A 255,318-nucleotide genomic window follows, 5' to 3' on the forward strand; every position below is an offset into this window, starting at 1 on the left:
GAATAGTGAACATAAATTGCAGTCATATAGCACAAGACATGGAGCGTCGTGCAATCACAACAACCAAGTCTGCATATGCCTCGTTTAGAGCAGTTATCGGTGGAAGAGGAGAAAATTAACATCTACTTTCACCGATGGACCAGAGACATCATGCTGCAAGTGTGCTTGACGTTCCACACGTCTGCTGCAAGATAAATTTGGAAGTATACAAGAAACTGTGGCATCCTCTTACAAAAATGGGATGAGGTTTGAGGTTAGGTGTTGGGGTTGAGCATGAGGATTGGGGTGTGAGGGTCGGCGTGTCCAGCTCCGGGGTTTGAGGGCCACTTTCCTGCCAGTTTTCCGGCTCAGACGGGAGCAACACGCCGGATTCAAATGATCAGCTCATCAGCCAGCATTATAACGATCCCGATTATATGAATCAGGTGTGTTGCTCCTGGGAGATGAAAAACAGGCAGGACAGTGGTCCTTGATGCTAGAGTTTGGACACCCCTGGTTTTAGGAGTGAGGGGGTTGGAGTTCGGTGGTTTGGGTTTCTTGTTTGAATCAGGTTTGGGATCGGATATTAGAGTAAGGCTAACGGTTCAAATTGGGATTAGGCAGTAAGCGTAAGGCAGGTTTGACAACAGAGATGTTTGGCGTTATGGGTAAGGGTCCGCGGCTGGCCCGCGATCCGGACCTGGTCAGCGCAGCGGAACCCCTCGAGCCGCGACGCAGGCCGAGCAGGGCCTGCAAGCCCGTGCGAGAGGAGCGCAGGCTGGACCAGGCTTGAGCCCACGCTGCGGGAGGCCTGCGAACCAACGGCCCAGCCGTGAATGACCGCGCGCCAAACTTGACCCACCCACGAGCCCGTCAGCGCTACGTCAGCGCAACCCCGGGCCTGATCCCAGCATGTTATGGTCCACCCTTACATGTACGGCAGGCCTTACCTGAATGGCGCCCCGGCGGAGGACAACGGTACAGGTATCACAGAGACCCTCTTCTGGATGAGCTCTCGTGAAGGAAGTGCATCGCCAAAAAAAGCCCCCCTCCCCTTCAGGAATAAACCTCGCAGGGCCGCTGTGATGTCCGAGAAGAATCCCCGCACAGGCATGATGGTCTTCTTCTGCAGGACGTGCGGTCTTCAACAAGGGGGTTTAAAACCGCCTTCAAAAAGGCGCTTCTTAAGGATTGTGCCTCCAAGAGGAAGGCGGTGAAGAATGCATTGGAATTTGTTTAATCACGCCACCCTTTACAGTCAAGGTGTCACATCAAATTCGAAATTATCACATTCGGTCATCACAAACTGAAGAAAATATGAGTGAAAATGACACAATAAAGTCAATGACTAAAAAATGACACAATAAAATGAATAACTAAAGAAATAACGTACCTAAAACATACATTTAAACAAAATTGACATACTTCCCGAGTGCCGCAATGAATGCTGGGAAGGTATAGTTTCCAGCCCAGCATTCCGCGACCTATGTTGTAAATCCACGCAGACCATTCAAATATAGAAATGCATACAACTCAAAAACTTCTTAAAACACATCGTGAATATTGGAAAAAGTGTCAGAATGTCATTTAATTTTTTTTCCAGAATATCATTAAATCAGGAAAAGGAGCAAGAGCGGAAGCCATGTTATACTTAATGTAATGGCGACGGAATAGCTCCCAGCATGCTTTGCGTCACCAAGAATCGAGTTTAAATGCATGTTTTGTGACAATTATTTTCTTATTTGTTTTGGATACATCATTTATTCGGTCGTTTTTTCTCTCTTTTCATCATCAGCTCAGATTGATTTCAGTTTGCTTTCATAAATGTGTTTAAAAGTGGTACCGTGAGTGTACTGGAAGGTCGGATTGGAGGGTATCATAAAGTGGCGTGTCCAACAGAGGGCGACACTTTCATGCCTTCGAGATTGTGGCCTCTTTTTTCGGAAATGCTCCCACAATGCTTTGCGGCACTAGAAATCGCGTTTAAATGCATGTTTTGTGACACTTATTTTCTTATTTGTTTTGGATACATAATTTATTCAGTCGTTTTTCTCTCTTTTCATAATCAGATAAGATTGATTTCAATTTGCTTTCATCAATTGTTTTTTTAATGTGGTACCGTGATTGAACTGGAAGTTCAGACAGGGTGGGTGCGATGTCGTGGCGTGTCCACCGGAGGGAGACACATACAGGCCTTCGGAGAGTGTGGCTTTGAGGTAGATGATTCAACACGAGTTGATACGTGGACGAATTTGGAATGAAAACCTAAATCATCCAACAGCTAGTCGTATGACGGCAAAGAATCCCATGCGAATGCCATTGTTGTTTTTGCTGCTGCGAAAAGGCTCCCAAGGGGATGTCAACGAGCAGAGGGGAAGTCCTATCCAAAACGGAGGGGTGCAGTGGGGCAAGGTCTCCACCGGAGGGAGCCATATTGAGGGCTCGGAGATGCTGGCTTTTCTTGTATTTAAAACGATCATTTAGTCGATGAGTTGATAAACGGAAGATTGAAGAGAAACAAGCACCCGACTCATTCAACAGCTCGTGATATGACAGGACATTAAAGGAGTTAATGAGGTCCGGTCGCAAAATTGCTACTTCTCTTCAGCCTTTGGATTACAGGCAAGGATTGGGGCAGTTTTAATAGAAAATACATATTGACCATTGATCTTGTTTTTTAACTGGCGAATGTATAATACAAGCATGCCTTTCGCAGTCAACACTGACGTGTTTATCATCAATTCAAGCTGAGCTGTATTTTGTTCAACTCTAGTCCAATTAATTTCATTCACGTCCCTTCTTATATTGATCATCGGCAATGCCTTCATTGTAATCACTATTTTTGGATCAATTCGCCCACTATCAAGCATTGATGGTGTTTGTGTTGGTTTGGTTCAACTTACCGAAGAGCTCAAAGTTGAAAGCTGCTCGAGACGCCGAAATGCAGCGAAATCCGCAGCGTGAGCAAGTTTCCACGCGAAAGCATTCTCACTCCTCAAGTGTCAGAATCGAACACAGTAATAGTGACACGAAAGCGCCTAAGAGCAACCCCAATATGAGTCACTCCAACTTGAAAGAAAACACGTCATAAAGGTCACCTATTTGCTGGTCATAAAGAAGTCTTAAGATTCAAGGAATGAGCATGACCCAAATCAATCCGTATTAAAAATATAAATATAAAAACAAGCAAATCCTGTCCAATCTAGTCACAATGTTTTCGTACATTAGCCACAGCACTTCTGCACAAACAGCTCGCCACGCCCTGCCGTTCTCTTGGTTACAAAACAGTGACATTGGCACAATTCTTGTTCTTCCGTACACAGGCCTGGCGTATGATGTGTGCGGACGTCCTCTGTCGCCGACATCTCAACTATATTTAATCGTCATACCCTTTACAGTCATGGTGTCACATCTAATTCGTAGCAAACTGAATAAAGTACGAATAAAAAAATGACACAATAAAAGCAATGACAAAAGAAAATATGTCCCTAAAACAGACATTTAAACACGATTTACATTCTTCGTGGGTGCCGCAATGGATGCTGGGAAGGTATACTTTTCCGCCCAGCATTCCGCGACCGTATGTTGTGATACACGCACACAATTCAAATTTAGAAATGCGTACAACTTCAAAAACTTGTTAAAACACATCGCGAAGATTGGAAAAATTGTAGAATGTCATTTAATTTTTTTCCAGAATATCATTAAATCAGTAAAAAGGAGCAAGAGCGGAAGCCATTTTATATTGAATGTAATGTCGACGGAATAGCTCCCAGCATGCTTTGCGGAACTAAGAATCGAGTTTAAATGGATATTTTGTGACACTTGTTTTCTTCTTTGTTTTGGATACATCATTTATTCGGTCGTTTTATCTCTCTTTTCATCATCAGCTCAGATTGATTTCAGTTTGCTTTCATAAATGTGTTTAAAAGTGGTACCGTGAGTACTGGAGGTCGGGTTTCGCAAAAGATCTGCGATCCCTAGGCTCAAAGGTGCGGATCAAACCGTCGCCAATTCCTAGTGGATCGCAGTGAAGTCCGTAAGGGAGCCTCCACGCCGAATTGACGGGACTTTCCATCACTGGAGAGTTGGTGCGAAGTGGTAATGACCTTCGGGTCAGCAAAATCCCGCGGGACCGCGTCCGGCGGTATACAAATCCACCACAGTCCTGGCGTTAAGCGCCTAGCAAGGTGTCGGACCGGATCCCCAAGCCGACCATCCCCATGGGTTATGAAGGAATGCCCACCCTTCAAAATAAAACACCGGGCCCGGCGCATCCACGGTCCAACCTCGGGTGCTGCAGACCCCCTGGACCACCACCGTCGGCCACCGCGCTGCCGTGGACCCTGGCCACGGGGTCGAAGTGCGGGGGCGGGGTTGCGACCCGTCCCCCTCCCTCACGCTACATAGCCCCCAGGATGGCGATTCTCCCCCCCCCTCTTCCCCTCCCCTCTGCCCCATCAACCCGTTTCCCCCCTCTCCCGATCCCCCAACCTCAAGAAGTCCGGCGGCGATGGCGCGGGGTGTCGGGGACAGGCTCAGATGAGGGCCCACGTCCCTAGCTCCACAACCACACGTCGGCGGCCGTGGCACGATGGTCGCTCCCCTTGCGAACTGGTGATGGTGCAGGGGAGAGGCAGCGACCACGGTGGCGGAGCAGGACTCTCTAGTCGCAGCGCTGCTCCCCTCAATCCGAGGAAGGGCCAATAAAAGGCGGCCTAAACACGCCCATCACCGCCATCGATCGGCTGGAGACCCGCCTCCGGCAGATTCATCCTTTATGCGGGCGAAACAAATACAAATATAAAAACCGGACTGCTCTCCTGGAAATCGGCGCTTGGAATGTACGAACCCTGATGGACAATGCAAGAGCAAAGAGACCGGAGCGCAGGACTGCCCTCATCGCCCTTGAGATTCAGAAGCTCGGCCTGGACATTGTGGCCCTCTCCGAGACCCGTCTTCCTGGTGCCGGGCAGCTCGAGGAGCCTCGGCACGGGTACACCTTCTTCTGGAGCGGACGAGCTGTGGAGGAGAGAAGAATTCACGGTGTAGGGTTCTGCGTTAAGTCACGTCTGGTTAGGGATCACAACATCATCCCCGTAAGAACTTCTGAGAGACTCATGTCCATCACCCTACCTCTGTGTCAATCCCAATCCCTTGTCATCATCAGCGCCTACGCACCTACCCTGGACGCCTCGGAGGAGGCGAAGGAGTCCTTCTATGCCGCGCTGCGTGGCCTGATCCTCCGCGTCAACCCCCGGGATAAGCTCTTGGTTCTGGGGGATTTCAATGCGCGGGTGGGCCGGGACCATCAGCTTTGGGGAGGGACTCTGGGGAAGGAAGGCGTTGGCAACTGCAACGAAAATGGAGAACTACTCCTTGGTCTCTGCGCAGAGACGGAGATGGTAATAACCAACACACTGTTTCGGATGGCCAACAAGCACAAGACCACCTGGCAACATCCAAGATCCGGCCACTGGCACCTGATCGATTACGTCCTTACCCGAATCTGCGACCGATCCGACGTCATGGTCACGAGGGCCATCCGCTCCATGGATGACGGATGGTCCGATCACAGGCTGGTAGCCTCAAGACTTAGGCTGAAGATCGCGCCTGCGAAAAGAAGGAAGAAGATCCCCAAGAGGATACGTTTCAATGTTGGGCTGCTGAGGAATCCCCAAGTCCTCGAACAGTACCAGACGTCCCTCGCGGACAAATTGGACACTCAACCTCGGACCCTTCCTGCCACTGTCCACTCAGACTGGGAGCACTTGAAAACTGCGCTCACCAAATCCGCGGAAGAGGTCCTCGGTGTCCAGAAGAGGAGAAATCCCGACTGGTTTGCCGAAAACCTGGAAGAAATTGAGCCACTGATTTCAAGAAAGAGAGAGGCTCGCATTGCATGGCAGAACTGCGTTTCCTCCAAGAGACTTGAAGAAGCCTACCGGACAGCCAAGAGTGAAGCACAGAGAGAGATCCGGAGGATCCAAAATCAATGGTGGGTCAACTTTGCCCACCAAATGCAGAGTTCCGCTGACCGTCACGATACCAGATCCTTCTTCGAAGCAACGAGGAAGATCATCGGTCCGGCTCACAGTCCTCCAATGGCTGTGAAGGCAAAGGACGGCACCATCCTGCAGGAAAAGGAGGATACTCACCAGCGATGGAAGGAGCATTTCATGGAGCTCCTGAACCGTCCGACATGCGCAATAGACGGCTTCCTCGATCCTGTCCCCCAGCTCCCCGTGCAACACTGGATGACGGAGCTGCCGACTCTCCGGGAGATCTCCGGAGCCCTGAGGAGGATGAAGAAGAACAAAGCTGCTGGAGTCGACGACATCCCCGTAGAACTTTTACAAGCTGGGGGTGCACATCTCCTCACCCGCCTCCACACCTTCATCCTTCAATGCTGGATCGAGGAGACGGTGCCTGGGGAACTGAAGGACTCCGTCATCGTCACGATATTCAAGAAGGGCGACAAACTCGACTGTGGAAACTATCGTGGAATTTCGCTGCTGTCAACTGCTGGAAAACTCATCTGTCGTATACTGGCCGACCGACTCACCTGTCTCGCTGAGCGGGTTCTTCCGGAGTCCCAGGCGGGCTTCCGTCCAGGAAGGGGAACCGCGGACATGGTGTTCTGCGCCAGACAGCTCCTGGAGAAGTGCCGGGAGCAGCGGAGGGAGTTCCACGCCATCTTTTATGATCTGGCCAAAGCGTTTGATTCTGTGCCCCGAGCAGCACTCTGGAAAGTGCTGGAACGTCAAGGCTGCCCCCCCAAATTCATATCCCTCATCCGGATGTTTCACGACGGCATGAAGGGTTGCGTCCTGACTCAGGGCGAAATGACTCCCCCATTCCCGGTTCGGACCGGAGTCAAACAGGGCTGCACGGTGGCACCGACGTTGTTCTGCCTCTACATCGCCGCGCTCATCCACCACGTCACCCCTGTCCAGGAGCACGGAATCACTCTACGCTACCAAACTGAAGGGTCGCTCTTCAACCTCAGCCGTTTGAGGAGCAGGCGGGGGACCATGGTCACGACCGTCAGCGAACTCCAGTACGCTGATGACAATGCTGCGGTCTCCAACTCCTCCGGGGGCCTCCAGCTCATCGCGGACGGCTTCGCCGCGGCGTACAGGGCCTTTGGCCTCTCCGTCAACACCAAAAAGACAAAGACCCTCCACCTGATCCATCGTCCACCCCAAATCTCCATAGACGACGAACCCATCGAGCAGGTCTCGGCGTTCCCTTACCTGGGCAGCATTATCCAGGAGGACGCCGGCCTCACGGAGGACCTCACTTACCGTATCCAGGCAGCCCACACAGCCTTTGGACGCCTCGGTCGTCGGGTCTTCAGGAATCACGCCATTTCCACCAACACGAAGATCATGGTGTATAAGTCTGTCGTCCTCCCGACCCTTCTCTATGGCGCCGAATGTTGGACCCTCTATCGGAGCAGCATCAAGAGGCTCGAGAGGTTCCACCAAGGACGACTCCGATCTCTCCTCAACGTTTCCTGGGAGGAGAGAGTGACTAATAATGAGATCCTCACCCGGGCTGGCCTCACGAGTATCGAGGCCATGATCACCCTGGCCCAACTGCGGTGGGCCGGCCACGTGCAGCGGATGAGCGACGACCGTCTCCCGAAGCAGCTCCTCTACGCGGAGTTGCTGGAGGGCACCCGTCCCCGCGGTGGCCCGAAAAGACGATTCAAAGACCAGCTAAAGGGTCATCTTCAGCGGTGCCGGATTCCCCCGGCACAGTGGGCTGACCTGGCCGCGGATCGGGCGGCCTGGCGTGGGGCTGTGCGGGGCGGGGTCCAGGTCCTCGAGACTCGACGCGTCGCTGCGGAGGAGGACCGGCGAGCGCGGAGGAAGGAGAGGGCCCGGCAACCGCCCGGCCCCCCAACCCACTTCTGTCAATCCTGCGGGCGGGGCTTTCGGGGAAGACTGGGCCTCTACAGTCATCGGAGACACAAGCACCAGGAGCCGTCGCCTTGTCCTGGGGGCCGCATTCCTCGATAACGAGGGCCTTCACCGACCGGAGGTCGGGTGGAGGGGTGCGATGGCGTGGCGTGTCCACCGGAGGGAGACACATTCAGAGATTGTGGCTTTTTTTTTTTTTTGCTGAATATTTCCCACCATGCTTTGCGGCACTAAGAATCGCGTTTAAATACGTTTTGTGACAACTATTTTCTTCTTTGTTTTGGATACATCAGTTATTCAGTCGATTTTTCCTTTTCATAATCAGCGAAGATAGATTTCAGTTGGTTTTTATTTTTTTTTAGTAATAGCTCCCACCATGCTTTGTGGCACTAAAATGCTTAAATGCATGTTTTGTGACAATTATTTTCTTCTTTGTTTTGGATACATCATTTATTCAGTCATTATTTCCCTCTTTTCATAATCAGCTCAGATTGATTTCAGTTTGCTTTCATAAGTTTGGTTTTTAATGTGGGACCAACAACTCCACGGGGGACCACAACGATCGACGCTAAATGGGCTGTCACTTGTCTGGCACTTTTCTGCCTCGGGAACTCAAACGGGGGTTCAGTATCCGGGGATCGTAGCACCAACCTCGGGGTGGCCATAGCACGCCGCCCTAAGCCGAGAGACGGCGGGAGCAAAACGGGACTCGCGGGGCATCGTGTTCTCTTTCCATTGACGTTAAACACAACGCGGCAACGTCATCCCAATCGGCTATGTGGATCGGAGGCGGGCCGGGGTACGGCCCCGGGGCCGGCCGCGGCCCACCCGCGGTCTCCGAGCGGCCCTCGCGCCGACCACGAAGTCCGAGTCGAACGTAACGCGTGCGCCGCTTTCATTTTGGGGAGAAGTGAAGTAGCGGAGAAGAGCTACGCCGTGCGACCCCTCGGCAAAAAGAACCGCGCCGGTCCCGATGCGAGCGACGCTGGCGGTCGCGGCAGGCCAAAGCGATGGGGCGGCCCCCCGTGACGCCGCGCGCGCGCACACGCGTCACGCTCTCGGATGAGACGCTACGTCGGAGGGAACCGACCCCGCGACGGAACACTCGTCCCGTCGCCTCCAAAATGTGTCCTCGGCGCCGGGCGCGCGCTCGCGCAGCGGAGGCGAAGGCGCGATTGACAGATGGGCGGCGGCGGGGGGGGGGCGGGGCTTGTCCGTCTGGTCCAATCCACTTCTTTCCTTTGCTCCCCTTCCCCTTCCCGCTCGCTCGTCCCAGCGCGCGCCCGCCTCGTGCACTCTGCGCGCGCGCACGTGCGGCCGCTCCAACTTCGGAGGGAAAGAAGAAAGCGCGAATGAAGCGAGGCAAGAAGGTTGTGAATTTGCTCCGAGGAGCGCGGACGCCTTTGGGCGGGATGGGACGGGCGCGCGCCCGCTGACGGCTAGGCGCGCGCACCGCAGAGGCGCCGGGAAGAAAGCGGAGGTGATTATTTCCCCTTTTTTCGTCGAGCCGAGCCGTTGCGAAGCGGGACCGCGCCCGGATCGAAGCGCACGACCACCTTCCCCATCTGCAGCTTTTTCACCACCTGCTGTGGGATTGTCGCGTTTGGATGTTTGATTGACGGCCGGCGCGGCGCGGCCCCTCCTCTCCTCATACCCGCACCCCAGACTGAGCATCCACGAGCGACCGAACCCCCCCCCCCCCCCCCCCCCACCCCGCTGGATTCTTGGACGATGACGGTGAGATTGCTTGGCTTCCATTTCATTTCATTGATTGATTGAATGATTGGCGGTGACGCGCGCGCGTCCGAGGAGGCTGCCTTTGATCTGTTCCTCAGTCTGCGGCAAGTGAATCATGGTCGTAATCCGATTATCCTCTTCGCGTGCGTGCGCGTAGCGATACGTGCACCGATAGCATAGACCCCAACCCGCCTACCCCCTCCCGTCGTGCAGGAATGTTACTTGATCCCGTGCGCGCGTGCCCGCCTCATCTATTATAGATCAGGGCGTCTATGAGAAGCCCGAGGGGACAGGGAGGGAGGAGCGAGGGGTGCGGGAGCGCGCGTGCGCGTTGCGGTGCGGTGGGGAGGGGGGTCGGCGGCGGAATAGCGCGGAGAAGGTCACGTGTTCTCAACCGTGGCCACTTCCGATAAGTGTGCTTCCCCTCATTTTGCACTTGAGATGATGGTTGTGTCCGCGGGGCATCCGGAGTGAAGTGCGCCCAGATAAGGATCCGATGCCGGCCAAATCCGAAACGTGTCCGACGCTCGCCGGCCCAAATCTCGGCCGCCGCTGACGACGGGGCCCAAAATCGCCACTTTGTGAATCGTGCCGTGAAACAAATGGAGCCAATGGAGAACGGAGGGGGCGGGGGGCGAGGCGCTGCCCGCAAGGCGCCGGGTCGTCTGCGGGGCTGTTCTAGAAGGAGCTCAACAGTGACGGCGTTTTCCAGCAACGTTGGAGAAATGATTGCCTCAAAATGCAAAAACAGCGCCAGAGACGTGGAAAAAAAAAGCAAACAAGTCTTGCGTAGATCCGCTTCCTCGTGATTGGGAACGTGATCGGTGTTTTCAAATGGTTGATTCTTGTCCACGAAGCACATAGCGTCCTGTTCTTCAAGCAAATGTGTGATTTCGGACGTGTATGAACTCGGGAGCTGGAATCGGCGTCTCTCGTCTTCCCGAAGCTTAGTGAGACCCCCCCATGGACAAGATGGGTTAAAAATGGCTCCCTTGGGCAGCAAGAAGCACTTCCCCAAACGATTCTCCTTTGACCCGCGGACATCTTTCAAGGTGGCAGACCCGTGCGCCCTGTGGAAGCGCCGGCGCTGGAATTTGGGGGAGGCCCAAACGGCGCATCTATTTGGAGGTGGCTCAAAATGTCTGACTTGGACCACGCGCCACACCCCCCCCCCCCCAAAGAATATTTGGCTCCTGCTACTTGGCTGTCCGCAAGCGTGTGTTCATCTTCATTTTTGCCGCTTTGTCCACATTTGGTGGATTTCTCCCGAGCGAACGCTCGCGGTCAGTCCTCACGTCGCCGCTTCTTCTTCTTACAAACGAGGCGCCAAAAAGCGCCTTTCTCGCTTTGACGATGTCGTAATTGTCGACGGCCGGCGAAAGCGGATGGCGTTTTCGGTTTCCCGGAAAAGCGGAGGGAGGCGGGGGCGCTCTTCCGTCCCGCCGCCGGAAACCAAAGTGGCGACCGCGACTCGGCGACAAAACGATTTGAATCGGAAAACGGGTTCCGATCCGAAACATTTGAGTGCATCGAAGCGAATGGAATCGTTCCGTTTCAAGCCCCCAAATTCAAAGAGATAAAAACGCAGCCGAACATCCAAATATGCGTTTGTCACGAAAAACGCGCGTTGGCCTCCGAGACGAAAAACAAAGAATAAAAGAAAATATATCGCGAGCTATCGGCGAGGAGCGACTCTGGCGGCCTACTCCAAAGTCTCGGCGAGCCCAAGATGTGTTCGCGCCGGTGACTTTGACGGGCAGGCGCCGCGTTCGCCCACCCGCACGTCTTCGGCGAGGCGGGAAGTCCGCGCGCTAATTCCGCCTCTAATCCGTCAGCTGTCAACTTTTTGTTTGTCCGCTCGTCCGTCCGGACGTTCGCCGCCGCCGCGCTCTCATCGGCCGCCCGCCCGCGCCTCCTCCTGCTCCCCGGCACCGTCGCCGCGGCGCAGAGGAGGATGCGTTCGCGCATTCGGTCGACGATTGCTTCATCCTCGCTCAAACCCGTTCCGACCTTCATCCGCACGCTCGTTCGTATGCCGCTTTTGTCACTTCGTCGAGCGGGTCGTCGAACGGATCGCTCATTCGTCACTGAATCGCCTCGGCCCAAAGCCGGTCGCCAAGGGCCGCCGTCCCGCCCGTTTTCCGGCTCTCCCGGGAGCGGCGCGCCTGATTTTTGAAGAATCGGCATCGTGCCCGCGCCGCTTCAGAGCCGCTCGTCGCAATCGGGTGCGCGGCAGCCGGGAGAGATGGAAAAGAGGCGGGACGGCGGCCCCCCGGAGCCCGACGCGCCCGGTGCATCTGCGCTCGCTCGCTCATTCGGTCCTTCACCCGCTCGTTCGCGCGCGCGCATTTCTTGCCACATTTGCATCGTGGCCGTTTGGCAAACAATCGCAAGCGCAACATTCGCGCGGGTGCAATTTACAGATGCCGGCGGATTTCCGTTGGCAGCATTGCTTGCTAAGCTCCAGAAGTCATCGGAAATCTCCAAATCTCGACCGAAGCTCAACAACTTCTCCCAATGAGGCCGCGGGGTTGGGGGGGGGGGGGGAGGAAAATGTCGACAGTCGACGGCGCAAAGGCGGGAGAGCGGCATCCTCGGTCACGACGGCGCTTTCCTTTGCGCCCCCAACCGGCATCCGCGCCTTTCCGGGCGCATCCGCGTCAGGCGGCGATTTCCCCGTTGGGCCAAAGAAGGTCGTCCGGCGGCGGCTTCGATTCGCATCGACGGGGACTCCGAGCGAAAAGGGGGCCGCGCGCGTTTCCCCGGCGATAGCGACGACGGCATCAAAGTCCCGGAAGTGACTTCCCGCCGCGGTCGGCCGAGCGTCCGTAGCGGACTTAATGGGGCGCCGGCAGTCGCGGTAAGGAGGTCCCGCGCGTACGCCGACTCGTGCCGCGGTCCGTGGGGGGGGGGGGGGGGGCGTAGCAAAACGGAGGCGAGGACAACCCGAGTTGAATCGGGAGGGGCCGTCGCGTCGTCTCGGAAAAGTCGCGAGGCATCGGCGGCCCGAAGAGCCCCTCGCGGCCGTGCGGCGGCTCCGTCGCGGTCGACGAGTTCTCCGTCCCCCGCCCGGCCGGACCGCAGCCCCCGATGGCGTTTTGAAGGGCCGTTTCATTTTGGGGCGGCGCAGAGGCCGAGCGGAGCGCGACGACTCCGTTTGAGGGGAACGGCCCCGACGCGTCGCGCCGGGCGCGCCGGAAAGCAAAGGCGCGTAACGCCGCGCGTCCTTCGACGTCCGGGGGCGAGTCGACGCTCAAATAAAAGCCGAGGCATCCGAGGAAGCCCTTTCTTCGTTTTCTCCGTCAACATTGGGAATCGTCGCAATCTCGCCCTCGTCGGAAGAGATGAAGAGCGGAAAGCGATCGGCGGAGCGCCCGGGCGGCTTTGGCGTCGACGGCCGGGATCCGCGGCTCCTCGCCGTCCGGCTCTCGAGTGTCGCGTCTGCAACAAGGGCGACGCCGCCTTCTCCTTCTTGAATCGCGCTTCTTCCGCTTGGCCGTCTTGTGGTGATGAGCGTTGCTCATATTTTGGCCCTCTCGCGTCGCTCCCTCCTTAAAGGCCTCCCGGCACCGTCGCGCGCTCGAATTATTCAGGTCACTTTTCTATTAAGGGAGCGGATGACTAATCCACGCTTTAGTGGGGGGGGGGGAGAAAATAATCCTCCTCTTGTCTCTTTGTGTCCTTCTAATGCGCCGCGTGCGTCCCCAGGACACGAGGAGTCGCGCGGCGAGCAAAGATTGGAGAGGAGGAGTTGCCGCCGAACATTCGACAGACTCGATCGGCGTTCGGAGAAAGGACATTTGCGGGTGGGCCGGCCAAAGAGAGCAAACGGAGGAGCCGTTTGGCTCGGTGACGCCGGTCCTCTCTCGGGTCCTCCTTTGCGGGCCTTCTTCGCATCGGCCGCGCTCCGTTCCGTCGGCCGGCCGGCCGCGAGCGAGCGCGGCGCCCGCCTGCCGCTCAAGTGGAAGGAAGCCTTGCGGCGATGCCCGCGTCCTCGGCGGGGAATACGGCGGCCGTCGGGGAAACGGGTTGCCGTATTTTCCCCAAATGCCGGGCGGCCGCCCCGCCCCGCCCCGCCCCGCCCCCTGCGTGACATCCCATCAAGCCCCGATCACGTTTGGCCACTTTCACGTCGGCCTCACCGACAAAGTCCAAAGAGTTTTGGGGCCAAATCAAGGAGCAAATGCGGCGGAACGAGCCGCGTCTCGGGCTGGACCCCGTCCGCAACGGAGGGCGGCCTCCCCCAATTGGGGATTTCTGGTAGCCTTCTCCGGATAGGAGGGTCGGAGGGGGGGTGACGTGACACTAGCGCGGGCTGCACAAAAGCCGGAAAATAAGGCTGAAAAGTGCCGAGCGAGTCATGCGTGGGAAGGACCCCCCCACGACGATATTGTGACGCGAGAGAAGCAGGGGTGACGAAAGCGCCTCGTTTCACACCGACTGCCGCCGGTTCCCTCCCGTCCGCCTGCCGGGCACGCCGGCGCCAACGTCAAAGCCTGGACGTGCACGCCATCGCTGGCTGCCAATCGGGTTCCCGTGGCAACACAAATCAGCACCTTCGCCCGCTCTCGTGTGACTCGTCAGCTGGCACGCGACGGCGTGCGGTCAGATGACTTTGGCGGCGGCTTCTTTTTCAAACGGCGACTCGTGCGGCCGCTCTCACGGCCCGCGTATGCGGAGGAGCCCCCGGGCTGGAGTCGCGCGGACGTCGGAGATGTCGAGCCTGAATCCGATTGACGCGCACTTCACTCCGCTGACCGAGACGCACGCACGACAGCGCGGCGCAACCGCACTGCAGCCCGGTCGCGGACGGCGTCAATGGCGGTCCACGGGCACGAGCTTCCCGCGCATACACGCGAGCGCGCGGATGCACAAAGCCATTCGTGAAGAGCACGCACGCACCGCTACAAACTCTCGCGCACGCACTACGCCCACGCCAAGTCGTGCGATGTGAGCGGAGCATTCAAAGTTCTGTTTAAAAACAGCCGACTGAATCAAGGAGCATTTGCGCGAGCGAAGTAGCGCGGCGCTCGCTCGGCCTGACCCGCCGCACGCGCGATGACGTCGGCTGAAGCGCGGCGCGGCAGGAGCTCGTTAGCAAATGTCAGACGCTAACGACGGTAATCATTTAGCGCGCGCAGCGCTAACGGCAACTTAGCGTGCTAATTAACGGGACGAAGATGGCCGTTTAATGACGGACGCGAGGCGTCGTCCTCTCCATTAGCGCCGGCTCGTCAGCTCGCCGTCGGCTGCGCTCGGCCCGCTAATTGACAGCGAGCGCGGGTCACTTCCCGTTGGCCGCGCGCCACGTCCCGCTTGTCAAACGCTTGGAAAAAAAGCCAGGCGGGTCGCGTGGCGGGTCGCCGGGCGGCACGTGGGCGGCGGCGAGAATACTCCGTATCTGGCGGCGCAATATTTTGAAGATAGGGCGGCCCGGTGGTCTGGGATCTCCCCATTTCCCTCCTGTTTTTTTTTGGGGGGCGGGGGGGGGCGGGGAGGGATGCAGATTTTGGCTGGTCAGAAGGGTCCCCGTGGCCCACCCATGATGGAGGTCCGCCGTCCTCATGGCGGGGGTCCTCGTTGGTCTCAAACAGGAGGCCGCCCGGGCATCTTCGGAGCACGCCTGCAATGCATCCCGAATGGAACACGCGCGCACACGTGATTTGACACCGTTTGGAACACGCGTGCGTGGCATTTGAAAGCCGCGGCAGCTTTCATCTTGACTTTTGTGCACCCCAAAACTGCGCGGGTGCGCATGCGCGTCATCTAAAAATAAGCTTCGTCTCCAGGAAGACCTTCCTAATGGAACTTTGCCGTAGCCGCTCGCCCGTCGGCGCGCGTCCTATTTTCCACCCGGCAGGCGATGCGGTGGCCGTCTCGCAAAGGGACGAGGGCCGGTTTGACTCCCGGCGCGGTCCGGATGCTCCGCACGCAACGGGAAACGTGCGCGGCGATCTCGCTTCAAATAAGGAATCGTCAGATGCGGGCTCCTCCTTTGTAAAAATGGTGCCGGCGAAAGGTTGGCGGTGCGTTTGCGGAGGAGCCGGGCGGGCAAAGTGGGGCAAAACTAAGCAAAGGAATGTTGAAAAGCACGAACCGCTGAAGTTGTTCCAAAGCAGAAGAGCGTCCCGCCTCGTGCGGTGCCGACGCGTCGACGACGTGTCAAAGCGCACGCGTCGGAAGACGAAGAATCCGGTTGCGCACCGAGCGGTCCCAGGTCCCGGCGGACGGACGATCGCAGCAAATACGGCGCGGTCGGCTTTCGTCATCCGTCGGGATGAAACGGCGGCAAAGGTGGCGAGCGCTTTTGCCGACGGCTGCGCTAACGTGTGCGTCCGTCCCTCCCTCTCTCTCTCTCCCGCCCGCAGGCCGATGACCGGCGCCCGGGTGAACCGGTGACTGCTCGGGGTTGTCTTTAGCTCCGCCTCCACAGCCACACCCTACTCAAAGAGGACCCCCCTCCCCCCCACGCCTTGCCGCTCAGGTGCTGCCGTATGATGCTAAATAGCCGAGACTTGCGGTGATGATGACGATACAATCGGGAGAAACTCCGCATCTTTGTCGGCTAGTTTGAAACGTTGGCCGGCGCGCTCGGGCGTGCGGGCGCCCTTCTGTCCGGTCAAAACGCAACAAAGGCGTTAAGAAGGTCGCAAACCATTCATTGCGCGTCTGTCATAAATGATCAAGTCAAAGAAAGAAGTCTGCTCGGTGATGACGATAAAGACGGCGACGGGAAATGAGTCGCCGTCATTTGCGTTGCGACCTCGCGTGACCGCGTCGCGTCGCGTCGCGTTGACGCCCAAGCGGGCAAAGACGCGCATCGGAAGACGGCCGCGGCGATAGATGTGGCCGTCTTGAATCAGAGCAACGCCTGGAGCCTAAAAAGCTGAAGAGATACCCAGGACTGAATGCCCCCCCCCCCCCCGGAGCAGAGGGGGGGGGGGGGGGGTCCTCCGGGCTAGATCGGAGGCGATGTCGCTAGCTGGCCGAGAAAGCCATCGAGCGCGGCTGGCGCGTCTTGATTTTTGGGCTCTCTTCCGACGCGACGGCAACTCGGGTGGGCGAGCCTCCGACGTCGCCTCGCTTCTGTTTGCTTCCGGAACGATGTCGCGCCGGCCGGCCGGCCGGCCGCGGCGTTTCCCGGTCTCCTTGTTTGTTCCGTACGCTTAGACGGCGTGCGCGTGCCTCGGCAGGAGCGGAGGATGGGGGGCGCGTGGCCGCCGCCCCTGCCGGTCTTCCTGGCGGCGTGCTGGCTGGTCCCGCCGGGCGGCGCTTCGTCGTCCATGCTGTGTCCCAAGCGCTGCAGGTGCCAGAACCTGCTGCCGTCCTACACCGTTCTGTGCGCCAAGACGGGTCTGCTCTTCGTGCCGCCCAACATCGACAGGCAGACGGCCGAGCTGCGCCTCATGGACAACTTCATCACCACGCTCGGGCACCGAGACTTTGCCAACATGTCCAGCCTGGTATCTATCTCCGAGCGAGCGGCGCCGAGCTACCTTAGCGGCGAGCGGCGAGCTCCGTTCGCGCATTCCGACGGACGGGCCTTTCGAGCCGCGTCGGCGGTCACGCGGGCGCGGATCCCGCCCCCCGCTTCCGGGCAGCGGGCCGCCAAGTATTCCGTCGCCGTCCTTGCGACAACACAAGTTAGCCTCGTGGGCAAAAGAAGCGCGGAGCTGCCGTTCCTTTCTGAAGCTCCCCCAAAGGCTCAAAAGATGGACGATTTCCGGCAACGTCCGCGTGGCAAACTGCGCTGACGATTGCTGTTGGGCATTTCTCCCCCCCCCCCCCCCCCCAATAATTGCCCCGCCTGTTATCAGCCAACGAAGAAATAGTGGAAAAGAGACTCGGGCCTCAATCAATGACGGTGAATTCTGAACGACTAAACAAGGACGCGCGCGTCTCTGCGATTTGACCGAGAGACGCGCAGGTCACACCCCCGGCCCGCTGCGGCCGGCGCGGCGCCAGTATGTCCTCGACATCCGCAAACGGGGCGGCTGGCCCGATCCAAAGTTGAAATTGCGTCACGCGCCGTCGTCGCCGCCACCGAATTAAGAGCGCCGAACGAACGCGATTTCATCGCGCCGTGGTCATTCAGAACGATGTCACGCGGGCGCGGCCGGCGACGGCGAACGTCGCGTCGGCGTCCTAAGTGTCCTAAGCGTCCGTTTCCTTGTTGCCGTCGCGGCGGCGGCAGATCCACCTGACGCTGAGCCGCAACACCATCAGCCAGATCCGGCCGTTGGCCTTCGCCGACCTCCAGGACCTGCACGCCCTCCACTTGGACGCCAACCGCTTGACCGGCCTGGACGACGCCCACTTCCGGGGCCTGCTCAACCTGCGCCACCTCATCCTGGCCAACAACCAGCTGCACCGCATCACCCCGGGAGCCTTCCAGGTCACTCTTCCGCATCTTCCTTTGCATCTCCGCCAGGTCCGACGCGGCTCTCGATCGGAGCGGGGGCTTTTCGGGCTCTTCTCCGGGCCCGTATCGCGATCGGTTCCGGCCTTTTCCTAAACGGCGTGGAACCGCCCCCCCCCCCCCCCGCCCTCGCTCGGCACCGGTTTTGAATCCGGCCCCGTCCCCGCAGGACTTCCTGGAGACCCTGGAGGACTTGGACCTGAGCTACAACAACCTGGCGGACGTCCCGTGGGACACCATCTCCAAGCTGGTCAGCGTCAACACGCTGAGTCTGGACCACAACCTCATCGAGAGCGTTCCCGAGGGCATCTTCTCCAACCTGCACAAGCTGGCCAGGTACGCCGGGAAGCCCGCCGCCACCCGCCGCGCTACCGACGTTTCCGCCGGCGTTCCGTCTCGTCCAGGCTGGACATGACGTCCAACAAGCTGAAGAAGATCCCGCCCGACCCGCTGTTCCTGCGCATCCCGGTCTACGCCAAGATGAAGGGCTCGCCGCTGACGGCCTTGGTTCTGAGTTTCGGCGGCAATCCGCTGCACTGCAACTGCGAGCTGGTCTGGTTGCGGCGGCTGACCCGCGAGGACGACCTGGAGACCTGCGCCTCCCCGAGAGACCTCGCCGGGAAGTACTTCTGGACCATCCGAGAGGTCGGCGGCCGGCGCGCTACCGGTCGCGCGTCAACGTTTTCGCTCAGCTTTGTCCGTCCCGTCCGAGCGCGCGTTTCGATTGGCGTCGTTCCGCCCCGAGCGTTCAAATGTTCGCGGCGATTCGGTTGAACGTGGGACATCTTGAATCCTCCGGAATAGGGAACGGCGTAAACATCAACGTGCCAGCCGCGCTCTGACGTTTCCTTGCCGCCTTGGTCAAACAACTTCAATTGGGAAATCCGGCGCGGCTCCAAACGCCCGATCGGTTCGTGGCAAGCAATCGGCATTCCCGGCGGTACAATTCGCAGCGTTTCTTGGAGGACGTGAGCCAGCCACGGGTACCGTTGAGAATTGCTGGTCTGAAAATGACGGAAAAACCCCTTTCCCTGCTGGGACAGGCTAGCTAGCGCAGGAGTTGGGCCGCCTCTTGGCGCAATATCCAGCTTTTCGTGGAAGGCTCGTCTTGAAAATTGTGCGGAAAGGAGGTGTGCGACGTCTTCTCCTTCGGCCATCGCGGGTTCAAATGCAGCCATGGCTCTGGCGGGCGCTCGTCCAATCGCCGAACGCGCGCGCCCAGTCCCGACGTAAGCCCTTCTAGCCGGCCCCGGTACGCAGACTCCGTGATCTGATTGGCTATCGCAAGCCGACCGTGCCCGTTCACTTACGGCGCGCGGGGGCCTGCTCCGTTTCATCTGAAGGCCCCCGGCGAGTTTTATTTACCTGGCAACACAAGCTAGCTAAAATATGATTGGTTAAAAAAAAATTACCATCAGTTATTTAGCGAGTGGCTTTCAATGTTATTCATTGGCGACTAAGTGGAAATCATATGACGTAAAGAATACAAAGAATAATTTTGTTGACGTATTTTTGAAAATAAATTTATGTTATTCTCAGAAAAGTCCATTTATTAGATCGACTTTTCTGAAAACAAAATTTATGTTCCTCTCAGAAAAACTTTGATGAGAATGTTTAGGCCAGCAGAGAAGCGTTTGCGTTCTATGGTTTCTTAGGTTTAGAATCTAAAAGGTAAGAAACCGTAGAACGCAAACCGATCAAGTAGAATCGAGGAAAAGAACTACAAGTCCCAACGGTCCAACCCGGAAGTGGAGCGCCGGCAACGCAATCGACTTCGTTTCAACATCAAATTGCAGCCGGAAAAGATAACAACGACGCAAAAAACAACGAAATGGACACCACTGTTGCAGCAACACTTTGGCCCGCCCGCGCCGTTTGAACTGCCGATTGCGATCGGTAGTCACTGACCGGCAAACAGAAAGCACAACGGACGCAATGCAAAGCAGACAACGAACCAAGCGGGCGATCGCGAGCGAATCTAAAAGCTAACTTGACATATCTGGTCAAGAAAAGCGCACGCGTCGCTTACCATTGGGCCATGCCGCCGACGACGGCGGCGGCGGCGGCGGCGGCAGTGAGTGAGTGAGTGAATGTATTCACCGACGAAACAAAGTGAGATGGCGCTTTTTATAGGTCGCGCCAACGGTCAGCTGTCAGTGTGAGCCCCGCCCCTCTTAAAGCGGCAGGTGAAGACAACCGTGTCGGCTGCTCGCTCGTTTGCCGCCGTCAGCTTTGTTTCCGTTCTCGAGGGTTTTCCGCTTCTGCCGTGGTTTGTCTTTGTTACTTTGGATTCGTTTCGTTCCGAAGACTTTGTTTCGGATTGAGTTTTGTGTGTTTTATGAATCCGATGCGCCTGCTTTTTGGGGTCGGGCGACACCTTCGCGCGAACCTCTCCCGTCTTCCGACAGGAGGCGTTTGTGTGCGAAGCCCCGATGATCACGCGCCACACGTCCAAGATGTTTGTGATGGAGGGCCAGGAGGTGAGCCTCCGCTGCAAGTCGGTGGGCGACCCGGAGCCCTCCACCCACTGGGTGGCTCCCGACGGCAAGCTGATGGGCAACACGTCGCGCGCCGTCTGCTACGACAACGGCTCGCTGGACATCCTCAAGGCCTCCGTCACGGTGGGCCGGCGCGGCTCTCGGGGATCCGCCCCGCTCACACCCCCCCCCGCTGGCCTCTGATCTCTCGCCCCGCAGGATTCGGGAAAGTTCACGTGCATCGCGTCCAACGCGGCCGGCGAGGCCGCGGCGCCGGTGGAGCTGGTGGTCAACCCCTCGCCGCGCTCGGAGCCCGAGCCGGAGGGCGACCCCGGGCCCTCCGACGTGCCCACGTCCATCAAGTCCAACTCCAGCGGGGGTCAGGCGCGCGCGGCCCCGCAGCGCGTGGCCGTGTCCGAAGTGACGGCCGGCACCGCCCTGGTCACGTGGCCCTCGCCGAGCCACGTCGCCGGCGTGCGCACCTACCAGATCCAGTACAACAGCTCCGCCGACGACGTCCTCATCTACAGGTGAGGTTCCCCGCGCCGCCGCCGCTGCGGCAGATTGTCTCGGTCCTTGGTGCCGTTGGCTTCTCCGATGGATGGGTGGTCCGAAACGAGCCTTGTTGCCTGCAATGAGGAAGCCTGCTCGGCTGAGACGGCGTCGGTTGCTTCCCCCCCCCCCCCCCGCCTTGCGACCAAGACATCAAAACGCACCCGAGCTGTTGTGGCAATGCGTGAAAAAAAAGGCTTCGGCCAAAGCAGCCTCCTATGAGCTGACATTTGGCAATATGGAGTCTCTTCAAGTATTTGGCATTCACTTTGACTGATCCGCTCGCTTTCAGTCTTTTCCCCTTGGCGTGTGCGTCAAGCCCCGGGTGGGCGTTCAACCATACGTCGCGCGGCGTGCGGGCCACCCGCACGAGCGGAGTCGCGCCGTCCCGCGTGTCAAGTCAAGCGTCAGTCGCTCGCCGACTGACGCTTGGCGATTCCCCCCCCCCCCCCCCCCCCCGCAGGATGATCCCGGCCGACCGCAAGTACTTTGTGCTGAGCGACCTGGCGTCCGCCCGCGACTACGACTTGTGCGTCCTCGCCATCTACGACGACGGCGTCAGCGCCTTGACGAGAACCAAGATGGTGGGCTGCGCGGCCTTTGCCACCGAAAGCGAGTACGGACGATGCCACTCCATACGAGACCAGGCAGGGGGCGCTCTCCACCTCTCACGTGGACACGCGTGGTCTCGCGGCGCCCGTTGACACGTTGGCGTTTGTGTTCAGTTTTTGGGCGGCACCATGATCCTGATCCTGGGCGGCATCATCGCGGCGTCCGTTCTGGTCTTCATCTTCATCCTGCTGACCAAGTACAAGTCGCACGGCGGCCGCCGCCGCAAACGCGGCGCCCACGTTTGCTCGCAGACCAACGGGGGAGGAGGCGGAGGGGGCGGAGCCAACGGCGGCCCGTCGCCCACGGGGCAAGGTGATGACTCGGCGCCCGTCGCGCTCCGATCGGCACCCGCGTCGCCGCTTTCGACGTTTGAGCGGAAACTTGAGTGAAAAGCGGCGGAAATGCTCAGAGGCGGCCACGAGCGAGTCATCGTCGGCGCTCTTGTGATCCGCCAGGTGCTCGCAAAGGCCGCCGGCAGTCTGCGGACGGCCCGCCGGCCGGCGCTTGCGCCGCGGGCCTCCGAGCGACGACGGTTGCGGATTTAAGCGCCGACGGCTCGCAATAACCAACGGAGCCATCCAAGCCGGTTTGCCACGCCCCCCCCCCTCCCCCCTCCCCGGTTTCTTCTTTTGCTTTGCTGCCGGCGCTCGGAGCCGAGCCGGGCGAGGCGCTGACCGCCGCCGCCCTGCGCTGGTGAGCTTTGGATTTGACTCTTTTTTTTTCTTTTTTTTTTCAGTTGATTCGCTACTTTTCGTCGTTTCAAATGTATTATTCTTGGTCCTATTGTTGTAGGTTTTAACTCGTCGTGTTGAAACGTTTTCATTTTTCATGAAAAGTATTGTTTGTCGGGCTGTCGCCAAGGAATTTTCTTTGGATCCGACGATTCCGTCGATGACTCGAGTCAACTCGCCACACAGCCGCTGCCTGCGTTGCAGTGTCAAGTTTCCACCAAAGAGGGCGCTAAGACACCGAAACGGGGCCCGCTCGGTTTAGTCGCGCGGACGCTGGATCGACGTGCTCGTCCGTCACTTCATCGGGGGCGATTCGAGTGTCCAATTTTTACAAGTTAGAAAAACATTTGAAAAATCGTTTTTGAATCATAATTTGTATTTTTGAAAGTAATTGTCAAACAATCGATTTCATTTTTGAAATGGATGATTGTATTATTTCGTATTATTATTCTGATACGGCCGCTAAAAGGATCGGCGCACTTTTTAAAATCTGTTTTCATATCGATTCTTGAAACGAAAAGCATTATGTTCCGAGGGGATCGCCGAACATACGGTACGCATCGGAAGCGAACGATCCGGATCGAGCGCCGACGCGGCTCGGGCGTTTGTGACAATTCGGCAACGCCGCCCTCCGCGGCTCCGGCGGCTCAACCGCAAGCACGTCGTCGTAATAATCCGAACAATAATCGTAGGCGTAACGGTGACGATGTTGTTGACGAAGAAGTCTGCGCGCGCCGTTGGCTCGCGATCCTAAGGCGGGCGTGTCCTCTCCGCAGATGCCTTCCCGGTGGCGCGATCCGCACCGAGCTCACCCCAAGCGTACGCAAAGGGAATCCGCACCAGATGGTCCGGCGCCGAGGAAGTCTCCTTTGCACTTTTTGGACATCGACATCGCTCGGCTCCTTCGCCGGCATCCGCGAAGCCAAAGTATTCGCGCGGCGGATCGGAAACCACGTCCCGGACAGAACGTTCCACCGGGAACCTTCCGCCGGCCGCGTCGCGGCCAAGAAGGAATGCCGCGTGAAGAACACGTTGCTTTTCAAAAACACCGACCGAAGAACCTTGCGGAAGAAAAACATCCGCGCCGGAGGAGGGAGTCTCCCCGGTGTCACCTTCCGCCACTTTTTGTTGCGCGTAGCGCGAGGGCGCTCGAAGCGGTTTCGTAAGGTTCTGCGAGAAGACGAGTTTGGAGTCGCGAGCGCGGCTCGAGGAACGCTAACTCCAAACGACAACTTCTGCGTCAAGCGATCCCACGGAGCGCGCTTTTTGGTGGCTTTTATACTCGGCGCGACAAACGGGTGCATATTTTGCTCTCACTCAAAGGCAAATGTGGCATTTGTCAAGAAAGAAATAAATGTGTATTTTTATCGGAAAAGCGCACGTATGTTCCGTTGTTCAGCGGCGACGGCGGGGTCATTTTGGCGTCTTCGCGTCCGGACGGCGGCGCGGGCGGGCGTCCCCGAGGCCGAGCGGCCGGCGGTAGCCGTTCCTGATCTCCGCGGTGCGCACCCCGTAGATGACGGGGTTGGCGGCGGCCGGGGTCAGGATGTACAGGAGTCCCACGGCGCCGTTGGCGTCGGTGGGGACGGCCGGGCCGAGGGTGTGCGAGAGGAACGTGACGCTGCCGACCAGGTAGAACACCGTCATCACCGTCAGGTGGGTGCCGCACGCGCGGAAGGCCTTGCGACGCTCGTCCCCGGGGGCCGCCGTTCGCATCGCCGCGCCCAGAATCTGAGAGAGCGACCGAGAGTGAGCGGGCGGGCGGGCGAGCGAGCGAGCGCCTACCTCACTGGCGGGGACGTTGCCGTGACGACTCGGGAGACCGGAACATCCGGTGGCGGTTCTGGATCGATTTCACTGAGGGGGGCCGGGCTGGGGCCAGGGGTTTTGATGGGGGGGGGGGGGGCGCATTCAACCCAGGGCTAAAAAGACAGATTCGAAATCTTATTTGACTTTTTTTTTCTTCAGACTTTGAAATTGTAGTCATAACATTACAGTGATGAGAAAAAAACAGTATTAGGAGGGCTAAAATGTCTGCAAGCGTAACAATACGCCGTGTCCATCTGTTGAGAATATTCAAGCCAGGGGATGATATTATTTTATATTTTTGTCCCCAGCCTGCCGGGGGCAAAAATTGCAAATACACTCAAGCTAGATGTTTTACGTGCATATAATTATCCAAATTTGAACAGGCAATGTCTTATATATTGATCCTGTTAAATAAAAAGGGAGACTAAAAAAGTTACACACACACGCAAATAGCACTCGTGTGGTGGTCATTTCCTTCTCTGCGGACTGCTTCTCATTTTCCCGCTCATTTTTAAGTGGCGCGGCGCACTAAAGGGTCCGACGAGAATGTTAAATCACGCACTTTGGTTCCACCTTTCGCGTCGGCGACTCGGCGCGACTGCGTAATCTACCCTCGGAGGGGGGGGGGGCAGAATCGGTGCTTCAGGGGCACTGGCGCCCGTTGCCCCCCCCCCCCCCAGAACCGCCACTGAGAACATCGCTTGCACTTTCGCCGTCCAGATGAATTCTTTCCGCAAAGAATTCATCGGGAAGGTCCCGCCACATCTTGAGGATGCCGCCGACACGTCTCCGGGCCAGTGAGGTAGACCCTCCGAGTAGAAACATTGAAGCGTCATGCCGCGCGCACTTGCGGGTGGCAGAAGTCCAAGCCGTCGCCGATGACGCCGCGGGTTCAATGAAAACAAAAAAGAAACCGCGGGGAGGGTCGGGGGCAAAAGACGTTTCACGCCCTCACCCTCTGCCACCCGGAAGTACGAAGACGAGCGTCGCGAAAGCGCGGAAACCTTCAGGTAGGAGAAGAGGATGAGCGGGATGTCCACGCCCACAAAGCAGGCGATGACGGCCACGCCGGCGGCGGCGCTGCGCCCGGCGTCGCCGCAGGCCAGGCTGACCGGCGCCGTGCGATCGCAGTAGCAGTGGCGGATCACGTCGGAAGCGCAGCGAGCCCGCCAGGCCCACCAGGGCGACCGTGACGGCGCCGCTGCGGGCCGAGGTGAAGAGCGTCAGCGCCGCCGGCGCCCGTCGCCCCGCCAGCCGCCCGTAGCGCAGCGGGTGGCGCGCGGCCGCGTAGCGGTCCGGCGCCATGGCCAGGAGCAGGGTGGACTCCACCGACGACAGGAAGTGGGTGCTGAACATCTGCGCCAGGCAGCCGGCCAGGGACACGCGCCCGCCGTTGACCGGCAGACTCGCCAGCGCGCTGGGGGCCACGGCGAGCATGTCCACCAGGCACAGGGTGCAGATGAGCAGGTACCTGGGGGAGGAGTACGCGCTATGTGCCACGCGCTACATTTCAACATGCTGCCGTGGTACCTTGACTTACGAGCGTCCCCGTTTTGGGGTTTTTTTGGGGGGGGGGGGGGGGGGGGGTTCCAGCTACCGGCCGTCACTTACTCAATAGGGCGCCGCGTGAGCGAATGCTTAAAAAAAATGGCGCAAGTGGTACCCGGCGCGTGGGCACGGGCATGATATTGAACCAAAACGGCAACGCGTGGCGCCAGGGGACGTCAACGGCAGCGGAAAACGTCGAGGCGACGTTTCCGTAAATGATGCAAAGGTCTGATCGAGGCCAAAGCAGAAGCCGACACCGAGTGAGCGTTGCCTGTCGCGTACGCAGACGGGCAACATATGCAAAGTGCGTTCCCCCGACTCGGAGCGCGCAACCCGCCGATGATCCTCCCCGGGTGTTCACTGTGCGCCCGGAGGAAGAAAAAGGGTGTTTCGTCCGCCTCCTTTACTGCCTCGGCATTCCTCAACCGCGCGCCGTCGAGGGAAGCGCGACGGTCGCAATGGCGATTGTCCGCGATTGCCTGTCGTGAAGCGCGACGGCCTTTCGCCGGACCCAAGCGGCTCCCCGCGGGCGCGTTCACGTGCGCAGAGACAAGTCACCCGCTTCTACTCGGAAGGTTGAAAGGTTGTGGGGAATCTCGATACAACTGAAAAATAGAGAACATTCTGAAAAGTAGGGCTTCACATTGTGTTTTTACACCCCCCCCCCCGAAAAACAAAGAAATCAAAAACTTTGGTTCGGTGGTTTTAGCGAGGTTGGAAGGGGTCGATGTCACTTCGGTTCATGGGACAAATTGGACTGGCAAGTCAAGGTACAGCTGTGGCGTCTCGGCGTGCGTACAGTGAAGGCCCGTTCGTGCCCCCCCCAGACCGAAGAGAGGGAAAAAGACGGCCGAGCCGGTGAAAATAGGACGCTTTGATTACGAGCGCCGAGGGAAACGTTTTTGCCGCGGGCCGCCGGCCCCCCGTCTCGCAGCGACGCGGCCGGCCGGCGCCGCGTCGTCCGCCCGCCTGCCCCGGGAACGCCCAAAACGCGCCGTCTTGGCCTTCGAGCCCCGGCGAGCTGGCCGGAGACGACCCGGAGGCGCTCGTGGACCTCGGGGCCCGCAATGTGACCCCGGAACAAGGTCAACACCTCGCCCGCAACAGATCCGCATGGAGAGAGAGAGAGAGAGAGAGAGAGAGACCCGCTCGCAATGAAGTGCGAGAGGACGAAGGAAAAGAAAAAAGGATGGCAAACAACGGATCTTCGTAAAATCATCATCATCACCATCCGAATAATAAATACCTCTCATCGGTTTCAACTTGAAATATCTCGTCTCGGTCGCATACGCAATTGAATACGGGGTTGAAAAGAGAGTGCGAAAATCTTTCTTTCCCGTTTGACACGAGCTCCAAACTTGATTCGAATCGGGCGCGGGAGACATTCTGAAGCCGGAGAGAAAAAGAAAAATGTTGAAAGCGCGATGGAGCGGGGCTTCACTCTACGTCTTTTAAAAGGCGAGAGGCGGCGCGGCGGAAGGTACACGGGGCTGCGGAGATGCCGGACGGAGACGATGACGTAAAGCAGAGGCGCGTTGGCCAGCGGCGCCGGGACCCGACGCCGCCCGGCCAGCGCGGGGAACCCGCGCAACACGAAGCTGCCGTGCGAGCGGTTCCCGGCCGACATCCCGCCGCGGCGATTACTCGGCGACCCAAGGCGGCGGCGTCGCGCGACGAGGTCGGGCCTCGCCGTTAACCTCGACGCCGGCGTAGGAGCGCGTCGACCGGCCCGCTGTTAGAAAAGCATTCCGTCACTTTCTGGGAAGCGCGCGCGAATCCGTCCGTCGTGATTTGAATGATGAAGCTCACCAAGAGGAAGCGCCTTTTGGCGTCGCCACCCGCTCGCAAAAGCCGCGTCGTTGAAAGAAAGCGAGCGGCCGCCCGCGTCCCTCACCCGCCGCCGGTCCGCGCGATTCGTCGGCCACAGGAAGGAGTCCGGGCTGCGCGTTTGGCCTTATAGGCCAACGTCCCGCGGGGGCGAGCGGGCCGGGTCAACGACGAGGCGGCGCTCGGGCCGGCCCAAATTAAACTCCAGGGTCTCGTCACGGAAGGGCCGGAATGGAAAAGTTCCTCATGAGAAATTTGTTTGCGGCTGTCGGCGCAAGCTAATGAGCCTCCGAGAAGCTAATGAGCCCAAAGAGCGTCGTCCGGCGAAGACGCGTCCGCCGCCGCTAATGATCTGCTAACGAGCGTTTTCCGTCAGGCTGCGCTAATTGCCTTATGCCGAGCTAACGAGCGAGCGATGAAGACGTGAGCGACCAATCTAGGGGATGAGCTCCAGGTTAGCCAAAAGAAAAACATCAGGGAGCTCCCAAAGTGTCACGTCGGGAAAGAAGCCAGAGTTCAAAACTTTCATTTGAAATCCAAAGAGTCTTGAAGAAGCCAAACCGGACACGAATCCGCATCCTCTAATCCTCAGGCCGGTTTGCAACCTCAACGCCGCCTCGAAACTCGAAGCCCTACGACGACGACAAAAACACACAACAAACAACCGAACCGACCCTCATTTGAAAACCAACTTCATTTCAACCGCCCCCCCCCCTCACCTCCGTATTTGTCGCGGTCACGAATGGCGCAAAAGCGGCGCCGAGCGCGCCGGGCCAAAGGAAGACCAAGGAGACGAGGACGTGCGGGCGGCGCTTTTATTTGCTCTTCTTGTCGGCGGCCAGCGCGTCGTGAAGCGCCGACACGCACTTCTCAAAGCGGTCCATGGCCAGCGTTCCGTTGCGGTCGAAGAAAGCCGCCACGGACGAGGTCGCGTGGCTCTCCAGCCACGTCTTGCGCTTGCCGTCTCCGAAGGCCACCCGCAGCGTGTAGCGGTCGTCGAACCTGCCGGGGGCGAGAACCGGCCGGCGGGGCGTCAGCCGGCGAGGGGGGGGGGGGGGGGGGGGCCGGCGGGCGCTTACCGCTTGAGCGAGGACGAAAGCTGCCACACGTGGTCGGGATCCATCCCGGCCGGGTCCTTCTGGAGGGCCACCAGGAAGATGTTCTTCTCCTTGTACGAGGTGTACAGCGTCAGGACGCCCATCATGATGAAGTACGTGCGGGCCGCCGCCGTCAAGGAGCTCGACGTTTGCGCCGGGAATTGGCCGCCCCATAACTCGCCTTCCCCGACTGAGAAGAGGAGACGCCGCCCGCCCGCCCCCAATCGCGTTTGGGATCCTTCGGGCCGCTCGCTCCCGCGGGCTTCGGCTAGCTCTCCGCGCCGGTGACGGGCGCCGTCTTCGACCCGCTCCGAGACAACTCGCGTACCCCAAGAGGTTGTTTTTTTTGCGCCCGGCGGGATCAACAAATGCGCCGCGCCACACGTGAGGTTGCTCGTCGTCCGACCGAGCGGGTCTCGTTCGCTCGCCTCTCTTTTGATGCCACGTTACCGACTGGATATCGGGAAGCGCGTCTCGTTTTGGTCTTTTCGATACGGCCGGGAGAACTCGGACCGACCGCCGGCACGCGACGAGGCGAGGCGAGCGCCGGACTGCCAAAAGAAAGGGCGAGGACACGATCTGAAGGATATGAGACCACGCAGCAGGCCAGGACGGGTCTGGACTCGGGGAAAGGGCGCAAGTAGTCCCAGACCAGGGCGACCACGGCGAAGACGCACGACACCGTGCAGATGACCAGGCGGCCGTCCACCAGCCCGAAGTTCTCCTCGTAGCCGTACTTCTCCAGCAGCACCTGCGCAAATGCGCCGCGCGAGATGGGCGCGTTTCAAACTTTTGCCGAGCCGAAGCGGCGCCGGGGAAGGTCACGCGGCCGCCGCCTTCTCCAAACTTTGCGCGCCTACCTGCTTGGCCGCATCATCCAGAGAGTTCTTGACGGCGGCGCCGTCCCATTTGTCGATCTTCACCGGCTTCTCGTCGATTCGCCACTGAAACGCAGTGCCGAGACGTCATCGCAAAACCAAGCGTCGCGGCCGCATCACTTGGATGAGATCAAGCATTTTTCAGGAGGGCTTTGAAAACGTTACTGTACACGGGAACTATTTCCAGGACGCTCGATTTGAGTGTGTGTGGGGGGATCATATTGGAGCACGTCGGTATATCTTTTCCTGAAATCGTTCAACTAACCACTACTTTAACAACGGATTCATCTGTCGATTCCTGCTTTGTTGAATCGGAGTAGGGGGAAACAAATCTTCCAACCGACTGTGAAGAAAACGCAAATTGTGCTTTTATGGGGGACTCCGGAAAGCGGAGACGATTTACCGCCGGCTGACTGAAACGGACAATTTCTTCATGAGAACAGTCGTCGATTCATTTAGCACTCGTCTTTGGCCGTTAACGTTCGACCGCCGCCCCGATGAAACCCGATGTTTATTCTTTGCCTTTTGACACGTCATGACAGTCGGCGCCGTTTTAGCGTTTTGCTCTCTTCGCGCGTCTCCTTTCAGTCCACGCGTCGCATTCGGGACGCAGCGACGGTGAGCGCAAAGGGGTCGTTCGCCGTCGAAGCCGCGGCCGCTTTCCGCCCATTGGCGTCCCCGCGTGCGCGCCCTTCATCTTGAAGCGACGCGTTTCTCTTAACTCGTCGCTTTCATCCCAGCGCGGCGCGCGGTCCGCTTTCGGCTCGGCCGGGACGGCGTCGGGGGACTCGCTCGGGCTCCCGCCCTAAACGAGAACTCGTCCGAAGAGCCTTGGTCGAGCGTCGGCGTGTTGGCTCGGCTGCCGCTCGCACGCACTTCCTCGCCGCCTCTGAGCCAAATGCATTCAAGACGAAAGAGCAAAGGGAAAACAAAACCCGACGGCTTACTTTCTCTAGCAGGCCTCTCTTGCCGCCGCGCGTAGCCGCCATTTCGTCTTCGCCCCAAACACGGCAATGATGATCTGGCAGCTGCCGATTGGTGGGAAACATCGACGTCAATGACGACATCACGCCGCGACGCGTACCCCCCCGACCACAATCACGGTCTTCGTATCATACTTTTGCTTTTTCTGACGTGTGTGCATACCTGTCAACTCATATGGTTTAGCCATAGTTCATACGGATTTTGTGGTGAATCTTACGTATATGGCCGTATCGCACAAATCATACGGATTCTGAAAATATCCGGGGGGGGGGGGGGTTCTTCCCCTAACAGGTAGTTCCGTTTGCTTTTGCCCAGAATGGTGCTAGTCTACTCGAATGCTTTCATTTCCGGTAACTTTCCAAAAAGGTAACGAAGGAATACAACTCTGAACACGGTAATGCTACTAAGTAGAATGATCATCATTGAAAATTTCGTGGGTTTTTTTCTGCCGTTATTTTGACATATAAAATGCTTTGGTATGTTATAAGGATTTTTTTGGGTAGTCTATACAGGTTGGCGCTCCGAAAAGTTGACAGGTATATGCGTGTGTCATAGTGGAGTTTCGAGAAAGATTCGGAGATTGCAAACGTGTGTCACTTTTGTCCAAAATCCGGGTCAAATTGGGTTGGGTGAGACAGAACGGCACCACACGAGCGTTTTTGGAACTTGGACGACATCGACTCGCCTGTTGATGACGTCATACAGCCGGAAGCCCGGAGCGGACGGAGTGTCGGAGAGATAGCAAACGAGTACCGGGACATAATTTTTTCCGTGGGGGGGGAAGAACAGAGATCCGACCTGAGTGGATCTCGTTTTAAACGTCGGGAATGAGTTGTTGCCCGGCCCACGACGGCGAGGTGTCATCAACGTTGACCTCCTTTCGCTCGATGAACGCAAAAATAAAAGGCTGCCGCCGCCGTTTTCTTTTTTGTTTGTTTCACTTTTTTATAAAGTCGTCTTGCTCAGTCACGTGCGCGTTCATCCCAAATCTCACCTTTTTTTATTTGGCACTCCAAACTGCGCTACATCGGGCCAAACGCAACTCCTTTCGAAAATGTGCATCATCGTGACAATTCTGAACAGAATCATATTTGTGCTAGAAAATACATGAAAGCTGGCATGCGTCAAGACAAGAAGCCCTTCGGCGGGGGAGACGATCTCGTGGGAACAACCCCCCGCCCAACTCATTTACACTCCGCAGCGACTACGCCGGACAGTATTGACACCAATCGCCATGAAAGTGGATTAACGGGGAAGAAAAAAAGAAATGACGATTCACACCGTAATACTTTGGCTCGGACGAGAACCCCGAGCGCACCGTGCTATTTTGGCTTTGTGTCCTTTCTTCCAGGCGGTGACTCGTCAGCCGGCGCCCGGGCCTCACCGTTGCCCGCATTACAAAAATATGCGTGAGCTGATTTGAAGACTCGGGTGTCAAACTCGGGTCCCGGAGGGCCGCCCTCCGACGGTCGTCATGCCGGTCGTAGGGATGTCAAATACATCGGATGCTGGCGACTTGGATCCGAGACAACTTTGGAAATAGTTGGCTCCGACATTGTTTGCACACAACTTCAAGATTTCAATCGGGGGCGCTTGAAAGAATTGGTTGACTTCACCTTCAGAAATGAGGTGGCATGAAGTTGAAAACGTTGGGCTGCACTCAAGGTCTTGACACGAGTCCAAGCCAAAAGATTTGCTGTGACATTTTGACCTTCCTCCGGTATTTCGATGATTTTTCCCAGCATTTGGAAAACTCAGGCATGGTTGCGCCAGACTGAAATACCGCACGACTGTCGCGTCGTCGAATCATCGGTAGACCAGCGTCAGTGGACCCCCCCCCCCCCCCCCCCGGTCGCCACCCAGATTTGGTTTTATTCTTCAATGGCGAAAACCGTTTTTGTCCCTTTTGGCCCCCCCCCACCACGTCAGCTAGCGGCGCTGGCTGATACGGCAGGAGCGCCGCAGGCCGCGCCTCCTGCGGCCGCGATTGGCCATCCAGGAGCGCAGGAAATACTTGTCGGGGCCGGCGGGGCGGGAGGCGCTCTCGCGGTCAAAGCGTCTCTGCAGCTTGAGCGCCAGCGCCCGGTCTTTTCTCTCCTGGCGCGCGGCGTCGCAGACGCGGGGGTCGGCGGCGGCGTCCCGGCGTTTGGTCTTCCCGCCGCGCTCGGAGGCGGCCGTTTCCTCGCGGGGGCTCGACGAGTCCTTTGGCGCCAGCTTGCACGAGCGGAAGCCGGACCTGCGGGCGCAGGGGGAGAAGGAATGTCTGCGTCCGAACAAGGCCCCGACGCCGGGCCCGGGCCCGGGCCCCGGCTCCGACTGGCAATCGCCGCGGAAGGCCGGCTGGGCGCGGCGGCGCAGGGCGGGCACGCGGATCTTGAGGGCCGGGGCGTCGTCGAAGAGCAGCTTCCTCTTGTTGAAGGGCGGCGCGGCGCCGGCGGCCTCCCGCGTCTCGGCGACGGGGCTGGTCAGCGTGGCCTTGGAGTCCACCTTGAAGCTCTGCCGGTCCAGCTCGATCTGGCGCCAGCGCTGCAGCACGGCGGGGCCGGCCTCGTAGCTGGTGGGCTTGTGCAGGCGCCAGCTGAGGTTCCGGGGCGTGGCCTTGACCACGGCCGGCTCCAGCAGCCGGCCGTCCGCCAGGCGCTTGGGCGGCGTGCAGGGCGAGCACACGATGGGCTTGAAATGGTTGAGCTCCTCCGAGATGCTGTCGTTGCTCTCCGGGCTGACCGAGCGCTCGGGCGGCGCGGCCGAGGGCGCGGCCGAGGGCGCGGGAGGCGCGGCCGCCGAGGCCGGCCGACGCTCGCGGCCGCCGACGGGCGCCGAGGCCGAGCGGCTGTTCTCCGACGACAGGAGGATTCCGGCCGCGAAGCTGTGAGCCGCCCCCGCCTGCAACGACAGCCGGTCCGGTCACGCGGAAGGAACGGCGGGCGGGCGACGCCGAGGCGGGCGGGCCGTACCGTGCGGGCGGGCGCGGAGCCCCCCTTGCTTTTCCCCCGCGCGCCGTCGCCGGCCTCCGTGCAGCTGCGACTCCTCTGCGCGCCGCTGGGGAAGACGAGCACAGGTCAGAGGTCGGGCGGGGGCGGGCCGGGGCGGGCGCGAGAGCGAGCACCTGCCGACGCCCGACGAGGTGCGGCTCCTCCTCACGAACGCCGAGAACCTCCTGATGCGTCTCGACACGGGCTCCTCGTTCTCCGAGTCGGACAGGACGCCCTGCAAGGCAACGCCGCCGCTTCATCCGCGTCCGTCTCAAGGCGACGGTGGCGGCGTCGGATCCCGCCAAAGCCGCGCCCGCCAGCAAATTCCCCTCCGAGACACATTCCCAACTTGCTTCCTCGCGGCATAAATTCCGGTTCAGACGCCGTTCCTGTCCGGGCGGCGCACCGGCGCGACAACACCGAGGCGGAGGTCGCGTCTTCGTTGCCGTTTTGGCGACACTCCAAACCAAATTGTCGTCGGGGGGGGGGGGGGGCAGGCGGCACGCCCGTGCGGGAGCGGAGGGGGGCGCGCGCGCGTCATGTTGGGGGATGTCCCAATCGGGACTCACCTGAGTCTTTGCTTCGAAGTATCCGTCGACGCCGAGTCCCGATGGCATACTCGGGCCACGTAGAAAGAACTGGAGAGCGCGCATCCCATTTTTCTCGAATGAATAAAGAAACCCCCACGGACGGACATGCGCGTCCGACAATCTGCCCGACACCCGTGGTTATTTCTGCAAAAGTCGTTTTTGCACTCACCGACTGTTCCCCGCATTGGAGCGCGCCGCCGTCGTCTTTGGGGAGGCTCCTCCTCCTCGCGTCCTCTCGCCGGTCGCATGCCGACAGCTTGGGCAAAAGGGAAACGTTCACACGCGTGCGCCGGCGCCCGTTGGGAGAAAAGAAACCAGGCTTACTTGTCTCGCCGGACTTTGGATGCGGCTCGCCTTGCGCTTGGCGTTGGCCCCCGATGAGGAGCCTTCCGTCGACTTGTGGACCGTGCTTGGACACACAAACACGTCTGACCATGCAACACCGCACACACACACGCACACGGAGGTGTGTCAGGAACCGTTGTGTCGTTCGCTAATCCCCGACGAGGGACGTTTCGAGGATGGACTCGCTTGGCAAAACCTTGCCCCAAAAGGCCTTTTGGGAAACGGGCTCTCCAAAACAGCTCGGAATGAGAGTCCAAGAGGAGAATTTGATTGGCTCTCAACACATGGCCTCTCCGAGCCGTTTGTCCGGGTTTGGCCGCAACAACGGCCCCGATAAGCTCCTCCGGCCTGCGAATTTCAACCAATTGCAAACGCCCACGCTTGCCCCAAAGGTGGACTGAGCAGTCGGATCGCTCTCGTACGCCACGTGTCAATATTGTCCCCGCGTCGATTTGCAAGAAGGGCTTTGGCTGCTATTTGAAGTGCGCATCGCAGCTCTTTCCAAACGACTCCGAAAGAGGATCGCGGCAGCCCAAGCTGGGCAGCGCTCGTCCAATCTCCGGCACAACTTGCCCAGTTGAGAGTTGAAATACGCCCCTCAAACTTGTTTCCGATTCCGACGAGAGCTTTTTCCGCAGCGTCCGGATTCTCACGCCCATGTTTCGGCCACGCGGCTTGTGACGTTCCTACTCGGCGTCGCCGTCGCCGTCGCCGTCGCGGCTGATATTTTCGGTGGCGACTTCATCGACGACAAATGTCATGGATCGATTCCTTCGTGTGGATTCAAAAAGCATCCGCGGTGTTCTTCATTGGATTCTCGCCGAGTGCCAAATCTAACTTGAAATCACTCGACTGCCGTCTGCAAACGCTTGACTTATTAGATTTCTTTTTTTCAAGGTGGGACCCGGCTTTGCATTTACGTTCAGTTCATACTTACTTTCTGACATCTTTGTGTGTGTGTCGAGTGAGCTTTCTAACGAGAGCAACCTTTTGTTAAAAACAAAAGGACAGAGATGAACAGAGTCAGAACCATTAAGTCGGGCTCAAAAGAATAAAAATAAAAACCTGCCCACCGCCCCACCCTGCTTTTGCATGAAGACCTTGGTCAGAAATTCACATTGTCGCCTCTTCGCCGCTTGGATCATTTTCTTGATATTTGTCACAGATGGAATGTGTCCGATTTGTGCTGCTCTCACCTAAATCAACTCCTCTTTGCAATTTTCCTCCCCCATCTCGACCGTCGAGTGGCTCGGGAGAACTTGTCAGCAAGGCCGGAGTGAGTTTGAATCAAGAGTTAAGAACCGCTCCGACTGAGGAGGAGTTCGGGTCTCAACAAGTCCAAGCGAGTGTCAACATGGCGGACGAGCAAGCGAGCGAACCTGCCGACGAGTCAGGCGGAGTCAACCGGCGTCCGACGCTCACCTGAGCGACGAGTGCGGGGATCCGCCGCGTCCCCGACCACCGCCGTCCCGCCTCCGCCGCCGCCGCCGCCGCCGCCTCTTCGCTTGGCCTCCGCGCCGCGGCGCCCCCGGGCCGAGCGGGAGCGACCGCTCGCCGACGAGCGCGCGTGCTCGCGGCCGACGAACGCCGACGCGGGTCCGAGTCCCAGAGACGAGCGGGCAGCCGCCGCCGCCGCCGCCTTTCCGGAACGTCGGCCAGTCCCCGCGGCCGCCATCTTCCCGGTGACTGAGCGCTCCTGCCGAGCGTTCCCGTTCAAAACAAACCCCGCCCTTCCACTACCGCTTCCAACTCGCAACATTCATTTCAAAAACACTTCTGTTATGACCTTCATTCCACGATTTTATTTCGAATCACCCCGGCGTCTCTTTGTATCATCTTTAGGATGATTTAACGACTAGATCGTCTCTTTTGTTTTCTTGTCAAATGTGCTTTTTCAATAAAGATTGTTGTCCACGCAAAAGCCTCGACCTCAACATGGCGGCACCTTCACAATAAAAGTGAATCTTAGTACGGAACCCCTAAACCGGGCGTGACCAACTCCGGTCCTCGAGGGCCGGTATCCTGGATACGTTGATGTCTCCGTGCCGCAGCGCATCCGATTCTAACCATCAGATAACCAACAAGGTGTACAGGATAACGATGATGAACATCTGAATCAGGTGCGTTGCATCCGGGAGAGATGCTAAACGGGCAGGATACCGGCCCTCGGACCGGAATTTCCCATCTCCGCCCGAAATGAACATAGTCCTGAAAAAAAAAAACAAGATTAGGGTGGAAAAGAAATTCTTCATTTTTTTCCTTTTCGTCCCCTTCAGGCCTTCCGAGTTGCGTTCGTTTAAACGTTTTACTGATGCATGCACTTCAGCATGAAGGTTTGAACTTTATCTTGAAATTTTTTTAACCGGATGTGAAGGCACTCTTCGTCTGAAACGGAACATTTGTTCTTTTTAACGCTCAAAAATCGGTGTACATTTCTATAAATGCCGTATTTAATAAAACCTTTTAAGAGTTAAACGGAATCGAAACACATCTGCAAAATGTCACAAATGCACTGTTTGGGACGGGCGCGTTACACAGTCTCTGACCACTTGGTGTCGCGCGTGAACCGTTAAGCGTTTTTTAATACATGCCACCGGAGAATAAAAGGAAGAATAGTTCAAACGAGGAAGACGAAGAAGAAGAAGACGAAGAGGAAGAAGAAGAAGAAGAAGAAGAAGAAGAAGAAGAAGAAGAAGGCGAAGAAGAAGAAGATGAAGAAGAAGAAGAAGATAATGACGATGATGATGTTGACGAAGACGATGACGGCGGCGCCCTCTTCAAGTCGTCCGATGAATTTCATTTGACAAATTGGAGGTAGAAACACTCACTAAAACGCTTCCAACATAAACGTCACATTTATTATATGATATGGGGAAATGAATAAAGACGGAGATCAATTGTGTTTGGCCGCTTCGGTGGCCGGTTGCGTTTTGTTGGTCGGACGAGAGGTCGCGCTTGCTTTCCTGTCAACAGGAGGCAGTGTTGTCTCGCCTTGCCGACGACTTGATTTGCAGAATCAACGAGTCTCGTCCCAGCGGTCTTCGGGCAGCAGGCGGGGTCAACCCCGAACTGGTCGCCAGCCAATCGCGGGGCTCACACAGACGAACCGCAATTCGGGCTCCCCGTCGCACCTCGGGACAATTTCGAGCAGGGTCGAGTGTCGCGGTCCAGGTGTTTGGAGGTTGGATTTTGGCGGGTGTATTTGCACGGCTAGAATGAGGAACGAGGCTCTCCCGAAAATTCTCTCCTTTTCTTGGTCCTCCGGAATCCCAAATGAAACCATTTTCCCATTTGAAAATGAAGTCCTTTGAGTCGCCCGGGAACGTTCCTTTGAAACTTGGCCAAATGATGCCGCGCGGGACCACGTCGTTGCGCTTTCAGCGACGTGCGTTTCAAATTGTTGAAGAAACAAAAAAAAAACCAAACAAACAATGAATCGGTCGCGATTGGTCGTATTTCAAATGTACCCAGACGGTGACGTTGTGCGTCACTTTGCGCGGTTTCATCTGCCGTTGCGAGGCAAACGGCAGAACGGCGAATGGTCGAGACCGATCGGTCCAAGTTCAGCCCGCCCGTCGACACGAAACCTCCGATTCCTGCCGAGCGTTTTTCTTTGCGCTTCCTCAAAAGAAAGCCGGCTTTTATTTTGAAACTCACAGACATCTGCAGCCCTTTCTCACAGACGTGGCCCAAAGCGGGAACGAAGCGTTCCGCGCGTCCCGTTTTCCAGCCGAGCGACGGACACGGGCGGAGCATTCGGCGGTTAGTCGGGACAGAAGAGCGCGCCGGGCTTTGCGGTTTGGCGGCCATGCCGACGCAGGGGCCCCGCCCGCTGGTGGAGGTGGTGCGCCTGGGCCTGCTGCCCTACGGGGAAGCTCTGCGCGTGCAGGAGGCCTACGTCAGGCGGTGCCGGGCGGGCGCCGGCGCGTCCCACGCCCTGCTGCTGTGCCAGCACCCGCCCGTCTACACCACCGGCATCCGGCAGAAGGGGCGCCCCCCCGCCGAGCTGGAGCGCCTGCGCCTGCTGGGGGCGCAGGTCCACAACGCCGACCGAGGAGGGCTGATCACCTTCCACGGCCCCGGACAGCTGCTTTGCTACCCGGTCCTGCACCTGGCCGCTTTCAAGAAGGTCCGTCCGCTCGCCGCGTCGGCGTTTTTTTCCTTTGGGCTAAGAGCACAAACGCGCTCGGCCGTCATCATCTTCTTCTCGCGCAGAGCGTCCGCTGGTACGTGTCGCAGCTGGAGCGGACGGCCATTTCGGCGTGCGCCGGCTTGGGCGTGGAGGCGTCCGCGACCCCCCACACCGGCGTTTGGGTCGGAGACAACAAGATCTGCGCCATCGGTAACGTCGGCCCCGGCGAACTCGGACGGGGGGCGCCCCCGCCGTTGACTTGCCGCGTGCGCTTTTAGGCATCCGCTGCTCCCGCTACGTGACGTCGCACGGCCTGGCCCTGAACTGCGACACCGACTTGGCGTGGTTCCGCCACATCGTCCCGTGCGGCCTGGAGGGCAAAGGCGCGACCTCGCTGAGCGCCGAGCGGGGTCGCCGCGTGGCCGTGGACGAGGCCGTCCCGCACGTGCTGCGCGCCTTCGCCCGCCACTTCCGCTGCCGGCTGCTCGGCGACGGCCTCTCGGAGGCCCGCGCCTGAAGCCCGAGGCGGGGCCGGAGGGCGGCCGACGCCGTCAAATTGGGCGATTCCAACTTGGTCAAAGGCCCCTTTTCTCGGCCGCTCGTCCTCATCGGGGAGGCCGCCAAAGTCGCGGCGCGGCGCTAAACGGCGCACCGGTGGCCGCTCACTGTCGGGGCTGAGGGGAGACAAACGAGCGACCGGTCACGGGTCCACGCCAAAAAGGCCGCATGAGAAAGGAGGCCAAACCAAACCAAACCAACACGCTCACCTCAACTCGCTTTGCTGAAAGCAGATGGCCTTGATTTGCTCCGACTCTGTCCGCGCGTGTCGACAATAAAAGCGCACCTTTCAAAATAAAAGCCTTTCCTTCGACTCGACGGTGACTGTTGGGGCCGGTCAGGGACAAGAAAAAGGCAAAGGGGGTCGGGGGCCGGCCCGGCGCGGCGCGCGACTCCTTCTCGGCCGCCGGGGGGCGCACCCTCACTCTCCCGTTCCGGGTGGTCCGCAGCACGCAGGCCGGCAGGACCCTCCGGACGGGGGAGACGAGGGAGACGCGGAGGAAGGCTCGGGATGGCGGCGGAGGGAGCGGGGGACTTTTTCGGCGCTCGCTGCCCGGACGAGTCGTCGGACAGCGAACCGGAGCAGGAACCGGGCACCCCGCAAAAACTCATCCGGAAAGTGTCCACTTCCGGTCAGATCCGCAGCAAGGTGAGCGCCGCTCGAGACCAACGGAAACCCCGAACGTCAACATCTGCGACCACGTCGCCGAGCGTTTGCGGCAGCGGCAACAACAACGACGACGCGTCCGATTGTGCGCGAGCGCGACTCGACGTGGTTCTTGCCAACCGCGCACGCTTCCACTTCCCTTCCCGTCCCGTCACGTCGCACTTGTTGCAAAAAGAATTCAAGTGGTCTTTGAATCGCTCGCGCGAATGGGCAAGCGTTGCTTTTGTTGGAGCCGAATGCATTTCCACTTCCTTCGTTTGGGTTGCGACGCGTGCGCGCAAACTCGACCCGAGCGAGTTCGCAAATCCCGACGCCCATATTTGATCGAGCGCCTCGATTGGCGCCCACACCCCCCCCCCCACCCCCCATCGAGCTCTCGTGGCCGCGACGTCGTCCGCGCGACGCGAAAGCGTCGCCAAAGCCGCCGAGTTTGCCGGCCGGAGGCCCGAAGCGCGGCCTCGCCCTTTCCTGCTCCGCTCGGCCGGCGCTCGAAGGCGCCCGCCCGGGGGAGCGCCTCGCGGCCGGCCCCTTGAACCGTCCTCGCGCTCGGAGGAAAGAAAGCAAGCAAGCCGACTGAAGCGACCGCGACGAGGCCTTCGAAGACGTCCGCAAAGTGTGCGAGCTCCAAAGCGGCGTCGGCGCGGTCTGACGCCAAAAGAGAGCAAATTATCCGCTTCGGAACTGGGCCGTACATTGTCCGAGTGAAAAATGTCCCCGTCAACAATACTGAGGAGAAGCACCGAAGTGCACGCGAAGAAGCAACATTCAACTCGATGGGCCACCGTACGCTCGAGCTTCGGCACCTGTCGATTGCGCGCCCCCCCCCCCCCCCCCCCCCGCATATACACATAAATATAGATTCTCTCTCTTTTTGGGAGGGGGGCGTTTTTGGTGGAAAACATTTATTGGCGGTCTTGAGATTTTTGGGAGGTTTCTTTTTCTTTTTTTTTGTCTCCAATAGCCGTCCGTTTTCCACAGATTGTCGCTCTTCGCCCCTGCCGGTCAAGCACGACGCCTCGTACCGATGTCCAAAAACGTTTCATCGTGGAACAGCGTGAAAACTAAAACGCATCTCAAACAACAATCAACATTCCAATATCTTTTACAAAACGTGAAACAAATAAGCACAAAATGACATACAGTGTGCACCTTGGGAAATCCGAAGTAGATCCAATGACCTCACGCTATCGTTTCTCTCTCTCAAGTCGTCTTCTCGATCTTTGTAATTCCTCGCTAGCCGCGGCACGTGACCCGGAAGGGATTCTGAACAAACGTCCCAAAGAACATATTAGGAGGATTTCAAGAAAAAACAAATGTGAAAGTTCACATGGAAATATAAAGCACTTTTACAAAACAACAAGCCGACATAAATGAGATTTTTGTTGTCACGGCAACCAATTCACTCAATCCCGGCGCCAGCTACGCTATCTCCGTCACGTTGCGAGGTGGCGGCGGAGCCCAAAAAGCAGGCGGGAGGGAGGAGCGGGGTGGACTTGAAGAAGTGGATTGAGAAAACGCAGAAAACTCAATCCTAAACAAAGTCACCAAAATAAAAGGAATCCAAAGTAACAAAAACTCTCAATACCAAAAACAGGGCTGAAGCTGAAACATAACAATCAACTAAACATGACTGAAACAAACCTGACAGCAGCAAAAAGCAACGACGACCCGACACCGAGCGCTCGGGCCGGGAGTCCTTTTCAAGCCCTAATGACCTCACGACCAACAGGTGTGCGGCTGCCGGGGGAGCCCCACAGCGCCACCTGTTGGTCACAAACCCAATCGTGACGATCTCTGCCGAATAGTATCGCATTTATGTCACCGTTCACTGCCGCCCAGACGAAAAGTTAGCGCTTGATCGAGCGCACGTACAGAACGCACGTGCGCTCGCGGTCGGCTCTCGGGTCGGGCCCGTCCGACGAATCGGGCCGCCATCGAGCCCCTCTTAAGTCCCGACAACACTTCGGAATCAGAATCATCTTTATCATTTGTCTCCGGTATAACGCGCCGCATTCGTATCATCGTAAACGAGGACGTGGCAAATAAGTTAAGGAAGTCGAGTTGAGGGTTTTCCAACAACGCGTCCTTCCGGATGAGTTGAACCGAACAACCGAGAGGAATTTTCATGTGGCGGCGCTCGCCGATAGCGAGTCGCCATCGCACGAGTCGGAGCGATGCATCCAATTGCAACGAAGACCATGACGGCCCGTCGCCGACAAAGGCCTTTCTTTGCGATGCCGGTCGATGATTTGCGCGTCGCTCGCGCCAAGCACGACCGAGGACGTCGACCCGGCCGCCGGATTTTCCGCGGGTCGGTCCGTTTGTTTTGCCCGACGTACCGGCGGCCGGCGTCCGCCCGGCCGAGACCCGCTCCGTCAAAGGAAAGCAAAAGGCCGCCGCGGCGCCGACAAACCCGACCGCGGCGGCGTCTCGGGAGAGAACGGAGTCGTCCCCCCCCCCCCCCCCCCCGAGTGGGCAAACGGCACCGGGTCACGCAATCGCGCATCGGGGAAAACCTCGGGCCCGTCGGCGCCGTTTTGCAAAGGGCGAGCGCCGGCCGGCCGAGGAAGCGCTCGCGGGGAGCGCCGGCCGCTGACCCGCGCGGCGCCGTGCCGTCTCAGACCGTCTTGAAGGAAGGAGACTTGATGAAGCAGACCAGCTCGTTCCAGCGGTGGAGGAGACGATACTTCAAGCTGAGGGGAAGGACGCTTTACTACGCGCAGAACGCCAAGGTGAGCGCGCGCACGCTCGCCGCGGCCTTCCCGGCCCGCGCGGCCCTCCGTCACCGTGCGCCGGGCTTGTCGCCCCGCAGTCCATCATCTTCGACGAAGTGGACTTGACGGACGCCAGCGTGGCCGAGTCCAGCACCAAGAACGTCAACAACAGCTTCACGGTAAATGCCGGCCGCCCGACCGAATCCGAAGCCCCGACGAGAAGGGCGGGAGGAAAGTCCTGATCCGGGTGCGCGCGCAGGTGATCACGCCGTGCCGACGTCTGATCCTGTGCGCGGACAACCGCAAGGAAATGGAGGAATGGATCTCGGCCCTGCGCGGCGTCCGGAACCGCCAAAACTACGAGGTCAGCGCCCCGCCCGGGACGGACTCCGAAAGCGGCCCGACGGCTCTCTTTGCTCAAAGCCACGCGCTTCCTTCACGCCGCGCGGCGACTCCGACCGCGTTCGGGCTTTCTCTCGGCGATCGGCGTCGGCCTTTTTCCCGACCGCGTGTGCTTGTCGCAGTCGACGCAGTACAGCGCGGAGCACTTCAGCGGAATGCACAACTGGTACGCGTGCTCGCACGCCCGGCCCACCTACTGCAACGTGTGCCGAGAGGCTTTGTCGGGAGTCACCTCGCGCGGCCTCTCCTGCGAAGGTAGGTCGGCCGCCGCACCCGACGCCGCCCCCAACGCCCCCGCGCCAAACCGTCACGCGGCCTGGCAAAATCTTGGGAGGCGGACGCACTTTTTGTCCCCGAGGACCGCCGCGGCCCATTCGGAGCGGAGGCGAGCGCTTCGGGGCTCCGCCATGAGGGTCTTTCCGTCCGAGCGAGGTGAGCCCGGGCCGCCGCCCTCGAAGGGAAAAAGCCCCGAGCGGCGAGCGAAGGCGCCGGCGATCGTCGCCGCGTCCCGGCGCCTCAGGGTGGGACTCGCCGCCGTCTCCCGAGCCGACTCGGACGGAAACGCGCTCCAGCCGGAGCCCGACTCGCGCGCTTCAAGCCGGCGGTCGAGGAGGCCGGCGTCAGGCCGCTCGCTGGCCGGGGAGCGAATCGGGCGAGACGCTCGCCGGACGAGCGAGCGCGTCCGCGTCCCAAGATTTGGAGAGCGGCGACGCCGACGCCAGCGAACGCTGACGCGCCGACGCGCCGACGTGCGCGCAGTGTGTAAGTTCAAGGCTCACAAGCGCTGCGCCGTCCGAGCCACCGACAACTGCAAGTGGACCACGCTGGCGTCCGTCGGGAGGGACATCGCGGAGGACGAGGACGGGGTGAGCCCGCCGCGGCGCGCCCGCGACCCCCCCACCCGCGTGACCGAGCCCCCCGCCGTGCGCCCGGCAGGTGTGGATGCCCCACCAGTGGCTGGAGGGCAACCTGCCCGTGTCGGCCAAGTGCGGCGCCTGCGACAAGACCTGCGGCAGCGTCTTGCGGCTGCAAGACTGGCGATGTCTGTGGTGCAAGGCCGTGGTGAGGAGGCGGCGCCGAGGCCGGCCGGCCCGCCCTCGGCGCGCCTGACGCGCCGGCCCTCTCGTTCAGGTGCACTCGGGCTGCCGGGAGCATCTGTCCGTCAAGTGTCCGCTGGGCCAGTGCAAAGTGTCCGTCATCCCGCCCACGGCCCTCAACAGCATCGACTCGGACGGTGAGAGCCGTCGCGTGGCCTCGGGGGACGGGGCTCCTCGTCCGCCCCGTCGGCTTTCTCGAGTTGCGCAAATGTTGCCTTTTCGCTGGTTTTTTTTCCCCCCCGCAAACGTCCTCCTTCTCGCGGGCGCGCCGTCATCTCGGAGGACGAGTCGCGCTCGGCCGTTCGCGATTCGGACGCCGGCGCGGGATTCTTCTTTTTGACACGCAAACGAAGCCAAACGGGCTGCCGTCCGTTTTCTACCGCCCGCCCGGGGTCGGGTCGCGGGGGCTGCGGCCTTCGGGTTGCGGGCTGCCATTTTCTTTCTTTTTCTCTCCCGTTGCGCTCCCCTCCGAGAGGTTTTTAGATCCACTGCGATGAATCCATCCGCGGATGAATCAAACATTTTCATTTCCGGGCCAAACATTTGACCTTTTGACCAGGCGCGCCGTCGCGTCGGTTGAGGTTTACGTGACAAGTCCAAGAGACGCGAACGTTCCGTCTCACCCGAAACCTCGTCGCGCTTGCGATTTAAGAAGACGCGCCATCTTCCCTTGGGGGGTGAGAAGTCGGATATTTAGCCGTCGAAGCAAAACCGCGCACCCGCGACATCGCGGCGAGAAGCTCGGGAAAGACGCGCGCCGGACGGAACGGAGTCCGAGGACGTCCTTTCCTGCGGCGCGAGAGATGAAGACGGCGTCTGCGTTTCATCGGCGAGGGCCATCGGGGCTCATTTGAAAAACGGCTCGGGCCCGAAGCGCAACCGAAGGTTCGTCGCCGCATCCGACCGTGTCGTCCCCCCCCCCACCCCCCCCCCCTCAGGCTTCTGGAAAGCGTCGTGTCCTCCGTCCTGCACCAGTCCGCTCCTGGTCTTCGTCAACTCCAAGAGCGGAGACAACCAGGGCGTCAAGTTCCTGCGGCGCTTCAAGCAGCTGCTCAACCCGGCGCAGGTTTTCGACCTGATGAACGGCGGACCGCACTTGGGGTGAGGCGCCCGCCGGCCGGGCCTCGGCGAATGCGGCCGCCGGCTAAGCCCCCCCGCCGCTTCTCGCCAGGTTGCGTCTCTTCCAGAAGTTTGACACCTTCAGGATCCTGGTGTGCGGAGGCGACGGCAGCGTGGGCTGGGTTCTGTCCGAGATCGACGCGCTGACGCTGCACAAACAGGTGAGGACGGCCGCCGGTCGGGCGCGTCCTCGGCTCACGCCGCCGCCGTCTCCGTGGCGTCCCCGCAGTGCCAGCTGGGGGTCCTGCCTCTGGGAACCGGCAACGACCTGGCCCGGGTTTTGGGCTGGGGGTCCGCCTGCGACGACGACGCCCAGCTGCCTCAAATCCTGGAGAAACTGGAGCGGGCCGGCACCAAGATGCTGGACAGGTGACGGGCGGGGCGGGCCGCGGCCCTCCGGGAGCCGCTCCGGCGTCGCCGACGTCCTCGTGGTTGCCGTTGCAGGTGGAGCGTCATGGTGTACGAGAGCAAGTTCCCGCGGCGACACTCCGCCTCCGGCGCGGCCGAGGACTCGGAGGTGACGCCTTGCCGCCGTCTTTGCCGCACGTTTAGCCACCCGCCCCCATTTTTGCGAGCGACGAGACGAGAGGCGCTTCCGACGGCCCCGGGAGAAAAAAAACCCCAAATCCAAGCGGCGGCGGGGAAGCATCATCCCCTTTTCCAAGCGGCCGCCGAAGCGGACTCCCGCCGCGACGGGTCGGAAAGGCGCCCGAGCGAACGCCTCCCCTCTGCGGCGTGTGTCCAGGTGCAGCAGATTCTGACCTACGAGGACTCGGTCGCCGTTCACCTTTCCAAGATTCTGACGTCGGACCAGCACGCCGTGGTCATTTCCTCCGCCAGGTAGGCCGGCTCGCTCTTCCTTCCCTTTGTGCTGCCGGGTGGCCGGTTTTGACGCGTTGCGCCCGCGCGCCGCCCAGAGTTCTGTGCGAGACGGTGAAGGACTTTGTGGCGCGGGTGGGGAAGGCCTACGAGAAGAACGCGGAGCCATCGCGGGAGTCCGACGCCATGGCCAAGAAGGTAGGGGAGTCGGCCGCTTCCGGCGGGACGGCGCCGACGCGCCGTTGACGTTGCGACGCGCCGTTGACGTTGCGACGCGCCGTTGACGTTGCCCCCCCCCCCCCCAGTGCGGCCTGCTGAAGGAAAAGCTGGACCTGCTCCTGCGGACGCTGACGCAGGAGTCGGAGGCGTCCCGCCGGGCCGGCTCCCCCCCCCCGGCCTCGGCGCCGCCCCTCCTGCGCGGGCCCGAGGCCGCCCCCCGCTCGCCGGCGGCGGCCGTCTTCCGGCCCCGCGAGCAGCTCATGCTTCGAGCCAACAGTTTGAAGAAGGTCATCCGGCAGATCATCGAACACGCCGAGAAAGGTCAGCTCCTCGCCTGCGCTTTGCGTCCGAGCGACGGAATCCTCGAGCTTTTTCCGGTATTCCTTAGCGGCACCGGCCGGCCCGCCGTGCTTGCGGCGCTCGCGCTTGAAGTCGAGCGCAAGAGTCGGCCGTCCGACAAAAGAAAGCAGCAAAAACGCGCAGGCGGCCACGTGACGCCCGTCACCGCGTTCCGCGGTTAGCTAACGGGAGGCGAGCTAATGCATGCAAACTGCAGGAGTCGCGAGCGTCGCCACTGCAGCTGAGTAGGTGCAAAAAAGCCCTCCAAGATTCCAAAGCGGGCCCTAATTGTTCCCCCCCCCGTGGAACGTGCCATGGCCGCAGCTTCCCCTTCTTCCGGTCGGCCTCCTTTGAAAAGGAAACGCTCTTCTTTTGCAGCCGTGGACGAGCAGAACGCGCAGACGGCGTCCATGTTCTCCGCGGGGGGGGCCCAGGCGGACGACGAGGACGACGAGGAGACGGCGGCGGACGGCGCCGAACGGCGGCCGGCCGGCCGAGGTGCGTCTTTCGCCCCGTCCGAATTCCTTCGCCGCCGTTCGCATCCGTGAGATCTGCGTGCGCGCGCGCAGACGGCGAGACGCCTCGCGAGAGGCCGATGAGTAGAGGCGGCCTGTCGCCGGGCGGCTCCGTATCGCTTCCGGGCCACGCGGCGAGTCGGGACGGCGTGCCCGCGCACAACGCCAAGATCCTTTACCCTGGTAGGATGCTCTGCTCTGCTCTGCTCTACCCCCGCCCCCCCCCCCCCCCCCGCCCCCCTCCTTGATTTCTTGGCCGCGCTTGTGCAGGTCTGCGGGCGAGCGTGTCGTCGTCCCTGTCTCACGGTTGCATCATCGGTCGACTGCTGCTCAACGCCGAGTCGCTGACGTCGTGCGACCCCGACAGCATGTAAGACGCCTTTGCGTGCGCCGCGATCAAAACGGCTCCGGGTGTGAGCGGCCCCAATTTTGCCAGATACCTCGTGGCCTCTGTTGCTTTGCCACGGAAGGCTCCGGCGGCTTGGGGACGATCCCGGCCGAGGTCGATGCTAAAAGTCAACGGGCCGCCGCCGCCCGTCCGACTCCGGCGTTGAATACGGGAGCCCGGCAAAAGCGCGCAAAGGCTCGGCCGCTCGCGTCGACGCGCCGAGTCGCGATGCCAAAAGCGGCGCCGCGATCGTACGGCCATCCGGCCCAACGACCGTCGGGACGAAATCTCAGCAAGAGCCACCGCGCGAGGGAGCCCGCCGGTGACCGCGTAGCCGTTTTTGCGCCGCCCCCGGGTGGCCGGCCGCAACGCGACACCCGCCGTCTTTGATCGGGACGTCGTCCCGGCTGCGGGCCCGTGACAAATCCTGCGGCGGCCTACTTTTGGGGGCTTTGTTTGTTTTCGGAGGGGCCGCCGGAACAGACAAAAGGGCATCCCGCTCCGAGTTAGGAGCGAGGTCACGGAAGGGAACGGGGCTCTCTTTCTCTTTCTCTTTCTGCGTGGGCGCAGGGAGCGCTACACCGAGAAGTGCGTGATGAACAATTACTTCGGCATCGGTCTGGACGCCAAAATTTCTCTGGACTTCAACAACAAGCGAGACGAGCATCCCGAGAAGTGCAGGTGAGAACCGACGGCGGGCGGTCCGGCGACGGCGCGTGACGCGTGCCGCGCCCGTGCAGGAGTCGCACCAAGAACATGATGTGGTACGGCGTTCTGGGAACCAAAGAGCTGCTGCACAGAACCTACAAGAACCTGGAGCAGCGAGTTCTGCTGGAGGTGAGAGCCGACCGACGGGGCCGCCGGGTCCGGGCTTCCCGCGCCGCGCCGCGCCATCCTCGCTGTCCTCTCCGCGTGCGCGCAGTGCGACGGGCGCGCCATCCCCCTCCCCAGCCTGCAGGGCATCGCCGTCTTGAACATTCCCAGTTACGCCGGAGGGACCAACTTCTGGGGAGGAACCAAAGAAGACGACGTGAGGCGGCGGCGCCGAACCTGCCCGTCTCCCGCCCGTCGCTCGCTCGCTCACCTCCGCGCGCGCGTGTCCGCAGACCTTCGCCGCTCCGTCCTTCGATGACAAGATCCTGGAGGTGGTGGCCGTGTTCGGGAGCATGCAGATGGCCGTCTCCAGGGTCATCAACCTGCAGCACCACCGCATCGCCCAGGTAGGCGCCCGCGCCTCGGCGGGCTCTCGTCTCCCGTCGGACATCCGGGCGACCCGAGCCCCTCGTGCGGCGGCGCATGCGAATGACCGTTTCCTTTCCTTCGCGGCCGCTTTCTGGCACGACCTCGGCCGGAATCCCTCCGAGCTGCGGGCGTGAGCCGCGGCGCACTCGTCTCGGCGATTCCCTCTCGCTCCTCGGTTCGCGCCCCAGATGGATCGACACGGCATCGCCGCTTCGACAGACTCCTTCTCGCACTGGCGGCGAACGACACGCCGCGGGAAACGCGGGGCTCGCTCCGCCGCGCTCGGGAAGCGTCGCGTGGTGGCGGTGGAGCCCAAAAAGCAGGCGGGAGGGAGGAGCGGGGTGGACTTGAAGAAGTGGATTGAGAAAACAACATCCAAAAACAATCGTAGTCCAAAGTAGCAACTGAAGCTAAAACGGCGCCACCTGTCGGTCCCAAACCCAATCACGACAGGAAGTGGCCAGCCCCCGAAACCAGGCTCTTAAAGAAACGTCGGAGGCGAGCGTCTGACTTTTCGCAAGCGACGCGCTCTCCGCCGTCGACGGCGAGAGCGGACGAGGCGGGGCCGTCGTTATCCGAGCGACGTACCGTATGAGAAACGCCGACCGCGATTCATCCACGAATGCAAAGTCTCCGGCTCTCTCGTCACGTCAGTGTCGCACGGTGAAGATCGCCATCCTGGGGGACGAGGGCGTCCCGGTGCAGGTGGACGGCGAGGCCTGGATCCAGCCTCCGGGCTGCATCAAGATCCTGCACAAGAACCGCAGCCAGACGCTGACCAGGGACCGCGTGAGTGGCCGGTCGCGTTCCCGGCTCGCGGGCGAGCGCGTGGTGAGCCTTCTCCGTCGCAGGCCTTCGAGAGCGCGCTCAAGTCGTGGGAGGACAAACAAAAGGGCGGCGAATTTCCCCGGGACGCGGCCGGCCCCCCGGCCCTCCCCGCCCCCCTCGGCGGCCATCCCGACGTCCTCTCGGAGGAAGAGGCGGCGCTCGTGCGGGACTTGGCGCGGGCGGCCCGAGCGCTCATCGGCAGGCGAGCGGCCGCCCGCTTTCCTCCCTTTTGGCCGTTCGCTCGGCGCGCCGACTCACGTTTTTTTCCTTCGATTTTGTGCGTCAGCATCTGTCAGCTGGCGGAATGTCACCGCAGTCTGGAACAGGAACTGGCTCACGCCGTCAACGCCAGCTCCAAGTCCATGGAGCGCGTCTACGCGCAGTCCGGCGCCACGGGGGTACGAAAGAACGCGCGCCCGCGCGCTACGACAAACCGATGGCGCATCGGCGTTGTCGTCGTCGCGCTTCTTAACCGCGCCGAACGGCTGGATTTTTATCGCGCTGCTACGAATGGAAACGATTTTCAGTGCCGAATGCGACTGCATTTCGCCAACTAAACGTAGCTCCAACGGTGGCGCGGATTTTCATTGCCCGTCGATGATCTTCGATTCGTTCCAGAAATCAAATCAAATACGAATTATTTCTGTCCCTGCACCGAGTGCTTCAAAATGATGATTCCCTTCCCGGTTCGGCTGGAGACGTCCTTCCGCAAAAGGGGCAAAAACACGATCATTGTTTTGCAAAGTCAAAGCATGGAGCCGTGAGTTTTCTGCCAAGCGAAGGCCTCGGACACGATAGTTTCACGCGTGTTTCGAAATCAGCCTCGCTTTTCTTGGCCAAGAGCGTGTTCGCCGCGACGACAGCCCAAAAATTGAAAAAAAAAAAATGACCGTCGTCGTCTAATCGAGTGGGAACGTCGTTCTGAGCAAAGATGAGGTCCGCGCGGTCCGCTTCCTCTTTCAACTTCTTCATCGCTTTTTGGATTTATTTCAATCGGGAAAACGTCGTCTTTTGCCACGCCAAATTCGATGCGTCAACCGGAGGAAATCTGGCGGGCGAGGGCACAAAGGCACGCGCGGGCCCCGTCGAGCCCAGCCGCGGTGCCGTCCCTTCCGGGACCGGCAAACGCTTCCCAATTCTCGCGGCCCTCCGACTTCAATCGCCGGCCGGTCCGAACGGGCGTAAAAGCCCCACGCGGCGGTGTCCTTTGCGTTCAGGCGGCGAGCTGCGGCGCCGTGGTGGCCATGGTGAAGGACGTGAAAGCGTTGCTCAGCGAGACGGAGCTGCTCCTGGCGGGGAAGATGTCCATGGTAAGGCAAAGGCTCACCTTCACGCGGCCGCCGTCCCGCCGTTTTCCGGCTCTCCCGGCCGCGACGCGCCCGACGATTCGAATCGGGCGCGTTGCTCCCGGGAGAGCCGGAAAAGGGGCGGGACGGCGGCCCGCGGGGACCCACTTTGGACACCCCTGCGGCTTAACGCCAAGTCCGAGTCTCGGGCAGGTGTTGGACGTGGCCCAGCGGGAGCAGCTGAACGGCGCGCTCGACTGCGCGCGCCGGCGCCTGCGCGGCCTCCCGGACGTTCCCCGGCTCGCCCCCGAGCCGCCGGACCGACAGGTACCCGCCCCCCTCGAGTCCTCTCGCCGCCCGGCTCTCGTGACCGCCGGGCGGCGCCGCGCTTTTGTGTCCAGGATCCCCTGGCCCGCTCGGCCAAGCCCGGGCGCGGCGCCAAGTTCCGACTGGTGCCCAAGTTTAAGAAGGAGAGAAACAACAAAGCCGAAGAGACGCGCGGCTGCCTCGCCCTGCCAGGTAATTCCCCCCGAGCCCTCCTCGGGACGGCGGCGTCGCTGAGCGCCCGGCTCCCCGTTTGTCCCAGTTGAGCGGTGGGGCACGGAGGAGGTCGGGGCCTGGTTGGACTTCCTGTGCCTGCCCGAGTACAAGGACACCTTCGGCCGGCACGACGTGCGAGGCGGCGAACTGCTGCACCTGGAGAGGCGAGACCTCAAGGTAGCGCGCCCCCGCCGCCGCCGTCGTCGTCCCAAGACGCGAGGAGCCCGACGCGCGTGTGGGACTTGTGCGCAGGACCTGGGCGTCGGCAAGGTGGGCCACGTGAAGAGAATCCTTCGGGGCATCCGAGAGTTGAGCCGCAACAGCAGCGCCAGCGAGGCCTGAGCGGCCGAGGCCCCGCCCCCAGGTGACTCTTTGCCCTCCCGGAGCGTCCGGTCAACCGGCGTCCTCGCGAGCCGCGGCCCGGTGCGGCGCCGGGTCACCCCTGTGCCTTGTCGTGTGACCAGTGAGCATCCATTTCTATTTATTGACGTTCACGCGGTTCTTTCTTTGGATTTCGGCTTTCCTCTTTGATTTGGGGTGCCAACTTGGTGCCAAAATCAATCAAGCACCCCCCCCCCCTCCCCCAAGAAGAAATCTGTGTATTTTGATTGAGAAGCATTTTGCGCTCGTGTTATTAAAAGTCATTTCTCGCCTCCCAGCTTTGGTTATTTTTCACCCCCCCCCCCCATGGAACATTTCTCAAGGACGGCGCTTTTGAGTTTCGAGGTAGGGGCACCTTCGAAAACGGAGCAGCGTGATGAGCACCGCGGAACGAGAGCGGTCGGGCGCACGCTCGATGGTGTGCGCTTCCATAGCGCCGGAGCAAGCCCAAAAGGCACCCGAGGCGGCAAATGAGGCTCGGGATACCGGGGCGGGTTCATTCGCGAGAGGGGGCTGCGCTTTCCTTTGCTCCGGCTGCTCCTTGGACTCCCAAAGGGCGCTTCGCAATGTTTGTCGGCGGCGACGACGGGGAGAAAACCGAGAAAGGATGGGGCCCCCGTGGGAAACAGGTTTTTATTGGAAAGCTGTCCATTGGTCACAAAGGGGTCACTGCGCAGGCCGAGCCAGGTAGAAAAACAAACTTTGCCCCGGCGTCACACGCGAGGCGAAGACGGTGAAGACTTTGAGCGAGTGCCGCGACATTGTCCGGCATGCCGAGGCCGGGATGGGCGCGGCGGCGTTTTGCCGCAACCGGAGTGAGCCGCGCGACGCTTACCGCGAGGCCCCCCCCGCCCGGCAGTACGAGCGCAGGCGCGTGCGCGGTACCTGCGTCAGGATCTGAAGACGTGGACGGCTCGGATGACGAATTGGCGGCAGATGGGACACTCGCTCATCCGCTTGCCGCACTTGGTGCACGTGATCATGTGGCCGCACTCCAGCAGCACGCAGTCGATGGCGGCGTCCATGCAGATGCGACACACGTTGCCATCGGAGCCCGGCGCGGCGCCGTCCTCTTCTGGAGGGAGACGCGGCCCGACGTGACGGGGGGGTTCACCGGCCGCGACCCGGACGCGCCGAGGCCACGTGGGCCGATTTGTCCCCCCCGTAATATATGTGAAAGCGAGGCACGCTTTCACAGCGTTGACGCCATTTTTCCAAAAGGTCCGTCAACACTCCGAAAACAATGCAAACACACGTACGGGAGCGAGCGGGCGACGGATCGCAGAAAAGGGTTCAACAAACGCCATTAAAAATGAGCCAAGCGCCGTTTGGCCAAGATTGGGCAACACAGTCCACGGAATCGACTTCATCCAAGGACCCCCCCCGCCCTCATAGAAAAGGGCGGCGCGGCGGAGCTCACCGCGCTCGGCGTGGCGGTCCCGGTAGAGGCGAGCGACTCTCTCCATCAGCTCCCACTTCTCGCAGCAGCCTTTGAAGTTGACAAAGTTCCTGGCCAGAATTTCCTTCAGCTGCCGCACGCTCAGCGCCTCCACGTCGTCCTCGCCGGCCAAGTCCGCCAGCGACGCCCTGCGGCCCGCCGCTTCCCGGACGTCCTCCTCGGGGTCCCAACCCTGAAGGAGAGCGCATGCGCTTTGTTGGCGGCAAAGAAACTCCACGGGGCTCCCCCCGTCCGAGGGAGAACGGCGCCTTCGCCTTTCGCTTTGAAAGGGATGCAAATCCCTCTTTGGTTTGTTCGTCACCCGTCTTTTCAATTCATTGGCCAACGGATGGGTGAGGGCATTTTTTCCCCCCGCCCAATATGGCAAGCGGCATCTGCCCGAAAAGCGGTCGGGCCCGCTTGATCAAAGCGAAGGACTAATGAAGGCGGAATAGCAAGCGTTGCGTAATGCCCTACCGGGTCCCGGTCTTGGTCCCGGTGCCGGTCCGAGGCATCGTCATCCGGGGGGGCGCCCTCCGCAGTGCCGGCTGGCGGGATCCGCTCAGGGAGGTCGGCGGCGGGGGTCCGATCGGAGGCGTCGCCGTCGCCGTCGAAGGCCGGCAACGGGGCGTCGCCGTCGGGGGCTTCGGCCGGAGAGGGCTGCTGACTCAGGATCAGTTCCACCAGCTCCTCCTGCGCACGAGCGCCCCCCGTTGGCCAACGGTGGGACACAAGCAAGTACAAACGCCCCAAAAGGCCACTTTTTCTTCGGAGCGCTTTTGACTTTTTGACCGCTTTTTTGACGGAGCCGGCGGGCGCGCGACCCCGGTGGGCGTAACGCGCTTCGGATAACGGACGGACGGTATCGTTTCGAGTCGTCCTATCGCCACGACAATCCGAGCTGGCGGGCCAGGCTCGGGGGCCGTTAAGTCGGCCCCGGCGCATTTTTGGGAGGATTTGCGATGACGTGCGGGGCGGCGGCGGCGCCAAATGCCGCGAAGGTGCGAAACCCGCGGCCGCCTCCCGGTCTTTTGAGTCATTGGCGGCTCGCCGACCTTTGACCCGTGCGCCTTTGGGTGCGTGCGCATCCACGACGGGGATCCGAATCCCTTTGAGCTTCGTTGCGAGGGGTGGAAAGCGCGCGAGAAATTCCGTTTGACCGACTGCCGTCACATCGGGCGAGACCTGTTTTTCCAGCCACGGCCGTTTCCTCGTTCCTCGTTTTGGGACAAATCCGCCCGACTCTTTGTGAGCGGCCAAGGTAAGCCGGTCGCGGGTTGCGTCATTCAAGTCAAGCCTCTCCTTTGTCGAGAGCGCTTTGAAAGAGGAAGCCGCGCCTTCGTTACATCCCGGAACGCACTTGACTTTGGAGTCGATCGTCCATCGAGCGTCTCTCGTGGGTCCGGGATGCCGCCGCTCGCCTTTTGACCGCGAAGCGCGTCCAGTAACTCCTACTCTGGCATCCCTTGGCTGGCTCTCCCGAAGCTGCGACGCTTGGTTTTCCAATCTTGAAATGACCCGGCCCCCGCGCCAAACGCTACTCCGGGTAGCGACAACCTTTTCCGTTGCCGCTCCCTCTCTTTGGAGCCAACGTTGGTTCGGGAAGCCGCCTCGCTGCCCGTCTTTAAATCTCGTCATTTTTAGGCTTTGGCTTGTGACTCGGCACGAGACTTTTAGTTGGACGCTTTTGCTGCTTTCGTTGTTAAATCATTGTATGAGGTTTTTTTTTTGCTCCGTGTGCAGCACTTTGTACACAGCGGTGGTTGTTTTAAAATGCTCTACAAATACGCTCGAGTAGAGTCTGAACACAAGAAATGTCAATCAAGCAAAGGACTCTTCATTTTTACATTTCGGAGCGCGGGGGGAGCACAGAGACAAGATTGCTTGCGTGTTCCTTTTACCGCCAAAAAAAGAAATCTGCGCAAAGCTCCCATCTTACGCACAACCTCAACACGTACATCCCCCTTTGCAAATATGGTGGGCGTGGCTTATTTTCCAGGGCAGCGCCCAGTTTTTGAATAGGTTTTTTGAAGGCGAGCGCGTACCTTCTCTCGACAGAGGTGCGTGGCGACGTGGTGCAGGTGCAGGTAGTCTCGCAGCTCTTTGACTTTGAGTTTCATCAGCTCGGCGCGTTGCAACAGGTTGCCGTGGAAACGCCGGCAGGTGTGACACAGGCGGGGGCTGGGCTCCGTCTGAGCCGAGCAGCAGCCGCAGTAGTTCTCTTTGCAGTCGGCGCACACGTGCTGGGGGGGGGGGGGGGGAGTCCGCGCGTGGTTAGCATTCGCACGTACCTCGCAATGTCGCGCTCCTTCGCGACTCCTCATTTGCCGGCGCATTTTCGGTCGACGTTTTAGGAAGTCTCAAGGTGCGCAAATTGAAGCAGACTCGGCATCGTGTCATTTCTTGTCGCCGCGGTTACCTTGGTGGTGGGCGTGTCCAGGCGGCGCCCGCAAGCTTTACAGGCGTGTTGTCGGCGCTCGGGGGGCGGAGTCGGCCGGCCGCCGAAGGCCGAGTTGGCGTAGGACCGGGGGTGCGGCTCGGCCCCTTCCGCCTCATTATCCGTCGAGTCCGAGCACAGCCAATGACAACATGACGCCCACATTTCTGGCAACGCACGACGACGTCACGACACCCACATGTGTGGCCACAAACAAAAACAACAAGACGCCCAGATCCCTGGCAAACTTTGTCCACCCGGGGCCCCATCCAGAAACAAACGGGCGAGAAGGCCGCTCCGTCACGGCTTTCTGGCAAATAGCTGAGGCGCGTCATCAGTGGTGTAGTGGGGATTTTTTAAAGATTCTGGGACGTTCTATATATACATACAGAACATCAATCATAGGCTACAACACCAGTTGAACTCACGTTGAATTGAATGTTTTACTACTCCAAAATAATCACAGGCCGACGTTAATAAGCATAACTCGCATTAGAACAATGATCAAGAAACATTTCAATAACCCGCAGAGAGCGTGATTGAAATTGAATGTGGCGTCGGGAGAAGTGAGTGGACCGCGTACCACGCCCACTACGCCCCTGGACGTCATCAGTCAGTCACGAAGAGAAATTTCACCCTCTCGTTGGTCCTTCGATCAACTTTTGTTCTCGTTGTTGTTGTTTTCAAGCCACTTTCGGTACGGAGGGGCCAAGCAAAGTTGAGCAAGAGTCAGCTGGCCTTTCGGGAAGGTGGCAAATGTTGTGCATGGGAGGTGAAGTTCCTCCCAAACTTTGCTTGCGCCCCTCGTTTGCGTTCAGGTTAAGTTAAATGCAAACTTTGACGGCCGGACGTTTTTTTATGGGGGGGGGGGGGTGCACTTTCACTTCCGCCAGCATTACTTGACGTCAACAACACCCCACTTTCAAACTTTCAACTTGCGACGTCAAGGCCATTTGAAGAGGACAACTTTCCGTCTCACTTTCGACACTTTGCTCGCACTTTCGACGAGTTTGTCCATCGAGTGTGTGCTAAGCTAACCGAGCTAGCGGCGGGTTCGTCACAAGACGAGAGTCCGAAAAAAGTTTCCCAAGTTCAACGACAACACTCGCCGGCCAACCAAACCAACAAGAAGGAACAGAAAGAACCAAAGAAAGAAGCCAAACCGTTCTCACCTGTCGCCACTTTGATGGCGGCTAGCGTCGGCTAGCAGGTCGCGAGCCAAACAGGAACAAGGTGGCCGGCGACGTCATCAGGTGGCCGCCGTGCGTCATCGGGTCGCGTGCAGGTGATACGGCCGCGAAACACAGATCGCGCCCACGACGTCATATCAAAGCGCAACCCCTTTTCATACAAGCGCACTTGATTATCGCTCAAGAAATGGAGTTCTTTTCCAGATTCTTCAAAAACACACATTTAAATGAAAGAATATAGAATACGCGGATAGAGAGTTTATAGTTTGCTTTCGAGAGGTTTCAAGGAATTTTCTTGTAAACCGAGTAAGTCTCGAGAAAAATGAAAATGGAACACAACAAGATCAAACATATGAGCGAGCGCGATAAGGTTGATTTCTCGATGGAGACAAATGAAAATACGAGAGATTTTAAGAAGACATTTCAAAGGGTGTTTTGAACTCGATCGAGTGTTTAAGAGCAAATTGTTCCAACTTGCAGGGCTGAACGGAAATTGAATGGGAGGGGGGTTTGAGTTGACGGGTCGAAAAGGAGCCGCTCCCCGGGCCCGGTGGCCCTGCCGCGGACGCTGCGTGCTCGACGAAGCATCCGCAGGCAGGCCGCACCCCGCGACCGCCCGAGTAACCTTCGCCGTTCTTGGAGGAGCTTTCCCTTCTGCGGCCGCCGTGCCACACGGCGAGCTTCCTTCGGCGTGGAGAAAAGCTCGTCGACAAAGCGCACGGTCGGGGAGTCGCCTTCAGCCGGCATCGTGTCTTTCGCTTCCGGGCGACGTCCTCGAACGGAAAGCGGGAAGGGCCCGGGCTTCGCTCCCCACGCTCCTCTCCCGCAGCAATCGGGGGCTTAGCCGAGAACGTCGCTTCGAAATCCAGGCGAGAAGAGCCCAACACGTGCCGCGGGGGCCGATCGCAGAGTTCAGACGGGGCTATAGCGCCATCCCTGGCAAGATGTCAAAACGTGCGAAGAAACCGAATGGGCCAACATGTCAGGCAAGGAGAGCTCGAGCCGAGAAGAGCTTGCTTGGGGGGGGGGGGGCGGCTGATGTCCACATTGACAAGGCAGGCGACGCACATTGCCAACTGATTTCGAAAGCTTTACAACGAGCGGATTGATCACGTGCCCGGGCGACTCGTGGATGGCGTTCTCTCCTGGGGCTAAAGGGGGGGTTCGAGCAGCACGTGTCCGTGCGTGCGCGCGGGCCGAGAAAAATCACTTCTATCGAGATACTCGAGAAAGTCAAATAAAAGGCCGGAGGGGCTTCAGCGCGGCCGCACAGATTTCACGCCGAGCCCGAGAAGGCGCTTCCGACGGCAATCGCTTTGGAGACATTTCATTTGCAACCCAATCACGTCAACATCGTCCGAGCGTACTCGTAAGCGTTTGGAATTTGGAGACGGCCCGCGAAAGGATCCATCGGTCCGGCTTGAAACTCGCCGGGAGAAACGCGACCGTCCGCACAAGTCCAAAGCCCTCGGCGCGCGCCTTCGCTCCCGGCCCGCGGCGGGAAGAAATGACATGACGCCGAAGCCCGGCCGCACGGTTCGAGGATTCCGTTTATTGCCGTCATTGTCACCGAGAAAAAGAAAAGAAAGAAAGAAAACATTTAAAACGGCCGTTTTATTCCTTTTGTACAATAAGAAAGTGTCCGCGACATCCGGAACACGCGAGACGAGAACCGGAACGATGACACGCCCCGACCCGGTCCACAAGAGCGCAGAGATACGGGCACCGGTCCGGAGCCGAGTCGGGACCGGGCCGAGAGGCCGGACCGAACCGGGGGGAGCGGGTGTGGACCAGGAGCAGAAAGCGACAACTTGCGGGAGGAGGGGAGGGAGTAAAACCAGATGGTGGAACGTGCGGCTCGCTTGCCTGCTCGGGCGGCAATTTGGACTTTGCTCTTTCTTCTGGTGGTCCACACCGACACAACGAAACCTTTTTTCCGCTTTTCTTTTCTGCCCTTTCGCCGTCCGCTCACTCGGCTGCCGCAAACGAGTCACTGCTGCAATGGAAGACACGAGCAGATCAACAACCGCGACAGGCGCAGCGACACGCAGAGCAAACATCCGGCGGCCGCGCCGTTCCGCGGGCCCGTCTCTCCCTCTCGCAAGGGGCCAAATCGGCTCGTGGCGAGCGACTCTCGCCGGGGCCGGCGCTTCGCTTCCGGGGGGGGGGGGAAGAGATTCCGGGCTTAGGAAAGGAAAAATGGGCGTGGCCGGCGGTGACATCACTGTAAAATGGAACGGAGGGGGCGGAGGGAGAAAGCCAAACGTGCATCTCCAAATGTGCGTGAATGCTGAAAACCTTTCTTCCAAAAAGTTGACCGAGGCTGAAGCCTAAAAGAGCCTTTTCCACCTTTGGAGGTCAACTCGTCTCCAAAAATCGCTCCAAGCGGCGACACCGAGCCAAAATGGCCGTCACAGAAAACGGGACGTGGCGGCGAGTCGCGTCTCAGCGCGCGCGCGTTGCGTTTGACCACGACACTCAACCGCGGCGATGGAATTTCTCCCGCGGCCGAGGATGGAAAGTCTGCGAACGCACAAGGCAACGCGGCGCGTGACCGTCGCCCACGTCCTCGCCCCGCCTCCTTCAAGGTCATCGCGTGCAATATTGCGTCCGAATGGTGCCCCCATTCGGCACATCTTCACGACTCTTTTGACGAAGCGAAGCTTCGCCAAAGTACAGATTGACATCTTCCCGCCACATTTGTCCAAAAAAAAAAAAAAAAGCATTGTCATGTCAACCACTGCAACGATTTGGGCTTCAGCATTCACACGCAATTTGGAGAGCGACCGCTTCGTGGGGTCATTGCGATTCACACCGTGGCTAAAAACCAAAATCTGCGCCCATCGAAAAGACAAAGACGAGGAAGAGGAGGACGAAGAGGGCGGCGTCCGCTTGCCGTCTGTCGGTACGTAAAAGCTAACGGCGCCGTTAGCGTCTCGGAGCTGGAGTTGGCCGCCGGTCAAGCCCGCCCCGCCCCCTCCCGCCCCCCTTCAGTCCTGAGCTTTTTCCCGGGAAATCACCTCCTCTCGCGGCTTGGCGCCCCCAAAGATGGCGGAGTTGGGGTTGGCCACCTGGTTGAGAGGCTCCGACACCGTCCGAGGCTTCAACTGGAGACGCGGCCTCTGGGCTCGCTCCTCTGAGATGGGGCGGACACACACACACACACACACACACACACCATCTCAGTCGACCAATAAATCAGCAAAGCGAACAAATCAAGTGAACCGAGCGGTGTCATTGATGACATCAACAAGCCTCCGCACCGTAAACATTCGCTGCTATCTTCCAGTAAGCCAATAGCGGGACGACAAGTTCTTCAATCAATCAATAAAGGGACCGTGATTTCAGACGCGCAGCGGAGAAAATGCACAAGGAGAAACGGACGACAAGGCCCCGGTCTGGTCGGCAAACGTGCGAAACTTGCTTTTGTCCCATCATTCAATCGAGGGGCGATCAAGCTTCGGGCAAAGAACGGATGGCTTGCAAGTTCCGCCAGGCAGCCGCGGATCCCGACGTACCGTCAGATGGTTCCCTGAAGTCCGCCGTGCCTCCGCGAGGCGGCCCGTCTCTGTAGCGACCCATCCCGCCGCCGCCTCGCCTGTCGCCTCCGTGGCCGCCTCCCCGACTGCGCCCTCCCGAGAAGTCGTCGTCTCTGAAACCTGAAGAGCAGAAGCCGAGGACGCCACTCAGCACGGCGGCCAGGCCGCAGCGGGGGGGGGGGGGTCGGCGACTCCTTCCCTTGCCCCGAATCGCCCGGTCGGGATTTTCGGACGGCGGGTCCGGCAAATCGGCCAAATTGAGCCCCCGGCCAAAGAACCCCAACCGACGCCAACATCGCCTTATTGTCCGGTCAAACGCGAAACGCCGAGGTCCTTGAGCCGACCCGACTCGCGTGCGCATCCCCCCCCCCCCCGATCCAATGACGGCGGCGGTCTGTCGTTACGGGGGCATTAGTTCCGACAGATCCTGCGACGCAAGCGGGCGGACAAGATGTTCCTCGATGGGCCGCGGAGAAGCTTTGGTTGGCCCAAGTTTCAGTCTTTGTCCGGCTGCAGAAAGGCATCCGTCTCCCCCCCGCATGGCGAGTGCCTGGACTTTTTTTTCAAAGATGAAGAGAAAAAGTTGAACTCTCAATGTTCAACTCGACTCGTGCGGTTGCTGGTACGCCGCTCGACATTTATGGTCCAAACGAGTCCAGAGATGGATTCGTTTCAGTTCACGCTTTTTGTGCACGTTTCTCCGACTAGAAAAGTCCTCTCGGTTGTCTGTCAACTTTGACAAACAGGACGGGACGTCGTCTTGTCACACGATGCAATTCGGGGCTTTTTGTTGAGTGCGTTCGGGGGCAACAAAAAACCTCAACGCTTTCACTTCACCCGCGCTGCCATTTTTGTTCAATTCCTCGGCCGAGTTTTTCATCCGCCGGATCTCGGCGGCACCGCGCCCTGCCGGGTGGCTGCTACGACGCCCGCGCAAAATCCCTCGCTCACGAGCGCACGATTCCTCCCCCTCCTCATCATCGCCACCGGCACGACACCAATACGCGGACGGGCGAATGTGCGGCCGCGAGCGGGAGTCGCCAGTCACGTGACTTTGACCTGCCATCTGATTGGTCGCACCTCCACCGGGCTGATCCGCAAAGTCATCGCGTCCTCCTCGGGGGCCGCCTCCTCGATGTCCTCCTTGGCCTGCAGACGACACGCCCGTTAACGCCGTCGAGGACCGGTCCGCCGATCGGACGCGAGGACGCGCCATCGGCATTCCCGTGACCAACGAACGCGAGAGAGCGCGGGATGAACACGAGGAACGCGAGCGCGCGCGCGCCCGGGCCTACCTCGAGCGTCGTCTTTGGGAAAGCCAAAGCCGCTCCCCCCTCGCGCTTGTCTCCGCCCCTCCGCGATGTCCACCCGAAGTGACCTGGAGCAATAATCCTGCGGGGGCGGAAGGTCACAAAGACGGTGAGCGCGCGGCAAGAGCCCCCAAAGACGGCGGGCGGCGGACTCACGGCGCCGTCGTACGCCAAGGCCTCCTTCAGAGAGTCCAGATCGTCAAACTCCACGTAACAGAAACCTGACGGAGGAACAGCGCACAAACACAAAAGGTCAACGGGCTTCGGCGCGACGTCGTCTTCTTCCGCGCGGTCATCGCGGCCCAGGACGGAGCCCGCGACTTTGGCCGCGGGCTCCGATCCGACCCTTCGCTGTCAATTTTGCAAGCCGAGTCAGAGTCGTGACTGATTTTGTCCACCGGAGGGCGCACTGACAAGCACTTGAACGCCAACGCGAATTGGCCGCCGCGGAGAATTTTGCCGTCTGATTTTGTCGCGCTCGTAAAAGCCAAAGGATGAGCCGAGAGCAGCGTCAACCTACTTCCGGGAAACTCAATGGCCCCCCCCCTCCCCCGACTCAGAATATTTGACGCGATTCCTATTCATGTCTCCGCTTTGCTACGGCAGATTTGCACAGCACTGCGTATGCGGCGCCGGCGGCTCGCAAAGTGCTCTCGACATGGAGTTGAGGGGAGCTGAGCAGCGAACGCGTCGGAAGCTCGCTTCGGCGGCGCCCTTTCTCGGTCTCCGCCGTCGGCCGCCATTCGGACGGCTTTCCGCAAATCCGTGACATGAATGGGGATGGCTCGACGCGTCCCTCGAGACCGTCGAGATCATCCGGACGGACGCGCGGCTCCCTTTCCGAGGACTTTCCCGTCCCGACCGGTCGTTTCCTCCAAGCGGCGGATGGCCTAACCCTCCCCTTTGAGCTGCAAGTTGCACGCGAAAAGCAGGCGGCGAGCGTTTCTGCGGCCGGCGCGCGCTCACCTTTGAACTTGTCGGTCTCTTTGTCGCGCACGAGTCGGACGCTGCGTATGCTGAGGTCCTTGAAGATGCTGTCCAGGTCTCCCTGGACCGTGTTTGGCGGCAGGTTGCCCACGTAGGCGGTGTAGGGCGGCTCCGAGGGAAGCTCCTTCGTACGCCGACCTCCGGGGGGGCCGCCGCCTCCGCTGCGGGGCCTGAGGAGGGCGGGGGATCGCGCCGTCACAACTCGGACACGTCGTCGACGCTCGCCCGCCGGGAACGAAAACCCGACAGCAGCTGGCGAAACCCGCCCGGTTTGCCAAGGCGGTCAATGTTGGCTTTTCATCGGGGTCTCGGGCTACTCGGGACTGTTGCGTTTCTTTCTGTCATCACGGAAATCTGCCTCCACGCTGACTTATGGTAACCCGCGGCACAAAGTCAAGTTTCATCACCAGATGATGACGTTCGGTGACTTTTTTTGCATGCTCGCGACCCCAGTGGAGGATAAGTGGCTCCAAAATGGATGCGTAGCAAAGGCTAAGACGCTGCAGCGTCACTCCTGCCGTAATAGCAATTAACACTTGTTGCAATACAGTCATGCCTTGCTGAAGCGCAGCTATGATGAGTGATAGTTGATTTTATTTTGGTCCTCGAACATGTCCGTGAGCATGTTTGCGGTGCTGCATTTACTTTAAAAAGGCGTGTTTGCGCATTGCTAATATGAAATAGCAATGCAGTAAAACACTCCCGTGCGCAGTTCTGCCGTTATGTTCCTGACAGAATTTTATAAAATAGGAAAATGAAGTTGACATGAGAGTTACCGAAATAATGACACAAAGTATGGGGGGGGGGGGGGGGGTAGAACAGGGGTGTCCAGTTTTTTCGGCTTATTTTAGTTGTAACTTTGCATATGTAGAAAGGTGTGGGGGGGGGGGGTTCCCCACACCCTTCTTTCTCACACTGTCCGCCACCGTTATATATTTTTTGAATTATTATTATTATTAAGATAAGATATCCTTTATTTGTCCCACACTGGGGAAATTTACAGCCGCCAGCGGCAAGAATGTAGGCAGAAAGAAGAAGAAAAAACAAACAAACACCGTTCAATTAAGTGCAATATAAATACAAAATGGATCAATCGCAGTGCTATTTACAGTTGTTATTACTTCATGAGTTCATTTTCTGGCCCCGTGGGCTGTGTCAAATGTGAATTTTAGCACATGCCGCCGCCCAGTGAAGAAATGGATGGCGGGCCGCAAATGGTCCCCGGACCGTAGTTTGGCCACCGCGTAGAATGAATTCTTAGAAACGGGACGAATTCAAGTCTAAAGCGTAGGCAGCCCCGTTCACAAAGTTGCAACCGTGATGTCGCAGCGTTGGAGAAGCACGAGATGACACAAGCACCTCCGCAAACGTGTTCCCAGCACAACACTAGACAACGAGAGCGAAAACAACTCGAATCGCGGGGAGGAACGCGTGGACGGACCTCGGCGGCGTGCGTGCGAATTGCCGTGCAGCGAGGCACGGAGGCGGGCTGGAAGACTGCGCAGAGGCCACGCGGGCCGCCGCCGCCGATTCCTCGCAAACGTCGGCCACTGGACGCTGCCCAGCTCGTTTGGTGCAGCGTCAAGTGGCTTGCCCGTTAGCATGTCAGCTCGTTAGCACGTTAGCTCGCGCGCTGTCTCCTCGCCTCCTGGCCGGCCTCGCGAGACCCCGAGCGGGGCTGCGCACAAGACTCGGGACGGAAGCGGCGCCGCGGCGAGTTGGTGGGAGGACGGCAGCGCGGGCGGGGAGACTCGGACACACTCACCCTCTGTTGCCGCCGAAGCTGCTATAGGCCCGGTCCCGATCATCGAAGTCGTAGTCCGCCATTACTGCTCCCGTGTGTGCGTGTGTCAGTGTGTGCGCGTGTGTGTGTGCGTGTTCCGTGGGGGGCGGGGCCACAAGGAGGGCCTTGACGTCACGCCAGGAAAACCTGAAGGTGTCCGCGGCGCGCCTGACCCCGAAAGCAGTATTCTGTTGTGTTGTGTTGTGTTGTGTTGGCCAGCCAGCTGACGGAAAACAAACCAATTCTCTGTTGTCTCCCACACCGGTTTTGGGTCTCGTTCTCTCTTCTCGTTCAACTCGAGAGGCGTTCAAAGACAGCCTCCGAAAAACTAAAATTCATGATCACTTCACTGACACTAAGAAAAGCGAAAATAATGCACCAAAACAAAAACTCAAGTGAGGAAATCACAAAATAAACTCTATGGGGGCGTTTGTGAACACACAACAAAGGAATGAATAACAAACAATTCTGAGACAGTCCAGTCTCCTACATACATACAGCATGTGTTTCCTTCATTGTAAGTTTTATAGAAGGCTTTTATTTTTTTGCGGCTCCAGACATATTAGTTTTTTGTTTTTGTTTTTTGTCCTATATGGCTCCTTCAAAATTTTGGGTTGCTGACCCCTGGACTAAACGGACTCTTTTTGCATTTGATGAGACACTTGTGCTTGAGCTTCACTGAGGATCTTTCACATTCTTGGTGGCAGGGACGTAACTGTTGTGATCAAGCGCTCTCTCTCTCTCTCTCTCTCTCTCTCTCTCTCTCTCTCTCTCTCTCTCTCTCCCCGTCTGTCTTTTTTATTCGGAATGTACTTTTAAAAAAAATTATTTCAAATGTCACATGCTCTTGAAGTGGCTTCACGGACCCCGAGGGGTTCACAAATGGAGTGTGATCCCTTGAAACACACGATAACACAATGTTTCATTATATGCGGAGCTTTCGACAAAACAAAAAAATTCTCCCCCCCCCCCGGCGGTGCTCTGTCCAAATCGGTTTAGGTGAAGGTGAAACCAGTCCGTGGTAGAGAAAAACACACTGGGACTGCTGCTCTCTACCGAATCGAGGGAGAGCTGAGCTTTCTTGCTTGCAATGTTTTCAAACTTTAGGTTATTCACGGTCTAGGCAGCAGGAGGCGCTATTCACTTGCACACTTCCCCAAACAAGGTGGGGCCACTGGAGGGCCAATCAAAAATTAGAACCGCAGCTTCAGCCCACCCTCCCCTCCCTCCCAAACACACACACACACACACACACACACACACACACGCACGCACGCACACACACTCACGGGTAGATGTGAATAGGAGGGCAGAGGTGCGAACATCTACCAGCTGCTGACTGAAACATCTGAGGACACCAACACACAAGGATCCAGGACTCGGGTGAAGGTGAAGACAGCGAGACCTGAGGACTGGCTCACAGGTAAGTTTTGCAGTAAAGCTGACGTAGTTGCTGATGATGTCGTGCGATCAAGTGGCTCGTGACAAACAGGAACATTTGTTGGCTCAGTTCAACCACTTTTGTGACGTCCGGAAGACGTTAAAAGCGTGACGCCCTTGAACTTATAGCATTGAATGAAAGCGAACTGAAGCAAGTGACAGTGGCCCTTGGAAGTCCTCGCTTGTTGACCTGGACCGCGAGAAACTCGATGCGAAGCCGACAGTCTCCGAGTCGGCTTTTCAAATGGACGCTGATCTGAAATTGGATAGCAACGGGTCGCAGTCAGGTCTGATTTCTTTGACCTTAGGGAGTTGGTGGCCCTTTCACGGACCAGAACACTTTGGGAAGGATCCGCGCGATCCGAGTCACCCAGTCCTCCCTCAAACGACTCAATTTGTTCCAAATGCTGCGCCGGCCCCTCAACTGGAACGCATCCATTGGATTTTGGCCTCCCTCCGTTGCTGGCCCGTGCATTTTAAAATGCTAAAATGCAGGTTAAGATCGTTTCATCGGGTTTGAAACCTCGAAACGGTCTCATCCCACCATAGCTCTCTGAGCTGCTCCATCCCCATCACGGGTACATTGGCAGTAGCTAAGGCCGGTCCAGTAGTTACTTCTCGATATGACCTCTGAAGGGATGACGAGCTCCAAATCAGTGATGTGCAGTCGGTTCTCCCTGCTGTGTCGGTCTGTTTTGTTTTGTGTTTTTTTGACGCTTGGCCTTAAATGCAACGCTAAGGCCGGCCAGTCTTATTTGGTTCTTTTAACCATGTAAGGTGACCTTGACACGACAGCTCAAGGTATTGTGACCTCGTGTTAATCGCCCAACTGGCGGTGCTCAATATCACCCCGCTACCGGAGACGTTTCTTGAAGATTGGCCGCACGACTTGCACAATTGTCATTGCATTAGCATCAGCGCACCGCCGGTCGTCTTGCAGCACAAAAGCCACCGGAACGGAACGTACATTTTCCAGGAGGACCGAGAGTCGTTCAGCAATGGAATGTCGTGCCAGAGCCTTGGTACTCGACCGGTTTAGATGATCGTGATCCCGAGACCAAGACAGGTCTCGCTGCGGCAAACAAAATGAAGACGAGTAAACGTTCAAATGCAGATGGGAAGCTGCGCTGGTGACTTGTACCGTTTCAGGACGATGAAGATGCGAGGGGATCAGGAGGTGAACACTCTGATCACCTTGGAAACCAAACCGGATGGGAGCTACGGCAGCATCGCCACGGTAACTTTTCACATCCTTCGTGGTCTCTCTCGTCGTGCGGTCTTGAGCAGTTCGTTTCACGATTGCTTGCGGTTGGGGCGGGGTGGGGGGGGGACAACAACAAAGCCATGTTTCCGCTGCTCGTTAGAAACAATGGCCTCGGCAAGAGCAGGAAGTCAGTCGCCCGTGCGGTCACAAGAATGAATGTTGACGCCGAACGAGACGGAGGGAAAAAAAAAATGTCCTAACGTCCCTGTGTACGCTTCCCAGAATGCTGCCGTGCCGCCGCGGGACAAGAACACGTTTAGCGACGGATCCACTCGTGTCGGTGAGTCAAAGACACGTTAGCGTCAATATTAGCTGAACAAACAGGCGTGACTTCCTCCGTGTTTGACAAGACGCAAAGTCAGCGGCAGCCAGGAGAAACAATGCAATACAGAACGCGCGCTCGCCGGGAAAAGGCTCAAAACGCGCATGCGCTCCACATATTGCACTTGACGCGACGCTCCGCTTCTTCAAGCCGAGTTGTCAAAGGGATGGCCCCCCGGCAGTTATTATTTGGAGCTTATCAGGCTCCCGACAGCCCGGTCCGGCCAACTCCAGTGATCAAAGTGGGCCGAGTGCGGCCCCTGAACTCAAATGTCTTTGACGTGTCGACGTGAGAAGCCTCAGCTGACGTTGGAGTGAAACAGCGCCAGCCTTGTTGTTCTTGTGATTCCCCCAGCATGTTTCGGACGTGTTTAACGTTTGACGTTTAGCTTTGTTTGCCGTTTGAGTTGAGGGAGGGAGGTCAGGTGACATGGAAATTCCTCACGCGACGAAAAACGGGAGGGTGCTCATTTGGTGGATTGACTTGTCGTCCAAACCGCAACGGCGGATGCTGTGTAATCCCTGGGCAGATTTTGTTCTGGCGTGGGAGGAGCCTCATAACCCCAACGTGGAGGCCGGCAAGGCCATGAACCCCGGTCACAGCAAGTGGAGAGAAACTTTCCTGAGCAAACTGAGATTCTCGGGACTCCTGATGGAGAAGGTGAGCCCGAAGGCCCACCTGAAAGGAGGGCATTTGATTTGTCGTTTTGTCGCCTGCTTGTCTGGTGTCCAGACGGACGTGGTCCAGACAAAGACCAGGATCCGCTTCGTCCTCCTGAGCGCCCCCTGGAGTGTCCTGTGCTACTATGCCGAGGAAATCAGCTTGCGCGTCCCCCTGCAGGTGAGAGCGGACGCTCGGACGGGTCGGCGGACGGACGCGTGCTTCCTGGGCGTCTTCTGACACGTTCCGGTCCCGCAGGTGGTCAACACTTCGTACGTCAACTGGTCGGCTAGCGCGCTCCAGTACTTGTCGCTGCCCAACCCGCTGGCGCAGGACGTCCCGAATCCACCGCCGGATTTCTACACTTGCCAGTTCCGGACCAACAAGCTCGAGAGGTTCAAATTCCTCGCCGCGCACCTCTGGGGTCACATCGAGGGTCGGAGCGGGACTTAGAACAGTAACCTGAACAGGAATCTGAACAAGAGTCAGATCAAGAGAATCAGCATGAGTCAGAAGTGAAGTCAGGACAGCTGTCAGAACAGGAGTCGCAATCGTTGAGGACTCACACGGTGAGTTGACTTGTTCAAACGTAAGCTGATGAGTGTGCGTTTGTGTTTCAGGTTTCTGGGCAGTGAGGACAGAGACACCTTCTTCAAGACAACTCAAAGACATCAAGTAGTGAGTGGTTGCGTTTTTGTTCCCGTGAAAAACATCCTGATTGGGTGACTGACCGATTGACTTCAGGATGTTTCAGTCAGCAGGCGGATGGGGCTCCACCTACTCCGCAAACATACACCCGCTCACACTTACACACGGCAGGCGCAGAACAGACACGCTCGGTTGTTTCTGGGTCTGATCAGCTGCTTTTTTCTTTTTTTTTTAAATGCACACGCGCAGGCATGCGTGGACACATGGCTCTGGTTGAGCGTGACTGCGAGTGTGTTCATGTTGTGTGTTCGAGAGTTTATGTTTTCTGTGCCCAAACATTCTCACGAGGACCGGGCGGGTTCTCTTCTGGCCGTGACTCTCACAAACGTTAGCTGTAGCCTAGCTTTGTGTTAAAGAGAATGGGTGTGTGTGTGTGTGTGTGTGTGTGTGTGTGTGTGTGTGCGTTTCCTGTAGCTGTATGAAATCCTGGCTCGAACTCCTTACGGCTCAGTGTCCAAAGGCGAGGTGGGAATCGACCGTCTGCTGAGCGAGCAGGTCTTCACATCGGCGTACCCGCTCCACGAGGTCCGCTTTCGCCAGAACAAGTGGAAATGCCACGAACGGCGTCCCCGTAACAGGCGTCTTTCCTCTAGGGTGACTTCCAGCTGCCCAATCCGCCACTGCCCGTTGAGTCTCTGGCACTCAGGCAAATCCTGTATGGGTACTGGGCTCAGTGGTCCTGCTGGGCTCGGTACCAACCTCTGGACCACATCAGGGAGTACTTTGGAGAGAAGATCGCTCTTTACTTTGCCTGGCTCGGTAATTCCAAAAACGTGTCCATCAGACAACAATGATAAGCGAGGATACCGTATGTTTTCATGCTTATCGGCCGTGCATCTCCACGGCTACTGAGCAGATGTTTCCATGGTAACCGGCCCGATGTTTCCACGGTAATGGTCTTTAGGGTTCTACACGGGATGGTTGGTGCCAGCCTCGCTTGTTGGGACTGTGGTCTTCCTGACCGGTATTTGGCTGATGACCACGGATGTTCCAGCGTGTGTAGACACAGCAACGCCTTTGACAACACCATTCTCGCCACACACAATCCACTCACTTGAGTGTATGTGTGCGTGCGTGCTTGTAGAAAGGAGTTGTGTAACAGCGGCGGCAGCTTCGTGATGTGTCCGATCTGCAACATCTGCTCCTACTGGAACTACTCCAGCATCTGCATCACCTTCAAGGTTCTGCCTGTCTGATCACCCGTCCGCCTGTCCATCGGACCGTCTGACCGATCACCTGACTGACTTTGCGTCTTTGTGACGGTCTGCCTGCAGGCGGGTATTCTTTTTGACAACGGGGGAACGGTCTTTCTCAGCGTCTTCATGTCCTTGTGGGCTGTCACCTTTTTGGAGTACTGGAAGAGAACGTGTTCATCTCTGTCCCACCGCTGGGACTGCACGGATTTCCAGGACATAGAGGTACCCGCAGCACACCTGGACCACACCCGCATGTCACACTTTCCATTCGCTTTCGCATCAGCATGAAAGGCAACTGGCCTTATGCGGACTGTCACGTGAGCGACCCAGAAAAGAGTTCACGTGTGTGCAGCCATAACAAGTGGGTGATGCCAGACTGGTCTGATCCCCAACTTTCTTCATCGCTGGCATCTTCAGACGAAAGTTGAATCCATTTATTTGAATTTTGGAATATAGACACACACACAGTATAATCCAGGGCCAGCGCCAGTCAAAGATGACCATGGTTTTGATCCGCCCCCTCTCCTGTGCTGAAACATCACCGCCTGTGGCTGAACGGGCCAGTGCCCTCGGGGCGCTCTCTCTCTCTTTCTGGTCATACCTGTGAATTATCAGTCTCGACAATATTGCAGCGCTCTTTTGCGCGGGTCTGCTTGTCTTCTGCTGTGTTGATTGTCACCCCCCCCCCCCCCTCTGCTGACATTAGTTGTGTTGCCGCGGGATCCTTCCAGAGGTCGCTGTTGATCGCAAAAGCCTTCCTGTCCCTCTTGCAGAACTTGAGTGTTGAGTACTTTGTCCTTTCACCATGCGCCCAGGATGCAGTGGCTCCACCTCAAGCGGAAAGGATTTAGTGTCTTCTCTCGCTTGGCAAAGGCGGGCCGTGACTCGCTCCCGCATAGGAGCGTGGGGAATGACGCAAGCGTTGTAGACGGCCATCTTTGGCGTATGCGGTGGGATCCGATATACGTCAACGCAAACAAATCCAAAAGATCCGAAAGGGTCAACTTTGGTAGCTCATCCGGTGTAAAACCAAAGACAGTGCAGACGTTTGAATATTTCTGCAGGTCCTTTGTCCCAGTCCGGCGCCATAAGACTCCGCCAGTCACCCGAAGAGGAAGGAAGGGCCGCGTCCCGTTTTTGCCCGAGGCGGAATCGGCCCGCGCGTAACCCCCTTTGTCCGTCACCCTCCGCGATCTTTGGCAGGAGCGGCCGCGACCCGAGTTCACGGCCATGGCACCCATGACGATGAGGAACCCGTTGACGGGTGCGGAGGAACCGTACTTCCCAGAGAAGAAGCGCTTTAACCGAGTGCTGACCGGCTGCATGATCATCGTCATCATGGTGAGACTTTGGGGCTCTTTGGAAAGCAAAAGGGGGCACGGACGCTCAACTTGGCTGCTTGCAGGTGGTGGTGGTCCTGATGTTCCTCATCGCCATCATCCTGTATCGCTCCATCCTGAGTATCGTCATCTCCAAGTCCAACCTCAGCTTCTTCATTTTCTCCGTGAGGGTCGATGGGCTAAACGAGTGCAAAGTGACCGAGGTGTTGCCTGAACCCTTTAACAACCACCCAACCAATCGGTAGAGCCTGGGATGCCTCGAGCACAAATGCCAGCTCAACTCTTTGGCAGAATGTGCTTTTAATGGAATGATTTTTCACGTTCACATTCACATTCTTCGTTTGAGAATCTGGAAAAAAAGGTGTGCTGTTGCATCCCGCCCTGATGACGTGTTCACCGTGGTACAAGCTCATATTTTACTTCCCCAAATGGAAAAAAACCCCCAGCATTCATTATAAAGAGAAAAACAGGAGCCATCCCTCAAGCTTTGTCTTGGACTTTTCTTAGGAAGTCACGTTTCCTCCTGTCTTTTGCCATCATGATGCTCTTTTACTTTTGAACCGTCGAGAGACAGCTCGACCATGCGATACAAACTCCATTGCTGTTGCTGTAACCGCCCAAAGGAACTTTTTGGTGTGGGGTTTTTAAAGGGTTCAAATGTAGAGGATTTGCACGGCTTCCCCGAGGGTCTCGGTCCTTGTCGAGGGCTTCGTTGACTCGCCGTCTGCTTCCAGGCCGCCAGGATTGCCAGTCTGACGGGATCTGTGTTGAACCTGCTGGTCATCCTGATCTTGTCTCGCGTTTACATCTCCCTGGCGCACATCCTCACCAGATGGGGTCAGTCCTTTGCACCTGGCCCGCGGGCACGATGCGCCCAACTCCACTCTCGTCCCTCGTTGAAGACGTTTCACCTTGCATCCGAAAGGCTTGTTCAAAACAAAGGCAAAAAACAGCAGGAACAACAACAATGCCCACGCTGCCCGCATGCCCCGCGGGCACAGCCGCCACAGAAAGAAATGGGCAACTCTGTCATCAAATCATCCACGCATCAGTCAGTTGACTCAGCAAACAACCCACAAAGCGATCAATTCGGGTAACCAACAACAAGAACAACGAGCACGTGGCCCCAGCCGAGGCTCCGACCTCAAGAAAGTCCAAAAGTAGGGAAAGTCCGCAACCAAGATGGAGAGCCGTTTGGATTCAACGGGAAACGTCTTCAACAACAAAACGCCAGAGTCCAAAACAGATCACATATGTGTGCGTGTGTGTCTTTGCCCGTGGTTGCGTGTGGGTCAGAAATGCATCGTACTCAGACCAAATACGAAGACATGTTCATCCTCAAAGTGTTCGTGTTCCAGTTTGTCAACTTCTACTCGTCTCCGGTGTACATCGCCTTCTTCAAAGGCAGGTAAGCAAAAAAAAACGTCTTTCAATTGTTTTCCGAGTGCCCGGGCCTTCTTTCTAGCTCATTTTTTCGAGTGAGCTAGAGTCCGCTTGTCGACGCTTGGCCGGCGGCGTTGGCCTTTTGTGGTTTTGAGGAGCTGCCAATAGCGCAGGGAAGTCGGACGCGTTCTCCGCATGGGCCGGGCGGCCATTTGCCAGCGGTGAAGCCGCCTCGGCGTGGCGCCCTGACTCGGGTTCTGTGGCTTCTGCGTAGATTCATCGGCTACCCGGGGAAGTACGTCACGCTGTTTGGAGTGCGCAATGAAGACGTGAGCGCCGCCCACCCTCGCTCGCCTTTTCTACGGCTCAAACTAACCGTTGGACTTGCGGGTTGTGACAACAGTGCGGCGCAGGTGGCTGCCTCATCGAGTTGGCCCAGGAGCTGCTCGTCATCATGGTGGGAAAGCAGCTCATCAACAACATCCAGGAGTTCATCTGCCCGTAAGCTCATGCGCCCAGCGAACGCAGTACAACATCCACTTCAGAGCACTCCGCCGAAGCCGACTCTTCTCATTCGGCTCCCTTGGCTCACTCGCGCGCCGTCTCCCTGAACCCAAATGGCATCTCTGTGCCAAGCGTGTCCACGAACGATAACGAGCCGTTGTTTGTCCGTCCGTATCTAACGTCGACTGGCGACAAAGCAGTTGCTTTCGACCGGTCCGGGGTGTGCCTTGCCTCTCGCCCAAAGTCAGCCGGGGCAGGGCCCGGCACACACCTGCATCCAAACGAAGAGAAGTTCCTCCAAACACACAGGGCTCTTTTGAAGGGCTGTTGGCCGCCGCACCGTTTCCTGCCTTACCGCTTTGTTACGGGCTCGGCAGGAAGTTGAGGGCGTGGTGGCAGAAGAGGAAGAGAAGCGGGAAGGCCAAGGAGCCGGAGGAGCAGGAAGGAACGGAGCGGGGCATTTGCCCCTGGGAAGTGGACTACCAGCTCCTGCTCTGCGAGGGGCTCTTCAGCGAGTACCTGGAGATGGGTGAGTGGACACGCCCTCCGGTCCGGCAGGCCCCGCTGGGGCATCACTAAAAGGCAGCGGCGGGTCACGTGAGTTGACTCCGCTCAGATCGAACAGGCCAGTCGGGACTCGCTCGGCTCAATCTTCAGAAAGACTCCACTTGACTTTAAGGTGAACCGGATGAGATCATCATCCATTCGAGACTGTCGGACAGCCAAGGACTCTTTACAGGTCAGACCAAAAACCAAAACAAAAAAAAACCCAAACCAAAAACCGTGCTAACTGGCTGTGGCCAACGTCCCGCCTGGGCAAACAGGCGGAGTTTTGGAGTCATGTTGATTGAGTCCGGGGTCAGGGCGTCACGTATCTCGGAGGGAAGGCAATTGCACAGATTTGGTTTTGACAGCTCGCGGATTTCCGTCCGCAAAGGGGCGTCGCCTCGTGCGGCTGATGGCGGAGCGGCGTCTCGGGTGATTTCTCTCGTCTTGCCTTTGAGCTGAAGTCGATGATGCGACTTTCTGAATTGACGAGCCTTGCCTGTTTACATCTGTATAACGAGCCGTCAAAGCGCCACCGCGCTAGGATGCGGAGCGCAGAGACCGCCCCGTGAGGCGAGTATCACAAAGATGATTTCAATTGAATGGCAACCAAAGAAAGGTAAGTAAGATGAACTTGAGCGTTTAGCTCAAGCAAGGAGTGAGCTTCCTGTCGGTGCCGCGTTCTATCGGCAAGAGAGCAAAGTCAGATAGAATTCGGAGAACCGTTTGGAACCTTACGAACGTGTCAGATACGGCGTGCCGAGCGGCTAATCTGCGAAGACGTATGCTGACCGAGGAGGATGGTGTGACTTGACGCGTAGGGCAATGAATGACTTGACTGGACCTGCCTGATATGCAGTGGGTACTCTCCTTGTACCTTAAAACTTGAGGACTAAGACTCCCTTGCCCCTTTATATATACATATATATATATATATATTATATATATATATATATATATATATATATATAACAATCCTAAGAATAAGAATAATAAGGATAAGGATAGCCCAGCATGGTTTTGTTGTGTTTTTGTGCTGGCAGCAAAAGCCAAACAAAACAGCCCAAATTCAGACAGCTGTGTAATCTGAGCCACAACAGTCCAGGAGGGACAGCATCTTTGCCGGTGATCGCTGCTGACCGGGTGGTCTTGCTGCTGTCACCGGGTGCCAGCGGGGTAGTCGAGTCATCCCGTGCCCAACGCAAGACCGGCACGGAAACACAACAAAGGCAGGCTGTTTTGGGGGTTTTTTGTTTTGTTTTGGATCGCCGTGTTGAGACTCATCAGGTGTCTCCCGGTCGCGTCCCCCCTCCCACTTGTGCTTCTCAGTCATTCAGTTTGGTTTCATCACCATCTTTGTGGCGGCGTGCCCTTTGGCTCCTCTCTTCGCTTTGATCAACAACTGGGTGGAAATCCGTTTGGACGCGCAGAAGTTTGTCACCGAATATCGGCGGCCGGTGGTGGAGCGGGCGCAGGACATCGGCATCTGGTTGGATATCCTGCAGTTCATCGCGTACACGGCCGTCATCGTAAACGTACGAGCAGAGGATCCTTCCCGGACGCGGGCGCTCCGCGTTTTCCCGCCGGTTAACTCTGGACCTTTGGTCTCCAGGCCTTGCTGATCGCCTTCACGTCGTCCTTCCTGCCTCGCCTGTACTACCGCTACACCCGCGAATCGGACCTCAGCGGCTTCATCAACTTCACCCTGGCCACGTCGCCGCGCAACCACAGTCTGGAGCACAGATTCACCTGCAGGTGAGGGTCAGTCACGGACGAGAAGCGAGAACGCCGGCGCGTCCGTCGCCCAAGGCGGAAGCGGGCGCCGTCGCCGCCGCACACAGATCAACCGATAAGTTCGCAACTGGACTTGGAAAGAACCATCGCTGCGTCCAAAATGCACGGCAGCAATCATCACGGTCGCATTTTCCGAGTTGAACCAAAAACACGAGCGACGTAAAAGTAGAAGGAAGTGTCTATCTCGCTTCTTTTTGCCACCATTTTCGCCAAATGTTGGGATCTTTGGGCTGTTTAAAATAAGCAAACAAATACAACCGGTATTTGTGTACCTTTGGAGTTGGGCATCGCTCGACTGGAAAGGATTCCGGGTCCTCTTCGGGCTCATCCGTGCATTTCCCATTCAAACGATTCTCGATGCCGATGCTTGCGGGCGGCCGACCGGCGCGCTGTCAACCGGGGTCGTCGGGCCCACGGCCATCCGTTTCTTTGGCTCCCACTGACGTTGCGTGTAGATGTCGAGCCACTTTTGCGAGCAGGCCCGGGTTAGCGGGGGTTGCAGCATCAGCTCGCCGAGGAAAATGAGCACGTCTGCTTTTTCGGGGAGTGCGGATGAGCGTTGGAGCGCACGCTCGCTCGGTATGAAAAAGCAACAATCGTGACAGACAAAGAAACATGCGCCTTTGAGTCCACCCGCTGTCCTCGTTGCGCCCGGCTCAACGTTGGCATCGGTATTCTTGGACTGACCTGATTTGCACTTTCGGTGCGGTGCTCGGCTGAGGTTCGGGGCCGGAGGGAGCGCCTCGAGTTCCAAGACTGGCCACTCGGTCACCTGGACATCACCTCGACACATTGGCTGCTCCGGAGGTCGGCGAGTCGCGCAAAATCCCCCTTTGGCAAGTGATGCGCTGACCCGGGCCGCTCGTTCATTTGTCAAGCTGGACTTTTGGCCGCCGCTGCCGCGTGCCGACGGTTCCTCGGTGGCGGTCGTTTGTCATCGGCCGTTGGCCGTGGCAATTTGACATCTAAGAGCGCTAAAAGGCATCAAAGCGTTTGTACCGTAGAATGCTGACCAGTTGTTTTGCAGCTCAGCGATGCGCTAGACTTCATTCTGTGTCGCTGCCCATAGTGCCGATTGCGCTGCGTGGCCTGATCTTAACCCCTCCCAAGAGGAGAAAAATGAGCTCAAAAGAAGAGAGAGCCCGACTGCGGGGGGCGGGGAGAAGGCTCCGTTGACACCTCCGCGAACGGTGTTGAAATCTCATACTGGAGTGCTCGAGCCGTCTCGGTTTCCCCGGACAAGACGTCTTTCTCACGTGAAGCTCATCTTCAGGTACCGCGGCTTCAGGGACCAGAACGGCGAATATTTGCCCGAGTATTTTCACCTGCTGGCCATACGACTCGGCTTCGTCATCATCTTTGAGGTCAGTCTCCCTTCTCGCCTCGCGCTCAGCGCGTCCGTCGCCTCGGCACCCGTCGAGACGCGAGGGCGCGCTCGGAAACGCGGCGAGCGCGGGCGGGCCGAACGAGTGGCGTCGTGCCGTCACGCGTTAGCGAGCGCGGAGCGGTGGGTCCTAGCCTCGGGGCTGTGCACTCCTTCCCCAGCACGTGGTTTTCGTCATCGGCCGCCTCATCGACATGATGGTTCCCGACATCCCCGTGGAGGTGGAGCTCAAGATGAAGAGGGAGCACTACATGGCCAAGGAGGCTCTGGCCGAGAACCAGGTAGGCGGCGGGCGGGCAAAGGACGGGAGCTTGGCCTTTCAAAGCGGGACGCAAGCTTGCTTTGAGGGCTTTGTTCCCGACGCGCCGTTTGCCCCGCGCAGGCTCTGGGGAGGACGATGATTCCCGCGCAGACGACGGACTGGTCGGGCGAACCTCGGCAGCGCAAATCTCGCCAATCGCTGCCGCCGGACGCCGTGCTGAAGATCTCCAAAGAAGCGGATGAGCCGCCGGGGATCTGCTGAGGACCGTTGGCGGGACATTTGGGACCTTGTGCAGTCATAGGAGGGCGGCGAGAGGATTGTTCCGCCGTCGCCGTTCCTCCGCCAGACGCGACCGAGATGGAGCGCCACGGCGGAGAGCGTCTCGTCTCCAAGAATCTCGGCCGTCGACGCATGTGACGCCGCCGCCGGCTTTTCCGCGCGAGCGTACGCTTGGGAAGGCTGAAAATGTGGAGGCAAATGTACCAGTACTCGTAGCAACAAGGATATGCTTATTATGATTACGGTCCATCAAATTCCTCCGTGCCTTCCTGTCCTGCAACATTTTCTCGGGGACCGGGCCCGAAGGCGTCCACGCCGGTCATTCAAAGGAGGGTTCGGATCCTCCCGGGAGGGCGGCCATTTCGCCCTCGACTGAAAATGCCATCACGGTGCCGGGCGGGCTCGGCTCACGGCCGTGCGCGGTCGAGCTCTTTTCTGGGTCGTCGGGTAAAATTCGCAAGCTGAGCTGAACCCCCTCGTGTCCTTTTGGGTCGACGACAAGTGGCGGTACAAGGCAAATATTGGGACTCGACCGCGTCTAAATTTGTTTCTCTTGAAATGTCGCGAGATTTTCAGTTCCTTGCAAGCATTTTATTTCAGCCGCCATCTTGTTTTGGATGGAAAAGTTCACACATTCAAAGCTATTTTCAGGGTGTCGCGTACGAGCAGTCGCGGAGCCGAATTTTTGGGCCACGGGGACGGACGTCACGGTGAGGCGGCGTCAACGGGATGCGTTGATCCGTTGGCGACCGCGACGACAACAAGGAAACGACAACGGGCTTCCCGGCCGCAGGAAGCGAGCCGACTGACCGGAAGCGAGAGCGCCGGCGCCGCGCGGGCAGAGTATTTTCTTCATCGCCGTCAAAACGGCGACGTCATCCAATCGCGACGCCAGATCCGATCCGAGGCGCGATCTTCAACCTCGGGCCGAGTCGGCGGCGTCCATCTGGATGCCATCCGGGAAGTGAAGAAGATCAAGCGGGAGTGCCCCGATCGGGCCGGCGCCAGACGTCTCCCTCTTCCGACGCGGCCGAATCGAGCGATGGGGATCGGGCTTCTCGGCCAACCGTCTTCCCGGAGCCCGATCGCGACGCGGATCATTTGAATCGGGCGCGCCGGAGGAGGGGGGCGTGTAAAGCGGGGCCGACGGGACGGAGGGAGCGGCGTGGTCTACCAGACCTCGCAGCGCCTGCCGGTGTTCATGGGGCTTCCGACGGGGCACCGAAAATGCCGGCTGAATTCGGCCGAGTTGCTGAGCGTGCCGATGACGCGGTAGCGAGGCGGACTGTGGGGGTCGGTCACCAAACCCTCGTGATGGCTCTCCGGGGTCCGGACGGAGCACCACACCTGGAAAACGCAGCGCGCACATTTGGGAAACTCCGAGCGCCGCCGCCGCCGCCGCCGCTCGCTCGCTCGTCGCCTCGATTCTCACCTGCGCAAAACCGACGAAGAAGAGCTGCTCGTTGGTCAGGTTGACGGCAGGAAGCCTCTTCTCCTCGCCGTTCTTGCCCACCCACGTCCGATACGCCTGAACACAAGAGCGGCCGCGACAAAGGTGTTTTGCGGGGACGTTGACGGCGCGGCGCTTTGGGCGACATCCGTCTGACCCTTTTCTACATTCCGGTCCCACTTTTGAAGCATCAAATCCGATCGAGCTTATTTTGATGCCGAGCAAAGGAGGGAGGGGAGACGAAACCGCCGTCGTGTCCGAAACAACGGGGAGCGGCATTTCTCGAGCGTATTTGGACTCACGTCGTATGCGGCCTTGAGGCCGCCGTTGTCGGCGAGGTTTTCCCCCAGCGTCTGCTTCCCGTTGACGTGCTCCGAGTTGATGGCGTAGCGGTTGTACTGCTCCACCATGCACTCGGTCCGGCGGCGGAAGGCGTCCACCGACGAGTTGCGCCACCACGGCTTCAGGTTGCCCTCCTTGTCGTACTCGCGCCCTGTGCGCGCCCGCGGCCGACGTTAGTGCCGCTCAGCCCGCGGCGGCCCGAATCGAGTGCGGCTCACCTTGGTCGTCGAAGGCGTGCGTCAGCTCGTGACCCATCACCACTCCGATGCCGCCGAAGTTCAGCGCCCTTCGGAACAAAGACGGCGGCTGGATTACGACTCCGCGACAGAGCCGAGCCGCCAAAGTTGCATTTTGTCACCGAAGACGTCTTCTCCGCAAAACCTTACAAATCTCGCCCGGCTCGAGCGGGCGGGGTCACTTGCCGTCAGCCGGGTCTGGCCGACGGGCTTTTTGCAAGGCCGGCGACGGCTCCCGCGGGGCCGCCGGCTTTTGAAGGACCTCTCTCGCTATTTCTTTGGTCTCCGCCAGTGAGATGGGCCCTTTGGTGTCCGCGATCTTCAGGGGCTCGTCATATCGTTACCGTGCGGTGAAATTCGAGTCGACTCCACCTCGGTGTGGCCGAATGAAGTCGTCGCGACGAACGCAAAGAATTGAGCGCGTTTCCCGGGGGCGGTGCTCGTTGTCGCGTCGAGCACGCGTCAAGCGGCCACCGCGCCGCTGAGCCGTTTTGCCACCGGATCGACCAAGGACCGGTGGCGAAGGGCTCATTCGGCGGCTCTTGGACGCTAACGGGTGGAATCGTCTTCGACAAACGACCAGAGAGCAAACGCCGCGATCGACCGGACGCGACGGCGCGGCGACAAAGCGCGGGAAAAGCCGGCAACTGACTTGGGATGGTCGCCGGCGTAGAAAGGAGCCTGAAGGATTCCGGCAGGGAAAACGATTCCGTTCTTGGTGGGCATGTAGTAGGCGTTGACGGTGGGCGGGGTCATGCTCCACCTGCAAGGACAAAACACACCGGCGCCGTGGCGTTTTTCCAACCTGACTGGAGGGTGATCAAAGTCCACTCGACGTGCGTGGGTGTGTCGGGCAGCGTTCGGATTCAAAACAATCAAGATCAGCCATCTAAGAACGTGATCCATTTCAAGGCTTTTTTCTGCTTTGGGACGCACCCCCCCCCCCCCCCCCCCCTACGAGGGGGTGGGCTTTTCATTTGGCTGGAGACTTGCGGCCAGTTGTCCTTCTTGGATGGAGTGAGAAACGACGGGCAACTTGGGACATTCTGCCTCGGACCGCCGGCTTGCTTGCGCTTGTCGCCGCAGCAAGTGTGGAAAAGTCCTTCCAGCCAAATGGCGTCACGCCGCCAATGATGCGCATTGGAGTGTCAAACTCTGCGAGTTGTGATATGACGAGCGCGCGGTGCGGCGGGCGGCGGGCGGCGTCTTCTGACTGGTCTTTGTTGGGCGTTTTCCTGAGTTGGTCGGCCATGACTCTTGATGAGAAGTTGTAGAAGTTCAACGTGTTCTGGAAGAAACTTTCTTCGGTGACGTCGTACTGAAACGCACGCACACACACGCAGACGACAAACCTGGTCAAAGATGGGCAGAAGAGTCGGCCGGCGACCGGTCGGTGCTCGGCGCGCGGGACAAGCTCACCCCGTCGTAAACGTCGTCCAGTTCCTTGGTGTCCATGATGAATTCGGGGAAACCGATCATGTCGTAGATGGAATCTGCCTAACGACAGCGTCCACACGCATACGTCAGCGCGCCGGCTCCGCGCGTGCGCACGCGTGCGCGTGGGGGCGCGGGCGACCTTTTCTTTTGCGGCCCGTTTGGTGTCGTCGTCCATCCAGGCGAGTCGGTCCAACGTTCGTTTGAAGGCGGCTCGGATCTCGTTGATCATCTCCTCGGCCTGCCAAAGCCCAACGCGGGGAGGTGGGGGGTGGGGGGCGCAGCGTCAACATGGAAAGGCGACCCCTCGTCCCTTTTCAAGCGGCGATGGAAGATCCCCAAAGCCAAAAGTCACTCATTCTTAACGCCGGCCAAACGGGAGAGCAAAAGGCTTCTCGACGGGCGAGCTCGACAAGCGCACGCCTCTGCAACGTGGAGAGTCGGATTCAACAGGCGACTGGATTCCAAATGATTTGCCGTCGGTACGCGGCGGCGTCGCCCGGAGCTTTCTCCCAATTCTGGGCTTGGGGAGCAAGCCAACCCGTGCAGCGGCGCTACGGATTCGGAAAAAAACAAAAAAAGCCACCGCATCGCGTGACAGTCACAGAAAAAAACCCGAGAAAGCTCAAAATGTATCGGGGGCGCTGTTGAGCCTTTTTTTTAATGGCCCAACAACCCCAGAAAAGGTGGACCGTTTCCCGCCCCCATGCCTTTCTTGAGTTTTTGTGGTGGCGTCGTTTGCTTGGTGCACGTGCGTCGCCACGGCAACAGCCGTCGGTGAAAAGGAACAAACTTTGCGGCGCGACGGCACGAAGGCCTCTTCCGAGCCGGACGGTGCGCCGAGGACGAGCGAAGGCGCCCTTTCCGGATGCGACGAGAACGCCGGCCAAAATGCGTTGGCGAAGGAGTGACTTTTGCCTTTGTCGCCCGAGGCGCCGACTCACCGTGTCTTTGCTGCGCTTGTCGAAGGTGGCCTTGACGAAGAGCGCGCCCAGCGCGAAGCCCAGCGTGTCGTCCGTGTTGCCGATGCACGTCTGCCAGCGCGGCGTGCACGACTGTGCGGCGCGCACACAAAGGTCACAAAGGTCAACGCCGACTCGTATGGAAGAGGGAGCGCTTGCAAAACAAGCGCCCGTCAATTACGGGCCTCGTAAACACGAAGACGTGGCGACGGAAGCGGCACGAGACGGCGGCGGCGGCGTACCTTCTTGGTGCCGTAGAGACTTTCCAGCAGTTTATCCTGAGCGTTCTCGAAACGTTGATCCAGACTGGACACGCTCTTCTGAACCAAGTTCCACATCATGTAGTTGTTCAACAAGCTACGCACACGCACACACGGAGCGCATGTGAAGCGACGGCGGGGGCCGGGGCGGGGTCGGCAAGCTTCAGGACGGCCGCCGCCGACTGGAGCGCGTGCTCGTTTCCCACGTGCTCGACCATCGAGAGCGTCGACCATTTCATGAGGACCGAAGCTTTCTCGCGCTGGTCACGCCGCGCCGAGCTACTTTGGGGCCGGTGCCTCACCCGCGCTCCGTCCCGTTGATGAGCTGGGAGACTTGCTGCAGGTATTCTCGCGCGTAGACCACCACGGGTTCGCTGTCATTCAGGTCCAGCGGCGAAAAACACGACGACAGCAAGTCCAGCCAGTCCACCGCCGGAGCCAGCGTCTGCACGCACGCGCACGCTTTTGAGTCGCGCTGTGGCCGCGTGGACGCCCACATTGCGGTCCCGGCCCCGCCACGCCCTGATCAACGTCATCCTCCTCGTCCTCATCGCCGCTGCGCTCCTCATTCCGCTCTCCGTCATCGAGTTGATGGCGGCCAACCTCCTCCTCCTCCTCCCCCATCTTCCTCATGCTCATCCTCCCCCGCCGCCTCCTCCTCACCCGGGCACGCGCACGGCAGGTTACGCAAGCCGTCTCCCGGAAGGGCGATGCGGTCACGTAGCGAGTGCACGCCGCGCCCCCGCCTCGGCGCGCGGCGAGCGCCCATCTAAAGTGAAGTTCTCGGGCGGGCGGGAGAACGCGCCGGCCGTCGGCGTTTTGAGCGTCGCGTGTTTTGGCCACGCGGGAGGAAAGCGGAGCACCCGGAGAAAAGTCGGGCGGGCGCGGGCAGAACGACGGGGCCCCGGAATCGAACCCGCGACCTCCGCATCGTGAGGCGGACGCGTCAAGCGCTCGGCCGCCGCGCCGCCCTGTCGGAACGCAAAATTAGCCGCGACCGCGTTCCGCCGCCGCCTTTAAGTACTGCGGCCCTCGCCGCCCCCGACAAAGATTTGTCCTTCGGCAATCGTTTCGGAGCAACACGAATGACAAGGTCGCGCTGAAGAGAGGCGAGCGAGCGGGCGGGCCGGGGGGGGGGGGCGGGGCCTCACCTGAAGCTCGGCGACGGTGACCTTGTGATAGATCTTCTCCTCGTCTCGCCGCTGGTCCTGCGGCACGGTGATGCCGGCCAGCCGCGTCTCAAAGTCCAGGATCTGCCGCATCTGCTCCGCCGCCGCCGCCGGCGAGGCCCCCAGCAGGGCGCCCAACTCCACCATGTAGTCCAAGTACGCCCGCAGAACCTGCGCCAGCCGCGGCCGCCGCTCAGTACGCGCTCGGAGGCGCCCTCGCGCGCGCGCCGCTCACCTTGTCGTCGGCCGTCTTGTTGAGGTAGTAGTCGCGAGACGGCAGGAAGAGCCCCGATTGGTCCACCTGCGGGCGAGGAACGGAAGGGCACCGATGGCCGCGCGGCGGCGCTCGGCGCGGGGAGGGGGCGGAGGGCCGGCGCACCTGGATGACGTTGCTGTTGGAGTTCTTGGGGTCGGTGCCGACGGCCACGCTGAAGAAGGGCTGCGCCCGGTAGGGCCCCGACACCAGCTTCAGCACCTCCATGAAGTTGTCCTTGTCCCACGCTCCCGTCAGGTTCCAGCCCCCGACCTGCGCGCACGGCCGGCGTTGAGGGCGCCGCGTCCGCCGGGAAGCGGCGGCGGCGCCGGCGGCCAGTTACCCTGGCGATGAGGTCCACCAGCGGCCGGGCCCCCAAGTCTTGGATCTTCTGCGTGTTGAGGCAGGAAAGGTAGTAGGACCGAGTCTTCCTCTCGGCCTCGCTGCTGCCGTTGAAGGTGGCGTTCTCTGAAAAGGTCAAAGCGGCGGACCGCTCGCCTCGCGTCAAGACAAAGTCCGCCATCCGGACAGAAGTCTTGAAGCGAGCGACCGACTCAAACTTGAAGCGGGCCGACTCGAGAACCGGCAATCCGATCGATTCATTCGGCAACAATCCGATCGATCGATCGACCGACGGCCGAACCCGCCCAGCGGCCGTGACGCTTCGGATCACGGCGAGTCGTCTTTGAGAGCGCCGACGGAGGCTTCTTCCAACGAGCGATACGAGTCCGCCAAAAACAACGGCGACCGAAACCCATTCCAAAAGGAGGTCACGGCGGAGCGTTTTGGTTTCGCACCTGCCGAGGACGCCTCCGAAGGGAAATGTCCTCGAAAGAAGGAAGGACTCGGTGGCGCTCGGGAAATTCTCTCACTCTCCACTGTCCCCGGCAAACTCGAGGCCCGGGGGCCAGATCCGGCCCGCCAGATCAATCGATGTGGCCCGCCAAAGCAAATCCCGCGCGTCGACGAGCTAAGATCTGGACCAAAAGGTGCAATCAATAACGTTGAGGTTGCGCAATCATTTTCTTGCCCTCATTTGAGCAATCATTCGACAAACTCTTCAAACCGACTTGCCGGATTTCAAAACGAGTCATCGATTGTGGCGTACGAGAGGTCGGCGTCACAACGGCGATCCGGGGGAAGACGTCGCGGCTAAAATGAGTTGGACGGCCCCGCTCCGAACCATTCGAGTCCAACACGACGGCCGATTCCAAAGCCGCGTCGCGTCGGCGTTCCGGACGGCGATCCGGCCGGGCATCGAGTCACCGGGCCCGAGCGATCGGCTGTTTTTAGACACGCCCAACAAGCCCAAAGGTGACTGCAAAGTCCCCCCCCCCCCCCCCTCATCAACAAAGCTGCGAAGCAACTCGCCCGATGACCCAATCGAGCGGACATGCGATCGACGGACAAAATGCGCCGTCCCGCGAGCGCTTTCTCGCTCACCCAGCAGGTGCTTGAGGAGCACCTGGTTCTGCTCCCAGATGCTGTTGAAGGTGGACCAGCGCGAGCGGCCGTCCGGGAGCGGGTTCCTGCGCATCCAGCCGCCGCAGGCAAACTGGTAGAAGTCGCGGCAGGGGTCGGCGCCGCGGTCCATGGCCTCCGCCATCTGGCCGGCCACCTTCACGCAGGCCTCCGTCAGACACAGATCGTCGGCGCCGCCGCCTGCCGGACGCCGCGGATCAGAGGGAGGGGCCGACCGGCGAACGCCGAGCCCGAATGCGCCGGGCTCTTGGAAAGGGAACGGACGGCGGGCCGGCGCTCGCTCGCTCGCTCACCCGGGGCCAAGGCCAGTCCGAGGACGAGCAGGCAAGCCGTCAGGGCCAGCAGGCTGAGGAGCAGCGAGACGCCCAGCGCCAGCTCCGTCCCGGTTCTCCTGCTCAGAAACTCCGGGCCGCTCTTAGTGAAGCCCACCTGAGGGGGACGCGCAAAGAGCGGGTCGGCGCGTGAGGGCGCGGGGGCGCGCGGGCGCGGCTTCCACCGACCTCCAGCCTTTCCGGGGACGAGGAGGCCTCGGGCGCGGCGTCCGACACTTCGTCCTCATCCAGCGTGGCTCGCTTGTAGCTGGACATCTGCGCGGCCGACGGAAAGAAGCCCCCGTCTCAAAGAGCGCCGGCCGCTCCTCCCGTACGGCTCCTTCCAAGAACGGATGGCCGAGTGCCGTTGGCGTAGGTGCCCGGCCGCGTCGTTTGTCGGAATCGCCGAAAGGCTCGCGCGCCCGACGCGTTATTTGGCGCTTCCCCCGAGTTGTTCGCGCGGTGGCTTGTTTGAAAGACGCTCTTCCCCTTTCCCAAAGTTGGGCCGGGAGTGGCGGTAAACGACGGCCACTTTCCGGAAGACTCTTTTGCCAAAGCGCCGCCATTTGCGAACGGAGCGCGGCGGCGTGCCGACAGACGCCCGGCTTGAAAATCTCCCGGGTCGGGTCACGCGTACGGCGAGGCGCCGCGCTCGCAATGTTTCGCGACTCACATTTGATGATTTATGTAGGGGGGGGGGGGGGGGGACGCATCAAATCAAATTCGGCGCTCACAAATGAACGCGCCGCCGCAAATATGGCCTAAAAATGCGCAAATTAGGCGAACAAACACGCCGCCCAGGCTTGGCTGAGGACGCCGAGGGCCACTCTCTTGTTTTGTTGTGGTGAGAGTTGGGTGGGCACCTTAAGACGGGAAGTCGGAGAGCCGCGGACAGGAAACCGGAGAGGCCCGAGCCCAATTACGCGCCCTGGCTCAACAAAGCAGCCTCGAAACCGGCAGCCGAACGAAGATGACTGACAGCTGCGGGACGTGCCCCTCCCATGACACACAAACACCCCGATTTGACTAAACAAACAGCAAACGGCGTCGGTCCAAATAAGATGCGCGACGGCCGCGGGCCAGGCGGCTCCGTTTGAGAGCCGCGGCAAAGGTCGAGTGATGGTGACGTGACGTCATCCGAGAGCTCCCGAAGCGCTGGTCGCGACGGCCGGTGACGTCACCTCCCCCCCCCCGCGCTGGGATGGTGACGTCACGCCGCATCGCCACCATCGACGGCCGGTCCGCGGTCGCCTACTCACGGTGTTGCGCAGGTCCTGCAGCGCGACGCTCATCGTGGAGGCGAGCCGGCCGAACGCGGAGCGCTACCGACGGCCGCTCGGCCGAGCCATCTTCCGCCTGCGTGCGTGCGTGCGTCCTCGTCGTGCTGTCGTTGCTCGCCTCGTCCTCGTCTCCTCTTTTGTGCGAGCGGCGGCGGCGGCGCGGCCCCGCCCACTCTCCCTCCCGCTCGCTCGCTCGCTCGCTCGACCCCCGCCCGCCTCCTCTTCCCCTCGAAAAACAAACACACCCCGGCCGGCCGACGCGCTGGCTGACGTCATCGACCACGTTACCACACAAGCCCCGCCCACCCGACGTCGACCCGCCCGCGCTGCGCCGAACGCCGGAAACCGAGCATGAGCGGCTGACGGTCGCTCGTCCCCGCGAACGCCCCGCGACCCGGGCTGGCAAGCGGTCCGGGGCGTCACCCGCCCGCCGCCCCAAGACGGCTCGGACGGGCTCCGGCGCGCCCGCCGCCCGCTTGGGGGTCAAGCAAATTCGCAAACGGGGGGGGGACGGATGGGTCGTTTGCGTCGTGCCGAGTCGAGTGACGTTTTGGCCAAGAGGGGCGAGACACCCCGGACCGGTCGGCGGCACGACGGGGGACCGGTCGCCGTGAATGCAAGCCCCTTTTTGGGGCAAGATGGAAGGGGCGGGGGGGGGGGGGTAGCGAATAATTGAGCACCTGACCGGAGTCAGATGGCAAAAACTAAGGCAGACGTGCCGCACTTTGTTCTCGGTTGTAGCGATCGTCCCTCGGACGCGGGGTCGGAGCCGCCTCGACGGCCGCTCACGCTCCCGTTTGCTTTGCCGAGCAACCGCGAGCGGACGGACGGGACGACCGGCGACTCCGGGACGAGACGCCGAAGGCTCCGGGGAGCCCATCGCTCGATGAGAGCAGGCGGCAACAAAAGCGTGGGGGGGGCCCGAACAAAAAGGCCCACCGGGACACCAAAGCAAGGTGAAACTTTCCAGTCAAGCGGCGGCTCCAAATTCTCCACTGGCTTCAGCATCCGCTCTCGATTCTTTCGGAGCCCTCCGGTGGAGAGACAGCAACAAACGTTGGCGTGCGCGCAATTTGGAAGCCGCCGACGTGGGGACACGCGCAAGGAAGGCGGCCTTCCAACCCAGAATCGCCTGACGCCAAAGCGCGCCGATCAACCGCGACCGCACGCCGCGACTTCAAAAGCGGGCGTGCACAAAGCCATTTCTTGCCGTCACGTTGCGAGGCGGCGGCGGAGCCCAAAAAGCCGGCGGGGGGGGGAGGAGCGGCCTCAACTTGAACAAGTGCGTTGACAAAACACAGAAAACGACATCCAAAAGAAAGGCGCGAAAACAAAAGCGATCCAAAGTGACAAACAAACACCATGGCAGAAAGTAAAAACTCTCAAGAACAAAAACATGACTGAAGCTAAAACGTAACAATGAACTAAACACGGCTGAAACAAACAAACGGCGACGAACAAACATGACAGTAGACAAAAGCGACGACGACCCGACACCGAGCGCTCGGGCCGGAGTCCTTTTATACAACTAATAATGACCTCATGACCAAGAGGTGCGCGGCTGCAGGGGGAGGCCCACAGCGCCACCTGTTGGTCACAAACCCAATCACGACACTTCCCAAAGAACAAAAAAAGTCACAGCCGCCTGTCACGCGCACGCACGCGAAAGCGGACATTTGGAGCGGAGGTGAGAGGTCGGGCGTCCCGACGCTTGAGCGGCGAGCGAGCGGCGGATCGAGCTCCCCGTCGCCGAGACGCCGCCCGCGGGCCCGCGGGCTTCGCCGTCACGTTGCGCGGTGGCGGCGGCGGGCGGGAGGGGAGGAGCGATCGGAGTCGGAAAGCGCAGACGAGGCGAGCCGCAAAACAGAAAGAATCCAAAGTATCAAACGGAAGGCGGGCGGGAGCCAAAACCGACAAAACGCGATCGAGGACGGGACACCATGACCGCCGGCGACGGCAAAGCGACAGACGAGGAGCCCGCACCGAGCGCTCGTGCCGAGTCCTTTGAAAGCAACGGTTCCGGAACCGGCGGCGGCACATTTGCGCCGCTCTCGTGGCACCTCCCCTTTTTCAATCGATCCATCCATTCATCGGGCAAGGTTGCGTGGCTGCCAAAGCGCACGCCGGCATTGTTGCGCACGCGTGCGCTTTCGAGGCGGCGGCCGATTGGCCGAGGGGGCGGAGCGTGCGCCCAGAAAACCAGACCGAGCCCGAACGTCCTCCGAATGTTTTTATTGCGAGTTAACACGAAAAAGCCGAAAGAGGAGGAGGAGCCGGCTCAGCAGGACGTGAAGGTCTTCCAGAAGAAGTTCTTGCATCCCGCTTTGCGCTCCCGAGGGCCCAGCGGCGCGGGGAGCCGAGCGCCGCCGCCGCCGCCGACGAACCCGGTCGGCGCCGCCGCGCGCTCCTCGGCGCCATTTCGCCACTCGTCGTCGTCCGCGACCTCGTCGGCCATCCGGAGGAGGTCCCAAAGGAGCGCCCCCGCCGGGGGCGGGCCCGGCCGGTCCTGAAAGGCAAGGCCGCATCTTCGTCGTCGTCGTCTTTATCGCGGCGGCGCCGATTCGGCGCGCGGGCTTTTTTGTAACCACGCACGCCGCGGTCGCAAACGGAGACGGAAATGCAAAATGGACGCAAAACGGCAAAGTCCGTCCGGACGACGAAAGACGCGGACGGACGTAAAGGACGGCGACAAGCGGTACCTGCTCGTAGGAGGCCGGCGCGGCGCCGCGTCCGGGGTTGGCGCGGGTCGGCGCGGCCGAGGGGGGGGCGCAGGCGGCGAGCAGGAGCGCCAGCAGGCACCGCGACCAGGACCCACACGTCTTCATCCTCGACACCTGTCAATGTGCGTGCGTGCGAGAGCGAGCGGGTGTGAGGGCTCCGTCCCGCCGCGGCCGCTCTTATAGGGCCGCGCCGACGTCACGCCCGTGATGGAGGATGACGGTGATGAGGACGCTTCCACCCCCCGCCGGCACTTTAGTTCAATGAGGCATCTTCATGCACTTTGTCTTCTTTCCCACCAGGATGCTGTTGCGCCGGCGCGTGCGCGCGCGCCGGCGCGATTGGCGTTCCGAGCTCCTTTGTCCCTTTTGGCTCAACGGCTCGCTTTCGGTGGCCATTTTGGACCGGTTGGACTTTTTCGAGAGATTTGTCAAGGAAAAGATCAACGAGGCCACACCATGAGGCTCTTTTTTTGCTTGTTTTTCAAAGCGCTCTTGCTTCGCTTCGAGCAAATGTCGGCCCCCGACCCGGAAACCGATTGGCGAGAGAAGTCGGCCGCCGTGTCGAGTCGCAGCCTCCGAAGAACTCAAAGAAGAGACAAATGGAATCAAATCCAGGAAGGGTCCCGGCGTCCCGCCTCCTTCCTTGATTGGCCGCCCCGGCGACGGACACGACTTCCTCCGCCGCGTTTCCCAGAAGGCCGCCCGCTGCGTCTCGGCGCCGCGCCATTAGTTTGGGCCGCTGGACACATTCGCCTCCGGCGAGGCGCTTGATCGGCGGCCGCGTGACGCTGGCGCGGCGAGGTGGCGGCGGCCCGAAGCAAAGTCAACGGCGGCCTTTGGCCGAAGGTTCCCCGTCCCGAAAATGCGGCCGCCGACTCGATTCTTTTCAAAGACAAACGTCGGCGACCGCGACCGCGGCGAGCTGCTGCGGTTGCCACGGAAACGCAGGCGCACAAAGGCCCATTCCGACGAAATCCGGGCGGGGGCGACGATTTGCCAATCCTTTTCCGCCAGAATTCGACGGGGTCCGCAACAAAGACCGCCGCGTCGCTCGTCTTCAAACCAATGAAGGTTCATCAAGTTGGTTTGTTTTTTGCGGGTCGGGGGGAGCAAATATTTTGTTCTTTTGGATGCGGCGGCTTCCGAAAAAAGGAAGTGAGCAAAAGGACCCGTTGCGGTGCTACGTCGCCCTTCATCAGGCCTCGGCCACGGGGGGCGGGCGCGGACCGCCGGCGGGCCGCCGGGGTGCCCGCAAGCCGGATGCGGCTCGCCGGCGCGGTGGGGGCCGCCTGATTTTTGCAGCTCTCGAAGGAGGAAACGACTCCATTTGGGGCCGTTGCTCGCGGAGAAACGCTCTTCTTCACTTGTTGACACGTTTGGCTTCCGATTCTCCCAAAGGGCTTTTTTTCTCTTTTTGAGCAGCACGCCGCAGGCGCCCCATTGAAAATGTTTGCGCTTGTCACTTGCAACATGAAACCGTGTCGCTCGAAAAGGATTCGCAAGTTGAGTGGAAGCGCAAGCGCACGCCTTGTTCCACTCAAGCCGACACACGCGGACAAAATGGAGTCGCCGTTTGCATTGTTTGACGTCCATTAAGAGTCGTTAGAAAAGCACACACGCGCACGCTCGAGTGTCAACATTTGTGCTTCCTCATTTCCATGCGAGACCAATTAGGAAAAACACACACACACTCCGTCTCTCTCGCCTCCTCTCACCCACTCCCCCCCCCCCCCCCCCCCCCCACGGTGCGTGACATGCACGCAGAAAGACAGACACGAGGCTTTGCGATTGGTCTCTTTATTGACGAAGGCCTTTGTGGGAGCGGAAGGCGCCAGGAGACGGCGAGGCGGCTAGCAGGAAGTGAAGCCCTTCCAGTAGAAGTTCTTGCATCCGGCCTTGCGCTCGCGGGGCGGCAGGTCGTTGGGCGGCTCGGCCGAGCGCTCGGCCGTCGCGCGTCGGCTTTGGGCCGAGGGGAGACGGGTCGCGCGTCGGCTCTGGCCCTCGGCCGGCGCCATCCGTGCCAGCAGCTCCTCCAGCGCTCGCTCGCCCCACTCCTGCAATGACGAGCACGTCGCGTGGTGATCGGCGGCGGAGCGCGAGGCCTTTGCAAATCGGCTCCCCCCCCCCCCCCCAAGGCCACGGCCGCCCGACGGCATTGCGGGGGCACGGTTAGCCAACAAGTATTGCCAATCAAAAAGCCGCGCTCCTTTCCTACTTTGACGACATTGCTTGAAAACCACAAGGTCCCGTCGCTGCCGAGCGACGGCCGCGAGCGGCCCGCCGGTCCTTTGGGGGGGCCGACGTCAGGGAGCGGGAGAGCTCGCCCGCGTGTTTGTTACCGCGGCGTTTTCGCTACCTGCGACGGGTCGCCGGCGCCTCGAGCCGCTTCTTGCAGCGTGCGGTGGCCGCGCGTGTCCGGCTCCGGCTCCGGATCCCGGTCCCGGTCCAGGTCCCGGTCCAGGTCCCGGCGCGCGTCGGGCTGCGAGGAGACGGCCGGGCTGCACACCAGCAAGCACAGGACAAACGCCAGCGGGGCACGCTCGCCTGCGCGCATGGCTGCGCGACGCCACAAACGCGGCGAGGAGACAAAAGGAAAAGCGACGTCAGGACGGACGATTTCCAAAGTGGTCGGCCAAAAGGAGACGACGCTCGGTCGCCGGAGTGCCCCCGCGCGACGCGCTTCTGCGAATGCCGCCGAAATCCAGCCGGCGACCGGTTGCCGGCGACCGGTCGCCGGCTGCGGCGCGACACTGAGCGCTTGACGCGAGCAAAGACGGCCGCAAACTCGAGCGCTCGCAAGCAGCGGAAAGGAAAGAAGGAAGCGCTCGGCCACCAGGGCGGCGCCGACCGACACGTCCTGGGCTCTTCTCGTCAGTCAACGCGACACTCTTGCGATTTCTTCTCCTCAATCCTGCTGCTTGCGCGGCGTCTAACATTTCACCATCTCCCGACGATCCGACAGACGGCCGCCTTCAAATTCCGCGTCGTTCGATTACCGATTCCGAGCGTTTTTCGCCTAAAAATTCCGACGCCAAATTTCATTGGCAAAGTCCACTCCGCAGGATTTGAACGGCGCCTTTGCCAATTCACGCGCCGTTCCTCCAGATGTGAATGGGAACGGATCGCCTCGCCATACAAACAGCAGAAACGGAAAAGCAGAAAGGAGCAAAGAAAAAAGGGCAAAGGGAGGAGGCGAAGCAGAGAGGGAAAAGACCACCGCAGCAAACTCCGCCAGAAGGGGGAGCGTGTGAGGAAGGTCGGCAAGAAGAAAAGAATATGGAAAAGAGGAACGTCAAGAAGAAGAAGGAGGAAGGAGGAAGGGACAGAGAGACGGAAAGACAAAAAGTTGAGTCTCGCATACTCGGGTCTTTCGGTCGGGGTCGCGGTTCCGACGGCTGCGGTTGGCGGCGGCGCTGCGGTTTGCGGGCTCCGCTGCGGGCGTCGGTCTTTTTGAAGGCTGCGGCCCCGCCCCCTGGGGCGGGCGTGCGGAGATGCGGGAATGTGCCGGACTAAAATCCATTAGCGCCGATTGGCCCCGAAAGGGTTGGCAGGCATCGAACATTCCAAAGCAAACAGCCACAATTAATCCGGCTGGCGCATGAGCGCACTTCATTAGCGGATTTCCATTAGGGAAGTGCGCTCGCTCGCCCGCGCCGCCAAGCTCGAGACGCCGCCGCACTTCGGCATGCTACTCGCCGATCTCGGATTGCCGCTCCGACGCCTGATAGAGAAAGGTGAAAAGTCCGGTGACGCGCAGTAACTCGGTGCGAAGCGCTCGTACTCGCTTCGAGTTACCTTTGATTCCCGGTCAGAGTGGCGACGTTCCGTGTCCCTCCTAGCTAGCTTCCGCAGCCGGAGATCGGTACGCACCCGACCCCGTTGGCCCCTCCCGCGGGTGGCGAGCCCATGGGAAGGGGGACCCACGTTGTCCTTTTCGGCCCGAGCCCGGCGGAGCCTCCTGGATGCGGGCCCGGCCACCGGGCGCGAGCCTTCGAGGCGCACCTCCAGGCTTGGAGTTACAGTATTAATCCCATTCCTCGAAACGCGAACCAGAAATTGAAACCTCAACCCAAGCGCAAAACCCTCACTTGAAAGAAAGCCCGAAGCTAGTTTAAAACCTACTCGGAAACCCAAACCCAGGCACGTCTAGCTCCGGGCCCGGAGGGCCGCCGTCCCGCCCGTTTTCCAGCTCTCCCGGGAGCGGCCCGCGAGGTTTAGGGCCTAACCCGAGCGGGGAGGAAAATAAACCCAAAACCCTACTTTCAAACGCTGACCCGGTTTCAGACCCTCTTTTGAAATTTGAGCCAACTTTGAAGCCCTAAGCCGCAGGTGTCAAACCGCGGTCCCGGACGGCCGCCGTCCTGCATGTTTTCCGAGCCTCCCTGTTTCAACACACCTGATTCAAATGAACAGGTTCAAGACTTGCTTGAACCTGTTGAACCTGTTCAGATCATTTGAATCAGGTGCGTTGCAACAGGGAGACTCGGAAAACATGCGGGACGGCGGCCCTCCGGCACCGCGGTTCGACGCCCGTGCGGCCTAAGCCTTCGACTTTGCCGTGTTCCAGTCCGGCCGGGGCCACTTCGGCCGGTTTGCTTTTCATCCATTTTGCCAGAGTTTGAAATATTCACATCTGGTGTGGATTTTTTTTTAGTCGGTCCGTCCATTTCACCTTTTGGGACCGATCTTGTGCCGCGATGAACATTACGTGACCATCAATGGCAAAGCCTGGAAGAACTGCGGGGCATTCTTTTCGCCGACTATTCCCATGCTTAGAATGCGATGGAGCAATTGTGTCCGGGTCACGGGAGGGGGGGGGGGGGGGGCTCAGCGTGATTTGCGCAGCGCGAATGACGTTGCGGGTGGAGCGCCGACGTCCGGCGCTCGCACGCATTCCTCGAGCGGCCATGCCGTCGCTAACGGCGTATATGTTGACGTTGTGGTTAATGTTTGAAGGCAGCCCGTTCGTTGATGGATCCTGTCACATCAGCCCCCCCCCCCCCTCCCTCATCCCCGCGCACTCATGAGCAAGTCCTGACGGCAGCCCGTTGCCGGGGTGACAAATTAACGCGCCGTCGTCGCCAAGGAGCCGCTCGCCGCGGGCACGACTGCACGCTGATGACATCGCGCTGCGAGTCGAGCTTTCCTTCAGCCCGAGAGCGCGATTCTGAGAACTCGGCGCTCCGGGAACGTGAGCTTGAATGGCGACCTTTGCTTAAGCTTTGATGGAGCGATGGATTGATTGAATGATCGGTTGATTGACGTACTCGGTGATTTCCATTCAACGCGAGTCGATCGCGTGCAATTGTTTTCCCGGACGCCGGCTATCATTGATCTGATTCTTACGAGTGTTGTTTTTGCAAATGAGACCAGAGCTGCAGGTGGCACCGACGGCGGTCAACAAGTGTCGCTTTGGCAAACACTGAACAATAGTTACAAAAAGAGGCTTCAAAGCTTTCGTGCCATACCCAGTGGAAGTTTACTCGACAACCAAACACAAAACCAAGACCGTTACACTTTGGGTAGTTACGAGCAAACTCCGCTGCCCTAAGAACAGCGCGCTAGCTTAACGCTAACGTAGAATGGAAAATGTCATTGACATGCTAACAGTTGGCATCCCGCGTTGCGCTCTCGGATGCTTTGAAGCGACGGATCTTCAACCAACACGCGGGCGGCTATCGCCGTGGTCGCAGACGCATCTTCTTTATCCTCTCTGCAAAAGGCCAAATGTCATCTGTCCGAGTCACCTCGAGACGCAACGTGACAAGTGGCCGCCATCTTTGAGAAATTTTCTCAAAAACGCCGAACGAGCCCTTCAAAAACACCCGTCAAATCCTCCGCGACGGATCAAATCACATCGTTTGCGAAGCGTCAAACGTCGTTTGGATGCGTCCTGGAATTTTGGCCCACGCGTTCTCGTTGGCGGCCGCGTGCAACTGAAACTTGTCAGCCGATCGGAGAAGGCTTTCCCCGAGCAGCCGGCGAAACCAAAGGGCCCAGGAGACAAGCGGGCAACCGACCGCGTTAGACTGCTACGCTCGAATTTTTGAGCAGAGATTCCCCCAAAACGGTCCCTTTCTTCATTTCTCCCGATGCCACCGTTTCGTCTTGCAAATTTTGGTGCATTGCGCTCAGGTTGCCCATTTTGGGCAAATCTTGTCACGTTGCTACTTGGAGTGATCGGGAGCGGAGAGAGAAGACTAATTGCCAAGGCAGGTGCCCCATTCGCAATCGGTCCGTCACCCTTCCGATCGGAAGCGGCATTTTGGCACAGTGCCACTTTTGGGCACATCCATTCATTTCAACGGGGCAATAGGCTTTGCGATAGGAGCGCTCTGAGTTACGATGGGAATGACTTTGAGCCATAGCTCAAGGCACCGCTGTTGTTGGTGCAGCTCGGGGTGTTGCGGCTAAGGATGGTGGCGTGTTGGTCACCGATGGCCGATGTCGCTTGTATCCACGATGTCGTCTGCATCTGTGTTTGTTGTCGTTGTCGTTGTCGTCGTTGTGGTGGGCGTGGGCGGCGCAGGGGGGGTTTCACAGGCGCTTGGAGCAAACTCTGCAACGACTGATCAAATTTTCCGGCAGGTCCCCGGCTTCGCTTCGAGGCTCGGGTTTGCTGGAAAACAAGTAGAAAGGGTTTCGGGACAAGGTTTTCACGCGCCCGGCCGTGCGAGCGAGCACCTGAACATGTGACGCGGGTCCAGTGCGGCCAGCCAGTACGAGTACGAGTCGGTGTAGAAGTTGCACGTCCCTCGGCCGTGACACTCGATGAAGGGAATCTTGCGGAAGTTCTCCAGACACGATCCGGGCGACGACAACGGCTGACCCGAACCCTCCGCCCCCACTCCCGTTTCCTGAACGCCGAGCAAAAACTGGCTGCTCAGCACTTGGACAACTTCCAAGGCTCACCTTCACTTTGGCCCGGTACACACGTCAAGACACCTGTCCGATGAGCAAAAAATCGCGACGCCCGCCCGACCGAGTGATTTTGCGGACCGTGACGAGAACGGAACGAAGCTATTTTATGCCGCTATTTCGACCCGGCTGCGCAACAAGGAAGCGGACGGAAATCAAAGACACGTCCGGAGCCAAAATGGTTTTTCGTCGAAAAGTGGGTCCTCCGGACGGCAGCAAGCATTTTCCGAAGAAGACGAAACGCTCGGCTAACATCTGCGTTGACACACCGCTCCCAACACGAGCGAAAGGGGACTTGTCATCGTCACCTTGCGGGCTCTGTCACTGCAAGCGGTCGTCGAAGCTTTGAAACATCCTTCTTTCTGTGTGTAGCGGGCCAAAATACGGCAAAGGCGACGAAAAGCCGCAGAGCTAACAGTGGCCCGCGGCCAATGAGGTGAGAGAGGAGCCGCCAACCCCGCTCAAGCTTCCCGCGGGAACTCACCATCACGAAGGAGAATCCCGACCACAGAGAGTCCCAACCCGAAGGACACTCGGGGAGCAAACGCGTCTGACTGTGGACCGTCATCACGTTGGCCGGCGACTCGCACACGCTGCACCTGAAACCCACGCGCGCCTTACACCGTGCGTCGCGCGCAGAATGCATACCGAGCCCACGTGCGCATACGGACAGGATGTCACGCACCCTGCGCACGGAATCTGGACCTTCCGTGCGTACTTACCGGCTGATGTAATTCTTCAGGAGCGGTCCCGAGATGAAGGGCATGGTGCTGACTGCAGATTGGTCGGTGGACAGCCAATAGGAGTAGTCGTTGCGCGCGGCGTAGCGGCAGGTGCTGTCCGTGTTACAGAAGAGGAACGGCATGGTGGTGAAACGTGGGAGGCAGCTGCCCAAAGCTCCTGAAAACACGGCCAACGGCCCGTCAATGGCGATGCATACTCTCCAGACCACGCCGTTTCGGGGGAGCCACAACAACTGGATGTCCCGAACAAGAAAACGCTCCAACAAGCCAAAACGTTTTTGGCTTTTTTTCCCTTTCCCTTTGCAACCTGAATTCAAAGTGTGAGGCCGCCAAAGAAGAGCGTGGGGTGTTTGCGGGTGTGGCGCCACGTACCCAAGTCCTGGCCGTGAGCTCGGTTGTTCCCGTTGATGAAGAGCAAAGAGAAGCCGCTGTACACCTTGACGGATCCGGGCGGGCATTCCGGTACTTGAACATTCTGACTGTGCCGGCTGAACAGGAAGCCGTCTTTCTCGGGGGTGTCCACACACAAACCCGGGGGACCCCGCGCACCCTTTGCACCCGTGGAACCTGGTGGGCCCGTCACACCTGCAACACGACATTACTTGATGCCCAGGCAGTTCTGGTGCCGTGCTGTTACGCTGCAGTTCGGATGGCATCCCCGGGCGGTTTTGGTGTGGCTCTGGGGTGGTTCTGGTATGGCTCTGGTGCGGTTCCAAGTGATTTCTGATTTCTTTCTGGTGTGGTTCATCTGTGGATCTACTGTTGACCTCATGTTTTCTCCGATGTCATTTTGTTGCAATTCTGGTGCGGCTCTGGTATTTGTCCATTTTTGTGCCAAAGTGGTTCTGGTGTCTTTCTGATGGAATTTTTGTGAATTCTGGTGCAGTTTTGGTCTCGTTTCAATGTGTTTCCAGAGTGTTTTGGTTCCCGGTGTTATTCTGATGTGCTGCTGATGTCGATCTGGTGCTGTTCCCCTGTGGTTCGAGTACAGCTATGGTGTGGTTCTCTCTGACGGAGCTCAGGTTCTCGAGAGCTCATCCCTGATTTTCCTCTTGACATGAACAGATGAACCACAGGAAGACCATGGACTTTCTCTTACCTTTTAGTCCGGGGTCTCCTCTGTCTCCAGTGTCCCCTTTCAGTCCTGCAAATCCGGGCCCCCCTGGCCATCCGGCACCACCCCGATCACCTTTTGGACCTTCAAGTGCCACAAAGAATCGCAAGTTGGCTTATTAGGACGTCCCAAAGTGTGAAGTGGTTCTTCATCAAACTGCTGAAATGAGTCACCTGGATCTCCGGTTCTCCCTTGCCTTCCTGGGGTCCCTGGTTGTCCTGGCAGTCCCTGATCTCCAGGCAACCCTTGGTCTCCCGCTAGGACCACCACCTCCCTGGACACGTCCTTACCCCTCTGCCCTGTAAGGGCGGTATTCAGCAGTGTGGTCACAAGTACAGTGACGCCCTTGACTGGTTGGTTTAATTTGTTCCGTGACCAAGCTCGTGACGCCACTCTCTCCGCATACCTTGAATTACAAGTGCCCCTACTAATGAGTTGTTCTCCCAACCCTCCCCTCAACAACACATCAAGGGATGTAAAACGTATGACGTGGGCTGAACAGAATGTCACAAAGTGGCCATACCTCGTCTCCCCGTAGGTCCTGCAGGCCCAGGAGAACCTTTGATGCCCACTGGACCGCCGTCACCTCTCATGCCTTAAGATTCACAAAAGTCACCAAACGGGACTCCCTTCTCACACTTGACATCCTGAAATGAGCCAGCACAGCTCAGAACAACACGTGGCGGTCTTACCGACAGGTCCGGTTACCCCAGTATCCCCCATAAAGCCTTTGCGTCCCGGTGCTCCCAGCACTCCATCTCGACCCTGAACACATTCCGTTCAGGTCTTTTCAACACAAACACAAGCGCATCTGCATCCGAGTTTCTATGAGGAGATTGAACGCGTACTGACCGGCATGCCTGGCGGGCCAGGATCACCTCGGCAGCCAGGACTTCCTGCGTTACCCGTTTCCCCTTTAGACCCCTTCTCTCCTTTAAGACCGGAACCTGGGGAGCCGGGGGGCCCTCGACACCCCGGTGGACCTACAAGCAAAGAGGAAAATCACAATCACACAAAAATGAACAATCTACTCAAACGATTCAATCACCTCTTGGTCCCCGTTCTCCTGGCAGTCCTTTTCCTCCTTTTTCTCCTTCAGTGCAGGGTCCCTGCGTGCCACGAACACCAGGAAGTCCAGGGAGCCCAGGTGGACCAGGGCAACCTGGATTTCCTTCAGGACCAGAAGGTCCTGGCTGGCCACAAGTACCAGGAGGACCCTTTTCTCCAACACAGCCTGGAGGCAAATATGACTTTTTTTTTTCTTCCCAATGAAAAACAAACACATTCCAAACTCACCCGGTGGACCTTTTGCCCCCTCTGCTCCCCTGGCTCCGATTCCTGGTTCTGAAGAAAGAAGAAACCTCAGGTCAGGTGAGATCCTTTAAAACAAGGGGTAATCTGAGTCCTTTCACCTCCCATGGCTCCTTTCTCTCCAGAAGGTCCTGGTATGCCATCTTGTCCCTGGTTTCCTCTGGGACCAGATGGACCAGGATTTCCAGGGGCTCCCTTGTTACCTGAAATGGAGACACAGTTGTCATGTTGTCACTGGTTCGACTTTTATACAAAAGCTAACGTCCCACTAAAACGGAGGCACCTGTCAGGCCACGAGGTCCTGGAGGTCCGCTGACACCCGGAGGTCCATCACAAGCTTTCTCACCAGGAGAACCCGGAGGACCTGACACAGAGACAATATTTTCCGCCCGGACTTCCAGGGGAACCAGAAGAACCCGCACATAATGACTGAATCAAAAGTGAGACCTCTGCAACCAGGTGGTCCAGCATTTCCTTTAGGGCCACAGGGACCACGATCTCCTGGAGGACCAAAGTCTCCTCTGTCTCCTGGCACCCCCTTTGGACCTGTTGCACCTGCACAAGCTGACTGCCCCTGGAAAAAGAGATGGAAAAGTAGGAGCCTTGGTGCCGGAGCCGAGACTATGCCGATCTTCTGCTCACAAACATCTACTCCGAAAGGTTCATGTGATTGAGGATAAAATAAGATGACAAGATGGATTTGATTGGCAGCTGGACATTGGACTTTTGACAATGAAATAAGTTCGATTTCTGTTGCCTTTTCCAACTGATTTATTTGGAAGTACTTGTAACTCGAAAAATCATTTCCTGTTAGCAAAGGAAAATGCTCAACCTTTTCTCCAGGATATCCTTTGGATCCAGGTCCAGGTAAACTGGGCTCCCCTTTTGCCCCTTTGAGTCCCCCCGGTCCTTCTAATCCATCAAAACCGGGTTCTCCACAGGGCCCCGTGGAACCTTTTCCACCTTTGCAACCTGGAGACAAGATGCAGCCGTCTAAAGTCCGGAAAATTTCCGATTGCTGATCATGTTTGTCATGAAGTCAAATGACTGACCTGGTTTTCCAAGGTCCCCTGGGTTCCCAAGGAGACCGCAAGAACCAGGAGGACCTGTCTGTCCATCTCTGCCTGCTTCTCCAGGGGGTCCTTAGAAACAAGCACATGTATTCCTCAAGCCAAATGATAAATGTGATGATAATTGCTAATTATTGATTTATTTCATGGCCGCTTCAATGATTGTTGGCTGTCTTACAGCTTGAATTCTTCACACCCTACCCTACCAAGCATGAGGGGAAAAAGTGACTTGACATTGGAAGAAAAACACCTTGAGGTCCAGCTCTTCCTGGTCTGCCACTGGTGCCGTCGAGACCCGGAGGCCCTGGGGTTCCTTCATTGCCTTTAGCACCAGTCAGACCGAGAGGTCCTAAGGATAAAGAAACTGGTGAGAATATCCAGGATTTTGTAGAGGTGCGAACACTGCAGATGGACTGATCATTCACAGAACATCACAAGAACAAAGACCATCATGACATGGCTGGAGTATAGTCACAGCCACTTCAGAAGGTGTGTCAACAACAGTCTTGGCCATACTTCCGGATGGCAGGAAGCGACCACTTGAAGAAATCCACACAGCCACCGTCGAGATGATTGCAAACTGCACCTATGGCAAAACTTGTTGTGTTTGGTGTGGTGGCCGCCACATCGTCCAGAATGTTCTTGGTTGTTTTGTTTGTTTGTTTGCTTGCTTGTTCGTTTGTTTGTTTTCACTTATCTTGACAAAATCCAAATGAATGCAGCGGAACCTGTGAGTGAGGAGACTAAAGGGAGGGGATGGTGCCAACGATCGTAAAGAGAAGATTGCAAGACTGTCTGATGGCAGAGTAGTTCAAGTAGTAGTAGTTCAAGTATGGCATTACGGGCATTCGTTATTCAGTCTTGTCACTTTCAATTTCAGGCTGGCTGAGTAGACGACAGAATGCGAACCATAATTGTTCGTCCAACTAGTGACATGGATAATTGCCACAGCACACTAATGTGCCACGGCACGCTGGTTGAGAATCACTGGAAGAGAAGAGAATAAAACAGAATAATATACCATTCTCTCCTGGATCTCCAGGGTCTCCAGACATCTGCACAGTGGTCTGCGTTCCCTTTGGTCCCATCTCCCCTCTGTCCCCCTGAGGCCCGGGTGGCCCCTGGGAACCTGTGGCACCCCTGGCACCATTCTCGCCTGAGCCAAGAGCCGCAGGTTGATAGTGATTTGAAGACAGACGGATAAGCTGATTTGTAATGACTCTATGTCACCTTTTGGCCCAGTAATTCCAGGCTTTCCTGGTTTCCCGAGGTCCCCTGGACTCCCACGGGGGCCTGGGGGACCCGAGTCGCCCCTTATACCTGACACACAAAAACAAACACGACTCGGTGTTGGAATGGAAAACCTTTGCATCTTATTTCGGTGTGTTCCTGTGCCTTGAATAGGGAATGGTCAATGTCCTCCCCTGATGGGTACCAGACTGACCAAGTGGGCAAGACTGTGACCCTCCTCCATACCTGGACGTCCTGGCTGACCAGTGGTCCCAGTCTGTCCCTTCATACCGTTGCTTCCCTGCAGACCTGGAGTTCCATCAAACCCAGGGACACCAAATGGTCCCTGCGACCCAATAGCTCCCATGCCTGGCAGCCCAGGATCACCTTTTTCACCCTTGACACCCCGGCCTCCTGCAGAACAAGACACATTTCACACTCAAGAGTTCTCAAAAATAACGTTGATGGATTTTATACCCGAGAAGCCAATGACTCCTATTGGCCCGGGCTGTCCTGCAGGTCCAGTTGCTCCGAGAAAGCAAGGTCCAAAGGGACCAGGTGGTCCGGGAAGCCCATCTCGACCCCGGGAACCTGAAACACATACAGTATTCATCCGTCCCGAGTCCACTGGACTTCCATGCAGTCAAAACCTGATGTTGTCATTGTTTGAATGCGCACATGTCATTTCATGCATTCACTCAAAAGCAAAACAAAGTATTTGAACAGAGCATGGGACGGGCACTCATGGAGCCTCCGCTCATGAAGAGTAAACAAAAAGTCAGGAGTGAGAATTAGACTGGAAGCACTTGGGAAAAGGAAGCAGCGCATCTCAGCTTCATCCCACCTTTGGGCCCCGGTGCTCCATCTTGTCCTGTGGAACCTGGAAGCCCAACAGATCCTTGGGGCCCTTCAGACCCCGGTGCTCCCACAGAGCCATCCTCTCCTTGGGGACCCATTTGGCCCTGCCGGCCCGGGAAACCAAAACCAGCACTGCCCTGTTACGGCAAGATCCACGCATGATGAGTTGAGCGATCGGGGCTGGGATTTCTTACGCAAAGTGACTTCGTGTCACCTTGGAGCCGGGTCTTCCCGGTGGTCCAGATGGTCCTGGGCGGCCCTTACTCCCATAACTTGGAACACCTGGAGCTCCTGCCAGGCCCTTGGATCCTGAGACAAGAATCCACACACTTGAGTCCAATCAGGAATCAAAGGCTTCTAAACGCTCACCTTTGACTCCTGGAAAGCCTAGATGACCCTGGACAGTAAATCCTTTTTGTCCTCTCTCTCCCTTGAGACCGACCGATCCCAGAGTTCCAGGAGGTCCTATCACCCCTGGGTTCAGCAGAAGAAGAAGACTTGATTGGAAACTCTGATGTTCTCAGACACTCATGTTGAAATTGTCTGGGTCCATTTTGAAGTTGGCAAATCAAATGTCAGCCTCACCTTCTGAACCAGGATTGCCAGATGAACCCTTCACTCCTTTCTGGCCGGGATCTCCCGGGCTGCTTCTGATTTTGCCAGCTGAACCTTTTTCTCCTGAAACACATAGTTTGGACTTGGAGATTCAGCCTTTGGTCCTCTAGTCACACCTGGCCAGTCATACCTGGTTTACCGGGCTCTCCCGGCTGGCCCAAAACTCCCACATTCCCTGGTGGTCCTGGTGGTCCAGGAGCTCCGATGCCTGGAGCCCCTGGTGGCCCCATTTGTCCTGGTGGCCCTCTGTAACCAGTCAACCCAACAGGACCCCTGAAACCTTTGGTACCTTGTCCCTACAGACAAACGATGAAATCATGTGCCCCACGTCATCACCCGACGTAGAACCCAGAACAGTCTCAGTTTTAACTGAAGAGGGAGTTGTTTTTTTCCCCCTGATTTGATACTCACAGGGTTTCCCTTGGGCCCCGGACTGCCTTTGGGCCCTGCGATTCCGGGAACTCCATCCGTCCCCTCAAGGCCCAGTGCTCCAAAGTCTCCTGGGTTCCCAACTTCACCCTTCTGCCCAAACCTCCTCATGATTCCAGGGTCCCCCGTTAGACCAGAATCTCCTGGCGGTCCTGGGATACCAAAGAGGCCCTGCGGAGCCAGAGGGGAACACAACTCTTTGGCTGGCTGTATTCCAGTCTGGGGGTGTGATTGTGGATTTCTAAAGATCCAACAAATGGGAGAGGATTTGGTTCAAAAGCAGGCTAAGGCTGAACTGAACTCACCAGTGGGCCAGGTGCTCCAGCCATACCTTTCTGACCTCTTTCGCCTTTGGACCCCGGAGCCCCAATTGCACCTGGGCCACCAAAGAACACGACCAAATGTCTTCTATCTGCTCGTGAGTATTTACAGTGGTACCTTGACTTACGAGGGCCTTGCGATTGGCCGGAGGCCAGTTCAGGATTTAGTCTGTCTCTTGCCCAGCGTCAGTTGGGAAGAGCTGCGGAGACCGTTTGTGTTTTTTAAGAAAAGGATCAAGAGCTAACTTTTTAATTTAGCTTTTAACGATGACCTACTTGCACTGACATCCGTTCATTTTGTATTGTATCTCATTCATTCCATGTTGTTGGCCTGCGGCCACGGCTCGCATTCCTGTCCCGGTGCGGACGGCTCCTTGGGATGGTCACCTGGAGGCTCTGTGCCAAGCCTCAGCTTTGTGTTTGGTGTGTGTTTGTCGTTCATGTAAAGCACTTTGAGTTGCATATTTTTTGATGAAAAACTGCGATGTATAAAAAAACTTTTGATTTGAATCTGTCCCCTCAGCATTTTTTATGAAGTGTCAACTGATCCCAAGCTTTGGACGTTCTTTCTTCTAGAACCTCCCGGCTCGCACTTTTTGCGAGGCAGGAGGAAGGATACGGTGACATGACTGTATAATGATGGTTGAAAACAGTTAAGAACTTGGAACAAGTTCCACTCATAAGTCAAGGTATGACTGTATTTTTGTGACGATGATATGTATGATGATGATTTATTTTATGACTTCTTTTTTTTTTTTTTTTACCTTTGAGCCCATCTGCACCTGGTACCCCCGGTTGGCCCGGTGATCCGGGCGGACAGGCCAAGCACGGCTCCCCCTTCTGACCTGACAAGCAAACGATACCCACCTAATGTTGAATTCTCTCTTTTGTTGTCATGTGCGCTCACCTTCCGGCCCTTCCCGGCCTCTGCTCCCCGGGGGTCCGCTCAGGCCTTTGGGACCTTTGGCACCGGGGGATCCGACGGCGCCTTGCAGGAAGTCTGATCGTGTAGCAAGATTGAGCGTTAGCCTCTTATTTGCACTTCAGTCAAAATCGCGAAGCTAGCTAGCATCCAAGTCAGACCAGTCGCAATTGAAATACCGTACGCGGCGGTACGTCGACTTTCATTCTTTCCACGACGGAGCTCATGACTCATCTCGCTCATATATCATATCCGTTTTCTCCGTTGAGATGAACAGAAATGCCATGAAAGCAACACGCCACGGAACATTCATTTTGCTTCATTCTATTAGACCCTGTGTATTAACAGTAGCAAATATCCACGGCATCTGATTCCCTGAAAAAAGGTCGCAGCCCAATAACTATGAAAATCATGACGTGCCCTGCGCAGTGCCATCTTGGCCATTTTTGAGCGGTACCCTGTCTGTCCTCATCCTTTTCAAGGGCTCCCCCCCCCAGCAAAAAGCATTGCGTCCACTGGTCAAAAATGCACCTGCAATGTTGTCTCGCCACGCAAAGCAAGACAAATGAATCCCAAACCAAGCGACGGTTTGAAGCTGCAAAAACTGTGAGGTCGTTATGGTAGCACTGTACACCAAAGACGGACACCACCTGGTATTCCTGGTTCTCCTGGTTCTCCCTCAGGTCCAGGTCCTCCGGGGACCCCGGTAGGTCCTGGAGGCCCAATGACGACGGGCCCAGCTTCTCCTTGCTCTCCTTTGGGTCCCGCGAAGCCCGGTAGGCCCCGAGGGCCCGGCCTACCAGTTGGGCCTTCCCCTGAAGACGAGATAGGTGATTAGGATCAAGTATGCGGAGGACTACCGCAAATGAAGCGTCATCTCATTGGTCGCTGCAGGATACCTCGTTCGCCCTGCAGTCCGGGAAAGCCCACAAGTCCTGAAAGAGTCACAGAAGAAGTGGAAGAAGCAGATTAGAGAGGCCAAGCTGGGCAAATCCAAAACAGACAGGAGCTTGAAGGTACCTGGCTCTCCGCGGGCTCCCGGAGGTCCTGGGGAGCCGGGAGTCCCGCTCTGGCCTTTCACAAATGCATGCGTCCAGAACATCTGGTGAAGAAAAAGCTTCTGAACATATGTAGCCACGCCCCCTTTGGGGCCAGCCCCCCCGCCCCCCGCACAGGAAGACAAGCCGCTCTTCGGGATGGTCCGGGAAGCCTCACCTCGCCCGGCAGACCGGGAGGACCAAAGTCGCCTTTCTCCCCCTCAACACAAAACACAGAGATGACGAGCTTTCGACACAATCACACCAAAATAATGAGAAGACTTCAATGGTGGCTTTTATTGCAGGAGAAACTAACTGGAGCGGACCCCTTCTCTTGGCGGGGCTGTGCAAAGGCCAAAGCCAATGAGCAATGGACGCTTGCCGTCGTTTCCATGACATCCCATTACCAATGTGTTTTATTTGGCGTCCCCTCCCCAAAGTAGTTCAATTACTGTGAATGAGCAGGGCTTTCCGCAAATCACGGCGGATAGGTTCCCACCCCAAAAATCCCATTGCAGTCGAGTCAGTGAATGCTGGAAAAAAAAAAAAAAAAAATCCGCCCGATGAGTAACTTTTGCATAGAGGAACAAAGTCTTTTGGGTGGGGGAATAAAGTTTTGTTGAAAAGTGACAGATGTTGGGGAAAAAATTGCAAAAACGATTTGGTTTGTAAAAGGAAAGCCCCCCACCTGATTTTTCCAGGAAAAACTCAGGACTCAGAGAAAAAGAAATCATTTTGAACTTACCCGTACTCCATCGATGCCCGGGGGGCCCGCAAAGCCGCGAGGCCCCGCTTCTCCCTGCAGATGCAAGCAAATGTGCCATTGAGTTATCTGGCCCGGCAAAGTCGGCAGAGACTGTTACGGTCCTCACCGGTTGTCCCAGTTCTCCAGGGACGCCGTCCTTTCCTGCTTTTCCCTGCAAATCAGAAGCGAGTCGCGACAGACGCGATGGCTACGGCGAAACCCTGGAAGCACTCGAGTAGGCCCGGCGCGGCGGCGGTTGCCTTACCGGTGAGCCCGGCTCCCCTCGCCGGCCCGGCTCGCCTTTTGTCCCCGATCTTCCCGTCGGACCCTGACGAGGCATGACCTCAAAAATGGAGTAACCGGAGCAACGGCTGAAGAATAGAATCGTCGAAAGACTTACCGGGCGTCCGGCGCAACCTTTGTCTCCAATGTCACCCGGCTCACCCTGAAACCAACCAAATGACTGGGAGAACCGCACGCACGAATGGAAGAACGGGCACTCGTGAGAATTCTTGAATGGATGAACACGTGACAAGGGCCGAACAAAAGAAGCGCCGCGTGGACGGATGAAGGAACGCGTGAATCACGGCCGGTCGCGTGCCTGAGCGCACGGGTGAAGGAACGGGTGGATGGATGTATGCTGGCCGGGTGTTGAATGAATCCACAACCAACGGAGGACTGAACAAACGATTCATTCGCCCGCGAGGGAACGAAGGAGAGGTGTCTTCCAACGACAACAACCCGACGCAGGAATACATGAACCGACGGTGACACGGAGGATTTGACGGAGGAATGAACGGGGAAACTGATGATCATCCATTCAGCGGTCTCGCCATCCGCTTTGCTATTCGTTTCTTCAGCCGGTTCTTTGAAATCGGACCCGAGCAGATGGCGGACGAATGAACGGCCGGACGTGGAGACGAGGACGGACCTTGAGTTCTTTGGGCCCCTCCGCGTACAATTTGATTCCTTTCTGTCCCGGGATGCCAACAGGTCCGCGATCTCCCTTCAAGCAGAACCGTCCGTGAAAATCCGGACCTGACGTCCGAAAGGCCGGCGCCGGACCCACCCACCTTCAGGCCTTGTGGACCCGGACTGAGCGGACTGGGACCCTCTTGACCCTGACGCGCCAAACACCACACCCGCGCACGTTAGTGTCACATTCAAAGTGGCGGCTCGCGCCGGCATGCTCTTCGGATCGGGCCCACCTTCTCTCCCGGCAAGCCCGGCGACCCCGGACGTCCCTGCGCGGGAACAACAAGGACGACAACAACAAGACGTCAGCCGTCACGCGGGTGGACGCGGGCGCCTTTTCTGAAGAAAGCTGAGAAGAGCGTACGGGAAGTCCAGCGGTCCCCGAAGGTCCCGGGAGGCCCGGAGCGCCCGGATCTCCGCCCGAGCCCTGCGCCACAAAGGCCAAGTTGTCAGAAGGCAACGGCTTTTCTCACCTCGGAAAACACGCCGCCTGCCTCCCGCGAGGGCGCCGCTGGGGGGGTGGCGGCCGGCAACCCGCGACGGAGGGACCGTTTTCCAGCGCAATGCGTTTTTCACACGGCCGACCGTTTGATTCCTTCACCGAAAAGCCCTTTGTGGCCATGAGTCAATCACTATGGCGGGTTTTCTTGGAGGGGCGGAAACGCTGAATCAAATATTCTCAATCACGATATTGGTTCAAAACAAAAAACCTTCAATGACATATGATGAAAGGTAGGAATTTTGTTTTTCAAGAGACTTCATCCAAACGTGCTGCTTTCTCTCCATCTGTGTGTCACTCTCCTTAAAATCCAAAGACTTTCACCTTGTGAATTTGTCTCGGCCCGGAAAGGGAGAAAATGTTTGTTTTTGCCGCATCACCTGGAGTCCATCTTGTCCTCGCGGTCCTTGCGCGCCTTTGATGTCGGGAGATTCCGGAAAGACGGGCGAGACTCCCTGGAAGAAAGCAAAGAATTCCGTCCGACGGGTACGAGGAAGCGTCGGCAAGTCACGAGTCCGAGCGCAAGCGCAAACCTTTTCTCCTCGCGGTCCCGGGCGACCCTGAAAACACATCGCCGCCGTCAGCTGGGCTAATTAGCCGCGTTAGTTAGCGAAAAAAAAATACGCACCCGCCGCCCGACCGGTCCCGAGAGTCCGGGGGAGCCGCGGAAGCCGTCGGGACCCTGCAAGGACAAACGACGGCGTCACAAGCCGGCGAGCAACGTTTCTGCCGGGAGAGGTTTTGCCGGAGAATTTGGGGGAGGCGCCACATTGGAAGCCTTCGGTGACAATTCGAGGAGGAAGAAGAAGAAGAGGAAGACTTCATGGACGGCACAGCGGGGAAAGGGACGAGGAGTCAGGAGGAAGCGGCCTATCACGTGCAAGCGCAAATATCAACGGGAAGTTTTGCCACCATTCGTTGGCGGCGATGGACGGCCCACGCGGCTACCTCGGTGCCGTTGCATCCCGGGAGTCCCGGTCGGCCCGCCGAGCCTTCGCCGCCCGGAAGTCCCTGAAAAAGGACCGCAAGACAGAAGCGCACGCGGCGTCCGCCTCGTCAGCTTTGTTTTCACCTTGGACAAGGCGGTCGGGCGCTCCACTCACCGGAAAGCCGGAAGGGCCTGGAAAACCCGAAGGGCCTGGAACACCCTGAACACACACGTGCGGTCATCACAAGAGGCAGAGGATGCGGACGTGTGTGTGTGTGTGTGTGTGTGAGATTGTGAGCGGGTGCCGTGTTGCGTTTGAGTTGGAGTCACGCGAACGCAAGAGAAGTGTGCCGCCCTCTAGTGGACACACTGGAAACCTCCTCCTCATCTTGATGGCGCTTCCTACCCGAGAGCCTTTGAGTCCCACACGTCCCGCAAAGCCCCGCTGCCCCTGCCAGCGCCGAGAGCACAACATCCCTCATTAGCATTTTCATGGGCAGGATTAGGATCGCCGGGATGATCGAGTTTGATTGATTCATCGAATGATGGACATTCAACACGCACGGACGGGCGCATTCTGACCTGGAGTCCGTCCGGTCCCTGGCCGCCCTCGTTGCCGGGGTAACCGACGAGTCCAGGCAGGCCGTCGTATCCCGGGTAACCGGGCTCCCCCTGAGCGCGGGCAGATGATGACGCAACATCAGGCGGAGGATGCGCACGTGCGACAACGCCCAACGCCTCTTTCGGCGGACTCGTGAAATGACAAAATAGCTTTCGAACGGACAGTTACGATTCTTGGAGCGATTCCAACGGCACGCGGAAAAAAGGAGCCAAATTGCGCAATGAGCTCACACGCGTATTGGGTCACGTCCACTCTTCAGATCTCGCACGTTTTAAAAAGCATCCGCAGCGCCGTTTGTTGGGCGGCGAGTGTCGCCACTCGGGCAGGGAAAGCCCGGACTTGGCCCTTCCCGGCGACTTTGTCCAGTTCTTCCCGAAGCGCACCCGGGCCGGCCAGGAGACAAACTTCTCCCCGGCGAGTCCAGAGTCGGGCCCGGAAAATGTCATGATCGAGTGTGTGTGTGTGTGTGTGCGCGCGACAGAGCTAGTTGCAAGTTTGTGGGGCCGTGGGGTGCAAGATTTCCACGCGTGACATCGGGCACCTGCGGAAATCAACTGTGAGCGCACGCCGCTTGGCTCCGACTGTTGGGAAAGTCCATGCCATTGAAACGATCCCGTGAGCGCAGCAAAAGGGAGTGCGGCCGCAGCTGGCTAAAAGTCAAGCGCTCACTGAAAAAGCGGCCACCTTCGACATACGGCGCCTTTGAATTGAGGCGCGGTCTTCTTGGCGCTCACCTTCTGACCTTTGATCCCGTGGTAATGACACGGCCGCTTCCCGCCGCACTCGTACGCCTGCACAAAGGACAAACGGCAACACGTCAGCAAGACATCCGCCGGACCGCTGCCGTCTGGATGGCGGTGTTGTTTTCTCCTTTCTTTTTTATCTTTGGGAGACATTTCCAAGTCAAGCGGAAAACAAACAACGTCTTTGCATGCGTGCGTCGTTCCTTTCGCGGCGCGGCCAACGCGCTCTTATCTGGGTCCCGGGCTGGCGTGTCGCAGTCCCGTCTGAACTTGTGCCCGCCGCCGCCATCTTGTCGTCACGTCGGCACGCTAGCGCGTCAGGGCACGTTTGTCTCGCTCTTTCATGTCTCATCATCCACGCCGCGTGCGCGATTGCGTGCGACAACAGAGAAAAGGCACCAAGGCAACAGGCAAAGGTCAACGGGGCATTTGTTGGGTATCCACAGCAGGGAGGGACTGGCAGCCCGGGCGTCGGAGCTGGGGCGCGCCAATTACTGAGCAGTTGATGATCTCAGCCAAAAAGCAGCGGAGGGGCAGCAGGGGCTTCCAATCCAAGGCGCTCGGGGCTTGTGACAACCGCCGCTTTGTTGGTCGCGCAACAACAAAGGGCCCGGCCGAGGCGCGCGTCGCGACCTGCAGGCTTCAGTTTTTGTTGTGTCTGACACTCAAGCGGCCGGCGGGCATGCGGGCTCGCCGAAAGCTGGGCCTGCGCGTTTGTTGAACGGCGCTTCGGAACGGGGTTGCGTGCGTGCCGGGACTGAGATCGCAATCGGGCCCTACGAAAGACGAACGCAAATGAACGGCCGGATTTCCCGGTAGCCCCCGGCGCCACCCGTGACACCGCACGGGGGCCTTCACGGCAAGCGCACCCGCCGTGAGCGCGGTGAGTGATGCCCCCCCCCCACCCCCACTCATATTTCAGAGACCGTAAACCCGAGAATCCGAGCGCACGTCCGCAACGAGACCGTCGGAAAGCGGTGGAAATGACGCGAACGACGAGCCGAGCGGAGGGCCGAATCTTTTTGAAAGGGATCCGATTCAAGCCAAATGCGCATGCGGTGGCATCGCTGCATCCGAATGAATGCGATGCATGGCTCTTTTGCTGCGGCTCAGCTCAGAAAGCAGATTTGACCACCGCTCGCGAGCTTCTCTTTCATCAAATTCAAAGCCCGCATTCATTTCAAATGTACAAAAAGAGGAAGTTCGACCTGCCCGGCGGGGCGCTCGGTGCCCCCAAACCCCTTGAGAAAGCTCCACGTGGAAAAGGGCAAAAGAGGAGACGCACAGAGGGACACACGATGGGTGGATAGAAGGGGAGCGGAGAGTTAAAAAGTGGCGTGGGAAGGAAGGAATGAGCTTTTCCCGTGAAAACAACGACCGGAGCCACAATTGCCTTGAAAAAAAGTGAGTTGAAAAGTGAGGCGCCGAGCGTCGGTCGGCTCACCGTGCCGGCTTCTGCCCGAGCTCCGCGGAGGAGCGTCATCATCATCAGCAGCAGCGGCAGCGGGAGGGCGCGTCCCCGCGAGACCCACGCAACAAGCATGACAGCGGCGGCCCGGTTCGGTTGGATCCTCTCCTCGGCCCGGCTCAGTCCGGCTTGTGATGATGGGTCGCGACGACAAGCTGCTGACGGTGGGACTCTGACCCCCCCCCCCACCCACCCGCCTCCCCAACACACACACACACACACGCCTTCCAGGCCGCCACATTCACACTCGCACTTGTGCCTTCACACTTTCACATTAAAAGCCGAGCTCAATCCCGTTTGATTGTTTTTGCCGTTGTTGTCATTGTTGTTTTGCTTTCTTCGAAAAAACGTTTTGAAGCGCGCCGCGGTTACTTCGGGGCGCTCAAGCGAAGCCCGGCGCGACCTTTTCAAACGCAACAGCGCGCCATCGTCGCAGTCTTATTTTGAAAGGTCGGCGCGTGCCTTTACACGCGCGGTCCCGCGTGTGTCGCTCGAGCCGAGTCGCTCGAGCTTCTTTCCGACTTTCGGACGGCGACATGAAGACAAACGAGTGACGGGCGGCGGCAGCAGCAGCAGCGCGCCAAGGTAAGGCCGCCGGATGACAGCTGTCAATCACGCTCGTGGCGCCCTGACGTCACGCCGCCACGTCAGGGGCCGGTTTTGCGCTTGCTCGGCAAAGGTGATTTGCCCTCAAGGGATACGTCACAGTCGGATGGCGGCTTGAACGGTGGATGGCGGATCGCTCGCTCGATTGATCGATTGATTGATTGCCTGTTATTGTGGGTGAGTCTCAAGTGTCAGTAGGAGTTGAGCGCAGGTATCCAACGCTCTCTTTTGGGCCTCGATTTAGGGACATGAAACACCAATTCGAGATACCGATGGCTTCAATCTTTCCAAATCCTCGGAGTTGACCGCAACGCCACTCAACCGTTCTTGATATGGAGCTTGCCCAACGGCAAATCTTCTCCAAAGTCCTTCGTGAGAGCAGCCGGATGACCGTTGGCGTCGAGCGCACCCGAGGCATTTGTAAACATCCGCTTTGAGTCTGGCAGACGAGGTCCCGGGCCGGCGGGCGACCCGCCCTCCGAAGCGAGCCCCGGCCGCCCGGCGCCGACGGGCTCCTTGCCGGTCAGCAGCTGGCGTCTGGCGCGTTTGCCCGGCCCGCGGCGGGGCGACACCGGCGCCTCGCTCTCGCCGGGCGGCTTTGGCTCCGTCGCTCGAGCGGGTCGCCCGAAGGTTCGGCTGTTCCAACCCGGGCTCCCGTGTTTTGCTTTTGTCGCCGCCGCCGCTTTTGCTTCCAGCCCAAAAACACAACAAAACCATGCCGGTCTATGGTTTGTTTTGTTTTTCAGGAGCAGGGAACGATCGCAAGGCTTCAAATTTAAGCACGTGGTGGGTGTCCGCGATTTCATGCCATCCGAGCGTTGCAACATTTTGGACAAAGACTATTCCAGGTTGTAGCAATAACCGCGATAAGCCTTTCCGCCCAAAAGAGGCCAACAAGGAAGATATGGCAGCCAAATTCCAAAATTGTTCGACGTGTCGGGTGGCGTATGGGTGACGTTGTGTCATGTGACCTGATGCGGAGAACATGGGATGTGTTGACCTTGTGCGCAGCATCACGGGCTCCTCATTGGCCGGAGGAGGACGAGTGGGCGGGGCATCTCATGAGCACCGGACCGGGCTCTGCTCGACCTGCGGAAGCAACATGAGACTCAGGTACACAATACGCACCGCGTTGATGCGCCGCAGCCTCGCTCTATTGTGGGAGGGGGCTAATGGACACATTTCTCCAGTCCTGAAGGCCAAAACCTGCCACTGGTCGATAAATGCTTGAATGGTTTGTCTCCTGAATCCATGCAGAAAATGTTTCTTGAACATCAAGCCAATAAAGCTGCGAGGTTTCAAAGCAAACAAGGTGCATTGAGTCGTTATGCTGCAGACGAGTGGGCATCACAAGTGAAGTCAGCCCCAACTATCAATGCCTTCAAATCCAGATTTTAAAACTGTCGTCGACCCCCCTCCCCAGATTCCTCAGATGAAGGTCTTTTAACCAGCTGCTTTTTCTTTCCTTTACATGTCTTGAAATCTTTTGTTTGTTTGTGTGTTTAAAAGTGCTCAATGGAGGTTCTCTGAGTCATTTTAATGCTACTTTAGTTCTCTTTGCTTTGCCTGAGCGTCCGCCTTGACCGCCTTTTTCCACCTTTGACCGACTGTACTGTGTCTCCCTTGGCCACCTGGGTTGACCCGGGCCACCTACTTCCGCCTTGACCCGCTGCGAATACCCCGACTCCTTGTGTCTATCGTTGTCCCTGTATGTCCTCAGGTGCTTCCTGATGCTCCTGACCTGCACCGCCGTTCTTGGGGTAAGTCAGGACATCTGCGTCTCTCGCTTAGACCTCTTATCTCCAGAGGTGGCAAATCCAACTCCGGAAGTAAAACCCTGCCACCGTTTGGCTTTAGCCACCGGTGCTTCTACTCAACCGGCAGGTAAATGAGCTCTCTAACCCACCGGTTGGGTAGAAGCAGCGGCGGCTAAAGACAAACTGCGGCAGGGTTTTTGCTTTGTGGACCTGAATTTGACACCTCTGCTAATATCAGACCCTGGACATACTTGAATATGCGAGACATGGTATGTGCTACACAAGCCCCCCTATGAGCTGTCACCTTATCGTGGTGGAAGGGCTCTGCGTTCCAATGATCCCAGGAGCCAAGTCGTCCGGGGCTTCATGCCCCTGGCAGGGTCACCCTGGCCCAACAGGTCATGTCAAGGCACCAGACAACGTAAGGCTCGGCTTGCGTGACGTCCACTAACTTTGGAAGGTGCTTTTCCTGACCACGGGCCTGAAACTCTAGTCCCCGAGGACCGCTTTCCTCCATGTTTCTGAGGTTTCCCACCTGCAACACACCCGATGGAAACGATCGGCTCATCAGCAAGTTCTGCAGGGGCCTGATAACGATCCTGATCATTTGAATCAGGTCCGTTGCAGGAAGAAAACTCGATTCAAAACATGACGGGAAAGTGGCCATCGAGGAGCGCCGTGCCAGACACCTGGTCTTGACCGTTGTTTGCGCCTGTGCACCACAGCAGCTCAGAGGATACCGGATTTGAGGCAGAACTGTCACCCCGATGACACGGGTAAACACCTTGGCTAGATGTAGGGCTCCTTCCCCATGGTGGATCATGGGATCTGAGATTGGCTGGCAAGCGCTTCAGGGTGTACCCCGCCTCCTGCCCAAAGACAGCTGGGATGGGCTCCAGGGTAAGCCGATCAGAAAATGGATGGATGATACAGTGTGACCAGTAGGACATGCAGTGGACCGCATATACTGCAGGACACCTGTAGCAGCAGGTGTCCAGCTTCTGTTGGACATACAGTACGCGCTGCGCGTAGAGGCCGCGCGTCTCGTGAAGGGGACAACGAGCGGTGGCGGCGATTCTCACATTCCTGCCGCTGATAGAAACGCTTGACTGCTAACTTAGTTGACACAACGCGGCAGGAATGCAGCCTGCAACACAAACACCGATGCATGATGGGGATCTGGGAAGCTGACAATCTCACCATCTGACAATCAAGTCTGCCGGGACTCGCGCTGGGCTCGCGTTGAACCCGACTCGCCGGACGTACTGCATCCACGCGCTAAACTGTGATGCCGTCTTCACCACGAGGTCATTCCTAGGCAGTGCATTCAGCATGGTATTCGTGAATCCCCATGATGTCGTACACGATGTGGCATTGAGATGTGACCTTGTATCCACGAGGCGGCGCTGTGGCGTACGTATTGCACTGTCCGCAAAGTCAGGCACGATGTCATCCTTCCAGTGATGCCGCGACGTTGCGCTCACCGGAGCCGCGGTGATGCGTCACATGTGATATTGACAATGATGTCCATGATTATTGATGACGACGTAACACGTTGCCGCCATTGCCGATGTGACCGTCTCCAGGGCGACGACAAGGAGCCGTGCGCCGGGCGAGACTGTTCCACCTGTCGATGCTTTCCGCCGAAGGGAGCCAGGGTGAGACTTCACCAACCGCACAAAACAAACAATCGCGGCTCGTCCAACCTCAAGCGCGCCTCGAGACCGCAACGAATCACATGGTGACAATCGAGGAAATCTTCTCTTTTTAGGACTCGGAACAGAGCTAACAAGGTCAGGACCACATCCGGGATTTAAAGGCAGAACAGAGACAGTCGTGTCCAAAACCTAGCTCGTGAAGCTCAGAAATTAGACCTGAATTTAAGAGAGTGACAAAGGAGAGGATGGTTAACATCCACAAGTTAGCCAGCCGAGTCCAGAGGTTATCCGGAACGTAAGAACTGACTTCAAAACCAGTTTCCCATCATTTTGTTGCGTGTGAGAGAGACAATACAAAGAGGCCATGAAACATTTCTATGCTTTCCTTTCCTCATGGCCTTCTGAGGGAAACCGTGGCCGTAATCTGGCCCGCGGCAAACATTCGTTGGACACCCTGGGGCCCTGACTTAAAGTCGACTTTGAGGTGATAGGAGCTGTCTCAAATGTGTGTAGGTGTGTGCGTCCACGTGTTTGTTCTCACACACAAACACACACACACAGGCACATATACTTTATAGTTTTCACATCACCGTATTGCACGATGTAACAGAAATCAACCATTTGTGCGTGCGTGCGCGTGAGTGTTTGTACAGCCGCGGCCCGCAGACAGGCAGAGAGTGTTGCGGCAAAGCGTCTGTCTCACTGATTTCACACGTCAATAATTCCAGAGAAAGCCGGAGAGCGCAAAAACTAACAGAGATCAGACCTGTCACATCTCATCTCATGCGCGCACACACTCTGGAGTGGGGAAGGGTGGGGGTGGGAGTGGGGGTCGGGGGGCTCTGCCCATCCCCTTGTGGTCACGTCGGTGCGCGTCGTCACATGAATGATTGTCGTTACTGCTGTTGTTGATGTGAAGTCCTTCGAAGAGGACCAGGAGGAGAAATGTTGCCAAGAGCCCCGTCGTAAGCCCAACTCGAATTCAAAACAGCGACCAAGTTTCTATTTTGAAGACAGAAGTCGAAATGTTTTGAAAACATGTTCACATTTTGGGAGAAAAACACGCGCATCGGAGCCCGGACGTGGCTCCGTAACATGCGTGAGACGGGACGTGTTAACCACTCGACACCGTGACGCCCAATTGCAATCTTCCGATTTCAATGCAAACCATCCAACCAGTCATCACATGGAAACACACCCGCAGCGCTCGACCAAACTTTCACAGTCGGTTCGTCAGCCAGCCTGATGGTGGTCTCGCGGTGTGTGAACTCGTGTTCAGAGGAGGGAGAGAAGAAGAGGCATCGGCATGTCCTCGCAAACTCCGGGATGCAGTCTTGGCTGCGGGGAGGACGCGAGGCAGTCGTTCCTCCGGGGCGCGCGTGAAAACAAACAAAAAGTCCAACAGAGTCAATAAAACCGGAAAGTGGGGACAAGTACAACAAAGGAGAAAGAAATAAGAGAAAGTGAGTCGGAGCTGTTGCAGCAGGCTAGCTGACTCTCAGCAACCCGACGCAAGAACGAGACGAAGTCGTAGTTTTCGCGAAAAAAAACGTATTTGTCCAAGGCCGATTTCCAACATTGATTCTACATTCAGGCAATGCTCATTTTGTTCTGCCCCCGAAGCCGACTCATTTGGAGAACGCGGATGACCTGCTGTTTCTAAATGTTTGAAACGCCACTTGCGCAGCTTTGACACTTTGCTGGCTTTCCTCAGGGGTCTCCGGGGTCTCTTGGGCCTCAGGGTCCTCAGGGGCCCCCAGGGTTCCCAGGCCCGCAGGGTCCTCCAGGAGAGAAAGGCAAGCGAGGAGCCGAAGGCCCAGCAGGACCTCTGGGACCAAAAGGAGACACGGTGAATGAAGACACAGTGAACCCCGTTCATCGGAGGTGACGCAATCCAGAACTGTCCGCGATAGTTGAAGATCCGCAATAAACCCGAGCAAGACGTTCACCACAAACTTCAAAGGTTTTTCGTTAAACAGACTTCAAGCTAGTGAAACACACGCATATTCAAGGTTTTCTATGGATCTCTTCTCCCTGTCAAAGAAACTCTTGGGTCACATGACTTTGAGGAAACAAAAGAAAGAAACAAACTGCGTCAAAGAAAAAGCACCTGACTTTGCTGTTTTGTTCTTTTTCTCAGGGAGCTGTTGGTGTTCCCGGATTTCCTGGTTTAGAGGGAGTCCCGGTAGGAAGCCCTGTGTATCCCCAGGATCTTAATCTGCAGGATTGAGAAAATCTTTTCTGGATGACCATCTTTGGTTTGTTTGTGTAATCAGGGTCACCCGGGCCCAGCTGGTGGTCCTGGTTTTCCAGGTGTGGATGGATGTAATGGGACGAGAGGAAGACAGGGAAATCCTGGACTACCTGGAGAACAAGGGCCTCGTGGTGCAACGGTCAGGACTGCAGGCCGGTCTACATTTTAGGGTCACAACCAAGAACGCGTGAACGAGACCGCAACACCTCAACTGGACCACAACACATAAATTAGACCACAAGAAACCTGGCTCAAACCACAACACCTGAAATGAACCTCTTGGGTCGACACGGGGGGGGGGGGGGGGGGGATTCAATAAATCGCCTGACGGAAACCACAAGATCCGACCTACACCGCAACACCGGAAAGCTGACATCCAAAGACGGCAACACCTCACGTAGACGACATGAATTTCTCCATTGGTAGACAAATAAAGGTTTTCTTATCTTATCTTATGATTAGACGTTGACCACGTGAGGTCTTGTGGTTCTTCTTCAGGAGCATTCAGGACATTTTCTTTTGCCTTGAGTCACGTGCAGGTCAAAATAAACCAGCAAAGACTCATTGGTTGACCGGCTAACTGGCCTTCTGTCGCAGGGCTTTCAAGGACCAAAGGGATTTCCGGGAGATGCGGCGTTCTTCTTTCTCCAGTATCCTGGAGTCCCCGTGAGTGGTCTCCACATCACACTTCCAATATTTAGCATGACCTCATCCCCGGTGGGCACGTGATGTCAATTCAACATCGATATGACATCAAAATCCAACACCAAGTTGATGTTCCAATTGACGCCACGTGCCCGCTGAGTTGTCTTATGTGCTGTTGTTGTCCCGCCCACATTGTTGGCTGCCGGATGCAATGGCCCAATGTCTGTAAGCTTTTCACAATCTTATGGCCCACAGGGTGACGCCGGCCTCGACGGACTTCCTGGTCTGCCGGTGAGCTCACAATTTGCCTGTCCACCTGGCCTTCCTGTCTTTGTGGTTTCTTGCTTCTCTAACTTCCTGTCCAATCCTCATGCTGCCTGTCTGACTTCCTCCGTGTAGGGTGGACCAGGTCCGAGAGGTTTAACGGGATTCTTGGGTGCTGGTGGTCCTGACGGAGTGGACGTGAGAACATTTTCATGACAAACTCTTTCAATATCCTTTTACCAGTTAACCTTGACAGTGTCTGCGTGGGCACGCATGTGTGTGTGCGCGTGTGCTTGCATAGGGTCTCCCTGGCCTGCCAGGTTCCAGAGGTCTGCCTGTAAGTATTGCCTCAGATGACTTTTGCTTGCATCCCTGAATGTGCAGTAGCTCTTTTTGGGGACAGAAGAGAAGAAGCGTTCAAAGAGCGGAGGAAATAAGGAATGATGCGGAGGAGTTTGTTTGTATATATGTTTCAGGGCGAACGAGGTCGATCGGTGCTGGGACCGAAAGGGGATGAGGTACAAAGTAGGAGCACCACATTTTGTGACGGGACAGCGGGCATTTAACTGGTGTCGTCCGCAGGGTGAACAAGGTTTACAGGGTCCCCCGGGCCCATTTGAGTATGTAGACCCCCCAGAGGAATTCTACATCAAAGGAGAGCAGGTGACTGCGCCTCGGCCAATCACGCAAGAGCAGTCATCTTTTCGACCGCGGCGTCTAACCTTGTGTCTTCTGTTTGTTTCGTCAGGGTCCAGCGGGGCCCAAAGGGGTTTGTGGAGCGCAAGGCCTGCCAGTAAGTCCACTCCAGGGTTCTATTGTGTCCTCCGACTGAGCTTCATCAGATCTAATTCTACCCGTCTGGACTTTCAGGGTCTGGATGTTTTCCCTGGCGTCAAGGGAGAGACGGGGATTGTGGGACTTCCTGGACCCAGGGTGAGGCATCCTTCTTTGGTGGTCCTGCTGGCTGTGTGGAGGATGTGGAAGGGAAAGTGAGTGTTAGGATGGTGGTTGTATTGTGTCAAGAGAAGATTTCGGGCCTGATTTGCTATGGCCGGCGCACTACCGGACCGCGGCTGAACCTGACTTGGACTGAAGCTTCGCCAAAAACGCTAGTTCCTCAAAAAGTGTATTGTACTCAATTAATGGTCAAGGAGGAAGCAAGTTGCGATGAAGCCAGTCGAGCGAGAGGGCAGGGAGAGGGTGAGGCGCATGACGAGCAGGGGCACCTTTAAGAGAGTCGCAACCCGACGAAAGTGTTGGTGTTGGAAACCAGACTATTTTGGGTCTTTTCCACCGTACAGCCATGAGAGGTGAGCAGCATTGCCATTTCATGTGTGGTGTTCATTTACCGGTGAAGTTGAATTCCTGCTGCTGTTGCTGCTTCTGCGACCGATGGACGTGCGCAGGTCGGGTCTGTACAGCCACTTGCTGCGGACTCGGACCCGTTCATTCAAACAAATCGAGCCTTCCCCATGGTGATCAGTAGGAAAGATTTCTTTTGGGTCACTTGGTAGTATGTTTGTTTGACTCTTCCATGAACACTTCTAATTCCATCGTGTCAAAGTTGGTATTGTGCTCATGGTGCTGTGGCAAATGTCCAAAAAACATCAACATTACTTATGTAAAGTGCAAAACCATTCTTCACAACTTTTAACCGTGAAGATCCTGTGCGCAATATTTACGAGTACCGTAAGTGAACACTCAATGAAGTACCCCCCCCCCCTCACCCCACTATTGGTGACGTCAGCAAATGTGTCTGTGGTCTTCAGGGACTCCCGGGACGCCCTGGTCTGCCTGGTTACAAAGGAGCTCAGGTGAGTAGAACGTGCACTCCCACTAAATCGCAGTTCATAGCTAACTTCCCAGCTCAGACCAGCTATGTCAAAAATGACGGATGTGCAGCGCCAGCACAAGATTTGTTGTCCAGAAAGCATATGTGATTGTGTTACAGGGCGCTAGAGGAAGCTCTGGTCTTCCAGGTTTGATCGGACAAGAAGGTCCAAAGGTCAGTGATGGGTTCAAACACCCTCTGCTTGCTATGGAGATGAATCACGGGTGGCATATGATGATACCCGTTGCTTCTGTTCCCAGGGCATGATGGGAGATCCTGGTCTCAAAGGCCTCCCTCGGGAAATTGTCATCACCCTTTTGGGTAGATGTCCACATCCATAGAGGCACCCATCCATTTTCCTCATGTGCGACTGTTGACACCCAGATCTCCATTTGTCCTCAAGGTGACGCTGGAGATCCAGGGACTCCGGGACTGACAGGACCTCCGGGAGATCGTGGATTCATGGGACCGCAAGGGCCCCGAGGATCCCCTGGTAGATCCATACCAGGTCAGAGCACAGCAGCGCTATCATTGCATGACTTTTCACGAGAGCCATTCGACTCGTTCGGGAATTGTACTTGACCGACAATTTTTTTCTGAACTCTGATTAGGGCCAGCAGGTGTGATGGGAGCGAGGGGGACTTCTGGAAGCAGAGGTGACAAAGGAGATCCGGGTCAGGTTATCACAGATCAAGCATTACCTGGAGAAACAGGAAGACCTGGCAGCCTGGGCCCCAGAGGTGCAAAAGGCCAACCTGGGATGCCAGGTACGCTGGTGTTTGTTTAGGAAAACAATACTTCCTCCTTCCACGATGCGGGCATTTCAGTATTGTTTTGCTTTGTTTGTTTTCCCCTACAGGCTTTTACTGCCTTCCGGGAGTGCCAGGAGAATCTGGAGAACCTGGTGAACCAGGGCCTTCTGGCCCACCAGGTGATCGCGGATTCAAAGGTTAGTGTTGAGGCTCCGCTGATTCCCTTCATTCATGTAAAATGTGGAGCGAGATGCAACAGCATGTGTTTTGGGGCAGGGCGCCAAGGTGAATGCTTCTGTGGTCCTCCATTTATGGTGAGGGGAGCCCCAGGCCCAGTGGGGAAGCCCGGTTTGGCGGGGTATCCAGGATCCCCTGGAGCTCAAGGGCCAAGAGGGGAGACAGGATGCGTGGGAGACACGGGTGTGACTGGACAGCCGGTAAGGAAACGTTTGGCCCAAATGGGGTCCCACGTTGGGTACCTTAATTGGGGCAGGCAGGGTCTTAAATACTTAAAAAAAAAAGTTGACTCTCTTTGCCGGGTTTTTTGAACTCCAGGAAATGTTCAAATTTCTTCTCTTGAGCGACTGAGTGGTTGTTTGATTGATGGACTGGTTTGCAGGGCCTCGGTGGCTTACCTGGTGTCAAAGGGTTCAAAGGTCAAAAAGGAGACTTCATTGTGGTCGAAATCAAAGGCAAGTTGACTGACTTTGACCTCCAGGTTGACATGGATATTGACATCGAGTCATGTGAACGTGGTTGAGTTCTCAAAAAATCTTGTCAGAGTGTGGATGCTCAAGACCTGAAGATTGTGTGAAGTGATAAAACCACATCTGCATGTTGCACTAACCAAACATTTGTTCCCAGGTGAGAAGGGCGCAAGAGGTGAGCCGGGTCTTGCAGGTAGACAAGGTTTCCCTGGGAGAAGAGGGCAGGATGGACTCCCAGGACTCCCCGGAAGCCCTGGACCTCAGGTCTTTGGCTCTCACTGCTACAGTCATTGAAGCATCAAATAATTCCACAAAATCCTATGCGCTTGTTGAGTCCGCAGACAAGAGGACCTGACGATGAAAACTCTCCCCTCCTTTGCATGTTGAGTTTTCCTGCTTACCTTACATTTGTTTACAGGGAGAAAGTACCTCCGGTTCTCCAGGGGACAGAGGCCTGAAGGGTCTCCCTGGCCCCAAAGGACTAACTGGACCCACTGGACCCCAGGGATCCGGTGTGGTTGGAGCAATAGGAAATCGGGGGGATCCAGGATCCCCGGGACTTCCGGGTTTCGCTGGCTTCCCTGGCCTGAAAGGTGCTCAAGGTAAAGCTCAGTCTGATTACAAAAGTTGTCGGCGAAAAAAAAAATCAACGCCGTTGGCACCGTTGGACTGATGACTTAACTCTCCATAGGCGAAACACTTCCTTGTATACCCAGAAACCCTGGAGCCCCAGGACAGAAAGGGGAGGCCGGAGATACAGGTGAACCCAATCGTGATGGTCTTCGGTCAAGTTTTTGTTCACCTGTCTATCTGACATACTGTTGAACTGCCCAGGCCTCAGAGGGCTTCCTGGTCCTCCTGGTTTCAATGGATTCACTGGACCCGATGGACCTAAAGGGGAAAAAGGACAGTCTGGACTTCCTGGACCACAGGGACTAGCAGGTACCGCTGCATTTGTACCACACTTTTGTCCAGTAGCTCCAGGATAACAGTTGACAACTTGTCTGCCTCTACAAGGACCACGAGGTCTTATTGGAGATATTGGAGTTGAAGGACCTGAAGGCTTCAATTTTGCCGGAGAGCCAGGTACTGTCTTGTCTAAGATGAGTAATTTCATAGAAAGGAGATGACTGTTTTGCAAAGTTAATGCAGAATGCATAGCCCCAATCAGCAAGTGGAGATAAAGGCACATATGCCCCAGACAAATGTACAGGAATCTCTGATGACTGCCCCTACCCTCTTCACACATGGAAAGTCACATATCAAATTTACCACTGTGCTCCTTCAGCACTTGTGCATGTTTTTTTCTGTGCGTACCAGGCTCTCCGGGTGCACCGGGCACTCCTGGACTGAGAGGACCAGCTGGTGAGTCTTATGTGGGGACCTCAGGACCCGTTGGCTTTCCAGGGTTAGTGGGCTCTCTGGGACCTAAAGGAGTCCCAGGCCAAACTGGCAACCAGGGTTTCCAAGGTGAGGCCAAAATCTGAAATCCAAATGGTGGCTCTCTTGCTGTGGGACTTATTCCCGACCTTTCCCTCCATAAAGGCACACAAATGCTGTGACCCGAACCAGCCCCTCTGCATGATCATCACAATCGTTGATGGAGTTGTCAAGATTTGTGTGTCTGCACATGAAACATTGGTGTTCTTTTCACATGTTCACGTCTTCTTCAGGGGTCCCAGGTCTGCCCGGAGTTCCAGGGCCTACGGGCCAAAGAGGACAGGATGGGGCACCGGGCAATAATGGTCCCCCCGGGCCCATCTCTGATCTGTGCCAAAGAGGAAAACCTGGTCCCACAGGCCCTCCCGGTCCACAAGGAGCCACTGGCCCCTCTGGTAATGTGTGATCTGAAGCAACGTCCTGATGTCATGGCTCTTGTTTCACCATGAGCGCTTGTGATCCAAGTCAGGGACACCTGACCTTAAGACTTCTTTTCCCCTACGTGGTTTTGCTCAGGATGTTTTGGGGAGAAAGGTGATATGGGAGAACCAGGATCACCAGGGTATGGCCCCCGCGGCCCTGTGGGCAAACCAGGGTCTCCTGGTTTTCCTGGGTATCCGGGACTTCCGGGCCCTCCTGGTCCCAGTGGAGAATCTGGATTTGCTGGGTGGGATGGACAGAAAGGTAAGCAGCCTCCTGACAGCATCAACTTTTTCATCAGTAAGCTGTTTGTTAGTCTAGGATTTAGGAGTGCCTCGAGGTCATCGCTGTGAAGGGGGAACTCAAAGGGCTTTCGGACCCATCTAAGTTCATATGGTACCCACGTGTCATTGTCATCTCACAATCAGGTCTGACGGGACCCCTTGGTAAGAACGGTGTCCAAGGAGTGCAAGGATTGATTGGGTTCCCAGGATATCCAGGGAGGACAGGAGAGAGAGGACTTAATGGACAAGATGGCAGGCCAGGATGTCAAGGTCCCAAAGGAGAGAAGGGTAAACACTGCTACTATTACACGCACGAAAACAAATCATACTAATATCAGGCAGCACAGTGCCTTCAAGTTCAGTGGTTGGGGGTTCGAATCCGGTTGTTCTCCCCACCCAGGTTTTATCCGAACACTCCGGCTTCCTCCCGCTTTCCAAAAAACAAAAAACCTCTCTATTGTGTGAATATGCCGACCGGTCCAGGGTGTACCATGAAGTCAGCTGGGAAAGGCATTAGCTCATTTTTGACCATGATAGGAGAAGCAGTATCCGAAACGCATGGGTGCATAGACACATCAAACAAAAGCTTCATCGATCGACGTTGCGTCTTGTCGTTGTGGTCCTGCAGGCTGTAAAGGGTACCCGGGACCGACCGGGGAGACAGTGGGTGTCCCGATCAAAGGTGAAAGAGGAAAGCCTGGTCCGCCCGGTGTCAATGGTTTCCCCGGTGCACGAGGTTAGACTGAAGTGAAGCATTTCGGCGTAATAGGAATGTTTTGAGACAGACTGAATGAGTGTTTCAGGCAGAGAATTTCTGGGGTTTTTTCCATTGCCAGGAAATAAGGGTGCACGAGGACTTTTGGGCAAGCCTGGGCCCCCAGGCACCAATATGCCGCCGGGCATCCGTGGGACGCCGGGTCCACAAGGGTCTTTAGGCAAACCGGGGCTTTCTGGAGGACCTGGGCCTCCTGGACCTTCCGGTTTTCTTGGCTTCCCTGGAGAACCAGGAGACCCAGTAAGATGAGAGAAGAACATGTTCATTAAGTAGGGTTAGGCAACACACATCGCAGATATGTTGTATCTTCCAAACGACACAACTAACATTCAAGGCTGAAAAGGCCAAACTACAGCCCCTACATAGTTGCTTCGTCAGTCACAAATTGATTGGATTTGATTGGATCTCGCACATAATTGCATTGCATTTTGGGTGTTAAGTATTCAGATGTGTGTAGGTGTTTGCTACATATTTGGAAACATAATGCACAAGTATGTAAAAAAACACAAGGGATTTGTCCCTGGTTGTATGATACATGAAGGATTAGGATTCAAATCAGTTTGCGCTCTTCCTACTCCGAGTCAGACCGGCAGTAGATGCTCGGTTTCAATTAATCAATTCATCAAACTATTCAGTATGGGCTATTTCAACTTTCTTTGTGGTTTTCTTGTATTGCACGTCCAAAATGAAAAGTTCAGTCTATCACGTACTGCACATCTGATGAAAATCAGGATGTCTACAAAATAGCGATGTTGTCATACAGGGTGAGCAAGGATGCCCTGGGAGGCCCGGAGAACATGGTCGACGAGGACCTCCTGGGTCCAAAGGTACGGTACTGCACATCTTCCTGTCGCCATGAGACAGCTGATTAGCATTTGTCAAAATTCTGCTTTAATGTATCAGGTGATCAAGGAGAGTCACGCAGTAGACCTGGTTTACCTGGAGACAGGGGGCCTCCTGGAGCCCCGGGACCTCGAGGTGAGGTTCTAGCACCAGAACCTTTGTAATCATTTCCATCAACATGAATCAGAAAACCACTAACTCAATTGTTCTTCATCAGGTGCTTCTGGAGCTCGGGGTGATCCTGGAGCACCTGGGTTCATCGGAGAGCCAGGTCAGAGAGGCTACAAAGGAGATCTCGGACAGCCTGGGGGGCAAGGAGCACCAGGTACAGGGTCCTAGCTCTAAAGTCTTCATGTGCTGCTCAGGCTACTCAGCACAGCCACGAAGGGGTCATGCTGCTGTTTCTAAAAATCTTGAAGCAATTTTCAAGTCCTGGCAAACAGAACAAAACTCTTAACTCGTCCTTTCCGTTCATCAGGTGTGATTGGACCCCCAGGCCCCAGAGGCCGCCCAGGGGTTCCAGGTCTTCCGGGCAACGCGGGTGCCGATGGTCCCCCTGGATCGTACGGCGTCTCAGGACTCCGAGGTGGGCATGGCTAGTTTTGTTTTTGTTTTGACAGGTGTGTAACTATTAATTCCATACTCAACCGTTGGAACAGGTCCTCCAGGACCACTGGGACTTCACGGCCTGGATGGACTAAAGGGAGTGAAAGGGGACATTGGCAGCAGAGGTGTGTGGATCAACGAGATGACAACCGCTGTACCAAAGTACCTTAACGTACAACAGACTTTGTCTGTTCACGTTATTTCTTTCATTTCTTCAGCAACATTTGTCAACTTTCCTGTGCTGTCTCTTCAGGTCTCAGTGTTCCTGGTCCCCAAGGTTCTCAAGGTCTTCCGGGAGATAAAGGCCCCCTTGGTCCTCCGGGTCTCCCAGGTTCATCACAGCATGGACCTCCAGGACCCAAAGGCCCTTCGGGATCTAGAGGTTGGTGATCGAGGCCTCTAGTTTCCCTCAGGCCTGATAAAGATGTTGGCTACTTGTGTTCAGGTACACACTCGCTCTTCATTTACATGTCCAGGGACACAAGGACAAATTGGACCTTCGGGTGCATCCGGACCTGACTGTAGAAACCCCCCCTCGGGGATTTCAGGAGATCCTGGCGAACCCGGGCCAGATGGAGAGCCAGGTCAGAGGAGAAGTAACTTTTGTGAAAAGTTGAGAGTTGATCAGTGACCTGACTGACCTCAGACTACCTTTCAGGTTACCTTGGCGAGATGGGCAGTGCGGGTCCTAACCCTCCAGTGCCTGGCGATGATGGGGACAACGGGGGCAACGGATGCCCTGGTCCAAAGGGAGACAAAGGACTTCCAGGGCCCAAGGGACAAGCAGGCATCGGTGGATTTCCAGGTTTAAAAGGTGACTGAGTGGTCATAGTTTTGGGCTCAGGCTGCTGTAGTCCTGGCCCGCCTGAGGCTGCGATGGGTCTTCGCATTTTGAAAATCTGTGCCAACAGGAGAGCGAGGTTCAACGGGTCTGATGGGGATACCTGGAAATGCGGGCCCGAGAGGTTTCCCGGGACCAACTGGACCTCTTGGGTCCCAGGGTTGTACTGGTCAGGAGGGTCCAAAGGGGGAGAGAGGCAGAGTTTTCCCTTGCCCCACTTACCCTTCACCCCAACCGGGCCCTCCAGGACCTTCCGGGCTACCGGGTCTTCCAGGAAGTACTGGTTTTTCGGGAGACAGTGGCCTCAAGGGACTCAAAGGTGAGACGCTACGGGACATGGCCCTATACAGGGTCAGCGTTTGCATGATTTTGACGACGGCTGATGTTATGCTGCAGGAAAGAAGGGGGATGCCGGGTGTGTGGGGCCCCAAGGCCCTCGGGGGCCTCCGGGACCTGTTGGGGAGCCAGGTCGACGAGGCCCAGAGGGGGAGAGCGGTGAGATGGGAGCAAAAGGTAAGATGGAAAGTTTACATGTTCTCACAAGACTCAGACTAGGCCAGACTATTAGCCCTCGAGTTCGTATTACAACCAAATAATAGATGGGGCGTCTCGAAATGTTGATTGCCGAGAAGAACACCCGAGGTCGCAGTTTCTCGCCAGATGTGTGAGAATCAGTCGCCAGCCGCAATTTGTTTGCGACTTTCTAGTTCAGTCGCGTTGGGCAGGGGCGGGGCGCCGAAAGGTTATTCTCCGACAAAGATGTTTGTGACTGACCTGACTTCCTGTGCTCAGGTGATCCTGGTTTGACTGGAGACCGTGGAGCCCCTGGACCATCCAGACCCTTGAACGCGGGCTTCCTAATGGTCATCCACAGCCAGTCCAGAGCGCCTCCATCGTGTCCGCAGGGGATGCAAACTCTGTGGGTGGGATACAGCCTGTTGTACCTGGAAGGCCAGGAGAAGGCGCACACTCAGGACCTCGGTACTCGCCTGATCACGCTTAGTTTTAGTTCAAGTTTAGGCCAGGTTTTCCAGAGCACCCGTTCTCACGATAAGAGGGAAAGAAAAAAAAAAAAAACCTGCGTGGAAGACAATGGCGTGGCGGCCGCACGCGTGTCGCGGGAGCGCACCGGAAGGAGCGCGACGTGGCGCTTTGTTTTGTCGCTGTGTAAGCGCGCTTGTTGTGTTGCAGGCCAGGCGGGCTCGTGCATGCGCGTCTTCTCCACCATGCCCTTCGCCTCGTGCAACATGGGAAGGTGCTCGTACGCCGGCCGCAACGACAAATCCTACTGGCTGTCGGCCACGGCCGCCGTGCCCGCCCTGCCCGTGGCCGGAGCCTCCATCGAAGAGCACATCAGCCGCTGCGCCGTTTGCGAGGCGCCCTCCGCCCCCGCGGCCCTGCACAGCCAGTCGTCCAGCCGCCCTCCGTGCCCTCCCGACTGGACCAGCCTGTGGACCGGCTATTCCTTCCTCATGGTGGGTGGCGCTCCTTTCTCCATTCCGAGTCCGTCGCCCCATTCGGCGCTGCGCAATCGTGCCAATACCCCCCAAAATTGGAAACCGATTCAGTGGGAGTGCAACGACATACCCCGCGCGGCGCCACCTTGAGCGTTTTGACGCGTTCCCTGAGCTATCGTGCCTTCAAACGGCCGTATGGCGATTGAGGCCGCACTTCGAACCCTCGGATTTCATGCCACGGCGGTGAACGAGCCAATAGGCTGCCGACGCGGTTGCGGCTCCGACCAGAACGTTACAGCCGGCGCCTTTGAACAAAAGGGCAAAACTCTTGTGAGACGAGCGGCGCCTTTGCGACACTCGCGGAGCTATTCTCCAACCCCCTTGAACGGTCCATCGCAGGTGTAAAAAAACTGACGTCCTGCTAACCGTCAGGCGAAGGCGTCGGTGGGGCGCCGTGATAGATGGGACCCACCTGCTGGCGCTCGGTCGTCACAACAAGTTTGCGGCTGCTGTGGCCCAACGGCGCCCCCTTCCGTTGGAGGGCGAGCCTGTTCAATTCTGACTCCACTTTTTCCGCGTCGCGGGCAAGCACACGCAGGGCATTCTGACCTGCTTTCCGTCATCTCATCTGAAAAGAACACAGCAAAAAGACCACACTCGTCCTCATGTTAGTCTTGTTCGTGAATTTGGGATGTTTGTATTGAGGACACGCACGCACGCACGCACGCGGTCGCCACCCCCGAAATGAGAAGCAACGTTTCATAGGATCAAGGGGGAGCCAACGAGGGCTAACGATCACCGGTTCGATTCCGTATCATTCTTGTTCGAGAGGTGAAAATGAATCCCCCAGCTGACAAGACGATCAAATTAATGGAGAATCGCATTGTTTCACTTCAAATGATCCAAATCCGGGAAATGTCGCCAATATCGGTCGTCCGACACGAGAGCAGACTGATGAGGTTTTGATTTGTGAAACGAGATGTTTGCGAGGGGCAGCTTTTACTTTGCAAAACAGTCATCAACATTTTGCAGGCCATTTCCCGATCGATGTTCTGAACCAAACCAGAAAGGGAACACGGCTCAATTTTGGTCCCGTTTTTGGATCAATGGGGTAGAAAACGAAAACACCTTTTTTGGAAAGAATAATGGACATTGTTTTCTGATTTATAAATTGGAAATATTTTCAGGCGATAAGGAAAAAATGTCCATTTTTTAATTTTTAATCTGGTCCAGTTTCAGAAGAAGAGTTGGGAATGAAAAACGATTGTGTTTCTCGCGATTCACCCGAGAGAACAATCGACGCCTTCATCGCTCGGAAAAAGTTGCAGTTTGGAGCTTACGTTTGTGTTTTTGTTCGCCGCCCGATCCCCAGCACACGGGCGCCGGCGACGAGGGCGGCGGTCAGTCGCTGACGTCGTCGGGCAGTTGCCTGCGGGACTTCCGGCCGCAGCCCTTCGTGGAGTGCCAGGGCCCGCGGGGTACGTGCCACTACTTTGCCAACATCTACAGCTTCTGGCTGACGGCGAGCGACGCCGAGGCCCGCCGGCCCGCCGCCAACGTGGGACGCTGCAACGTCTGCATCAAGGTGGCCCCGCCCCCGCCCTGAACGCCAACAGCAAACGCCTGCCTCCGATGATGACGACTTCAAATGAATTAAAAACATTTTTAAAAACCACACAAAAAGCGGAGTCTCTTTGGGATGTCCTCGCCTCGCGCGCTCTCGTTTGGCGCTGGCCAGCTTAACTTGCTCCGCTTGAAATGCCATCGAGCCCGATTTGGTGAAGGTTTTCATTTTCATTCAACAAACAAAAAATAGCGCCAGGAGCTTCCGGGCTAAGGAGCACGCTAAATAAAAAGTGACATAGCAGATATCCAAAAGTTCCGCACAAATGAAATGCGAAACTTTTCCTAGTTGTGGTTTTAAACGCCAACAAAAACAAAAGGCGCAGGCAGCTGACGGGGTCAGCAACGTTTCTTATTAAATGGGGGGTGGGGGGGGAATTTACGCAAGCCTCTTTTTCAAAGTGATCTCTTATGCCACCGGTGCCAAAGCCAAGGCTCGGGGGGCCAGATTTAGCCCGCCACATCATTTTAGGTGGCCCGCAACAGCAAATCAAGCATGTCAAGTGCCATGACGCTCGCTAAAGTCTGAAGCCAAATTTCAAATTGTCACGTGTCATCCACAATAACAGTCATTATTCTTGACTTCTGATTTTAAAACGAGTTCCCCATCAATTTGTTGTGTGCACCGTATTTGTAAGATGCGGAGGTGATTAAACATTGACATGGCTTCCCAAAACCGGCACTCCAAGGGAAACCGGAACTACAATGTGGCACAATGAGTTTGGCACCCCCGTCTTAAGCGTAAGCTGTGGCGCTGAGCCAAAGCCTTGCCCGGTGTTGCGAATTTGGGGGTTTTGGTCAGGGTTCGTACAAGGTTGCTCGCAGAGAGGGGAAAAACGGCCCCAACGTGTTCAAAATGTCCCTTCCACAACAACAAGTAAACACGCTCTGCCAATCTTTGCAGGGGGCTAACCCGGGACCTCGGACATCAGAAACAGCCACATCAACAAACGAACCGCTCACGCGCCGACGAGACTTTATTTTGCCAGGGCAGCCACATGACATCAGCAGGCAAACACACGTGGACCATCAGTGTGCGACTCCTCCCGTGCTCGGCAACGTGTTGCTCCTCTTTGAGGCGCGACAGCAGCTTTGGGCCAATGCCGGTCCGCGGCGGTGTCCCGTTTGCGCTGCCGGGTCCTCGCGCCAAACACGAACGCCTTTCCCAAAAGCGTCAAACATTCAAATGGCTCTGGTAGACACACACCAGACCTATCGGTAGGCACGATTAAGAGCGCAAGCGGCGTTCCGAGGCGGGCGCGCGGCCGACCCGCCCACGGAGTCCAGGTCGGGGTCCGGGAAGCCGGCCGCCACGACGTCCCGCCCCCTGAAGAAGTCCAAGTCAGACGCCATCTTGGTGCGTCCGGGCAGACTTTCTTTGCCCAGTCGGTACTTGGCTCCGACGACGCGGCCCGCCTGGAAGCCCGCCGGGACCCGGCTCCCTCCCCACGCCGGGTTCAGGCAGTCGCTGTCCACACGAGGCCCGGGTGGGCCTATGGGGGAAGGCGATCCGGGCGGGTCCGCCCGGGCCGGCTTGCAGAGGTAGCCCAGGGCCCGGGCGGGGAAGGCGCTCTCCGCCGCGCGATCCAAGCGGAGATTCTTGCAGGGGTGGACCCCCTCGGGGGGAGGGCGGTGTTGGGTCCAGACGCACTCCCGGTGGAGCTGGACAGCATCCGCCGGGAAAGCGGCCACCGCGTTCGCGACGGAGAGGCCCGGCTGCAATCGGACGGCGGCGCCCGGAGGAGGAGGAGGAGCCGGGAGTATGTCGGGGGGTCCTGCCGCCGACACCCTGGAACTGGCGCTGATGAGCAGGTTCCGACTGATGGGGCTGGGGTTGGCGATTTGGCCCTCGCACACCGAGGTGGCGCCGGCCTCGGCGCGTGCCTGACACAATTGGTTGATTTGGTGCACGATGCTGCTCAGGTCGCCGCCCCGGCGGTGCAGGCTGGCGGCCATGGACAGCGGGATGGTGGAGGTGGATACCGTTACGTTGGGAGGCGCGTCCGAGTCCGGGAGCTTGCAGGCTCCGTAAGCCCCGGCGGCGGGGGCCTGCTGGAGGCCACTGGACAGGAGTCCCGGAGTCTGGACACAGCCGCCGGGTACGGTCCCGGTTGTCTGGGGGTGTTGCGGTGGATGAAGAGCGCCGGGCATGGCACCTGGCATCTGGGGGTGCGCCGACTGCAGATTGCCGGACATGCTTCGCCGAGGATGGAGACCGCCTGGGATGGCTCCCAGAGTTTGGGAGTGAGGCGGCTGGATTCCACCGGGCGCGGCGCTCGGCGTCTGGGAGAGGGTCTGCGATCCGACGAAGCCACGGCCGCACATTTGCACGGCCGCTTCCGACATGCGGCAAAGGTCCGGAGGGGCGGCGGCCAGTAAGCCGCGAGGCGCGGGCGGCGTCTGATGCTTCGGCACGGGCAGGCACGCGACACGCGGTGCCGGTGCCGGCGCCGCTCCTCGATGCTGCCGCGGCGGGTCGTGGGCGAGCCTCCGGGTCGGCAGCCCGTGAGTCTGGGGCGAGGAGGCGGGCAGAGTCAAATCGTGCGGGTGAAACGGCGCTTCCTTGGGGGCGGCGTACGGGTTCATGGTGGCCCCGTGGATGCGGTGGTCTCCGCTGCCAGTGAGCGCCCAAGTGATACGGGGCCCCCTTACCCCCTCGACACGGGGGCCGCCCGACCGGAGGAAACTTGCGGACGGACGGCGCGCTCACATTTCCCCAGTCGGGTGTTCATCAGACGCGAGACGACTGAGACGCAGAACGCCGAGGACGAGAAGCGAACCGGTGCGTCAACGTTTGGCGACGGGCGCCGTCGGCCGAAGTGCGGCTCCTCGTCTGCAAGTGCACAACAAGCGAGTCGGTCAGCAACACTGCGGCCAGATCGGATGGAAGGGTGGAACTGCCGATGCGGAGTCAACATTTTTGGTTTGCAAATGCGCTTGAATGTACTCCCAGGCTAAATGCGAAAGACACAGCATTTCTTTGCCATCATGCCGCAGGGCATGGACTTGGGCATACCCGTGGGGCATTATTGGTTCAAAACAATGACCAACAGACAAAATCGTAAAAATTACGAATAACCCATCTTTACTTGATTTTCAAACGTCGTGGTATAATGCAGACCAAACGCAAATAGGTGAATCGCAAAATAGCAAGGCACCACTGTATTGTTTGTTTTTTCTACCACCTTAACCTCCTGGAGTGTTTTGTAAAGTTGTCTGCCATTTCTAATATTTGAATTAGCTACAGGTTACGTACTTTGTTTATATTCATATTCCCGTCCGGTGATTTGAATTGTTAGACAAAGATTGTTTAAAAATGCAAATCAGAAAACAACGGAGGTGGTCCACCGCCCACGAGGGACACGTGGCCATCAACGTCATGAAGATGATGTCGCAGATGTAGCATGTAGCTGCAAGCTAACACAAATGTCGGCAGTTGCGTAAACTTTGGGTGCGTTCGCAAATTGAGGCCGACACCAATCGGAGGCCGAGTGTCGTAGGCGTTCGGAGAGACAGAGCGCACTCTCATTCATTTCCGAGCTCGAACCAGCCCAGACAGCCGAACGCACTGGGCTGCGGCTCCGTGTCCCCAGTCGGAACGCCAAAACGGCACTCTGGCACTTTTACTGGGGCACGAAAGGCGCATTTGAACGCTAGTTTCCGAACGGTCGGAGTGACGCAGTGCGCGCTCGGAATCTGTTTCCAAGCACATCCTTTGTCTTCGTTCTTTGTACTAGTCGGCAGGTAGGGTAGTGCTGGCCACTAACTAACGACAGTGCCAAGCGGCTTCCAGCGAGTCGAGTACTTACACTTCGAGCGACGTGTCGCGCTCGTCTTGAGGAGTTAGGACGACGCCGACAACATTCTCGACGTGAGCCCGCTCGGCGACAAAGTGTCCGCTTGGCAGCCCGCTAGCTTGCTAGCCGCGCCGCTCACTTGCTGTGGGGCTCGCCGCACACTGCGCATGCGCGAGAGGGCCACCTCTCAGTTCCGCCAACGGTCGGCCAGCCGCCCGTGGGGAATGCCTGAGCAATAATCAGCGTCGCCACCATGAACGCCGTATCAGCAAAAAATGTTACATGACATTAATCTTCTAGCCCAACATTATTAAGACCACCAGCGAAATTTTAATGGCACCGAGCAATTATTTCTTCATTTATACGCACGGGAAGCGATGACTCCATACGTCTGCATGCTGGAAAAAGCCGGCAAACGTTGGCAATGGCGATATCCCCACCAAAATCAATGTGGACATTTTAATTAACTAATAATTATGATAACAATAAATGTGACATTGAGATTATTGTACGTCTGCTCAACTCTCAAAGCGCGCAAGTGACGCCGAGGTGGACGCCGGCCGCCAGGGGGCGCCGCTGCATTTGGAATCAGGCGGAAATCACGCTTCAACGCCACGCACCGGAAGCCGTTGTTGTGGATTTCAGGCCGGCTTTTCGGCTTCGCGCAGGGCAGCCACTCCGTTCAGCCAGTCTTCTTCTCTCGGTCGCTCATCCGCTTTGGTGTCGTTGGCTCGCTCTCCCGCCGGCGTCGCTCCTCGTCGGATGGCGGCCGCGGGCTCGGCCCCGCATATCGGCGATGTGGAAGAAGACGCCTCGCAGTTGCTGTTTCCCAAAGGTGCGGAAACTCCACTTCACCTCTATGTGTGTGCGTACAAGAGTCCTCCAATCTCTTTCCGTTTTGTTGTTGTTTTCTTTTCTTGGGACTTTCTCGAAAAAAAAAAAAAACAAGGTGACTCGGCTTCTGCTGTTCAAAAGACGAACCCATTGAGGCGATTCTTCCACACGCATAGAGTAGACGACGAGTCCCTTTTTTCCAGTTTCGCGCTTGAAATGCGAATTGACTTGAAAATGGCTGACGTCGTCTTCTGCAGGCGAGACCATGGAAACGACGCAGCAAGCATTTGGATTCGATCGCACCTCTGTGGTCTCTCCCTTTCAGAGTTCGAGAATTCCGAGACGCTTTTGAACTCTGAGGTGCGCATGTTGCTGGAGCACCGCAAGCAGCAGAACGAGAGCGCCGAGGACGAGCAGGAGCTCTCCGAGGTCTTCATGAAGACCCTCAACTACACCGTGCGTTTCAGCCGCTTCAAGAACCGAGAGACCATCACGGCCGTACGCAGGTGCAGCATCAAATGCCGACACGGCCTTCCTTCACACCTTTTGAGCCACACACTGGGGAGACATTGTTCTCGAAACTATTCACACAAACAGATTGATTTTATTGATTTTTCTTCTTCTTCTTCAGATCCACAAATATACATTTGTGTGAGCATGTATCATGTAAACGTTCGATCCTGCGCGTGGATTGTCGAATGTGCGTTTGCGGATCAGCGGGCACGCGCCCTTTTTTGAGACCAACTTGACGCGGAGTTGAGGACCTTCATTTAGACGAAAGTTTTGGTGGCATCTGTCGGCATTTCTAAACGGTTTTTTTTGTTTTTTTGCGGCTTTTCCCTCGACGCAGCGGGACTCTCGTGCAACTGTGGTGGGGTGCTGACCTCTGCTCCACGCATTCCCTACTATTGGCCAAAGCTGCGCCAATACTTGTTGTGAATGATGTTTTGTTTTGCTCTCGGCTGGCAGCCTTCTCCTTCAGAAAAAGCTTCACAAGTTCGAGTTGGCCAGTTTGGCCAACTTGTGTCCCGAAGCGGCCGAGGAAGCCAAGTCCCTGATCCCCAGGTGAGCCCGGGCCTCCCACTCAAATCGTTTCGCTCGTACGACGAATGAGCGCCGTGACCGTGTGTCCGCTTTAGTTTGGAGGGACGCTTTGAAGACGAGGAGCTGCAGCAGATTCTGGATGACATCCAGACCAAGAGAAGCTTCCAGTACTGATGCCACTCAAGAGGACGGACGGCCGCGCTGCCACCGAAAACTTTTCTCGGAATAAAACAAATATGAAACGCTATCGGTGTCCCGAAGTTGACTACGGAAATTTGCCCCAAATGCTTCACTCGTGGCCTTCTCCCGAAAGACTAAAATGGCCACTCCAAATCCCTTGCTAGTGGAAAGGGGACAGGAAATGATTGCCAACAATTCATGATTCACGATTCCATATTTGCATACACATGACTCGATTTTGTCAAAGCTTTCCACGGCCTGTTGCCACTGCCCGAATGGTCACACTGAAAGCGCACACACTTGCCTTTGAACAAAGGTTCCAAGTGTTTCGGCCCGAGTCGCCCTCCTGACTCGCAAGGGTAGGCGAGACCATCCGAGAGGTTTGAGGTTCAACGCGATCAGCTTCAAAACTTATTTGCGACGTCGGGCAGGCAAGGTGACGTTGCTGCAGCATTTGGCTTCCTGAAGGCAAAAACGCGACGTGGCTCACGATGTGTGAGGTTTTATTTTCTTAGTAAATAGAGCATCTGTGCACTAAAACAATGGGGGGGGGGGGCGCTTCCCCTCTGGGGCGGGTGACCTGAAAAGCAGGAAGTCACATGGTCCTTTCTGGCGGGGGGGGGGGGGGGGGGGCTTCTTCACAGGTAGCCCTCCCTCTTGAACTGCTCGTGCAGGGCGTCGCGGTATTGGTCGAAGCCGCCGTCCAGGCGACACACTCGGCCGCCCTCGCACACCCACAGCTCTTGGCACACCAGGCGGATCAGGCGCTCGTCGTGCGACACCAGGATCACGCCGCCCTGCCGCACACGGCCCCCAAAGTCACATTTTGCGCAAGTCAAACGGCTCCAAAGTGGAACATCGCAAAAGTCCAAGCCCGCAAAAGACGGACGACGGTCGGACTCACTTTGAACTTGTTGAGCGCGGTGGCGAGCGCCTCGATGGTCTCCATGTCCAGGTGGTTGGTGGGCTCGTCCAGGATGTAGAAGTTGGGGCTGAAAGGGCGGACGGCGGCGTCAGACGGCGGGCCGACGGACGGACGCTCGGCCGGGCACGTACCAGGGCATGGTCATCTGGGCGAAGGCCACCCGACTCTTCTGGCCCCCCGACAGGCTGGCCACGGGCCTGGTGGCCAGCTCTCCCGTGATACCGTAACCCCCCAGCTGGTGGCGGTACTCCTCCTCCGTCCGACCTGCCCCGCGACAAACGCGCCCTTGGTGAAACGGCCCCGGCGCCGGCGTGTCAAACGCGCCCGCCGTGACCTACCGGGGAACTTGTTGAGGAGCAGCTCCACGGAGCAAACGTTCAGGTCCAGCTGGTCCACGTGGTGCTGACTGAAGTAGCCGATCTTCAGATTCCTGCCAACGCGCGCGCATGATTTCGTCACGCCATTTCGACTCATTTCCACCGACTCGAACGGTGCAAACAATCAGGCGGGGAGTCAAACGCCGGCCGGGCTGCACGCGCGAGACCACCCGTACTGCGTAAGCGCGTGAGATGACCACCCGGGGGCGCCGGTAGGTCGGCCGTCTCACCTGTGAGCTTGGCGGACTCCGCTGATGGGCGTCAGCTCGCCCATCAGAAGCTTGAGGACCGTGCTCTTCCCGGCGCCGTTTTGGCCCACCTGGTAAGAGCGTAAGACACCGGTCTTTCGGACACATCCGAGACGCGTTGCGAAACAAATCCAAGAAATGATTCAGACACACCAATCGGGCGGTCAAAGCATGTCTGCGGTAGGATCGGGACGCGTTTAAGACCTGCTTTTATTCTCTCTCTCTCCCTCCCTAGAACACACCAAAGACACATGTCCGTCCCTGAAGCCTACGCCTCATCGACGAGGTCTAAGAGAGGTCTGCCGCATCGACGATGCATTCGAGACGCCCCTCTGGCACACACGCACGCGCGAGGCCCGCCCAAGACATACGATGCAGACGCGAGACTCCAGGTCGGCGGACAGGTTGAGTCCGGAGAAGAGGCGCTGGTCGGGCGCGTAGTAGAACTCCACCTCGTCTAACTGCAGGATGGGAGGAGACAACTTCTCAAAATTGTCCGGAAACCTGAAGGGGCAAGAAAAGAAGGAAAAGTCAGAGCGTAGCCCGCCTCTCCTACCCTGTAGTTAGTTGAGCGCGTGCGTACCTTAAGGTCACTTCGGCTTCTTTTTCGATGGGCTTCAGTTCGGGCCTGCGAGCAAACGTCGGCAGTCGTCACAACCCGCCCTCGGCAAAAACGGCCATCGTCCCCAGAGACGCGCGACCGCGACGACGACTTACAATCGTTCCAGCACTTTGAGTTTGCTCTGCACTTGAGCCGCTCGGTTGGCGTTGTAGCGAAACCTGTCGATAAACACCTGCAGGAAGAAGAAAAGAAAACTCGGTTTTTGCCGAGGGCCACTTTGGAGTCTTTCCTCGGAGGGCCGTTACGACGGCGAAACCGAATCAATGCTTCATCGCCTCCTTGTAGTCCGACTCGTACACGAGCAATTGACGGATTAGGCCTTTTGAAATCGGTCCGCTCTTTTTTGGGGTTGTTTGTTCAAGTGAGCGTCAACAGGGTAACGCGATGATTCCAGCGAGGATCATGGAAGATGATTTCATTTGATGATTTGATCCGGCGGGCCACATAACATGAGGCGGCGGGCCGGATCCGGCCCCCGGGCCTCGACTTTGACACCCGTGTCCGAGAGGCTGTCGAAATAAGCGGAAAAACGTCGTCACCTGTATATGTTGCCTGTACTGCAGCTGCGCCTCGTACTCTCGCTGTTGGTTCTTGAGCCGATCGTCTTTGGTCTTGACAAAGTTCTCGTAGTCGCCGCGGTAACTGTCCAGCCGGCGCGAGTGCAGGTGCACGATGTCGGTCACCACCGCGTTCAGGAAGTTGCGGTCGTGGGACACCACCAGGATGGTGGACTGCCACGTCTGGGGGAGGGAGGCGGGAGGTGGCGTTTACACGAGCGCCGAGCTAGCGCTCGCCGTCGCTTCCGAAGACGGCGGCAAAGACCTGCAGGTAGTTCTCCAGCCACAGGATGGCGCTCACGTCCAACATGTTGGTCGGCTCTGGAAACACGAGGGGGCGCAGACTTTTAGCCGCGCCGGAGCAAGCTCCGCCGAACCTCGCTGGGTTCTTTCCCGGTTGCGGGCCGCTTTTGCTTCGCGCGACGAGCGACATCGAGCGTGTCTGCAACACTGCGCACGCCGTCCGCACGAGGAGCGACGCGACTTGGAGCGCCATTCTATTCTTTGGCTTCTCGCACGTTCGCTTATAGTTAACATTTGAGATTTTCCACTTTTTCTTCGGGCCTTTCTGCACTGGAGAAGTAGCCGCTTTCAATCATCGTATGCGATATATTCCGCGCTCACTTGAGATGCGGTGCCGCTTGGAAAAAAGCAACCCAAAAAGTGAACGGTGCCATCAAAGCTCACAAACAACTTTGCAGAAAAACAAGATCCTTGGTGAGAGGGACACCTCAAGGGACCGCCAGGCTCCTCAAGTGCTCCTACCGTTTCATACGATTAGCGCAGCTATCACTGATAGCGCAGCTGAGGGACTCACCATCGAGTAGCAGCAGGTCAGGCCTGATGGCGCACGCACACACACACACACACACACACACACACAATTGAAGATGTGCCAGTCAAGTGTGACACAAGCCATTTTCGGCTGTGAGAAAACTTGGAAGGGACTCACCGAGCAAAGAGAGCTCTCGCTAATGCCAACCGCATCCTCCAGCCTCCTGAAAATTCTCTGCGTGTGCGCGCGCACACACACACACACACACACACACACATACAGATGATATTTAATGCGTGCGTGCTTGCGTGCGTGTACAAACTCACTTGGTGGGCTGCTGCTGCATTTTGGGAGAAAACCCAAGACCGGCCAAGATGATGGAGGCTCTGATTGGATGACAGACGTCAAACAAAAACTGACAGCTCATCAAGAGTCCGACCGGAACGCCTCACTTGCGCACACATACACACCGGGCGGGGGCTTTGTCGGCCTCGATCTCCTCCAGCTTGCAGTAAATCTCAGACAGACGGATGCTCTCCGTCCCCTCGGCGCTGAAAGCAAAAGCGCACACGCAGTCTGAGCCATCAGAATGGCAACAGGGCAGCATTTGCCAAGATGTCCGCGGCTGCTCGCAACGGCGCCAGTATCACAATTGGCAACGCTTCGGTCGGGGGGGGGGGGGGGGGGTCCCCCACATGTACTCACGTTCCGTTGGCAATGCGGGCGTTGAGGCGCGCTTCTTCTCGAAGCAGGCCCTCCCTGAGCGTGTCGCTCTCCAGGACGCTCTGCAGCGCCGTGGTGTGGTCGCCCGCCACTTCCTGCTCCACGTGGAGGATGGTGATGTGAGGGGGGACGCGCAGGCTGCGGCCGGCCAACATCTTCAGCAGAGTGGTCTTTCCCAAGCCGTTGCGGCCCACCAGGCCGTAGCGCCGCCCCGCCGCCAGCGCCAGCTCGGCGCCCTGAAGAAGACACCTGAGGACCGCACGCGGCCGTTCAACGAGACCCCGGCTCAAGTTTCCACTGTCTCGGCATGCCGTCAATCTTTGACTCGGGGTCAAAATCGGGGCTTTCTGAAACTCCGCTCATAGGCGTGAGCGGACAGAGGAACGTGGAGGGCACCGCGCCGGGCATGACCGCTCACGACACATTCGCAAAGGCGGCGAGTGGCCGCGGATGGCGCCGACGAGCGCTCACCTCTCTCCAAAGGACACGTCAAAGTTCTCAATTCGGATGTCGTAGCTGCGGTTCTTTCCCGCCTGGTCGGCTCGTCCTTCTTTTTTACTGCTGGCCTGACTGGCCGAGGCTTCCTCCAGGACACTGAGGCCGCCGCCGTGCACACAGGAGAGTAAAATGAGACGGGCCGGCGCGAGGCGGACGGGACGACGCCGATCCGGCGGGACGCAGACAAAGACCCACAGCGGACCGGACGCCTTGTTCGAGTCCTTCTCGTTGCGTCGCTCGTGTTTGGCTTTCAGCTTGGCCTCAGCCTTCTCCAGCTTCTTGGTGTCCACCATCTGACGGACACGCAGGACAACATCTTACAGGTTGGCTGTCGGCACTCTTTCGGCCGCGCTTGATTTTCAAGCGCTCCACCCAGACGGACTTGCTTTGCAATTTCAAAGCTGCTCAAATCAATAAATAATTATGAACAGAACCTGTCCAAACACCCGACTTCTTGCGATTTCTTTTTTTTATGTGACAAATGTCCGATTTTTTGTTTTGTTAAGGGCAAGTCAACAATACTGTACGTTCCATACGTGCCCACCGCTCTACACATGACATTCTGATTCAAAACGAATGAAGCGGCAAAACGCAGCCATTTTGCTGCACCTCAGGGGGGCGGCCATTTTGCCACTCGTTGCCGACTGGAAATGACATCGCGGCGACGGGTGGGCTCAGCTTGCAGCTGCCACGCTTTGACTGAATGACAAGAAATTTGAGTTCCGGTCTACTCTCGACGGCAGGAGAGAAAGACGTACCGTGTTCTGAGGACGCTTCATCACCCAGATGCCCTGAACGTCGTTGTTGGCCAAGGCTGTGCGTAGCAGCAGAAGGGGGGGACAAAAAAAAAACAGGTCAGCCACGGCAAGAAGCACAGAGGCGCTCACGCCCACATCAGCGGTTGCTCACTCGTGTCCGGCGACATCTGGGAAAGCTGCACCGGCGCGTCCAGCAACACTTGACGCTGCGAGGCGGGACAGCCGCTCCTGAACGCACACACATAGAGGGCAGGCGGAGGTGTAAGAGGAGCGCGTGGAGGCGATGACGCCCGGAAGCGGACGCGCGCTCACAGCCGCAGCGTGTTGAACATCCTCAAGCAGATGCCTCGGACGTCGTCCTCGTTTTTCGTGTCTGCCGACACCTCCTGCAGGACGCCGCCCACCGCCTCAAACACCTCCTCGCCGTCCTCGAAGTCGGCCCCGCAGCCGTCCAGCACGCCTGGGGCGCACACAAAAGGGACAGTAAGCCGCGACGATGGCACGGTTCAGTTTGTGCGGGTCCACTATAGTACTGACTTTTGGGGATATCTTTTTTTTTTTTTTTACAGTTCTTACTCGGTCTGCAACAATCTTTTTTTCTCTCCTTAGAATCAATTATTTTATCGAGTATCCCATTGCGTAATCCGATCGACCCTCTTTTTACATCGTATGTAAGCTTTTCAGTCAAGATGCACCAATTTATTAACAAATCAATCATCAAATGAATCAACAACTATTTTGACAATCGACTGTTTCAACACTTTGTTTTGGTCAAAATTGTCCAAATCAGCTGACTTCAGCTTCTCCGCAGTAAATATTCTCCGATTTCTGAAGTCCTCCGTAAAAGCGGACCGAGTACCTTTGTGCTGGACATTCGGAAAACAATGATCAACAATATTGACAGCTGTTACTGAATCAGAATCTATTTTTATTTGTGCATTTTTGCATTATGATTGAAAGACAAAAAGTAATCACATTTATCCCCACCCCCCCCCAAAAAAAAAAAAAACATTCAAAATAAATCCGCAGATTAACGGACTATTAAATGGCTTCGAGGTGGAGCCCGACTGGAAAGAAATCCTTTTATTTTATTGATGAGCCACTGTTGCGTTTCACAAGAGGGCCGGAGATCGGTGCGTTTTGAAGCGGTGCTAATTTCTGGCAGCACAGCAAAATGACCCATCGCTGGATTCCTCTTGAAGAGATTTGTTTGCTAATGCTAATGCCGGTGTCATGTAAATCAAATGCCCCTTTTGGAAAACGTGTCACAGTTGATACTCACTCGCCTTTTCTAAATGGAATTCTAAAGGCCACAACAGAAGGAAAAAAGCTTTGTCCTTGGTTGACACGTTTAGCGCTGCGCTTGATGCATTTTGGTTCCGTGGCAAATGCGGTCGGGCGGGATCGAGCCGCGCAACCGGAGAGCGAGCACCAAACTCGGGCATCCCGGTGAGCCACGCCGGGTAGCCGCATAGCTGCCTCCACCTAGCAGGCTGCTTCCGCCACCGCTCCTCTGGCCCGGAGGAGAGGGCAGCGACGGATTTCCCCGATTTAAAAGCCTGCCGACCCAGGCCTCGCGGCGACTGGCAGTTGGGCCTCTCACCTGTGATGTAGTCGAACAACTCCGAGTCGATGTCGGGAAACTCGCTCCTCAAGATCTCCACATAGGCCGCCGCCATGATGGTCTCACACACACCGACGCAGCCGACCGCCGCGCGCGCATGCGTCAAGCGTCGAAGTGACGAGACTGCGGAGAATTGTGGGAGTTGAAGTCTTTCAAAGTCCGGAAACTCCACGGCGTCTTTTCTGGCGTTGTCAAGTCGACTTCCGGATGAACTTCACGCAAATGTTGGACTGCTTCATGAGCGTATTGCTTTTGCGCTCTTCCTTGAGGGGAACAAACATGACAATACTGAAAGCCTATCCTGCCCACGTTACATGGTTCCCTCCTCCAACAGGCTTGATTCAAATGATCATCAGCAACCTTTGCGGGAATGTGATAACGATTCTGATCATTTGAATCAAGTCTGTTGGAAGGAAGGAGACGTCGAAAACAGGCTCGATAGAGGGGCTCTCGAGGACAGGGGTTTCTGCGGCAAAGTTGGCCGGCGTTGTGCGCATGCGCACGCACTCGGTCCAAAGTTTGGGCTGGGAGTGGTAGCATTAGCATTAGCTCCGCGAGCTTAGCAACCAACCGGAGTGTAATGGCGGCCTCGGTGTTGTTGGGCTCTGCGGCGGACAACACCGGATTCGGCTTTGCGGTTGGAGGCGGCGGCGGTACCGGTGCCGGCGCGGGGAGCGTCCTCGTGGCCTGTAACAACGGCCTGGTGTCGGTAGCGGGACCGGTGCCGTGGAACCGTTCTCTGGAGCGGGCTCTGGACGAAGCCTCGGCCACCGGCTGCCTGAACCTCAGCGGCAGGAAGCTCAAGGAGTTCCCCCGCGGCGCCGCCAACCACGACCTGACCGACACCACCCGGGCCGGTGAGTCTCCGCGGGGCGGCTCTCCAAGTGACCCCCGACCCCCCGCTGAGCCGTAGCAGTCGTGCAAATGTTCCCGGGGCACTTTGGTGACGCTTCTGAGCAACTTTGGAGCTGTTGTCCAAGTCTAAAGTTGTCGCTTCCGAGTGACAACAACATGTTGCTTCAAGCGTAAGGTCCCACGGTCACAAGTCGGACTTTTCGGTCACGTTGGCTCGCTGTCGTCCTCGTTGCGTTGAAGCGACAACGCGAGCTTTTGTCACCTTGGGCACACTTGAGGGAGCACTTTAGGGAAGAACACTTTGCCAACTTTGGTGATGCTAGCGCGTTAGCATCCTGCTAATGCTTCAAGTGCGTTGAAGCAGCGGTGTCAACTCCAACTCCTTTGAGTTCCGGGGCCGCATTCAGCCCAAATGTGAGCTCAAATCAACCACTAAGAACGACTATTCCTAATGTTCCACATGGGCCCGGTGTAAAGTGACATTTTCCCTTTTTTTAAATTCTTGTCTGGCTTCATACTTGGGAACAATCTGAAAACAAAAACGATGTCGACAGTGTGCAACATACAGATCAAAGAAAAACAAATACATGGAACAACGCGTAGAGATCTAGGAAGCATCTTAAATCCTCGGTGGCAGGCAAGTGCATTCACGCGTTCATTGACTGCAGTGCAGCCGAAATGTTGTCATTCGCCGGGATGAGGACTCCCGAGTGTAAATGCGGTGGACAATGAACAACTTTGTGACGCGGTGCCGCGACTTTTTAGTTACGGTTTTTCCTCCCCTGTCTAGTTTGAAGACCACCTGCTCTGTGTCAGTTTTTCTCGATTGAAGGTTACGAGGACGTCTATGATTTTTTTTTTTGGATCCAGTGCAGGCTGCAGCACCTCCTCCGGGGTGAATTAGCAGTCGGTGAACGTGCTTACTTGTCATATTGCTTTTCCTGTTCCCACGTTGCCTTGACAAGGCCATGGTCAAAGCCAGAGAGGCTGCCACTTTTCCCAATGTCGTTGACATGCTCGGCAGCGCGCCCCCCGGCGGACGCAGTTAGCAACAACAGTTACCCTCATCACCAAATTGCAGGTCGTGCGTTGCGATTGTGTCGTGGGCCCGCCGGCGGGCCGTACGTTGGACACCGCTGCTTTTAGCAACTCTGATGGGGCGCATTGCTCTTTTGTTCATCTGAAGATGCCAATCATGGGCGTGTGCAAAGATATGCATGGAGCGCCTCCAGTCATCCCTCTCGGTATCGCCGTTGACTTTTTGCAGCTTCGCTGGATTGCAGACTTTTTTTTTTGTGGTATAACAAGGATTAGTGGCCGTATCGTGGGAATTTGTTGTGATTGTTTTTCTACATGGACTGCAACAGCCGACTCAGGTGGCCAAAAGCGCCGGCCGGCCGGCCGGGAGGAAAGACAAAATGTCCGAACTTGGGGATCAGTTCAGCCTTCATTAAAGAAGCTAAGGTGCAATATGCTGATTGCAAAGTACGCCTGTCTTAAGTAAGGCAACTGCAGCTGCACATCAGCTCATTTCATCGAGCCAGAAGGAATGATTATGAATGCCCGCTTACAAGTCAGGCGTCGTGTAAAGAAGATGGCGTCAGTCATGTGCTTGTGCTTGTGCTTGTGCTGTACGCCTAATAGCGCTTGTGTGCGTGCGCATTCTCGTGCAGACCTGTCTCGGAACCGCCTGTCGGATCTTCCGCCGGAGGTGTGCCTGCTGGTATCTCTGGAGAGTTTGAACGTCTACCAGAATTGTTTGCGATCTCTGCCCGATCACATGATCAACCTGCAGGCCCTCACCTACCTGAACCTCAGGTAGCACGCACGCGCACGCGCACGCACACGCTCCTCGCCAACGTTCCCTCCGAGCTGCGCCCGTGAGCAATTGCGCACTTGTCTCACCCTCTCAGCAGAGTGACCTTTGACCTTTCCACACCCGTTCCTTCGTACGCGCCCCGGTTGAATCTTCAAACAGGGCACCGCACCGTTGCCACTTCCCCTCCGGTCTCAGTCGTGCGCGCAATCAGTTGTTCGGCTCTCCTTTGAAGCCCACATTGACACTCGCAGTCACACTCGGACTCGCCACTGACGAGACGCCGCGGGCAACACGCGACCCTGCGCTCAGGAACTCCACGGACGTGGGCGGAGTTTGCGGGCCCCTCCTTTGTCAGGTGTCGGGTAACTCGAAATGTTTTTTAAGTCGGATGAAATGACCGAGGGGGGCCCGGCGGACGACCGGTTACCGCAGAGGTGCAGGGTTCGATTCCGGCTCCGGCCTCCCCGTGTGCCGTTTGCATGTTCTCCACGTGTCTGCGTGGGTTTTCTCCGGGTACTCCGCTTTCCTCCCACATTCCAAAAACATGCGCGGCAGGTGAACGGAACAGGCGAAATTGCTTCTCGCCCGCGGCATTGTTCCGCCCGCGGATGTTGCTCGCCGCGGAATGCTCCGGGAGTTTGCGTGTGAACGCTCAGGCGGGCGCACGCTAAATTGCGAGGGAACGCGGCCCCCGCCGTCTGTCACTCACCGCCGCCGTGCGCCCGCATCAGTCGCAACCAGCTGTCGGCGCTGCCGGTGGTGCTGTGCGGTCTCCCGCTGAAGGTTCTGATCGCGTGCAACAACAAGCTGGTGGCGCTGCCTCAGGAAGTGGGCCAGCTGAGGCATCTGACGGAGCTGGTGGGTAGCCGGAGACTCGTCCGTGCGCCGAGCCCCGAGCGCTGCCGACCCCTGAGCGCTGCCGCCTCCCCGCAGGATGTCAGCTGTAACGAGATCAGGACGCTGCCGTCTCAGGTTGGCCGGCTGGAGGCGCTGAGAGACCTGAACATCAGGAGGAACCACCTGGCGGCCCTTCCTCCAGGTACACGTACAACGGCTTCCTTTTGCACAGAATATTCCAATGTCCGCGAGCTTCGACCACGGGTGCGTCCTTTGGAGACATGGCCGGCAAAATATGCCGGGACGCACTTGGTGCCGGGGGCTTCGTCTCTCGTCTCCTTACCGGTCTCGGACTCTGCGAGGAGGGGTAAGGGGCCGATGGGAACGCGAGTGTCCAAGCGCGTTTTTCATCGAGAGTCAGTCACAGGCTAAAGGAGCGGCTATCGGGACTTTCCCGTGGAAGAAAAATAGGCTTGGATGCTGGCGTTCCTCTCGGCTCCTTCCCACTCCTTCCCTCGTCGGTGGAACGGAGCCTTTGGATTGATCATTCATCTGCGAAAACAAAAAACAAGGGACACACCTCTGGCTCGGTGAAGGCGTTTCACCTCAAATGCAAGAAACCTCTTCACTTTCAAAAACTCTCAAGAGGGTGAGGTATCGGCTCAGGCATGGAGACGCTGCCAGTTCGCCGAAGCCTTTTCTTCGGTTGCGGTTTTGCTTCTTGCGCGGCTTTGCGCGACAGCCTTTGACCGGCCGCGCGGGCGTCTTGTCTTTTCAGAGCTGGCCGAGCTGCCGCTGGTTCGTCTGGACTTCTCGTGTAACAAGGTGACGTCCATCCCGCTATGCTACACGCGCCTGTCGCAGCTGCACACCATGGTGCTGGACAACAACCCGCTCCACACGCCGCCCGCGCAGGTAGCCCGCAAATACCACGGCTTCCGACGCTCCGTTGCGGGCGGCGCGCGTCCAAATGGGAAACCGCTACAATTGGGACCCGACCGTCGCGGCAGTTTTGCCGCTCGGGTTCCAAATGTAGCCGTCTGTCATCACCGTGACGATCGTCGTCGGTTGTCCGTCATCTCGTGTCGTGTAGATTTGCATCAAGGGCAAAGTTCACATCTTCAAGTTCCTCAACATGGAGGCCAGCAAGACGACCCTCGACCTCCCGGAATACGACAGACGAACTTTGAACTTCGGATCCTGGTCTGAACTCGCCACGGGTGCACGCGCACGCACACACGACCGCGTTCTCAGTCCCTCACTTCTGACATCCTGCCGGCCTTCCAAAATAAGAGCCTCATGTGCTGCCGCTTGTCTGTGTGCGCGCGCGCGTTAGCGTCGATGAGCTGTACCCCGGTCGGACCTACGGAACGTTGGATTCGGGCTTCAACAGCGTGGACAGCGGAGACAAAAGATGGTCCGCAAATGAGGTTCGAAGCACACGCGCACACAGCACGACCTCCATGGCTGGATAAATATGAGCGCCCCTTGCTTCGTACAATTCCGGCCTTTTAGTCGACTTTTGACTCTATTTAGCGGCAAGTTGGAAAAGTAGCTATGATAGATTTATGACCTCCTTCTACGTGTACGCGTGTGTGTGTGTGTGTGTGTGTGTAAAACAAGGAGCTGTCAGAAGTTCCCGCTCGCGTGCCGGACGTCCACAAAGAGCCGAAGCGAGGGGTGGCGCGCTCCCCCCTGCTGGCCAACGGGACACGTGAGCGCACCGGCGCCCGAGTGAGATCCCGAAGGAGGGCGGCGTGCGGCAAAGTCACCCCCTTGCGTGCGTGTCTTGACGCTGTGCGCAGACGAGCCGGAGCAGATGGACTTCATCGACGGCGAGGCGGGGGAAGAGGAGGAGGCCGGCGGCGCGGCGGGGGGAGAGCGAGGAGCGGGAGAAAGGGCCAGCCTCAGCTCGCAGTTCATGGCCTACATCGAGAGACGCATCGGCAATACGGTGCCTCGCCGCCAGATCTTCTTTTAGTTGCAAATGTGGCCCTCTCCCCCGCCTCCCGAAAGGCTTTGGGCCCTCTTTTCATTTTGGCTTCTTTCTACGTCACCGTCGCGCACCTTAAGGAGCCGCGGTTCCAACGCTCCGCCCGTTGTTCAATGACGTTTAGTTAAAGTGAAGCAGGTGAAGAAATCCATTCAAGTCAGCTATTTGGCAAAAGAAGGCGTCCATTGCTTTCGAGCCGCGACGCATCAGGCTACGGTGTTTAGGTTCCATCGGCCAGTTGCCTTTTCTCGCCGTGTCGTCGTCACTTTGTTTGCTTGAAAGAGACGTGCGCTTCCAAGCTCATTGCTTGGAAGATCCGTTTGTTTTCTTCCTTTATTTGTTGTTAGTTTTTCCTCTGTCCTTTTAGTTTCGTTGCTTGTTTGGATTTCATTCCTGTTTTTTTTTTTTTTTAATCCATTGGACCGTTTGTTCCTCGGATGCTGTTTGTCTTGTGTTTGAATGATTTCATGATTCTGGTTTCCCTTTGTTTGTTCGCTCAGGGTTCTCCAGGCAAAGCTGTCTTCTCCAGAACAGACGACTCCAGACAAAGGCAGAGCAGGTAGGCAAGCAGGCGCAGGCGCACGCGGTCTTTGCGCTTGACATGACGTCCTCCGTGTGCGCCTGTCAGGAGCGCGGCGGACGGTGCCCCGGCGTCGCCCGGTGACCAAATTCAGGTGAGCGGGCGTCGGCCTCGGAGCGTCGCACGTGGCCGCCTGACCCCCCCCCCCCCCGTCCGACCTCGTGCGCGTATGTCGCTCAGAGAGGCGTGGAGCGGATGAGGCGAGAGGCTCGGCTGGCCGCCCTCAGGTACGACGAGGAGCGACGCGGGACGCGCGCCCCGCAGAGAGATGCCAAGGTAGCGGCAGCCTTCTCGGCGCATCCCCTCGGCAAACAAACGTGTCCTTCCGCTTCCAAGCCGTGAAACTTGAGCAGTTTGCCCGCGTGCGTTTTGTTCGCAGAGTCCAAACGAGCCCGGTCCGGAAGCCAAGGTAGCCCCGCCCGCACCCTCCTCATGTCCCGCCCCCTTATCATCCATCCCTCACATTGTGTGTTGGGGGGTGTGTGGCTGCGTGGATCTGTCAATTGTGTGCGCGCGTGTGCGTACACAGAACATCTACCCCTGTCGACGCTCCACCCACACGGATGACTCCGCCCTCTTCATGGTAAGAATTTGTTGAATTTGCAAGGTGACAAGCGCTTGCCGTCTTTGTGAAGTGTCCCCCCCAAAGTGCGGTGAGCCCTTTGACTGCTTTTTCTCACATTTGCGTCAGAATTTTTTCGGGGCGAGGCGGGGATTGCTTGGCTCGGGTTCGCTTTTCCAGCGAGCGCATGGATGTTATTTTTGCGTGAGGAGAAAGGCAAAGCGAAAACTTTTTGGTCAAGCCAGGCTTTGACGCACGCCACAAACAAATGATTTTCCAAATCAAATTCAGAACGGCGATCCGCTTGAATAGTTGGCAGTTTCGATGGCCTCGCCGAGCCCATAAAAGGTCCGGCAGAGGAGAGAACCGATGCGGCAAACGGTCACTTTGCGGATGCCGCCTTGGCATCTGGAACGTAAGCCCGAAGCCACTGACGACTGGACAAGTGCGGCAGCCAGAGGCGATGAGGAGCTTTCGCTGCCTTCGACCGCGACCTTCTTTGTCGAGTAGTTGCAAAGAGCGAAGATCGCTCCTTCGCGTTTTCTTCGCTCAACGCGGCCACCCGCGCCGCATGTGAGAAAAGTGCACAAACGGCAGCGCTTGTCTGATGCAAAACTTGTTCCGTTTCCCGCCGCCGACGCTAACGCTAACGCGCGCTTGTGACGACAGGGCGAAGAGCGAGGCGGCCTTTCGCCAAGCGGTAAGACGGGAGCGCCCGCGGGAAGCCTCGGTCGGCCCTTCTGCGCTCGCGTTGACCGCGCCCGCTTTGCATCTCCAGCCGGTCCCGCTCACCCCGGCTCGGGGGACGCCGCCGCCCGTCGCGGCGCCGGCGTGCGCCCGGAGAGCTTTCTGTATCGCCTCAGCCAGCGCGAAGAAAAGAGGAGGGGTGAGCGGGCGCCGCCTCGGCTTTGTGGCAAGTGGCGAGCCGGTGACGCGAAGGTGACCTTGCGCGCTTGTCCTCTAGGCGACGCCCCCGCCTCCGCTCAGCACCCGCAGGAAGCCGCGTCCGCCGCGCTGGGACACGACGCCCAACTGGTGGAGCGGCTCAGGAAGGTCGCCTAAACGTTTGCTTCCACGCGTCGCACGGACGGCGGATCGGGTGCTCGCGTACGTCGGTCCGGGACCGGTCGCCGGTCACTGATCCTATGCGCGTGGTTTGCGTTTGTCAGAATATCGAGGGCCGGCTGAAGGTGTCGTTGCCTGGCGACCTGGGGGCGGCGCTGACGGACGGCGTGGTCTTATGTCACCTGGCCAACCACGTGCGGCCGCGATCGGTCCCCAGCATACACGTGCCCTCCCCCGCTGTGGTGAGTGCGCCGCTCTCTTACGTCCGCGCCGACGCCCGCTCTGCCAACCGCCCCCGCGTGTGGCCGCGTGTCCCCTCAGCCCAAACTGACCATGGCCAAATGTCGGCGGAACGTGGAGAACTTCCTGGAGGCGTGTCGTCGGATGGGCGTCGCTCAGGTAACGGAACTCGGTCCGCCTGCCGCCAGATGCTGCCCTCTGAATGAGAGTGAGGATGAGGATGAGGATGATGGCGCTCCACAGCTGGATGGAGGGCCAAGGGTGCCTGCCCAAAGGACGGCAGGGAATCCACAATTGGTTAAGAGAGTATTTCCTCATTTCAGTCTTGAACTATATCACATATTTCAATGGTTGGCATTTTGGAAAGTGCTCTGGTGGGTTGACGGATCACATACAAAGTACTTTGACGGCATTCCTCGCGGGCGGTGAAAGCGAGCGCACGCGTCCGACGTCGAGCCGAACGCTAACGTCTCCATGCTAACCCCAATGGATGCGAGTCATAGAAGAGGCGAGGAACGAGGGCGGTGATGATGACCACGTCCAAGAATGCAAGTGCATGCCGTCGGCGACTTTCTTCATCACGAAAGAACGAGGGGCAACTGCACCCGAGGGCCACTGCGAAGTCAACACTTCGTATGCATTTGTGCAATTGCGGCGCCCTCGCCGTGAGCGATGGAGATAGAAAGCGCCGGGAATCGGAACCTTTAGCGAGGTCCCTTGCGAGAGAGGGAGGACGCCGGCTTATTGATGACGATGTGACCGTCCGTCTTCACTCGCTTCTTTTCTGCTCACAAGTTGTTTTTGTCTCGTCCTCCCATCTCCCTCCTTCCTTTTCCTCGGCACTCGGAAGCGCCTCTGCGCGCCGTCGTTTTCAAAGCGTGGCCGGAGGAAAGCCCCGATGGGACCCGGCCGGCACGGTCGGCCGGCCGCGTTTCCGAAAGGAGGCTTCGGCGTCATTCTTAGAGGGCGGAGGTCCGTACCTTTGAGCTGCGTGGCGAGCGCGCGATTGGGACGAAGCGGCGCTGGCATTTTGTTGCGTGACGACTTCTGCCAAGTCCCGGCCACTTTGAGCTCACGGAGGTGTGGAATAAGTGCTCGGCCCTCGACCGCTCGTTGGGGATTTCCCGCGTGGACGTCATGAGCCACTCATTGTCATTTTTCAACACTTGACCATGTTGATTTGATGAGACTGAAATTTGGAATGAACGAAAGAAAGAGGTCCGAGTTCCACCCGCTGAGACACGGTCGCCTCGGTCTCAGACTCGCGTGGCCGCGCCGCATCACAATTGCGACCGACCGACGTCGGCCCGAGCATCTTTCGGCCGGGCCGTGCGAAACGCCCCGTTAGCTGCACCCGGTGCCCATCGTCCCGTCCATCCTTGGTTGTCCTTTTTGTTTGCGTCTGCCTCATTTCACTTGTGTTGATCCATCTTTTTGCCATCTTGTCTTTTTGGCCTCCCTTCCTGTTGTGTGTGTGCGCGCACGCGCCTGCGCAGAGTGACTTGTGTCTTCCCCTTCACATCCTGGAGGAAGAGGGGCTCCCCCAGGTGGCCGCCACCGTCAGCGCGCTTCTCCACTTGGCCCCTGCGAGACACGGCGTCGCCACCGCCGCGATGACGACCCCCTCCCCTGGCATGTAGTCGACGTGCGAAGATCCGCCATCTTGGTGCCCTCGTTGGCGTTAGCGTACCAACCACAACCGCAGCCCGGCGGCAAGGTTGCACAATTTCGTGTCTACGTTTTGTTTTGTTTTTTGGACTTGACGCGCTCGTTTGCGTGACGTCACACCATCGACATAACATGACCCCGCGCTACAATCGCTGACCTCATTTTTGCTAACACTAGTGACAACACAAATGTTTTTAGTACAGAAGCGTATTGCTGCCTGCCACGTTTTAAGTTTGACTTGACCCTCGCCCAAAAGCTGTTTCTTTCAGTCCAAGTCACTGGTGGAGCCCTCGGATGTCTTTTTTTTTTAAACACTTACTCTTATTTATTTTATATGCGGTATTATAGAAGAGCAGCATAGTTACTTAGCTGGTCACTATTTCTAAGACCAAAAAAAACAGACTCGGCCTGCCACTAGTCTGGCTGTCAAAACGTGATCGGTTTCACATTATGACCTAATGTGTAACTTCTCATGGGGAAAAATGTGATAGGGTGTTTTCATGTGAAACTTGAGGCGTGAAAAAAAATATCTTCACGTGAAACATGACATTTTGCCATGAAATGAGTCACGTTAAAATGTGAAATTTACCATGTTATAAATTGATCATGAATGTTTTTCTTTTTGTTTGCCAGCAATACGTTTCTGTATGTTAGCAACTAGCGTGGGGAAAACAGTTAGCCAAGGAACTGACATTTCGGCGTTGCAGATGTCTTCTTGATTGGCACGTAGTCATCTGTGCGATGAACTATTTTGTTCGTAGTAAATTGTTAGTCGCAGCGAGTGCAATTTATTGCGAAAACGTGGACTGAATCAGACTAAAACAAAACAATAACATTGAAATGTATCTGAATTTGTGCGATTGGCTGGCGAAGTGAGATCGCGCTAGCTCGACGCGTGCAATGCTAACTTATGCTATTGTAAAGATGCGGATGTGTCGGATTTTTTTGTTTTGTTTTTTTGTCCCTGCCACATTTGTTTGTGTCTCATTTTGCACCTTGTTTGTTTCTCATCTTGTTCGCTTGTACCAACGCCCGGGGCGCAGATCACAGCCTCGCTTGTCGGGGCCCCTTGTTGCGTTGCGGGACATTTGATGGATGAGGCTGCGCCGTCTGCCTTTTTGTGTATTGTGTAAATACAAAGTGTGTGTAGATGTGTATATAAAGATGACGCGGCCTTTCTGCCTACACGTCCCCTGGTGACGTTTTACGTGTTGCAAACTAGGTATGTAATTCTCGCAGGCTCCATACGAAGTGTGTAAGAGAAGAGTTGGTTACCGCGGCAACGGTCGAACTTCCAGGAAAATTCCACTTTTTTTTTAAATGCGAAAGTGTTGGACACCTTTTCACTTATTTGTCTCTTGCTGTTAAAAAATAAATATTGGAATATACTTGTATATGATTATTTACAACCTACACCAAACTCTTTCAAGCCACGATCCATCCAAATAATTTACACCATCACAAGAAATGTCATGAAATGAAAAGACAAAGACGTAGGTAGTTCACACGGTGCGTGTCAATTAAGGATGCGGCTAACGATTATTTTACTCCTTCCTTTATTTTGATTCGTTTTTTCGATGACTTGGACCAAAAATATATGTTGAAATTGTAATCGAGGTGATAGAACGATGCGGGTAATAAAGACATTGGGTGTAAATCTTTGTATCAGAGTCACAGTGGTGGTGGGGTGCTTGCTTCCGAGTGTAATAGTAAAAATAAACATTAAAACCAACAAACGCTGACTGTTTAGATGAAGTTTCGCATGCCTTCAGCGTTTTTTTTTTGTGAGCAGGCGCTCCGCGGCCACCTATGTTGCCAATAGTTTCCCAGCATTCTTTTCGCGCAGTCTTTTTCGCCATATTTCCGCTAGCGGAGCAGGTAAGAAGCCGAAGGCGCTTGGCAAAATGTCGAAAAGTCTTGGACAAACGTGACTAATTTGTGCTTCCGACTCGTCGTCGTCGCAACTTTGCCTCATGTGCGGATTTAGCTTTTGGGGGGCTTTACGATGGCCCAGATTGAGCATGGATTCCGCTGCCAAATGCTAGCTGGGGCTACCTTCGACCGGCTGCTCTCGTGAGCTTTTGACCGATCTCGGAGGCTCAAAGTGGCTTTTGGCCTGACGACCGCCCTTTTGTCATGTGGAACGTTAGCTTGTTAGCTTTGGAGCTTTCGTGTTTTCCTCTCCACAAGTCTGATTTCACATGGCTTAGCAGTTCGGGACAGTGTAGAACCTTCTACTTGGGGTTCAAAGCGACACAGATGAGTGTTCCGACGTCGATACAGTACTGTTCTACTAAACGGATGAAACGCTGGGATATTGCCGGCAGCACAACACGTGCTGACGGCAGTAAACGGTAACCTTTGCCGAAATAAGATTTACACTCGACCAAAGTTAAAACTTGACAACTCACGGTACGTGGACATGGAGGGTTTTTTTAGAGGCAGTTTTGTTTGTTTACATCATCATTCTAGTTACATCGTACGGGGGAAATATGTCTTAAAAATGTCACTGCATATATTTTGTGTGTGTGCGTGCGCAGGTGAGCTCTCCTGTAAAGAAAAGCGAAGATGCCAGGAAGGTAAGGTTGATTCTTGTCTTTTTTTCCCCATGTAATTGTTGAATAAGATTAAACCAAAGAACATTTGTTAAATTTCTGTCACTTAACTATTCAAAAAGAGGACATTGTTTCAAAAATGCACCCAAAAAAACGAGGATTCGGTTACCGTATTGGTCCGTAACATGTCAGGAACTCGCGGAAATGCTATTTTGCCCGAGTCAAAGCATCTGTTTGCAAGTAACGTTTGGGTTTCGACTATAGTTACTCTGTCTGAACACGAGGTGGCAACCGCGTAACCTTGAAGAAACCCGATGTGACGCCGCTCCGCTCTACCTTAAATGCGTGAAGAAAGAACGAAACATAAGGCCGACTAGTCAGATTACTGCAGCGATCCAAGTTGACCATCGACAGGACCGAGCTAGCCTTTTGACGGCGTGTGCCTTCGTGTGGCCTTTGCAGGCTGTGGAGCAAGGCCATCTTTACGGGCTACAAGCGCGGCCTGCGCAACCAGCGCGAGCACACGGCGCTGCTCAAGCTGGAAGGCTGCTACAGCCGCAACGAGGTTGACTTCTACCTGGGCAAACGATGCGCTTATGTCTACAAGGCCAAGAAGTAAGACTCCTTCCTTCCTTGCCCACAGCAGGCGGTTCCTCTCTGTTACTCTTCCAGTCTCTTTCTTGTGACACCTGTTGACACACTGGGAGAGGGCCTGACCATTTATATATATTTATGTTATATGCTTTTTGCAAATGCCAATTAGGAAAAATCTTCCAAGTTGTGAGCGGGCCAATTAACTTCAGAGTAAAATATCTCCTTTTTAAATTTATTTATTTATGATTTTTTTTTTTGCTGCCTTCATTCCGAAAACAGCAAAGCGGTCATTTACCCCAAGAACAATGCTCTCCGGTCCCAAGACACAAACGCATCGCAAAAGGAAAATTATGTGACGAACTTGACGCTCGGTTGAGGTCATTAACAGCATTATCATCGTCGTCGTCGTGAGTGACAGGATGGCCATTTCAGAGCAGGCCTGGCATCGCGAGCTGCTTGCACAGAGGGACTGGGAGAGTCACAGAAAGGCATTCGCATTCATTTGTATTCTTTTGTGCTTGGCATGTACTAACGTGTGTGTATGTGTCAGGAACACGGTGACGCCTGGCGGCAAGCCCAACAAAACGCGTGTGATTTGGGGCAAGGTGATGCGCGCCCACGGCAACAGTGGGATGGTGAGGGCAAAGTTCACCAGCAACCTCCCTGCCAAAGCCATCGGACATCGCATACGAGTGGTACGACCACATCGCCACACTCGGATGAATCGCTGTCAACTTGGGGGGGGGGGGGGCGTGTGTGAGAGTGTGACTTGTGAGGATGGCAACTGATGTGGGGCCGTTTGCTCGCTGGGTGAGAGAAAGCACGGCCTCGTAAAATTGTACTGGCCCGGTTTGCCCACGAAATCACTCCAGATTTTAGTCTCTCACACGTTAGAAGTCAGCCACGTTCACGTGCGTCCGTGTCCATTCGTATCTGAGTGAGGCTCGGATGAGCATGAGGTTGCAAGGTTAGATTTTTTATTATTTTTCACTCGCTGTGATCCAGATTGGCAGAAGTAAGAAGAAAATGTTTTGTCAGACGGCTACTTCCTTATTCACGTGTGTATTTTCATCCAAGCTTGGTGACATCTGATGTCTCTATTTTTTTTTTTTTTTTTTTGTCCTCAGATGTTGTACCCGTCCCGAGTGTGAGCATCACAGCAGCCCCCCCCCCCCAGCAGCTTGTTGTTGTTTGTAAATAAACAATAAAAAGATCCGACGCTGGACATCTTTCCGTGTGGGTTGTTTGCGCAATCTGCACCCATTCACCATCGGCAGTGGCGGCCATTTTGAAACCACCCGCGTGCTCAATCGGTTGCTAACCTTCACTAGCTGCCAGTCGGGGGTTGCCAAAGTTTGATCGTCTGAACGTCCAGATGGTTCTCATGACTATTTCACGTTGGCCTTTTTTGAGACTAAAGTTTCATTTTGAGCTGAATGGCCGTGTGCTTTTGTGAGATGGAAATTGAAACTCTTAAATGTGTGTGATTGTGCGGGTCTTTTGCAGGGCTGTCTGAGGTCCAAACGAACAGTGAGACATCGTCGCCTTTGACGATGAGGTCCATTCAGGGTTTTTTTTGGGGGGGGGGGGGGCAGTAACACTTTATCCGTGTTCTGTTGTTATAGGGCAGTTAAATGTCGATATTTTCAGACAAAACCTTCTCTGAATCACTGGTTCCATGTATAGCTACTATGATATCAATCTTTGAGGTTTGTGAAATATAAAAAGGATATTTTTGACATTGAGAGTCTTAACCGACTTACAATGGATGACTCCAAATGTTTGATGACTTTTTGATGTTTGTTTTTGTTCTGTAGCGGTACTTTAAATTGCAGCGCGTTGATTTGCGAACGTTCAATCACGCCGGAGTGATTTGTCTCGATCCCCGCAGTGGAAGCAAGTTGTCGTGCGGGTTGCCGTAACGACGTCCTTTGACCCCGCCCCGCCTTGCTCTCGCGCGCCCCCTTGCGCTCACGACAAACTTGGTCCGAGTGCCTCTCGGACTTCCTGTTTGCCGGCTCGCGAGCTTCCGAGCGTCCCGAACACAAAAGGGCAGACTCGGAGCAACCCGCGGCGGAGCGACGACCGCCCGCTTGACCGCAGCGGACGGACCCGGTCGGAACCGCGCGCATCGCAGGTGCGGGCTCAGGTGAAGAAAGCGGCGGAGGATCGGACGCCCGAGAGCTCGCCGTGCTAACGTCGCCAATTAGCATCCCGGAGCCTCCGAGTCGATTTGTGGTTGCGCTCGCGGGTTCTGCTGCGAAGTGGACTCGGGTGGTGCGTTTGGACTTGTTTGGAAGTTTGGACCCCCAACCCCCCGCGGCGGAGCTAACGCGGGAGACTGTGGCTCATTAACCTTCAGCCAATCATCGTCGCGGACGACACGTGACCGCTGAGCGAGCCTTCCAGGTGGACTTTCGGATGCGGTCCTGTCGGGATGCAGTTTTGAAGTTCCTCGTTGAGTTGAGAGCCCCGCGGCTGAGCTAAAGATGCTAATGCCAAATAGCATCTTGCGTTCGGAGCTTTTGTTTGCGTCGCACCTCGTCTTTCGTTCGCTGACGTTGGCGTGAGATGTCTGCGCCCGCACTCTCGCCGGCCTCGCTGTGCTGCTGCCGCAAGTCTTCCTCCTCCGGAGGGCGCTGCCCGGGGGAGTCCGCCGCCGCCGCCCCCGCCTCCTCCATGGGCTCGCGGCGGCGCCCCCCCGCAGACGCGGCGTCCGCCTCCAACTTTGTGGACTTCGGTCTGCGTCACTTCCACTTGGACCTGCGCGTCAACTTTGCGCTGAAGGAGATGAGCGGCTGGCTGGTTCTGGACCTGCTGCCCCTGGTCGCGGGAGCCCGGACCCTGGTGCTGGACGCGCACCCGTCCCTGGCGGTCCACGCCGTCGACTGCGAGAGCGGCGGCGCCCGAGAGCCGGCCTGCCTCGCCTTCCGCCTGGAGCCTTTTGCCAGCTTTGGCTCCGCCCTCCAAATCGACCTTCCCGAAGCGCTTGAGGTCGGAACGCCCGTGCGGGTCACCGTCAGGTACGCGGCCACGGACGGACCTGCGGTGAGAGCACGCGCGGACGCGCATGCGCAAACGCACAGAGGTGCGCGCGATCCGCGGGTTCCACGCCTCAAGTTGAAATGGCGCCCGCGTCGGTGAAAACGAACGTCGCGCTCATTCAAAAAGCGTCGGAACTCAACGTGGTTGTCACGCACTTCCCGGAGACGATTTGGATTCAAACACTTGCCGACCGACGCCGCACGCTGGCAATGGGTGTGCCGAGGCAAAAAAATTGCTTCAATTCTTCACCCGCTTCCTCCAATATTTCGGCCTCATGGCAAAATTGTGAAATGAGAATGCGTTGCATATGCGTTACAAATACACACACATACACACACACACACACACACACACACAGCTGTGGGTTATCATTTGAAGCCAATGTGTGTGTGTGTGTGTGTGTGTGTGCGCGCGCGTTCCAGATGTGGTGGCTGGACTCCGAGCTGACGTGTGGTCAAGATCGCCCTCTGGTGTTCACTCAAGGTCATTCCGTGTCCAACCGCTCCTTCTTCCCGTGCTTCGACTCTCCAGCCGTCAAGAGCACCTACACGGCGGCCATTCGCGTGAGTGACCTCTGACCCCGCGCGACCCGGTCTGCGCGTACAAATAAGGGCCAAAACTACTCCACTCAACCCGAGCGAATGTCTCGAGCACTCGAAAACAGCCGCCGCCGTGCGCAAAGCGCCGCAGCATGGAACGACAACGATACATTGATCACGCAGACGGTAGAAAGCGGCAAAAGCTCCAAAGTCAAGCGCGTTGTAGTAATCCAGCCGGGATGTGGCCACCGGGGCCAAACACATCACGAGGATCGGGAATAACCGGAAGCAAGCGATATCGAGCGAGTGCACTGTTACACTTGGCGACATTGACCCGTTTCAGACGCTACTTGTGTCTGAAACGCACGTCGTGCATTCGGTCCAACAAGTCATTCCGAACTGTGCGTGTGCGTGTGCGTCAGGTTCCGGAAGACACGACGGTCGTGATGAGCGCGTCCCGCAGTCGCTACTCCAAAGCCGAGCGCGTCTTCCATTTCTCCATGGACGCGCCCGTGCCGGCCTACCTGGTGGCGCTGGTGGCCGGGAACCTGCGACACGCCGACGTGGGCCCCAGGTAGCTGTCCTTTGCGCCCCCCCACTTTGTCACGCGCCGCCCGCCTTCGTCTCCCGTGTCCCTCCAGGAGCCGCGTGTGGGCCGAGCCCTGTCTGCTGTCGTGCGCCGCCAAGAAGCTAGCGGGCAGCGTGGAGCGCCTGCTGACCACGGCGGAGGGACTCTTCGGCCAGTACCTGTGGGGGAGGTGAGTGGCGCCGTGACGCGACGGGCGGGGAGAGCGGCCGGCCGGGCCGACGTCGCGGGCGCGCTTCAAAATATCCTCCCGGCCGGAGGACTCTTGGGCCGCTCGCGGGTGACGGACGCGAGGCCGCGGGCGCCGGAGGACATTTTGAAAAAAATGTTTGCCTCGCAAAGCGCTCCCATCTCAAATGGCGATGACCCATCGGTGCCGTCGTTCCGTCGCGGCGGCAAATAGCAGGCGGAAGAGCGCCGTCAGTCCAATGCTGCCGGCTTCTTCTGCCCCGCCCGCCTCGGCCACCGGGGGGCGGCGGAAGACGGCCGCGCGGGTTTTTGGAAGCGATTTCTTTTGAACTCTTTGGCATTCGACTCGTCGGCCGCGACCGAGCCCCGCTACGTCGTCCGTCCGCCGAAAGTGGGGCCGAAGCCGCCGCGGATGAGCCCGGCCGAGCCGAGAGACGCGACGGGGCGGCAAAACGGCGCTGGTCGGCCGCTCGGGACCCGCCTCCCGATCCGAGCGCCGGCTAATGCCGTTGTCGGCGGCGGTCAGGTGCGACCTGGTGTTCCTGCCGCCGGCCTTCCCCATGGTGGCCATGGAGAACCCGTGCCTGACCTTCATGGTGGCGTCCATCCTGGAGAGCGGCGACTTCCTCCTGATCGACGTGGCGCACGAGATGGCGCACGCCTGGTTCGGCAACGCCGTCACCCACGCCAGCTGGGAGGAGATGTGGCTCAGCGAAGGCCTGGCCACCTACGCGCAGCGCAGGATCACCACGCGGGCCTACGGTAGGGCGCCGCGCCGAGCCCGACGCGCGGCCGTCTTCACTCGTTGGCCTTCTTTAGGCGCCGCCTTCACCTGTCTGGAAAGCGCCGTGCGATTGGACGCCCTGCGCAGGCGGCTGCGCCTGCTCGGCGACGACAACCCCGTCACTCGGCTCCAAGTCAAACTGCAGCCCGGTTCGTAGGCGCACGCGACACGCGACACGCCCGCGCGCTCTCCCGCGGTCGCCTGCCATGTTTCTGTCGGGGCAGGCGTGAACCCGAGCGCCTTGATGAATCTTTTCACGTACGAGAAAGGGTTCTGCTTCGTGTCCTACTTGTCGTCGCTGTGCGGGGACGTGGGACTCTTTGACGGATTCCTGCAGGTCGGTGTCGGCGCGCGCACGTACTCGTTCCCGCGCGCGCTCACCCGAGGCCTTGCCGCCGACAGGACTACATCAGCCGCTTCAAGTTCCAGAGCGTGGTGGCTCAGGACTTCCTGGACTTGTTCCTGGCGACCTTTCCCGAAGCGGCGCAGAAGGAAGGTACATTTGGGACCGGCCGGCGCGACCCCCCCTGATGCCGCCGAGTGACCCCCACCCCTCGCCTCCCTGTCAGGTGTGGATTTCCAGCGCTGGCTGACGGGCTGCGGGGCGCCGCCGCAGCAGCCGGACCTGTCGGCGGGGGCCGCCTTGACCCGGCCGGTGAGGGAAGCGTGCCGCGCGCGGAGCGACGGCGGGCGCGCAAACGACACGCGCGAGGCGGCCGCACTTTCGGAAGTGGCCGGCTGGAGCACCTTCCAGGTGGTTCTGTTTCTGGACTGCATGCTGGACCGGGCGCCCCTGCCGCACGGTACGCTAGGCTACTTGATGCTAGGGTAGGCGCGGTCATGCGCTTGGGGGGGGGGGGGGGGGGCTGCGACCGTTCCTCCCGCAAAACAAAAAGGCTCGAGCGCCTTTGTTTGCCGTGTGCCGTCCGGAAGGCCGACTTCAGAATAAAAGCTTAGCAAACAATCAACGCCTCGGGTGGCTTTTATTCTGAAGTCGGCCCCCCGGACGCATACTATGGCCACTCGTCGCGGGCGGGCGACGTGGGCGCCCGCAAACCATCGTCGGCGGCCAATCGAAGCCCCTGAAAGTCGGCCATTCGTCGCCAAAGTGAATCCGCGCGCTTTGTCGCTCGGCGTCGCCGGGCACGCTCGCATTGTGAAAATGAAGCGGTCGTCACGCCCGGAGAGAAAAAGGCACTTTGCTTCGCCGCCGTCGTTGTTCTCGCAAAAGCAGATGTGATGAGTCCGTCCAATCTTCAGTATGGGGTGACCGAATGCGAAAAGATCGGATGCCCCCGTCATCATCATCACAGGAAACTGAAGTGAACATTCCAGAGGACGGAAGCGGCCCCATTCGCGTTTGGCATGACGGGCGGTGCGCTAACACGCTACGTGCTAACGGGGGTGCGCGTGTTTCTTCCGAGTATGACCTTCGGATGGTGTTTTGTGCGCCTTTGCGGTCGATGTCCCGCGTACGCGCGCGTCCCACTTTGAGCAATCGTTGCCGCGTGTGCGCATTTCAGAGGTGATGTCGCAAATGCGCGCGCGCTACGCCTCGCTGCTGGACGGCCTGAACGCGGAGGTCCAAGTGCGCTGGCTGCAGCTGGTGGTCCGGAGCCTCTTCTACCCCGACGTGCCCAGACTCGCCGCCTTCCTCCGAAAACACGTCAGTGCGCCGCCGCCGCCGCCGCTCGCGCTCGGCGGTCTCGCTGACCCGCGGCTTCCGTTTGTGCGCGCGCAGACGTCTCGTATGTACACGGTGCCGCTGTACGAGGACCTGTCGGCGGGCGCCATGCGCGGCGTGGCCGCCGACGCCTTCCGGCGGACCCGGCCCCGACTTCACCCCGACCTGCGGCGAACGCTGCAGCAAATCATGGCGCGGGGACGACGCGACGCCGACGCGGCGCCACCCCCGCGCCCGCCTGACGCCGTCGCCGTCGTCCCCTTGCGAGACGTCGACGTGTCGGCTTGAGGGAGGCCGAGGACCGTCGCGTCGCCGCCATCCCCTCGCGTGCCTCGCGGTCGCCGCCGACGTGCTCCACCTTCCTCTTCTTTGGGTTTGCCTCCACGAGGCCACTTTGATTCGGTGCAAATAAAAAAGAGCGGGGGCGGGGGAGAAAAAAACAAAACAGCTGCCGCCTTTCAATGTCGTCGGCGTGAGCAAAGGCGCCCGCGGGCGCCGCGGCCGACCGCGTCTTCCGCTCCAGTAAAGCTCTTGAGCCATTGGCCGCCATCGGTCACGTGGGCGCGGCGCCATTGTCCGCGAGCCTGAAAAAGGACCCCGACCGCGGCGGTGAAGCCTTGACGCGGCCGCGTCGGAGCTTCGACGGGCAGGTGCGTGGCTTCCGCTTTTCTTGGCGTGCGCGCGCGCGTCTGCCTCTTTGTGTGTCCGAGCGTTTGCCATTTTCACCGAGCGGGTGTTGTGAGCTCGTATGTCTGCGCCCCGTTTTGGGGTGCGCCTGCATCGGTGGATGGGTGTCGTGTGTTCAGCACTTTGTGCGCAGCGATGGCTCGAGGAATACACTCGACTGTCTTGCTGTTAGCTTGTTGCGGGACAGCCACTCACTCTGCTGTCAATCAAACTCTGTGCGCGCGCGTGTGTGTGATGAGCAGAAAAGCAGGACTCCTTGTCGCGGCGGCAACATCCGTACGTACCCACGCGGGATGGAGAGGCTACGCGCCGTACGTATACGCATCGTCTTGTCAATATTCCTCGACGGCCGGCTTCCGACCTGATGATCGCGTGCGTGCGCGCGTGCCACTCCCAGCGCGAGTCAGTCAGCGGCCTGAGCGAGTCGTCAATGTCAATGGAGGTGCTGAGCGTCGCTCTGGACATGGGTGAGTGCGCGCGTCCGTCACGTGACTCACGCGAGTCGCCGGGGTCGCGCTCAGCGGCGCCGGGCAGGCGGTCAAGTCAGTCAGTGGCTCAAATGAGTCGCGCGAGTGAAGGCGTCCCCGATGCAACTTTGTCATCCCGCGTGACGGCCTTCCTAGTATGACGTCGGTCCCGCAGCCACGTCACGCAACTAGAATAGATGGAAAGAGTCGACGCCCCCGCCTCCCCTTCCGATATGGCAGGCCGCGGTTCGTCGCGTTCGACCGCATGACCCCGGACGCGTGTGTGCGCGCGCGTGCGCAGACAAGTGCGACTTCCTGGGCATCGGCGTGGTTGGCCAAAGCCGGGACGAAGGCGCCGGCGTGTGCATCGGATCCATCGCGGAGGACGGCGCGGTGGCGGCCGACGGACGCCTTCGCAGCGGAGACGTCTTGATACGGGTGACGGGCGACACTTACATGATTGATTGTGCGTCGCGCCTCCCCGCTCCTCGCTTCGGCGTGCGACGCGAACGGCGTTCAACGCGCGCGCGCGCGCGCGACGACGTCACGACGATGTGGCACGTGACCTGATGACGACCGCGACGCTCCTCGCCAGGTGAACGAGGTGAGCCTGGAGAAGGCGAGCGGCTCGCTGGCCGCGCGGATCCTCCGAGATGCCGCCCGGAGGCCGGGGTAAGCGCGAGCGCCTCCTAGCGTCTCGGTGGAGCATCTGTCATGCGTGCGTGTGCGTGTGCGTGTGCGTGTGCCCGCGCCCAGCCTGCTGTCGCTGACGTTGTTGCGCTTTTGGGAGCCGGCGCCCGACGGCCTCTTCGCCTTGCCGAGAGGTCAGTGACCGCCAGGGTGGGCGAGTTGCGCCCGGATCGACGCGCGCCTCATCCTCGTCCTCATCCTCCAGGCGAGCCGGTGCGTCCGATCGACCCGGCCTCCTGGGTGTCCCACACGGCGGCGGTGACGGGGAAGCTCCTCCCACCTTACGGTAACACGCCCCGCTCCCCCCCCCCACCCCCCCGATCACTCCGTCGAAGCGTCGTCACGTCCGCGTCGCGCATCGCGGCCTTCAGGTGACGACGAGCATCTGAGCGTGGACGGCGACATGGCGACGGTCGTCAAGGCGATGATGAGGAGCGATTCGGGCGTGGCGGTTCGCGACCGGATGTGGCTCAAGGTGCTCATCCGCGACGCCTTCACGGGTACGCGCGCCGCCGCCGCCGCCGCCGCCGACCTCGCGCGCGTACCCACCGCCGCGCGCCGCTCCCTCTTTGTCGCGCAGGCGGCGACGCGGTGGGCTGGCTGCGTCGCCGCGTGGCGGGCGCGACCGAGCGCGCCGACGCGCGGCGTTACGCCGCCGAGCTGCTGGAGCGCGGCTTCATCCGGCACGCCGTCAACGCCCGCGGCCACAAACGCTTCTCGCCCGAGCGCTACTACGTCGTCGGAGGTGAGCGGACGGGCCGGCCGCGCTTCCGCCCGGGGGCGCCGCTCACGCCGGTCCTCTGTTGCAGACCTCACCGAGATGGCGCCGATGGGCGGTCGCGGAGTCGGCGACGTCTTCCGCCGAGGGTCCTGAGCGCGGAGCGCGGAGGGCGGGGCGCACGTTTCGGCGCCGGGACTTTCGGGACCGGTCGGAGCCGAAGGTGCGACCGTGTTGCCCGATACAATTGCATCGATGCAGCGGCAGAAAATGTTGCGACTGGCGCCTGCGTGTTTTTCTCTGCAGGTCGCGGCGTTTTGTCCACGGATCCCCGCTGTGAATAGAGTCGGTGGAGCTGGAGCGCATTCCATGTTGTTGCGATGACACCCTGAACCGGTTGCCAGTTGTTGTCCGTCTCACAATGGACATTGTTGCACGGAAGAAACCTCACGAGAAACTTTTACGTTGGCATTTGACTCGGCATGACTCCGATTTGTTCTTGGTTTTCCTGTTCGGTGCTTTCTAGCGTCTTTGTTACCGATTTGTTGCTTTCCTGTTGCATATGTTCGTTGTTGCATGTACAGCGCTTTGTATGCAGCGATGGCTGTTTGAAAGTGCTCGGGAAATACACTCGAGTTGAGTATTTCAGAAGAGTTTAGCGAGTGCTTTGGTAGATACTGGGAGGATTTAGGATGGTTTTTTTCCTTGAGGGGGCTTACAGATGGGGGCCAGAATTTGCCGCTTGGCCCCCGATTGTCACCCTTGGACAGGAAAACAGAAATCTGACTCCAGAATAATTGGGCGAAGGAGCGTTGACAAAAGAGGTCATCGTGTATTGCTTCTTTTCCGTTTTCCATCGAAAGCATGATGAAGATGAATTTGGATAGAAACCAGTTGCAATAAAGGCCGGAAGTGATGACTGCTTTGTTGTGGCTCTTTTTTTTTCTTTTTATGAGGGGACAAAGTGAACGTTTGTCCTTCCGCGCAACAGGGGGCGCCAGCGGCGCTCTCTGACCGGAAGTGCGTTGAAAGCCGGCCGCCATCGAGAGAGAGAGAGAGAGAGAGAGAGGCGGAGACGATGGCCGTCCGTTCGTCACCGTCGGCGCGGAGAGTCCACGCAGCGTAAGGACAAAACAAACAACATTGTCGCCTTTTTTTCTTCCCTCGGTCGGTCGTCTTTGCGTTCGTGCGAGCTCGTTCCGCCGGTGCCCGCGCGCGCGCACCGGCCGACTGCGACGACGCTGCGGCGATGGTGACGTCACACGGTCGACGGGCTAGCGAGCGAACTCGTTTGACGAGTTCACCTTGTCGATATCGAGCGGCTTCTTGAGGACGGAAACGGAACCGCGACGAGCTGGTGGGGCGACGTTGGCGGCTTTTCTCGGCCTATTGAACCTTGCTTTCTGCAGCAAAGCTGGGAAACCGGGCTGCTCAAATCAAAGCCAACAAACGGACCCACGTGACATGACGCGTTGACCCACGACGTCATCGCTCGCGGGAGCAGCCGTCATGGCCAGACAGTCGGCCTCCCCAACTTTTCCAGTCGCGGATGAGGTCGAGTCGAGTCGCTTGAGCCGAAATTCCTGCCCTGTGTGTGTGCGCGTGGTTTCCCGTCACAGATCCGACGCGCTCTTCGGCCGTCGCCAAGAGTGAATTGGGCATCCCTGGTCGCGATCGCTCGTTCCAGTCGGCGATCGTCCGTAGGAGGCTGAGGGCCGCCGCCAGATCTCAACCGGGTCCTTGCGATTCCAGCGACGCCCCCGTCGGCTCGCGCGACGTGGGCGGGAAGCGCCTCGGGACGAAGGCCACGCTGCCGCTGGCGCTCCGTGGTTTTTTTAGGTTTTGATTTTTGTGAGCTGGATGAGAAAATCGAAACCTAAAGAAAAAACGGCACGGATGGCGCCGCCCGCTTTTGGCCTGACCGGCAAAGCGTCCGCCTCCCGCGTCGGGCCTCGCGGCGCCGTGCCCGCGTGACGTGTTTGTCAACTGTCGGCGGGCGGGCGAGGAGGTCGGCGGGCGGGGTCGCTCGCTCTGGTGAGAAAAGGAGCGGAGGTGCTCCGCGACCTCACTTTCAAAGGTCTCCGTGGCGACCGGATGCCTGTGAAAAGCCCGCGCGCAGCCTTCCCTGCGCGTGTGCGTGCGCGCTCATGAAACGAAATGTTCATCTGTCAGCCAGTTGGCGGAGGGGGCGAGGTCCTCCATCTCATCAAAGCTCGCTCGGGAGTTGTCACCGTTGACGCCCGCCGAGACGTCGCCAAGGTTCATTTCCCCCGGTTGCGATTGTCGCGCAGCCTCGAGCGGCGGAGCGTCACCCTCGGCCGATGCCGCAATTGGGAATGCAAACCGTGGCACCTTCGACACCAAAACCACTCAACAAAGTTGCAAAGTCCGCTTTTGCCATCTTTGAAACGTCTCAAGCGTGGTGGCGCGCTTTCTCAAAGTGCTCCTGACGTCATGGCATCTTTCTCCTCTTTTCCAAATGCACTATTATTCATTTTTTGTGGGGGGGCTTCCAGCACGAAAGTCGCTCTCGCCGTCTTTAGCGCTCGGGCGACACAGCCGAGGCCTCCGCCATAGGGCCGCTGTTTTCCCACAAGAGCAAAAAGCGACGGTGGTGTTTTTGTCAACGTTTGGAGTGCGCGTGCCTTGAGCGTTCTCGCGTCAAGACGAGAGTGTGTGGGGGGGGGGGGGGGGGGCGACTTGGGACGGTTCCGCGCCGGCGGACTCTGACGCGTGGAAATCGATGTCTTTGCCGTTCTCATGGAAGAAACTTTGTGTTGTGCTCAATAAAAGGAGTCTTCCTGAGTCCAAGTCATCCCCGGTCCTGATTTTTTGGCTTCCGAAACTTGCGTCGGCCGCTTTTCCGAGCGGACGGCGGCGACCTCGTGGGCCCGCCCTTTGCGAACATCCGCGTGGAATCGCGCGGGACGGAAAAAGCCGCCCAAAGGCTTGACCGGTTTCTTTTCGCACCCAAAGCGGAGTTTGTCTCCATCAAACGGCGCGCCGGGGGTCCGCTTGGCGGCGGAAGATGGGACTTTGGCTGTCGGAGGAGGACTTTGTCGTCGCGCAGGCAGCGAAGCGATCGGGACCCCTGCCCGCCTCCGTTTTAATGACCTCGAAACTCCGCGAAGAAGCACGCCGGCCGTGACGAGCTTCGCCCTCGTTTGACAGAAGAACTGAAGCGAAAGCGTTAAGTCGGGGCCCTCACCTGACCCGGCGCCGCCCCCTCCCCCGGCACGCCTCGGAACTCGGCTAGGCTCTCGCGCCGAAGGTCCGACCGAGAGACGGCGCCGCGTCGTGTGGCCGCTTCGGAGACGTCATGGAGGTCCTGGCGGCGCTGATGGCGATGTCGCAGGTCGGCCCGCGTCTGCGTTCTGTTTCTTCCGTCCGTCTCGTGAAGTACTTTTGAGACTCGGCGCGCTGCGAGTGGCGTCGATGACGTGGCCGTGCGCGCGCGCGATCGAGCGACTTGTCTAACGGCGGCCGGCGGAGGAACTCGCCGACGATGACGGGAGCGGTGTTGCAGGTGCTCGGCGCGAGCGCGTCCTCGTCGCGCCGCCACGTCGGCAAGCGCGAGGCCTTCGACCCGCTCGGACGCAAGTGGACGCGCGCCAACATCACGTACAGGTGACGCCGACGGAGAAGTGCGTCGAGAAGCCGACGCGCGCGCGCACGCGCTGACACCCGTTTCGTCCCGCGCCTGCGCCTCGGCAGGTTGGAGTCGTTCCCCGACACGCTGAGCGTGAACGCCACTCGGGAGGCGCTCGGCGTGGCCTTCTCCAAGTGGAGCGACGTGTCGCCGCTCAGCCTCACCGAAGTCCGCCGGCGCGACGCCGACATCACCATCGGTACCGCGCGTCCGAGTTGAGGCGCGCGAGTGTTGTCTGCCTGCCTGTCGACAGCGCGCGCGCGCGTGCGCGAGAGAGTGTGAGGCGGCGTCCCGACCGACACGTGCAACGGTGTGCGTTTGTGCGCGCGCAAGGCTTCTACGCCTCGAACCACTCGGACTGCGGCCCATCGCTTCTCCATCCGTGTTTCGACGGGGTCAACGGCGAGCTGGCCCACGCCTTCCTGCCGCCGCGCGGCGAGATCCACTTCGACAAGGACGAGCTGTGGATCGTCGGGAGGTCCAGGTTCAGCTGGAGACGAGGTACGAGCCGCACTCGCCCTCCTCGCCCGCCCCGCCCACCTCGGCTTCCGCCCGCAGGCGCGTGGCTCAACGACCTGGTGCAGGCGGCGGCCCACGGGATCGGCCGCGCGCTGGGCCTGCGCCACTCGGACGACCCGCGCGCCCTCATGCACCCCAACGCCACCGCCGCGGGCCAGAGGGACGTCGGGCGCGATGACGTCCGGGCCATACGGAGGCTCTACGGTCAGACCGCCGAGGCTCGCTCGCGCCTCGCGCGCGTGTTTGCGCGCGTCACCACGTCCGTTTTGTGAGCGCGCTCAGGCTGCGCGGACAAGAAGCGGGCGTGCGAGCGCCGGGCGGGCTCGGGCCTGTGCGAGCGGCGCAAAGGCCCGATGCCGCCTGTGCTCGGGTGAGTCTGGATCGGCGTCCCCCGCCGTCCCCTAACGTCCTCACGAGCCGCCCCGACCCTCTCCAGAGCCCCCGGAGGTCGCCGACGCCGCCCGCCGGCATCAGGGTGAAGGTGGTCCCGCGCGGGAAGGCGCTGGCCTTCCGCTGCAGCCCCAAGAAGCCAAAAGCAAGACGGCCGCCCAAAGTCGGGTCGGCCCAGCCGCTTCCGTCTCGGCCGTCGGCGCGTTTTCCGCTCGAAATGGGCCGCCGAACGCGGGCGACCGCGCTCCTCCGACGCCCGCGGCCCATTCAAAGCGGAGCACCCGTACGGGCCCGCGCGGTCCATGCGCGACGACGCCGACCGGACCGGTGCGCTCGTGTCCTCAGCTGGTACAAAGACGGCGAGCGCATCGCGGCGTCCGTCCCGGGACACATCGCGCTGAAAGGTCGCGACCTGCGCATCGTGGCCAACCGGTTCAACGAGGGCGTCTACACCCGCCGCCGACTCCTGGGGCGTCCGCCTCCGGGACCCGGACCGAGGCCGCGGCCGACCGGCCCGCCCCCGCGACGAGGACGACGATTGACGACGACGAGAGAAGCGAATCTCGGAGCTGTACCGTAGCGCGGTATCCGGCTGACTTTTAGGGCAGATTTCAGACTAGCCGGCCGACTTTTTAAGAAGCGTTCGAGGACCTCCGAGCCGCAAGATTTTGTGCGTCTGGAATGTTTCAGTCGATGCCAGTGGACTTGGACAACTTGTAGGGCACATCTGTCGAGGTGTCTTTCTTCCCCTTTTTTTTCTGGCTGGAGTGTTCGAATAGTAGCCGGTTGATTTTTTTTCAAAGCTCGAACTGCCGGAGCGCGCTTGGGTCGGACGCTCCCGCTTCATTTCGACTCAAAGGTTTTTGCCCAGCGCGGGACCGCCCGTTAGCACGCGGGCTACGCTGAGGCGGCGCCCTTCGAACGTGACACTTGGCGAGCTCACGTCGGCCGCTTGACGGGTGGCAAACATTTGGTTGCCGTGGAAAAATCCGGTGGCCGCGGAAACCGAGCGGGCCGCCTGAGAAACTTTCATTAGGAATAACTGACAAGTACGCACCAAGATCAACAACGCTCGGGAATAATAATTGTCGAGTCGATGGCCAATGTTACCGCGGTGACACGGCGGCTTTCTTTTTGTGCGCGCCCACGCCCCCCCCGCCCCCCGCCCCCATTTTGAGTTGAACAAAAGTCACAAATCAAGACAAAATGTCCAACGTGTCGTCCGTGACGGGTGGCCCCCAAAGACCGCGTGAGGAGCCCGCGGGCCCGTTCCCATCGTAGCCGACCCCTCGGCCGCATTGCGACTTCCGAGGAACGTTGTCGACGTGATCCTTTCCCCAATGGAAAGACTGGATGAGATTTGTCAAAGCTAAAGCGACGCGAATCACTTTGGTCGCCGTCGTGGTCGGTGTCTTCACGTCAATGAAAAGCCTTGATGGATCCCGACACGATGTCAGCGAATTGGAGCAAATTGCTCATTTCGCAAGTGCGGGTCCAAGTGTCGCCAACGGGTGGTCGCTCTAGTCCAAGAAACTGGCGGAAAGAAAACATGCGCAAAACGAAAAGCGTGCGCTTTATTTCAAACGTATTTGAAGGGCGGCGAGTCGGTCGGAAACGCGGCGATTTCAGATGCCGCCATTTCGGCCCATCCAAAAATATTTCGAATTTGAGGACATCGCGGGGGACGGCCATTTCAACTTTCACGCGTTGCCGTCTCAGCGGAATCCGCCCAGAGTGTCTTCAAAGCCGTCAACGCAGGCCCGCGACACATACGCGGGTTACCTTCTCGAGCCCCCCCGCCCCCAAAAATAAAATAACTATCTCTCCCGCCCCCCAAGTTTCCACTAATCGCCGATTATTGTAATCAGGTACGTCCCTCCCGTCCGCTAACGGGCGCTACGTCCCACAAAATGTTGCCCGTGAAGAAATTGAGTTTCCCGCTCTCAATTGTGAATGCGTACTTGATGGTTTTAACTGCTCCCGCAATGAAGTGCTGCTTGACGAGCCCATACTGGGTCGTGTTGACGGATGTGACGTCACCGAAGGCCGAAGGTTGAAATGGAAACTTCCATCTGCGGCGCTTCTATTTTTTTCTTTAGGTTGGAAAAGGAGATTGAATAACTTTGCGTGATTGCGAGTGATGCTAGCCAAGACGAAGTCATGCCCTTTTCTTCTTTTCACGGGGACGGAAGAAAAGGGGGAGAGCGAGAAAAGACGGGGGAACTACGATCCAATGTTTTTTTTTTTTGAACAATCTTTATTGAACGAGTCAGGATACAATTCTCAGTAAACGGAAAACAAATGATCGAGTTGTTTCTCGGCCGCGAGGAACCGATGACGTCACCGGCGGACGGGAGAAAGCAAGCGAAGTCGTCATCACCGGGTCCGAACGTCACCGAGCGTTGGAGAATGTCAACGGGATTGGCGCGGCCACATTTTGTGCTGCCGGGGCTCGGATCAGACCGCACATTTCCGCGTTGATTTAGAAGAGCGCCGGGCGGCGTCTTTCAAAACAACCGCCGGACGCCGCTCGAACTCTTCAAAATAAAACGCGATCATATCCGCTTGCCAAAGGATTTTCAGAACAGTGCGCGCTGACACTTGTGCGTGATCAAATCACCGTTACGAAAGTTGAGCACTTTTTTGACCTTTTTGAAATTCAGTTTGTATTTTTTTTTAATGCTTCGTTTTAGTATTTTTTTTCAACGACCTTCTTCTGAATGGCGGCACAGCAACAGCCAAATGAATGCATTTCAATTTATGTATGAAAAAAGGACATTTTAGTTTTAGAAACTTAAGATGACATTTCAGTTTTTTTATTTTTTTAGCATTGAATTATTCTAATTATTGATCCCAAACTGCATCTAAAATGTCCTTTCAAACTTAGTTTGTTGTTTATCTTACTGGGATTAAGAAGCACCTTTTAATCAGTTCGGATATTTGCTTGTGTGGGAGGGGTAAAACGTTTTTTCCTATATGGACCATTTGTTTGCATCTGCAAATGACAATCGCAACCGCACGCACGCACGCAACGCACTTAGACTTGGTGCGGAAATCAAACTTTATTCTCTCTTTCACGCCCGGCCACACGCGTGCTCCTTCTCGGTTTGGTCGTCAGGTGTACTTTGACCCCGCCCCCCCCATCTGTCCAATAAGGTCTCATCAGCGGGGGGGCGGGACTTAGACAAACAACGGCGAGAAGGTCGTCCACGGTGACACGTTGGGCAAACAAGCGCGCACGTGTCCATGCGTGTGCGCGGGGGGAGGGGGGGGGGGGTCCGGTCGGGAATGATGGCAGGTCAAAGTTCAGGAATGTATCGGCGGGGGCAGCAGCTGGGAGGGCGGCGGGGGAATTTGTTGCGGTTGCGCGGCGGCCACGGCTGACATCGGGGCCGCGTGGTGATGATGTCATCACTACATGCCCATCCTGATGCTCTGAATGATCTGGAAGATAGCTGCACGCACGCACGCACGCACGCAAAACGGTGAGAAAGACTTCAAGACATTGGCAAGCATCTCAAGAAGTCGAAACTTCTCTCAAAAGGATCACTTTGACGCTTGCCCATTTTTTCATTGGGCCACACATGAGGAGGAAGAGCGGGCGTGGGGGGGGGGGGGGGGGGCAGAGAGAAAAAAAAAAAAAAGGTACAGCCTGCACGCACCACACGATAATCGGGCAGTTTTTCTTCTGACCGAGGACGTCAACGCCCTCAAATCTTACGTCCGAGATGATGCGTGTTCAGAGTGGATCCATCCCAAAATGAGCCGGACTCGACACGGTCAGCTTCTTAACGCGTTCAACGTTTAGCAGCCCAAATTGGGATGGAACCACGGATGTCGGAATCTCGGGCTACCGTAACGACCGCCGCGTTGCAGGAACGCCCCTGGCCAATTTGCAGTTTCTGCGCTCTTAGCCGCCAGGTTTGGAGGAAAAGCCGCAACTGCCCAATGCCCGATTTCGGGGTTTCTTTTCAAATGTTGATGTGCGGGTAACGTCATCATCATCATCTTTTCAGATTGGGAAAAATCCTGGCGTATCAAGGCCAACTGGAGTTGGGGCCTCGCTCGCGTGCTACTTTGCCACGGTCCGGGAACCCGGCGGGCAGGTGAGCCCATTCGGAAGGGCGCGAGGGGTACCGAGAGGTGAAGGCTGAAAGAGGCGCGAGCTAAGCCAAGCTACCTGATCCACAAACGACAAAGAGGAAGAGCGCCAGGAGCCAGGGTCCGACGCCTTTGTCATCCGTCAGGTTCCTCTGAAACAAAAACATCAGCGTTGGTGAGAATCGCGTTGTCGCGACAACCACTCGACCCAATCTTTGGTTGCCAGCCAATCGCCGGCACAGACGAACAAGCGTCGCACCCGCACCCGCGCCTCGGGACAATTTACAGAGTGTTCCGTGAACCTGCCGCGCATGTTTTTGGAATGTGGGAGGACACCGGAGTACCCGCAGAAAAGCCAGGCGGGCAAACTCCACGCAGGGAGGCCGCAGCCAGAATCGAACCCCGCGCCTCTGCGCCGCGAGGCCGACGCGCGAACCACTCCGACGCCGAGCCGCCCGTGTGGTGAAGTCCTTTTGTAAAGCGACTAAACGATAACCGCCGCCGCCGCTGCAACCGCGATGCAAAGAAACGTTCGGTCAAACACTTGAATGCAAAATCAAATTATAGCCAATTATTGGAAGGAACAATCGATTTGAAACATCTTCCGTTGAGTTGAGTTTATACGCGCCTGTCCTCGAGCTTTCTACCGGATACTTTTGTATTTGGGAGACTTAGGCCGCGAATGACGAAACGTCATTCGCAAGACTCGAAAAACAAATTGAGCTGCACCGATTACAGCGAGTTATGCAAAAATAATGGCCGTACCGACGGCACCAATTTTTTCGGGAGAACCTAGTCACCATTTAGATTCCTTGTTCCCAACTTGAATTTAGGGCCGCAACTGACTCGAATAAGCAATTTATTCTAAATATCGAGCGTTCTAAGTGAATCGATGGTCAAAAGAGCAAATTCATTTGCGAATCGATTACTTGTTGGTTAATCGATGAATTGTTGCCCCTCCGCTCAAATCGTCCTGATGTCAGTCTGACCAGAGCAAATCTTGCGATTTCTGTCGCCCGCCACGAAAGCGGACCGATTATCCATCTAAAGGAGACATTTGCAGACATCAGCTTTTACTTTGGAGAACAGCGATCGGCAAGTTCGGATCTTCTGACCGACGTGACGGAGCGAACCGAGAACAGACTCCTGATCAATCTCGACTGTGACGTGACGTGTTGTGTTGCGTGATTTTGGCTGGACTCACCGTGGACTTGGCCACGTTTCCTCTCTGTGTGATGTTCTTGCTATGTTTCTCGTTGGCCATCCTGATCCTCTGCTTCGCCACCATCTTGTCGTTCAAGTGTCAGATTGACGAGTTTGATCCTTTCTCGGCTCCTCGCTGCTCCGCGACAGTCCGCTGAGGATTTCTCCGAAGTGGGAGCGACTTTCCACCGTCGACGTACTCAAAAAGACAAAGGCCCGCCCACACATCGCGACTTGGCATATCAAGGTCGACGTGCCCACCTTCACTTCCCGAAACACGATTTCAACGTAAAACCTTCGGTTGAAATCCTGACACTATTTGGAGAAAAGATACGAGTCCGTGTTGATTTCGACTATACTCTCCACTTTTATTGTTGAACATAATAGAAAGATGTATTCGGTGCGTCGTTTTCTCGCGCTTTGCAAGTGACTCGGTAGACTTTTATTTTTAAACGGAGTGAGTATTAGTGAAATGGATTCTCTCGCTACCCGCCCCGTTCAATCAAACAAGTCACTAAAGGGTTGGAAATGAAGTCAGTTTAAGCCTAAGATCATTGTTGTTTGAAAAAGAAAAACATAGCAATGCTCAGCCGGGGCACATCATTCAAGTTAAAATATGAACCGCATAGATACTTGGACCTAAACCCGACTTCCACGCTGACGTGGCAGTGAGCGACGAGCTTTCTAATGACGTACTACCGGTTGGAGTGTGTCCCGCCTCTGGCACGTGAACAACATGGCGCCGCCAGTCCCGCAGTTAGCAGGTTCGTTACTTCGTCCTATTTCTCTTTTTCAGCCTCGTTGACCTTTTCCAACGTCGGAGTTGTGATGCGCTTCGTTTATAGCGTTCTTGACTTTTCTGTTTGAACCGAACCTAACGCGTACCCTCGACGTCAATTCAGCAACTTAATAACGAAGTGTGAACCGGAGACAGAAAAGCGCTATACAAGTGACAGTCCATTTACTTACAAGTGTGCGCGGGCCACACACTGCCCCTCGAATGGCTGCATTTTGCCCCTGGGATTTGAGACGGTGCAAGTAATTTTTTTTCATCAACTCGTGCCTGTGCCAACATTAAATATGCAGATTTTTTTTTCCCAGAATTGCTATACAGTACTTTTTGTTGACAAGCTTCTGCTCCACACCTCCGCCCATTTCTTGGTAATATGGGGAAAATGAATGGAAATGTGAACTGTTTATTTACATTGCAATGTGTATCTCTCTCTCTCTCTCTCTCTATCTATCTATCTATCTATCTATATGTATGTACTGTATATATGTGCGAGCAAGTGTATACAATATCTGTTTGTTTCAGTGAGGGGGTCGGACGGGACATGGCTCTTCTGCAGTACCCCTACCTGCCAGGAGCACGCTTCCTTCCCCAGGTGGTCTCATCAATGACATCACTTGTGGTGTCATCATACAGCATCTGACTGTGTGTGTGTGTGTGTGTGTGTGAGACACGCAGGGATCCTTGCGCGAGCCGCTGCCTGACGTTCAGCCGTGATGGGTCGCTGTTGGCATGGTGCAATGGAAAAGTGTAAGTCCGAGATTTTAAGGGGCCACCACGCCTGCGCTGATTGTGATGAATCTCTCTGACCTCAGTCACTCACTCTTCAGCTGATCGATTCTCTTTATTGAAGAATAAACATCTGTGCTGTATGTTACACGTAGAGCGCATTTGACAATAAACTTGTCATTGAAATTGAATGAAAATTGAAGAGGGGTATCGGTGAGATGACGGCTTCCCTTTCAAGGGAGCAAAAATCCAGGTTTAGTTAATTGATAACTCAATTTTGAGGCTGGAAAGGATTCATTGCATTTCCATTCATTTCAAATATGACCTCGATTTCTGAGTGTTGCAAGTTTCAAATGGGCTCACGGAACCAATGAAGTTTGTAACTTGAGCGTCCACTGACAAGGACAGTTCCCCTACTGTCATATCCATCAAGGGAAAAAATGTAGGTTCTAGAGAGGAACCTTGGGGTGCACCTTGATGCATGGAGAGGCATTACATTTGAGAACAGCTTGAATGGCTGCCCGGAGTTGACTTTGTCGCACATTGGGCCAGCGTGTCAGTGGCGCGGACGTCGGACGGCTCGTCGGTGGCCACGTTGGAGCTCCCCAAGACGACCATGCTGCAGTTCTCGCCTCTTGGCAACATCCTGGTCACCTGGCAGCCCTACAGCAGTAAGACTGAGAATTGTGTTTTTATTTGGGGGGGTGGTCGGGAATGAGCAAGATGCGGCTTGTGTCTTCAGAGAGCGGCCGGGAGGCCCAGGGCGACGGCAACCTTCGTCTGTGGGAGCTGCCCGGCGGCGGCCTGCTCAAAGGCTTGTTCCAAAAGAAGGCGGACGGCTGGTGAGCGGCCGCCCTGATGTCGCTCGTGCGGCCCGGCTTGATGCCGATGTCGCTCGCGCAGGTGTCCCAGCTGGTCCCGAGACGAGAAGATGGCCGTCAGGATCGTCAGTAACGAGCTGCACTTCTTTGAGGACAACAATTTCAGTAACGACGCACTCCAAAACACACTTTAGCCACACATGCTAACACACTAAGCTTCCACAACAGGCGCTTCGTCCTTCAATGGGCTGGATGTGTGCGCCTGCGATCTAGTTTGTGTGTCTCTGTGTGTGTGTGTGTGTGTGGGGGGGGGGGGGCTTTGTTGTTTTGTTGTCCGGGGGGGAAAAAAAACCTAAACCTAAGCGGCCACACATGCTAGGGGGCCTGAAGTGTTGGCAAACATGGTAAAAAACACACCCTGAGAAATGCTGTTAGACACGCTAATACACATAGCATCAGTCACACATTCTAATGGCCATGTAGCATTAGCATGCTAATGCTAAAGCATCTTTGTGTGCAGACGTTATCGCCAACAAGCTTCACTTGCAGAAAATTTCCAACTTTGAGCTTTCGCCGGGAAGTCATCCCAGCAAGGTGACCAATGAAATGCTCGTCTGCTCTGGAACGCCCACCCGCCTCCTCGTCCCCGTTGGTGATTACGATGGTGTGTGTGTTTACGCCTCAGGTGTGCGTGTACGTCCCTGGCAGCAAAGGGGCGCCATCGTTTGTGCGCATCTTCCAGTACCCGCAGTTGGTGGGGCCCGACGCCGCCCTGGCCGCCAAGAGCTTCTTCAAGGCCGACCGCGTCAACATGCAGTGGAACAACAAAGGTGGGGGTGGAGGGTGTGTGCCGTCACACCGGCGGTGCCCAGCTTAGGACTTGTGACTTGTACGCTCAAAAAAAGATGGCACTCGACCGCAGTGAGATTGCACGTCCGTACCAGTTGACCTCCGCTTGGAGGTGCTTGCTTGACCTGAAGTCGGGTCCTGACTCGGTGGACGCTTTCTCACTTGGGTCAAATTGAAGGCGCAAAAGACTCGTGATTTCCGCACGTCTCAAGACCCCGACAAGTCTGAGCCGCGCGCTTCTTGTCGCGACAGCGTCGGCCGTGTTGGTGATGGCGAGCACCGAGGTGGACAAGAGCGGAGCTTCGTACTACGGCGAGCAGACGCTGCACTACCTCCACGTCGGCGGAGAGACGGCGCACGTGCAGCTACGTGAGTCGCTAATGATGGACAGAATGACGACGGGGGGCCGGCCATTTGATGTCCGGGAAAGCGGGCCGTCAAACTTCTCGAGATGATGAGATGAAAGCTCCGCTCGTGACAATGTGGTGGCAGCCGTCAAGCGACGCCCCCCACCCCTCCAAAAAAAAATCAAAACAATTCAAGTCAAACGCTGCATAGGTGAAATCATTTAAAAGTCAAACGCCTCCAAGGTCCAACGCTTTGGTGGAGTTGGCGCTTGGTGTCGCCAGCGCTTACCAGCGGCCCTTTTTTTTGTGTGTGTGTGTGTGTGTGTCATGGGCTGCTGGTGGAGCTTTGGATGGGGGGGGGCTTCTTCGGGCAAGATGAGATGACTCTGCTCGTGGTTCTTTTGTTCCGTCAGCCAAGAACGGCCCCATCTACGACGTGGCCTGGAGTCCAAACTCCAGCGAGTTCTGCGTGGTTTACGGCTTCATGCCGGCAAAGGCCACCATCTTTAACCTCAAGTGTGACGCCGTCTTCGACTTTGGGACCGGCCCTCGCAACGCCGCCTACTACAGGTGAGGACAAGCCACCGCGTCTGTCCCCGCTTCCCGAGGAGCCCCTCTTTAACGGCGGCCGGGTCCAGTCCGCAGGGTCACATCCTGGTCCTGGCCGGATTCGGCAATCTTCGAGGTCAGATGGAAGTTTGGGACGCCAAGAAGTACCAACAGGTGAGGAACGCCACACCGCAAGAAACTCTGAATTCTCTTGCACCTGATCAGGGAGCTTGCGCAAATATCGATGGCATCCGATTCCCTGAACAAGGCGTCCGAGGGTGGGCAACTCGGGTCCTCGAGAGCCGCTGCCCTGCCTGTTTCGGAGGTTCCCCTCTTTGGCACCCCTGATCAAGCTTCTTCAGCAGAGCCGATCAGATGGTCCTATTCGAATCGGGAGGGCCGGAGTTGCCCCCACGGGCCCGGCCGGCTGATCTTGCGCTAGCATGTGAAAAGATGATTTTGAATGGCCGGCTTCACACTGCGGGATTTGGAGCTGAGATTTGTGAGCGTTCACCGTACATCTTAAATGCCCCCTCCTCAGTCTGCGTCTGGCGCGCGTGAACCAAAGGCGTCCCCGTCGAGGCGCAGAAGAAGAGACGACGTCACTCGCAAGGCAGCGTTTGCCAAAGTCGATGTGCTCCGGCGTCTCTTTTGATCGTCTCCTATCTACACAGGAGGGATGCGAGAGGAGGTAGAAATATTTTGGGGGATCGAGGATACGTGCCCTTCAGACTGGAGGGGCGTCGCACAAATCGTACGACGCGTAGCTGCTCTCGGACCGCATGTGAACGTGACCCAAATCGGGTTCGAAAAAATTGGAACCGAGCCGTTCAGAAATGTATATAATCATCCAGATCGGATATGAGCAAAAAACAAATAAGATCCGGTCACGTTTGCCCGCGGTGTGAACCGAGCCAAAACAAAGTCATAACGACGCACACACGCAAACTTGCGCGCTTGCATCCATCCGTTCAGGTCTGCAAAAGTCAGGCCGCGGACGCCACTCACTTCAGTTGGTGTCCGGATGGCGAGCACGCGGTCACCGCCACGTGCTCGCCGCGGCTGCGCGTGGGCAACGGCTTCCAGGTGCGCCACTACACGGGCGGCGTGGCGCACGCGTACGAGACCCCCGGCGGGGTGGAGCTGTGGGAAGTCCGCTGGCAGCCCTTCCCGGACGGAACCTTCCCAGAGCGACCGGTCCGCCGGCAGACGGCGAGCGCTCGGCCCGGCGCCCCGCAGGCCGCGCCCGCTCGGGCCTACAGACCGCCCGCGCTCAGGCACCTCCCGGCCGCCCCCACTTCCAGGCTGGTGAGTGCGCAAAAGGTTAAGTGCGGGACAACTGGTCAGGTGACGTCGCCATGCCAATTGGCTTTTTGATGACGGAAAGGAAAAAGGTCGGCCTTTGTGCACAAACGTGTGTGTGCGCGTGTGTCTGTGTGCGCGCCAGCACGAGGAGGAGGCGCCTCAGAACGCGCGTCCCGCTGACAAGGATTTGTCCAAAGCGGCGCTGAAGAATCAGAAGAAACGAGAAGCTCGAAAAGCCGCCAAGCAGGTCATGTCAAATGAAAGCTTTTACTGGATGCTCTTGTTGTTACCACGGCAACAAGTTTGCCCTTTTGTTGTTGTTTTCCTTGCGGATGCTGACGCTAGCGCACAACGGTTGGGTTTGTGCGATTGCCAAAGCTTTGCATGTTATGATCGCATCAAGGGGCGGACATCTCATTGCTGAAGCAACGAGTTTGATGCTTGACCTTTGCATCAAATGCATCACGGCAATATTTAGCGTTGCTACGAGTTTTGCTTTTGATTTTGAATGTCACCGCGGCAACAAATGGAGCAAGTTTTGTCCATGCAACGTTGCGGTCGGCGCAGCGCTGATTGGTCGTGCTTTGCGTCGCCCTTCCGCCGCAGGAGAGCAAGTCCGAGGCCGAGCCGCCCTCCGAGGCCGTCCACATCGCCCCCTGCCGATTGGCGGAGACCTGCGGCGACCCTGAGATGGACAAGAAGATCAAGAACGTCAAGAAGGTCAGCAGCAAGTCGCGTGACCTTTGTCCACACCGTGCCACGTGTTTCCAACCTACTCGTCTGCGTAGTGTGTGTTGAGCTCGTGTTGAACCGGGCCCGGCAAGCGGACTCTTGTTCTTTGGTCGAAAAGCTGTTTGCATCCGCTGGCGCGGGAGGAACCCAGGTGCCCCCCCCCCCCCACCAAGTTTCCTTAGAACGTGTTTATGTTGCAGAAGCTGAAAGCGATCGAAGAGCTGAAGGAGCAACAAGCGGGTGGAAAAGTTCTGCAGAAGAACCAGGTCAGCTCCCGTCACCTCACTCACCTCGGGGCCGGCCCGCTCGGTCGGCCCCTTCTCAGAAAAAGGACCTGGTCGCAGTCGGTATGGCATCCAAGGCCTCTCGGGAAGGCTTTTCGCCCAAGGCCCACTCGGTGCAAATTCGGCTCTTCCGCCAAAATGCTTCGCTTTCACCTGGAACGAGAAAAGCCCAAAAGCCGTCTGGCTCAAGTGGCGACGGAGATGAAAATGCCATCCGAGCAAGAAACGACAGATTGAGATGTCGCATGTCCGGGCGGGGCCGGCCAAGTACGGCAGAGTGCTGCTCAGTTTAGATTGGTGCGCTAAGTGACATTGGGGAATTAACTAGCTGTACGTTTGCACCGCGTTGCGAAGCGGGACTCGTATGCGAAGGAGTCAAAGTCGCCATCGGAAGCGGGGAGAAAGCCAAGACGCTCACCTCACGCCAACGTCAATGTTTTCTTTGTTCCTTCTTAATGGCCTGTTAGTTTGCGGCAGCGCAGGAAGTGATGTCGGCAAGGGGAGATCCGCACCGCACCGCATTGACTTGCTTGCTGCTCTTGTTACAGCTGGAGAAGATGCAGAAGGAGCAGCAGCTGCTGGACGAGCTCAAACTCTTGCAAGTGCAGCAGTGACACGCGCCCGCCGGCGAGCGGTGCCGCCCAAGAGAACCGACGTGGGAAGTGTCGCCGCGACGAAAGAAACGCCAGGGGGCGGCGAAGCCGCAACGCGTCCTGGATTGCACAACAATAAAAGGCCCCTTTTCCATACCGGCTTCTTCATATTTCCAATCGAACCCTCAAGCCCGTTTTACCACAAGTATTTGAAAATATACGTCGCCTTGGAAAGAGACGCGCCCGCTCATAGGTGCTGCTTGCCAAAAGCCGAGTGTGACTTGTGGTGTGCTTTTTCGCGAAACCTTTGTTTGTGCGGATGATGGCCGCAGACGGCAGCGCCAAAGAAAGATTGAGGAGCGATCGCGTCATCCCTTTCACGAATGTTAGTAGCAGTGCGAACAGTCTCCATCTCCAAGCAAACAAAACGGGCAAGCGAGTCGGTCACGAAGCGGAGCCGGGAGGGTTGATTCGATCCGATCACTAACGTATCAAGGAGTCTTCCTATGAACACAAGTTACACGGAGAATCGGAAGCCGGTAACCACAGAGCCACTGGGCCCGGCAAGGCAGCTTTATTTCTCAAGCGCATTTCATAAACAAGTCAACTCTAAAATGTGCTTCGCAGAAGCCAAGATGCGACAGCGAAAAGCATTTCCAAACACAGCAGCTAGCTCACCGCATTCACAGGCAAAGCGGAAAAAAAAATTACTCAAACGTATATCGAAACAATTTCAACACATTAACGGAAACGTTTAAAAACATCTCAAAGGAAAGACGTAAAAGTAGATTTCTAAAAAAAAATGTAAGGGGATTTTAAATTGATTAGAGGTCATTTGATATGGCAAAAAAAGCAAAGTTTTAAATTCTTCGCGTTACAAGGTGACATTGATCAAGTTTGAACGTTTTATTGAACCTCTTCTGGTGCGGCAGCGTTGGTAAACACCCCCAAAAAAGGAGACGACGCTCTCTCGACGTCATTTTCACGCGACGACCCGGAAAAATCGTTCCTGCCTCCAGAGGCAAAATGGAGCCGAGGCGCGGTGAGCAAAGTGAGGGAAGTGATGTCGACCGGGAAGCTGAGCGGAGCGGAGCATTTTGACGAGCTGAAGAACCACGTCCAACGACTCCCTTCGCGACGCAGGGAGGTAGGAACGCCGTCTCTGACGTCGTGGGAGTATCGGAGGCCATTTCTCCTCCCAAAAGAGATTTGCGGCTATTTTAGCATGCTAACATGTTGAGTCACGACTCTGCGCTGCCTTTTCGTTTATGTTTACTTGCCGACGATATCTTCGCCTCGTTGTCATTTTCGTCCGCAAGAGAGGCCGCTCTTCGTTTTTAATTTGCTTGACCTAAATGTGACGTCAACGACGTTTCTGCTGCTCCCACAACACGTGACAGACAATCAGGATCGGGACAACAAATGTCAATATGAAGCTTCTGTCCTCTGTCGCGAGAAGCTGACGCGACCATGCTTGAAGCTTTCCATCAAAGCGCTTCAAAAAAGGTTCAGCTCGCGAGGCTTCACTTTCACCTGACTGAAAGAAGATTCTGTGAGGTCTTGCCGCACTTCTCAATCGAAATCGAAGGGAAAAAAATGAGGTACTAACCCAGGGGTGGGCAAACTTTTTGGCTCGGGGGCCGCATTGACTTTTAAAATTTGACAGAAGGGCCAGGTCAGCGCGAGCTATGGTACATTAACAAAAAAAAAATGCATTTGTTGACAGTCCATATCAAACATCAACAGAACAAAAGCATGAAAGTACTGTATTAATATACTTTTTTAAATGACAACAGTGTTGTTGATGCCCTCTTTTAGCCTGTGTATTGCTGCAGATGGGTTGTGATCAGACCAGTAGAAGTAGAGCGATACAGAGGTCCTAGGTGGTCGAAAAGACCCCCCCCCCCCCCCCCAGTGTTCTGCAACTTCAAATCAATGCGCCACCTGGCGGTGAAATGCCTGTCAATACAAGTCCAATTGAAATGAATGCAATCATTCACACCGAACCTTAATTGTGGACCGACCTTCGGCGGGCCGGATTAAAAAGACCAAGGGGCCGGATTCGGCCCGCGGGCCATAGTTTGCTGCGCTAACCCCAAAGACGTTTGGAGACCAACAAAAAAAAAGTGTTGAATCTCCCATGAACATCCCAATTCGATATTCATATCGGACTTAGTCCCAAATCTCCCATTTGAGCACGATTTTGCACTCCAAAGTGTGCCGTTCGTTTTTATTGACTTCATTCGGGTTAATCTTCGTGGTACTTGGTCCTTATTTTATTCAAGCGCAGTACATTCTCATGCCCAGCTCGAGGCAAAAAGGGTGGAAAGCAAAGGGAGGTGCGGTCAACGTGTGTACTCGCAGGGCGAAATTGGAAAGACGCGTTGAATCCAATATCCCGCCGCATGGCCAAGCTCCGACCTCACCGAGGTGCCCGCCGATGTGTTTGTGCGTTCAGGCGGTCATGGCGCAGCCACGCGGCGCCTGCACGTGGAAGCCGCACATCTGCGAGCAACTGAAGCTTCGCGACCGTCTGCAGCGCCACGGCTTCGAGGAGATCGTCCATCAGTGTGAGTGACGCCGTCGCGGCTAAGCCGCATTCCGGCGCCTTTGATGGCTGAACGCGGTCGAGTCGGCGGTGTGAACTTGACATTGCGGCGGCCGCCCCGCGAGAGGTGAACACGGGCTCTATTTAGCGAGATCCCGCAAACTCCTTTGTTTTGTACTTTTGAACTCGGGCCCGACCGATGACTGGGTCCTGCGTCGCCCCCTTTTCAAAAACATCCAAATGGGCCAAAGTTGAATGCGGAGACATTTGTCTCGACTTCCCGTGCGAGGGAGCGAGCTGCGGCCGAGCGTCGAACACCCTCCTATGAAACCGCGTTTCCGAGACTCGACATAACACCTCGGTCGCGAACGTAGCCCATGACACGCTCTCAAACGGGGTCGCAAAAAGACACTTGCACGTCCGTTTCAGACAATCGCCTGCTGGAGAAATCGGACCTGCGGGCCGTCCTGTCGGAGCGCTACCAGGCGGACAAGTACGAAGTCGCGCGGGGACACGAAGCCACGTGAGCGCCGCGGGCGGCCGCCGCTCGTCTCGCCATCGCCATCGCCATCGCCGGGCGTCTTTGCGCGGCTGACTCGGTGTCTGGCTCGCAGGGCGGCGGGCGGCGACGCGCCGGCGCTGCAGCAGGAGATGGCCGACATGAGGATCCGCCATCAGGAGGAGCTGACGGAGCTGCACAAGAAACGAGGAGAGGTGCGTGGCCGCGCCAGCGAAACTCAGACTGCTTTTCCTCAACGGGGGCGAAATAGGAAAGGCGACGCCCGTCGCGGCTCGTGGAAATGCCGCGCGCTTGTCAAAAGGAGCTCTCGGCCCTCCGGACCGATGTCTTCAGTCGTAGTTTACGATCAGACTTAACGCTATCGCTCGGAGGTGCGCGCGCCGGATGTTGCCGGTCGACCTTTTTGCACGTGGCCGACGTTTGATCAAAAGAGAGACGCTGTCGGTTGAATCTGCATCTGCATTCGAGTCACTCGGTGTGCGTCACTCCTCGAGATGCATTTTCTTTTCCCTCATCGATTTCAATCATTTCGAAAAGAAGAAACTACAGTTGAGATTTTCTCCTCCCTCAGCTGGCCCAGACCGTCATCGAGCTCAACAACCTGATCCAGCAGAAGGACAAGGAGATCCAGAGCAACGAGGCCAAGTCGGTAGCCGCGCGAGTCGTCGGCCGGCCGGGCCCTCGGCCTCCGCTGACCGCCGCCGCGCTCTTTCAGGATGCAGGAGTACCAGCGGCAGATGGCCAACCTGGAGGGGGACCGTCGAGATCTCAACAACCGCCTGCAGGTAGGAGGAGCCGCCGGACGTTCGCGCCCCGACCGAGCGCTCGGCCTCGGGGACGTCCGTCCCGCGGGATTCCGACCCTCGGAGCGACGCGTGTCTGAACGCGGCGCACTCCGGGCCCATCTTTGAACCGGAGCCCAGAACGCGTCGGTCTCGCGGCGCGTTGAGGTTGCGAGCGCGTGTCGCCCGCCCAGGACCTGGAGCGAGCCAACCAGACTCTGAAGGACGAGTACGACGCCCTGCAGATTACCTTCGGCGCTCTGGAGGAGAAACTGAGAAAGACCACGGAGGACAACCAGGAGCTGGTCTCGCGCTGGATGGCCGAGAAGGCTCAGGAAGCCAACCGGCTCAACGCGGAGAACGAGAAGGACAGCAGGTGAGGTTGAGCGGCCCGAGCGGCGCCGCGCCCGTGTGACGCTCAGGCTCCCCTTGCCCCCCCCTCCCAGACGCAGACAGGCTAAACTGCAGAAGGAGCTGGCCGACGCCGCCAAGGAGCCGCTTCCCGTCGACCCGTCGGTGAACTTGTGGCTAGTCGAGCGGGTGGACGCGGCGCCCGCGCTGACTTGTTCTCCCCCCCCCCCCCCCCCCCTCCCCAGGGACGACGACATTGAGGTTCTGCCGGAGGACTCCGGGAAGTCGGGCGCGGAGCAGCCGCACGGCCGAGCGCTCGGCAGAACGCCCAGGTAACCTCTGATCGCCCCCCACCCCAAAATGGTTTGCGCTTTCCAATGTCTGCATTTAAATGCTTCACATGAAAGTATTTGCACGGTGGTGCCGCGAGACGAGAGTTGAATTTGTTTGGTCACCACTCTTGTTGTTCAGAGTGAGCGAGAGAGAGATTTTTTCTTTTTCGCTTTGCCCCCGGCACAAAACAGCAAAGCGCTTTTTTTTTCTCTTCCTCCACGAGATTAAAAGCCAGACTTATTTCTCGTCAAAGGTGCCACCCGAATCAAATATCTTGTCTTTCAGTAAGAAAAGCTCCCAGATGCCCCCCGGTGGCCTGCTGGACTCCATCTCCAACATGTTTGGGTGAGCGCACACGTTCCCGAGGCTCCCGATCGGACGCGGCCTCTTCAGAGTTGTTGTCCTCAGCAGACGACGAGGCGCAAATTCCTCGAGCACGTCTCCGGAAAACAGCGAGGCGCCGTCGGGGGCCTGCGTGGAGGTTCGAGTCCCGTCCACAGCGCTGCACGTTTTTGTAAGTACCGCCTCCGATTCTTCGGCCCTCGTTTGGGCTCGCTTGCGCTCCGGGGAAGGTTTTTTTTTGTCCCAGGTCACTTCCGCAACTTCTGCTGCGCACGCGCCGCGCAACCGCATTTGAGCTCCAGGAGCCTTTGGTTTGGCGCGCCGCTCGGCGAAGGCCCTTCCCGATCGGGATGAGAAAATATCCACCCGTGGGCTCGCACGGGGGGGGGGGGGGGTGGCCAAATTCCAACGAGTTGACGCATGCCACGTTTCAAAGGGAGTCACTCGCCCCAGAAAGTCGTCTCGGGTCACTCAAGGGGGGGGTGCGCGTGTCGCAAAGGCACGCCTCAGTGCGGGCGACACGAGGAACCAACTTCAATCAAAGAGGATTCCGCCCGCCACGTGTCCGAGCGAAACCATTTGGTTACCTCTCTGTAAATAATGCAAACGGGACCGTTTTTTTATTTTTTTGAGAAGAAGAGCAGCCAGGGCAGTTCAAGAGGAAATCAACGATTGGGGGGAAAAAGGTGGCCTCCCCTCCAAAAGGTTTGAACAGAGGGCTGTCGGACAAATTGCGGCGCGGTGTGCGGAGGAGGACCGCAGCCTTCCACTATTTTGGTCGGGGATAATGGAGGCTGACGCGGGCCTTGAGCAGCCCCGGTGCGCAATCCGGCCGTGGGCTCCGGTTGTGTCCGTTTCTCTGGGTCGGGGTGTCCTTCCCCTGTGTGCGTTTGTGATCCGTCCGCTGTGTTTTGTCCAGGAAGCGCACGACGGCGAGGTGAACGCCGTGCGGTTCGGCCCCGGCTCGCGGGTCTTGGCGACGGGGGGGATGGACCGCAGGGTGAAGCTTTGGGAGGTGGCGTCAGGTGGGTCGCGCTCGAAGGCCGGCGCGCTTCCGAGTCGCCGCGTGTCTGACGGAAGGCATTTAATGCGGCCGTCGGCGCCAAAGCGCACGCAAAGTTCGAAACGTTTTGCAAATCGAGCCGCGGTCGCTCTCGATCTTGACCCGATCGACATGCCCGCGAGCGCACGCGTGCGCTCGCTGCTGCCGGAGCATTTGAAGTGAGCGGCGGCTCCAAATGGCCTCTCTCAAACTTGGCTTCGGGGGCCATTTGCCGAATTGACGGCAAAGTTGTACGTTAGTGCGGCACTCACCTTTTTGTCGTGTCGTTGCAGAGCTTTTGATTTGTTTGAATTATCGCCGCCACTACGACGACGACTAAGTTAAGCTCGGGCTCGAGAGAGTTCTCGGCGGAACGCGACTCCAAAGTGACACCGAGCGCAGGGAGATGAGAGACGGACGAACGGCTCGCCGATCGCGGGCATGTTCTGAACTGCTCCGTTGTGAAAAGATTGGATGACTTGTACTTTAGCTTTTTTGTTTTTTAATCGTCGAGCCCCTTTTTGTGGAATACTTGATGTAGCCCAGACTCTGTCCATTACTTTGATAGACGATTTACGTGTCGATTTGTCCATTAATTGTCGCGCCTCGCCTCGGCCGTCCTTTTTTTTTTTTTTTTTCCGAATGAAATAAGCCACTCATTGACAGCACTTGTGCACGCGCAGGTCGCTGTGAGCCGAAAGGAGCGTTGACCGGCAGTAACGCCGGAATCACCAGCATCGAATTTGACAGTGCGGTAAGTCTTGATTTCTTTTTGGGCGAGAGGCTTTGTGGGCGTTTGTTGGACATTCCCGGCGCTCCGAGTGCCAGTTTGCGCTTCAAACAACACGATGTATGCAGGAAGACTTGTTAGCATTGGATTCTTGGCCATGTTTTTAACAGGGGGGGGGGGGGGGGGTGTGCGTGTGTGTGCGCAGGGTTCCTACCTGTTGGCTGCCTCCAATGACTTTGCCAGTCGCATTTGGACTCTGGAAGACTACAGACTGAGGGTCAGTGGTGGAAAAACACAAGTCTCGTCCCTGCGCACCATCACCGATTTGAACGTTTCCGGGATTACTCGTTCACCGCCGTCGAGCAGACCATCCAGATTTCTTTTTTTCTTTTTTTCGGAGCGCTTCTCAAACTCTTTAAGATCTAAGACGGTCGCCAGTCACTGGTAGGCTACGAATGAGCAAACGATTGGAGAGGCCACAATTCACATGGTGAATTTTTTCCCCGACCTCAAACGAAGCGTTCCTCGACGTTGCGTGAACTCGAGCCGTACGGCCTCGCGCGCTTGAACGGCATGCCCGCTCTCCGCAGCACACGCTGACCGGACACAGCGGGAAGGTTCTGTCGGCCCGCTTCCTGTTGGACAACGCTCGCATCGTCTCGGGAAGCTACGACCGAACCCTGAAACTGTGGGACCTGCGCAGCAAAGTCTGTAGGTGAAGGGCCGGCCGCCTGGCGCCCGCCGCGCGGGACGCCGCCGCTAACTCGCCGAGCGCTCCTTTGCGTCCGGCAGGCATGAAGACGGTGTTCACCGGCTCCAGCTGCAACGACATCGTGTGCACCGAGCAGTGCGTCATGAGCGGACACTTTGACAAGAAGGTCCGCTTCTGGGACATCAGGTCAGTGAGACGCTGCCCCCCCACCCCCCTTTTTTTGGGAGGGGGCTGAATGCAATGGGAACGGTGCTTTCGTTTCAGGGCGGAGAGCAGCGTGCAGGAGCTGGAACTGCTGGGCCGGGTGACGTCGTTGGACCTGAACCACGACCGCACCGAGCTGCTCGCTTGCTCCCGGGACGACCTGCTTAAGATCGTCGACCTGCGCACCAACGCCGTCAGGCGGACTCTCAGGTCCGTCTTGGATGCGACCGGACGCGGCCGAGCGGCTCGCTTTGCGTCGACTTGTCGTGACCGCCGAGGCCGCGTTTCCACGCGACTTGACCTTTGCGCGACGCTACTCGACAGGAATCGATGACATTGCGCGACTTGATAGACCGTGAGCGGGCGCGGCGCGATGTGACTCGATTTTATGAAGTGAGTCGATGCGACGCGAGTCAACCGCGTGAAGTGACCGGACCGGACGCGGGGCTCACACCTGTCTTGTCATCTTCAGTGCTGACGGCTTCAAGTGCGGCGCCGATTGGACCAGAGTGACCTTCAGGTGGGTTCCCTCTCCGAGGCAAAAAAGCAGTGTTGTACGGCTGCCCCCTGGCGGCCGAGGTAGGTAGCAGCGCAATGAATGGAGACCTCCTTCATTCCGAGAGCGCTTTCGCAATGGCTGCAGCGCTAATAAAGGCCTTCTTGACACCACGTTTGGTATAAGATAGCGGGAACACAACAATGCTTTCACGCTCGACATTTGAAGATGTCATTTTCAGTCAATGGATGAATCAATCACACCATCAATAGAAATTTGTGCCACTCGTCCTCACCAAATGACAAACTGGCGACGTTTTTGGTAGAACAAAAACTATTCACTGAAGCTGGCGAGGGGAAACCAAATCATTTGAGGTCAGATTCGTCGGAGTTATGAGCGAGGTCACGTTCCCCCGGTGGGGGGGGGGCATGGAAGACCAGGATCGCTTTGGTGCCGTAGAACTAAGAAGGGACTTGAAAAAAGTAGCGGCCTTATTTGGAATCTTGGTGGCGGACTGGAGGATCTTTCTCCCGCAAACATCCCCCCCACCTTGCTTGGTGTGGTACAGACGGCGAGACGTGCTGTCGAGTTGGACTTGGACGACCAAAAGTTAGCTGCCCCCCCCCCCCCCCCCCCCCTTGGTCTTCCTCTTTTTGCGGGTGGCCCTTTTGATGGTATTTGTCGAGGATGGTTTCTCAACTTGTTTGTTGCTTTCCCTTTTAGTCCCGATGGGAACTTTGTGGCCGGCGGCTCAGCGGACGGAGCGCTGTACGTCTGGAATGTTCTCACGGGGAAGGTGGACCGAACGCTGGAGCGCAATCACAAGTAAGACGTGCGAGCTGCGACCCCGCCCGGTCCGGCGTCTCCCGACCTGACCTGACGGCGCTCAGCCTGTCAACTTGCCAATGCGACGCGTTTGCGTGTCAGCTGTCACGCTTAAGTGCCTAAAAGGGCATTTTCCAAAATTCAACGGCGGCGTTTGAGTCCCTGGAAAGGGAAGTCGGAGATTTGTTTGTAAATTTGCCTCACGTTTCTTGGACGGTTAATGGCTTCAAACAGCCTCATTTGATACCCATGGCCATGAATATGAGCGTATATATGGCACACGAGGACTGGGTCGAATTGGGGGGGGGGGATAAAAATTGCCTGGCGTAAAATCCCGTGTCTAATCACCCTTCCGAAGCCCTTTTTTTTCTGTACTCGTAAAAGACGGTCCCCGATTTGCTTTTCGTCTCAGGGTGAGCAAAATTGAAAGCACCGCAATGAAGCGTGCGTGCGTGCGTGCGTGCCTTTCAGTTCAGGTCAAAAAGGGGTGTGGGGGGGGGTGCTCCTTTGCCATATCTGTGATGAAGGGCCCTCAGAGTCACATTTCCCCAAATCCTGACCTTTTCCTTCCTTTAAATGTCTCCGTGTCGTCCCCCACAGCTCGGCCATCAACGCCGTGTCGTGGTCGCCGTCGGGCGCGTACGTGAGCAGCGTGGAGAAGGGCGGCAAGGCCATCCTGTGGTCCGACATGTGACGGGAGGAGCGGACACCGCGCCGCCTTCGCCCTGGCGCCCGCGCGCGCCCAGCGTTAGTTTTCGACGTCGGACGCGCGATCGACGTCGGAGGATCGCCGTCCCGCCCGGCCCGGCCCGGCCCGAAGCCGACGGGCCCGGTGGGCCGCGGCGCCCGCGTAACGCGAGGCCAACTCTGGCGCCGTGACTTTTGTAGTCACGCGGGACCGAGACTGTGGACTTGTTAGTATGGTGTTGACTTTGTACACATGCCAAGTGAATAAACGAGTCCAAGCTACAGCTCCACTTGCTCCCTAAGTGTCGCCGAGAAGGAAGAAAGTTGACGATAAGCGGCTTAGCGCCTCGCTATAAAGCCAAGCGGGCTCGCGCCGTCATCTTCATCAGGTGCGTCGTTCGGCTGCGCTTTTTGTCGTCGTCGTGTATTTTGTTTTTGTCGCTGTTGTGTTTGTGTGCGTTTCCATCCTTCAAGTGGACGCGTTTGCGCGAAATGTGATCTGCGTTCACCCTAACGTGCAAAGCCTTGTGAAGCCGCTCTCTTGCAGGTGCGGTCGACATGAGTCCCAAGCAAGTCGTCTTCAAAAAAGCGTCCCCGGATAAGTCGGTAAGTTGCTATCGCGGCAACAACTTGAGCGCGATGCGTTGCCGCGCCCGATGTACGATGCGCACGGGCGAGCGCACATACTCGGCTGTTGAACGCCAAAGCTGCCGCTGCTCAACCCGTGTTTTTTGTTCTTGTAAAGTGTCCTTGGGTGTTTTGAAAGGCGCTTATAAATAAAATGTATTATTATTTCTCGAGCACTTTCAAACAGCCATCGCTGCATACAAAGTGCAACTAACTAAAAGTAGGCCAAGTGGCTGCCATTCAAGGAAAATCAAGGAGCGCCGAGAGCTGAGCATCGTACCGCAGGGTCGTCCGCGAAGTCCTTTTGGGCACTGGCAAGTCGTGACTTTGTGTTCGGCGCCTCGTCCAAAATGGATATTGAAGCTTTTGATGCTTTCTGGGCAAAGTTGTTTCTCGTGGTCCATCGTGACTGATGACGTTTAAGTGCATACAAGTCCAAATACGGAGCGGGGCAAGATGCTGTTGATCGTATTCATGGTAGAAATGTGCGTCGAACGCTCGGCCTTACCGGACACGGTGGAGTGGTCACGTGCCGCCGCGCCGCGCCGCGCCGGCCTACTTTTGGGGCCATCCGATCTCCATGTCAGCCTGTCGTCCTAGGCGACCATCTACGTGGCCGGCAGAGACTTGGTGGACCGCGGCGATGGCGTGGATCCGCTCGGTGAGCGCCCGTGGCTTTCGGGAGAAAAAGAGAAGGGCACATCGGGCGCGCTCTTCACAAAAGGCATGTTTGTGGCCTTGCAGACGGCGCGCTTGTCGTCGACTCTTCGCAGCTGGGAGGAAAACCAGGTCAGTTGACAAACGTTGGAAAGGTCATTGAAACGGTGGCGGCGTTAGGCCCATTCACGGGGGTGGGGGGGGGGGATGCTCTGAACTTCCGGCCTTTCCGCGTCGCCATCGAGAAAACGTCCTTCGCGGCGGAAAAGCAGTCGCATGTTTTCCCGGCGACTTGAGTGACGAGCGCGGTCCAGGGGGAGGGCTTTCGCTCGTATCTCGAGGCCGGCCCGCCCCCGTCGTGCGCGCGGACCGGCCCCGCCCCGCGTTTTGTGCTTTCAGTCTACGTGACGTTGTCGCGCGCCTTCGTCTACGGCCGGCGGGACGAGGACGCGATGGGCGCGACCTTCCGCCGCGACCCGTTTGTGTGTTGCCGCGGGACGAGGAGCGGCTGACGCGCGGCAAAATTCAGGAGAAGCTGCTGCGAAAACTGGGCCGCGACGCCTTCCCCTTCTTCCTGGAGGTGGGTCGTCTGAGCCGGCCAAATTGAAAAAAAGGTCGGCGGGGTTCCGTTTTGCGCGGGTCCCGACGGCAATTTGGAGCGCTTTGTCCGACCCGAGAGCCGGCCGGCGTCGGTCGGATGGCGCTCAAAATGCACGCCAAAAAAACTCTTTTGGGCTTTCATTTCAAACGTAGTCGTTTATGTCGGCATCGAAGACGGAAAGTCAGTTGACATGGCAACGGTAGCGGTGGGATGCGCAGGATCGAGCCCCCCTCGCTTTGCTTGACATTCAACTTGAGTGCTCTCCAGGATTTCAAAGTCATCCGGCCTTTGTTGCAGTTGCCGGACAACCTGCCCAACTCGGTCACGCCGCAGCCCGGACCGTCGGACGTGGGAAAGGTCGGCGGCGGGGAGCCCGACGCTTCGCCGCCGGCTAAGCTAACGCCGGCTGTCGCTTCGCAGAAATGCGCCGCGGAGTTCCGGGCGAAAGCGTTCCGCGCCGACGAGCCGGACGGACGGTCGGTGTCCGTCGCTTCGCCGGCTTTTGCCGCCGCGCCTCCTTTTGTCCCATTTGTCCGTCGCTCGGCAGGAGTTCCGTCGGCCTGACCGTTCGAAAGGTCCAGTTCGGCCCGCGCGACGTCGAGCCGTCGCCGTTCGCGGAGACCGCCTTTGACTTCCCGATGTCCGACAAGCCTCTTCGCGTCAGACCGAGCCTGCCCAAAGAGGCCGGTCGTCCCGGCCGGACTTTTCCAATTTGAAAATGTGAAAGCGCCGCTCCCCGTTTGCGCGCAGACGTTCGGCCGCGGCGAGCCGCTGCGGGCCGAGGTGCGCGTCGCAAACCGGTCCGACCGGACGGTGAAGGACATCAGCCTGTCGGGTAGCCGGCCCGCGCCCTCGCTAGCGACGCCTTTGTCACCTCGTGTCTGTCGCCCGCGCGGTGGAGCAGGTGACCAACGCGGTCCTCTACTCCGACGACAAGTACGTCAAGTCGGTGGCCAAAGAGGAGACCGGGTGAGAGGCTTAAAAGGCGGGGCTCCTCGGCGCGACGGTGACGGCGCCAGAGCCGAGCTCCGATTTGAGCTCGACCGGCGGCGGTCCGTCGACTTTGGCCAAAAGGGGCCCGGCCGCCTCCCTTTGAAGCCCCTTGGCAAAAAGTGGCAATTGCCGGACAGGATTCCAAAGCGCTTCGGTCAACGCTTCCCGTTCGGTCATCGTCCTTTTGGCCGTGAGGGTGCAGCCCCGCTTTGGACTTTGTCGGCGTCGTGCCCATACTGATGCACGCGCGCGCGTGCGCGTTGTACGGCACCGGTGACGGCGCGGCGTCGGGTTGCGGCCCGGCAAAGTCGTACGCCTTGTACCCGCGTCCGGAGCCCAACAAGGAACGGCGGGGACTGGCTCCGGACGGACACCTCGAGCGCCAAGATACCAACTTGGCTTCCTCCGGCACGTGAGATCCGCTCTTTTGCTTCTTGCCGTGTCCCGCGTAGGCTTTGACGCCGACGACCTCGTCGATTCGTCGTCGGCGCGAGACGTCTCCGCGGTCGCGGAAGGCGTCGTTCCCCGCGACATCTCGGAGGCCTGCCGGAGACGAAACCAAACCAAAAAAAACGGCAACGACGCGAGCATGTTGAACGCTGGCAATCTTTGCATTCCATGGCGTGCGCCGGTTCAACGGCCCATCGGGCCCGCTCGGACGTTTTGCCTTCTGCGCGCAGGATGAAGCGGGAGGTGCCGAAGGAGCTGCGGGGCATCTGGGTGTCTTATAAGCTGCTCTTGAAGATGACGGCCACGGGGTAGGTAACTTTCGTGAGCGCGTCTTTTGTCCTTTGCTCGACGCCTGACTCGGTCTCTTTTTGTGCACTCAGACCTCTGGGATCCGGGTACGTACAAACGCACCCACTTGCAAACGCGTCCAATGGCATGTGTGTGTGTGTGTGTGTGTGTTTCTCCCCGCAGCGAGGTGCGCGTGGAGCTTCCTTTCAGATTGATGCATCCGAAACCCGAAGACGGTACGTGCCGTCATCTTCCATCACCGTCGCAACCGTTGACATGGTGCGCGTGCGTTAATCTGCTTACTCGTTGCGCCGTCAGCAGAAGGTGGCTAATGTGACGAGCGCGTTTGTCCTGCTGGAAATGCTGAGCCGTCACAAAGTCACCTCGGGCGGTCTGGGACGACTCTTCCCGTCGAATCCAAAGAAATGTGATGAGGCCGAATCATAACTCGCATTGAGAAAACGTCTTGTTATTGAGATTTTTCTTCTTGTCTAGAATTGTAATGACACTGCGAGAAACCAGTTGAAGTTGTGACCACGCCGGCAACTCCAAAACACGCGTGTGGTCAATGACCTTCCCCCCATTTCTGTGCCCCCCCCCAAAAAAAAAAGGTTTAGGGGGGGTGATTTTTTTTTTTAGGGAACAGTTTTTTTGTTTTTTTTTTGTGAAATAAAAAAAAGACTTTCAACCAAGTTGGTTGAACTCGATGCTTTTGTGAGCCCCCGGAAATATTGGTGGCGCCCAATCGACAGCCTTCTGACTTGATTTTTCTTTTCTTTTTGCTTTCAGCCAAAGACACAAAGTGAGTTGTGCGTTCATTTCCCACAAGGAGGGTTGGGCACGCACGTGTTTAAATTGTCTTTTTTTTATGGGGGGGTGCATTTTGAATCGCCCGCAGCGAGTGTGACGACATCACCTTTGAGGATTTCAAACGTTCCTTCCTTCGCGGCGTCATCGGAGAGGACGACGAGGAAGAGGAGGGGGAGTCCTGAACGCCAGATGGCCAACCAATGGCAGGCTAGGCAAAAAAAAAAAAGCTTGATAGAGAACGCCCGAAGCTTGTCAATACAGTAATTACATTTTTTTTAAAAATAGTCATTGCCTATTGATGCCACAAGATGGCGACAAAGGACTCCTTAGAGAAGCTCCGGAGCGCGTTTCAGTCATTAGGTGGGTCACAATATTCAAAGTCCAACTTTTAAAAACTAAAGACATTGATAGGCAATTACGGAAACAAGATTGTTTGGAAAGCTCACTCAGAGACACGATTGCATTTTTCTAAACCTGGAGTTAGTTGAAAGCATTCTTACTTTAGGCGGAGTCAGCTGGCACCGACATTGTAAGGTTGGGGGGGGGGGGGAGTGCAAATGCTGGACCTGACTGATTGTAGAAATCTTTCTCTTTGGTTTGTGTTGTGGCGGCATTTTCCAGTAAACACGATGCTGACTTGACGAGATTCTTTGCGTCTATACTTCTTTTCTGGCCAAATGCAAAATACAGTATGTGTTTATCATGTATAGTGAAGGATTATGCCCTGTCCTGGTCAAACAACACACACACAGACGATTGGAGGTCGCCATCTGATTCGTTTACTGAACCTCAACGTCTTCATACAGAGTCAGCAGCGTCTTTGGAACAATATAAAGTCGTGACGTCGGCAAATAGAACATTACATATACATATAGATTGATTCGTTTAATTCTATGTGTTCCTTTCCGACCGACCAATGGCCGGCCTTGATTATGGATGGATTCTCACGCGTGCGCGGGTGAGACCTGCGAGCCGCTCGTTACCAAATCAGACGCCCTTTGATTGGCCGATTCGAGAAAAAGGCGGGCTCCTGTCTGATTTTATTTGTTGCGTTTCCCGCCATTGGTTAGGCTGGAGGCGGGTTTATTCAAGTCAACTTGTGCGCCGAGCGTTCCGTTTCCGGTGAGCGGTCGAACATTTGCCATTGTTAACATGGAGCTAAGCTAGCCGGGCGCTTGACGGCGAGCGGCCGGCAGAACGCGCCGACTGCGGCAGTCCTCTCCGCAGTCGCAAGAAGAGATGAGCCGCCGCGAGGCCTCGAGGAGCTGACGGGTAGGTCGCCTCGCTGTCGCTCCGTGCTAACACCATCGGCTAGCTAACAGTCAACGGGGAAAGCCGTAGAGAGCCCCCGAGGCGTAACGACCGCGACGCGGCATCCCGCAAAGTGCGCGTGAAACGTTCTATCGAACAAACAAGAGTCCACTCGGCACGGGATGCGCTAAACGATGTGCTGTGACATCGGACGCGAGCGCAAGGGGGAGGGATGAACCGAGTCATTTTGCAAAGAAACTCGACATTTCCAACACTGCCTCCAATGGGCCGTACCGGGCGCGGAGGAGGGAGCACGTGTCCTACAATAACAAAGACCGTTCAAAACAACGACCGTGCTGTGAAAGTATTTACAGCACTTGATTTATTTTAGGCCTTTAAACACACTTTGAAAATAATAGAAATGTATCTAAAGTTATTGAGAGAACAAGTGCGACGGATAAGACGAAACATTGGAGAAACGATGTCGCCTGTTGACGTCATCCGAAATCCTGCCCAAAGATGTCGATTCTAAAATGAAACGCTTTCCGTAGGCTTCAAAAGCAGGATTGAAGAGGCTGACGCACCGAATCGGCTTCAGCCCCCCCCCCCCCCCCAAAAAAAATCCTGTTTTCCATCTTCCGACTTTAGCATCGAACCAGTCTGCATTGGAATTACACCCAAAATGAACCGGAGATGGAACAAAATATTGATGAATTATACAAACAACGTTTTAAAAATAGAGGCGCAGCGTCTACGGCGCGCCTCGAACACGCAAGACGGCGCCCCAAGATGTGACGCTTGCCATCCATCGTGTTGTTTCAGGTGTAACGGGGGGAAATTGCAGGCATCGGAATGGCCGGCTGCAAGCCGAACTCCGGGCTTGTCGCCTGTCCCGCGGGCGAGCCCCCCCCGATTGCCGCCGGGCCCAGCGACGCTCGCATCATGACCGCACGGGCCGCTCCGGCTGAAGATCAACGCCCGACGTCGCATCGCCGGCACGTGCGGGTGTGTCTTTGCCTCCCGTTTTGATGGCTAGCCAAGCGCTCGTCACGCAAAGCTTTCCCTTTGTTTTCTGCTCGTTAATCTCTGTTTTGTTCGGTGCTTTTTGCCTCGTCCTGCGAGGGCAAACGTTGGCGGCCGCCGTCGCGCTAATGCCAACGTTCGGGGCCGCGGCCGAGGCTTATTTTCCGAAGGGCGGGCTCCGACGGGCACGCGCTCGCTCGCGCCAGTCGAAGGTCGATGATGAGCAGTAAAAGGTCTGACGCCCCGCCGCGCCCTCCCGGGCGCCGGCGCGCTTCCGAGTCGCGACGTGTCCGCGCGCTCGCCGCCACGCTCACAGCAACGGGAAGTGTCGTCACGACAGGAGTCCGTGCGCAGGTCATCTCGGCTCCTTGTGATCATTTCCGACAACAAAAAAGAGTGACAAGAGTTGAGCGTCGGTCCCGGGAGGGGCGGGGCTACTGATCTCAAGTTTTCAACCTGAGACCTTCATTCGGGATTTGACAAAATGGTCATTTGAAGTGAAACGGCGCGGCTCTAAAAGGGAGTCGTCGATTCGTGCGGTCATCACTTAGTTGGTCACCGAAGCTGCGCCGCTCTCACGCCGTCGCGTGCCGTTGTGTGAATGCGCGGCAGGCGGAGGACGGCGGGCGTGGCCTTCTTCCTCGGCGGAGCTTGGCTGGGATCTCGCCGCCATATGACGCCGTGGGGGGCGAGAACGCGCGTGCGTGCGCTCAGGTCATCGATGGCGGAGGTGTGTTCATTGTGAAAGTCTTCATCTCGTCTGCCGTTCATACTTGTTCCAAGCTTCCTAGCTGGAGAAGTGGACGGTGCGCTTTGTGTGGCCAAAACGTTGCGGGGTCATTCTTGATTCAAAACATTTGGCCGGGCAGGAAGCTCGAGAATGCCGTCTCCACCGCCGCCATCTTCGTCGAAGGAGCCGAGCCGCACCCGCCGGCACCTCGGAGGAGAGCCGTGACGCGCCGCGGATGCGCGCCGCTCGCTCCTGAGAAGGCCGGCGTCTGACCGCAAGTGTCCTTTCGTGCGGGGCTGAGCGAGTGGCCAGAAGCCAAAGTGGCATTAGCAGCTGACTTGTACAATAAAAGGAGGCGTCCGCCGCTCATCCATGCGTGTGACTTGCCTCCAAAGTATACCCGTGCCGTGGTGTGAAGGGGAAGACCCCAATCATAATTCAAACTTGCGTCTCGTGTCTTGCGGAACCCATTTGGCCGTACTCGCCAGCGACGGGACAGAAAGGCTTCCAAGCCTCACAAGGCTGCGTTTCGCCATCGCCGCAAGTCAGCATTTTTGGGACAAAACCACTTGCTCGGACCGCATTGCCAACCTCTCACTATGAGCCCATTTCTTTCTTTTCCACTATTTCCTTGGTGGATTTCATGACGCTACGTCACACGACGTCACGCACTTCATTAAAAAAAAAACAAACCGAAACCATTTCCCAAAGAAAATGACAAGGCATCGCCGCTAACCACGCGGGGAGTGCGCACTCTGCCGGGGAAATGTAGCAGTGCACCCATTTCTCGGCGGGGGGCGTCTTTTGAGCCCGACGGGCCCGACACTCGAAAGCCCATTTTCAGGGCGCCACAATACGCTCGGAGACCTTCCGCGTCTCGACAACCCGCCGTCACGCGGCCGCGTCGACTACTTCCGTCCGGCAGTTCTTCAGTGACTTCCGCCCCGACTTACCGAAGGGGTTTGTCGTTTTCAAAAGTAAGCGCGGCCACACAAAACTACCTTGGAAACGGATTGATAAAGGAAAGCTAGAAAAACAAGTCGACCCTTGGAATGAAACGGTTCGGCCGCGCCTCGAACAGCGCACGGGGGGAGGGGCGCGAGCAGGAGGCCCCGCTGGGAGGGATCGTCTCGTCGTCCGTCCTCTTCCAAAAGCGCAATCGTGCCTTTGTTTGAAGTAACGGCGCGTGACGCGCTCGTCGCGCTTTTCGCCACTCGGACATTTGAAACGATTGCGAAATCGCCCGTTGTCGTTCGGGTTGCTTCGCGTTTCGAAGCGGAAGTGGCCACTCGAGAAAGTCGGACGAACTTGGCCACCGCGGCGTCTCTGGCGAGCGGCTCGCCCGAGACACCCCTGCCGGCATGAAGCCGCTCGGGGGGCCCAAGGACTCCCGAGGAGGAACCGCGACGGAGGGCGACCCGTGGAAGGCGCACGTCCTGCTGCAGCTGCGCCGCAGAGACCGCGAGCAGTGCCACCGCTTCCGAGACCTCGTCTGCGCCTGTAAGACGCCGCGCACCCCCGCTCGAATGTTCCGATGGAGACCGTCGCGGTTCGGACCCCCCACCGCTGTTCGCGGCGCTCGCCAACAATTGACGCCCGGTACAAAACGAGAAAAGAATAGACAAGTGCGGATTGGGTCAAAGAACTTCGGATAAAAACGCACACGAGATGCATATTTTTTTTAAACGATGAAGGTGCCGTTTGGGAAATTTGCGAACGGCGATGTATCCTCGGTGTTTTGTTGCGCTCGAGTTGGACAAATCCAATTGCGGTCGTGCCTTGAGACGCAAACTTGAAGTGTCCCGAGACACTTTCCCTCCCGACCGAGACGAGATTTGTCACATCCAAACCGACGAACGTGATTGGAAGTAAGCAAATGATTCAAGACGCTCCCGAAAAGCCGGCGCGGGCTCATCGCGTTCCATCAGCTTTTTTTCTTGAAACGACATTTGGAAAAGCGAGGACGCTCATCGGAACGGGCGCTGCGATTGGCATCGAATACGCGGCGGCGCCGGCGGAACGGGTTGCGGCGGTCCGCCCGCAGAGCGGCGGGCGGGGTGTCGGCGCTGTTGGAGGATGATCCAACAGGGGGAAGCGTGTTGTTGTCGACACGGCGGGATCCCTTGACCGTTCTCCACTTCCCCAGGTCCTCCGCGCGTTCGTTTGATTCGGGCTGAGTTGATGTGCAAAAGTCAGAGGCTGGAAATGGAGAAGTTCTTGCAAGATGTTTTACTGAACGTTCAGGGCACAACACGAATCGATTCGGGCTCCCGCGAGTCTCGGATTTCATCAGGAAGCCCCGAGCAACTACAGTCACACGTACATATAGGCATAGTATGTTAATTCTATTAATTTAGGGGCGGGCGGGCGGTCCTTCCCCTTATGTAAAAATCTGAAACAAAGAAAGGTCAATGTAGTTCAATCTTGGCATTCTGACAAAGTACAGACCATATCTCGAGTCAAGAGTTCCTCCTCTAGGGACCTTGACAGCCTTCGGGAACTTTCCCAAGGCGGGAGACGCAAAAGAAAACACTTGGAGGGCTGTTAATCACTCAAGGGGAGATAGGAGCTTCAAACTACATTCTTTGTTTGAAGTAGCGGATGTTCAGGACAGAGACCTCATAGTCAAGGTCGACCTGTCTGTGATACAAAGTTTTAAGCTAAACATATAACATAGGTGATATCTTCAGCACTCGGCGGCGGCTTTTGGCCTTCTTTCAGACTCTGGCCTGCTGGACAAAAGCGGCGGGACCGACTGGATCCTGGCGAGCGGAAGACGCGGCGCCGTCTCGCCGTCGCGCGTGCAGCTCGAGAAGGCCGCCGGAGAGGTCCGAGCGCCTGACGCGTGACCTTTTCTCTGCCCGTCTTTATTTAGCGCGCGCGCTCGCTCGCTCATTTGGCTCGGCGGTCATCTGCCACGCCGCTTCAAATCGACGGGCCGCAGAGGCGGCGCTCGAGTCTCGGCCGCTCCGAAGAAAAGTCGGCCACGTCGGCACATCTCTTTGCAAAATCGCATCGAGTTGCGTGAGAGTCAACAAAAAAGCCAAAGGCGACTGTCCGACTTTGGTTGCAGCTGGCGTATCAAGTGGTGGAGAGGCAGCGGCGGGTGAAAATGCAAGACCACGTTTTGGAGGAGCAGCGTGACAGGTCTGATGCGCGCGCGCCGAAATGAAAATTGGCCGAAAAAACGCAGTTCTTTGGTACTTGAGAAGATGTCGACGACCGAGGGCGATCGCTTTGAAAAGGCCTCGCGTGCCCCATCAGGCTGCTGCGAGACGAGCGGCGGCTGGCGGGCGCGCGGGACCTGCGCCGGCAGCTGCGCCTGCGGGCCGAGCGGCTGGGCGAGCAGAACGGGCGCTTGAAGGCCGACTACGACGCCCTGATGGAGCGCCAGGGGCGGGCCGAGCGCCGCCTCAGGGAGGAGAAGCTCCGAGGGAGCGGCCTGCTGGAGGACGTCATGGCGCTCAAGCGGCAGGCCGCCGCGCGGCTCAACCGGCGAAACCACAGACGCTCCGGGTGCGCCCGTGCCCTTCCTTCAGCCGAAATACGGGAGGGTGGGGGGGGGGGGTGCTCACCGTCGCGGCTCCACTCCGACATGATTGGTCAAAATGAGGCTGTCGGCCGCTTCCTGCAGAATCCAAAAGCTCCCGGCGGGGGGGAAGAAAGCTGGCCAATAGACAGATGAGGGGCCAAACATGCACAACAAGTCCCATTTTGCCATTTCCAAAAATGCGAGCCTGAACGTGGCCCGAGGTGCGGCGGCCCCTTCCCGGCCACCTCGCAGCTCTCCCCCCCCCCCCCCCTCCTCCTCGTTGTTGGCTGACACGATTCGCGTGGCTCAGCACATCGAATGAAATGAAAGTGTTCTTTTGTGACTCAGAGCTCAAGACGTCAACCTGCAGAAGGAGCTGCAGACCGCCGCCACCTCCCAGGTCAACGTCGACGGGTGAGGCAGGCGTTCCCTTGCCTCGCCAAACCGTAAAAATCCATCGACCGACGCGTCCGGCGTGAAAAGCCGACGGGGCACGCCCATGATTGGGATTTCATTTTCCTGCTCGCTGCATCCAGCGAGTCTTGCACTCGTGTCCGTGTGGAAGTCCATTCACGGGAAGCCTTTTGTGCGTTTTCCAGCTCGTTGGGCGCCGCACGCTGGAGGTGTTCAGCGCCGAAGAAAAAGCCGGCGGAAAAAAGTCCCGGCCGACCCCTGAGGTGAGACTCGCCTCGAGCGGGCTTCTCCGGCACTTGAGAACGGTCCGAGGACAAAAGAAGGCCGCTCGCGATCCCTGGCTTGAATCCCTACGACGTCACCCCAACTGAGGCGGCAGCGGCCAAAAACGCCAAGCGGACTTTCCTCCTCCTTCCTTTTCTCAGATCCGCCGCGGCCTCGCACGGCTCTCCGAGGATCCCGGCGTCCATCAGAGATCTCTTTGTGTGAGCGCCTGGATCGCCTCCGTGAGGTCAGAGCGCGCCGGTCCGGTCCTCCGGCCCCGCTCGGCCTCCGACGGAAGGGGCGCGCCTCGCCTCGCCTCGCGCGGCCTCCGATATCTCCTTCTGAGTCCGACCGCTGTCGACAGGAGGAGGCGGGGCCCATCCGAGCCGGCTTCGGAAGAGGAGGAGCCGGCGAGTCCCGTCAGAGTCCCGGCGTCGGCTCGGGTTCCCGGCCGAGCCTTGCACGTACTGGTAAGCTCGTCGGCCCGCCTCCCGATTCGGCCCTTTCCCCGACCGGTCCCGCGAGAGGATCCCGCTCGGACCGGCTTTTGTCCGAGCCGCGTTGGGAGTCAATTTGTCTCGGGCCGGTCCCGACCGTCGCCGCGTCAACCCCGCGCCGCGTGTTCAATCGACGTCCCGTCGCTTTGGTAGAAATCCAAAATATGGGAAGCGCTCCCGGGCATCGAGGGCACGGTCTCGGGCCTCCATCTTTTTCGCGCGGAGTCTTCCCCGAACGTTTGCGGCGGCGTTCTTGGGTGAGACGAGCGGCAAGATGAAATGCCGGCCTTTGATTTGACAGGAAGCCCACGAGCAGGGCGTCAACGCGGCGGCCTTCTGCTCCAGCTCCGCCCTGCTGGCCAGCGCGGGAACCGACAGGGTGGTCAAAGTGTGGCGGGTCCGAGCGGGTAAGCCGCCGCGGAGAAGGTCGGCCCCCCCGGCCGCTCGGCGCTAACTCGGATCGCGCTCACCCGACGTCGGCCGATCTCGTCGCGTTTTGCCGTCCGATGACGCCGACCCGGCTCGCGCTTTTCTGTGGCCGATGCGTTCAGGCGCCCTCAGACACCAGACCACCTTGGACGGCAGCACGGAGGGTCTGACCTGCGTCCAGTTTGACCCCACGGTGAGTAGCGCCCGCGACCTTTGGAGCCGGGCTCATTCAAGACGGCGCCGCTGATCGCGCAGGGTCGCAGGATCCTGGCGGGCTCGTACGACAAATCGGCTCTGTTGTGGTGCTTGGACCGCCCCGTCGCCAAGGTAACCGCCGCACCGGAGAGCGAGCCGCGGGGTTGCCGCGTGCGCGTCCCGGCCTTGACGCAAACGTTTGCGCTTGCCTGACGCGCCGTGCGACTGACTGACGCACCGCGCGTCTGTGTGTGTGTGTGTGTGTGCGCCAGCTGACCCTGACGGGCCACGGCAGGAAGGTGACGGCCGCTCGCTTCAGCCGCCATCAAGTGGTGACGGGAAGCGCCGACGGCACCGTCAGGATTTGGGACCTCCAACGAGCCGCCTGTACGTGGCCCGAAAGCCGCCCGTGCCTGCGCCCGCGCCGGCGCGGCGACTAATCTGCCGACGCGCCTTGTCGTTCAGGTGTCCACTTGGCCCAAGCGTCGTCCTTCTGCAGCGACGTCGTCTGCTCGGAAAACGTGGCCATCAGCGGACATTTCGATCGCAAGATCCGATTGTGGGACACCAGGCGAGGCCCCGAAGCCGCCGCCTCGCCGCGCGAAGCGTCACTCGAATTCTCGTCCCCCATTGAAATGAATGGCGCTGCCGCTAATCTGTTCCAGCCTCGCCTCGACAAAGAACAACCGAGCATTCTTGCCGTTTTTTTTTTTTTTTTTTTTAAATTCCAGCGCCGGTAACCTCCCCTCATATCGCGCTTGACAAGAAATAGCGATCGAAATCTCGAGCGCGGCTTGGCGCCGTTGTCACGGGCGCGTTTATTTGTCGGGCGAGGCATTCCGTCCGACGTGTCGTTTGGCTTCAGGCTGTCCGGCTGCGTCCGCTGTCTGTCGGCGCAGGGCAAAGTGACGTCTTTGGACCTCAGCGCCGACGGCCGGCATCTGCTCAGCTGTTGCCGCGACGACGGCCTGCAGCTGCACGACGTCCGCCGGTGGAGCCCCCGCAGCGCCGCCTTCAGGTGAACTGCGTGACGGTTCGCCTACCTACGAAATGGGTCCATTTCCATCACAATGAATACACGTGAATGAAAACAGACACGCAAGGCGCTCTTTGTCGAAAGAAGAATGTTTAAGTCGTGGGAGTTGACTGAAGCGGCGAACGTTTTGTGCCTTTGGGTCAGAGCGGAAGGCTTCAAATGCGCCAGTGACAGCACCAAAGCGGCCATCAGGTGAGCTTTTGCCAACAAGCGTCTCCACCTCCAAGCCGCCTTTCATGCCCGCCGTCCTCTCAGCCCCGACGCTCGCTTCGCGGCGGCGGGATCGGCGGACGGCGCCGTCTACGTTTGGAACGTCTCGGCCGGAGAGCTGGAGACGCGCCTGGCCGACGATCACAGGTACCGTCCGTTTAGCTCGTTTGAAGAGGACCGGCATTTTTTCAAAAAAAGAAGAATCGACAAGTGAAGTGCTGGATTGCACTCTCCAAAATCTTTAGCACGGTGGCAAATTAGCGGCTAGTCGCGAATTTGTCTCGGGTCCATCGTGCGCAAACGAGGAGTTGGAATGGATTTGTGCGAGGCGAGCTCGAAGGTTGTTCCACCTCGGTTAACGGTGCGGACCTGCTCTTCCTTTTGCTTCTCCAGCGCCTCGGTCAGCGCCGTCTGCTGGTCGTCGTCCGGCGAGTACGCGGCCAGCGTGGACAAAAAGGGGCGGGCCGTCCTCTGGAGCGACCTCTGAAGGCGACGCCGAGGCCCGGGAGACTTTCTTCTTTGTCCCTTTGGCAAATGTTGAGTTACGGCGCCACCCTTTGGCCGCGGAGTGAAATGCGGACGGTCCACTTCCCCGGCGAGCCGAAGCCCGAACCCTCGCGGCGTCGCATCCCTCCCCTCCGTGAAGTTTTTTCCGAAACAAAGCGCTTTGCTTTTGCTTTGTGTTTAGTTGACGCGGCTTTTTCTGTTTTGTTTCTTCTCGTGCTTTTTAAATGACGCGTCATCTGTAGCGTCGCGTAAAGAATAAAAGAAAGGGGAAAAGTCCGTTCCTCTTGTTTTCCTTTTCTGAAATGTCGCGCGTTTTCCCAGTGGCGTGTTTGGCTCGAAGGAGGCACGTAAGTGTTGTGTTCACGTGGGGAACTGGGACTGAACTTCCGCGAGGCGTGCCCGCCTCTCCCTCGTCTCCTCTCTCGTCTCCCGCTCGCGACGCACGCACGTGACGTCATCGCACAGCGACTCTGTAGTCTCGGTCCGACGCGATTACGCCGCGGCAACGTCCGGCGGGCGGCTCCGGGATCGACGAGACGCCACCCGCAAGCCTTCGCGCGTCCAGGAGGTGGCGATGTTGACTCTGTGGCTTCGAAAAGGTCCCCCTCCCCAAAAAAGGGGGGGGGGAGGGTTGCATATTCTTCTTGGACTTCATTTTGATGCTCTCATTGGAGTGAAGATTTCTGCTGAATTGGCGCTTGAATTGCTCCCATGTGATGGGGCTTTGGTGGGGGGGGGGGGCTTTCGTGAGCTCTCCGCGGATCACGTGACTGCATAGAACACTTCCTCCCTTCAGTTTCCACGGTGACGGGCTCCATCCTCCTGCTCCTCCTCCTCCTCCTCATCTTCATCTTCCTCGGCGTGTCCGCTTGCTCGTCATTGCTGGCGTCAGGATGGCAGAGAAAGGAACCAGGTAGCCTTTGCGCGTGTGCGGTGGGCGCGGGTGTGGCTGGCGTCGCGTGCAGTCGCTTGCAATTTTTTTGTTTCCTCAGTCGTGTCATGGCAGCGAGGGGCGCATTTCAAACTTGATTTTGTCCAACGTCATGCGGGTGTGCGCGTGGGTGTGCGCGTGTGAGGAGAGAGAGAGAGATGTGACGGAGTAGAAGATGGTTACCATGACAACACAGTCAGAACCACACGTGAACTCGCGGTCGGAAAAAGAAGCGGATCGAAAGTTGAAAGTAGTCTCGGGAGGGGGAGACGAGGGCGAAAAGCGCGTGATGTCACGCGGCGCAGACAGGAAGTGGCTGAGCGGCCAAAACAAGAACGAGCCCGAAGGACACATGGGCGGCGCCGCACTTTCCTGAAAGACTTCAAAGGCGACAAAAGGACGCGGGAGTTTTCTGCGGACCCGGGTCAAAGTGACCCCACCCCGCCGGAGGTGTCAAAAATCAATTACCGCTCAAATCAATCGACAGCTGTCGGTTTTCAATCGGTGAATCGATTTCACCGATTGAAAAAAATATATATATTTTTTCTGTAACGGACGAATGGCGTTTTGCGAGCGTTTGGCCTAACCAGTGCGGTCTCGCCGCCGATTCATCTCAAGGCGGTTTCGGGTGAAGCTTGGAATGGTCTCGGGGGGGGCTCGAAACATCGAGAGCAAAACGTTCACCGCCGGTTGAATTCCGAAGGCCAATCCCAAGCGTCTCCTTTCACTTTCAGGGTGTTTAAAAAAGCAAGTCCCAACGGGAGGGTGAGTCCCGCTCCCGTCCTCCCCTTCCTCGCTTCCGACGCCACGGGCCGCACCGAACCCCTCTCGCTCCTTTCAGCTCACCGTCTACCTGGGGAAGAGAGACTTTGTGGACCACGTCGACCGAGTGGAGCCCGTCGGTAAGAGAAAAGAAAGAAAGATTCCCCCCCCCCCAACCCCCCTTCGGCGACGCTGAAGCGCATCATCGGCTCCGGTGGCCTTTTCCCCATCAGACGGCGTCATCCTGGTCGATCCCGAGTACTTGATGGAGAGAAAAGGTTTGGGGGCAAAGTTGCGAGCCGGCGCAGCTTCGCCAAATGCTTTTGCGGACGCGGCCGCGCTTTGCTTGTTTTGCAGTCTTCGCCACGCTCACCTGCGCTTTCCGCTACGGCCGCGAAGATCTGGACGTGCTGGGCTTGACCTTCCGCAAAGATCTCTTTGTGGCCAACGCGCAGGTGTTCCCTCCCGTCGGCGAGGCCGAGAGCGACGTGACCCGTTTGCAGGAGCGGCTGATGAAGAAACTGGGAGAGCACGCCTACCCCTTCGCCTTCCAGGTAGGCTCCTCGGTTCGGAAAGGCCGGGACGCGGCCCGCTATCGGCGGAGACGCCCGATCACTCCCGGTTCGTCCGCCAGTAGCGCCGTCCGGCTTTGCCGGCGCTGCGATTGTCTTTCCAGATGCCGCTCAACCTGCCTTGCTCCGTCACGCTGCAGCCGGGCCCCGAGGACACCGGAAAGGTAGCCGGCGCTCGCCCGTCTTCGGGGTCGGACGTTGGCGCCGCCGGGTGACGAACGAGCGCGCGTCTGCTCCGCAGGCCTGCGGCGTGGACTTTGAAGTCAAAGTGTTTTGCGGGGACAGCGCCGAGGAAAAGATTCGCAGAAGGTAAGAGGCTCTTCCGGCGCATGCATTATGAATGCCGGCGCATTAGCGGCCGAAAGGTTTCCCGAGGCGGGCGCCCGATTGAAAGCGCCGCGCGCCGCCGCCGCGGGCCGCGCAGGAACTCGGTGCGCCTGGTGATCCGCAAGGTTCAGTTCGCCCCCGAGAAAGCCGGGCCGCAGCCGGCCGCCGAGACCGCCCGGCGCTTCCTGATGTCGGACAAAGCGCTCCACCTGGAGGCGTCTCTGGACAAGCAGGTGAGGCCGCCGCCGTGGAGGAGGAGGAGGAACCCGCCCCAGCGGCCGGCGCTCTGGCCTCTTTCAGATCTACTACCACGGCGAGCCCATCGGCGTCAACGTTCACGTCACCAACAACAGCAGCAAGACGGTGAAGAAGACGAAGGTGTCAGGTACGGGGGCCGGGGCCCCCCCCCCCCCCCTCTGTCGCTTCCGCTCACCGGCGCTCACCCGCGCCCTGTCGTCCTCCGCAGTGCGACAATACGCCGACATCTGCCTGTTCAACACGGCGCAGTACAAATGTCCAGTGGCGTGCCAAGAGTCCGAGTGAGTCCCGTCCGTCTCTTTCGCGGGGGGGGGCGGGGGGCGGGGCAACCCGGACCGACGCGCGCCTCGCGCAAAGGAAAAAACTTGGCGACGACTCGAGCCTCACGCAAAGACACGTGGGAAGGAAAACAAACCAAAAAGAACGGCAGCTAGCATCCAGCGTCCGCTAGCCAAATGCTCAGCCGGAGCGGGCAAACGCCAGAGGCGCGCCGGCTAACGATGCGGTCGGGACGCGCGCGGGCAGACGGACGCCAGGGCGGTTCTCGCATGCGTCTATTCTTTATCCTCTGCCAAAAACCACCGACACTCTCTCTCGCCGGGACAGCGTCCGTCCATCTGGTAGACTACCGGTCGCGACGGCTCCTTCGTTGGTCTTCTCAGGGACGCGGTGGCTTCCGCTTCCACCTCCTGCAAGGTTTTCACCCTGACGCCGTTCCTGTGCAACAACCGAGAGAAGCGAGGCCTGGCGCTGGATGGAAAGTTGAAGCACGAAGACACCAACTTGGCCTCCAGTACGCAGTGAGTCCGCACGCCTGCACGGGGGCCCCCGAGATCTCGGTCGGACGGTCGCTTTGGCTTTTTTTTTGTTTTTGCTCCGCCTTCCAATGGGAGGCCAAAATAGATGCGGCCGCAACGTGGAAAATGCGGGCCGAGAGCCGTCCGGGGCCTTCCCGTCGCCCTTTTCCGTTTGGGCTTTTGGAGCGAGCGACGCGGGGCCGCTTCGGGCGAGCCCCCCCCGTCGGCCGGGCGAGTCCTTCTCCCGACCGGCGGCGCTCGCCGACGTTTGCGTTGACGATTTTCAAAAGGTCGGAGGGGGACTCGGCGAAGCGTTTCAATCCATCTCGGGGATTTCAGGAAAAACCGCAGCCTCCACTCGGGAGTCTTTCCGTCCCGTCGGAGGCGCGCCGAGCTCGCCTTTTTCCAAGAGCTTTGCGGCAAACCCTTTGAGAGGGCCCGCGCCGTCGCCAAAGTGCCCAACGCGGAGCGCGAAAAGAAAAAGTCAAAAGCCAAAGCCTCCGAACGATGTGCGCGCCGAGCGGAAACGAATGCGCATGTGTTCAGGTTGCGCGAGGGCGCCGACAAGGAGATGTTGGGCATCGTGGTGTCGTACAAAGTCAAAGTCAAGCTGCTGGTTTCTCGAGGCGGGTCAGTCAGCTCGCTGGCTTTTCATTTTGCCCAGCGGCGGCTCGCCATTGAGCATCTTGTCCGCTTTGTGCCCCGCAGGCTCCTGGGAGACTTGGCCCCCAGGTAAGCCGGGACCCCTCGCTCCGCCGCGCGCGGCGAGCGGCCGGCCCGCCGCTTCCCCGTCGCAAGGCCGCCGTGCGCCACCGAGCGCCCGGGACGCATTTCTGGGGGGACGGCGTCCGGGGGCTCCGTCGAAGCGTTTCCACGTCGACGTTTCAGTCGATGGCGATTTCTGCCACGTGAATCGAAGGAGCCGACGCTTGTAAATGGGGCCCGCGGCAATCTGTTCGGTTCAAAGGGGAGGGCGGACTTGGTTGTCCCCCTGAAAATGTTTGCAAATTGAAAATCCTTCCCAAGGTGCGATCGGGGCCAATTTGCGGGGCGGCGGCGGCGGCGGCTCCAGCGTCTCACCCGCTCTTCTGCTTCCCAGCGACGTGTCCCTGGAGCTTCCCTTCACGCTGATGCACCCCAAGCCTCGCCAAGAGTCGGCGCACGGGGAAGAAAGTAAGGGCCGGCCCGAGGCGCGGCCGGCCGGGGACGCGTCTCATCCGCCTTGTCTCGCAGCCGCCGACCGAGCGCCGAGCGACGCCAACCTGATCCGGTTTGACGCCACGTAAGCATCGCGCGTGCGGGACGAGGGGAGGCGGGCCTCCGCGAAGCATCGTTTCGGTCCCCGTCCGGGTTTCGGGCGCCGGGCGTTCCCTGGCTCAAAAGCGGTTCGCCGTCCGGAAATGGGGGCCGCCGTATCTGGCCTTCCGGCGAAAGATCGTAACTGACGGACGTGGACGTCTTTGGCGCCGCGCGTTTGGATTGTTTCCACCCCGGGCAAGTTAGCGCTTTGACGGGCCACGAGGGTCCGAGAAGGGCTTCCGAGGAGAAAAACATCCCATGGTCACCCCGACCGGCTCGTCTCTTAAGCTCGCGTAGCGTCATCGCCGCCGGCGGGAGGAGGTGCGCTTTCATGTCGTGACTCACGTTGGGACTTTTGTCTTTGGTTCTTGGGCTCCGCAGCGGCGATGACGGCGACGCCGACGCCGACGACGACATCGTCTTTGAAGACTTTGCCCGTCAGCGGCTTATCGGCACGAAAGAGGACGAGGACGAAGAGGCGGCGGAGGTTCACCACAGATAGAGCGGGCGGGAGCGGGGGCGCCGCCCGCAGGTCCCGGGAACACTTTGCGGCGCACGCGCGCTCCTTTGTCTTCCGCGGCGCGTCTCCGGCCGACGACCGGGCGCCGGCGGCCTGGCGCGCCGTTGCGCGTCCGATCGGATTCCACTCGGAGCATCTGCATGCGTACGCTTCCCGTTCATCGTCAGGCGCAGTCGGCGTCCCGTGGCGTCTTCCCACAGTCCGGACGAGCCTCTGCACCGGAGATGGCGCGGGAACACATCCGATGCATCTTTTTTGAAATGAATAGGCCAGGGCGGGGGCTTTTGCGATGCGCTTGCCCCCGCGCGCCGGTGAAATGGCGTCGAGCGACGGGCCCTCGACGTGCGTCGACGCCTTCGCAAGTGAGCGACGGTATCGTGCGCGCACGTGAATCCCAATAAAGCACGACTCATCCTGTCGCCTGAGAAGGAATGTCTTTGCAAGTTGACAACGGTGGCGGCAACCTTGCCCGCTTTCAGTGGTGGCAATTTTCTGCGCGTACGCGGAAATCTGCCGTTTTATTTCTTAAATGGATCATTTTTGTGAATGGTCTAAATCCGTTGAGAAAATTTTAGGGGGGGGGGGGTCAGGCAGCTTACGGTCGAGTTTTCACCAGCTCTCCCGATCGGTCTTTCCATCTTCCGATTGTAAACAGCCCCGCGATCGGACGCGTACGATGTCTTACTCGTTGCGATTGGTGGCCCCGTCCAGGCCGCGCCCCTTTCGGCTTTTTTTCATCACTAGCCATTGCCGTCCCCGAGTGGTTGACGACAACAACGACAAGCGACAATTTTGTCAAGGGCCGCCGTTTCAAATGCGCTTTAAAAACGTGACGAACGCAGACGCAGATGGCGGGCCAACCGCAACGAGCAGCAATCGTCCCATTCCACTGACTCGTTTGTTTGTCTGGGATTTTGCGTGGAAACGCGGCCCGCAACGATCATTCTGACATCCTCTTATTTTTCTTGGGGGTGTGGGGGGGGGGGGAGTAAAGGTAGGTCTGGCAACACGGATTAACAATAGCATCGATTGAATTTTCATAGCCTTGAATTGAAGGTCACAAAAGCAACAAAAAAGTTGGCTCCGAAATCAACAAAATGACAGCAAACTTGAGGTTGACTCCAAGCAAAGTGCTCCGACGCATCAACAGCGAGGGGAGAAGAACATGCCGGAACGGCCGGCGCTCGACTTTGACTCGGAGGACCGACCGAGACGTCCGCGGCCGACGGCGACCGCGAGCGCAAACTTGCCAAGGAGCCAACGGTGAGGCTGCAGCCCAACACGCTCAGACGGGGGCTCGGGGCCTTTCCTGCCCCCCCCGGATGACCCGAACCGACCGCCCGCTGACCTCGCTCTCTGAATGGCGGCACCGCCTTCCCGCCACAGGTCGGGCGGGACGGGGGATTCTGGGTGCGGCGGGTCGGACCGGCGTCGAAAAGCCCCCCAACGCCCCCGTGAAGAGGAGGAGTCGAGCGAGTGACGCGAAGCCGTCCGGTCGCCATGGTTTCAGCCTACCTCTCGCGGCCGTGCGCGCGCGGTCGCGAGAGGCCGGCCGGTTGGGACGGGAGCTCGATGGCGACCGCCCGGCAAACCTGAAGGCGGAAGGGACGGACGCGCCGCGCGCAACCCGAGCGACGGGGTCATAAGGGGGGGCGGAGGAAGGACGGCCGGCGCGTGACGACTCTTGCGGTGAGCACCGGGCCGCTTTTGTCGGCCGCCGAGGGGGCGTCTTGGGGCTCCGTTTTTCCTCTTTGATCTTTGCGGGAGAAATAAGAGGGAGTCCAGATCGATGGATCCATCATCTAGCTAGCTCTCTCTCTCTCTCTATGTGTAGAGAGAGGGAGAGAAAGACACACGCACACAATTTGCTGTCCTGTCCTCCTCGGCCAGGAAGCGTGACGCCACGGCGCTCCCCTCAGAGATGCCTCTGTTGCTAGGATACCGCAGGCTGACGTCTTGTGCCATTTTTGGGGGGAGAGACGTCGTACGGGCGGAGGGGAGGGACGCAATCGTGGCCGATTCGGGAACATTTGTCGCAAATCGCCCTCGCCCCGACGGATGGGCGGGAATGCCGCCGATAAGCCGAGGAGAGCGCCGCGTCGCCTTTCTCAAAACAGACGGCGGCGGCTCGGTGAAGGAGACCGTCTTTTTTGGGCGTGCGCCTCGGCCACCGGGGAGCGCTATCGCGCAGGCGCGGAGATGGTCACGAGTCCTTCCTCGGCCGCACCGCCACGAGTCATTCTTTGCGGAGGATAAGTCTCGGCGCCGGGAGTCCGCTCCGCGTCCGTGCGTCGCTCCCCCCCCCGTTGAGGCTCCGAGATCGCTCGGCAACACGCGCGCTCTTTGTGTCGGCGCTCGAAGAGCCGAGCGAGGGCGAGCGGGGAGGCGAGGCGAGGCGAGGCGGGACTCGCCCGGTCGCGCTCCCGGAGCCGGGCCCTCGGCCCTCGGCCCTCGGCTTTGTGGCCAAAGTCCGCGCGGCTTTTGTTGGGTCGCCGGAGATTCCGGAAGGGCTTTGAGGGAGCGGAACCCCCGCCGCGCCCCCTCGCCGCGCTCGGCCCGGCTCTCTTCATCAAGGGGGCCACCTGCCGTCAGCTCGCGGGAGTCTTGCGGATGCCTCGTCGCTTCCTCGCTGGCAGCCTCTTTGCTATGGATCTCGTCCTTTTGGCTTTTGAGCTCTCGCTACCGTTTGTTGCGTAGGTCTGCCTTTGTTTTGTGATTTGGGCTTTTTCTAGCCTGGAGTGAATACGTCGCTTCTGGTTTTCCCGCCTTGCCTTTTGCGCTAAGCGCTTTTTGAGCTCCCGGTCCGAGTTTTGACCGGCGCTTTATGTTCCGATTTTGTCGGTGCGACTTTTGTACACGCAAAGGCTTTTTGCTGCGGAGACCTTGTTGGACGTCGACACTTTTTGGGATCCCAAAAGTTGATTCGGTCGGTCCGAACGGTGACCCGCTTTTCCGCTTCTCGCCCGACGGCCTTTTGCAACGCTGTCCCTCTGCGCTCAGGTCCCCCCCCCCCACCCCCCGGGCACGATGACGTCGCAGGAGGAGGCCTCTCGGACCTTGCGCGGGTTTTCCCACGACGTGGAGGAGCGCTGCCTTGGGGCCTACGACCACCTGGTCATCCAGAACGCTTCGGACATGGTCAGAGAGAGCGACCGCCTTCGAAACGATGCCAACCGGGAGAAAAAACACAAGAAACGGCAAGGGGAGGCCATCAAAAGGTGAGCCGCCAGCGCGCTTTGACTCGTACCCCCCCCCCCCCCCCCCCCTTTGAGAACGCCGGTCGCCGTGGCCCGCAACCGCTTTTGGCGATCGGTTCCAAAGGTGTGCCCTCGCGATTGTCTTTCTCTCCTGCCGTGTTTTAGCCGCCGGGCGACGGTTCTTTCGCTCCTGTTCTTTGCGCTTCGCGGATCTTTTTGGTTGTGTTCTTCTCTCGGCCGCCTCATTTGTTTCCTTTATCGTGTCGTCGTCTTTGCCGCGATTCTTGAACACGCGCTCGTGGGCTCACGCGGAGGCGACGGCCCGGAAGATTTGTCCGCAAAGCGCCGCCCTTCGGTCCGGGTTGACGTTGCCCCCCCGAGTCTCTTTGAAGGCCGCGCGGGCTTCTCCCCGTTTGCCCAGGCCCGAGGAGGAGGCGGCGGGCGCGGCGGACGAGGCCCACCGCGGCAAGCATTCGCGAATGGGTTCGGCGGATCTCCCGCCCGCTCCCGGCCGGGCCTCGGGCGTCCGCTCTCAGTCCCTCGACTCGGTGGGCGGCGGCGGCGACGACGACGAGCGCAAGCGGCCGCCGCCCAAACCCAGGAGGGATCCCGGCACCAAACTCAGCGGCAGCTCCGAGGCGCTCCACGCGCCAGACGAAGGTGAGCGCCGTCCCGCCGCCGCCTTTGTCGGGACTCCGCTCGGCTTCTCTTCGGCGCCGCGTCTTTGTCCGTTCCCGCTCGCCGGATGCTTGTCTCCTGTGCCGGCAGTTCACTCCCACCCGTGCGGCGAGGACTGGAGGAGGACGCCTCCGCCCAAACCCAAGCGCAACCCCGGCACGCAGCTCAGCTCATCCTTGGACGAAGCGGGCCGCTCTCCGGCTCCCCGGGACGAGCCCGAGTCGGTTTACGTCGAAATGGCCGCCAAGGTGGCGGCGGAAGGTGGGGCCGACCCGGACGAGTCGGTGTACGAGGAAATGAAATACTCGGAGCGGCGCCCGCCCCCGCGCCGCATCCCCCAGCCCTTTCCCAACCTCCCGGCGCCCCGGCCGCCGCCGCCGCCGCCGGTCTTCCCGCCCTTCCCGCCGGCGCGCTCGCCCAACTCGGACGAGTCGCCGCTGACCCCCGTGGACGTCGCTCGGCTGTCCGTGGCGGGCAAGAAGGCCGAAAGGGGCGCGGACGAAGAGGAGCGGCCGCCCGCTCGCGACGCGGCCCCCTCGGGTCGCTCCTCGGCGCCGCCGCTTCCTCGCGGGCCGCGGGCGGAGCCGGACGAGGCCTCGCCGCGCAGCCGGTCGGCGTGCCCCTCCCCCGTCGGCGCGGCCCGCTCTCGGACGCCTTTGAGCCCGAAGGGGCCGCCCCCCTACGACGCCTCGATGGCCGAGCGCGGCGGCCGGCCCCCGCCGACGTCCGCCCGACGGCCGGCCGCCGCCGAGCGGAGCGGCGCCGAAGGTACGACGTCGGAGTCGTCTCGTTTGCCACGCGACCGGGTCATCGATCGATCGATTGAAAGCGCCGCAAATAACGGCCGCTCTCAAAGTTGGCGCTCGGGTACTCGTCGCTAAAGTCGATTCCGACGTTAGCGGTCACTCGCGTGAGGTGACCGCGGCTTCCAAAATGCGCCGCCGTCCCGATGGATCGCCAGACGTTCCCGTCGATTGAAAACCGCGTTGCCGGCATCCGCGTCGCACGTGAGGGAGCGCGCCGGGAAAATGGAAGCCGCTAGAGAGGCGGAAGAAGCTCACGCTGGCGTCCTTTGCCGTCGGGAGCTCCTGGAAACAAAGAGCGAGAGAAACCGGGGCGGCGACGTTCGCCGAGTAGCAAAGCGCGAGGGCCGACCTCCTCGCGCCGACGCTTTTGGCGCCCCGTGACATGTCGCGACCCTTCGTGATTGGCCAACGTTTGCGTAGAGCGCCTCGGCGGAAAACGTTCCGGGAAGCCGCTCGGCCATCCCGACCTGACGCTGTTCTCGTCCTTGCTCTTGTCGTCATCTGAGCACAGAATTCAAGCGTTTGCATCCGCTCGGTCGCTCGTCGTCGGCGGCGGCGGCGCCCTCCGCGCCGCGAGACCATCCCGCCCTCAGCCAGGTAAGGCCAAAACAAACCCCCTCCCTCCATCGCCGACGATTCCGAGATCTCGCCGAAATCCTCCGTCGGAAGCCGAGCGCGTCCGCCGAGGACGGACGAAAGCGACGCGGGCGAATGCCGTTCGTTGCATCTGTTCCAGATGCCGTGGCTGTGCCGGGACGTCACCGTGATGGAGACCATCGAGAAGAAACGAGTTTTGTGCGGCGAGATCAAAAGTCGCCGGCGAGCCGCCCTCCCCGCCGGGGCGAGGAAACAACCGCCGCCGTACCCGGCGGCCGTCTCCTGGGACACCGCCATCTGAGCCGGCGCGCGACCGAATCCTCCTCGGAGAAGCGGCGGGCCGACGGCAACGGCGGAAAAATGCGCCGCCGAGGCTCTTCGGCAGACTCGCCTGGTTTCGACGCGCGACCCGCCGCGTCGGCTCGACGTCGACGGCTAGCGCATCCGCGACCGTCCTTCATTCCGCTGACGCAAGAGTTTCAAACGAAAGGCACGTTGACCGACGTGCGCGCTCACCAAATGGCGGCTTCCAAACAAGCAAAGCGCCTTCGCGGGAAGGCGATCGCGGAGAGAAACCGACACGTGTTTGCCGAGCGTCGCTAACGGCGAGCGTTTGCTAGCGCAGGCCAACCGAGGCGCCGCCGCAAGCGGCCACGTTCCGGGACCGAAATTCGGCCCGGGAGTTTTGTTGGACGGTCGCGCGCCGGCCGACGCGGGCCCGATGGTGGTCGCCGAATGTCCGGCGCCGGGGCTCCAAAAGTGAGTTCGGACTACAAGCCATCGCTCCGACGCACAAAATATGGCGAGATGTTTTTTCATTCGGACCACTTGCTGTTCACGAGGAATAAAGTATCGTGGTTGCTGTGCGTGTGTTTGAACTCGCATGATTGTGTCAGCGCAAGGTGTGCGTTTCGGGAGAAAACAATGAAACGACGGGCGCGGGGGCGGGCAAATCTTAAGCTCGCATTTGGTGACGCCGATAGCATTCAGCTCGAGAGAGAATATTTCCTTCTCCGCCGCCGGAAGGATGCGTCGCCGATTTCCTTTCCGGAGTAGAACGCGAGAGACGTCCGGCATTTGCCGATTCACGGCTTTCGGAACCCGCGCTTCTCCTACGGAGCTTCTCGCAAGGCAACCGAGGCTGCCCTCTGCTGGGTAGAATGACACCTTGCACCCTGTGACGTCGGCAGACCTTGTGTTCGGATTGATCCAAGTACTTTTTTTTTTTTTCTTCGAAAATGCTGAGGCACGCTCTGGTTTCTTCAGTTTTCAGGACAGATGATTTGAAGCTGGCAGTTTAAGAACGAGACAAAAAATTTGTGATCATCGCGATCGGACGCGATGAAGAAAAAAACCAAAGCTTGCGAATTTTTTCGGTCTTCTCACCGTCAGCCTGCCCTAATTTGGGAGTGTTTCGACTTACAAGTGTGGTCCCGAAACAAAATTGAACTTTCATCCCGTTGTGTATTAAACGCTTCAAATTTCAAATATGATTTACAATAAATCGATCTAGAAATGATTGTGCGGGACATGTCAATACCAATACGAACTCAAAAACTAAACATATACCTGAACCAATTTGAGTGTGAAAACGCTGCCGGGCCGGACGCGGACCGCGGACCGCGGACCAGACTTTGCGCCTAAGAAATGCTGAAGGTCGTGAGTTTGCGTCGGGAACGCGGCCGCGCTATCGCGGTTGAGTTTGCGCACGCTGCGCGCGCATCACCGACGACGCGACGACGACGACGACGACGACGTTGCTGCCGCGCATGCGCCGTGGACACCTTCTTCTCTCCCCTATACGGCGAAATTTCGAGCAGGGCCGCGGACGTCGCCATTTTGTCGGTAAACATGACGTTTTCATTCATCCTCTTGTTCATTTTCTTCGCCGTACGAACACTTACGACGCGCGGACACTCGCGGGCAAGCGCGCGCACACGCGCCGGGTCGCAAAACACCCGTTGAGTCGGCGGCTAGCGCGTTAGCCTGCGGCTCGCTAGCACGACGGGCGTCTTCGGGCTGACCCGCGACGCGGGCGAACTCGCCGTTTCCATGGTGAGCCATTGAACGTTCGTTCCATCTTCCCGCCGCCGATGAAATATTGGCGTCTCCATGGCAACGTGGGGGGGGGCAAAACTTAATGTTTGAGTTCAGGCTAATAGGCTACAAAAGCTCGGCAAGGACGCCGATGATTGGCCGAGACGGAGCACGTGACCGGACATCGCTTTGGTCGTGGGGGGGGGGGGGTGTTGTCATTGACCTAAAATGAGTTAGTTTGAAATTGATTTGCTGGAATGGTCTTGGTTTTTATGGCCTTTTTGGAAATCAATTCAAATAAACTCCATGACCGGATGCAAGTGTGGGGATTTTGGCGCCCCGCGAAAATCTCATTATAAAAAAGTGTGGTTACCGCCCCCACCTAAAAAAGGAGGGTTGTTTTTTGTTTGTTAGGCGTTCAATTTGATGTTCTTTTTGAGGTCTCCCAAATTGCTTTGGGAAATACTCTCGCAATAGCAACCGTTGAGAGGGGCACTGCTGCACGTGGCAGCACTCTCAGCCTTATGGGGGTGTATTCTCAACTCAAGTGGATTTCTCGAGCACCCGAAAACAACCGGCGCCGTCTACAAAGCGCCCGACACGGAGCAAAAAGAATTCGTACAAGCACAAAGCGTCAAACGGCTCCACTTGTCTGTAGTTGCCGCAAGACTGTGACGAAGCGCTAGCGGAAGCTCCTCAAGTCACTTCGACAAGCAGCGCGGCGCCGCATGTCGGGCGGAGCACCGGGGTCTCCGGCCGGCAAAATGTGGGCCGCGCTGGATGCGTACTTTGTATGCGCTCTTGTCTCGCCGTCGCCTCAGGACCGGGAAGAGCCGGCTCGGGAGCGGAGACGAGCGGGGCCTCGGCCATGGCGACCTCCTGGCAGGACGAGGACGAGGACTTGAAGGCGGGGGGGGCCAAGGGCCTCGGCAACCGGCCCAGGTTCTCCTTCTCCGAGATCAAGATGCTGCTGCAGCAAGTCCGCAGGAACAGATACATCCTCCTCAGTGAGTCCGACCGCCGGCGTCGTCCGCCGGCGCCAAGTTGCTCGAGCGGCGGTAGGGGGGGTTTCCAATTCGCGCCGCCCTTTTGTGCCGTCGTCGGGGGGAGAAGCGGCCGACGAAGCACACAAATATATTTCGAGGAGATTCGCGATCACCAAAAGGTAATATCGGCGCTTTATTTATGCGCCCGCCCGGTCCCGGACAGCCAAAGGCAAAAAGCTGCAAAAGCTTGACGCCGAGTCAACCGCGCTGGAAATGAAATTCAGATTCTTGAATAAATGGGACTATTTGAAAAGAAAAAAAAAAAAAACCCAAACAGGCGAAAGTGCGGGTATTCCGGGTTTGGGGGGGGTCAGCAACAAGCTTGTGCTCTTGCCACCTAGTGGTCAGGAATGACATTGTTGAGCTCGGACGTGCAAAACACGTCACAAAGGTGGGAAAAGGCCAATTGAATAACAACCCGCGGGTATGACGCATATTCGCCCCCCCCCCTCCCCTCCCAAAAAAGAAAGAAAAGTCCTCAACAACCTAACAAGCGAGCCTCGTGTCGTCCTTCAGGGAAGTTTAATCACGGCGTGTCGGCGGAGGCCAAGAAACAAAAGTGGGCCGAGATCACCGATCAGATCAACGGTCTGGGACAGAACCACAGAGAGGTGAGCCACGTCAACATCCGCCGATGGCGTGTCTTTTGGGGGGGCTTTGGGGGCCTTCGCCTTGGGCACACTTGGACCAAAGGCTTCATCTTAGAAATGGCAAGTGGGGGCGCGCCGCCCAATTTTCGCTGACTTTTATCGACGCCAAACGCAGCGCCGGAAGAGCAGCGGGCTCCATTGGGGGGGGGGGGGGTTCTGTTTCCTCGGTCATCGGCTGTGAAACGCGGGCTTGTTTTGTTGTTCGCATTTGTTGACTGCCAGAATTGCCCCCCCCCCTTCCGCCCACGCGCGCTTTGTGTCTCAGGTGCGGCAAATCATGAAGAAATGGGCGGACCTGAAATGCGACGGCAAGCGTCGGCTGGCCCTCCTGCGCGCTCCCAACGGCTCGGCGGGGAGGAGGAAGAGGAAGTCCCTGGACTCGGTGGAGAAGATGGTCCACGGCATCCTGCTGATGAGTCCCACGGGAGGTCAGGCGCCCGCCGCTCACTGGCAAAAAAAAAAAAAAAGCCAAAGTCTCTCGGCGGCGTCCGCTTTTGCCTGACGCGGCGGCGCGCTGTCCTCGCAGACGTTCTCAGCGACGCGGACGACCAAGACGAAGGCGCCGAGTCGACCGCGGCGGGCGGCAAGAAGGCCGACGGCCGCTACTCGTCCCTGGACGCCGCCAACAGCTCGCTCTCGCTTCCCGGGGGGCTTTGCCTGGACTTCTCGCCCCTCTCGTCGCCCGACAAGGAGCTGAGCGGTAAGGCCCCCCGCCGCCGCCGCCGCCGCCAGCGCCGCCCTCCCACACTTGTGTTTTTGTGCATTTGCAGGAGACCCCTTCCACTCGTCGGACGACGACGCGGGTGAGAGAGCCTTTTGCCGGGAAACGTCTAACGTCTTCCCCACTTTGCCGGGCACGAGAATCGCTTGCCCGCGTTTTGACACCTTCCCGTCTGATTGATGGAATGTCCAACGCGGTGGGCGTCGCTGCTTTACGGCGTAGCGAGCGCCTCGCAACACGCAAATCGGCCAACGTTGAGCGCCGGAGGCCCGCGCCGTGGCCATTTCCGATCCCGCGAGGAGGATGAATTGATCATCCCCCCCGCCAAAAACGATCCATCCGTTTGAGCGTTGATTGGTTGTGTTTGAACGTTGACGAAGGAGGCGCGTAGACACTTTGGCGGGAGCGACTTCTTTCTTTCCCCCCCTCAAAGTTGACGCAAGTTGTGAAGCTTGTTTACGCAAGACTTCCTCAAAGAATCCAAGTGCAAAAATATGATGCAATCACCCCGCCCCCTTTTTAAACAATTTTTTGATTCCTGATTTTGGGCCCCGAACGTCGGCCGCGTCAGTCACCCGCCCTTCTCGGTCTTTGGCAGAACCTTCCATGGACTGCGACGACAACTCCGCCTTCTCCGTCCAGTCGTCCTTCGCTCCGCCCAAGCTGGTCCACACGTACTCTCGACACAACCGCAACGCCGTCAGCACCACCTCCAAGGAGGGCGACGCCGATTCGTCCGCCGCTTCGCCGCCGCCCGCCGGCGGCGCCCTCGCCGCCGTCACCTCCTCGTCCTCGCCCTCGCTCCCGCCCGCCGCCGATGACTCCTCGCAGCCGGCGGCGCCCTCCTCTTCCCCCCCCTCGTCCGATCGGCGGCCCGAGCGCGCGGCGGCGGAATCGGGCGGCGGCGGCGCGCGGGCCGACCCGCTGCCGGCCGGCCGGACGGCGCCGTCGGGCTTGGCGCAGCTGGCGTGCCACAGCGTGCAGCAGCAGCGCGCCAGCCGGCAGCTGTTGGCCTCGGTGTCGCGCTCGCTGGAGACGCTGGCGCAGTCGCTGCAGCTGCTGGTGGAGAGCCAGCAGGAGTTTGTCAACGAGTCGCTGACGCTGCAGCGGGAGACGCTGGGCGTGCTCAAGACCTTCTCGGGCGCCGCGCTGGCCGTGCTGAGAGACGCCAAGGCGCAAGGCCCCGCCCTCAGGCCCGACAAGATGGACGCCGGCGCCTCGGGTCGCGCCACATGAGCCCGTGGCCGTCCCAAAAATATATATACACGGTATATCTCCTCGCAAACATTTGCCAAGGAGGCCCGGGCTCTGTAATGTCCCCCAAAATCCAAGTTGAATCGATCGGAAAGAGCTTTTGGGATTCGCCGAGACCCAAACAAGCTTTGAAACGTGTTTTTAGCATCCGATTTCCCGGGGACGATTTCTTTCCTTCCACAGAAGGCGAAAATAAGCTCGGCGGCTTTGGCCAAACAATTTCTTTGTGAGCGAGGCTTTGAAATGCTCCACTCGGTCTCATTGAAATGGAGCTGTCAAAAAAAAAAAAAGGTGCCCCGGAGCTTCCTGGACCAGTGCCGCGACCAAAGTTCCATTTCAAAGGCCCGGGTAACGGAAGAAGCGTTCTGGGAAGGCGTCAGGCGGCCAGAGGGGCCAAATTGGCTCCTTTTGTCAACACGGGAATTTGAGTTTGAGTCTCTCCGTTTGCAGCCGTGTTGTTGCTGTTCGCGGTGCGCATTAGCAATGGCGTTCTTCGCAGTAGTTGAAAAAAGATTGATCACAAAAACGTGAACCCGAATGAAGTGGTCCTGTCGTCGAATGTCCGGGCCCTAATTTGAACAAATGTTGACAGGTTTGTAATTTGCGAGGCACACGTGACAATAAATTGGTACCTCTCCGCAAAAGGCACAAAGTCTCGTCCTGGCGCAACCCGATGGGCGCACCGAAAGTTGTCAAGTCAAACGTGGCTTTGCTTGGATGCTCCTGCCGGTTTGATGTCAGACGCTCGCTCACGCAGAACGGGAGCGGCTCCGGCGCCCGGATGACAAGGAAACCATTTCTGACATGTTGATCGATATCCAGTGAATACTTTGAGGGGGGGAAACGTTATCCGATGTTTCCTCCCCGATCTGAAACGAAGTTTGATTTCACCGCGATCCTTTAGGTTTTGCAGGTTCTTCAGCCCCCGGCCCCGTTGGGACCAGCAGAGAGCACCCCGCAAGCATCCGGACGAGACTCGCGTCTCAACTATTCCAGCGGAGTTGCCCTGATCAACAAAGCATCTGGAAACGACGAATAAAGTTGCCTTGCACGTTTTGGTAGTGGGTGTTTTATTTGCACTTTGTTCACAATCGACAAGAACGGGGGTGTCAAACGAGGTTTGATCAGGCCCGCAGGATAATTTAATAATAATAACACATTTTATTGATAAGCACCATTCAAGACACCCAAGGACACTTTACAATAACAAAAACAATAAAACACAATTTAAAAGTGAAAAAATGCATAAAAGACACGGAATGAATATTTTTAGTGCCATTCAGGGAATATCCGCCAGGGGGAATCACTGTTTTGATCAAAGGAAAAGACAACATTGGTTTGATCAGAGAAGACGACAACAGCAGCCTCAGTCTGTCGCCGAGACAGACCCAGCACAGCAGACGCCATCAAGGACATGTGAATATTTTATTCTTTACACATATTATAGCGCTCACCTTAGTTTGTAAAATGGAGGCAGGGATTGCATTTAGATGTTATATGCTCGTGTAAATGGTTTTAAAATTCCTTTCTTCATCAATCTCCTTTAATCTTAAAAGAGCATTACTATATTTTTCAACACCAATTACTTGTTAAGGTTTTGTGCCTTTGTACAGTCGGTGGGATCAGTTGCAATGCATATACAGTCAAACCTCGGCTTTCATCCATAATCTGTTCCAGAAGGCTGTTCGAAAACCGAAACCACGCTCTTGTTAAAATTAAGATGTTTCCTGAACACGTCTGCTCACAATGTAAAGCAACACAAGGAAGCATCACTTCCTCTTCTACCCGAGGAAGCGTCGGCCCGAAAAAAAACGACCATGTATAGTAAGGCGTTTTTAGCCCAAAAAAACGGCCATGTATTGGAAGGCGTTTTTAGCCCAAAAAAACGACCATGTATAGTAAGGCGTTTTTAGCCCAAAAAAACGACCATGTATAGTAAGGCGTTTTTAGCCCAAAAAAACGACCATGTATAGTAAGGCGTTTTTAGCCCAAAAAAAAACGACCATGTATAGGAAGGCGTTTTTAGCCCAAAAAAACGACCATGTATAGTAAGGCGTTTTTAGCCCAAAAAAACGACCATGTATAGTAAGGCGTTTTTAGCCCAAAAAAACGACCATGTATAGTAAGGCGTTTTTAGCCCAAAAAAAAACGACCATGTATAGGAAGGCGTTTTTAGCCGAAAAAAACGACCATGTATAGTAAGGCGTTTTTAGCCCAAAAAAACGACCATGTATAGTAAGGCGTTTTTAGCCCAAAAAAAAACGACCATGTATAGGAAGGCGTTTTTAGCCGAAAAAAACGACCATGTATAGTAAGGCGTTTTTAGCCCAAAAAAACGGCCATGTATTGGAAGGCGTTTTTAGCCCAAAAAAACGACCATGTATAGTAAGGCGTTTCTAGCCCAAAAAAACGACCATGTATAGACATGGCTAAAAACGCCTTACTATACATGGTCGTTTTTTGTAACATACAGCCAGAACCGGAGATTTGATCAGGCCCGCAGGATAATTTAAAAGTGAAAAAATGCACAAAAGACACGGAATGAATATTTTTAATAAGGTGCAATTTGTGGAATATTTACACATATTATAGCGCTCACCTTAGTTTGTAAGGTGTAGGCAGGGATTTCATTTAGATTTTATATGCTCGTGTAAATGGTTTAAAAATTCCTTTCTTCATCAATCTAGTTTAATCTTAAAGAGCAGCTGATCCACTGAGTTGGTGGAAATACCGAGCTTCTGTCTAGAAGTCCAACCGCCTGGCCAGGGGCGGAGCCAATGCGGGTGGAGTCTTCCACTCCACATGCTGAAGGGACACCGTTGACGTCACCGCCTTTGGGTGACTGACTGCAGCAAGACTGGAACCCCCCCCCCCCTTCCCCTGCAATATCATGCTTGAGAAAATCATGGTGTGATCGCTTCCTTTCCTAGAACGGAACAAATTCAAGTTTGCACGTGACCATTTCACGGTGGTCCTTCTACTGTTCCCTTGGTGGCCACCGGCATGCACCGATCAAAACAAGAAAACTTTTCTTCTTTTCCTCCTCTGACTCACTACGCTGCAGAGGAACTGTCAACACCCTGAGTCATACACACACACACACACACACACGTTGAGAGTTTTTATTTTTGTCCAAAAACAAATGCAAATAAACATGAGATTGGTGGTTAACTAAGATCGATTCTGCAAATCTAATTGGCAAATGTTGACCGGGAAGTTTGTGTTGTCTGTCTACCTGTGCTGCGCCACCACTCGGCTCGAAACATTTGTTGCTTCTTGAAATGAGCAAATGCCAAACGTTAGCCCATCTGCGGCGCTTTCCACGATGCGGTGTTCTTAAGCTTCGACCCGGGCAGCCGGTTGTTATCGAGTGCGTTTGGATCCCGCGGCAGCAGGGCCACAAGCGCGTCCAAATGGTTTCCGGTGGATGACCTCTGCAAATAAAGCCACGAGGTCGTCGTTAAGCGCCTCATAGGACCACAGATTTCGAGAGCGCGCGTGAGAATGAAGGCGACGACGAGGGCGCGGATCCTCGCACCTGGCGGTCCTTTGGCGTTGCTAGTGTTAGCATTAGCGCCTGGCAGGCTTGGGCATGATAAAGACTTTGACGGGGTCGCTGAAGGCGATGGTTCCCTCCACGGCGCTCTCCGCCGGCGGGAGGCCGTCCAGGCTGTCGCTCCACGCCAGCTTGGAGTCGCCCGCAGAAGAGGAGCAGGAGGAGCTGTAGGCCAGCAGGAGGCGCACCTCCACCTGAGAAGGCTCTGAGACGGACAGACGGGGAGGGCGTCACGACTTTCAAGCTTCGGGTGGACCGATGTCGTAGCGGTCGAGGAGCCCGACGGGCGATATCGCTTTGCGACAGAAAGGAAAATACTCGACGAGCGGTTGAAAGCAAACGAGGCCGGGCCGGACGTTAACGGCTCCGAGCGAGACGGGTCGCGGGCCGGCGTCTCACCCGTCCAGGCGCCGTGCGACAAGTAGACCTGCGTGATGAGCCTGTGCCGCTGCGGTCCCGGCTTGCGGAAGTCCCCCGGCTTGGGGTGGATCACGTGACTCTGGCCGTCTGGATAAAGAACCTGGAGGGGGACATTTTGCTCGATTTTGGAAAAGCGCATTGGGCCGGAACCTCCCGTGTGACACTTTTTAAAAAAATTTTTTTTACCTCCACTTTGACAGAGTTGTGGGGGTCGCGGACGTGCTCCAGAGTAGCGTCGACGTCCAGCGCCACCACCAGGCCGGACGTGAACTTGAGCGGGTTGTCCGACTCTCCCGTGGGCTCGATGATGTTGGCTGTGGCTCGATGGATCTGCGCAAAACAATTCGGCACGTCAGGCTGTGACCAGGCTTCCGAGAGCTCCTTACAGTTAGTTGCTTTGTTTTGTCACCCCCCCCCCCCCACACCCCACCCCAATACTGTTTGTCGAGTTCCACGCTTCACTCCTCCTGCACGGATGCACGGCGAGAGGAAAAGCGATCCATTTTATTCACTCAGGCGTGATCTGACTTCTTTCATATCGAGTGCCGTCTGCCTTCTCCTTTTGAAAAAGCCGAGTTTAGGCGGCAAAGGCGATGGTTCCAAAAGGCCGTCACCTGAGGCGGAAGGCTGAGCTGCAGCGGGGCGCTCCGCCTCAGCGACGTCTCCAGGATCCGGAGCAGCTCGGACGGCTTGCGGGACGCCGGGCGCGCCGCCGCCTCGGCCAGCTTGCCGGCGAAGCCGTCCTGGAGGAGCGGGAGCTCGGCCGCAAACAGCCTGCGCGGGGGGGGGGCACCGAGGCGGCGCTCGTCAAAGCTCGGCGCTCGGCATGAGCGCGACGAGGCGGAAAACGCACCTGTGGAAGCCGTCCAGCTCCTGCAGGAACTTTTCGCAGGCGCCGACGACGACATCCTGCCTGCAGACAAAAAGCCGACAAACACATTTTCCTTCGGCGCGGCAAAATGCTTTGACCAAACGGAAAACGGACATGCGGCAAACTCGAGCGAAGGCTAATTTCAGGAAGGATGGTCCTTGTCGACTCGCAAACATGAGCTGGCGGGCTTCATTTGGGGCAACGCTGGTCGCATTTGCGAAAAATGAATTCAAATTGACAAAGGCAAGGGAAAAACTGCCCCCCCCCCCCCCCCCCCCCTTGAGAAGGGGCCGCAGATGGGCGGGAATCCCCCTTCCGGGATGAGCGTGCGGCAACGGATGGCGAGTGGCGCTACGGAGCGCTGGCGACAAGAAAGTCCCTCCCAGCAGAAGCGAGCGACTGACCCGTGTGCGCTGCGCGCGCTGAGAAGCAGCTGCAGCGCTTTGGCCTGCAGCCGCACGTGATGGATGACGGCCACCTGGCCGCTCTCCAGACCGCTGTACATGAACTCCAGCTTGTAGCTCTCCTCCACAACCTGCAACGCACACACACACAAATGTGAGCGGCGCGCACGCAGCGGGGCCGGAAAAGCGTCGGCTAGCTCGGGTGCTTCGCGACCTGTCGGGTGGCCGCCAGCGCCGTGCCGCCGCGCTCGGGGCAGAGCGGCACCGGCGTGTTCCACAGTTTCTCGTGCAGAGCCTGAAGGAAAAACACAAAGGCGCACGTCACCGTCAGGGCAACCGCTTTACATCCATCGCGGTTGGCTCCATTTCTTTTTGGAAACCAATGCCTTCGACAGAAACGACTTTTTCAATGAACGAACGCTCCCAAGGTGAGGGGTTGGGGGGGCGGGGGGCAACCATTGTTTGGGGGTTTTTTTGTTTTGTTTTGGGCAGGCGGGCTGAAGCAATCTTGTCGCGGGGCGACCTTGAGGAGGAGAAGCTGGCAGCGCAGGTACGTGGCACAGAAGTCAGCGGCTCCGGCGAGTTCCGTCTGCAGCTGGCCCAGCCTCTCTAAGTCACTGACACACACGCACACACACAGAATAAGTAAACAAACTAGGGATTTTAATGAACCCCCCCCCCCCCCCCAAACTAAGTCACCGAGTTCCAAAGCAGAAGGATAAAAAATCCCCAGGTGGGTTTGGAGCCACGGGCTGCCGACATCTGTCCTCTGTCTGCCAAACTTAAGTCACGCTGACTTCCACCAAGTCCGCGCGTGTGTGTGTGTGTGCCTACCGGATGGTGAAGATGAGCAGGTCCTGAGCTGCGGGCGCTTCCAGGTTGTGGATGGTGCTTACGCGGTCCAGACTTTGCCGCAGGAAGAGCCGGGCCGACTCCACGCCTTGACAGTCGGCGGAGTCCGAAGCCCGGACCTGCTTCCTGCCCGGCAGCTGAAACGGAAAAGCAAAAAGGACTCGGGTCGGGTGGCGGGTAAAGCGAGCCCGTCAAATGGCTTTCGTCGGCTTAATCGCGTCCGGCCATCTACGGAGGAGCGAGCCGCGCCGGCGCTTCTGACCGGCAGGGGCGGGACCAGGTGTGACAGGCTGTCCCTGAGGTAAGCGTAGTGTCTGAAGGTGTGGTCCGAGAAGAGCGCCGGCATGGTGCGACACGACTTGGCCGCGTTGAACACCAACACCAGAACGGCGATGTCTGCCGTCGCCGTCAAAGTCAACAACAACACCGACGGCGACGACGGACACGGCGACGACGACGACGAGGAGGAGGATACAGGCCGGGTCGTCCATGTCGGGTTCCGGCGTGTCAAAGTAAGGGTGCGTGCTGAGCAGTTCCGGGACCAGCGGCAACACCAGCATCGGGTGGCGCCAACCCAAAAACTTCAGGCACCTGCCGAGAGAAAGACTAAAGTTTGGACGGCTCCTTTTAACGCGGGCCAATGTCAGCGGTCTCACTTCCACACGGAGTTGCGGTCAGCGGGATACTTGTTGAGGTTCTTGAGCAGCTCCAGCAGGGCCAGCTGGATGCACTCCTTGGTGGACACGTTGGTGTAGCACAGCAGCTCGTGCAAAGCCTCTCGGATGTCGCGAGACGAGTCCTGAACACGCGCGGCGCTCATTTGCCGATAGCTCGGACAAGAGACATCTGAACTCTCTCGGCGAAACATTAGGACGCCTCCGGGTCAAGAGTCTGGATGAGCGAAAAGCGTTTGCTCTGATCCCGGAGTACGGCGAGCGCCTTTTGCTCAAACGAGCCCAAGAAAGTCCAAAGCGGCCGGGCCGCAGCGCAGACTTTGATGTCCGCTGACGTCTTTTCCCAAAAAGTCACGACGGAGTGCGCGAAAAGAGCGACGGAGCCCGACCGGAAGGAGGCGGCGGCGGCGGCGGCTACCTCCAGCACGGCCAGCACCGTGTCCAGCTGGTCCTCCCTGAGCGTGATGTGCGTGGAGATCTCTCGCAGCACGTGGATGGACTGCAGCCGCACCTCCTCGATCTCGTCGTTGAACATGTCCACCAGGAAGTCCAGGCACTTCTCGGCGAAGCCGGCCGACGAGCCGGCCAGCCGGCACAGGGCCTCCACGGCGGCGATGCGCACTTCTGCGGCCAAAGCGCACGGACGCCGGTCGAGTCTTTTAGGCGGCCGGGGGGGAGGGCGGCGCCGGCGCCACCTACCGAACATCTCGTCCTCCAGGCCGTGGACGAAGGCTCCGCAGGCTCCCGAGGCGATCAGGTTGACCGTGTTGGTGTCCACTTTCTCCTTGGGGGCGTCGTCGGCCCACTTCCTGCCGGACGAGAACTCGCCCGAAGCGAAGAGCTCCTTGGCGCGCTCGTGGGCTGTGCGCTTCCGCTAAAAAAACGTGCCGGAGAGGAGGTGAGATTCACCTAGATTTTTTTTTTTTTTGGTTTGCTGCTTGGATGGCCACGCTTCCCTCGCTGAGGCTTTGACCTCTCACACTTTTTTTTTTTTTAGCTCTCACCACTATCTTCTTCAAAATTCACTCGCTGCCATTGACGGCCACGGACGTCGAATGAGCTGGCGGTCCCGCGCCGCAATTCTTTTTTCCAATGCTTGATTTGCTTTCGAATCGAGGGATTTGGAAAAGGAGCTTTCCTCTCTTTGCTCGTCCCCGGAAGTGATCGTTCGTCGGGTCGGCTCAGTGGAAACCCGGCGGACCGCGGGCGGGACGACGCGGTACATACGCCAAATGATTTTCCTCTTTTTTTTCCCCCTCCCCGGATGATCATCGACTGGCGGTTAACCACGTCCGCTTTCGGCGTCACTCTCCTACTTGAATTTCTTTTTGGTTTCGAAATCCCCCCTCCACCTCACGGCTGGCCCGGAGAGCACTCCGAGGCGGACCGAGCAAGAATACGCCGCGTCATATTCCCAACCGCGCGGCTAAAGCCACATCGGCATGCGGCGGCGGCGGCGCGGTCGCGAATGCGCTTTTCTGAACGGGCCGTTTCACCGCTCCCAAAAAGCCCGCCGCCTCCGTCCTGTCCCAACAGAAACTCGGGCTGCGCTGCATACACGGGGGTATAAAGACCGGCGCGCCCTATTTTGGCCGTTGGGCCGCGCGCGTCCACTCACCCGCAGGTCGGACATCAGCTTCTTGTCCAGCGTCTGCTCCAGGAAGTGAGGACTGACCTGCGACATGGAGCCCTGCCCAGCAACAAACAAAAGTGAGGAAAGGAGGAGGAGGAGGACCACCGCGTCTACCTGCGGCCTTTCACATCGGCAAACGCATTCTTTGCGGATGACTAACGCCGCGCTTTTGCCGATGAAAAGGGCCAGGACATTCGGCTGTTCCTGCACTAAACAAACAAACAAAAAAAAAAAACGGCGTTTGTGAATGAGGAAAACAGCAGCCGATCACAAAAAAAAGAAAAAGAAAAGCACATACAGCGTCATCTGAAGCTAATCTATGATCAAACTTCCCGATGAGTCCCTCGAGGGACCATTTCGGAATTGAAAATTGTCCAGAAGCTCCGAACGAGGAAATAAGCCTCCGCGGTGATCTTTGGGTTGAAGCCATCCAACACGAGCGCAAAGCAATCGGCGAGGCGCTCGCCGGTGTGCATTTTCAATTGGAGACGCCGTCCAGTTTTGGAACGAAGGGCCCGCGACCAATCCCGGGGGAGGAGGAGGAGGCGGACGCCTCACCAGCGTTTTGGCGGCCTGCACGCGCACCATCCACGAGCCGTCGCCGACCATGTGGCTGATCTTCCCGAAGGCGTCGTCCACCAGGCGGATCTCCTCGTTGGACGAGGGGATGGGCACGATGCTGAGGGAAGCCAGGGAGGGGAACGCCGAGTCGACGTGCGAACGGACGAAGGCGCCCCCGCGCCCGTCGCCCGAACCGAAGGCGGCTTTTACTGACCTTTCCGGATACAGGACGCTCAGCACCCAAACCATCTGAACGGCGGCGGAGCGAACCTGCTCGTAGTCGTCCGCCAGCAGCCGGCACGCCTGCGCGCGCAAATTTCAATTCCCGCGAGCAAAGAGGAGCGGCTCGCTTTTGATTTCGTCGGCTTCTCTTATTTGGCGAGTTGCGCTCTCCTGCGACGGGCCCGGTGTCTCACCTGCTCGTAAATCACCTGCTGAATCTTGGTTCCCCGCTCGTGCAGCTGCAGCTGGAAGACACGCGCGCACGCAAGACAAGAGTCAGGCCGCCGGCGCGGCGCGGCCGAGGCGAGCGCCGGCTACTACCATGGCTTTGAGGGCCGCCGCGCGCACTCTGGGGTCCTGATCTGCGAAGAAGTCGCTGATGACCGTCGGCACGTCTCGGGCGCCCCCTGAGCAAACAAACAGCTTTCTCGATCGCAGACCGGCGGCCGGGCCCGCGCCGAATTCTTTCCGTGACCGCGCCGGCAACCGCAAACGCCGGTCTCTCAGATCAACCGTCGCCGCCGACGTGAATGGAAAAGCGTCGCGGGACGGAAAGAAGATCCGGCGATACCTTTTGTGCTCAAATGTCCTTTACAAGAGAGCAATTCCTCCCTCTTTTCGCAAGGGAAGATTCAACTTTTCTTCCGATCTTTGGCAAGCGCCAATCATCCCAAGGAAATCGAGGGGCGGTACGGCGCTCGCGGCTCGGATCGCCTTCCCGCGCGGAGCTGCCACGGCTCTCCGTTGCGGCTTCCGGCACGCCCGCCACCCTCGCCGCCCCCCCCCCCCCCATTTGCCCTGCGACCGGTCCTTCTATACCAGGTGAACCGTTTTGAACCGAAAAAAAAAAAGCCTCCTAAAAACGACGGAGTTCCCCCCCCCCGTTTATCTTGGGATACGCGGCGGCGCCCCCGCGCGGACTACGCGTCGGACGGCGCGTCTTTCGGGTGCCAACCCACCGGCGGACGTGCCGAGAGCCTCGCCGTCCGCCGCGCCCACGCGTCCCAGCAGCTGCAGACATTTGGTCCTCACGCCGAAGGAGGCGTCCGACAGATGCTCGCGGGCCACCTCCGCCAGCCGCCGCCCCACCGACGGACTCTGCGGAAGCTGAGCGCCCACCGTCAGGAGGCTGTCCAGAAGCTGCGCCAGAACCTGATGGGACTCTGACACACACACACGCGCGAGCGCGGGCGTGGGCGTGGCAAGGAGGTGCCGATTCGGACGAGGCGGAAGGCGGCGACGGAGCGGGTCTCACTCTCGTTGGCCACGGCGGCGACGAGGTCCTCCGCGATGCAGTCGGGACTGAAGCCCGGCGTGGTGGACAGGACGCCCAGCAGGGACGCGATTTTCAGCCGCACCGAGTTATCCGCTTCCTGCGGCCGCAAACAAAAGCCAGCCTTTATTGCCGGGGGGCCCGACCGCTCTGGATTTTTGGGGAGGGCCAAATGTGGCGGCTGAATAAAATCCCAAGAACGGATGTGATATTGGCCGTTTGAAAAAAAAAAATTGGTCAAAGAATGTGGGGTTTTTTGCCTTCCGGTGGTGAAGCAACAGAACGCAAGTTTGACTCGCGGCCTTTTGGAAGCGACGTGCCCAAACTTGGCAAGCCGCCCACCACTTTCTTCGGCAGACGTGCAAGCAAAATGTCATGACAAACGACTTTGAGTGGTCCCGCAAGTGACGAAGGAAGGGAGTGCAATTGTAGTGAGCAACCGCGCAGGCCAAGTTCGTTTCCACAGCAGAAAGAAAGATGGCAACCAAACACGGCAGCCTCTCGGAGGGGAGGGGGGGGCGCCCTCTATGTCGGATCGGGAACCATTACTGCTCAAATTTGCACACGCAGGTGTAAAATGTTGACTTTTTTCTTTTCTTTGAAGAGCATGTCGGGAAGAGAAGTGAAGAACGGCGACAGGAAGTGACATCACCATCGACCGTGAAGTCAACGGTCGCGCTGACGGGCAAACGGCGACAGTACCTTGTAGTAGTGTTCCAGGAGGATCCTGACCACGCCCTCCACGCTCTCGGCCTCCACGGGTTTGCGGGCGAAGCGCAGCAGGAAGTGCAAAGCGTCGGTGGCGTTGGCGGCCTTGCACAGATCCACGTGAAGAGCCGCCGACTTGCTGGGCTTACACAGACGAAGCTTCTTGGACGCGACTTCTTCGGCGGGAACCTGCGGCGACGAAATGGAGCCCGACGCTTTGAGCCACGGCTTACATTTGTTCCGCCATCACGCCGGTGACGTAAAAACACTCGGACGTCAAATCGCCTTTCCCCATTGCAATGAAACGCCGATCACCCGTTTCGGTCTCAAAAACTCACTTTGAAACACAAACTCTGAAAAACTGAAATAACGTACAACTGCAATAAATAACACATCGCTCAAGGATTATGACGCTACCGTGCTAGCCTGAGCCACCTCGGGAGAAGACGGGCAGACGGCTTCACTGTTCTTCAGCTCATCTCAGTTCATCGGTGCGGCGCTAACATTCGTCTTTCTTTGCAAAGGGTTACGACAACGTGTGCTGGTGAATAAGCAACATTGGCGTTTGGATATCCATGGCACGGTTCGACCACATCCATCTCTGAATATATCAAAACCACGGCACCAGTAACTGGATCGGATGGACATGAAGGGACACGCACGATATGGCGAGCAAAACGTTGATGTCCATAAAATCCAGTGATTGATGCCGTGGTTCTGATATTTTCAGCGACTGGTGTGAGAAGCAACGCTAAGCTTTTGAACGCGTCCATGGAGCGCTTTGGACTGCTGCGTGTCAGAAATGGGTGCATTTTCGCCGCTTTTAAAAGAATCAAAGCTTTCTTCATATTTGCCCCGAGAAAATGATGATGATTCTGCGTCAATGGAATGGTGTTGAACAGATCTGTCGGATAATGTTTCGCTCGGGTCACGTAAGAAGAAGGCAATCTTTGTGCGGCTGTTTGTCGTCCAGGGCGGCCGACGGTGACGTCGGTGTTGTTTTGCTTGTCGTCTGCCTCACTGTCGTCCCTCGTTTGCTCGGACACTCGCGAAGGCGCGACAACACGCGAACGGGCTGCTAGCACGCGACTTTGCTTTTCTTTCCCTCGGGGGAATTATGGGCCATGGTTAGCAACGCCGCTTAGCCATGAGCTCACTTAGCCGGTTAGCAGCCGCAGCCGTCCATTTTCTTCGCGGTTAGCGCTCAAACGTTCATCGAATCGGCGCCCGAGCGCGATTTCGAGCGAGTCCCACCTGGACGACTCTGGAGAATTCCTCATACACCCGCTTTTTCAAATGCGCCGCCATGTCGGCAAAACAAAAACCAGGAGCGCTTAGAACAGGTACCGGTCCCGCCGCGTCTTCCGTAGCTACGGCAAGCGAAGCAAAACGCGATTTCAAAACGACCGCTGGACAAATGTGATGTTTAAGTGGCTTCGGTGCGCTCTCCGGTGGACAATATGAGCATCAAAAGTTGCCTTCATTGCACCTCGCCTGTTCCCAACCCGTTCTGCGTTTTAAGCGTGTGGGAGCGGTAAAGGTATAGGCAGGTGGGGGGCACAAAAATGGAATGCAGGTCTATAAAGTATCCCGAGGTAAAACGAGGGCTCACCGGAGAAAGTCTTTTACTTTTTGGTCACCAGAGGAGTGATTCCGTCAGTCTGCCGCAACAAAAACACAGTGACAATCTTATCATCCAGAGCAGCGTTTATTTTCCTTCCCATTTGCCCTCACTCAACGCTTCCGATCAACGTCTCACGAGATGGGCCGTTGAGCCCCTTTGCACACGCGAGGAGGAGGCAAGATTTGGCCTACATTGCGGCAAGAACGAAGGCGGCTCGAGCCGCGCCGGCCGTCACCACCAGCTGAAGGTGAGCGTGTGGAAAAAGTCGTAGCTCCGCGCCAAGAAGTTCTTCTCCATGACGTAAGGCTGGACGTGGACCGCGTAGCCTTGACTCCGGATGTCCTTCTGCACGCAGTCCAGCAAGTCGGCGGCGGTGGGCCCCGTGTTCCAAGGTCCAAAGGTCACCACCGAGTCCTTGTTGGCTCGCAAGCTGCCGATAGCGTTGTCGTAGCAAGCCAAGTCCTCCTCCGTGCGCAGGACGCAGACCACCATGGTCGAGCGGCGGCAAGCCACCGCCTCCGCCCGGGCGATGCGGATCAAAACCTGCGGGGGGGGGACAACAAAAACGGACTCGGCCCTTCTCAAGAGTTTGGAAAACACGACCGCTGACTTGAAGCGTCGCGTCGCGAGCAACTGCGGACAATTGATTTATGAGATCCATTTTTTTCAGGAAGAACCGATTTGTCTCCTCGCAGTGGAAGGTGTGGCGAGCTGAAGACCGACCTCAATGTTCTCCTTGTAGTGCGGCACTCTGGCCAGGAACTGCTGGCGGCCCACCATCTCGCCAAAGAGCACGGGACTCTCCTCCAAACGCTTGGCCAGCGCCGTGAGGTTGTAGTGCAACGACTCCTTGTGAACCTGGCGGACATCGGCACGGGGGCTACGTCACTTCACGTGCGAGCCACATACGTCTTCGCAGCGCTCGACTTCCTCTCCTCTTTCCAAAATGGAAAGTCGTACATCATGACACAATACTTTTATACTCGACACACAAAAAAATGGACTCTGTCAACTTGTGAAAGCTAAACTGAGAATAGGCGCGCTTCCGTTGTAATCGGTTTTGGACCGGAAGCAAATGTGTGTGTGGGGGCGGGGGGGGGGAGTGTGCCACGCCGAGGCCGGCGGTACCTGCGGGATGTTGTGGACGGGCAGTCGTTCGGACCTGAGGAACTCCAGGACGGCCCCAAAGTGTTCCCCGTGGCGGTCCAGGAAGTAATGCCCCTGCGCATCCTTGGGGAGCTTCGGCGGCCCGCAGAACCACTCGGCCAGCTTGGACTCGGGGTACTTGGTGAGCGTGCCCACGCTGGTGCAGAACCTTTGGCCCCCCACGTTCAAGTGCACCACGCGCATGTGCTGAGGACAAAGACAAACGATGAGCCGCAAGACGAGTCCTTGCGCAAATGCGGCTTTCGGCTTGACTTTGGGAAGCTTCCGCGTCATCGGGGGGGGGGGGGGGGGGGTCCTCGCGGGCCGCCGTCCTGCCGGTTTTCCGGCTCTCCCGGGACCAACACGCCCGATTCATATCAGCAGGATCGTTCTAATGCTGCTTGGGAGCCCATCGCCCGAATCAGGCGCGTTGCAGCCGGGAGAGCTGCGACGCGCAGGACGGTGGCTCTCCACCTTGCCCGATTCAAATCCATGTCCTGTATTCGGTGGACAGTACACGTCGCTTACAAATTGGGAAGACGGTCACCGTGAAGATAATGGAAGGACGGATACTTGGCCGAAAAGTCTTATCTCGGAACCAACTTCCCGTTCTGATACGGCAAAAGCAAAGCGGCTTAACGATGCCGATGTTTATTTTCAATTTCCCTTTTCAGGCTTTGTCTGCGCCACTCCGGATCAAGTCGAACCACTTTTTTTTGTCGTTGTTTGCTGGTGTAAAACAAACGTCGGCGCGATAATGCATCCGACGCAACGACGGGAAAAAGTTGTCGGAGCGCCACCTGCTCCTGCGGCGGCAACACCGCCCCCCCCCCGACACGGAATTGTTACTTTTCACGTTCCGCACGAAACGGATACGAGGCAGCTTTGTTCGTCTTACTGGAGGCGTGTGTTCGGCGCTTTCGTCGTCGGCTTTCGAGTACACTCGGTTCATGTTTGCTCCGCCGTCGAACAGGTGCGGAGGGGGCGCGGCCTGACCCGGATGTGGCCTTGCTTCAATTTACGCGAACGTTGATGACCCGAAAAAAAGGGCGGTGCCTTGACGTAACGCCTGTCCGATTTTTGACGCCCCTCCCCCCAACCCCATCCAATGAAAGAAATCGCAGCCGGTAAAGTCCTCGTCTTATTTGTGGACAACGTTGGAGATCATTTCTACTCAAGGGTCCGCGAATATTGCTTACATTCGTTGAGGCAGAAAAGTGCTTTATCAAGCAAGCATTCACTTTTATTTCAAATACTTCGTTGAAGAAACAATTCATTTTTGGTCATACTGTAGTGCCCAAAGATCAGTCGACCCGCCCTCCCCCCAAAAGAAGAGAATGGATGCCATCATTGTAGGAGGGATTTCACGTTTTTTATGGCCGCCACTAAAGAATTGTAAAGAAGTAGCGCATGAGCGATGCAGCGCCAAACATCTGTCCATACGTCCTGAACCCAGTCAAATAACATTCAACAAAACACGCCGACGCGTGTTGAAAACTAAGAGCGGCCCCCCTATGTCAGGACTTGAATGTCCATCCAGGAGGACACTTTCACTCGCCCGCCGAGTCCTCTGTGGCTCCGTTTGCAGTTTCAACGTGGATTGTTTTTGGGCAGGCCGCAGGAAACCATGTGCTTTGCTGTCTGGAGCCTTGGCGGGGTCCGAGGCATCCGCGCTTTCCCATTTTCATGTCGGAAAGCTTTTACTCGGCTGACAAAGTGAATCGAAACAAAGGAAAAGCTTCTTTTGTCAATTTTATTCTTTTTTTTTATACACAAAACATGGTCTTTCTTCTGTTCATGTGAAAACCTGCAAGAGAAAAAAAAGAAAAGGCGGTTTGTTAGTTGCTACATATAAAAACAAAACGTTCCATCTGTTTCAAAGCATTCAAATGTCATGAGACTCGACCAAAAACCTCCACCATGTTTTTTTTTGGAGAAGAAAAATTTATTTTAAGGGATGCAACTACGCCTGTCACGATAAACCTCCCCCGACGCTACCACGACCAACAACAGTATTTATTATCTCGTGATGAGGGTCGCGAATACCCTTTAAATCAAGGTCATCTTTGTCAAATATGCTTACGTATGACATGCAGCATCGATGAAATTTCTTCCTCTCAATCCTCAGTGCAAATATGCATGCAAACACGCTGTGCATTAAACACACACAGCTACACTGTATAAAAAGACATATGTCATCTGAACAGTATAAACAAATGCGATTATCTTTCAGTTCTCTAGGACACAAAAGAGCTGCATTGAAATTTACAAATATCAAATATGTTGGAATTCAACCAAGACGACTTGGGCTCTTAAAATCCCCCCTCAGCCCCAAAAAGTCTCAAATTAAAAATGACATTGTATATCAAATGAAATCTTTAGTATACATGCAAGACATTGTAAAACTAAATATGTAGATTCAATTAAGAATAAGATATTTTCTGAAAGTTTTTCAGAGACAATCGAAATTATTTGATTTCAAAATGAAGGACCTAATCAAAGATGAGTGGGAATAGGACCCCCCCAGCCCCAGTTGACATCCTCATCTTTGAGAGTTTTCGTTTCTATTCAATCAATTCGACGGAAACAAATTCAAAGTAAAATGTGACTAAGATGGTGTTATTTTAAAAAGATTCAACGTGAGCAATCCCCCAGGCCAATTTTCTCTATTTTTCACCCATATGAATATTTGGACGCGCCGCGCCGCCCACCTCGCGGGCCCCTTAGGCGGTGGGCACGGGGGCGCCCGCCTGGGGCATGACGGGCACGTCGGGCTTGGCGCCCTTCTGCTCCGAGATGGGCGTGGTGGGCAGCGGCTCGTCTTTGGGCTCCACGATGCTGACGTGGTCGGGGAGGGGCTTCTTGGGGCCGATCTTGCCGCTGGGGTCCCACGGCAGCATGATCTTCACTTTGATGCCCAGCACGCCTGCGTGAGCACAAACGTCACGCTTTGCAAAGTCGCCGGCCCGCGGGCAAACCGCGCCTCCGTCCGTCTACTGACCCTGCCTGAGCAGAACGTGGCGGACGGCCGTGTCCACGTAGTAGTTGACGGGGTCTCCGCTGTGGATCATGAGTCCGTCCACAAACTTCATGGACTTTGCTCGCTGTCCCCTCAGCTTGCCCGAGACCACCACCTCGCAGCCCTTGGCGCCGCTCTCCATGATGAACCTCAGCACGCCGTAACAGGCCCTGCAACGCCAATCACCGGACTTTCATTGCGCGCTCGATAACATGCACTCGCGAAGCAGTTTTTGTCACGCTTTCTCCTCCAATTGTGGGGAGCGCCCTTGCCCATCTGGGGAAGACCGACGGGCGGACATAGCGCTCATCCAGTCATCAACTCCTCTCATCGGTACGGCACCAATAAATGACTCATTCTTCGCAGATCTCCATGTGTTCTAGCAACATTTGTCTGCTGGTACGCATAGCTTAGAGATAACCACCACCAAGATGTGGATTGTTAGCCCGTGTGCGTATGGAGTTTGTCGTCGTGTGCTAGCAGAGGCAATGTGGCTGCTTTGAATGCATTTCTTCCTTTTGTTTGGAAGTTAATGTCAGCTGAGAGAGAATCGAGTTGAAGCACACACCACCATACTGGACTCGTATCTCAAGTTTAAGCTCGAAGGTCAAAGCAAGGGGGGGGGGGGGGGGGGATAAATGGGCCACTCTTATCTCAAAAAACAAATTGCGTCACTTGCAATAATAGATCACGGCAGCAGCGGCGTGTTGCCGTTCTCCGTTGATGTCCCTCTCAGACAAATGCCTCAGTGTCTTCAGCAGGTCGAAAACTTTGTCAGGCCGCAGGAAGTCGAAGCAGAATCGCAGGACGCGATCTGAAGCGGCCGCCTGGCGACTAACAAAGTTCGCATCCGACTCGTCATCGTATCTTCACAGAGGGACAAACCTTCCAAAACGGCGCAACGGTCTGCATTTCTTACAGAGAAATGACGAGCGCTGACATTCTAGTCGTCGCTTTGCTAAATAGCAAAGCAACAACTGTAAATTAATCAACGGCAACAGGGGAAACAATATTTTGCTTTTGTCACTTGGATGCAGCATAAATTTGGATGGGGTGTGATTCAACCCCGGTAAAACTGCTGTCTGGCCACAGGCCTAACGGGGCCACGTGCGACTGTCGGGACCGAGTAAGGCGGCTGATTATGTTGCGATGCGCGTCGGCTCACCTACGCACGGCCAAACCTCCCAGCAACTTGTAGCGCAGAGATTCAGCCTGAGCGATGGCGCACAGCCCGCGGGTGGCCACCTTCTCCGCATACAACTGCAAGACCAAACAAAATGAGCCCTCAATGGCGCGCGCGTGCGCACAGTATATTTTACATATACTTTCATTTTACACTGATTCTCTTTCCATATGTGTTGAGAAGTAATGCAATAAAAACACTGAATGCCCCCCTCCCGACATACTGAACAGTTGTGATGAGAATCTTTGTCAAAAATCAGTAACAGTCCTCATTTTGGCCATTGGGGTGCGCGGTGCTCCTGTCAAGTCCAACTGACCTCCACGCTGCCCTCGGGAAAGCCGAACCTTTTCTGCACCACGGCCGTCAACTCTCGGATGCGACGGCCTTTTTCTCCCAGGACATTCTGGGTCCTGGAGACAAAGAAAAGTGCAGCCGGTTGGTATATCTCAATCTATTTCACAGTGAAACGATTAATTCCGTTCGATTGGATGAATGTGCATCTTTCAAACCAAAAAATGATTTTCGGTCAGTTTTTTTCTTTTTTACTTGGCAGAAAATCCGTTTTCATGCCGCAGTTTTGTCCCTCTCAGACAAATGCCTCAGCGTCTTCAGCAGGAAAACGACTTTGTATTGCAGGCGGGAGCCGAAGCAGGAACGCAAAACGCGAGCTGAAGCGGCCACCCCGCAGCAAACAAAATCCCGATCCGACTCGTCATCGTATCTTCACTGAGGGTCAAATCTGCATTTGACTTTGGACTTCCCTTTTACTGCTTTGGCCAAAGCACCGAATAGGCAAACACTTTAATGTCATCTTCAAATCATGTGACCGGAAGATGGGTTTTAATTGGCCGCCTGAATTTTGGCCTCGGCACATCACAAATGTGGCGGACCGGCGGAGAGCTTTTCACTTGGCAGTGCCAAAACCATCCAACGAGTTCCTCCAGTCCCAAATGAAGGGCACAAGATGAGCTTCGGTTTCTGTCTCCGGCGCACCAATTACGTTTGTACCGGTGCCACCCGACGCCAACAAAGACATTTCAGGTTCCATTTGCTTTGAGACGCATCTCTCGGAGTGCACCGACCTGGTGGCAAGGATGATGATCTCGGTCCTGGTCGGGGTGACGCGCACCTCCACCCCCGAGTAGCCGTCCTCGGCCAGCTCCCGAGTCAGAAACTCATTCAGCTCAGCCTTGAAGATCCCGTCCGAGACGAACTGCAACCAACAAATGCAAGGGGGAGCCGCCGTAAGTGGAACAGTCTACATGACCATTACCCTTCTTCATGCCTCATCTCCATATTCCTTTTTCAGGGCGCCCCCAATTGTTAGGCAGAGATATCACATTCAGACTTTGTAAAACAAGACAATTTTGTGTATCTAAATGTATACGAAAGCATATTCACAACTCCATGACAACCAAATATTAACTTTTCACTGCCGTTAAAAACCAAACAAAAAACCCCCACCATGAAGTACCGTCCAGTGAAACCTCACATACTCGTGCTTCGGTAACTGTGAATTTACTTATGCACGGGGCCCCCTTCCACAGCCCATGTTTTTGGGAGCCTACCACTACTTTTCATGTTAAATGGTTGTTGGTCATTTATCCTGGATTGTTCCAAGAACGGGGGGGGGGGGGGGGGGGGGTTAAAAAAAATGTTTAAATTCCATATGCATTTCAATTGGCAGCAAGCACATTTGAGATTATGTTGTATTCAATTCACACCGATTTTCGGCCCCTATGCTCCACTATTCCTTCAACAGTCGAACGCATATTTGCATGCAGATTTTCATACCTATTTGGTATTTATCACTGAAAGGAAATGATGTCTTACTGAAAGGCGCCTTGAATGATCCGTCCGCTAAAGCTGGTCTCGTGTAAATGAATTCATCCCCGACAGTGACGAGTGGCGCCTTTGGGGGACCGAAGCGCGGGTCACTTTTACACCAGCGTTGAAAAAGTTTTGAGCCATTAAGGCGAGACCAAGAAAGGCGCCTTCGCTGGAACTTTGAGCGATTTCCCGTTTGGTTGAACTTGAGGCTGGAGTTGCCAACGACAATTAGCTTGAACGGAAGCGAATGCCAACCAAGTCAACGACTCGAGTGTCCCCGAGTCAGGAGGCGTTTGAGCCCCGCTGTCTGATTGTGAGCCAAAGAGGCCAACTCGAACTTGGACAAGAAACGGTAAGAAAAAGCCAACGAAATATAAAGTGCCCTTCTGGTCTCCTTTCTTGTTTGGTTTAGTTGCCCGGCACATCATGTCAACACCACGACGCCGCCATGTTCGCTAGCCGCTAGAAAGTAGCGGCATCGACGGCTCCATCTCGAGCAATCCTCGCCGAGTGGACGCCGGTTGCGACTTGACTTGTGACTGCGGGCACAAACGCGGCCGATGCCATCTGCTCGCGCGGCCATTTGTGTACAAAAAAACCCTCCGGGTGAAAAAGAAAGCAACATCTACCTTCCTCTTCTTCGAGATCTGCACCGCCATCTTCTCAAAGGCCGTAGACAGGAAAGGACGGCCGCGCGATGCGGAAATGAATTTATACAACATACGACCACTTTATATGACGTCACACAAATGAGAATCACGGGATTTGAAGTATTTCATGCGCGCGCCGTTCGTCCATACTTGTAAGAAAGACGAAAACGCAGCAACATGGACATATTAAACAACTGATTTATTTAAGGTTAATAACCATAATCGCTTTATCACAATCGAGTCATTTCAAACTTGTAGCCAATAAAATCACATTAAAAATAAAAAATAACGAACCGGTGGTGTGGGTGACACAGGATAAACGGATTACAAAATGGATGGATAACCTGTGGCGAATACTTTAAACTACAACCCATTGCAGTGATGAAGCCTCACGAAAATCCTAAGTATTGGCGAGTGTGAATTTTAAATCCACTGATAGGTGAATGAATGTTTTGGGCCCTTCCAAATGGCTTTTCACTGGCGGTCCATACAAATACAGTACAGGTATGACATTATGACTGCCAACGGCAGTTTTCAGGAGTTCAACAGGCGAGGGCGCTATACGTTCGTGTTGTGGAGAGAATTAAAGGATGGACGTTACATGATAAACGGGAGTGGGGTCAGTTATTACATGTGGGTCAAAATCCAACAGATATGCAGCGCATGCTCATCGTGAAGTGACTTGACTTCACTGGCAGCCCACAGCTCGCCAGCTCAAGTTTGCGCTCGCACACTAAAGCGCGAAAACTTGCACGCAGCGTCACAAATCTGTCTTTTTTTACACCAACCTCGAAGTTGGAAACCACTTCCTACTTGTACAATTGTAAGATTCCCCCACCCCCACCCCCCTCCTGCCAGAGGCTGCCTCCATTGAGGAGCATTAGCATACAGATGTTACCTTGAAAAGGGAAACACACCACAATGGGGGGTCGGGTGGGAGGTTGTTCCAGTGATGGCCCCTTGGCCTTTTTAGGGCCCTCTCCGCCCCACCACACACACACGCTGAATGGTAAGAAGCCACAGGGGTTGTGGGAGTGTGTCCTGCAAGGTTTTTGTCTTTTATTAACACACAGCCTCAGTAAAATGCCAGCACACATGCGCAGGCACACATGGTCACATTGAAAGACACTCATAGACGCACCGGGCCGCCCTTTGTCAGAGCATCTGTGACCCAAACATTCTTTTCAGTGTCACTCACCGCAAACAACCAAATGGCAACATAACATGTACTCACACACACACGCAGAGGCGGTGCCACGGAAGAGGAAGAGTTCATCTTTTGCACTTGGGCGCCATCACGCACGCACCTCGCAGACAAACAAAATGGAAGAGTTCTCATTTGACAAGCTGCATGTGCACAAAGTTGTCCCGTTGTCCACTTTTGGACTTTTATTTGAAAGTCGGGCATGTGAAGTCAAACTTGTGTGGTTTCAGTGGCTTTTAATCATGCTTTCAAAATGGAGACTCGATGCATTCCCGGCATCTTCCGAACAAAAGGGACTGAAGTGTTGTGGTTTTTCCCCTTCCTTTTTCTGAGGGGCTTTTATTTTGAAAGAAGCATCAACAACAATATATTAAGATAAAGCGCTCAAACGCACGCAATAACAACGACTCTTAAATTACGTGAGCGCCATCACCCTGCATTGAACCACACCATAATATCGGTTTTACTTTGGAGGAAACAAAAGAAATAAATAGGACTGGATTCAGGGGGAAAGGACGAGATAACAGCAGCGCGCGGGTCGCGTCGCAAAGTGGCGAACAAAAAAGACAACAGCGGATGCCCGCAATTCACAAGGGGAGGGATCAGACAAGTCTGCAAATTGCGATCTTCCGAAGGTCACGAGAAGCGACGCCCACAAATCCGACAACCGTCTTATTCACACGTAAAGAGAAAAAAAAAAGAAGACATTTGAAGGATTATACACGGGTGCGCGCGCGACTTGATGGTCGATGAGCAATCGGCCGGTTGCCAGCTCAGCTGCGACCGACGGCATGCGATCCGCACAATGAGCTCAACGGCAACACAACTCTTTGGGGAGCACGTGAGCAGAAAGTCGCGGGCCGGTCTCGTCGGCGGCCACCGACAGGCGGCTGAAGATGGGCAGGCGGCGGACCTCCGCGCCCGGCGACTCGCCGCCGCCGGAAGCCGAGCCGAGGGAGCGGGACGAGGCGTAGCCCTCCTCGGAGAGCGAGTCGGCGGAGGAGCAGCGCCGGAGGCCGGGGGGCCCCGGGAGGGCGCGGCGTTCGGAAGCCAGATCGGGGCGCGGGGGTACCGGCGCCCGGGAAACAAACAGCCCAGGCGGCGGCGGACTCGCCGTCGTCGGTAGTGATGAAGCCAAGACCGGAGTCGGCGTCATCCGCGGCGATGGCGAAGAAACCGAGAGGGGAGTTGATGTTGTCGGCCGCGGCGGAAAAAACGAGCGCAGAGTCGGCGGCGTCGTCTTCTCCGGCCGGCTCGGCGGCAGCGCGGAGAGGGTAGGGGCGAGGACGGAGAAGCCCCGGCTCTGGGAAGAGAGGCGAGAGGAGCCGCGGGCTCCCCGAGGGCGACGCGGACCAGGGCCGGGCCGAGGGCGGCGACGAGGGCGGCTTTCCTCGGTGGGCGGCCGCGAACCCGGCGAAGCTGAGGCTGTGGCGCAGAGGGGGCGGCCGCGGCTCGCTCCGCGCCCGCAGGAGCTCCTCGGCGTTGTGGACGAAGTGGCAGCGGGCGCCGTACGGGCAGAAGCCCGCCGCGTGGAAGGTGCGGCACGGCTCCGTCTTGTACTTGGGGTGGCGGCTCAGCCCTCGCAGCTCCTCCGGCCCGTGCGCAAACTGGCACTTGGCGCCGTACTTGCACAGGCCGCTCTCCTCGAAGGTGCGGCACAGTTCCGTCTTGTAGCGCGTGGAGAGGCGGGGCGAGCTCGGGGGCGGGCCGCGGCTCCGGTTGCCCACGCGGAGCCCCGGCGGAAGCCGGGCGGGCGGAGGCGGCGCCTCCCCCTCGCCCGCGCCGACCCCGCCCTCGATCACGCTGACCGAGCGGTCGGTCCCGAAGGGAATGCGGCCGAGTAGCGAGCGAGGAAGCCGGCTTTCCCGCTTCCGCTCCGAGGACTCGGCCTCGCCGTCGCCGAACTCGGAGTGGAGGAGCGCGACGGGGCAGAGGGAACGGCGGCGCCGGAAGCCGCCGTCTCCGAGCGCGGGTCGCAGGCTCGCCGCCGCCGTCGCCTCCGGGCCTGCAAAGGTCTGAAGGCGAAGCGAGAACAAGATGGCGTCAGGCCTTTCGGAGACGCATGAAGTGCTCGCGACTTTTTTTCAACCGACTCGTCCGTCATCAAATCGATCGGCGGCTATTTGGATCATCTTTCACGCGATTCGTTTTGTTTCAACTCAAAACTCATTCACCGCCGTGCCCCGCGACCGACCGGCGACCGGTTCGGGGTGTAGTCGGCCTTCCGCCCGAGGTCAACTCCTCGCGACCCTCGTCGGGAGAAGCGGATTTAAAAAACGGACGGATGGATGGAAGGAGAAACGGGTGCAACTCATTCGCCGCCATTGACGGCTCTGGACGTCAAAGATGGGCAGCCAGTGAATGGAATTGCAGCCTCTCAAACAATAACTCTTGTCTTTGTGTTTCATCGAAACAAAAAAGACATTTACAGATAGCACGTCGGAAAACAACGACTGACGTTTGTACATATTTTCTGACGGATGTTACGAAGCACACGGAAAACGTCTCAGAAGAATTGACACGCATTATGAAATTCAGCAATAATGTAAAAAAAAAATCATCAAAGAATGTAAAATTCCTGACCACAAATTAGCCAGGGATGGGGTCAAAAAATGCAACGGAGCGAGGATTTTGGCCCATAGCAGGGGACGGGACAGGCTCCCTCCAAAATTCAAGGTTTTGGAGTTCCGAGCGCTTCCTTCTCAGCGTTTGTGCTTTTTGTTGCCAGCCCAGAAGAAAAAGGCTGTCGTCCTCACCTTGCAGAACTCCCGGTCCACTTCCAGGAAGGGCGTAAGGAAGTCAGACGGCATGCTTGCGAAGACGCCGGGAGGTCCAGAAGGTTTCCCTTGCGACTTCTCTTCTGGGAGGCTGGAGCGGTGCCGGGATACCGCCAGGCGGAGGCTCCTGGTCTCCTGGTCCGGGGCGCGGGGGGCGGCTGGCGGCAGGACCCGCTACGCATTTGACGATGGGACCCGGGTTCTTCCACCATCTGCTGGAATCTGTTTAAATAGCTGGGGTGGGGTGGGGGGGGGCGCCACCCCCCGCCCACCCATCCACAGCCACCCCCACCCGCTGGGCTCGAAGCAGCCAATTGTCTCCAACTCGCATGCTTTTTTTTTTGTCTCCATCAAATTTAAATTGCCACGGTGAAGAGGGTGGCGAGCGCGCCAGCATTCTTTGGAGCAAAAGGCCTTTGAGCGGCTTCTTCGCACGTATTCAAGAGCCGCTTGACATACGAGTGGGCAAGACCGGATCAGCTTTTCATCTTATTTAGTTTCGATGCGTGCCAGCGTGGCCGTCCGTCCCTTTCGGCGCGTCTTCGCTGCTGCATCGTGTGTTTTGTGAGCGTCTATTTTTGTCTGCGTGAGAAGGGGGGGGGGGTGGCGGCCTCAACTTGTTTCTGTTGGCCAGTTGGATTTGAAACCACAAAACACAACCGACATCCGTTATCAGTCATACACAGTGTGTATGTCTGCGTGCGTGCGTGTGTGAGTTTGTGGGCGCGCCGATGAGTAAGTGACACATCAGAGATGCGGGTGCAGGTGGGGGTCACGTGAAGGAGCCCCGAGAGTGGATGTCAACTATCTTCATGACATTTTGATGGGGTGATAAGCTGGCATTGCACTTTGTTGTTCTGGTGCGGCAGCAATATAAGAGAAGATATCCTTTCATGTGCGTCCGTCGTTCCCTTAGGGCAGGGGTGGGCAAACTACGGCCCGCGGGCCAAACCCGGCCCGTCGGTCTTTTTAATCCGGCCCGCCGAAGGTTGGTACGCAATTAAGGTTCGATGTCAACGACTGCATTCGTTTCATTTGGACTTGTAATGACAGGCATTTCAACGCCAGGTGGCGCAGTTACTTGAAGTTGCAGAGCATAGGGAGGAAGGGGGAGACCATACGGAAGCCCGCAGTAGCGCCAAGTCAAGCAAATCCCGTTCGATACGACGGAATAATGTACTCTTAAAAGTCTGAAAAACGTGCCAAAAAATGCAAAATACTGCAAAGCAAAGCTACCCCAACAGAGAGCGGTTGGCCATCCATGACGTCAGCATCATCGTTGTGCGGGGGGCACTTGCCCTCGGCCCCTCTTTGGTGTTGGGGTCCGCGGAGGACAAGGGCTCCGTTGTCCTCACCGGCCCATATGTTGAAGTTGCAACGCAGTTGGAACCAACGATCCGACCAGATTTTCTCGCTGGCGACAACGCGGCGTTGCGCGGCTTGACCTCGGATGACATCCCGCGGCCCAGCGGCAGGCATCTCCGGCAGTGCGTGCGCGGGCGAGTAGCCGGGGGCTTCACGCAACCGCACTTCACTTGTGTCACGTTGCGAGGTGGCGGTGGACCCCGAAAAGCAGGCAGGAGGGAGGAGCGGGGTAAACTTGCCGAATTGTATTTCATAAAACACAGAGAAAACTGAATCCAAAACAAACAAAGTGCTAACAACCAAAACGAATCCAAAGTAGCAAAACAAAACCATGACTGTGGCAAAAAAAAACAACGAACAGGAACAGAACCATGACAGAAACAAACATGACGGTAGCCAAGAGCAAACAACGATCCGACACCGAGTGTTCGGGCGGGAGTCCTTTTATACAACTAATAATTAGCTAACGGCCAACAGGTGTGCGGCTGCGGGGGGGGGGGGGGCCCTACAGTGCCACCTGTTGGTCACAAACCAAATCATGACAACTTGTCCCTTGGAGGAGAAAGCCAACAACAGGCAGGCCGACTTCCTGCAGAACGCGGCTTTTGTCCAGGGGGTGGCCGAAAGACGGGACACCCTCTAATGTCATTTTGCCGCCAAACTGCCGCTTCCACACGCACACACACACTGTGCATTTGCGTGTCTGCGTCCGATGCCGGAGCGAGACCGAACACGAATCGAGCGTTTCTGACTGCGGGCTTCCAGATGAAGTCCGTGTCTGGTGAGTGTCGCGCGGTCGCGCATTGCACGTCACCAACGGAGCAATCTTGGAAGAAATACGCGACGTTGGCTTCACGTTCGCCCCAAATACGACACGCCATCTCTGCTGGCGAGGAGCGCGCGTGTGCGTGCATCGGCGCGACTACGTTGATAAGTGAGTGGCTTTAACGACATTCATGTCCTCACATTGATCATGTCAGCAGTTAACGATTTATAACTGCTGACTTTGTGCGCGCGTGTGCACGTTCGCGCGCGCGAGTGCGCAATGCGGTTAGTGTGTGGCAATGTGTGAGCGCCGACGGCTTAACGAACACAGCTGCCATCAGTTAGGGCGAGCAGAGTACAACAGTAGTGGTGGATGTGGTTTACTGTACTGTGTGCGTGTGCGTGTGCGTGTGTGTGGTGAGGTGAGGTCCTCCTAGAAAGAAACCGACGCCGCCGTTCTCTTCTTGCGAACCGGACCCCACATGGGTCGTCGCCGCCGCCATCGTCACACACACAGAATGCGCATCAAGCCCCGGTGAGTCGAGGGCTTTATTGAGCACTTTTGGGGAAGGACAGCATTCCGGGATCGCAACAAAGCATCTTCTATCTTTTCATGAGGTTGTTGGCTTTCTGGTTGGCGGTGTCGATGCGCGTCACGTTCAGGATGGCCTGCACAAACAAACAAACAAATATCATATTGAGCCACTTTCGGGACAACCGTGAGTGTCGACGACGTGCACTCATGAAATGGAATTCAAAAGAACCAAAGAGTTCTTGGCCACCTCTCTCGGGATCTCCATCACGTTGTTCTTCACAGAGGATAAAGAATATGTGCCCGCGGGTGATGTTCAACGGGGTGACTCGGAGCGAAGCGGCACCCATCGAGGGAACCTCCGACGTGAACGTCGAAGCCAACTTTGCAAGCCAACGCTGGAGCTAATGTCGGGAAGCTCGCATTCGGTCGGGGTAAGGTTGAAACCTCGCTTCGCGACGCCATAGGTAACGCGCAAAGCTACGCTGAGAACTTCACGATGAAGGCACACTGTCCCGGCGGGCCACCGCAAGCTAACGATGGCACCGAGCCCGGTCTTGCTTCGCGCCGAGAGCGTCCAAAGTCACATCGGGAGCAAACTTACTGTAAGAAGCCAATCAAGGGACAAGCGATCGAAATCATCCACAACAGTTTTGACGAACAACTAGGTGTTCCGACGGAGAAGATTGTCCGAGCCCTTGGACCGTTACAGCCCCTCGGCCGTCGGCGTTCTCCAATTTCCGCGGTCCTCCGTTCCGGCAGCCTGATCGGGTGTCGCCTCGAGTCAAACGAGGACATTCGCAAACGCCGAGCGACGTCTTCTGACTCGTGGTACACCGAAGCGGTCAGAAAGAGAATCGTGGCGGCTTTATGAGCGGGCCCAAGTCTGAAAAGAGGTCGGCGTTGTCGGTAGCGGCGCGCCGGCGCTCACCTTGCCCCGAACGCGTTCCATCTGGACGTTCTGCGAGTCGATCTCGTTGCCCATGTCCAGCGCCATGCACCTCAGGTTGCCCACGATGCTGCCCACGTGCGCCAGGTTGTCGTTCATCTCGTCCTCGCGGGCGTCCTGCGTCACCCTGTCGCAAAGACGACGGCGACGGGGGGGGGGGGGGTGGGGTGAGCCCCGACGCTTTCGAAAAGCGCCTTTGCGCCTCTACCTTCGAATGTATCCTCCGCTCATGATCATCTGCTCGCGCTCGTCCACCACCCGAGACGACGGCGGCTGATTGGACACCACTCCGTCCCCGCCCGAGCCGCCGCCCCAAACCGCCTTGTAGGCGCCGCTTTCTTCGAAGGCCTTCAGTCTGACGTACGCAGAGAGCGGCGGCGCCTCATTAGCGAGAAAATCTCTTTGAAAAACCAGAACGAGCTTGAACGGTTGAAGAGCATTCTCTCCCCGACTGCTTTGGAAACTCATCTTTACACATCACCTTGGAGAACAAACGCAAAATGAGTCAAATGAAACCTTATTCGAAGGAAAACGGAATAGCTGTTGTTGCAGGCAGAGGAAGACATTAGCGTTTGAATTTTGTTCACAGATGAGGAGGAGTACAAACGTATGCCTGTGAGGACTGTTCGCGGTCTACATGTTTTGCTGCAGCTCGTGTGTGAATCTGTGATCTTTGAGGCCTAATGCTCATTCCGGCCAGCCCGTCGAGGGGATTTTCCATTGAAAGCTAGCGATAAGCCGACGCCGTTTCGTGACGCTCCACCAAGCCCGGCGGGTATTTCAAGATGCGATGCGGCGCTTGTTTTGGTCACGTCTTTGGTTTGGCCGTCTTCAAGCGCATTCGGGGAGGCCGGAAGGACGCGGAGTTGTGTCACCCGTGCAAATCGCCAGTCCGTTTCTGACAAGACACGAGCGACCGCAGCATTTGTGGCCCCCGGGGGAACGGCCTTCGCCTTCGTTTTAAGGCCGAAAGATGATTTGAGCTCTTCTCTCAAGGCACCGCGCCGGGCCGTCGATTAGCGGAAGATCGACGGCTCACCGCAACTCCACTTTTCTGCTCAACCGACAAATGCAGCGCCTCCGATTGCGGTTGAGCGCCGCGCCGCAGCGGCGGCTCGTTGCGGGTCCACCGCGGTCCCAACGGAAAGCACGCCGCGCGCTCGCGCGCCCACCTACTTGTCGCAAGCGCAGAGGCCGCAGCATTTTCCCAAGTCGGTCAGGTTTTTCTCGGCTTCCTTCATGTCCGAGTTGATTTGATCCAAACCTTCTTCGATGCGCTCCAACTGCTCTGACGGGAGAGGGAAAAAAAACACTCACAAGCAGCTTTATTGTGCTTTTGGATTCCTTATGATACTCTTCCTTTAGTTTGATCACTTTTAGAATTAAAAACAAAACAAAAAAAAAAACGAACCAAGCACATTTCTGTTGTCATGAGTATTGTCAGTTTTTCCAAATCTCATCCCGTGAACTAATCGCTCACTTGGGTTGAGTTGTGGAGTTCATTTTGGCTGCCTAAAAAACACCTTGGCTGGAACCTGAAGCCAAATGAGGTCCGGCTCAAGTGGGACACGGAAGCGACCTCGGCGCGTCCGTCCCCGTCGGTTGCCGCGGCCGTCGCGGTTGTTGCAAAACACGGCTCGGCCACGCTACAACGTACGCGCGTGCCGGCGCTTTTACCTCCTTGTTCATCCAACATGACCAAAGCTCGGATGCCGGCGTCTTTGCTCTGGTAACACACGCGCACACGCACGCGCACGCGCACGCACACACACACACACACACACGCACACGCGCACGGTGTTGACACGTTTGGCTCAAATGGTTAAAGTGAGCCGGGCGTCCGCGTGTGCACGTACCTCCTCCACGAGCTGCGTCATCCTGCGCGTGCTCTCCAGTGACTGCGATGCACGCGCACGCGCGGCACACGGTGAGCATTTTCATCACATAATTCAATAGAAGAAAGAAAGAAAGAGGTGAGGACACGTGAAGACAACATACTGAAGGAGGGAAGGACAAAAGGAAGTATGCTGACGTTTGCGCTCATCCAAACACCGCGCGCGTGTACCTGCGGCGTCACCGTGGCAACCAGGTGAGCCAGGTGTTTGTTGTTCCAGAGAAGCCGCCGAGTGCTTTGGGAGCGGGTGCGCATGATTGTGTACATCTCAACATACGACGGCTCCCTTTGACGCACGCACGCACACACACGCACAAGGCACCGCGGTAGAGGTTGCGAAGCCTCACAGTGGATCGGATGGCTGACCCTCACCTCATCTGTCAGCCGATCGGCCCTCCTTTGCAGCTCCTCGTGCTCACCGAGGGCGGATGGCGCGTACGCCATGCTGCGGGCGCGCGCGTGTGTTTGTCCAGCGGCAGGTGCCGAGTTGAGCACAAAGCATCGGGCGCTTTGGTCACCTGCGGAGCACGACGCCAGCTGATCTTCATCCGGAATCACGCGGATTCGCTCGTGATGCCGGGCCAAGGCGACGCGTACTTTTGCTCCCCAACATTTCAATTGCCATCCCGACAAATAAGTGTGGACAGAGACCCTTCACGTGCCGGTCGACCCGTTTGTCACACTTCTGCAGCGGAGGACTCACTCCTTGTCCACCCCCCCCCCCCCGCCCCCCGACCCCCTTAAGTATCAGTGGACATTCTCGGCAGCCTTCACAAGTATCCGATACTTGGATTAAGACCGATGCGGGCCCCGTTACCGCAACTCGCTCGATAACGCCCACGACTTCCTGTTGACGTACGCGTGCGAGATCAAGCGTGTTGCCATCACGACATCTTAGCTTCCCAATGGCGATTTTGTCAACACGCGCGCACCAGAGGCGAGCGCGGGCGTGCGTCTTACCTGTCATGAGTCCATCCTGAAGATGGAGCGCCAAAGCTCTTTGTCAAGCTCTCCCTTCCTCCCTCGGGACCCGCCCGTGCGCTTCCCGCCGACCCCGCCTCCACTCTCTCCGCCGGCTCCGACGACAACAACAACCTCAGGCGGGGGTGGGCGATTCCGGTCCCGCGCGTCTGCCGCGGCGACGCACCCGATTCAAATGAACGGGTTCGATATCGGGCGTCCGCAGAGCTCGCCGATGATCTCCGAGGCTGGGATTGAAATTCGGTCATGAGTCGGCGTGCGCGGGTAACCACTGTGGCAAGTAACTAGTACCGCCGGAGTGGAAAAAGTCAGTAACGAGTCGCTACTCTGCAAAAGTAACAAGTTTGGAAAGTACAGCGAGCGTCAAGTCAAAAGGATGACCAAGAAAAACCTCCTCTGTGAAATAGCTTTTGGGTGAAAAATAACGCCGGAAAGAAAGTCACTTGTCTTGAAATATTTGGGCTCAAAAGTGTCACGATTGGGTTTGTGACCAACAGGTGGCACCGTAGGGCTCCTCCTGCAGCTGCACACCCGTTGGTCATGAGGTAATTATTCGTGCTTTAAAAGGACTCCCGGCCCGAGCGCTCGGTGTCGGGTCATTGTTTGCTCTTTGCTACTTTCATGTTTGTTTGTCATGTTTCTGTTATTGATCGTTTTGAGCTTCAGTCCTGGTTTTTGTTTGCTACTTTGGACTGTGTTTGTTTAGGATTTAGTTTTCTGCGTTTTCTCAATCCACTTCTTCAAATACACCCCGCTCCTCCCTCCTGCCTGCTTTTTGGGCTCCGCCACCACCACGCAACGTGACAGGCAGTCATCCCAAAGAGAGGGAGCGGCAAGTGGGAAGAGCACTGAAAGAAACGCTTGGAAAAAAGTCACCGCTGGGCGGTGAACAGAACACGTATGTTTGCAATGTCACCGCGGGAAAAACCAAGGACTGCGCAAGTCGCTCTTTCCAAAGTGACAACCGCGAAGAGTAGCGTTGCTCAAACGGGGAGACGCAA

General features: G+C 57.5%; 33 protein-coding genes, 2 long non-coding RNA genes, 2 other non-coding genes and 1 pseudogene across 99 annotated transcripts; 19 read left to right on the top strand and 19 right to left on the bottom strand.

Moving 5' to 3' along the window:
• Positions 1-9,233: 9,233 nt before the first annotated feature.
• Positions 9,234-23,810, top strand: LOC147196796 (leucine-rich repeat and fibronectin type III domain-containing protein 1-like protein). 6 transcript variants are annotated; one of them, XM_086126296.1, is made up of 11 exons: positions 9,236-9,644; positions 16,013-16,128; positions 16,838-17,107; positions 17,839-18,039; positions 18,233-18,399; positions 18,468-18,708; positions 20,472-20,684; positions 20,760-21,070; positions 21,556-21,739; positions 21,818-22,016; positions 23,212-23,810. In XM_086126296.1, exons 3-11 carry the CDS (start codon positions 16,847-16,849, stop codon positions 23,457-23,459), a joined length of 2,025 nt encoding a protein of 674 aa, XP_085982422.1. In that variant the 5' UTR covers positions 9,236-9,644; positions 16,013-16,128; positions 16,838-16,846; the 3' UTR covers positions 23,460-23,810. The 6 variants fall into 6 exon arrangements, with proteins under 6 accessions (XP_085982425.1, XP_085982422.1, XP_085982421.1 ...); XM_086126298.1 differs by lacking the exon at positions 16,013-16,128 and adding an exon at positions 22,160-22,397 and having other exon boundaries at positions 9,237-9,644; positions 23,212-23,361; XM_086126295.1 differs by having other exon boundaries at positions 16,013-17,107.
• LOC147196797 (olfactory receptor 52L1-like) lies at positions 23,810-28,114 on the bottom strand (annotated as a pseudogene).
• A 306-nt stretch (positions 28,115-28,420) lies between these two features.
• On the bottom strand, positions 28,421-30,661 carry spcs2 (signal peptidase complex subunit 2). The gene is made up of 5 exons (XM_086126317.1): positions 30,542-30,661; positions 29,577-29,660; positions 29,307-29,467; positions 28,699-28,833; positions 28,421-28,621 (listed from the first exon to the last, which is right to left on the bottom strand). The coding sequence occupies exons 1-5, from the start codon at positions 30,659-30,661 to the stop codon at positions 28,435-28,437; spliced, it is 687 nt and encodes a 228-aa protein (XP_085982443.1). The 3' UTR covers positions 28,421-28,434.
• A 900-nt stretch (positions 30,662-31,561) lies between these two features.
• On the bottom strand, positions 31,562-36,847 carry rnf169 (ring finger protein 169). 3 transcript variants are annotated; one of them, XM_086126301.1, is made up of 7 exons: positions 35,908-36,845; positions 34,465-34,568; positions 34,310-34,396; positions 34,120-34,188; positions 33,685-33,785; positions 33,533-33,617; positions 31,562-33,461 (listed from the first exon to the last, which is right to left on the bottom strand). In XM_086126301.1, exons 1-7 carry the CDS (start codon positions 36,242-36,244, stop codon positions 32,508-32,510), a joined length of 1,737 nt encoding a protein of 578 aa, XP_085982427.1. In that variant the 5' UTR covers positions 36,245-36,845; the 3' UTR covers positions 31,562-32,507. The 3 variants fall into 3 exon arrangements, with proteins under 3 accessions (XP_085982427.1, XP_085982428.1, XP_085982426.1); XM_086126302.1 differs by lacking the exon at positions 34,120-34,188 and having other exon boundaries at positions 35,908-36,842; XM_086126300.1 differs by having other exon boundaries at positions 32,487-33,461; positions 33,685-34,188; positions 35,908-36,847.
• Positions 36,848-37,162: 315 nt separating this feature from the next.
• On the top strand, positions 37,163-39,475 carry lipt2 (lipoyl(octanoyl) transferase 2). Of its 4 annotated transcripts, none has more exons than XM_086126306.1 (4): positions 37,163-37,299; positions 38,155-38,614; positions 38,701-38,827; positions 38,896-39,475. In XM_086126306.1, the coding sequence occupies exons 2-4, from the start codon at positions 38,294-38,296 to the stop codon at positions 39,132-39,134; spliced, it is 687 nt and encodes a 228-aa protein (XP_085982432.1). In that variant the 5' UTR covers positions 37,163-37,299; positions 38,155-38,293; the 3' UTR covers positions 39,135-39,475. The 4 variants fall into 4 exon arrangements, with proteins under 4 accessions (XP_085982432.1, XP_085982434.1, XP_085982435.1 ...); XM_086126308.1 differs by having other exon boundaries at positions 37,169-37,299; positions 38,145-38,614; XM_086126309.1 differs by having other exon boundaries at positions 37,184-37,299; positions 38,168-38,614.
• Positions 39,476-39,515: 40 nt separating this feature from the next.
• Positions 39,516-52,003, top strand: dgkd (diacylglycerol kinase delta). Of its 3 annotated transcripts, XM_086126292.1 has the most exons (30): positions 39,518-39,824; positions 42,464-42,574; positions 42,655-42,735; positions 42,816-42,920; positions 43,081-43,213; positions 43,718-43,824; positions 43,895-44,020; positions 44,090-44,192; positions 44,994-45,156; positions 45,227-45,335; positions 45,404-45,543; positions 45,619-45,691; positions 45,920-46,014; positions 46,092-46,191; positions 46,299-46,533; positions 46,930-47,049; positions 47,121-47,249; positions 47,337-47,436; positions 48,025-48,135; positions 48,195-48,291; positions 48,377-48,484; positions 48,561-48,674; positions 49,351-49,485; positions 49,548-49,726; positions 49,811-49,922; positions 50,742-50,834; positions 51,024-51,137; positions 51,212-51,329; positions 51,397-51,527; positions 51,603-52,003. In XM_086126292.1, exons 1-30 carry the CDS (start codon positions 39,687-39,689, stop codon positions 51,690-51,692), a joined length of 3,570 nt encoding a protein of 1,189 aa, XP_085982418.1. In that variant the 5' UTR covers positions 39,518-39,686; the 3' UTR covers positions 51,693-52,003. The 3 variants fall into 3 exon arrangements, with proteins under 3 accessions (XP_085982417.1, XP_085982416.1, XP_085982418.1); XM_086126291.1 differs by having other exon boundaries at positions 39,516-39,824; positions 45,619-46,014; XM_086126290.1 differs by having other exon boundaries at positions 39,516-39,824; positions 43,081-43,824; positions 45,619-46,014.
• A 347-nt stretch (positions 52,004-52,350) lies between these two features.
• Positions 52,351-57,690, bottom strand: rffl (ring finger and FYVE-like domain containing E3 ubiquitin protein ligase). Of its 3 annotated transcripts, XM_086126304.1 has the most exons (6): positions 56,779-57,690; positions 55,589-55,773; positions 55,215-55,412; positions 53,647-53,862; positions 53,152-53,362; positions 52,351-52,806 (listed from the first exon to the last, which is right to left on the bottom strand). In XM_086126304.1, the coding sequence occupies exons 2-6, from the start codon at positions 55,769-55,771 to the stop codon at positions 52,622-52,624; spliced, it is 993 nt and encodes a 330-aa protein (XP_085982430.1). In that variant the 5' UTR covers positions 55,772-55,773; positions 56,779-57,690; the 3' UTR covers positions 52,351-52,621. The 3 variants fall into 3 exon arrangements, with proteins under 3 accessions (XP_085982430.1, XP_085982431.1, XP_085982429.1); XM_086126305.1 differs by lacking the exon at positions 56,779-57,690 and having other exon boundaries at positions 55,589-56,770; XM_086126303.1 differs by lacking the exons at positions 55,215-55,412; positions 55,589-55,773; positions 56,779-57,690 and having other exon boundaries at positions 53,647-55,208.
• Positions 57,691-58,328: 638 nt separating this feature from the next.
• On the bottom strand, positions 58,329-64,684 carry eif4h (eukaryotic translation initiation factor 4h). 7 transcript variants are annotated; one of them, XR_015102553.1, is made up of 8 exons: positions 64,398-64,551; positions 62,612-62,802; positions 61,802-61,866; positions 61,631-61,727; positions 61,399-61,484; positions 60,315-60,455; positions 59,817-59,932; positions 58,329-58,789 (listed from the first exon to the last, which is right to left on the bottom strand). XR_015102553.1 is itself a non-coding variant. In XM_086126315.1 (8 exons), exons 1-8 carry the CDS (start codon positions 64,457-64,459, stop codon positions 58,787-58,789), a joined length of 765 nt encoding a protein of 254 aa, XP_085982441.1. In that variant the 5' UTR covers positions 64,460-64,551; the 3' UTR covers positions 58,329-58,786. The 7 variants fall into 7 exon arrangements, 5 of the variants coding, with proteins under 5 accessions (XP_085982441.1, XP_085982440.1, XP_085982436.1 ...); XR_015102552.1 differs by having other exon boundaries at positions 58,329-58,792; XM_086126315.1 differs by having other exon boundaries at positions 61,395-61,484.
• Positions 64,685-65,695: 1,011 nt separating this feature from the next.
• Positions 65,696-77,736, top strand: ano7 (anoctamin 7). 3 transcript variants are annotated; one of them, XM_086124763.1, is made up of 24 exons: positions 65,696-65,838; positions 67,005-67,092; positions 67,342-67,399; positions 67,971-68,101; positions 68,174-68,281; positions 68,360-68,496; positions 68,722-68,779; positions 69,224-69,334; positions 69,403-69,568; positions 69,714-69,804; positions 69,894-69,990; positions 70,084-70,227; positions 71,209-71,346; positions 71,411-71,509; positions 72,080-72,182; positions 72,704-72,753; positions 72,884-73,057; positions 73,132-73,229; positions 73,610-73,761; positions 75,108-75,313; positions 75,391-75,533; positions 76,846-76,936; positions 77,118-77,237; positions 77,339-77,736. In XM_086124763.1, exons 2-24 carry the CDS (start codon positions 67,009-67,011, stop codon positions 77,477-77,479), a joined length of 2,700 nt encoding a protein of 899 aa, XP_085980889.1. In that variant the 5' UTR covers positions 65,696-65,838; positions 67,005-67,008; the 3' UTR covers positions 77,480-77,736. The 3 variants fall into 3 exon arrangements, with proteins under 3 accessions (XP_085980889.1, XP_085980888.1, XP_085980890.1); XM_086124762.1 differs by having other exon boundaries at positions 65,723-67,092; XM_086124764.1 differs by having other exon boundaries at positions 65,724-67,092; positions 72,642-72,753; positions 73,003-73,057.
• A 337-nt stretch (positions 77,737-78,073) lies between these two features.
• Positions 78,074-86,868, bottom strand: ece2b (endothelin converting enzyme 2b). 3 transcript variants are annotated; one of them, XM_086124767.1, is made up of 19 exons: positions 86,656-86,867; positions 85,586-85,672; positions 85,379-85,514; positions 85,047-85,265; positions 83,947-84,071; positions 83,730-83,876; positions 83,586-83,651; positions 83,333-83,521; positions 82,484-82,626; positions 82,164-82,278; positions 81,904-82,014; positions 81,102-81,200; positions 80,945-81,022; positions 80,740-80,843; positions 80,178-80,288; positions 79,508-79,575; positions 79,250-79,440; positions 78,930-79,025; positions 78,074-78,844 (listed from the first exon to the last, which is right to left on the bottom strand). In XM_086124767.1, the coding sequence occupies exons 1-19, from the start codon at positions 86,686-86,688 to the stop codon at positions 78,668-78,670; spliced, it is 2,295 nt and encodes a 764-aa protein (XP_085980893.1). In that variant the 5' UTR covers positions 86,689-86,867; the 3' UTR covers positions 78,074-78,667. The 3 variants fall into 3 exon arrangements, with proteins under 3 accessions (XP_085980893.1, XP_085980891.1, XP_085980892.1); XM_086124765.1 differs by having other exon boundaries at positions 83,586-83,876; positions 86,656-86,868; XM_086124766.1 differs by having other exon boundaries at positions 83,586-83,876; positions 85,586-85,736; positions 86,656-86,868.
• Positions 86,869-88,954: 2,086 nt separating this feature from the next.
• On the bottom strand, positions 88,955-89,527 carry LOC147196806 (somatostatin-1-like). Its single transcript, XM_086126410.1, has 2 exons — positions 89,376-89,527; positions 88,955-89,182 (listed from the first exon to the last, which is right to left on the bottom strand). Exons 1-2 carry the CDS (start codon positions 89,499-89,501, stop codon positions 88,955-88,957), a joined length of 354 nt encoding a protein of 117 aa, XP_085982536.1. The 5' UTR covers positions 89,502-89,527.
• A 1,650-nt stretch (positions 89,528-91,177) lies between these two features.
• On the bottom strand, positions 91,178-93,766 carry LOC147196807 (somatostatin-2-like). 3 transcript variants are annotated; one of them, XM_086125488.1, is made up of 4 exons: positions 93,192-93,766; positions 92,758-93,117; positions 91,753-91,952; positions 91,178-91,450 (listed from the first exon to the last, which is right to left on the bottom strand). In XM_086125488.1, the coding sequence occupies exons 3-4, from the start codon at positions 91,948-91,950 to the stop codon at positions 91,247-91,249; spliced, it is 402 nt and encodes a 133-aa protein (XP_085981614.1). In that variant the 5' UTR covers positions 91,951-91,952; positions 92,758-93,117; positions 93,192-93,766; the 3' UTR covers positions 91,178-91,246. The 3 variants fall into 3 exon arrangements, with proteins under 3 accessions (XP_085981614.1, XP_085981616.1, XP_085981615.1); XM_086125490.1 differs by lacking the exon at positions 92,758-93,117; XM_086125489.1 differs by lacking the exon at positions 93,192-93,766 and having other exon boundaries at positions 92,758-93,167.
• Positions 93,767-94,851: 1,085 nt separating this feature from the next.
• col4a3 (collagen, type IV, alpha 3) lies at positions 94,852-111,958 on the bottom strand. Its single transcript, XM_086125732.1, has 52 exons — positions 111,920-111,958; positions 110,467-110,523; positions 109,693-109,782; positions 109,517-109,561; positions 109,286-109,330; positions 109,131-109,193; positions 108,811-108,864; positions 108,716-108,742; positions 108,563-108,637; positions 108,048-108,110; positions 107,917-107,952; positions 107,782-107,829; positions 107,640-107,714; positions 107,109-107,153; positions 106,974-107,036; positions 106,836-106,880; positions 106,709-106,762; positions 106,142-106,183; positions 105,947-106,028; positions 105,826-105,861; positions 105,577-105,741; positions 104,912-105,004; positions 104,769-104,849; positions 103,990-104,060; positions 103,667-103,855; positions 103,386-103,551; positions 103,226-103,318; positions 103,010-103,114; positions 102,855-102,949; positions 102,627-102,777; positions 102,260-102,373; positions 102,029-102,196; positions 101,783-101,872; positions 101,574-101,708; positions 100,803-100,901; positions 100,535-100,624; positions 100,315-100,454; positions 99,930-100,056; positions 99,766-99,846; positions 99,584-99,685; positions 99,468-99,515; positions 99,220-99,405; positions 99,024-99,154; positions 98,864-98,936; positions 98,695-98,766; positions 98,345-98,470; positions 98,157-98,255; positions 97,430-97,642; positions 97,037-97,214; positions 96,799-96,913; positions 96,081-96,253; positions 94,852-96,015 (listed from the first exon to the last, which is right to left on the bottom strand). The coding sequence occupies exons 1-52, from the start codon at positions 111,956-111,958 to the stop codon at positions 95,934-95,936; spliced, it is 4,935 nt and encodes a 1,644-aa protein (XP_085981858.1). The 3' UTR covers positions 94,852-95,933.
• A 418-nt stretch (positions 111,959-112,376) lies between these two features.
• col4a4 (collagen, type IV, alpha 4) lies at positions 112,377-130,773 on the top strand. 5 transcript variants are annotated; one of them, XM_086125693.1, is made up of 47 exons: positions 112,377-112,528; positions 113,561-113,662; positions 114,270-114,309; positions 115,893-115,964; positions 117,679-117,813; positions 118,105-118,149; positions 118,241-118,357; positions 118,816-118,884; positions 119,119-119,154; positions 119,263-119,325; positions 119,429-119,464; positions 119,604-119,645; positions 119,710-119,790; positions 119,876-119,920; positions 119,998-120,060; positions 120,897-120,941; positions 121,079-121,132; positions 121,219-121,279; positions 121,362-121,466; positions 121,570-121,725; positions 121,818-121,907; positions 121,987-122,147; positions 122,330-122,402; positions 122,575-122,681; positions 122,836-123,019; positions 123,109-123,177; positions 123,252-123,359; positions 123,435-123,503; positions 123,738-123,887; positions 124,091-124,252; positions 124,374-124,541; positions 124,706-124,849; positions 125,190-125,297; positions 125,398-125,576; positions 126,100-126,163; positions 126,240-126,314; positions 126,397-126,504; positions 126,658-126,765; positions 126,839-126,910; positions 127,039-127,167; positions 127,262-127,369; positions 127,444-127,599; positions 127,697-127,945; positions 128,023-128,139; positions 128,419-128,607; positions 128,818-129,101; positions 130,456-130,773. In XM_086125693.1, the coding sequence occupies exons 2-47, from the start codon at positions 113,652-113,654 to the stop codon at positions 130,687-130,689; spliced, it is 4,941 nt and encodes a 1,646-aa protein (XP_085981819.1). In that variant the 5' UTR covers positions 112,377-112,528; positions 113,561-113,651; the 3' UTR covers positions 130,690-130,773. The 5 variants fall into 5 exon arrangements, with proteins under 5 accessions (XP_085981819.1, XP_085981821.1, XP_085981820.1 ...); XM_086125695.1 differs by lacking the exon at positions 112,377-112,528 and adding an exon at positions 112,711-112,726; XM_086125694.1 differs by lacking the exon at positions 112,377-112,528 and adding an exon at positions 113,319-113,335.
• An 892-nt stretch (positions 130,774-131,665) lies between these two features.
• LOC147196810 (uncharacterized) lies at positions 131,666-134,834 on the bottom strand. Its single transcript, XM_086125708.1, has 2 exons — positions 134,516-134,834; positions 131,666-133,539 (listed from the first exon to the last, which is right to left on the bottom strand). The coding sequence occupies exon 2, from the start codon at positions 133,290-133,292 to the stop codon at positions 131,919-131,921; it is 1,374 nt and encodes a 457-aa protein (XP_085981834.1). The 5' UTR covers positions 133,293-133,539; positions 134,516-134,834; the 3' UTR covers positions 131,666-131,918.
• Positions 134,835-135,111: 277 nt separating this feature from the next.
• On the top strand, positions 135,112-136,628 carry polr2d (RNA polymerase II subunit D). The gene is made up of 4 exons (XM_086125718.1): positions 135,112-135,338; positions 135,663-135,843; positions 136,307-136,402; positions 136,477-136,628. The coding sequence occupies exons 1-4, from the start codon at positions 135,266-135,268 to the stop codon at positions 136,553-136,555; spliced, it is 429 nt and encodes a 142-aa protein (XP_085981844.1). The 5' UTR covers positions 135,112-135,265; the 3' UTR covers positions 136,556-136,628.
• A 419-nt stretch (positions 136,629-137,047) lies between these two features.
• abcf3 (ATP-binding cassette, sub-family F (GCN20), member 3) lies at positions 137,048-143,868 on the bottom strand. Of its 2 annotated transcripts, XM_086125696.1 has the most exons (21): positions 143,648-143,868; positions 142,357-142,504; positions 142,196-142,272; positions 142,045-142,100; positions 141,482-141,579; positions 141,260-141,382; positions 140,771-141,037; positions 140,536-140,616; positions 140,392-140,451; positions 140,243-140,299; positions 140,108-140,130; positions 139,556-139,611; positions 139,273-139,473; positions 138,829-138,905; positions 138,695-138,739; positions 138,483-138,615; positions 138,094-138,182; positions 137,825-137,916; positions 137,618-137,750; positions 137,466-137,553; positions 137,048-137,358 (listed from the first exon to the last, which is right to left on the bottom strand). In XM_086125696.1, the coding sequence occupies exons 1-21, from the start codon at positions 143,721-143,723 to the stop codon at positions 137,200-137,202; spliced, it is 2,139 nt and encodes a 712-aa protein (XP_085981822.1). In that variant the 5' UTR covers positions 143,724-143,868; the 3' UTR covers positions 137,048-137,199. The 2 variants fall into 2 exon arrangements, with proteins under 2 accessions (XP_085981822.1, XP_085981823.1); XM_086125697.1 differs by having other exon boundaries at positions 141,260-141,579.
• A 219-nt stretch (positions 143,869-144,087) lies between these two features.
• Positions 144,088-154,675, top strand: lrch3 (leucine-rich repeats and calponin homology (CH) domain containing 3). The gene is made up of 20 exons (XM_086125698.1): positions 144,088-144,525; positions 146,197-146,341; positions 147,074-147,200; positions 147,276-147,381; positions 147,958-148,094; positions 148,273-148,382; positions 148,516-148,609; positions 148,803-148,893; positions 148,985-149,133; positions 149,673-149,731; positions 149,801-149,846; positions 149,933-150,028; positions 150,132-150,161; positions 150,282-150,335; positions 150,984-151,014; positions 151,093-151,200; positions 151,279-151,367; positions 151,484-151,621; positions 151,701-151,778; positions 153,116-154,675. The coding sequence occupies exons 1-20, from the start codon at positions 144,249-144,251 to the stop codon at positions 153,257-153,259; spliced, it is 2,109 nt and encodes a 702-aa protein (XP_085981824.1). The 5' UTR covers positions 144,088-144,248; the 3' UTR covers positions 153,260-154,675.
• A 371-nt stretch (positions 154,676-155,046) lies between these two features.
• rpl35a (ribosomal protein L35a) lies at positions 155,047-157,659 on the top strand. The gene is made up of 5 exons (XM_086125716.1): positions 155,047-155,165; positions 155,828-155,866; positions 156,305-156,457; positions 156,987-157,131; positions 157,564-157,659. The coding sequence occupies exons 2-5, from the start codon at positions 155,856-155,858 to the stop codon at positions 157,585-157,587; spliced, it is 333 nt and encodes a 110-aa protein (XP_085981842.1). The 5' UTR covers positions 155,047-155,165; positions 155,828-155,855; the 3' UTR covers positions 157,588-157,659.
• A 741-nt stretch (positions 157,660-158,400) lies between these two features.
• rnpepl1 (arginyl aminopeptidase like 1) lies at positions 158,401-163,710 on the top strand. 4 transcript variants are annotated; one of them, XM_086125700.1, is made up of 11 exons: positions 158,402-159,484; positions 159,904-160,044; positions 160,443-160,594; positions 160,662-160,778; positions 161,322-161,557; positions 161,615-161,728; positions 161,804-161,916; positions 161,982-162,075; positions 162,149-162,382; positions 163,103-163,245; positions 163,321-163,710. In XM_086125700.1, exons 1-11 carry the CDS (start codon positions 159,008-159,010, stop codon positions 163,549-163,551), a joined length of 2,052 nt encoding a protein of 683 aa, XP_085981826.1. In that variant the 5' UTR covers positions 158,402-159,007; the 3' UTR covers positions 163,552-163,710. The 4 variants fall into 4 exon arrangements, with proteins under 4 accessions (XP_085981825.1, XP_085981827.1, XP_085981826.1 ...); XM_086125699.1 differs by having other exon boundaries at positions 158,401-159,484; positions 161,322-161,728; XM_086125703.1 differs by lacking the exon at positions 161,804-161,916.
• A 92-nt stretch (positions 163,711-163,802) lies between these two features.
• Positions 163,803-166,744, top strand: LOC147196816 (segment polarity protein dishevelled homolog DVL-3-like). Of its 3 annotated transcripts, XM_086125710.1 has the most exons (10): positions 163,803-163,913; positions 164,193-164,261; positions 164,348-164,417; positions 164,719-164,855; positions 165,013-165,089; positions 165,174-165,241; positions 165,313-165,393; positions 165,479-165,852; positions 165,917-166,048; positions 166,132-166,744. In XM_086125710.1, exons 2-10 carry the CDS (start codon positions 164,244-164,246, stop codon positions 166,207-166,209), a joined length of 1,035 nt encoding a protein of 344 aa, XP_085981836.1. In that variant the 5' UTR covers positions 163,803-163,913; positions 164,193-164,243; the 3' UTR covers positions 166,210-166,744. The 3 variants fall into 3 exon arrangements, with proteins under 3 accessions (XP_085981836.1, XP_085981835.1, XP_085981838.1); XM_086125709.1 differs by having other exon boundaries at positions 163,830-163,913; positions 164,193-164,417; XM_086125712.1 differs by having other exon boundaries at positions 163,837-164,417; positions 165,479-165,607; positions 165,688-165,852.
• Positions 166,745-166,861: 117 nt separating this feature from the next.
• On the top strand, positions 166,862-170,589 carry LOC147196817 (matrix metalloproteinase-23-like). 3 transcript variants are annotated; one of them, XM_086125715.1, is made up of 6 exons: positions 166,862-166,947; positions 168,802-169,180; positions 169,352-169,452; positions 169,540-169,673; positions 169,808-169,975; positions 170,033-170,589. In XM_086125715.1, the coding sequence occupies exons 2-6, from the start codon at positions 169,145-169,147 to the stop codon at positions 170,263-170,265; spliced, it is 672 nt and encodes a 223-aa protein (XP_085981841.1). In that variant the 5' UTR covers positions 166,862-166,947; positions 168,802-169,144; the 3' UTR covers positions 170,266-170,589. The 3 variants fall into 3 exon arrangements, with proteins under 3 accessions (XP_085981841.1, XP_085981839.1, XP_085981840.1); XM_086125713.1 differs by having other exon boundaries at positions 169,808-170,589; XM_086125714.1 differs by having other exon boundaries at positions 166,888-166,947; positions 168,997-169,180; positions 169,808-170,589.
• A 2,836-nt stretch (positions 170,590-173,425) lies between these two features.
• Positions 173,426-175,839, bottom strand: LOC147196818 (stress-associated endoplasmic reticulum protein 1). The gene is made up of 3 exons (XM_086125717.1): positions 175,689-175,839; positions 174,564-174,636; positions 173,426-173,838 (listed from the first exon to the last, which is right to left on the bottom strand). The coding sequence occupies exons 1-3, from the start codon at positions 175,770-175,772 to the stop codon at positions 173,798-173,800; spliced, it is 198 nt and encodes a 65-aa protein (XP_085981843.1). The 5' UTR covers positions 175,773-175,839; the 3' UTR covers positions 173,426-173,797.
• Positions 175,822-182,842, top strand: eif2a (eukaryotic translation initiation factor 2A). Of its 2 annotated transcripts, none has more exons than XM_086125707.1 (16): positions 175,822-175,934; positions 177,003-177,072; positions 177,156-177,227; positions 177,759-177,877; positions 177,949-178,048; positions 178,110-178,192; positions 178,548-178,621; positions 178,713-178,857; positions 179,129-179,245; positions 179,637-179,793; positions 179,862-179,946; positions 180,748-181,080; positions 181,220-181,324; positions 181,684-181,797; positions 182,010-182,075; positions 182,642-182,842. In XM_086125707.1, exons 4-16 carry the CDS (start codon positions 177,823-177,825, stop codon positions 182,705-182,707), a joined length of 1,500 nt encoding a protein of 499 aa, XP_085981833.1. In that variant the 5' UTR covers positions 175,822-175,934; positions 177,003-177,072; positions 177,156-177,227; positions 177,759-177,822; the 3' UTR covers positions 182,708-182,842. The 2 variants fall into 2 exon arrangements, with proteins under 2 accessions (XP_085981833.1, XP_085981832.1); XM_086125706.1 differs by lacking the exon at positions 175,822-175,934 and adding an exon at positions 176,065-176,451.
• Positions 182,843-183,664: 822 nt separating this feature from the next.
• atg16l1 (ATG16 autophagy related 16-like 1 (S. cerevisiae)) lies at positions 183,665-192,542 on the top strand. 2 transcript variants are annotated; one of them, XM_086125704.1, is made up of 20 exons: positions 183,665-183,833; positions 185,145-185,256; positions 185,664-185,757; positions 185,849-185,948; positions 186,326-186,399; positions 186,470-186,539; positions 186,731-186,912; positions 186,983-187,048; positions 187,133-187,219; positions 187,506-187,565; positions 187,629-187,734; positions 188,482-188,587; positions 189,288-189,358; positions 189,540-189,611; positions 189,925-190,045; positions 190,127-190,232; positions 190,311-190,460; positions 190,723-190,770; positions 191,470-191,571; positions 192,172-192,542. In XM_086125704.1, the coding sequence occupies exons 1-20, from the start codon at positions 183,750-183,752 to the stop codon at positions 192,263-192,265; spliced, it is 1,905 nt and encodes a 634-aa protein (XP_085981830.1). In that variant the 5' UTR covers positions 183,665-183,749; the 3' UTR covers positions 192,266-192,542. The 2 variants fall into 2 exon arrangements, with proteins under 2 accessions (XP_085981830.1, XP_085981831.1); XM_086125705.1 differs by having other exon boundaries at positions 187,632-187,734.
• A 274-nt stretch (positions 192,543-192,816) lies between these two features.
• LOC147196821 (S-arrestin-like) lies at positions 192,817-197,325 on the top strand. The gene is made up of 14 exons (XM_086125733.1): positions 192,817-192,864; positions 193,486-193,674; positions 193,718-194,122; positions 194,441-194,500; positions 194,564-194,625; positions 194,691-194,826; positions 194,894-194,975; positions 195,037-195,107; positions 195,406-195,548; positions 195,817-195,894; positions 195,967-195,981; positions 196,058-196,110; positions 196,664-196,676; positions 196,773-197,325. Exons 1-14 carry the CDS (start codon positions 192,817-192,819, stop codon positions 196,864-196,866), a joined length of 1,449 nt encoding a protein of 482 aa, XP_085981859.1. The 3' UTR covers positions 196,867-197,325.
• A 440-nt stretch (positions 197,326-197,765) lies between these two features.
• Positions 197,766-207,048, top strand: atg16l2 (ATG16 autophagy related 16-like 2 (S. cerevisiae)). 8 transcript variants are annotated; one of them, XM_086124826.1, is made up of 19 exons: positions 198,792-198,940; positions 199,571-199,688; positions 199,828-201,188; positions 202,410-202,516; positions 202,762-202,835; positions 202,953-203,204; positions 203,569-203,634; positions 203,820-203,897; positions 204,060-204,119; positions 204,263-204,368; positions 204,697-204,802; positions 204,947-205,017; positions 205,080-205,151; positions 205,292-205,406; positions 205,485-205,590; positions 205,885-206,037; positions 206,200-206,247; positions 206,311-206,412; positions 206,659-207,048. In XM_086124826.1, the coding sequence occupies exons 3-19, from the start codon at positions 201,050-201,052 to the stop codon at positions 206,750-206,752; spliced, it is 1,749 nt and encodes a 582-aa protein (XP_085980952.1). In that variant the 5' UTR covers positions 198,792-198,940; positions 199,571-199,688; positions 199,828-201,049; the 3' UTR covers positions 206,753-207,048. The 8 variants fall into 8 exon arrangements, 7 of the variants coding, with proteins under 7 accessions (XP_085980955.1, XP_085980956.1, XP_085980952.1 ...); XR_015102409.1 differs by lacking the exon at positions 206,659-207,048 and having other exon boundaries at positions 206,114-206,247; XM_086124831.1 differs by lacking the exon at positions 202,410-202,516.
• On the bottom strand, positions 205,808-206,783 carry LOC147196823 (uncharacterized). The gene is made up of 2 exons (XR_015102413.1): positions 206,635-206,783; positions 205,808-206,062 (listed from the first exon to the last, which is right to left on the bottom strand). It is a non-coding gene; the product is annotated as an uncharacterized LOC147196823 (long non-coding RNA).
• A 440-nt stretch (positions 207,049-207,488) lies between the features above and the next one.
• LOC147196824 (beta-arrestin-1-like) lies at positions 207,489-212,657 on the top strand. 13 transcript variants are annotated; one of them, XM_086124842.1, is made up of 15 exons: positions 207,502-207,685; positions 208,438-208,468; positions 208,545-208,605; positions 208,699-208,743; positions 208,823-209,019; positions 209,142-209,201; positions 209,279-209,346; positions 209,462-209,597; positions 209,665-209,749; positions 209,831-209,903; positions 210,285-210,422; positions 210,966-211,049; positions 211,128-211,151; positions 211,519-211,701; positions 212,100-212,657. In XM_086124842.1, the coding sequence occupies exons 1-15, from the start codon at positions 207,666-207,668 to the stop codon at positions 212,218-212,220; spliced, it is 1,326 nt and encodes a 441-aa protein (XP_085980968.1). In that variant the 5' UTR covers positions 207,502-207,665; the 3' UTR covers positions 212,221-212,657. The 13 variants fall into 13 exon arrangements, 11 of the variants coding, with proteins under 11 accessions (XP_085980967.1, XP_085980969.1, XP_085980960.1 ...); XM_086124840.1 differs by having other exon boundaries at positions 207,500-207,685; positions 210,966-211,151; XM_086124839.1 differs by having other exon boundaries at positions 207,497-207,685; positions 209,178-209,201; positions 209,462-209,749; positions 210,285-210,415; positions 210,966-211,151.
• Positions 212,658-213,220: 563 nt separating this feature from the next.
• On the top strand, positions 213,221-218,382 carry LOC147196825 (neuronal tyrosine-phosphorylated phosphoinositide-3-kinase adapter 2-like). Of its 2 annotated transcripts, XM_086124845.1 has the most exons (5): positions 213,221-215,456; positions 215,857-216,095; positions 216,204-216,881; positions 217,431-217,516; positions 217,656-218,382. In XM_086124845.1, exons 1-5 carry the CDS (start codon positions 215,266-215,268, stop codon positions 217,815-217,817), a joined length of 1,356 nt encoding a protein of 451 aa, XP_085980971.1. In that variant the 5' UTR covers positions 213,221-215,265; the 3' UTR covers positions 217,818-218,382. The 2 variants fall into 2 exon arrangements, with proteins under 2 accessions (XP_085980971.1, XP_085980970.1); XM_086124844.1 differs by having other exon boundaries at positions 215,857-216,881.
• An 860-nt stretch (positions 218,383-219,242) lies between these two features.
• LOC147196826 (uncharacterized) lies at positions 219,243-224,280 on the top strand. Its single transcript, XM_086124847.1, has 7 exons — positions 219,243-219,361; positions 220,375-220,560; positions 221,116-221,210; positions 221,515-221,677; positions 221,776-221,949; positions 222,020-222,052; positions 222,569-224,280. Exons 1-7 carry the CDS (start codon positions 219,286-219,288, stop codon positions 223,204-223,206), a joined length of 1,365 nt encoding a protein of 454 aa, XP_085980973.1. The 5' UTR covers positions 219,243-219,285; the 3' UTR covers positions 223,207-224,280.
• Positions 224,281-224,326: 46 nt separating this feature from the next.
• On the top strand, positions 224,327-226,399 carry LOC147196827 (uncharacterized). Its single transcript, XR_015102414.1, has 2 exons — positions 224,327-224,640; positions 225,912-226,399. It is a non-coding gene; the product is annotated as an uncharacterized LOC147196827 (long non-coding RNA).
• On the bottom strand, positions 226,333-238,209 carry ints4 (integrator complex subunit 4). 2 transcript variants are annotated; one of them, XM_086124825.1, is made up of 27 exons: positions 238,067-238,209; positions 237,151-237,375; positions 236,746-236,880; positions 236,341-236,565; positions 234,393-234,587; positions 233,673-233,790; positions 233,377-233,580; positions 232,739-232,824; positions 232,612-232,662; positions 232,410-232,498; positions 232,193-232,313; positions 231,620-231,691; positions 230,701-230,875; positions 230,420-230,625; positions 229,984-230,126; positions 229,803-229,918; positions 229,590-229,723; positions 229,310-229,464; positions 228,999-229,092; positions 228,690-228,770; positions 228,476-228,606; positions 228,054-228,113; positions 227,815-227,974; positions 227,387-227,530; positions 227,180-227,300; positions 226,763-226,985; positions 226,333-226,658 (listed from the first exon to the last, which is right to left on the bottom strand). In XM_086124825.1, exons 1-26 carry the CDS (start codon positions 238,118-238,120, stop codon positions 226,795-226,797), a joined length of 3,486 nt encoding a protein of 1,161 aa, XP_085980951.1. In that variant the 5' UTR covers positions 238,121-238,209; the 3' UTR covers positions 226,333-226,658; positions 226,763-226,794. The 2 variants fall into 2 exon arrangements, with proteins under 2 accessions (XP_085980951.1, XP_085980950.1); XM_086124824.1 differs by lacking the exons at positions 236,341-236,565; positions 236,746-236,880; positions 237,151-237,375; positions 238,067-238,209 and adding an exon at positions 235,653-235,819.
• Positions 238,210-238,907: 698 nt separating this feature from the next.
• Positions 238,908-243,922, bottom strand: rps3 (ribosomal protein S3). The gene is made up of 7 exons (XM_086124848.1): positions 243,830-243,922; positions 242,453-242,583; positions 241,687-241,780; positions 241,353-241,447; positions 240,170-240,357; positions 239,880-240,094; positions 238,908-238,975 (listed from the first exon to the last, which is right to left on the bottom strand). Exons 1-6 carry the CDS (start codon positions 243,920-243,922, stop codon positions 239,892-239,894), a joined length of 804 nt encoding a protein of 267 aa, XP_085980974.1. The 3' UTR covers positions 238,908-238,975; positions 239,880-239,891.
• On the bottom strand, positions 240,915-241,065 carry LOC147196830 (small nucleolar RNA SNORD15). Its single transcript, XR_015102585.1, has one exon. It is a non-coding gene; the product is annotated as a small nucleolar RNA SNORD15 (small nucleolar RNA).
• On the bottom strand, positions 241,952-242,102 carry LOC147196831 (small nucleolar RNA SNORD15). The gene has a single exon (XR_015102584.1). It is a non-coding gene; the product is annotated as a small nucleolar RNA SNORD15 (small nucleolar RNA).
• A 1,436-nt stretch (positions 243,923-245,358) lies between the features above and the next one.
• On the bottom strand, positions 245,359-248,084 carry LOC147196832 (mRNA decay activator protein ZFP36). The gene is given in 3 exon segments (XM_086124625.1): positions 245,359-246,180; positions 246,182-247,069; positions 247,811-248,084. Coding segments are annotated over 3 exon segments (1,257 nt in total). The 5' UTR covers positions 247,865-248,084; the 3' UTR covers positions 245,359-245,865.
• A 2,412-nt stretch (positions 248,085-250,496) lies between these two features.
• Positions 250,497-254,420, bottom strand: LOC147196833 (synaptosomal-associated protein 25). Of its 2 annotated transcripts, XM_086126258.1 has the most exons (8): positions 254,297-254,420; positions 253,709-253,854; positions 253,299-253,340; positions 253,120-253,168; positions 252,619-252,730; positions 251,651-251,797; positions 251,425-251,569; positions 250,497-250,630 (listed from the first exon to the last, which is right to left on the bottom strand). In XM_086126258.1, the coding sequence occupies exons 1-8, from the start codon at positions 254,301-254,303 to the stop codon at positions 250,565-250,567; spliced, it is 714 nt and encodes a 237-aa protein (XP_085982384.1). In that variant the 5' UTR covers positions 254,304-254,420; the 3' UTR covers positions 250,497-250,564. The 2 variants fall into 2 exon arrangements, with proteins under 2 accessions (XP_085982384.1, XP_085982385.1); XM_086126259.1 differs by lacking the exons at positions 253,120-253,168; positions 253,299-253,340 and having other exon boundaries at positions 252,619-252,725.
• Between the last annotated feature and the right edge of the window lie 898 nt (positions 254,421-255,318).

This window comes from Hippocampus guttulatus, chromosome 12, assembly GCF_054856545.1.
Source record: "Hippocampus guttulatus isolate MCC_2025c chromosome 12, RoL_Hgut_1.0, whole genome shotgun sequence".
Classification (NCBI taxonomy): domain Eukaryota; kingdom Metazoa; phylum Chordata; class Actinopteri; order Syngnathiformes; family Syngnathidae; genus Hippocampus; species Hippocampus guttulatus.

Excerpts from the sequence above, each read along its gene's own strand:
- LOC147196796 (XM_086126294.1), top strand. Across the intron at positions 18,709-20,471 it reads ACTTCTGGACCATCCGAGAG|GAGGCGTTTGTGTGCGAAGC; the intron begins GTCGGCGGCCGG and ends GTCTTCCGACAG. Across the intron at positions 21,740-21,817 it reads GCCACTCCATACGAGACCAG|TTTTTGGGCGGCACCATGAT; the intron begins GCAGGGGGCGCT and ends GTTTGTGTTCAG.
- spcs2 (XM_086126317.1), bottom strand. The coding sequence starts at position 30,661 with ATGTCGTCATTGACGTCGATGTTTCCCACCAATCGGCAGCTGCCAGAT. Across the intron at positions 28,834-29,306 it reads CTGGCCTGCTGCGTGGTCTC|GTACTTCATCATGATGGGCG; the intron begins ATATCCTTCAGA and ends GGCGGCCCGCAC. Across the intron at positions 28,622-28,698 it reads CTTTCGTCCTCGCTCAAGCG|GTTCGACGACCGCTACACGC; the intron begins GTAAGCGCCCGC and ends CGCCCCCGGCAG.
- rnf169 (XM_086126300.1), bottom strand. The coding sequence starts at position 36,244 with ATGTTGCGAGTTGGAAGCGGTAGTGGAAGGGCGGGGTTTGTTTTGAAC. Across the intron at positions 34,397-34,464 it reads TCCAAAGTCCGGCGAGACAA|CTGTCGGCATGCGACCGGCG; the intron begins GTAAGCCTGGTT and ends CTTTTGCCCAAG. Across the intron at positions 34,189-34,309 it reads TCCAATGCGGGGAACAGTCG|TTCTTTCTACGTGGCCCGAG; the intron begins GTGAGTGCAAAA and ends CGCGCTCTCCAG.
- lipt2 (XM_086126307.1), top strand. The coding sequence starts at position 38,024 with ATGGTCGAGACCGATCGGTCCAAGTTCAGCCCGCCCGTCGACACGAAA. Across the intron at positions 38,615-38,700 it reads ACCTGGCCGCTTTCAAGAAG|AGCGTCCGCTGGTACGTGTC; the intron begins GTCCGTCCGCTC and ends CTTCTCGCGCAG. Across the intron at positions 38,828-38,895 it reads CAACAAGATCTGCGCCATCG|GCATCCGCTGCTCCCGCTAC; the intron begins GTAACGTCGGCC and ends GTGCGCTTTTAG.
- dgkd (XM_086126290.1), top strand. The coding sequence starts at position 39,687 with ATGGCGGCGGAGGGAGCGGGGGACTTTTTCGGCGCTCGCTGCCCGGAC. Across the intron at positions 49,486-49,547 it reads AGACGCTGACCAGGGACCGC|GCCTTCGAGAGCGCGCTCAA; the intron begins GTGAGTGGCCGG and ends TCTCCGTCGCAG. Across the intron at positions 51,330-51,396 it reads CGGCTGCCTCGCCCTGCCAG|TTGAGCGGTGGGGCACGGAG; the intron begins GTAATTCCCCCC and ends CGTTTGTCCCAG.
- rffl (XM_086126303.1), bottom strand. The coding sequence starts at position 54,807 with ATGACGAGATTTAAAGACGGGCAGCGAGGCGGCTTCCCGAACCAACGT. Across the intron at positions 53,363-53,646 it reads GGGACCAAGACCGGGACCCG|GGTTGGGACCCCGAGGAGGA; the intron begins GTAGGGCATTAC and ends GCTCTCCTTCAG. Across the intron at positions 52,807-53,151 it reads GGACCGCCACGCCGAGCGCG|AAGAGGACGGCGCCGCGCCG; the intron begins GTGAGCTCCGCC and ends GTCTCCCTCCAG.
- eif4h (XM_086126310.1), bottom strand. The coding sequence starts at position 64,459 with ATGGCGGACTACGACTTCGATGATCGGGACCGGGCCTATAGCAGCTTC. Across the intron at positions 61,867-62,611 it reads AGAGACCGACAAGTTCAAAG|GTTTCTGTTACGTGGAGTTT; the intron begins GTGAGCGCGCGC and ends TTCCTCCGTCAG. Across the intron at positions 59,933-60,314 it reads CTTCAGGGAACCATCTGACG|AGGAGCGAGCCCAGAGGCCG; the intron begins GTACGTCGGGAT and ends GCCCCATCTCAG.
- ano7 (XM_086124762.1), top strand. The coding sequence starts at position 66,964 with ATGCAGATGGGAAGCTGCGCTGGTGACTTGTACCGTTTCAGGACGATG. Across the intron at positions 69,991-70,083 it reads GCATCTGCATCACCTTCAAG|GCGGGTATTCTTTTTGACAA; the intron begins GTTCTGCCTGTC and ends GTCTGCCTGCAG. Across the intron at positions 75,314-75,390 it reads ACACGGCCGTCATCGTAAAC|GCCTTGCTGATCGCCTTCAC; the intron begins GTACGAGCAGAG and ends TTTGGTCTCCAG.
- ece2b (XM_086124765.1), bottom strand. The coding sequence starts at position 86,688 with ATGAGCGTCGCGCTGCAGGACCTGCGCAACACC. Across the intron at positions 85,266-85,378 it reads CGGACTGGCCTTGGCCCCGG|GCGGCGGCGCCGACGATCTG; the intron begins GTGAGCGAGCGA and ends GGCGTCCGGCAG. Across the intron at positions 80,844-80,944 it reads TGGACGACGTTTACGACGGG|TACGACGTCACCGAAGAAAG; the intron begins GTGAGCTTGTCC and ends CGTGCGTTTCAG.
- LOC147196806 (XM_086126410.1), bottom strand. The coding sequence starts at position 89,501 with ATGAAGACGTGTGGGTCCTGGTCGCGGTGCCTGCTGGCGCTCCTGCTC. Across the intron at positions 89,183-89,375 it reads CGCCGGCCTCCTACGAGCAG|GACCGGCCGGGCCCGCCCCC; the intron begins GTACCGCTTGTC and ends CTTGCCTTTCAG.
- LOC147196807 (XM_086125490.1), bottom strand. The coding sequence starts at position 91,950 with ATGCGCGCAGGCGAGCGTGCCCCGCTGGCGTTTGTCCTGTGCTTGCTG. Across the intron at positions 91,451-91,752 it reads GCGCCGGCGACCCGTCGCAG|GAGTGGGGCGAGCGAGCGCT; the intron begins GTAGCGAAAACG and ends TCGTCATTGCAG.
- col4a3 (XM_086125732.1), bottom strand. The coding sequence starts at position 111,958 with ATGACGCTCCTCCGCGGAGCTCGGGCAGAAGCCGGCACG. Across the intron at positions 106,763-106,835 it reads CTGGAGAACTGGGACAACCG|GGAGAAGCGGGGCCTCGCGG; the intron begins GTGAGGACCGTA and ends TTGCATCTGCAG. Across the intron at positions 103,856-103,989 it reads CTGGAGCACCTGGCCCACTG|GGCCTCTTTGGTATCCCAGG; the intron begins GTGAGTTCAGTT and ends CTGGCTCCGCAG.
- col4a4 (XM_086125691.1), top strand. The coding sequence starts at position 113,535 with ATGGGATGTGTTGACCTTGTGCGCAGCATCACGGGCTCCTCATTGGCC. Across the intron at positions 118,150-118,240 it reads CTGGTTTAGAGGGAGTCCCG|GGTCACCCGGGCCCAGCTGG; the intron begins GTAGGAAGCCCT and ends TTGTGTAATCAG. Across the intron at positions 126,505-126,657 it reads TGGGGGGCAAGGAGCACCAG|GTGTGATTGGACCCCCAGGC; the intron begins GTACAGGGTCCT and ends TCCGTTCATCAG.
- LOC147196810 (XM_086125708.1), bottom strand. The coding sequence starts at position 133,292 with ATGAACCCGTACGCCGCCCCCAAGGAAGCGCCGTTTCACCCGCACGAT.
- polr2d (XM_086125718.1), top strand. The coding sequence starts at position 135,266 with ATGGCGGCCGCGGGCTCGGCCCCGCATATCGGCGATGTGGAAGAAGAC. Across the intron at positions 135,844-136,306 it reads ACCATCACGGCCGTACGCAG|CCTTCTCCTTCAGAAAAAGC; the intron begins GTGCAGCATCAA and ends CTCGGCTGGCAG. Across the intron at positions 136,403-136,476 it reads GCCAAGTCCCTGATCCCCAG|TTTGGAGGGACGCTTTGAAG; the intron begins GTGAGCCCGGGC and ends TGTCCGCTTTAG.
- abcf3 (XM_086125697.1), bottom strand. The coding sequence starts at position 143,723 with ATGGCGGCGGCCTATGTGGAGATCTTGAGGAGCGAGTTTCCCGACATC. Across the intron at positions 139,474-139,555 it reads GGCTGGAGAACTACCTGCAG|ACGTGGCAGTCCACCATCCT; the intron begins GTCTTTGCCGCC and ends TCCCTCCCCCAG. Across the intron at positions 138,906-139,272 it reads AGTACAGGCAACATATACAG|GTGTTTATCGACAGGTTTCG; the intron begins GTGACGACGTTT and ends TTCTTCCTGCAG.
- lrch3 (XM_086125698.1), top strand. The coding sequence starts at position 144,249 with ATGGCGGCCTCGGTGTTGTTGGGCTCTGCGGCGGACAACACCGGATTC. Across the intron at positions 149,134-149,672 it reads AGAGACGCATCGGCAATACG|GGTTCTCCAGGCAAAGCTGT; the intron begins GTGCCTCGCCGC and ends TTGTTCGCTCAG. Across the intron at positions 149,732-149,800 it reads TCCAGACAAAGGCAGAGCAG|GAGCGCGGCGGACGGTGCCC; the intron begins GTAGGCAAGCAG and ends TGCGCCTGTCAG.
- rpl35a (XM_086125716.1), top strand. Across the intron at positions 156,458-156,986 it reads TATGTCTACAAGGCCAAGAA|GAACACGGTGACGCCTGGCG; the intron begins GTAAGACTCCTT and ends TGTATGTGTCAG. Across the intron at positions 157,132-157,563 it reads TCGGACATCGCATACGAGTG|ATGTTGTACCCGTCCCGAGT; the intron begins GTACGACCACAT and ends TTTTGTCCTCAG.
- rnpepl1 (XM_086125699.1), top strand. The coding sequence starts at position 159,008 with ATGTCTGCGCCCGCACTCTCGCCGGCCTCGCTGTGCTGCTGCCGCAAG. Across the intron at positions 159,485-159,903 it reads CGGCCACGGACGGACCTGCG|ATGTGGTGGCTGGACTCCGA; the intron begins GTGAGAGCACGC and ends CGCGCGTTCCAG. Across the intron at positions 161,917-161,981 it reads TCTTTGACGGATTCCTGCAG|GACTACATCAGCCGCTTCAA; the intron begins GTCGGTGTCGGC and ends TGCCGCCGACAG.
- LOC147196816 (XM_086125709.1), top strand. The coding sequence starts at position 164,315 with ATGATCGCGTGCGTGCGCGCGTGCCACTCCCAGCGCGAGTCAGTCAGC. Across the intron at positions 165,090-165,173 it reads GATGCCGCCCGGAGGCCGGG|CCTGCTGTCGCTGACGTTGT; the intron begins GTAAGCGCGAGC and ends GCCCGCGCCCAG. Across the intron at positions 165,394-165,478 it reads GAAGCTCCTCCCACCTTACG|GTGACGACGAGCATCTGAGC; the intron begins GTAACACGCCCC and ends CGCGGCCTTCAG.
- LOC147196817 (XM_086125713.1), top strand. The coding sequence starts at position 169,145 with ATGGAGGTCCTGGCGGCGCTGATGGCGATGTCGCAG. Across the intron at positions 169,181-169,351 it reads CGCTGATGGCGATGTCGCAG|GTGCTCGGCGCGAGCGCGTC; the intron begins GTCGGCCCGCGT and ends GCGGTGTTGCAG. Across the intron at positions 169,674-169,807 it reads CGACGCCGACATCACCATCG|GCTTCTACGCCTCGAACCAC; the intron begins GTACCGCGCGTC and ends TGCGCGCGCAAG.
- LOC147196818 (XM_086125717.1), bottom strand. The coding sequence starts at position 175,772 with ATGGTGGCGAAGCAGAGGATCAGGATGGCCAACGAGAAACATAGCAAG. Across the intron at positions 174,637-175,688 it reads GAAACGTGGCCAAGTCCACG|AGGAACCTGACGGATGACAA; the intron begins GTGAGTCCAGCC and ends TTTTTGTTTCAG. Across the intron at positions 173,839-174,563 it reads CTTTGTCGTTTGTGGATCAG|CTATCTTCCAGATCATTCAG; the intron begins GTAGCTTGGCTT and ends GCGTGCGTGCAG.
- eif2a (XM_086125706.1), top strand. The coding sequence starts at position 176,424 with ATGGCGCCGCCAGTCCCGCAGTTAGCAG. Across the intron at positions 177,878-177,948 it reads CACCTGGCAGCCCTACAGCA|AGAGCGGCCGGGAGGCCCAG; the intron begins GTAAGACTGAGA and ends TTGTGTCTTCAG. Across the intron at positions 178,858-179,128 it reads CATGCAGTGGAACAACAAAG|CGTCGGCCGTGTTGGTGATG; the intron begins GTGGGGGTGGAG and ends TTGTCGCGACAG.
- atg16l1 (XM_086125704.1), top strand. The coding sequence starts at position 183,750 with ATGTCGACCGGGAAGCTGAGCGGAGCGGAGCATTTTGACGAGCTGAAG. Across the intron at positions 187,049-187,132 it reads GAGCCGCTTCCCGTCGACCC|GGACGACGACATTGAGGTTC; the intron begins GTCGGTGAACTT and ends CCCCCTCCCCAG. Across the intron at positions 187,220-187,505 it reads GCGCTCGGCAGAACGCCCAG|TAAGAAAAGCTCCCAGATGC; the intron begins GTAACCTCTGAT and ends CTTGTCTTTCAG.
- LOC147196821 (XM_086125733.1), top strand. The coding sequence starts at position 192,817 with ATGAGTCCCAAGCAAGTCGTCTTCAAAAAAGCGTCCCCGGATAAGTCG. Across the intron at positions 192,865-193,485 it reads AAGCGTCCCCGGATAAGTCG|GCGACCATCTACGTGGCCGG; the intron begins GTAAGTTGCTAT and ends CTGTCGTCCTAG. Across the intron at positions 194,827-194,893 it reads GACCGAGCCTGCCCAAAGAG|ACGTTCGGCCGCGGCGAGCC; the intron begins GCCGGTCGTCCC and ends GTTTGCGCGCAG.
- atg16l2 (XM_086124826.1), top strand. The coding sequence starts at position 201,050 with ATGAAGCCGCTCGGGGGGCCCAAGGACTCCCGAGGAGGAACCGCGACG. Across the intron at positions 204,120-204,262 it reads TCCATCAGAGATCTCTTTGT|GAGGAGGCGGGGCCCATCCG; the intron begins GTGAGCGCCTGG and ends CGCTGTCGACAG. Across the intron at positions 205,018-205,079 it reads GCGTCCAGTTTGACCCCACG|GGTCGCAGGATCCTGGCGGG; the intron begins GTGAGTAGCGCC and ends CTGATCGCGCAG.
- LOC147196824 (XM_086124833.1), top strand. The coding sequence starts at position 207,666 with ATGGCAGAGAAAGGAACCAG. Across the intron at positions 208,469-208,544 it reads AAGCAAGTCCCAACGGGAGG|CTCACCGTCTACCTGGGGAA; the intron begins GTGAGTCCCGCT and ends CGCTCCTTTCAG. Across the intron at positions 209,904-210,284 it reads GTGGCGTGCCAAGAGTCCGA|GGACGCGGTGGCTTCCGCTT; the intron begins GTGAGTCCCGTC and ends TGGTCTTCTCAG.
- LOC147196825 (XM_086124844.1), top strand. The coding sequence starts at position 215,266 with ATGACGTCGCAGGAGGAGGCCTCTCGGACCTTGCGCGGGTTTTCCCAC. Across the intron at positions 216,882-217,430 it reads CGAGCGGAGCGGCGCCGAAG|AATTCAAGCGTTTGCATCCG; the intron begins GTACGACGTCGG and ends ATCTGAGCACAG. Across the intron at positions 217,517-217,655 it reads ACCATCCCGCCCTCAGCCAG|ATGCCGTGGCTGTGCCGGGA; the intron begins GTAAGGCCAAAA and ends CATCTGTTCCAG.
- LOC147196826 (XM_086124847.1), top strand. The coding sequence starts at position 219,286 with ATGCGCCGTGGACACCTTCTTCTCTCCCCTATACGGCGAAATTTCGAG. Across the intron at positions 221,211-221,514 it reads TGGGACAGAACCACAGAGAG|GTGCGGCAAATCATGAAGAA; the intron begins GTGAGCCACGTC and ends TTTGTGTCTCAG. Across the intron at positions 221,678-221,775 it reads GCTGATGAGTCCCACGGGAG|ACGTTCTCAGCGACGCGGAC; the intron begins GTCAGGCGCCCG and ends CTGTCCTCGCAG.
- ints4 (XM_086124825.1), bottom strand. The coding sequence starts at position 238,120 with ATGAACCGAGTGTACTCGAAAGCCGACGACGAAAGCGCCGAACACACG. Across the intron at positions 236,566-236,745 it reads ACTACAAGGAGAACATTGAG|GTTTTGATCCGCATCGCCCG; the intron begins GTCGGTCTTCAG and ends CCCCCCCCGCAG. Across the intron at positions 233,791-234,392 it reads TCCTGGAACACTACTACAAG|GAAGCGGATAACTCGGTGCG; the intron begins GTACTGTCGCCG and ends TTGCGGCCGCAG.
- rps3 (XM_086124848.1), bottom strand. The coding sequence starts at position 243,922 with ATGTTGTATAAATTCATTTCCGCATCGCGCGGCCGTCCTTTCCTGTCT. Across the intron at positions 241,448-241,686 it reads TTCCCGAGGGCAGCGTGGAG|TTGTATGCGGAGAAGGTGGC; the intron begins GTCAGTTGGACT and ends TTGGTCTTGCAG. Across the intron at positions 240,095-240,169 it reads CCACGTTCTGCTCAGGCAGG|GCGTGCTGGGCATCAAAGTG; the intron begins GTCAGTAGACGG and ends GTGCTCACGCAG.
- LOC147196833 (XM_086126258.1), bottom strand. Across the intron at positions 251,570-251,650 it reads AGCGGAGGATACATTCGAAG|GGTGACGCAGGACGCCCGCG; the intron begins GTAGAGGCGCAA and ends TCTTTGCGACAG. Across the intron at positions 250,631-251,424 it reads TGGAACGCGTTCGGGGCAAG|GCCATCCTGAACGTGACGCG; the intron begins GTGAGCGCCGGC and ends TTGTTTGTGCAG.